We start from the raw sequence: 288,358 nt of genomic DNA on the forward strand, positions 1-288,358 counted from the left end.
TGAGTTCTGCCAGTGTACACCTCTAGAGTACTGAATACCTGCTACATTTATCTGTTAGTGTGGTCATCAGAGAAGTAATATTAAGTGCATTGCTCAAGTGATAACTATAATTATTGTACACATCACAACAGTTCTGCCTGTGTACGCCTCTAGAGTACTGAATACTTGCCGCATTTATCTCTTTAATTGGTCATCAGAGGAGTAACATAAGTGCGTTCCTCAATTAATCAGTATAATTGCTGCACACACCTCAAGAGTACTGCTCGTGAACACCTCTAGAGTACTGATTACTAGCCGCATTTATCTCTTTGTGTGGTAATCAGAGGAGTAATATTAAGTGCATTCCTCAAGTGATTGCTATAATTACTGCACACATCGTAAGAGTACTGCTAGTGTTCATCTCTAGAGTACTAAATACTAGCACACATGTATCTCTTAGTGTAATAATCAGAGGAGTAATATTAAGTGCATTCCTCAAGTGATAACTATAAAATACTACAAACATCTCATGAGTACTGCGTGTGTACACCTCTAGAGTACTGAACAGCAGCAGTTATCTCTTAGTGTGGTCATCAGACAAGTAATATTAAGTGCATTTCTCTAGTGATACATATAATTACTGCACACATCTAATGAGTACTGCCAGTGTTCACCTCTAGGGTACCGTAAACTTGTTGCATTTATCTTTTAGTTTGGTTTTCACAGGAGTAATATTAAGTGCATTCCTTAAGTGATAACTATAATTACTGCACACATCTCATGAGTACTGCCAGTGTTCACCTCTAGGGTACCGAAAACTAGTCGCATTTATCTTTTAGTGTGGTTTTCAGAGGAGTAATATTAAGTGCATTCTTCAAGTGATAACTATAATTACTGCACTAATCTCATGGGTACTGCTAGTGTACACCTCTAGAGTACCACATTCTAGCCGCATTCATCTCTTAGTGTGGTCATCAGAGGAGTAACATTAAGTGCATTCCTCAAGTGATAACTATAATTAATACACACAACTCATGAGTACTGCTTGTGTACACCTCTAGAGTACTGAACAGCAACAGTTATCTCTTAGTGTGCTCATCAGTCAAGTAATATTAAGTGCATTCCTCTAGTGATAACTATAGTTACTGCACACATCTCATGATTACTGCCAGTATACACCTCTAGAGTACTAAATACTAGCCGCATTTATCTCTTAGTGTGGTCATCAGAGGAGTGATATTAGTTGAATTCCTCAAATGATAACTATAATTAATGCACACATCTCATGAGCACTGCCAGTGTACACCTCTAAAGTACTGAATACTAGCTGCATTTATCTCCTAGTGTGGTCATCAGAATAGTAATATCAAGTGCATTGCTCAAGTGAGAACTATAATTACTGCACACATATCAATAGTACTGTTGGTGTACACCTCTAGAGTACTGAATACTAGCACACACTGTGGTAATTAGAGGAGTAATGCTAAGTGCATTCCTCAAGTGATTACTATAATTACTGCAGACATCCAGAGTACTTCTAGTGTGTATCTCTAGAGTCCTGAATATTAGCACATATATATGTGTTAGTGCAGTAATCAGAGGAGTAATAATGAGGGCATTCCTCAAATAATCACTATAATTGCTGCACACATCTTCATAGGCTTGCTCGTGTACCCCTCTAGATTACCCGAATACTAGCACATTTGTATCTTTTAGTGTGGTAATCAGAGGAATACTATTAAGTGTATTCCTCAAGTGATTACTATAATTACTGCACACATGTCAGGAGTAATGGTAGTATTCATCTCTAGAGTACTGAATACTAGCACACATGTATCTTTTAGTATAGTAATCAGAGGAGTAATATTGAGTGCATTCCTCAAATAATCACTATAATTACTGCACACATCTAAATAGTACTCCTTGTGCACACATCTAGAGTACTGAATACTAGCACACATGTAGCTCTTAGTGTGGTAATAAGGGGAGCAATATTAAGTACATTCCACAAGTGATAACTATAATTACTACACACATCTCAAGTGTACTGCTAGTGTACACCTCTAGAGTACTGAATACTATCACACATGTAGCTCTTAGTTTGGTCATCAGAGGAGTAATATTAAGTGTATTCCTTAAGTGATAACTATAATTACTGAACACATCTCAAGAGTTCTGCCAGTGTACGCCTCTAGAGCACTGAATACTAGCCGCATTTACCTCTTTGTTTGGTCATCAGAGGAGAAATAGTAGTCCATTCCAAAAGTGATATCTATAATTACAGCACACATCTCAAGAGTGCTGCTCGTGAACTGCTCTAGAGTACTGAATACTAGCCGCATTTATCTCTTAGTGTGGTCAGAAGAGGAGTAATACTAAGTGCATTCCTCTAGTTATAACTGTAATTACTGCACACATCTTATGAGTACTACCAGTGTAGACCTCTAGAGTACTAAATACTAGCTGCATTTATCTCTCAGTGTGGTCATCAGAGGAGTGATATTAAGTGCATTCCTCAAGTGATAACTAATTACTGCACACATCTCACGAGCACTGCTAGTGTTCATCTCTAGAGCACTGAATACTAGCACACATTTATCTCTTAGTGTGGTCATCAGAGGAGAAATATTAAGTGCATTCCTCAAGTGATGATTATAATTACTGCTCACATCTCATGAGTGCTGCCAGTGTACACCTCTACAGTACTGAATACTCGCCACATTTATCTTTTAGTGTGGTCATCAAAGGAGTAATATTAAGTGCATTCCTTATGTAATAACTATACTTATTGAACACATATCAATAGTACTGCTGGTGTACACCTCGAGAGTACTGAAAACGAACACAATTAATCTCTTAGTTTGGTCATCAGAGGAGTAATATGCAATGTATTTCTCAAGTGATACCTATAATTCCTGCACACTTCTCAAGAGTTCTGCCACTTTACACCTCTAAAGTACTGAATACTAGCCGCATTTATCTCCTTGCGTGGTCATCAGTGGAGTAACATAAGTGTGTTCCTCAACTAATAATTATGATTACTGCATAACCTCATGAGTGCCGCTTGTTTAACCCTCTAGAGTATTGAATACTAGCCGCATTTAGCTCTTATTGTGGTCATCAGATGAGTAATGTTAGGTTCTTTCCTAAAGTGATGACTATAATTAAGGCACACGTGCCAAGAGTACTGCTAGTGTTTATCTCTAGAGTACAGAATATTAGCACACATGTATGTCTTAGTGTAGTAATCAGAGGAGTAATATTAAGGGCATTTCTCAACTAATCACTATAATTACTGCACACACCTCATGAGTACCACTTTTGTAACCCTCTACAGTACTGAATACTAGCCACATTTATCACTAGTATTGTGCAAACATCTTAATAGTAGTGCTCGTGTACACCTCTAGAGTACTGAATACTAGCCGCATTTATCTCTTTCTGTGGTAATCAGAGGCTTATTATTAAGTGCATTCCTCAAGCGATTACTATAATTACTGCACACATCTCAAGAGTACTGCTAGTGTTCATCTCTAGAGTACTGAATACTAGCACACATGTATCTCTTAGTATAGTAATCAGAGAAGTAAAATTAAGTGCATTCCTCAAGTAATAATTATAATTACTGCACACACCTCATGAGTGCCACTTGTGTAACCCTCTACAGTACTGAATACTAGCTGCTGGAGAACGTGGAAATGTAGAAATGTTCATGATCCGCGGCGTAGTGGAGATGTTTTCATTTTCGCGCTTTAAAAATGTGTTCTCGTGCACACGTTCGACTTACTGGGATCCCTGCATTCACCGATGAGTTTTCCGATCCGTTCGCGTGCGCCACGAGATGTTGGTAGCCGGTGACACTATCCCGCGAGAGTTTGCGATCGCGAACACATCATTAGCCGCGCCATCGGACACCGCGAGATGTCTGCGATCGCGAACACGTCAATCGCTACCGCGACAGAGAGCGTGCAATCGCGAACACGTCATTTGGATGCGCCATCCGACATCCGACGGAAGTGTGGTGAAGCTCGCGATCCCGAACACGCAACATTTTCAATCTGGAGAAGAAGAATATCTCGAGCTGCATAAAACATTCTGTAAATGATGATTTGGCTGAAAAAAACTCCTCAGATAGAGATTTGTCTGTCCTTTTTTGTGCAAGGAGTCCTTTTGGGGGAGAGGGAGGAAGTGCCACAGAGTCTCCAACTTCCTGTTCCTGTCCAGCAGACTCCTCACAGTGCTTTGTCCATCTTCTGTTCATTCTACCTTTTGGATTTTGAGCTGGAAGGATCACTCTTTGTGTCTGCTTACATCATTATCATTGGATTTTGCGACTTTTGAATTTGATATTTTACAAGTAAGTTGCTGTTGTTGTTTGTTTGATTGGGGCATTGCAGTTGCTGCAACTACAATTTGGTACTTATCATTATTTTATTTTTAATTGTTGTGGGTAGCCAGTAGGCCCTGAGCTAGTCATGGGTGGGTGCATGATGAAGCAACTGTTCCTTTGGTGTGTGTTGAATTTATTTCAAACATCATTTAGGGCATGGATGGCATTGGATTGAATTGCAAAATGTGTATTTTGGGGGTTATTTCTGTTTTTGGGTGTGTGTTAAATAAATGCCTTTGGTGTGTGTGTTGTGTTGTTGTGTACCTTGCACAACTTGTATAGCCCTGTGGATTTTTGTTTTTGCATTTTATTGCATTAAAAGGCAAAGCAGTGTTGTTCAACATGCATCCTTTGCCTGGCTATTATAGGCCTTTTCTCAGTACATTGTTTTCCAGGCCTCCTGCATGTTGCTTGTGATTTGTGAGTGTCCATTTCTGGCGGGAGTTATTAGTGTGCTGCTTTTGCTATATAGGCCTGCATGTTCTTCCTTTGTGGCCTAGGGGCCGATTCACAGAACTAACTTAAGACAAAATCCTAAACTTACTACTTTTGGTATTCATAGAAGGCATTTAGTAGTAGTAGGATTTAGTCTTAAGTTTGACTTAAGACAAACTTATGACAAACTTAAGACAGACTTAAGACAGACTTAAAACAGACTTAAAACAAACTTAAGATAAACTTAAGACAGACTTAAGACAGACTTAAGATAGACTTAAGACAAACTTAAGACAAAATCCTAACTTAAGTCTGTCTTAAGTCTGTCTTACGTTTGTCTTAAGTCTGTCTTAACTCTGTCTTAATTCTGTCTTAAGTTTGTCTTAATTCTGTCTTAAATCTGTCTTAAGTCTGTCTTAAATTTGTCTTCTTTGCTTTTAGGTGCACAAAAATACAGAGAAGGAGGTGTCATCCTCATCACCCGTTGTACTGCCAGACAGAAGTCCTGCTGCGCACCACGTCACGTCTACGTGTGACCACAGACATCTCTGCAAATTGTGAACCTGAGTCCTGCTGACATCTGAAGAAGATGGGCCCAAAGAAAGGTAACAGGTCCTCCAGTACCAAGAAAGTTGTCAGTGGGAATAAGGAACAGAAAAAGGAATTGGCACTTACCAAGACTGGTGTGCCGCCCCAGGTTTTTTGGGGGAAAAAGAATTATGCCTGCAGCAGCGTTGTCTGGGGACCAAGCTGGGAGCAGCACCTCCGCATCAGCGGGCAAGCCTCACCAACCTAGGCCCAAGCCCATGAGTGTTGCAGAGGTAGCCAGTCTACTAGATAGTACACAATCAACGCAGGCGGAAACTCAGCAGATAAGTGGGCAGCAGCAGGCGCAGCAGCAGGCGCAGCAGCAGCAACCACAAGAACAGCAGCAGCCGCAAGAACAGCAGCAGCCGCAAGTACAGCAGCATCAGCAAGAACAGCATCAGCCACAAGAACAGCAGCAAGAACAGCCACAACAACAGCCCACAAAAGTAGTTGTTCCTCCTGAAGTAGGGGCATTTCAGGAAATCGAACTTCCTGCAGACAAAGTGGAGCAAGCCACTATTTCAGATCCATTGTCTTCCAGACCCCCAGCAAGGAAAAGGAGGGTTAGTCCATCATCTTCTTCTTCAAGCCCGCTTCTGATGATTGAGATGCCACATGGAAGCCACCAGCTCAGTCTGAGAGTGATGCACGCCACAAGACAAGGCTAGTGAAAAGGAAGGTTCCAGAAAGCCTTAGCGTTATGGAGGTAGATGTACAAGAGGGGGATGATGATTATGACAAGCTAGTCATCACGAACATCACTCCCAGCCCAAAGGAGATGGAAACAAATATTATTACCCTATCCAAAATGGCTGTGAGGGATGTAGCACGGATACCACCAACACAGGTAACACCCCCACGACCTCTAGCTTCCATATTTGCATTTGCAAAGGCCCGGCAGGGACCTACATCCAGCTCAAACACCACCTCAGTAGGTAGTGGTAGTGTAGCTGGACAGAGTCACATTCCAAGCCCATCCTCCAGTTCATCTGGTTTTGAAAGTGGCACATCCAGCAGCACTAGAAAGTTCTCCTCCGCAGTTTGGGACTTCTCTTCGGTTAGCAGTAAGGAGGAGAAAATTGCTATATGCTCAATTTGCAGACATGCTGTTAGGCGGGGAAAGCTTGGTACAAACTATGGTACCGGAGGCCAAACAAGTCATCTCAAAATACACCACAGTATCAATCAATCAATCAATCAATCAATCAATCAATCAGAACATTTGTAAAGCGCGCTACTTACCTGTGAGGGTCTCAAGGCGCTGAGGGTGGGGGAATGCTGCTACTGCTCGAATAGCCCGATCTTGAGGAGTCTTCTGAAGTTTAGCAGGTCCTGGGTTTGCAGTAGGAGGATGGGGAGGGTGTTCCATGTCTTGGGGGTGAGGTGGGAGAACAATCTGCTGCCAGAGGTTGCTCTTCGGATGCGAGGGACTGTGGCGAGGGCGCGGTCGGCAGAGCGGAGCTGGCAGTTTGGGTGTAGAAGCTGAGTCGTCTGTTGAGGTATGCTGGTACGGTGTTGTGGAGTGCCTTCTGTGTGTGGGTGAGGAGCTTGAAGGTGATCCTCTTGTTGACGGGGAGCCAGTGCAGGTCTTTCAGGTGGGGTGTGATGTGGCTTCTGCATGGGATGTTCAGGATCAGGCAAGCAGAGGCGTTTTGAATGTGCTGGAGTTGTTTCAGGAGTTTGGCCGAGGCTCCTGCATAGAGGTCGTTTCCGTAGTCCAACCTGCTGCTGCCGAGGGCCTGGGTGACCGTTCTTCTTGTTTCGGTGGGGATCCACCTATAGATCTTGCGGAGCATGAGGAGGGTGTTGAAGCAGGAGGACGAGACGGCGTTGGCCTGCTTTGTCATGGAGAGAGTAGAGTCGAGGATGAACCCTAGGTTGCTTGCGTGGTCGGTGGGTGTTGGAGCTCTTCCCAGTGCTGCCGGCTACCAGGAGTCATCCCAGGCTGAGGGGGTGGAGCCGAGGATGAGGACTTCCGTCTTGTCCGAGTTTAGCTTCAGTCGGCTGTTCTTCATCCACTCAGCGACGGCTTTCATTCCTTCATGGAGGTTGGTTTTGGCGGTGAGGGGTTCCTTGGTGAGGGAGAGGATCAGCTGGGTGTCATCGGCGTAGGAGATGATGTTGAGGTCATGCAGTCGGACGACGTGGGCGAGTGGTGCTATATAGATGTTGAACAATGTTGGGCTGAGGGATGAGCCCTGGGATACGCCACAGATGATCTCGGTGGCTTCGGAGCGGAAAGGGGGGAGGCGGACGCTCTGGGTTCTGCCAGAGAGGAAGGAGGTGGTCCAGTCCAGAGCCTTGTCTTCGATCCCAGTGTCGTGGAGGCGTATGTGTAGGGTGCGGTGGCAGACAGTGTTGAAGGCGGCTGACAGGTCCAGGAGGATGAGGGCCGCGGTTTCTCCATTGTCGAGCAGGGCCCTGATGTCATCGGTGGTGGAGATGAGGGCGGTTTTGGTGCTGTGGTTGATGTGGAACCGGGACTGGGATGGGTCCAGGAAGCTGTTTTCCTCGAGGTAGCGGGTCAGTTGTCTATTGACGGTCTTCTTGATGACCTTCGCCGGAAACGGGAGCAGGGAGATAGGCCGGAAGTTCTTGAGGTCCTTGGGGTCAGCCTTGGGTTTCTTGAGTAAGGTGTTGATCTCGGCGTGCTTCCAGCTCTCCAGGAAGGTCGCTGTCTTGAAGGAGCTGTGGATGGCTTTCCGAAGATGGGGTGCGATGGTGGTGATGGCTTTGTTGAAGATGTGGTGTGGGCATGGGTCTGATGGAGATCCAGAGTGGATGGTGTTCATGATTTTGATGGTGTCGTCGTCGTTGTTTAAGTTGGTCCAGGCGAGCAGGGGGTCGGTGCGGAAGGTGGCCGTGGGGATGGAGGTCTCGGTGGTTGTCGAAGCGGTCATGGCGTTGAAGCTGTCGTGGATGTCAGCGATCTTGTGATGGAAGAAGGTGGCTAGGGAGCTGCACAGATCTTGGGAAGGTGGGATGTCGTTCGTGTTGGAGCTGGGGTTGGCGAGTTCCTTCACGATGTTGAAGAGTTCTTTGCTGTTGTGTGTGTTGTTGTCTAGGCGGTCTTTGAAGGAGGCCCTTTTGGCAGATCTGATGAGGCGGTTGGTGTCTGCGGGTGGCGTTCTTGTGGGTTGTATAGCTGTCCGGTGACTGTTCACGGTGCCATTTCTTCTCTAGCTTTCGGCAGGTTTGCTTGGAGGCCTGGAGGTCTTCAGTGAACCAGCTGGCCTTCTTGCTGGTGTGTCTGTTGGAGGGTTTCTTGAATGGGGCGAGGGTGTTGGCGCAGTCATTGATACATTGTCTGAGGTTGCGGGCGGCGGTGTCGGGGTCAGTGGGGTCGGTGGGTGGGTTCCGGGCGAGGGTAGTGGTTAGCTGGTCTTCGGTGACTTTGCTCCAGCAGCGGCGGGGATCTGTTGGGTGCGGTGGTGCATGGTAGGTTTCTGGAAGGTAAAGTGGATGCAGCGATGGTCGGTCCAGTGGAGTTTGGTGGAGTGGTTGAAGGAGACATGGGAGCTGGCGGAGAAGATGGGGTCAAGTGTGTGACCAGCGAAGTGGGTAGGTGTTGTGACAAGTTGTCTGTGTCCGAGGTTGGCGAGGTTGTCGATCAGGGTGGTGGAATTGCGGTAGTTGTTGTTCTCGAGTTGGAAGTTTGGGTCACCCGAGAAGGATGTAGTCCATGGATGCAAGGGCGTGTGTGCTGACGAAGTCGGCGATGGAGTCGCTGAACTGTGGTCGGGGTCCAGGGGGTCTGTAGACGAGGGTTCCTCTGAGGGTGATGTTGGGATTGGTGTGGATCTGGAAGTCCAGGTGTTCGGCGGTGCTGAGGGTGTCATCGGTGTTGGTCGAGACTCTGAGAGTGTTCCTGTGGACGATGGCGATTCCTACTCGGTTGGTGCGGTCCCTGCGGGTGATCTTGTAGCCGTCCGGGAAGGCTATGGCAATGTCGGGTGCCGAGGAGGGGTTCAGCCAGGTCTCTGTCAGGAAGGTGGCATCTGGGGAGGTTGAGTCGAGTAGGTCCCAGAGTTCAACGGTGTGTTTGCGGGCAGAGCGGGTGTTGAGAAGGATGCATCTGAGGTGGTTGCGTTCTTCTTTCATGCTGGGTGGCTTGGCGGATCGGATGCTGGCGAAGCTGCAGTTCCAGCAGGAGAAGGGGCCTTGGGTGCGCTTCGGGGTGGCCAGGAAGCAGGTGTGTGATTGTCCGGTGTTGAGTGCGTGGAGGGTGCTGGCATTGTAGTGGCATCGGGTGTTTGCAGGGGCTAGGGGTTCTGGTGCTGGGCGCGGTCCAGGCGCGAGACGGGCTTGCCTTAGGCGCGGCCAAACAGCGGCCGCTATAAGAAGGCGAGGTGGGAGGGTGGAGCAGCTGGGAGGAGGGAGTGGACGAATGGGCGAGCGGGGGCGGGCCGCCGGGGACACAGCAGCGGGAAAAATGGTACAGGAACGGCGAGGGAACAGAAGGCAAAAGGGGCACAGGGCACAGAATACAAAGGGGAAAGGAGAAAAACAAAATAGTTAAACAATATAAAAACAGAAGCAATACAGTACAAAGCAGGGGGGCGGGGCCGCAGGGGACACAGCGGCAGGAAAAACAGGGGCAGGAATGGCGAGGGAACAGAAGGCAAAAGGGGCACTGGGCACAGAGTACAAAGGGGAAAGGAGAAAAAACTAAATAGTTAAACAATATAAAAACAGATGCAATACTGTACAAAGCACGGGGTGGGGCCGCAGGGGACGCAGCGGTGGGAAAAACAGGGGGGCAGTATCCAGTGTGACGCTCACCTACTTCGCTTTCAAAAAAGTAAAACTGAACCCATTGCTGTTGATGGGGTTAAAGAATTAGGGGAAAATATGATCACGGTGGAAGGTGAACAAGAAGGAGACAGTTCTAGCCCTGTCCCCAGCAGTGTAGTGGTACCGCCCACATCCTCAGCAGCATCTCAGTGGCACCGCAGTAAGAGTCACACTCAGAGTCAGACTGAGACACCAAGGCGACCAAGTACTGCAATGAAAAAAAGTGCGTCCTTGAGCCTAACTGGGTCCAAGGAAACAACTGCACCACAAAGGAAAAAAATACAGCCTACCATTGAGAGCATAAGTTAAAGATAGGCAGTGAGGTATATCCTGCGCAAACATATAGTGATTTAAACAGTGAAAAAGAAGGCAAAAATATCACAGGGTTTGCATCCAAGGGAACAAAACAGCCACCACCCAACGCTGTTAACTACAATTGGTAACAATTGTAAATGTACAAAAAAGGATTATAGTTCCCTGAGCAAACTGAATATATATGAAACTTCAATTACAGTTCATAGAGGTTATTTCTGAATCACAAGTTAGTGTGTTTATAGATGAAAGCCTTATCCGATCTTCATCTTCCTTTGTAGTCTCTGATTACGGCTTTGACATTGTCCTTAGGAGACCTGTTTAAACAGAAGGAGCCTTATTATCCGGACGAAAAGTAATCCAAGTCCATTTATGACTTTTATAGAACAAAAGGTTTATTTCATTAAGTCATAAAAAGAACAGCCAACACGTGTTTCGTCTATGGATGATATTCCACAAGACTTCCTCAGGGCTGTAATAAACAGATATACAGCACAATTACTAATTATGTCCCTCTCAAAATTAACAAGTTATAGGTCTCCACCTAGCAGGGAAAAAACCCGTGTTCGTGAAAGCATCAGGAAGACCAAAGAAATAAGAACCAAAGTATGACAAGAAATTTGACAATCTGGTCAAACAAGATCTACAGAGAGTGGGCAGTAAAACCTCACTTTTGAGTAACACAAGTGTTGCTTCGTCTGGCACTGTCTCTAGTGTGAGTGATGAAGTTCAGAATGAAGGAGCAACTGGGGAGAGCCCAGGTGGTTCTTTTTTACGCGAAATCCAAAGAATCAGGATGGGCAACAAAGAACCAAATATTCTACCCAGAGAGGAACGTCGAGGACTAAGAGAGGGTCCAGGGGGGGAATCAGGTCCAAGAATGAGAGAAGGTATGCACACTCGGTCATGGAACAGGGGCAAGTAGCAACCCCTATACCAAATCCAGGTATTCAAGTGATTAATTTGTCTAACTCAACCGTGTCACAGGATATGGTGTCTGTCTTGGGTAAGGGGATGGGTTTTTGCCCTACCCCTAAATGTGATATGACAAATGTCAAAATAGACTTGTATAGGTTTGTTCGCAATTTAAAATTGAAAAAGTTTTTTGGTAAAGATTCCGCTAATAAATCCAACGAACCAAACAGAATATTGAGTGTGGGCAATCAATCTATCCAAAACATTATAGACACTGTGTTACTATTATCAATCACGGAGAATGAAGAGGATCCTGTGACATTGGGTCAGGTATTGGAAGAACTAGAATACAGTACTGACACTAGTGTTGACAGTGGCCTGAAACCCAAATCTAGATGGACACCGCAACTTCCTAGTGGTAACAACATTGAAGTTTTTCATAGAATTGTTATTGGTGAGCTGAATAAATATGAGGATACTATGAGGAATAAAAACAACAGCCAATCCACCATCAATAATCTCACTAAAGGTGAACAGTTGGCTCTCAAATTGTTACGTTCTAATGATAAAATCATAATCAGAGAGGCCGATAAAGGTGGTAACATGGTTGTTATGGAAAGATCTGACTACGAGGCTGAAATAGTGAACCAACTTTCTAATGAGCTATGTTATGTTAAATTAAACACTAATCCGGTTTTTGACATAACACGATTAGTCAACTCAGAACTCACCAAATGGCATACCAAGGGTTTGCTTAATGATGACGAACTTGTCTATTTGAGGATTGTACAGCCTTCCCTTGCCTCTATACGCTCCCAAAAATCCACAAAGATGCCTCTAGACCACCAGGAAGACCCATTGTCTCTGGTATAGGAGGGCCCATGGAAAAGATATCTGAATTTGTAGATTTATTTTTGCAACCATATGTTTTGAATTTGGCCTCCTATATCAGAGATACAAAACACATTCTTAATGTGCTAATGGATCTTACTTGGGATGCCGCTATGATATTAGTAACTCTAGATGTGGTGTCTTTGTATACAAATATCCAACATAAACAGGGGTTACAGGCACTGGAATACTTTTTATACAAACGTCCAGTGGAATTATTGGAACATTCAGATATGCTGATTCATATGTCACGATTGATTTTGGAACACAATGTTTTTTTGTTTAACAATGAGTGGTACAGACAGAAGTGCGGAGTAGCAATGGGTTCAAAATTTGCGCCGTCCCTGGCATGTTTGTTTATGGGGGTGTTTGAAATGTTACACCTCTGGGGTCCCAATGGTGCCAAATGGCAGGAATTCATAATCTACTATGGCAGGTATATAGACGATTGTCTGATCGTATGGACTGGTAATGAGTCACAGTTGCAGGACTTCTTTGAATACATGAATATGAACTCATTTAACATGTCCTTCACTATGTCATCGAGTCGGGAAAAGATAGTCTTCTTAGACACTGAGCTCTTTGTGGCAGATGAAAGAATCAATAGCAGACTGTACAGAAAAAGTACCTCCTGTAACTCTACTCTATTTGCCACCAGTGCGCACCCTAAAGCCCAAGTAAACGCCATACCCTATGGTGAAATGTTCAGGGCACGGAGAAATAACAGTAGGGAGGATGATTTCCTTAGCTGTGTTAATGATATGGAACAACGATTTCTGGAAAGAGGCTATAATAAGGATATTATCATTCAAGCTAAACAAAGATCATTGAAACTCTGTAGAAAAGATACTTTGAAACAGAAAACTAAAGTTAAGGCTAATAAGACACAACACCTCAAGTTGGTAACGGATTATCATCCCAAGTCTTATAAGATCTACAATATTCTTAAAAAACACTGGCACCTACTAACCTCTGACCCCACACTAGGTGTTCACTTGAGCAGTAAACCTAGCATTGTTTACAGGAGAGGTACGACCATTCAGAATTTGATCAGTCCAAGTTATCCCAGAAGCATTAAATCTGAACATTCCTGGTTGCACAAACGAAATATAGGGTCCTTTAAATGTGGACACTGTAGCATGTGCAGGTTCTCAGTCCACAATATTAAGGAATTTGAATATAATGGTTCAGCCAAATACAAAATCTTTCAACACATAGACTGTTCAACTAAATTTGTGGTATATGCTATCCGTTGTAAGTGCCTAAAAATATACATTGGGAGCACCATTAGATGTCTTAAAGAAAGGATGTCTGAACATTTTAGAGCCCTTAAGAATGTTGACCTCAGGTATCCCCTGGCAAACCATGCAAAAGATTGCTTAAGCCAAAAAGGGAGTTCTTCCTTCTCTTTTTCTTTTCTTGGTATTGAAAACCTGTTGCCTGATAATCGTGGGGGTAACAGAGAACTCAGAGTCCGCCAGTGTGAGGCGAAATGGATTCTAAAATTACGGGCTGTTGAACTGGGGCTCAACGTGGATTCAGAGCTACAATACTTCTTGGGTTGTGAGTTGGTCCGATTGTATTACCTCAATTGTATTATTAACTTATTGGATGTGCTGTAGTTTGAAATGAAAATACGAATAGGAATGTTATGGGATTCATGTCTATTACTGACGGTTTAAGGAATTGTGTGTTATTCTGTTTTTCCAACTGTACCTATAACCAACATGACTGTCATGGCTGTTACCAATTATATAATGTGAAACGCTATTGTTACCCCGTATAGATTCTGCACTGTTTTTGAATATTCTCATTGAGTTGCCTTGGGTAAATCTTGAGCTAGTAATCTAGCATCTCTCTATATTCTTTGGCTTATCTCTCCTCCCGTCTTCCTCCTCATTACCCTCGTAATTTTAATTTACTCTTTACTATATATCTTACTATGCTTACGTTCATCATCGAACCGATATGTTTAGATTTGCACATAGCATTAGAATCGAACTTTATGTTTCTTCTTGCTTAGTACAAAATCCGGGAATCTAAATGGGTTAACGGTGACCCGTTATGGGATAGACTATTCTAAATAAATGAAACAGATAGCATAGGTTGCTATTGGTAATTTAGAGATGCGTGACTTTATCCCGTTAATTAGCGGGTTTGCTCATTTTGGACCTAATTTTGTTACTTTTTCAAATATAAAGTTGTAATACGATGGTGTTAGAGATCAGCACATTACTGATGCTGTTCTCGTAACCCATTCCAAGATGGCGCTGGTTTAGGTTATTATTGGAGAGACTGATATTTTTGTTAGTCCCTCTTTTACTTTGGAGAGCACTCGCTTTTTACAAATACATGAAAAAACATGGCGTGCTTGCAAGACGCCAATTGAGTTTGGCAAGATACGCCCTTACTCTGTGCCTCGCATTTGGAGGTAAGATATGCATTTTAGTCATTAGGTATCGATATATGCCTTTCGGTTTTAATTGTATGATGGGCTTGGATATGTTACTGTCGAGGTGTCCAATGGGTTTTCTTTCCCTTTTTATTCTAAGATGATTTACGAATATTGTCGATATTGTACCTCTCTGACTAATGCTGTTGTTGTTGCAAGTAGGACGATTAGGAATTTATTGGTTCTCATATAAAAAAATGTTTTAAGCACACACATATGCTTCTCTTTTTGTCTTAGGCAACGGAAGACTTTGGTAAAGAACTATCTTGTTGGGTTGGCTGGTACAATTGTGGCCACCCGAATTGTTATTTCCAGTTAAAGCTAATGATATTTTGGAACTAGGGTGAGTGCTCTACGGTATTCTCAACTAGATACTATGGTTCGGTTCTTTTTTGACACACGGTGTAGTTTTTAGGTTAGTTGTTTGGCGGTTTTGTAATTTTGGATGATTGCTTTTATTTATCACTGACATCAGACTTGGTGCTTTTTCTTCTTTTACCTTCTTCTGTTTTGGTTAATCGAGTGTTACTGTGGTGGCTTGGGTGTACTGATCACACTTTGGTTCTTATTTCTTTGGTCTTCCTGATGCTTTCACGAACACGGGTTTTTTCCCTGCTAGGTGGAGACCTATAACTTGTTAATTTTGAAAGGGACATAATTAGTAATTGTGCTGTATATCTGTTTATTACAGCCCTGAGGAAGTCTTGTGGAATATCATCCATAGACGAAACACGTGTTGGCTGTTCTTTTTATGACTTAATGAAATAAACCTTTTGTTCTATAAAAGTCATAAATGGACTTGGATTACTTTTCGTCCGGATAATAAGGCTCCTTCTGTTTAAACAAGTCTCCTAAGGAAAATGTCAAAGCCGTAATCAGAGACTACAAAGGAAGATGAAGATCGTATAAGGCTTTCATCTATAAACACACTAACTTGTGATTCAGAAATAACCTCTATGAACTGTAATTGAAGTTTCATATATATTCAGTTTGCTCAGGAAACTATAATCCTTTTTTACCATTGAGAGCATGCTTAGGTTGGAGGGGAAGAACCAACGCAAGCACTGAACGGCAAGGTCGTACAATGCGAAGCTGGCTAAAATGTTAGCGTTGGACCTTTTCCCTTTTTCATTTTTGGAAGGGGTGGATTTCTTTGAATTTGTGTCAGCCATCTACCCTAAATGGAAGGTTCCCAGCCGGTCCTATTTCGCCAGAGTTGCTGTTCCAGCACTACATCAGGATGTGCTGGAATTGGTTGGACAAGCTTTGCAGCAGAGTGCTGTTCACATTATCCACCTGACAACAGACATGTGGACCAGTTGCCAAGCCACTGATTACATGTGCATCAATGCACACTGGGTCTCTTTTGTGGGGATTATGGATAAGCTAACTGAAGTAGGTGCTGTTGACACAGCTGATATTATTAATGCTACTCGGAAACATGCAACTGTAGCCATGTTCGCCCTGGAGAAATCTCATACTGCTGTAAACATTTTGGAAGAGTTTTACAGCAAGGTTTTTGAATGGCTGCGCTCCAGAGGGCTTAAGATTGGTTTTGTTTCCACAGATAATGGCAGTAATGTGCGTAAGGCCATGGATCTTGGTTCCTATTTCAGGGTCCCGTGTTTGACGCACTGCATTAACATTATAGTTCAAGTCTTTCTGAAAAAGAAGCCATAGTCAGCAACTTACTGACCACCTGCCGAAGAATATGCACTCATTTCAGCCATTCTTTTAAAGCTCAGAAGCAGCTGAGGTTCTTTCAACATGACTATAGAATGCAGTCAAAGCACTCATCCAGGAGGTGGCAACACGTTGGAACTCAACTTATTGCATGGTTGACCATCTGTTTAAGCAGTACAGGCCAATCAATGAATATGTCATGCGAAGAGGGGATGCTACTGTGAAAGGCATGACCCTTCAGATGGACCAATGATGCCTAGTTAAATGCCTGACTGAGATGCTTCTTCCTTTCGAGGTCTTCACACGTGAAGTCAGCAAGGAGGACTGTACTATGGGCCAAGCTATCCCATTATTGCACATTCTAGAGCAACAGCTGAAGACGGTTTCTGAAGCGTACAAAGGTGTAGAGGAAAAAAAAGAAGCATATGAGTTGGTGGAGAGCTTATCCCGTCGCTTAGCTGACAATACAAGGGTGCAAAATAAGATTTTGTCACAAGAACCTTACATTTGTGCCACAATTCTGGATCCACGGTCCAAATCGGCACTGAAAAGTAAGAAATTAATTCCTTTTTTAGAAGTGGATGTTACCTGGTACAAAACTTGGATAGCTGAGGCAGCCAGTAATTTGGAAAATGAATGGCTGGTAATTAAAAGCCCGCTACATAAACCCACAACATGTACTGCAGCAGGGCATCCGGCGTCAAGTTCAACTTCGGAGCCCAAGGGCAGTGCGTTTGTATCAGAATACTCACCAACACTATCGACAACAGCAGGAACCAGATCATCAGCCCCAGTAAAATCATTAAAGGATTGGTATTTACAGCAAGGACTTGCTAGGTCCAAGACAAAAGAGGCTGAACAAAGTGTAGCACCCCTGAACATTGAGCGTATGGTCCAGGCCTATCTGGATGACCCAACAGAGGTGTACATTGATCAAAACCCATTGCGGTATTGGTTTGGGCAAAGGGGCCAATGGCCACTGCTCAGCAGGCTGGCGATAAATTATCTGGCTTGCCCTGTCGCAAGAGTCTCTTCTGAACCTGTTTTCAATGCTGCTGGTTCCATTGTAATAGTGGGAAGGACCAGTCTCTCGCCCAAAAATGCGGAGAGGTTAACCATGATCAAAATGAATCAGCACTTTATACCACCGAATTACACAATACATGAATCAACGCAGGAAGATGAGGACAGCGGCTCAGGTGACAGAAGTAGCGTGTTAGATGATGATTACCTACTTCTGGTTAAACCCCCAGAGTTTGAAGGTGAGCTATACTTCCCAGACAACTAGACTTCCACTTCTTACTGTTTTCCTCCCTTAATTACTTTTATTTGTGTGTCTGTCTTTCTGGTTGGAAACTTCGAATCACATCAAATCCATCACCACTGTTTTCTAGTCTTTTTTTGCCATATATGAGTTTCAGCTTTCTGCATTTCAGTCCACTCCTTCGAGTCCTGCTCCCCCATCCTCCTGAATCGCCCTAAATCTATTGCTCTCAAGCCAGATGTTTAGCATAATAGAAGAAAAAAGAAAATCTTGACTCGTTTAGTCCCTCCAAAAGAAGTGGAACATGATGATGACTACTATAGTTATCCTCCTTTCGGAGCCGAGAGAGACTGCCCATTAACTGAAGATGAGAAGGAACAGGTAATGAATGATGCCATGCATTGGATGCTGATTGAGTGATTTGTGTTGTTGTTGTTTGTTGTGCATGAAGTTAACTCATTGTGTACTATTATCTAATCTACACACTAAAAGTAACTCAAGGCAATGTTTGCTTCCCTTCTTGTTTTTTAATAACAGATTTGTACTTCTACTGCAGGCCGATCATTTTTAATATGGTAAGGGGACTCAATCTGTACAATGCACACTGAGTTGGACAACACTATGATGATTGTGCGCCAGGCCAATTTAAGAGGGCAGGAACATGCCATATCCCAAAGATACGGCTCATTCCTGCCCCTTTATTTTGATGCATGGCAGCGCTGTCCGGTGTGAAATTGTTATAAATGAGGCCCCCAATCTCACTTCGTTTCACGGAGTCCCACTTAGTCTCACTGTGTCTCAATAGCCAAGCAGCAGTAGGTGTAATACCACAAAAGTATAGAATGACAGTCTTGCTCAGTGCACATCTTGTGTTACTCACTTGGGTAAGAAACCATGGGAATCAACTGTAGCAGAGACTTTAGAGGTAACCCACGTAAGGCAGCCTGGTATAAAAGTGCTTCATTTCTACCAATTGCTTCAGGGGAAAGAGCCATTGTGACACGAGCACATGCAAAGAGGCAGAGATAGCAGTTTCTACAGCTCTGCATTTCATCTTGGTTGGTTCGGTAGTGGCGGCCACACTATGGTCTCCAGATGGCTTCTCACAAAAAGAGTCAGCCTCAGGACAGGTATAAAACACCATGGCATCTAAGTGCTGGTCCCTCATTCAGATGTTCCTCTCCACCTCTTGGGAATGTGTTGCCGTCTACATATTACAGGTAAGAACACATTTTTCTCCCATCCAAGAATCTGTCACTAACTTTTGGAGAGACAAAGATATGGCATTTTGTCCATTGCTTCAACCTTGCTTTGTTCAAGGACACTTAGACCTCAAGGTTTACAGGCTTGGATTCACAGGCACAGATTCAAAGGTACACTTACACCAAAGAGATGTGGGAGTTGGTGACAACCAAGTAGACCTTCAAGTGCACCTTTTTGTGTTTATTATTCAGCTTCAAGACAATAAGGCACCACTTACCATGAGCAGGGCTTGTTGAAAGCTCAGAAGCCATGGATGGTGATGAGAAGCAACAAATAGTACTGATTGCAGTTTGTGTTGTATCTGCCATTCTGTGACAATTGTTTCTGTTTACCCCTCTTCTGCCGGAGCTAGGAAAAGTATTTTAGGGATTCATACAGCACATTTGCAGATGGCGGATCTCCCTAAGGCATTGTAACTTTGTGGATCTAACTCAGATACTCACAACAACCAAGGTACAGCCAGAAAGGGCAGCATCTAATGGGAGGCATAACAGATATTTTCAGAGGGCAACAGTTGTGCACTATATGTAATCCACGTTCTTGATGGTACAATGACCTAATGCCATGAAAGGGTAACTACTTCCTTATACATGGCCAGATACGCATGCAGCATTTACAAAGTGCTTGAGGGCAGTGTGATATTCCAGTTATGAGAGATTGAGCATATGGCAAAAGGGTTCTCCCCATTTAGTCCCCCATGATTTTTGCTTTTGAGGACCAATTCTTTTGGACTTCTAGGGAGAAGGAAGAGGAAGAAGGGAGGATGAAGGTGGGGGAGGGAGTAGAGATCACCTGTGGTTCGTTCTAACGCTGCTTTTTTGTGACCTAATTAAAGTTAAATAGAGACCCACAGAGATGTATTTCAACGTAAATAGCTTTATTGATAATGCTGTTGTGAACAATACATAGTTTTATATTCTAATTAATGCTATTGACCATGAGTATCATTGTTAATGATTCTAATGTAATTCGTGGTCACTTCTTTTCATGTGGTGAGATGCTGACCATGCTGGCAGACTTTTATGTATAACAACACCCTTGTTATATTGTGATGTTGCATCTTGTATGGGTGGGGCATTGTGGTGATAAGCTTTACAGCTACTAGGGGTGTAACATGATACAAAGGTGTCACCAAAGGCATTTTCATCTAACTGATATCCATATTTGTAACTTAACACATTGTGTTTAGTAGTGGTTTTGCATGCTAGCGAGTTGGATTACTAACCCACAACCTGTCCACAGAGTAGGCTTTGGACTCTTCTACTTCACTACCATAAGAGAGTCAAAAGTTATAAAGGGGTACTTAATTCCCAGTAAAACCTCACATCCTTCTCAACTAATAACCCGATTTCTTACATAGCAGATATAACAATTTTCCAAGGTCAAAATGGTTTGTCTTTGCACTTAATCAGGTTCTACCAACCATCATTTGTTCCATACAAATGGAGTAGTTTCACATGCTAAGGATGTTTATATATTTGATGGGTACCCCTTACTGCAACAGAGCCAAACACTCATAAAACATGAAGCCCTTAATGGCCAGTTGCAAACCATCCTTACCTCAAGCAACTCATAGGCCTACATTTCAATCGGATGCTGAAGCCCATAATATTCGGTGCTCACATTAGCAAGACATGAGACCTAAGAATGAACTTCCCCTCTTCCCCCACATTCCCAGGTACCAAATAAAAAGTTTCCCAACCCAACCTTGAAGGGCAAAAATCATTCCAGAGTCCACACAGAGTATCCACCACTTTGTGCATCGGTCTTTCTCGTAACATGCTCATTAACTTTGTTGTGAGGTTTTTTCGCTGAATTACTTATACTTTATGCACAAATTAAAAAGATCAAATAAACAACATTTGCAGGAACAATCAGTCAATTATTCACTTAAAATTCCATTTTAGACCCACCCCCCCAAAAACAAGATAAATAGTTCAAAATCTGTGATCCGTCTGCGGTATGTTGACTTTTCCTTTGCCTCCAACAGGGCACAGCGCGTCTAAGTCATCAGACCTTCACCATCCATGCAGATGTCATTCTTTGGATTCTTCTTGGGCTGCTTTGGTTTCAATTTACTGTAGAAAAGAATTTTGTTGTAGAGATGAGGATTGAAAACCACAATGTTGTGCTTGATCCATATTTAAGTTACTGCCATTCAACATATTGTCTGTTCAGATCATCTACTAAGAAACCATGTCTCATATTTGTACATTTCCACACTTTCCTGAGTGTCATTGCTTTTGCAATGATCAGCAGTGTTGGGGAAGGGCTAAGCTACACCTGAAAAGACACATATTTCTTCAAGAATTGAATTCAGAATTGTCGCACTGCAGATTTTCAATCTACCACAGCTTCCATCGTGCAATTCACCCCCAATACAGTTTTGTGGCGAAAACCTGACAGCTAACAGTGATGGGAAGTTCCATTCTAAGGGGCTTATTTACAAGAGGTCTGTGCAGCTGGACTGCTCCGGTGACCCAGGCCTCTCAATCATAACTATTAGGTGACACAAAGCAAGCCTGCATGGCCTCTCAGATATGAAGTAAGGCAAAGCACCCCAAAGCACTGTGTTGTTTTACTCTGCATCAAGGAGTTGTTTCATGGGCATTGCGATGGGTGTTCCCACGCAATACCCATGGATTTTGATGCTGCCCCAGATTCACAAAATGATGTAAACCTGAGGCAGCGTGAAAACCTTACGCCTTCCCAGAGCAGACATAACCAGGAGGAATGTTTTTGTTTCATTTCATTTTTTCCTCTTTCCATGTGTGCTACATTCTGCAGCACACATAGAAAGAGAAAAACGCCTCTTGGGATAGTTTTTGTTCAGGAAAGTGCCCCTTTCTGGACAAAAAATAATACTGGAAACATCGCAGACACCCTTGCACTATGGTGCAAGGGCGCGGTTGTTGGTGCTAGGCACCAAATTGTTCTTAGCACCGGCTGAAATGACAGGAATGCACAGTATCCCCTAAATACAGTGCATTCCTGCCCCTTCAAATTGGCGTAGGGTAGTGAAGCAAAAAGACTTGCGGCGTTGCCCTATGCCAATTTTTTGTAAATTAGGCCCTATGAATTTTGGAGCTTTCAGGCATGGAGACCCCTAAGTGATGTCAATGGGACAAAGAAGATAATGTCCTAAGCAGGAAACTGGCAACCTTTTTTTTCTCTACAACAATCTTCGTTGATGGCTTGTTCTACCATGTCCAAAACAGCCCACACTACCTTTGTCTGTTATGTTCATTTAATGGAGAATTTTAAATCTAACATTGGGCTTTCTGTACATACCTTAACACAACTGTGCCATGATATCTGCTAACAGAAGAGGTGGGTCATGAAACACACCTGACATCCCTAACAAGCTTACTATATTCAATCTTATTTCAATCCCTATCACCATCAACTAAGTCTCCAGATGCTAACATAACTGTTATGTAGAGAGAAGAAAAAATCAAAACAAGTTATATGGTTGAAGCTTCCTTCTCACAAGTAAATTTGTTTCAAGTAAACACCTCAGCCACAGCCCTCCCAGCAGTCACTCAAAACATGAAGGACGGTTCATGGTCACACGTTCCAATCAGGAATTCCAAAGCCTTGAGGATTCTGAGATGCTATAACAACCTTTTGTGAATAATTGCAGGCTCCATAGGCAGAAGAGGTAAGGTAAGGGAGCCAAGAACACTGCTGTTTTCTACTCCACCTTTAAGACTTTTTAGGTCTCATCCTAGGCCATCCTTAAAGCAATATATTTCAGAAAGAGGTGACACAAGGAATTTGCAATGATTGGGAAAATAAAAACAACAATAATACAAATCTAAGCCATCTCCTAGAGCTGGTAGGTATATTCATCCTATAGATCTATATGTATGCAAATTACTGGTGCAGCCTTACTGTGTCACTTCAACATCATTAACTGTCTCAGGAAGCCGCACGTTGAGAGTCTCCGGAAGGGCTAAAGCCGCCAAGCTAGAAACGATGACTGCGAAAGCAAAGATGATCTGTGGCAGGACGTCCCATGCATCATCCAGTAGCAGGACCAGGGGTACCAGGGATACACCGATACGGGCAAGGAAATTGTTGTACCCAACACCAGTTTGCCTGGAAGAACAGGGTGAAAGACAGGGTTGAAGTCATAGACCTTGATTCACCAAAATGTCGAGGGTAGCGGAAGTAACATCACACATGCTTTGACCTTAATAACATCACAGGACGTGACATCATCATGACCTGTGATTCTGGATCTTTCCAGGAAGTGATAGCACATGAACCTAAGGGTGCTGATATGATAAGCCAAGGGAATCTTACTCTTTTCTCCTTGTATTACATATTACATGAAAAATTATGTGTTTCTCTCAAGAGAATATCGTGCCATAGAACACTGAACAGTACAGGAAGCCTAAATGATTTAGTTCTTCTACTGTACAGCACAACATGAAATGCACTAACAAATCATAGGGAAAGAGAAAAAATATACATAGTATTTTAATTTCACATGTATTAATTGATATACGCCATATACAAATATGAACTATTTTGTTAGCTTATATTGTTCCTTATTGTTAATACATTTTGCTTCATGCTCATTTGCACAACATAATCACGTATACAAAGCACAGGGATGAAAGTTTTATCCTCACAAATGTTCATGTAATAAAAATAATGAAACATGGCAACAGCTTGTTCAGAAATGTAATAGCTTTTTCTTTTTTTGAATTTAATTAGAAGAGTGGGCTTTGCACTGATAAAATTATTTGTTTTTCACAATCTAAATGTAATGTCCTGATCCCAGTGAGAGCTGCAGAAAGGAGCCAGTACTCATCAAGACTGTAAACAAGCTTGATGCATGCGCCCCTTCACGTCTGTTCTTGACGGGTGGCTGGTGATCTTTGAATACTTGCCCTGAACTGTAGTAAAAGAGTGAAGCGAGTGAGCCTGACCTCTTCTAAGTGACTTCAGGGAACATTTTGAAAAATAATAGGGTCAAATAGTTTATTAAAGCAGAACTATGACATACATTTGCTAAAAAGACATATGCTCTGAAAGGGCATAGCTAAATATTCAAATCCTTTCATGGTGTGCAAGGCAAATGAAACCAGATGCTCTACGTGAGTTGACTAACTTTTTTCAGAATCTACCCCTATATGTCAAATAATTCCTTCATTGTGCCAGGGCCAGCATATTGGTATGGGTGCTCTTCCCTACGTATACAGCACACAGTCACCATGGCCATGTTACTCATCCCACACAATGATGTTGACCTGAAATACATTGGTATGCACAGACACAACACCTATCCACAGTCAGTGGTAACAAGTCCACACGTGAGGTAAGCAAATGTCAGTCAGTTGTGGGAAGACAGACAACGCCCCTTACAAAGCATAGCACAGGTTCATTACACATCAGCAACATGTTTATTCAAAAATAGTTGCAAGGCAGTTGTACGTCACGGTGGACACACGGTCACAGAGTGTCTGAGAATTGTAGTCATGGGGTGTGTGGCACATCACTTGATGTCAATTGACTACTCCCACACTGGTGTCGGATTCTGGGTGTTGGGGGTCAGTGTTGACCAAATAACAGGCAAAGTACCCTGTGAAGGACAGACACAAGACACAGTCAAAAGCACAGCAGAAGAGGAGAGAAATGCAATACACATGCACAAAACATGTTGCAAGAAACCTACACAAAAACAAGTTAGCAGTACTACCCTATTGTGGAGTACACACCACCTGAATGGACACATCAATGCACGCATCCAGTCAAGTGGCACACAGACACACTCATGCAGCAACAGAGCAGCCACAACACATTCCAGGCTAACTCCATACATTGACTTACCAACCCTGGAAACTCACATTCAGTTGAAGAAGTTGTTGATGAGTTGTGAGCGGACGTCAGCCTCATCCTCATCATCAATGGCATCTTGGCCCAGGCCGGGATCCTCCACAGGTGCCGGAGGTTGGTCATCGTCATCCTGGATGAGAGGCGCCTTCTTCCGCAGTGCCATGTTGTATAGCATGCAGCATACAAGGAATATTTTGCACATCTTTGCAGGTTCATATGGGAGGGCCCCTCCTGTCTTGTCCAGGCAGCGAAAGCGGCTTTTCAGGAGGCCGAATGTCCGCTCAATCACCCTCCTGCTCTGACCATGTGCCTCTCGGCTGGTGGCACAGGGTTCCTGAGGGGTGTCAGCAACCACAGCATGTTGGGGTATCCGGAGTCACCTACACACACAAAAATGAACAAGTAGCTGAGTTTTGTAGGAGTGTGGAATACAACATTGACAAACACACACAATCAGGCATGCTGAGCTGGCATCTGTGACATCAGCGTTGCAATGCGACTACTCCTCATTATGTAGGCATCGTGCGCAGAACCAGGGAACCGTGCACACACATGTGTGATACACATGTCTGCAAGACATACCACCAGAGCATTGATCGAGTGGAAATGTTTCCTGTTAAGGTATGCCTGCTCATGTGCCTGTGGTGGTATCAGGGCCACATGTGTCCCATCAATAGATCCAATGACGTTCGGCATCCTCCCCAGTGTATAAAAGGCATCCTTTATTTCAGGGGGTTCAGCTGGGCTAGGGAACTTGATGTACAGGTCAACAAAATACAACATCCCCACCAAGACATTGTGTAGCACATGACTAAACATAGTTTGCGACATACCACCAGCAGTAGCCACAGTGTACTGGAAGGTACCAGGAGCAAAGAAGTGCAGGGCTGCCATCACCTTCACCTCTGGCATCAGTGCTGCAGGGTATGTCCGGCCAGGTAGCAGATGTGGCACCACCTGCTCCACCAACTCCTCAATCAGTGGCCTGGTGAAGCGGTACCGTCGGATGCAGTCGCGTTCCTGCATGGTTGCAAGGTCTGGGAACGGTCGATGGACAGCTGGTGCCCTGCAGAACAGAGATGAACAAAGGAAGATTGTCGGTTCATCCACCCATGTGGCCATGACCATGATCAATATCACATGATAGATCATAACATTACACAATGTACTGAGGTGTGTGCTGTTGGGCATGGACACATATGTCACCTACATGACCATCACCTCACATCTCAATTCCACATGTCTCCATGAGTTCCATGTAGTGTAATGGCCAATCATCTGGCTGTGTCACCCAGCCTATGTACTGATGTGAGGTTACAAATACACACCACAGTGACAAGTGAGACCTGATGTCTCCTAGGCATCACAGATCTTTGCCATGCAGATACCCAGGGTCCCTGTATTGCCACATCGACACTGGCATGGACATGGGTATCACATACACACCACAAGGCAAGCGTGAGTCCCACAGGTAGTGGCCACTGTTGTCCCTGCAGGCCCTCCATGTACGTCTCTTAGACACACACACACCATCAAGGTTGATGCATATACCACATGGATGTGGAGACTGTCTCCCATTGGGCACATTTGATCAGACACATCTGAGACACAACATGCACACAGACTGTGGGTGCACATCAGAATTGTGGCTACAGGTCTCACTGTGACGTACATGCCATCACCCCCAGGACTCAAGGTGTATGTGACATGTCCTAAACATATCCAACATGAAACTGTGTCCATGACTCATGCCCATTACTGTACATTTGCACATCACAGTGGTAATGTGCACAACACACAAAGGATTCTGCCCCCATGTACATGTGCACAGCCTGGGAGTGGATGAACAAAAGTGCCAACCAACAAACCAAATGTGGCCCCCCAACACACAGGGAATGCAGCCTTACTTATGGGACGCTGTGTGGCCAATGCTGTATTGTGGTAGGTGTGCACAGGTGTCCCTGGCAAGTAATTGTGTGTTGAATCCGTCGAATAGTCACACCAATGAGGTCCAACGCGAGTGACAATGCGTATGCATTGCACGGTTCATGACCGAGCCGTGCATACGCTTTGCCATTGACTGCAATGAGGTCCGACGCGGGTGACAATGCATACACATCGCACGGTTCATGACCGAGTCGTGCGTAATGCTTTGCCATTGACTGCAATGAGGTCCGACGCGGGTGGAAATGCATACACATCGCACAGTTCATGACTGAGCCGTGCGGACGCTTTGCCATTGACTGAAATGAGGTCCGACACGGGTGACAATGAGTACGCATTGCACGGTTCATGACCGAGCTGTGCGTACGCTTTGCCATTGACTGCAATGAGGTCCGACGTGGGTGACTATCATGCATGCGCGTCGGGAAGACATGGTCCGAGACAGGCGTACACCTTGGCCATTGAATCGTATGGAGACGGGTGCATGTGTATTTTCAAAATACGCGTTGTACAGTCAGTTGACCGAGCCGGACGCACCCATTGGCTCTGGACTGTCCTGGAGACGGATGCAGATTCAAAACTTGTATGAGTTGTGCGCTGGAAATTCAGTTGGCTGCCTACAACAATGTTGCAATTTCTAATGTTTCATGAAGGTGAAGATTTGAACGATGCGGAAGGCGTGTATGAGTCGTACATTTCCATGGATTGGCCAGATTCATAGAATGCAACCGTGTTGGACCTATCACTTGGGACACATGGCACAGATTCTGCCTCTGCAGCACAGATATAAGGCTGGCTGGCCCCCAGGTAGCTCACTTGCCTGCACTACATGCTCCTGGACCACATCCCTGCTACCACTGCTGCTGTCTCTGCATCCTCTGGCTCCTGCTATGGCACGTACTCTGGAGAGGGCCCCAGCCTTCACTGAGGAGGAGAACCAGGCCCTGCTGGATGGGCTCCTTCCACAGTACAGCAAGCTGTATGGGAAAGCAGGGGAGCAGGTGAGTGTGCAGTCCACTACCTTCCTAATTGTGCAAGTTGTCTGACTAGCAGTACTAGCAGTGTTTACACCAGTGGCAAGCATTCTCACTGACTACTTTCATCACCCAAAGTGTGTAGGTACATGTAATGAATGAATGAATGAATGAATACAAATTTATATCACGCAACTAAGCCCGAAGGCATCAAGGCGCCTAGCAAAAGGATCAAACAGACCAGAGCTACTCCTGCGGATAGGCCTTGGCAAAAAGCCACGTCTTTAATGCCTTTCGGAACATAGGGAGATTCTGCTGGGATTTGATTTCAATAGGGCAGGAGTTCCATAGTTTAGGAGCTAGTAACGAAAAGGCTCTCCCTCCCCATTTATCTTTTTGAAAGCGGGGAACTGAGAGTAGATTCCTTCCCTGGGAACGCAAATTCCTGCTAGGGACATAGGGAGCTAACAACTCCTTCACTCCTTCTGCCCCGCTGCCAGTCAGGGCCACAAAGGTCATGCAAAGGATCTTAAAAGCAACCCTATCTTGGAAAGGTTATTTGTAAACGCCGCACAAGGCTCTTATTGATGCCAGAGTAGAGGGCGTTGCAGTAGTCCAGCCGTGAGGCGACCAGTGCAACCACGATCTGCTTGCGGGCCTGCGGCGCCAAATAGTGTCTAATCTTCTTAAGAGTTCTGATAATGCCCCAGCAGGTGGAAACCGTCCTGTTAACCTGCTGAGACATGGAGAGCACAGGATCAATCATCACCCCTAGATTACGGGCCAGGACAGTGGGTGTGGGACAGACTCCCAAGGAGGGGGGCCACCACTCCGAAGACCAGATGTCCCTATTCCTGCCGAAGATGAGGACCTCGGTTTTTTCCCCGTTAAGTTTTAGTGAATTATGAATCATCCACTGAGAAACTGCCTCCATGCAGTTCCTGAACCTAGGAGCAGGGGAGCTGACCGAGTGGGAAAGGGACACCATGATCTGGGTATCATCTGCATATGACACCACTTCCAGCCCAAATGATCTTTTTAACCTGGCAAGTGGGGTCACTTAATGAACAGGTGTTCTGCTGCTACAGTGCATTAGTGCAAGCTTAAACTTCCCAGGCATTGTTAACATGTCAGACATGCAGGTGATTTGCCCTCCCCCATGGTTGCACTACCTGTGTAACTCATTTCCCTTTGTGATGATGACATGTATATCCAAATGTGTGCAGCACAAATATGGGGCATGTATGTCAATGGATTTTTAACTTTGTCATCCTCACAGGTTGATGCCCACCAGAAGCAGGAGATATGGCTGACCATCGCCTGGGCTGTTCGTTCGGTGGGGGTCTACAAACGCCGGATCCGCAACTGCCAGAAGAGGTGGAGGATCGCTAGAGTCCAGCTAAAGCTGTCGCCTCCACGCAGGAGGGGTGGACGCCGGACCCTGACCCCCCACATGCTCCGGATCTTGGTGGTGGTCTTCCCAGACCTGGATAGGCAGCTGAAGGCCACACAGCAGCAAGAAGGGGGTAAATCCATGCCTAATCTGTGTACTATTTCTGACATGCTAATTGCAGTCGTTTGGCCTGGTCACACTTCCACATTACGTAGGTCTTGTAGTCCAATACTCAGGTTCCTCAATTGTGTGATGCACCCTCCTTATCTGTTCCACAGGTGTGAACCCTACAGTCTGTTGCTTGTGTCACTAGGGCACTGTGTCCCTGCAGTCAGCAATGCTTCAGCTACTGGACAGCATCTGTTCCCGTGTTGTGTGTTTCATGGGTGGTTCAATTGTTTACCCAATGCCTGGGATCTGACATGTGATCTGTGTGTGCCCTTGATATGTGTTCCAATTGCTGGTCTGACTCACCACATGTGGCTGGGGTATTTCAAACAAACCCATGCAGCAGGGGACTCCAATTTGTGGGCCTCAGGAGTATGTATATCAAGTATGTCACAATTGCTTAGCCACCTGACTACTGCCCAGGGCCAAACACTGTTTCATGTAGACCTGGGCAGTCATGCCTCCTCAAGGGCATTTAGAAACACTCTGTAATCCCACTCCTGTGTATCAATTTACAGGTTGTGCTTAGAGACGTGCCTTCAGGTGTCTTCCTCTGTGTCATTATGGTGTGGCTTCCTGTTATGTACAACTGGGTGTCCTTGATTTTGACGGTCAGCAGGACATCTGAGATGTGACTGTGAGAGACAATGTTGTAAATTGAAACAACGATGTGATTAAGCATTTACTAAAGACATTAATTCCTCTTTTATAGATCGTGTTTTCTCTGTTATGTTGACCGAAGCTTGGACTCCATTTTGTATTGTCATGCTTCCACGTGTTCCCCACGAGAAGAGTCCAACCTCTGTGTTAGTTGCTCTTGTAATCTGCCTAGTAACAGTCTATAAATAGCTCCTTTGTCCATCTGGCACATGCCCAGACTTGACCACATCTGTTATCAGTTAGCCTTGCTTGACCATGTTTTCGCGGGCTCAAGGAGTGCGTTAGCTCCGCCCACATATTGATTCAGTATCGAAAATGACCATAAATGGTAATGTTCTTCGTCTTCATGTTGTATCCACCCACTTATGAGCCCCTCTACTGTGTATAAAAGGGGACCATGTACGAAGGTTCTTTGTGCTACTCTATGCAATACTGAAGAGTGTTGTGTGGATTGTAGGACCACCCTTAAGGGTTAATAAATGCTGTCTTTGTACTTTGCAGTTTCCGTGCCAACTTCCTTATAGATTCCATTACAGGAGAGCGAACCCTTGTGTCCTGCGGGCCTAGCTGGGGCCTGTATTCATCAATTGGCGCCCGTCACGTGGGGCTCATCGGCGACTCGGATGCTCGAAGGACTGGTCGCGACGAAGGTGAGGAATTGGGCCGGGGACGTGATCACTGCCAGCGGCGTCTTAGCCCTGGCATCCCGAGGTTTTTCTTCCTTCCCTTCCGAGCTGACCGTCTGGGTGGCACCGGTCCTCGACTGAGACCTCTTCTGTCGGTCTGGCCGTGAGAGCCGTTTGGGCGATTGTGGAGCTTGGCAGTTGGAATCTGGACTCTTGATTGGTAAGAACCGGTGTACGGTACTTGCTCCGAGTTTTTGAAGCCTGATCTGGCTATTTGAGTTTGATTTGTGATGACTAGTCATATTTTGAATTTGTCTTTGTGAATATATATGCGTTGCAACACATATAGGCAGGTAATGTGGAGAGATTTCTCCGGAGCTGTGTAACTTTGAACGGCGCAACGATTAAGTGCCATTTTTCTATAATATTGCATATTTTGCATTATTTCTGAGCATGCCTGCTTTCAGCGCACTCCGTAAGTGGTGTGGCTGTTTTGGGAACCGGTTGAACCTCGAGGAATCTGCTCCAGCTCCCCCAGAGGGGACTCCTAATAGGGATATGTATGTGAAGCATGGTCTTTCTTCCATAATGTACAGCACAGTATGGAGGAAATATACAAAAAAGGATCCTGAGTTGCGATGGCCTTTGTATGGATCGTTTGATATACGTAAGATTGAGTATGTGGAACAGTGTATGTGTAAGCGGCGTGCTCGTCAGGATATGTTTGAGTGTGTACGGCTGTGGGTGAAGGAGGTGCGTGAGCGAGAGAAGCGTGAGAAAGCGCTGTTTGATAAGGAACAACGGAAGAATGATCATGTGCGAGCACAAGAAGCGAAGCGACGGGAGGACAGAGAGCAGACAGACAGGCAAGAGAAGGAGCGTAGGCTACAAGTTTCGGGTCAATACGCTGTTCGGCAGCCACTTTATCCTGTCCTTAATAATCTTGATGATGATTTTTATTTACTAGATCGCTCTCCGCCCCCTTATGTCGGCGCATCTGCTCCGAGGCCGCAAGATTCTGTCCTGGGTCCGGGTAAGGTAGATACGCGGTCCATGTTATCAGCCGAACAAATGGCTGAGCTTCGGCAAATTTCCTTCCATGCACTTAACGGCAAGATATCCATAGATGAATTATTTCATACTTGGGGGGCGTGGCAGGAGAGAGATAAATTGTATTTTCTGGGTCATTTCGCGGAGGAAGTGATTGATGCTTTCCGGAAACGTTCTGGTGTTTTTGAGCCCGACGAAGTATCATCGGATGCTAAAGCATTGCGTAATGGTGTTTTCTCTTTTTCTAAGGCTCCAGATACGGCTCGGCGGCTGTTCGCCTTGCGGGACGAGGTGCTGGTCTATAAAGAGAAAGCGCGCCAGCGAGCAGGGGAGGAGAAGCAGTCGGATTCGTGCACAACAGAGGGCCACTCATCCACCTCCCAGTCAGATAAGGATGACATAGTGCATGTTAAACCAATGCGAGAGGCGGCGCCTTTGTATGTTCCTCCTAAAGGAGCGGGGACTAGCTCGGACATTACCTCCGCCGATGCTAAGGGATATTTTGTGTATAATTGGGTTTACACTCCGTGGCATAGGGCTGATGTTATGGCATTAAAGAATGCGCTGCCCGACCCCCGCAAGAATCCAGCGGCCTTCTATGAAGAAGTCGAGGGGGCCTTGAATTCTTGCGTTATGACTTTAGCAGATATAGATTTGTTCTTTGGGCTTATTCTACCACCAGACATGTGGCGATCTGTGCGGAAGGTAGATGATGTTGCCACTTTTAAGGCTCGATGGTCTGAACTGGAGGATGAGGATAGGGAGAGGAAGCCTGCGCAGAAACCGCCCCAGAATATTTTAGATCTCCCTGCTGCTTTTGTGGCTAAGTTGAAGACAATTATCCCCCCTAAAAAGATTGACTGGAATATGTTAGCTGCATGTAAACAGAAAGTTGACGAGTCAGTTGCGGACTTCTTTACGCGCTATGAGGAGACGTTTCATGATTTTAGTGGACAGTCGCTTACCGACGATACGGGACGCCACCTTTTTGCGGATAAATATGTAGCTAATCTGCTGCCGGCAGTTGCGGCCCGTCTAAAAGCGAGTGAAAGTTCTTGGTCCTCCGCTACACCGACGGCCCTCCTGACTATCGCCCAGTATTATGAGCGTCAGGAGCAAGAAGCAAAGGGCCAGGAGGAAAAGAAATCGAAAGATTTGAAAACAAAGGTGATGTTGGCGCAAGTCTATGGCCCGCCTCGACGGGGTAGTAATAGAGGTAGGGGAGGATCTTATGGTCCTCCCTCGGGCCGATCTGATTTGAATAGGAACCAATGTGCGTATTGTAAGCAATCGGGTCATTGGGCTAGGGACTGCCCGGTGTTGCATGCATCGCGTCAGGGGCATATCTACGGTGGCCCGCGAGGTAGAGGGGGTTTCTCGAACTTTCGAGGGAATTCTAACGAACAGGCTCGTTTTGACTCTGCTGGGCAGCACCGAGATAGATCAAATGTCTTTGAGCAGCACCGAGATAGATCAAATGTTTTCGATCGCCAGCATCAGTATCAAGCGTCAGGGATTGACCGGTCGGGGTACCATGACTCTCAGCATGCATAGGAAAGCGTTGGATGGGGGTTAGAATCAGTTGAGGTGCCGGTCGATCAGAAGGGCCCTTATGTATCGGCTGAGGTTTTGGGCTCTACTGATCAGTTCCTAGTGGATACTGGAGCGACACGTAGTGCGCTATCTAAGCAATTGGTTCCGGGGGCTCCCCCATCCGGCTTAATGGTCACATCGGTAGGGTTTGATGGTACACTCTCCCGAAGCCCTCTTTCACAGCCCCTCATGTTTAAGGTTGATTCTTTTTCTGCACCCTGTCCGTTTCTGCTTGCCCCGTACACACCGGACAATATTATGGGTCTTGATATGTTAAAGCATTTTAGGGCTACTATCCGCTGCTCCCCTGCTGGTGTGCGGGTAATATTGAATGACAATTACCCCCGGTCTGAACGGATGTGTGCGATGTCAGAAGATGCGCTGTTATCTACCCTCCCTCATGCTTTGTGGGCAACTTCGGATACTGATGTGGGACAAATGGTGATTCCGCCGGTCCACATTAGCGTCCAGGAGGGGGCGGTGTTACCACGCCTCCCACAGTACCGTATTTCCCAGGAGGGTGAGGAGGCTCTCATACAGATAGTGCAGGATTTGATAACGGTTGGGGTAGTCGAGGAAGTCCCCTACAACATTTGTAACAGTCCGATTCTTCCCATACTGAAAAAGGATACGGATGCCAGAGTTTATCGGTTTATAATTGATTTGAGAGAAGTGAACAAGATCGTGATACCTCAATACCCAGTGGTTTCCGATATCACGACGTTGCTTACCTTGGTCCCGCCTACGGCGACCATGTTCTCAGTGATTGATTTGAAAAATGCTTTCTTTTCCATTCCCATTCACCCTGATAGCCGATATCTTTTTGGGTTTACATTGAATAATAGATCTTATCGTTTCTGTAGGATTCCCCAGGGCTATACAGAAAGCCCTAGCATTTACAGTCAGGCTTTGAAACGACAATTGGATTCCTTTGTTCTGCTCGAGGGGGTCGCCCTCATTCAATATGTTGATGACATCTTGCTGGCGGCTGACACCCTGGAGTTGTGTGAAAAAAGTACGTTATCCTTACTTTCCTTTCTAGCGTCCCGCAATCATAAGGTATCTAGGAAGAAATTGCAATTCTGTAGACCAAAGGTGACTTATCTGGGTCACCTTTTGTCTAAGGAGGGACGTGCACTCACACCGGATCGTATCCAAGTAATTTTGGATACACCGAGACCATCCACACAGAAGGATGTGCGTGCATTTTTGGGCCTTGTTTCTTTTTGTAGACAGTGGATATTGGGGTTTTCGCACATAGCTAAGCCATTGTTAGCCCTTTTGACAAAGGACACGCCTATCCCAATCCCTTGGTCAGATGAGTGTGATACTGCTTTTCAGCAACTACGACAGGCCCTTTGTTCAGCACCAGTGTTAGGAACCCCTGATTATGCAAAACCCTTTTCGTTGTATGTGCATGAGAAAGATGGATGTGCATTGTCAGTTTTAGTGCAGATGCACGGCGATAAGCAGCGCCCATGTGCATATTTTTCAGCTGTACTTGATCCTGTCGCCCGAGCATTACCAGGGTGTTTTCGCTCGGTTGCGGCGACAGCTGTGTCAATACGCCAAAGCGAGGGGATTGTGTTATCTCATAAGCTGTTGGTATTAGTCCCCCATGCTGTCGATGCCCTGCTTAATCAAACAAAGACGCAGCATTTGACCAGTGCCCGTTTAACGGGATATGAGTTGACGCTTTTGGCTCCTCATATTACGTTGAAAAGGTGCGTAACGTTAAACCCGGCAACATTGTTGCCATACCCCGAAACCCAGCCTGAGGCGCGGAAAGCGCATGATTGTATTCTCGTGACTGAGGAACAAACAAAGGGTCGTATTGATCTCCAGGATACGCCCTTTCCAGATGTAGATGGAGAACTATGGGTGGATGGATCCTGTCTGAAGCTACCAGATGGTACGACTTCAGCAGCATATGCAATTACCACATTACAAACGATAGTGGAGACAGCACGCATACCACAGAAATCAGCTCAAGCAGCGGAACTGATAGCATTAACACGAGCATGTGAGCTCAGTACAGGACTATGTGTGAATGTTTATACAGAAAGCCGCTATGCCTTCGGAGTAGCGCATGACTTCGGCCTACTCTGGAAGGAGAGAGGGTTTTTAACGTCACATGGAGTACAGATAATGCATGGAGAGTTTGTTCATAATCTTTTAACTGCATTGACATACCCAAAGAAAATTGCCATCGTTAAGTGTAGCGCCCATAGGAAAGTGGTTGATAAAGTTGGAGAAGGGAATGCGTTAGCGGATCGAGTAGCACGGGAGACTGCGATGCAGCCCGGTACTACTGCCATGTATGTAGTGAAGTCACAGGTGGAGAGATGGCATGATGCGAAGGAGGAAGTGCGAGAAATGCAAAGGACCGCTTCTGACAAAGAGCGGGAACAATGGGATAGCGAGGGAGAACTGGATGACGAGGGTTGCTGGAGAAATAAGCAGATGGATAGATGGAAATTACCCACGGCCTTTGTACAACCTATGGTTCAGATGGCACATGGGCTAGCACATGTTGGAGCTTCCGCAATTGTGAAATTGCTTACCCAAGTCTGGGAGCATCCAGAGATTGCTAGCACAGCAAAGAGGGTGGTGCAGACCTGTATGATCTGCCTGAGGTATAACCCAGGAAAAGGTACTCGAACTCCAGCAGGAGGATTTGTGACACCCACTGCACCCTTTGAGGTTCTGCAGATGGATTACATCCAGCTGGAGCGCTGTAATAATCTGAAGTATGTTCTAGTAGTGGTTTGCGCCTTCAGCAAATGGGTTGAAGCGTACCCTACGAAAGACAATACTGCAATGACTACTGCGAAGCTGCTGCTGAAAGAGTTCTTCCCTCGATATGGCGTCTGTAGACTTCTGTGGAGTGATAATGGCCCTCACTTTGTAGCGGATGTTATAAAGTATGTCTTGAAGGGCCTAGGCATCACTCAGAAGTTCCACGCCGTGTTTCACCCTCAGTCTGCAGGCTTAGTTGAGAAGTATAATGGTACACTGAAGCTTAAGATCGCCAAAATTCAAGCTTCGACGTCTTTGACTTGGCCAGACGCTCTGCCACTGGCGTTATTGTCAATTAGATCAGTACCGCACTCTCGAACTGGCCTTACGCCATATGAGATCGTTTTTGGAATATTTGGGGTCCACCAAGACCTAAGGCTGTGTATGATGTACCTTGTGTAATGATGAGCGATTATCTGGCACAGTTAACGGATAACTTGGTTTCTATCCATCAACAGGTCCGAGAGGCGCTCCCTGATCGGTCTACCGGCGAAGGACATGGTCTCCGGCCTGGTGACCATGTCATGGTGAAAGTCTTCGACAGAACGAACAGCTTGGGGCCGAGATGGGTGGGCCCTGAGCAGGTCCTCCTCGCAACGAGGACGGCTGTGCGAGTCTCCAACAGAAAGAATTGGATCCACTCCCTGCACTGTAGGAAGGTGCCGCCTGGATTGGTGGAACCTGCCGTGCTGACCGATCAACGAGACATTTTGGCTGCAGAGACAGGTCGTGCTGCGGAGCCAAACGCCACTGAGGAGCTCTTTCCGGACCACGCGACTCCTGGAGGAAGGCGATATCATCTTCGACCAAGGAAGTGAGTTTTCCAGTACCGGGACATACTGTCAGAACGGCCCTTGGGTTAGTGAAACGGAGAGCCGATGAGGCAAGGGGGGGGGGGGGATCAGCCCTGCATTAGTGTAGCGACACCCGTCTTGGCCCGCTGGTGAAGAAATCAACCGCTGCCCAAGGGGAAGAGTTCTGACAGACTTTTAGTTTCAGGAAGATATTGGGTTTTATTTTTGCTTTGATATGGAGAAAAAGAAAATCCTTTGCGCATTAGGGTTCATGTTGACAGTAGCCCTTGTTGGGATAACCACATGGTTTGTGGAGGATGTAACTCCCGCTCGGAAGATTCTTGTGTTGACAACTCCGGTGCCTGAGGAGCACTACTTTTATACATTACCGTATCAAGAGTTGAAGCATCGACAATCTTACTTGAATAACACTTTCATCCAGATGCTGCATCATACCCACGTTGCTACGAATGCTACGAACTGTTGGATATGTGGGATGATGCCAGCTCATCAGAAGAAAGGAGGAACGCCATTTATACCACTTCCTTTCTCTCATAATGGCTCTTGTAGAGCATGGTATACTTTGCTTTTTGCCACTCGAAAACCGACAGTGGGACGATTGCTTTTTAGACTTAATAAAGAATGCCATCAAGACAAAAATGGGTATCCACAAGCGAATGGGACAATTTGGGAGTGGGAAGAGTACCGACCAGACAATGAATCCATTCCCTACATCTTCACGAACACAAGAGACACTGTGGGAAAAGACAAATTTATGATTCAAGTAGCACAAGCGCAAGCGGACCTGTGTGTCCAGAGTGTGGGTTTCATCCCTGTTGGTGTCAGTGATTGCATTACTGTTTTGAATATTGATGGGTTGAACAATAGTACCTTCTTAGCCTCCCATAATACGTACTTTGTGTGTGGAAATAAAGGTTATTACCGTCTGCCGGCTGGGTGGTCTGGGGTATGCTATGTATCATTTCTATTACCTCCTGTATTCCTAGCTCCCGCATCTTATCATAAGGATTTGAAATTATTGAATAATGTGACTGTAAATAGGTATAAACGTACTTTATCAATTGACGATGTAGATCAGACTGACACCAGTCTGCAACAGTATATTGATTTTAACTTAGGCCTGTTTTTCTTTGTTGGAGCTGCCCTGAACAGTAGGAAGATCCGAAGATTAACAAGAGTGGTAGAAGCTGTGACAAATCAGACTGCTGCTGCTCTTGGGAATCTTACGGAGGAATTGCAGATTACTAGAATTGTTGCATTGCAGAATCGTATGGTATTAGACGTTATGCTAGCTGACAGAGGAGGAGCATGTAAAATTATTGGAAGTAGCTGTTGTGTGTTTATCCCTGATCATACGCCATCAGTTTATAATGCCATCAATAAACTGCATAAAATTGCAGCTGAGATCCATACAGAAAACGGCACTTGGTCCTTTTCTGGATGGTTTTGGGCGTTAATTACCGCCTGGGGATGGAAGGTTCTAACTGGTCTCTGCATTATTGTGGCGGTTCTGTTTTCGTGCTGTATCTGCGTTCAGTGTGGTCCCTTGCTCTGCTCATTATGTGTATCATTCTGTATCCCTGATAAGAAAGCTATTGCTGATGTTGCCCACCAAAAACGTTTAGCTAAAGAAGTTGAAGGAATGATGACAATTGACATACATGATGATTATCCTAACAAACCGGATGTCTTCAGTAAATGCTGAAAGGGTCGTCTGTTGTAAATTGAAACAACGATGTGATTAAGCATTTACTAAAGACATTAATTCCTCTTTTATAGATCGTGTTTTCTCTGTTATGTTGACCGAAGCTTGGACTCCATTTTGTATTGTCATGCTTCCACGTGTTCCCCACGAGAAGAGTCCAACCTCTGTGTTAGTTGCTCTTGTAATCTGCCTAGTAACAGTCTATAAATAGCTCCTTTGTCCATCTGGCACATGCCCAGACTTGACCACATCTGTTATCAGTTAGCCTTGCTTGACCATGTTTTCGCGGGCTAAAGGAGTGCGTTAGCTCCGCCCACATATTGATTCAGTATCGAAAATGACCATAAATGGTAATGTTCTTCGTCTTCATGTTGTATCCACCCACTTATGAGCCCCTCTACTGTGTATAAAAGGGGACCATGTACGAAGGTTCTTTGTGCTACTCTATGCAATACTGAAGAGTGTTGTGTGGATTGTAGGACCACCCTTAAGGGTTAATAAATGCTGTCTTTGTACTTTGCAGTTTCCGTGCCAACTTCCTTATAGATTCCATTACAGGAGAGCGAACCCTTGTGTCCTGCGGGCCTAGCTGGGGCCTGTATTCATCAACAAGACTTGTGTGACATATAGGTGTGTGATCATCTGACAGCGCACAATGGTGTATGCAACTGTGTACTTCAGGCAGCTGGGTTACATGCACGGCAGACTGTGATGTGCTAATGTACATGGAGTTGTGTTTGCAGAGACTCATATGTCTGATTTGCATGATGTGTGGTCTTCTGGGTCCTGGATATGTTGTTTGCAGAGGGTGGGCAAGTGCACTTGTCATCTGCAGAGTTAGCTTTACCCCTGAGCTATGATTGTGACACAGTGCATACTGTTGTTGTCTGGATGCCCTGCCCCTGTGACAGGAGACAGTGTTGACTGACTTTCCAGGCATGCCAGTGCCATGGCATTTAATTTGCTATGAGTGATCCTGCATTGTGTTCAAGTGTGCACCATGCACACCATTATGGCATTGACTATAAGGACAAGAGAACATCATAGTGTGTGTCACTGGCATGCATCACAAGCATGTGAAATGAGTCTCTGCCTATCCCTTCATCCGGACACCTGTACTGAGTCAGTGGCAAGAGATGTGCTGTGTGTATAGTGACATACTCCTACATGTTCACTTGCATGTCCAAATAATGTGTGGGTGGTGCATTTCGGGGCATTGGGGTATTAGCATCCAACATGCAACAGACATATGGGTGCAAGTTAAGGAGGGATATGTGTGCCATGGTTGATGTTGAGAATTACAATTGGCTTATTCTAAACAGTGTTGGCACTTTGAGCAGTGTTCAGCTGATGATGCCAGGGCTTGCCCTGTGATGTGATGTACTCACTGTGGTGTGTGCAGTCAGTGCAGGTGACTGAGGTTGTTCTCTTTCTTCCTATTCCTATCCAGATACATCCACGGCCACAGGAAGGGACAGCTCAACGGACCAGGAGGAGCCACAGAGCCTGACAGGGACAGAAGGAGAGGAGTCGGAGCGACCCAGTGGCACAGAGGGTGAGTGGAGCCACACCGAGGAGTCGTCAGCACTATCCCCCCCAGCTGAGGGCCAAAGCAGCTCGGAGGATGACTCCCTTGAGGAGGCGGGTGTCAGCAGCCACCAAACCCCAGCTAGTGAGGCTGTCCCCGTCACCGCCCCACCACCACCATCACCACCCTCCCATCGGCTCCCATCCCAGAGGTCCGTGGAGGCTCCCGTGTTCGGGAGCATGTCTCCTTTGTGCCAGGCACCGCGACCCCCATCACCTGTGTCCCCTGCTGCCCTGAGTGGACTTACTTAGACAGATCCATGTGGGGCAGACATCGATGCTGAGTGTCTTCCATGCACACACCACTCTGTTGACGCAACTGGTGTGGTTCATGGAGGGCATTTCATCGGGCATGTCTGCCCTACAGAGGACCAATCAGTCCGTGGCCTCCTCTCTGACGGCAGTAGTGTCCCTCCTCCATCAGTCCTGCACCCCTCCTACCCCTGCACCACTCACGATTCCTAGCAGCCTACCTCTCCCAAGCACACACACACCTGCACATTCTCACAAAGCCACAGACACGGGCAGCACACAAACACCCAAACCAAGGGCTAGACGTGCACACAAGCAAGCGCAGGGGACTGATACCATACTCACAGGGGCTGGTTTGCAGACACACACACAGTCCTCCACAACAACTCTGCAGTCCTCTGAAACGTCTCCCTCCCAGCCCCCTTCCCTTGCCTCACCTGCAACCCCATCTCCACAGAAGCTCTTCCTCTGCGACCTTGGCCTCTTCCCCACCGACCCAGCAGATCAAGATTACAAGGGGAAGAGGAAGTCCCCACACACAGAGGGGAGTGCCCCTCACACCCGGACACCCTCCCCTAGGCGCAGTCAGACTGAGGCCCCCACCCGCAAGTCCCCCGGAGCCGGAAGAACAAGATCCCACCGCTGCCATGCAGCTCCAAGGCAAAGTCTCCGTCCTCCATCCCCCAGGCCACCCCTCCAGAGGTTCCCCCGCCACACCCTGCCCCGGGTTCCCCCCTGCCCCGGGTACACCATCCCCAAAATGCTGAGGCCCTCCCCCCTACCACTTGCTCCTCCACACCTGGTCAGATGGTTAGTGCCACTGATGTGTCCCCCCCCTCTTTGACGTCATGGCCATGTACCGCATACTGTGCAGTATGTCTGTCATTCAGCAGGGTTGTAAACTGTCCTTGTGTGATGAGTCTGTGCCACCTTAGTTCCTCCCAATATTCCTGTGTTTGTCATGGGTGCATGTGCAATGTCACCTGTCCATGTGGGCTTCACAGATGCACATTGTTGCAGTTCAGGGTGTGTGGTGTTGAGGGTGGACTGATGTAAATGTTTGCATAAATGGGCCCCTAGCTCCCGTTTGTCCATGGATGACGGGCCATGATGAGTGATTTGTGTTTGTGTTTGTGTAGGTGTGATGTATGTTTGTGGCACAGGACACATGGCTGGGTTTCCCAGTTTGTACGACATCTACCTTTGTCATCACAGTGGAGGTGTCATGCATGCTTGTGTCACCCCAATGTCTGGTCCCTGGGTGTAGTGCTATTGTGTGTCAGTCTCTTGCTGTGTTAGATTGTTTTATTCCAGCTTGTGTCACATGTGTCTGTTGTGCTCCCTCTCATCTCACAATGCCTGATTGCCCACTAAGGGGGGCCCATTGATGGGTTACTTTTGTATGGCACTGTGTCCACATCTGTGTCACTATGGTTCAGCCCCCCTCATGTGTTGTGTAGTTGCCTGGGGATACTGAGACACGCACACACACACATGTTGTGTCAGATGTGCATTGTGAGGTTGCCTGTTTGTGCATCTTCACCAGTGCATTGGTATTGCTGTTGTGGGCCATTGTCTGGATGTTGTTTTTGTGTTTTTTCCTGCTATCCCTGTGAGTCATATCACATCATTCTGCACATTCATCCTGGTTGTTAGGTGCCATTGCTGTCATGGAATGGGAGTTTGTGGCCTACAGTCTACACAGGTTGATTTGAGTTGTGTGTCTATTTTCAAGATGTGTGTATGCTTTGTGATGGTCACTTCTGCGGTTGTATCATTGTACACTGTATGCATTGTCAGCCCCCATGAGTGGTGCTTGTCTGCCCATGGCCGAGAGTATGTTAGGTTATCACAGCACTGTTAGCCTCACCACATCTCTGTGGGTATGGGACACAACCACTACTTTGGCCCAAAAGTGTTTCATGTGTTGGGACCAGGAATCATACATGCTGTTTGGCATTTGCAGCTTTGGTCACTGTGATGAGGGGGGTTTTAGACCCCATCACCACAATCCTCAATCCTCAACATCTGCCGCAGTTTGGAACCCCACACTTAACTTTTGTTCTACACAGTGAGGGGGTGTTATTTTTACATTGCCACAGTGCTAGTGATGCTTGCCTTGTGTAGGCCACACTCAGTTTTTGGTCACACATGTGATGGTAGTTACATTGTATGTTCGAAGTCATGATCACTCTTGTGGGTATTTGTCACAGATTACACACTGTTGTCATGATGTTAGGGCGGAGGTCTTTTGCTGATTACATAATGTTGGTGTATGATGGATGTGTAGTGCATCACACATCCTATGAGTGGGGGTGGCATTAGTGCTGGGCAACAGGTCTCCTATGGGTGGAGTGGCAGGAGTGCTGGGCAACATAGTCCCTAGGGGTGGGGGTGGCAGTAGTGCTGGGCAACAGTTCCCCTATGGGTGGGGGTGGCAGTAGTGATGGGCAACAGGTCCCCTATGGGTGGGGGTGGCAGGAGTGCTGGGCAACAGGTCCCCTATGGGTGGGTGTGGCAGGAGTGCTGGGCAACATAAACCCTATGAGTGGGTGTGGCAGTAGTGATGGGCAACAGGTCCCCTATGGATGGGGGTGGCAGTAGTGATGGGCAACAGGTCCCCTATGGGTGGGATGGCAGTAGTGATGGGCAACATGAGCCCTATGGGTGGGGGTGACATTAGTGATGGGCAACAGGTCCCCTATGGGTGGGGGTGGCAGTAGTGATGGGCAACATGAACTCTATGGGTGGGGGTGGCAGTAGTGATGGGCAACAGGTCCCCTATGGGTGGGGGTGGCAGGAGTGCTGGGCAACATAAGCCCTATGGGTGGGGGTGGTAGTGGTGCTGGCCATACAACCCCTATGGTGGCCTGTTGTTTGTGGCCAGGATATGGATCCTGTGTGTGTGTGTGCCATTTTGCGGGTACGTGTCGATTGTTTGTGTGGTAGGTGTCTGAATTACCGTCTGCGCCGTCCGCGTCTGTTCCTGATCCGGTCATAGATGTAGAGTACTGGTATGACCTGCACAATGGGATTCATGTGTTTGTCTCGTACATGCTGCTTGTTGCTCTGTCTCGTACCCGTTGCAAGCTGGTCCATCTCGTAGCCATGGATTGAGTTCTGGTGCGAATCGTAGCTGATATGCTTCTTTTCCAGATGCTGTGATTTGCCGTAGGTGGCGACCCGTCCGGCACGTGGGAAGTACGCATCGTACTTGTCCGGGCGGAAACTGCTATGGATACTGCTTGCGGGCGACTCGGTTCGGCATTAGGAGTTACGGCTCGGACTGAGAGTGAAGCTTGAATCACAGCCTACGTGTCGGTCGGGTTTTTGGCAGTTATGCGCATCGTACTTAATCAACAGGACGGACCGGCTCCGGGTACGTGTCGGTCGCAAGGTAAGGCTATGAACAGCTCTCGGAGAGTTGTCCGACCCGGATCGGAATCGACCCCTCAGTGTCCACAATAACAGGGAAAGTGTTGAACTTCATAGGATTTACCCTATCATATGGCTACTGCAGTCAGAGCAACAGTAGAGAAAGTGTCAGACTTCAGAGGGGTGGAATTTACTAGTCGCACTCCAGTCTATGTAACAGTAGGGAGAGCGCTGGCCTTCGAAGGGTTTAATTTACTAATCCCAATACAGTCTGTGCAACAGTAGGGAAAGTGTTGGATTCCAGTACATACCCCTCGGTTCCCTTACATACTTATGTATGGTCATCGAGGAGTATGCAGTGCACTCCAATGCCCTGCATACCTCTCTGTACCCTTACATAGGTATGTAAGGGCACCAAAGGGTTTCCACTTCAGTGCATACCCCTCGGTGCCCTTACACCCTTTTGTAAGGCACCAAAGGGTATGTGCACTGCAGTGGAACTTAAACAGGGCTGGAAGAGGGAGAGGTCCCTCTATGCTAAAAATCACTGCAGATTAAAGATTAATCTGCAGTGGTTTTTAAAAATAGAGGGAACTGGTCCCTCTAAGACCTTTTTGAATACCATTATTGTGATTTAATTTTACCGGCAGACAGTCGGAATTAATGATAATGAGTCATTTTACATTACAAGAGTAACACAGAATTACTAAATTACTCCAGTTCTGCCAGCGGAATTAAAAAGTAGTCAGGCTTAATTTAGAGGCAATGTGTAAAGTATTTACACATTGCACTTCAAACAATAAAAGAACAAGGGTAAAACCAGTACTGGGTTGTCTATGTTCTGGTTCAGTGAAGATCTGGCTTGGAAGTTTGGTTTGGACTGTTCCCTTTGGAGCAAATTGAAGACTGGCTTGCATATAACTGGGTTCAAAGGGAGGTGGCATGGTGTGCAAAATAACAAAGGATTTAGATGTGGCCCTAGTAATTATCAGTGGGTGAGAGTTAAATCAAGTATTGCATCCATCACTGTTTGCATCATTTCCTGTATACTTTTATGTGTTGCGCTAAGTGGAATGGGTATGCCCAGACATGGGTCCTGTGCACACTGCTCTATAATCGGCTGATGAGCCCACACCTAGGGGAAAGGATGTGGTCTAATGGCTAGGGCGGTCAACCTCAAATCTGGGGAACGGGGTTTGAGTCTTGGCAACGACACACAACATCCTTTGATTCTGGGCAAAAAATTCAGGGGCACATGCATCAAGATAAGGAATTGCAATTCCTTAACAGCGATTTTTAAGGAATCTCTATTTAGAAGTCACAATTCCTTATGGATGTAGAAATGGCAAAAAAAAATAGCAATTCCTACACCTTCCCAAATAGTAAATAGCGAATCGCAAATTGCGATTCGCAATTAGGGAATCCATTCCTGTTCATTCCTATAGGCCTTGAAGCCCATAGGAAGGAATGGGAAAGCATTTGCAATTTGTGATTACCAAATAGGTAATTGCACATTATGAATGCAATTTCTAGGGTGGCAGGGCCTTAAGGCCCCCCTGATGCACAACCAAAACAGGCAAGTGCGCACATGTGGCGCACACACATGCCCTGAGGGCATGTGGGTGGGCCACATGGCACTTTGAAAAATGCAATTTTTTGCATTTTTCTCAGGATTTGGAAGATACCATCAACTTGAAGTTGATGGTAATTTGCGAATCCTTAATGCAAAGTTGCATTTTTCAAATGTTTCTTGGATTGCATTTAGGGAGTCGCAAATTGCGATTCCCTAAATGCATTCGCAAAATAGGTCATCGCAAAAATTGCGATTAATTGTTTTGCAAATGCATTTTGGTTTGATGCATCAGAAATGCCTTTTTACCAGTCGCAAATGGGTTGTTTCTGCGTATTGGACCATTTGCGACCGGTAAAAAGCTTGATGCATGTGCCCCTACATTTCCCCGGGACTAAGAAAAATGAAAGTGTCATTAGGTAATGCAACTGGTGTTCATCTAAAGTGCTCTGATACCTTTGGGTCAAGTTTGTGTTATATCAAATTTCCAAAAAAAAGTGTGAAACCCATCCTGGGTTGCTTGTGTTCCAGTTCAGAGAGGACCTGGCTTGACAGTTTGGGCAGGTCTGTTCCCATTGAAGCAGGGTGAAGGCCGATTTGCATGTAACTGGGTAAAAATTGAGGTGTCATGGTGTACAAAATAACAATAGATAAGGATGCGGCCCGAGTAATTACTAGCTGAGGAAATAAATTTGACAATTTCAGCCATCCTTTTCTGTTTACTTTAATCTGTCTGTGAGTGGAGCACCAAGTGGCTCCATGTAAAGGATAAAGATGACAGAAGACAATATGGAGCTCTGGGGGATCAGTTGGAAAGGTAGGAGGGGAACCAGTGAAGGACATTATTGGTGAACCCTAATAGATACTCAAGGGTGCATATGAGAGTGGGATGGTGGACTTACTTCTATATTATTTAAATCGATATTTCTTACCTGATTTTCGATATTCTTCACCACTGTATTTTGGCAATTCGATATTCTGTCCATTCTATATTAAAAACTCGATATTCTGTCCAGTCGATATTTTTTTCGATATTATGTCTGTTTACCATGAGAGTGGGATGATGGACTGGACTAAAGGCAGCTGAGAGGGCCAGCAATCTCAGGAAGCAGGAGTCATCTTCTACTGTGGTCAGGGGGGGCATCAGCTACGATGTGCAAGGTTCTGGTCCTCACACTGCAGTGTGACCTGAAGCCAGGCTGGTAGCAATGCAGGAGATCGTTAGCACTGTCTTGTAATGATACCGAAAATTGCCTGTTGACTTGGCCCAAGATATAAAATTCTACACTCCTCTTCCTCATCACAGTTCTTTTTTGGTAAGAGTGGCCAACCCCCGAGACAGGGACACAGTGCAGCCTGTTAAAAAAGAAGTGCAAGCTTCTCTCCCATAGGGGGTGCATAAAAAGTCCACCGTCCCCATTACCTTCTTGTCTTTCCTGTTGCCCTGCAAGACAGAGGAACTCAATTACATCTCACCTTCAACGTCCATTGCTAAATATTTTTATGATAGTTATTCTCCTTTTTATTTTCCAAGGGGCACTGCCCGGATCCCTTGCGAAAAGCAGACTCTGTCAGGATTTTGCACCTTTGTAATGCAGCCAGCCTCAGACACAATGCTCTTCCTGGTGCCCCAACACTTGTCCTCTCTAACTTATAACTGGAATGGAGAGGGTTTCAACTGAGTATTTATATTCCTGTCAGATGTTGGTCATTGGATTTGTTTGAGAGTTCACTGTCCCTAGAATCCCAGGCTTTGATTTGGCTAGGTTCTGCAAGCCTTTAGTCGTTCCTTTGACTGCTCTAGCCCTTCCTCTTGTAGTCAAGGCTCTCTAACTCCTTCTCTTTAGGCTTTTCAAGGGTGTTTTGCTTCAGAATATTAATGCCATGTGGTCTTCTATGTGGTCAGATGGAGTAGATTAGGGTTTTTTGTGGAAGGAGCCGTGTCTTCGCTTCCATCCCAAGACGTACTTTTATGAACCTTTTCAAGGCCTGTGCGAAATCGTTATTACGTCTGAAAAATACGAGTAATTTCAGTAATCATGCATTACTCTTGTGATGCAAAATTACCAAAATTACACAATTACCTCAGCCTGAGTGATTAGGAGCACTTTGGAGCACAAATCCTATTGGGAAGCACATGAGCAAGTAGATAAGAGGAGACAGTGACTATTGACTGCTGCTTTTGATGTCCTGATGCATTTAGTGCTATTTCTTTCCAAAATGCATCCTCAGGCCCATTACGAGTAATTACACTGAAGAGAGTTACGCCAGCTGCGACCCCTCCTAACCATTATCATCTATTTTCCCATGGTGTTCTCTTGAACTTCCATCTTCAGCGTCCACATAGCAAAAATAAGATGCCACAGTGTGCTCCAACGCAGTCACTCCATGTTGTGAAATTGAATGTCCTTGCCTTCATTGAGCAGATGGGTCTACTTGTGGATTGAATTGGCGGATACTTAGCTAAGTGCAGAGACTCTTGAACAGAGGCATAGCATGAACAGGGGAGTCCCCCTGAGTGATGTCTTTTAAACCACTATCGGTCCAGTGTGGAGGCCCTGTCTCAGTTGTGTCCTCTGTTTCTGCTGAAACTACTGGGTTCTCTAGTCAAATAAAGTGTTTCATGTATGTTGCAGTAACTCAGGAGCTTCATGTGGCTTGCATATCAAATGCAAGTGGTACTTCTAAGGACGAACCCTCTCTCTACCAGTCAGCCGACCTCCAACCAGTTTTGTTGCACTGCCTCCACTTCTCATTCATGCCCCCAAGAATTCATGTTGCGGCAATGAGCAATGTTTCCTCCATGATAATAGGCAGGGACTGCAAGGACAAGCAGATAAGGATGGAGAACACATGCAGTTCCTCCTTCGGTATGGCAACACCAAACTGAAGGCCCAAGCCCTGTAAAAGCTGCATGTGACACACTCTTCTTGCTTCTGAAGGTTACTGGTTCTCAGAAGACAGCCATGGAGTGCTTTGTTTACGCTCCTCTATAGAAACCAGTGACACATCTAAGAAAGGACTCCCTTCTGCTATAAGTTATAGAAAAAAAGTCCTTTAGAAAGAAGGAAACAAGGGATAGTCATTCCCTTGACCTAATCATTCCTACAGAATTAGAATTAGAATGTTTTAAAGAGAGCAATTCCGGACAGAGTGCATTTCACACGATAGAAACTTGATTGCAGGTCTTTTGTTGGCTTGTAGTTATATCAATAATAAATACGATATGCAGTAAGACATAGTTTGAAAAAGTGCTGTTCAGACTCCCTTATCGTGATGAGCGAAACAGCAGATGGATGAACAACTTGTTTGTACCAGTACAGAGAATTTGCAATACAAAATATTCAGCACTTGGTTTAATTGGGGCTTCTGTAAGGAATGCAATGTTTGGGAAGTGTCTGGAGGAGTGTCGGATGCACACTAGAATAGATGTCCGATCAGGGGGCAGCTAGGGATCTAGTTTGATTGATGCTGGAAAGATGGTCCTTGGGGCATGTCTGATGCTGATTTAAACCGCATAGTGCCTAGAGTGAATCTGCTTGCATATGTAAATGTTTGGGGTACTGGAGTAGTGATTTGCTCAGACAAAGACATTGATTGGGACTTTCACGGCAGTGGTTGGGGCCATCCCAACCAGGAAGTGTTTTGGCTTGGACATTTCAGGACCTTCATGTGATGTCATTGCTGTTGCTCAGGAACATTGTAAGTAAAGTCCTTTGAGGTGGCCACAAATCAATGTTGGAATGCTTCTTTCTGGGTTAAGCCGAGTGCCTCACAGAGATCAGCCCAAAAAGACAGGAAAGAGTCTCAGCAAGGGAGGAAATCCATGAAGGACGATGCCCGCAGTCAGCAGCTAACAACCTGACATCGGAGACCCCAGCTGCAGACCACCCCCAGCAGTCACCCTAATGCCGCTGATCCCAACAGTGGCAGTACAAAGTTAAGCGTATAACCCTTGCATGTAGGAGCTCCTGGCTAATAGAAACATTTCCAAAAAAAAGGTTTGACTAATGAAGCTGAATGAGCCTGTTCTGCTGGTTCTCATGAATGATAACAAGCATTACAATCAAGATGAAGAGTATGAGGTCTTTCCAATCAGATGAAGAGTATTAAGTCACAAATTACCCAGACTTCATACTCATCTTGCCCATTCACAACTATAGGAGTCGGTCTTCTCTTAACTTGAGGCCCACTTCAGTGAAGGCAGCTAGTTTCAAATGGGAACCATGAAAAGGAGGACGTTTAAGTTAGACTATAACAGGATTCATGATTTAGAAAATTTCAAAGTACCAAAACACCTAGGAGAAAACCTAGATCTATACTTTTCCTGTCTATTATGTGCTAAGAAGGAGCTGGTCACCAATGCTGATTGGCATGTAGTTGTTACTTTAATTTAGAGGTCTAAAGGTCAAGAATTAGTGTTCCTCAAAACTTTTTTCTAACACTCTAAAGATTTCTGAACCACAGGTACAGAGCCATCAGTTTACAAAGAATATGAGAAGGTTTGGGGATAGAAACCAATTAAGGAAAACAATTAAGAGAACCCTGTGGCATTGAGTTAATAGAAGCAGTTTGTACTGCAAGCAACACATGATTCCAGTTATCTTAAGCAGCATATGTGCAGCATCCTATACATTCTTCAAGAGTTTGATTTAACCTTTCAGCCTCTCTATCACTTGAGGGTGAAATCCAGAAGGTAAAACATTTTGCCTACCAAGTGCATGCAATAGAGTCTTCCAGAATTTGGAGACATATTGAGTTCCTCAATCAGAGATTATCATTAGTGGAAGCCCATACAGTCTGAATATATCATGGTACAAAGCTTCAGCCATTTCAGACACAGCGGATAACTTAGGAAGACTTAAAAAGTGAGACATTTTGAAATATAAAATCACAGTAACCATTAGAGTCGTGCAATGTTCAGAAAGGGGTAAATGTCCTATGAAATCAATACGAGATGCTTTTCCAAGGGTTGGAAGGAATCTCAGATGTTAACAATAACCTGGATTTCCTTTGAGTTTAAGATTTACTTTGAGCACCAAAACCTCCTACTGATCACATCTTCGATGACCATTGGCCCACTTTGCCCAGAAATCATATAATCATGACGTAGTTACATTAGTTTATTTTGTGAATTTTTTTAACTGAAATTTAGGAAGATTTTTCTCTGGGTCATGTAGCAGAGCAGCTTTGGTTTCTAGATAAATATACCCTAAAAAGTTGAGGCACTCAAATGAATAAAAGCTTGGGTGTAATTTTGTTATCTATGGTTCTGTAGGCGTCTTGTTCTGGATATTATCTAGACAAGAATCTGCAACAACATTATTTTCTCCAGGGAAATATGTGAGAAGAAATCAAATTGTTGAAAATAAAGAATTCTCCAGTAATATTATCTAGTATTCTGACACTCTACCTGTTAAAGAATTCAAAGATTTATGTTGTCCTTCCACCCAGATAACCTATAGTAAACAATGTCTCAATTTTACAAATCTGATCTTATTGCATGGCGTTCTTTCCCCAGGATGAAATCATTTCTTCCTGTTGAAGAAAGCTTAAGAACAGAAAGGCAACTAAATGCTCTTTACATATGAGCCAATGTGAATCAAAACAGCTCCCATTGCTTGGTCAGAAGCATTGGTTTTAAGAATTAATGACTTTGAAGCATTAGGTTGTTATAATTAGGCCTGGGAGGGATTTTATTTTAATTTGGCTTGTGATATTGTAGGAATTTGTCCACTCCACGTTACTCTTTTCATGCAGAGTTTCGGCCAACTTCCGCTAATCACCAAATGCTGGTTTCTTTTGTCCCATTTAGGGAACAATCCAAGGCTCCAGGAAGCAAACTGGTGAGTGAGATTTGGTGCCCCCACCGTGATTTCTGGTCGTTAGGAAGCCTTCCTGCACAATTTTGTAATGCAAACAAACGTAGTCACAGGACTGCTTCTCAAGTAGATTTTTGACTTGGCAGCAGCAAAACCAATTCAAATGGCGGCACGCTCTTGTACACCAAGACTCTGCCTGTGCTCTGGACGGATCACAGGTTGATCAGGTTCTCCGTGTTGGAGAACGGGCGAACGAACAGTAGTGCCCCCATACTGCCCAGAACAGCTGCGAGAGCGCTGCATAGAGTAACGCCCGATATGTTGGAGCAGGCGCTTGTGAATCATCCTTGCCCCTTTTCGGGCGCTCTGGAACAGGACACTGAGGCTCTGCAGCTTTGGCTGACTGAAAGGCTAAACGATCTTGCCCCTGGAACGGCCCCCCGGTCCACGGCAATCCGGCGATCTGCGCCGTGGTTTACGGAGGGGTTGCGATTGGTGCGCAGCCAATGTAAGGTTGCCGAACGGGCCTGGCGCCGTCAGTATGACGAGAAGGCCAAATCCACCTATAGGCTGGCTATGAAGGCGTATCATCGGGATATCCTGTGTGCTAAGAAGGATTATCTCGCTAGGAGGATTGAGGAGTCGGGGAACTCCTGTAAGGAGATCTTCACGGTTGTGAAGGAGTTCACGACCCCCAGTTCCAACCTACCCCTATCAGTCTCACCTGACCTGTGGGCGCGTGATCTGGCCAGTTTCTTTACTGACAAGATTAAGGCGATTCAGGCTTCTTTCTTGGACAGGCCGAAGGAGGGGTGTTGCGGCCCTAGGGCCGGTTGCGTTCCACCGCCCATATTTGCCGCTGCACTATCGGTTTTTCCATCTGTTTCCAGTGATGCGTCCCTGCTGCTGCTGGCCGGCCTGAAATCAGGCTCGCCGTTAGACCCCTGCCCTGCCAAATTTTTGGCTAGGTTGGCAGCGGTGGTGAATCCACTGGTTAATCCTCTTATTAACGCCTCTTTGAGGGAAGGGAGTGTCCCACGCACCTGGAAAAGGGCGATGGTGATCCCCCTCCTGAAAAAGCCCGGTTTGGATACTGAGGTCCTGGCCAATTACAGGCCTATTTCTCTTCTTCCGGCTCTGGCGAAGATCACAGAAAAACATGTGCATGGCATCTTGTCGGGTTTTCTCGAAACCAATAATCTTCTGCACCCATCCCAATCTGGGTTCCGCCCTAATTTGAGTACGGAAACGGCTCTGTTGGAGGTCTCGGAGGTTATTCGCGAGACTCTGGATATTGGAGGTAAGGCCATGCTTGTCATGCTGGACCTGTCGGCGGCCTTTGACACCCCGCCCTCCACGTGGCGCTCCTCGCCAGGCTCCATGCCATCGGCCTCAGGGGGACGGTGCTCAAATGGTTTCCATCTTTTCTTGAGGGCCGCCGCCAGACGATTTGGGTTTCCCAGAGCGCCGCTGAGATGCCGCCATTGGGAGTCGGAGTTCCACAGGGTTCTGTGTTGAGCCCGACATTGTTTAACATCTTTATGTCTCCCCTGGCGGCCTTGGTGGAGGCTCATGGGGCCCAGATCGTGTCCTACGCAGATGACACGCAACTCCTCTTCACATGCGGGAAAGATCAGGCATTTGATGGAGAGAGCATTCGGGGGTGCCTGGGGATGGTCTTCGACTGGTTCCAACAGAATAGCCTGAAGGCCAATTCCAGTAAGTCGGAGGTCCTATTCTTCGGCTGTGCCACCGACCCGGAGTGGCAGGATTGGTGGCCGCCGGATATGTGTCCTCCTGCACAGTCATCGCTGGTAGCCAAAAACTTGGGAGTTAAGCTGGACAATAAACTTTTGCTGAGAGCACATGTTCTTGGTTTGGCTGGCTCCTGTTTTGGCATTCTGAAGATGCTCCGCAAGTTTTTACCATTACTTTCTGTGGAGCACAGGCGGATTACTGTGCAAGCTTTGATTGGATCCAGGCTGGATTATGCGAATGCCCTTTTCCTTGGTCTCCCGGATTATTTGGTACAGCACCTGCAGGTGGCCCAGAACTCTGCTGCTCGTGCCATTTTTGGCCTTCATAGGCGAGCGCGAGTATCTGGGCTGCTGCAGACGCTCCACTGGCTCCCTATCCGGAAGCGGATTATGTTTAAATCTTTGACGCTGATGCACAAAGCACTCTTTGCAACGGAGGTTGTCTTTTTACCGTCCAGCCCGTTCACTGCGGTCAGATTCTCTCTTTCTGGCCGTGGTGCCGCGGGTTAGGAAGGCGCGCACTGGGGGGCGCTCTTTTAGCTTTAAGGCTCCCCAGCTTTGGAATTCGCTTCCGCTGGCTCTACGCAGCTCTGCTAATTTTCTGCAGTTCAGAAAGAGCTTGAAGACCTGGCTTTTCAACCTTTAGGTTTTTCTCTCTCCCCTGTTGCCTTGTGCTATGCTGTTTGTTTGTTTTGCTGTGTTACACTGAGCTGCCTGTGGAAAGCGCCGGGACACTCCTCTGGAGTAGCCGTGCGCTATATAAACACACTATAACATAACATAACATAACACCACATTTTGTTTTTTAGTGTATTTTTCAGCAGGGAATGCACTACTGGTGCTAAGTCACAGCACAAGCATTTTTCTGCACATTGGTGGAACTCCACTGAATCACACACAATATACCCCACCATAGATCTTAGAAACAAATCACACTATGGTAACAAGTCTAAAAACAATCTGTCATTTAACCAGAGACAAATTCTCAAATCACTAGCCGAGGACACAGACATAGTCATCCGACCAGCAGACAAAGGTGGCAATGTCGTAATTCTGGACAGAGAACAATACATTGCTGAGGCACTCAGACAACTAGGGGACACCAATTCCTACATGCAGATCACTAGGGAGGTGTACAATGAGAGTGTCATTTTGATATGGGACAAACTCATCACTTGGAGAGACAAAGGGATCCTTGAGTGGGAAGAGTACTGTTATCTCAAGAGGGATTTTCCTAAGATACCGGTGCTTTACCTTCTACCCAAGGTCCACAAGAGTGCCACATCTCCACCTGGCCGTCCCATAGTGTCCTCCATAGGAAGTGTAGCAGAGCACATATCCAAATATGTGGACCATTCTCTCAGGGAATTCGTCATCAAGCTCCCAAGTTATGTGAGGGATACTAAAGATTTCCTTGGTAAACTAGAAAAGATCAAATGGGAGAATGGCCTACTCCTCATCACACTCGATGTACAATCACTGTACACCATAATCGACCATCAACAGGGATTAGATGCGTGCAGGCACTTCCTTAACCAGAAAGAGATCAAATATTTGGAACACAATGACATGATCATTGAAATGACGGAATTCTGCCTCACCAATAACATCTTCATCTTCAACGGTACCATCCATAAACAGCTGATTGGTACCGCGATGGGTTCTTGTCTGGCACCGAGTTTTGCCAATCTCTTCATGGGCCTCTGGGAGGAGGAGATCTTTTCAGAAAAGATTGCCATCAAGAATTTGAGCAAAGTAGCTCTTTGGCTCAGATACATTGACGACCTTTTCATTATATGGAAAGGTAGTCGGACAGAGGCCCTAGATCTCATACAAGAACTCAACTGCAATGACCGCAACATACATCTCACTGGGTGCATTAGTGACAACATGGTCGAATACTTAGATGTGAAGGTAGAGGTAAGATCCAACACACTACATACCTCATTATACCGCAAGAGTACAGCAGGCAACAGTATCCTACATGCCCTCAGCAGCCACCCGGACACCCTTAAATGGAGTATCCCCTTTGGTGAACTGCTGAGGGCAAAAAGTAGCAGCAGCGAAGCATTCGAGAAAGAAAGCAAAGTGATGATTGAAAGATTCAAAGTTCGAGGCTATCCCAATTGGGTCCTTAAGAAAGCGATCTGCAGAGTAGAGTCCGTGGATAGAAAAGACATACTCAGGGATGAGACCACAGTGATGGAGGATACTGGGGATGCAGAAACCAGGGTGATCATGACCTACAATACGGAGTCTGATGGCATCAGACATATCCTGTCAAAAAATTGGAACACACTAAAAAATGACAACAGCATAGGACACACTTTCAAGGACAGACCCAATATCACATATAGGCGAGGAAGAAACCTTAGGGATATACTAGTACACAGTGACATCACTCTGACACAAGACAGAGGTATCCAGAACCTCAGAGGCTTCTTCCCATGTGGTCACTGCAAAGCTTGTTCGGCCAGTACATCACGTAAAACATACGAACAAGGTCACAATCAGAGAGCAATAACCCAGTTCCTCACATGCAGTACCACATTCGTTATATATGTGATAGAATGCCCATGTGGACTTTACTATATAGGCAGCACTACCCTGATGGCCAAGAAAAGGGTACTCGAACATAAGCGGGCCATCACCAATAAAGACCCAAAATACCCGGTGGCGAGACATTTTCAAGAACGACACTATTCCGACTCCTCACTACTGAAGTATTTTATTTTGGAACAAGTCCGGTTAGATCACAGAGGGGGTAACAGGACACTCAAACTCAGACAGAGAGAGTCAAAATACATTGTAGATCTCCTGGCGGTATGAACCAGGACGAGGAACTGTCAATACATCTGAAAAAAGAGTAATTCTTTACGTTCTGACAGTTTACAGGGGATGTCTTGTATTACCCAGGATGTACCTACTTGTGTTTTATTTTGTCTTGGTTTTCACATGTTTCTCTGACTTGTCAGCTAATGTTTATCTCATGTTTTTTAATTGCAGGAGATAAGGAAGGCACCTAACCACTACACAGGTGCCCAACCTTTTCTTCGGAGTCACGTCTTCACCTTCACTTAGAGAATTGGGGCACTTGCTTTACAACTGGACACTTCAAGAAGGGCCTTGAGAGCAACAGGATAAGTGATATTTTGGTTATCGATTGACCCAGGGCACTTGCTCATCACTGTTTTTCTAACATGTTTTTTAACTTGTTTCTTATCTTGGCACACTGCTTATTTCATTCCTTTTGATTTGAAAGACCTGGTGTTTTGCACTGTATGAGCACTATGCATGTACTTCAGATCATGGATTTATTTACCCATGAACTGTGTCAGGGTTAACTTTGCACTTCGTGCAACGAGCATTAGACGTGACATTGGTCTGTACTATTTAACCATTGCTCAGCTGTCAATACCATCACTGACTCTTTTTTGTCGCCATAACATCCTTTATTGTATTAACTCGCAAGGGGTCCAGTTCCCCCTTTTTCTGGCTACTTAGCCACCATCCTATGCAGAGCGGATGTTTATTACTTTGCAGTGCTTCCACACTGGCCTAGTGTTCCCAATTTTGTAAGACGCAGAATCACGATGCTCGCAGTCCACTAGGTATTCATTTTACGATGAGTTAATTATGAGCCATCTGCAAGTGCTCCGAGATGCTATTGTTTTTCGAGACATACACTTTTTGCGGTCATTCGATCTATCACTAATGTAACAGTGGGGCATGTTTTTTCGTTCAACTGTACTGTTGGTCGTTTTTGCATTACGTTATTGTGAATTTACATTGCATTTTGCCTTTCACTGTGTTCACCATTGGTGACCTTTCTAAGATGGCGGACGCTTTCTTTCTCTTAGTCCTATTTTGATTCCACTGCCCTTTAGGTTGTGTCCTTTGTATATATTGGCATAAAGTTTTCCAGTACACGGTTCCATGTGAGCAAGGCTGCGGACGCAGTCGAAACGCATTATGGAATAAACCTGATCACTACTATAACCTGGATGTGTTGTTTACTTACCTGAGAGCGCACGTATCTTTGTACTTTGGTGATATATATATATATATATATATATATATATATATATATATATATATATATATATATATATATATATATATATATATATATATTATCTACTGGCGGTCGCCAGTAGGCAGTTATAGTTAGGACATATTATCCATAGGAAATCTGCAACATTCTATTTAGAATAACTTTGGCGCCGGTTGACGAATCTTCGCGAAATTTTCCAAACTCGTGGCCCGCTCCGGTCCGCTCCTATCCTGAAAGTCTCGGGGTGACGTCAAGCGGGGGCCGAGAAAAAAGGGGGTCCCAAAACGTGTTTTCCCCATGCAATTTTCCATGAGGGGCCTTTAGTCGCAGCTACAGCCCGAACTGCTGAACACAATTACACCAAATTTGGCAGAAAGGTAGACCTTGGTTCAGAGTTGTGCCTTTTGCTTAAATGGTGCAAATCCGTTCAGTAGTTCCTGAGAAAATCAAAAGTAAAATCACATATATATCTGGGTGGAGCCTAACCACATATCTCATTGTGAGATCTGATTGGCTGTCACACTTCATCCAAGAAGTGTTGGCAGCCATCTTGGGACCAATATACATGATAGCACCTCATTAAAATGCATTGCAGTTAATAGAAGGTTTTAAGACTTTAGTTCCATTATAAATCATTTGTTGATGGTACCATACTCATTTTAGGAATTGTGGTATGTTCTAAGGTGATTTTACCATGTGAAAAAGCCTTCTGCTGGCATATCATGAATCATGTTTGAGAGAAAACTATTTTCTCATGCTTTTCCTACAGAGGTTTGGAAGGTGATCTATCAGCTAAACTGAGAGCATATTTTCTCTAAATTCACATTATCTTTCTTAGTCATGTGAGAATGAAGTCTGACATTCTCAGTAAAACATGTACATTCAACAAGGGCAGAGACTGTCAGTTGATTCCTTTGTGTTCTACTGCAGCTTCCTAGAGCGCTAACAGTCCTATTTATGACAAACGAATGGCACACCTGAAGCCATCTTGATGGGAATAAAGTGGTAAATCTTAAAACATTTAATTTTGCCATAGAAAGTATGATTAGTGCTGCAGAAAGAAAAATTAGGGCACATTTTGAGTGACTTCTCAAATCCTCTTCTATTTCATTAAAAAATTCTGACATGCAGACTGAAACATGCACTTTCAATACCAGCAGCAGACTTCCCTGATGAGCAGTAGCTTTACTACAGTGATCTAATGAGCAACTAGAGTGCTAACATTCTGAATTTATGGCAAATGTGTGACACATCCAAATGCCTTCTTGATGGAACCAAAGTAAACAAGCATTGAAAATGCAATAGGTCTTGCCCTCGTTTAAGTTAAAGCAATTCTGTTTGTAAATAGGTGGCTTTTTAGCTTTGCTTGTATTAGTGTTTTTCAAACTTTCATGTACATAACATGCATATGTATGCATATATGTATATGTATATATGCATTTATATGTGTATTTATATAGATATGCAGATTATATATATGGTTATATATGTATGTGTATATATATATATATATATACACATACATATATAAATGTATATGCATATATATGCATATATATGTGCATTTGTGTGCATGTAGAGAGAGGTAGAGAGGTGAGGTGTAGAGGTAGAGAGGTAGAGAGTAGTAAAGAGAGAGAGAGTTAGAGAGGGGTAGAGAGGTAGAGATTAGAGAGTGAGTAATAGAGAGTAGAGAGTGTGTAGTAGAGAGGAGTAGAGTGAGTAGTAGAGAGTGAGTAGTAGAGAGTAGTAGAGAGTGAGTAGTAGAGAGTGAGTAGTAGAGAGTAGTAAAGAGTGAGTAGTAGAGTGAGTAGTAGAGAGTAGTAGAGAGAGAGTAGCAGAGAGAGAGTATTAGAGAGTAGTAGAGAGTGAATAGTAGAGTGACTAGTAGAGAGTAGTAGAGAGAGAGTAGTAGAGAGTAGTAGAGAGTGAGTAGCAGAGTGAGTAGTAGAGTGAGTAGTAGAGAGTAGTAGAGGGTGAGTAGTAGAGAGTGAGTAGTAAGGTGAGTAGTAGAGAGTAATAGAGAGTGAGTAGTCGAGAGTAGTAGAGAGTGAGTAGTAGAGAGTAGAGAGTGAGTAGTAGAGAGTAAGTAGTAGAGAGTGAGTAATGGAGAGAGAGAGAGTAGTAGAGAGTTAGTAGTAGAGAGTGAGTAGTAGAGAGAGAGTAGTAGAGAGTGAGTAGTATAGTGAGTAGTAGAGCGTATTAGAGAGTGTGTAGTAGAGTGAGTACTAGAGAGTAGTAGTGAGCGAGTAGCAGAGAGCAAGTAGTAGAGAGCGTGTTGTAGAGAGTAGTAGAGAGTGAGTAGTAGAGAGTAGTAGAGAGTGAGTAGTAGAGTAGTAGAGAGTGAGTAGTAGAGAGTAGTTTAGAGTGAGTAGTAGAGAGTGAGTAGTGGAGAGTGAGCAGTAGAGAGTAGTGGAGAGTGAGCAGTAGAGAGTAGTAGAGAGTGAATAGTAGAGAGTTAGTAGTAGAGAGTAGTAGAGAGTGAGTAGTAGAGAGAGAGTAGTAGAGAGTAGTAGAGTGAGTAGTAGAGAGTGAGTAGTAGAGTGGTAGTGAGTAGTAGAGTGGTAGAGAGTAGTAGAGTGAGTAGTAGAGAATAGTAGAGAGTGAGTAGTAGAGAGAGTAGTAGAATAGCAAAGAGTGAGTAGTAGAGAGAGAGTAGTAGAAAGTGAGTAGTTGAGAGTAGTATTGAGTAGTAGAGTAGTAGACAGTGAGTAGTAGGGAGCAGTAGAGTAGTAGAGAGTGAGTAGTAGAGAGTAGTAGAGAGTGAGAAGTAGAGAGTAAGTAGTACAGAGTAGTACAGAGTGAGAAGTAGAGAGTGAGTAGTAGAGAGAGAGTAGTAGAGAGTAGTAGAGAGTGAGTAGTAGAGAGTAGTCAGTAAGTGTCAGTCAGTCAGTGTCAGTCAATCAGTGTCAGTCATTCAGTCAGTGTCAGTCAGTCAGTGTCAGTCAATCAGTCTCAGTCATTTTCAGTAAGTCAGTTCCAGTCAATCAGTGTCAGCCAGTGTCAGTCAATCAGTGTCAGTCAGTGTCAATCAGTCAGTGTCAGTCATTGTCAGTCAGTCAGTTTCAGTCAATCAGTGTCTGTCAGTGTCAGTCAGTGTCAGTCAGTGTCAGCTAGAGCAGCTCTGCTGACCTGGTTCTCTGGCTCTACAGCAAGTCTGCTGACCTGGTTCTCTCCCTCTAAAGCAGCTCTGCTGACCTGGTTTCTCTGGCTCTACAGCAAGTCTGCTGACCTGGTTCTCTGGCTCTAGAGCAGCTCTGCTGACCTAGTTCTTAGGGTACAGAGCAGCTCTGCTGATCTGGTTCTCTGGCTCTTCAACAGCTCTGCTGACCTGGTTCTCGGGCTCTAAAGCAGCTCTGCTGACCCGGTTCTATGGCTCTAAAGCACTTCTGCTGTCATGGTTCTCTGGCTCTAGAGCAGCTCTTCTGACCTGGTTCTCTCCCTCTAGTGAAGCTCTGCCGACCTGGTTCTCTCCCTCTAAAGCAGCTCTACTGACCTGGTTTCTCTGGCTCTACAGCAGCTCTGCTGACCTGGTTCTCTGGCTCTAGAGCAGCTTTGCTGACCTGGTTCTTAGGCTCTAGAGCAGCTCTGCTGACCTGGTTATCTCGCTCTAAAGTAGCTCTGCTGACCATGTTCTATGGCTCTAAAGCAGCTCTGCTGACTTGGTTCTCTGGCTCTAGAGCAGATCTGCTGACCTGGTTCTCTGGCTCTAAAGCAGTTCTGCTGACCTGGTTCTCTGCCTCTAGAGCAGCTCTGCTGACCTGGTTATATGGCTCTAAAGCTGCTCTGCTGACCTGGTTCTCTGGCTCTAGAGCAGCTCTGCTGACCTGGCTCTCTGGCTCTAAAGCAGTTCTGCTGACCTGGTTCTCTCCCTCTAAAGCAGCTCTGCTGAACTGGTTTCTCTGGCTCTACAGCAGCTCTGCTGACCTGGTTCTCTGGCTCTAAAGCAGCTCTGCTGACCTGGTTCTCTCTCTCTAAAGCAGCTCTGCTGAACTGGTTTCTCTGGCTCTACAGCAGCTCTGCTGACCTGGTTCGTGGCCTCTAGAGCAGCTCTGCTGACCTGGGTCTCTGGCTCTAGAGCAGCTTTGCTGACCTGGGTCTCTGGTTCTAGAGCAGCTCTGCTGACCTGTATCTTAGGCTCTAGAGCAGCTCTGCTGACCTGGTTCTCTGGCTCTACAACGGCTCTGCTGACCTGGTTTCTCTGGCTCTACAGCAGCTCTGCTGACCTGGTTCTCTGCACTCACGACGATGCACGCACCCGACAAATATATTTAAAAATAATATAAGTTTATTATAAGTACAGATATATTATTTTTATGAATATCTTAGATAATCTATTGCCCTAATATGTATATTAAAGACACATACATATCATTTTGGAACATCATTTTTTTTGCTGGAGCCGTGCACCCAGCGCGCCCCAGTACGTATATGACGTCACTCCATGCAAGCATCTCGTACTGTAATGCACATGTGTCGCGAATGTGCGGGAGCAGGAGTCGCGGACTGGTCGCATACCAATCGCGCACATCATGTAATATTAAATGTATATGATGTAACTGAAAAACACGCTGCCGTCGCACACCGTACGCAGATCCTTCATGACTTTGCTAAAATGGCGGCTAGAATCCGCGCACCCACCCTGATGTGTACGCTTTGTGAAAATAATATAAATATATTAAAATAAAAAATGAAAACAAGAAAATTAATCAATAATTCAGTTTGAATTTAAAAAAATTTTTTTTTTGCAATTTTCAGAAAAATATATAATGTTATTTAATGAATAAAATATATAAATAAACGGTTAAAAAACTGTAGAAAATCGGTACAAAAAATAGGTATTACTACTATCACACTTAAAAATCTGCATTTAAAAAACCTTTGAAATTCAATGAAAAAAACATAGGCTTCAGAGATGTTATAGTTAGAAATTACCATTTAAAAAAGCTTTGAAATTCACTGAAAAACCATAGGTTTCAGAGACGTTATAGTTAGAAATTAGCCTTAGAAATTCACAGGTTTCAGGGGTGTTATAGTTAGGTGGCCATTTCACTCGTACAAAACCATAGAAATTTCTCAGTTTTAGTTAGTTCTGCTAACTATAACTCGCGCACCCGCAATGCACTGCTGATGATGTCACATATTGCATCATTCATGACATGGTCAGTGGCATCACTGATGACATCTCAAATGACATCACTGATGACATCATCCACATGACAATCTGATTCACCCCATCATACACTAGCATAACCTTTCAACACTCACTGTAAATTACAGAGTACCATATTTGAAACCATTGACACACCAATACCAGTTACTACATACCCACTCACTGATTCCTATCTACACACACAACTACCCATGCACTCTTAAACCTATACACCTAGTCGATCAACCATTCACACATCTATGCATAGAGTTACACACACCCTATCCAACCACACACTAGCTCAGTGTCCCATACAAATACTCACCCAAGTAATCAATAACTAATATACACACTATTGTAGTTAGCGACCAGCTGATGCAGCATGTTATACAACAACAGAGACAGTGCTGCTCACATTCACATAGTTTAGTTACTAATCCATGTATTAAGTGAGACACTTTTAATTACTCACTTAAACAGACAGTCAGACAGCTACTAAATCCTCCATCCAGACAGTTATATATCCACTCAATCTTCAATACAGAGTGGTAGATATATATATATATATATATATAATACATATTTAAATTTCAAACTAAACCACATTCACTGGATGATGTCATCAGTGATGTCATCAGTGATGTCATCTGTGATGTCATCAGTGATGTCACTGACCATGTCATGAATGATACAATATGTGATATCATCAGCAGTGCATTGCGGGCGCACGAGTTATAGTTAGCAGAACTAACTATAACGGAGGAATTTCTATGGTTTTGTACGAGTGAAATGGCCAGCTAACTATAGCACCCCTGAAACCTATGTTTTTTTCTGTGAATATATATTTATATAGTTCCATGTGTAGTAAGTGAAGGCTTCCATCATGTGTACTGGCATACAATTTGGAACTCTGAACTCTTGGTTTTACACCCCCCACACAATTGAGTTGGGTAGATCTAGGGCAAAGGATTGGTGATTGGTAATTAAATCAAGGTGTTGTTCTCATTTTATTGACCTGAATGTTACCACATAAGCATAGATTTAACCTAAACAATCATTGGAAGTCCGCTTTTATATTCTCAAACAAAGACAATATATTAATGCAAATCATGTCTTCAATGTCTCATTAATTATTACTCCTAGATATTTCAACTTACCCTTCAACCATTTAAAGGGTAAGTCCCCCACAAACACCTTTGCTGTACTAGACTTCGGGGACAGAGCTCTATAATTCATCCAATTCATCTTATACCCTGAGAAGGCTGAAAAAGGATCTTGGCATTTCACAACTGCCTTGGTAGATGTGGCTGGGTGGGATAACATTAACAGAATAGCGTTTGTGTAGTGGAACACTTTGACACTTTGGCATTACCCACTGGTGTCATTACTCTGCTAATCCAGACATCTTCCAGTATCATTTTTGCAAGCAATTCCAAGGTAGGGAGAAAAAACAAAAGACATCCCTGTCTTGTACCCCCACAAATTTGAAATGTGGTAGAATTATATCCTCCACAGTGAACAAAGGCCATTGGGTTATGTTCTATCCCTTTAGTCAGAGTTATAAAGTTCTGGCCAATACCCATTCTCCTCATTGTGTGGAAAAGATAGCCCCAGTCTATCCTGTTGAATGCCTTCTCAGAAACCAGGAAGAAGAGTATTATCTCATCCAGGTCCCCCAGAACATGACAAAGTATGTGAGAAAGTATCTGCAATTGATTGCGAGACAATCTTCGGTGGACAAAAACCCATCTGCATTGCGTATAACAAAATGGGGATCATGTGCCATTTTGCCACAAATGGCCTGATATGCCTTTGGGCAGTATATTAGTGTCTGAATTGATTAACTAAATGTGTGGGGGGGTGACTGGAACACTCCAGTCGATCCTCATCTGGTTTAGAGAGTACATGTATTCAGGCTCTCACAGAACTCCACATTCAGGCTTCCCTACACTAAGGTTTCCTGTCAGCACAGGCCAGTAAAGGGGAAATCGCACATTTTTTGATTTTATAGAATTCTGTAGGGACTCTGTTCTCCCCTGGAGCTTTATTGGTAGTCATGTCATCGATAGCTGCAACTATGTCCTCCATGGAGATGTCCCCTTTCAACAAGTCAGCTTGAGCTGGGGTCAGGTGTGGTGCCTTAAGTGTTCTGAAGACCTCTTCTTCCCCCATGTTGGGATGAATATCTAAAGTGTATAGAGACCCCTAAAAATTCTGAAATTCAGTAGTGTTATCTGTTGGATCCGTAAGCAGTTCACCAGCATGATTATGTGGGGCTGAAATCATCCTACCTATTTCTACCTGTGGGAGCTGTATAGCCAATAAACTGCCTGCTTTGTCTCCCTGATTGTAATGTCTCTGTCGGAGCAGAAAAGGTGACCTTTCCACTTCTGTGATATTCAGCTCTTTAAAATCTGATTTGAGTGGGGTGGGTGGAGCTCGCGTAGTGGTACTCCATGGAATTTCACGGAGTTACTGGAAAACTCCATGAAATTCTGCGGAGTTCCATGGACTGGCGGAGTACCCTCTCCTGCCCCTTCCCCCACCCTGCATATCCATAGCTAAAGCCCCGCTCCCCCTCCCACTAAACCCAAGCACCCCCACTCCCCAGCTAAAGCTCCAGACTGCCACCCCACTCCCGCTAAACCCACGGCTCCCCCTCTCGTATAGTAAGGCCTAAAAGTGTAAAGACTAAGAGACTTACCTTCCCCTCAAATCGGTGTCCTGCTCCTGTTCTGGGCCTGGCTCCACTCAGCTTCCGCTACTGTGGTAGAATTACAGGAAGAACTTCAGTGTGCATGGCATATCTCGTGCAGGCATGCCTGACCCTATCAAATTCCATGAAAGGGATTTGATAGGGTCAGGCATGCCTTCACGAGTTCTTCCTGTAATTCAGCTACTGCAGTGGTAGTGGAGCCAAGCCCAGCAACAGGAGCAGGACACCGATTTGGGAGGAATGTAAGTGTCCCACTGCACGAGTGAACTCTGCTCCACTGTGATTGCAGAGTTTTGGAAAACTTTGCACTCTAAACAGAGTGCGGAGTTACTAAACCTCCGCAAACTTCACTGGCGGACCGGAGATCACCGCCCGCCCTGAAGTATCACTCTTAGATTAGCATGCAATTGCATCCTAGAATATTGGTCTGTGAGTTTTTTTTTCCTCGCTTTCTATTCTTATCTATTGTCAGTAATTTGTTTTCTAGTTTAATGGTGTGTGCCATGAGTAGCTAAAATAAAATGGCTTTTTCCTGCCCCGCATAGGACCTGTGGCAAGGACACCGATTCCTCTTTTTCCACTAGGATTTTCTTCAGGAACGAATGAAGACATTCCTTTTACTAAGGTGCACTAAATTTTGAGACATTCATGTGCCAGGGACTTCTTGAAGAAGGGTGCTGTGAGGTCACCATCGATCTACAGATCAATAGGATTGTGATCTAAGATCCCGCTCTGCACTAAACACATATGAACTATGGATCTTGCAAAAGCTGCTATCAATAAAAAATAGTCTAGATGGGTATATAATGAACCCAGAATGAGGTATGCAGTACGAAGTTTACATTTAACTAAAACCTTATGACAGATTGGATCTGTCCACATTTAAAGGGATTTATACAAGAATGATTTATAGAGAAGTTTTGCCACTCCCTTTTTCGCTTTCGGTCCTGTTGTTGCACCCTCCTCCCTGTGGGATGTCAAAGTGCTGTCATCAAAAAGTCTCCCCAACAAATTTCTTGGGAGATTTTTCACTTTCTTCCGGAGACAAATGGGCTTCTATGAGTGTTATTTCCAGTCATTGTTGTCCTAAATATGTAAGGACATTCTTGTGGTTGATGTAATATGTCAAACCGGGATACCATCTTCAATAAACTATGAACTGGGGAAGGCATAGTATCAGCAACCCAGGCCATGTATGGATATGGAACACACTCTTTGGCAGTGGGACCTGCAGAAAGCGATAGAAGTGAGTAGTAAAGAGCAGCCTAAATGTACATCCAAACAATATGCACTCATTAAGGGACTCTCAAAAATCCATGAGGTAGTGAGAAGGCCGTAAGTAGTGTTTGGTAAGGAGGCTAAATATGATCTTCAGGGAAGGTGGAGAGGGAACACTGTGTTATACAAAGATCAATCACTCTTTGAAGTGTTGATTTGGGTAGCAACAAAACTGAATGTCGCATGGCCTCTCATATGTGTCCTGGTGTGCTGGCCTTCTGGCATCCTAATACCTTCCCTGATATGTCTTCTAGTGTAACATAGATTACATGTTGCTCCAAAAGCAACTATGAAAGGAAGACTATCTTATGGAGAAAGTAGTAGATTTCCAGAAGGGGAAAGATGAGAACCTGGGGTGTTTGGGAAATGAAGGGAACTGTGTTCAAAGATCCCAACAAGTGAACATAATGAGTCATAGGAAGCCCACCAAGTTATAGTTGTTGATTGCAAAAATCCAGATCGCCCTCCCTGACCCCACAACTTTTCAAACATTCATATGACTGAAGCTGAAAAGATCTCTCCTCCCCAACCACCCATGATCAGCTCATTCCCGTGCTTGACCAACATATGGTATTCCAAAGTTACCCCACATTCCTCAACCAACAGCATCTGTTTGTCTGTTGTCTTGGCTTGCCATCTCTGTTATGGTGTTTATTGTGCTCTACATCTTCATGCTGTTCTGTAGACCTTCCACTATAGGTAAAAATAGACAGTGAAGACACACTTATATGACAATACCCGAGGTCACTTAATAAACCTATTTAAGAGGTCCAGCTTTTCTAATTGTACATTATATACAATAACGTTTCAAGAGCAACACTATGAACCTTAAGGCCTGCACCTATGTTGGGAGAGCACAGGTATTAAAGGTTTGAAAAAATAGGATAAGGTGCAAAGGTAACAATGTCCATGAATACTGTGGTGCAAGCAGAGGGGTTGCTGTAAGTAGACCCTGTACACCACAGGCCAAAGATGAAATGCCCTTGCTGCATCAGGACAGAGGAGGCCTACAAATGGTAAAATGGCAGAAACCATTAACTGCAGTTAAGGGAACTGAACACAGGAGAAAACAACTAATGTGAAGGGACAGAATTAGCTGAGTGTGAACTGCGAATAGTAACAGCAACCACAACCGCTCCCCCAAGATAAAGGAACTAACTCTATTCAGGAGATAATAAAAGACCTGATTTGCACTAATTACCCGAAATGTGAATTACAGGTCTGGTGAGTGTTTGTCTAGTGTTTGAATTTGGAAGATATAGCCTTTCAGATACAAGTGCATTTCTCCACTGTACGGTTTGCCATCCAAGTTCTCCTTACATCTCATGATACCTGGCAATATATGGTTTATTTCCCAGCAAACATGGATCGTAAAGGAGGAAGTAAGGAGGTAAGATACATTTTTCTTAGTGAGTGATTCCTTGGGTGGGCACCAAGACTGAATAGGCAGGACATTGGCCCCCTGGGTGCATCATCTAGCAGGATGAAAAGTAAAGTGGGAGTAAAAAGGTCAGTGTGGCTTTAAGCATGAATATATATCTGTCCAGATATAGATGGCAGAAGTGGATCAGAAATATAAATGTAAGGATACGTTTAGGTAAGTTTAATTCTGTGAGAAATTGGTAAGTTATACATGATTTAAGCACTGGATAGTACTAACAATGATTGACAAACCAATAGGTTCAGCTGTGAAATATATTACATTTTCCAATGCTTTTTTCCCCCTAAATGGCGGTAGCGGTTTAATTTGCATCCGCAGCTACCATCTTTGAATGGATTAATTGTAACAGAAGAATATGAAATATGAGAAGGCCCCCCCTTGAGTCTGCACACACTGGCGGCCATCTTGAAATGGTTAAATATACACTGATGGCAGCAACAAGATCATCACCCTGTGATGGGTGGTGTACAAAGCATAAGTGACGGGGCAAGAGGGTGTTGGAGCACTGTTTTTAATAAAGAGAAGGGGTGCCAAGGGGAGAGCAATAAGAGAGAGAGGGGGAGAAAGTAATCTATCATGTGCACTGCAATGCAAAGTCTGATGTCAGCAGTAGAAGGATATATGTCCTTCAATGAAAATGCAGTGATACTGAAATGCTCTTTGGGTGAGATTCAGACAAGATTAGGTGAGAATCAATTGAATTAGGTGCAATGTACTCATGACCCAAAGCTCATTCTAGATATTGCACTATTCACAATAGGTCTTCAACAATAGATGATACCTAAAAAGAGGTCAATTCCTTTGGAGGATAAATTTCATCTGTCTTATTGGAGCAAGTAGAAATAAATATTGGATGGTTTGTGCATAAAACACAAATATTGTCTAAACTGAGTGTGTGACTTTCAAATTCTGTAGTAATTTCACTGTAAGAGCAAACCAGTTCACTGATGTTAATTGGTCTATGCAGTCTTTGTAATTCCATCTGGATGGATACCCATAAGCTTCAGTATTTGCATGACATGCTTTTGTTATGCTACATTAATCCTTCAATTAGTTAAACACTCAAAATATCTGGACAGTGCGTGGAGGGTGGTGGCATCATAGATCCGTCTGCGCCTGTGTGCACCTGGACCGCGCCCAGCGCCAGAACCCCTGGTCCCTGTCGAGGACAGCCCACCAGACGGATCTATGATGCCACCACCCTCCACGCACTCAACACTGGCCGGACCCCCGCCTGCCACCGAGCAACCCCGAAACGCACCCACGGACCCTTCACCTGCCAAGCCTGCAAATTCACCTGCCTCTGCACCTCCCCCCACCCGCCGGACCAAGCATCAACAACAACCACCTCAAGCGCATCCTCCTCAACACCCGCTCCGTCCACAAACACGCCGTCGAACTCTGGAACCTCATCGACACAACAGCACCGGACGTCGCCTTCCTCACAGAAACCTGGATGAACACCTCCTCAGCCCCCGACATCGCCATAGCCATTCCTGATGGCTACAATATCACTCGGAGGGATCGCACCAACCAAACCTGAGGAGGCATCACCATCGCCCACAAAAACACCATCCGCATCATGACCAACTCCGGCGACACCCTCACCGCCGCAAGCACCTTCACTTCCAGATACACACCGACCACAAGACCACCCTCAGAGGCACCCTCATCTACAGACCCCCGGGAACACGCACACAATTCAGCGAAGCCATCGCAGACTTCATCAGCCCACTTGCCCTCACCTCCTCAGACTACATCCTCTTAGGGGACCTCAACTTCCACCTGGAAAACAACAATGACAACAACACCACCACCCTACTGGACAACCTCGCCAACCTCGGACTCAAGCAACTGGTGGACACCCCCACCCACTATGCCGGCCACACACTGGACCCAGTTTTCTCCTCCAGCAACCACATCTCCTTCAGCCACACAACCAGACTACACTGGACAGACCACAACTGCGTCCACTTCAGCTTCAGGAAAACCATGACCCACCACCACCCGCATCAGGCCCCCCGAAGATGCTGGGGCAAGATCACCACCGACCAGCTCACCACCTCCCTGAGCCAGAACCCCCCCAGCAACACAACGGACTCCAACGAAGCAGCCCGTAACCTCACACAGTGGCTCACCAACTGCGCCGATGCCCTTGCACCTATGAAGAATGCCCCCAGCAGACCAGGCAGAAACAAAGCCTCGTGGTTCACCAATGACCTCAAAATCTCCAAGAAATCCTGCCGTACCCTCGAGAAAGCCTGGCGCAACAACCAATCAGCAGAAAACATGACAGCCCTCAAGAACGCCACCCGCAAACACCACCAGCTGATCCGCACCACCAAAAAGACAGCATTTAAGGAACTGCTGGATAACAACACCCACAACAGCAATGAACTCTTCAGCATTGTTAAAGAACTCTCCAACCCAAGAGCCAGCAACAACGACATCACGCCCTCGCAAGAACTCTGCGACTCACTCGCCTCATTCTTCCACCGCAAGATCGCCGACATACACAACAGCTTCGGCGCCCACACTACGCTCCCAACCACCAAACCAACACCCCCTACCACCACCCTCCGCACCTGGACCCCCGTCAGCACTGAAGACACCACCCACGTGATGAACACCATCCACTCTGGCTCCCCAGCTGACCCCTGTCCAAACCACATCTACAACAAAGCCCTCCTTTGAAGTCCTCCTTCGCATCCGCTACCTTCCCAGAAAGCTGGAAACATGCAGAGATCAGCGCCCTCCTGAAGAAGCCCACCGCGAACCCCACGGACCTCAAGAACTTCCGCCCCATCTCGTTCCTCCCGTTCCCCGCCAAAGTCATCGAGAAGATCGACAACAAACAACTAACCGCCTTCCTTGAGACAAATGACTCCCTCGACCCATCACAGTCAGGTTTCCGAGCAAACCACAGCACCGAGACCGCCCTCATCGCAGCTACCGACGACATCAGGTCCATGCTCGACAACGGGGAAACGGCTGTCCTCATCCTCCTCGACCTCTCGGCCGCATTCGACACTGTCTGCCACCGCACCCTAACTACACGCCTCCACCACGCCGGTATCCAAGGAAAAGCCCTGGAATGGATCACCTCCTTCCTCGCCGACAGATCCCAGCGAGTCCGCCTTCCTCCCTTCCACTCAGCAGCCACCAAGATCATCTGCGTTACAACAAACAAATGAATGCTGACAATGCAGACATTCTCCCCCAGTCAAAAGATCTGGGTTAAATCCATCGTTCTTTTGCCCACTACGCCACCCCAGTTCAGACATGGCCATATGCAAATCAGTCTTGACCCTGTGCCTCATGGGAACAGTCCAGCCCGAACTGCCAAGCCATGTCTTGCCTGGACCGGAATCAAGCATCCTAGGACCGGTTTCTGGCTATCAGCCGTCATCAGCCAGGATAGCTTGACTCCAGTGGCGTAGTGAGCACGGGTCCCACATCTGGGAATACCCATCCCACTTAGGGCGAAAAGCGTTACAACAAACAAATGATGGACGGAATGCTGACAATGCAGACATTCTCCCCCAGTCAAGAGATCTGGGTTAAATCCATCGTTCTTTTGCCCACTACGCCACCCCAGTTCAGACATGGCCATATGCAAATCAGTCTTGACCCTGTGCCTCATGGGAACAGTCCAGCCCGAACTGCCAAGCCATGTCTTGCCTGGACCGGAATCAAGCATCCTAGGACCGGTTTCTGGCTATCAGCCGTCATCAGCCAGGATAGCTTGACTCCAGTGGCGTAGTGAGCACGGGTCCCACGTCTGGGAATACCCATCCCACTTAGGGCGTAAAGCGTCACAACAAACAAATGATGGACGGAATGCTGACAATGCAGACATTCTCCCCCAGTCAAGAGATCTGGGTTAAATCCATCGTTCTTTTGCCCACTACGCCACCCCAGTTCAGACATGGCCATATGCAAATCAGTCTTGACCCTGTGCCTCATGGGAACAGTCCAGCCCGAACTGCCACGCCATGTCTTGCCTGGACCGGAATCAAGCATCCTAGGACCGGTTTCTGGCTATCAGCCGTCATCAGCCAGGATAGCTTGACTCCAGTGGCGTAGTGAGCACAGGTCCCACGTCTGGGAATACCCATCCCACTTAGGGCGAAAAGCGTTACAACAAACAAATGATGGACGGAATGCTGACAATGCAGACATTCTCCCCCAGTCAAGAGATCTGGGTTAAATCCATCGTTCTTTTGCCCACTACGCCACCCCAGTTCAGACATGGCCATATGCAAATCAGTCTTGACCCTGTGCCTCATGGGAACAGTCCAGCCCGAACTGCCAAGCCATGTCTTGCCTGGACCGGAATCAAGCATCCTAGGACCGGTTTCTGGCTATCAGCCGTCATCAGCCAGGATAGCTTGACTCCAGTGGCGTAGTGAGCACGGGTCCCACATCTGGGAATACCCATCCCACTTAGAGCGAAAAGCGTTACAACAAACAAATGATGGACGGAATGCTGACAATGCAGACATTCTCCCCCAGTCAAGAGATCTGGGTTAAATCCATCGTTCTTTTGCCCACTACGCCACCCCAGTTCAGACATGGCCATATGCAAATCAGTCTTGACCCTGTGCCTCATGGGAACAGTCCAGCCCGAACTGCCAAGCCATGTCTTGCCTGGACCGGAATCAAGCATCCTAGGACCGGTTTCTGGCTATCAGCCGTCATCAGCCAGGATAGCTTGACTCCAGTGGCGTAGTGAGCACGGGTCCCACGTCTGGGAATACCCATCCCACTTAGGGCGAAAAGCGTTACAACAAACAAATGGTGGACGGAATGCTGACAATGCAGACATTCTCCCCCAGTCAAGAGATCTGGGTTAAATCCATCGTTCTTTTGCCCACTACGCCACCCCAGTTCAGACATGGCCATATGCAAATCAGTCTTGACCCTGTGCCTCATGGGAACAGTCCAGCCCGAACTGCCAAGCCATGTCTTGCCTGGACCGGAATCAAGCATCCTAAGACCGGTTGCTGGCTATCAGCCGTCATCAGCCAGGATAGCTTGACTCCAGTGGCGTAGTGAGCACGGGTCCCACGTCTGGGAATACCCATCCCACTTAGGGCGAAAAGCGTTACAACAAACAAATGATGGACGGAATGCTGACAATGCAGACATTCTCCCCCAGTCAAGAGATCTGGGTTAAATCCATCGTTCTTTTGCCCACCACGCCACCCCAGTTCAGACATGGCAATATGCAAATCAGTCTTGACCCGGTGCCTCATGGGAACAGTCCAGCCCGAACTGCCAAGCCATGTCTTGCCTGGACCGGAATCAAGCATCCTAGGACCGGTTTCTGGCTTTCAGCCGTCATCAGCCAGGATTGCTTGACTCCAGTGGCGTAGTGAGCACAGGTCCCACGTCTGGGAATACCCATCCCACTTAGGGCGAAAAGCGTTACAACAAACAAATGATGGACGGAATGCTGACAATGCAGACATTCTCCCCCAGTCAAGAGATCTGGGTTAAATCCATCGTTCTTTTGCCCACTACGCCACCCCAGTTCAGACATGGCCATATGCAAATCAATCTTGACCCTGTGCCTCATGGGAACAGTCCAGCCCGAACTGCCAAGCCATGTCTTGCCTGGACCGGAATCAAGCATCCTAGGACCGGTTTCTGGCTATCAGCCGTCATCAGCCAGGATAGCTTGACTCCAGTGGCGTAGTGAGCACGGGTCCCACGTCTGGGAATACCCATCCCACTTAGGGCGAAAAGCGTTACAACAAACAAATGATGGACGGAATGCTGACAATGCAGACATTCTCCCCCAGTCAAGAGATCTGGGTTAAATCCATCGTTCTTTTGCCCACTGCGCCACCCCAGTTCAGACATGGCCATATGCTTTTCGCCCTAAGTGGGATGGGTATTCCCAGACGTGGGACCCGTGCTCACTACGCCACTGGAGTCAAGCTATCCTGGCTGATGACGGCTGATAGCCAGAAACCGGTCCTAGGATGCTTGATTCCGGTCCAGGGAAGACATGGCTTGGCAGTTCGGGCTGGACTGTTCCCATGAGGCACAGGGTCAAGACTGATTTGCATATGGCCATGTCTGAACTGGGGTGGCGTAGTGGGCAAAAGAACGATGGATTTAACCCAGATCTCTTGACTGGGGGAGAATGTCTGCATTGTCAGCATTCCGTCCATCATTTGTTTGTTGTAACACCAAGATCATCTGCGGCGTTCCTCAAGGCTCCTCGCTCAGACCCACCCTCTTCAACGTCTACATGAGCCCCCTCGCAGCCATCGCACGCCAAGACAACCTCAACATCATCTCCTACGCTGACGACACCCAGCTGATCCTCTCCCTCACCAACAACCCCGCCACCGCCAGAGCCAGCCTTCAGGAAGGAATGAAAGACATCGCGGAATGGATGAAGCTCAGCCGTCTGAAGGTGAACTCGGACAAGACGGAAGTCCTCATCTTCGGACCATCCCCCTCCGCCTGGGACAACTCCTGGTGGCCCCCTGCTCTGGGCACTGCCCCAAAGCCCACGGACCACGCACGCAACCTTGGCTTCATCCTGGACTCCTCCCTCACGATGACCAAGCAAGTCAACGTCGTCTCATTATCCTGCTTCAACACACTGTGCATGCTCCGAACAATCTTCCGGTGGATCCCCACCGAAACCAGAAAAACGGTCACCCAGGCCCTCGTCACCAGCCGACTGGACTATGGGAACGCCCTCTACGCAGGTACCACAGCCAAACAACAGAAAAGACTCCAGCGCATACAGAACGCCTCTGCATGACTCATCCTGGACATCCCCCGCCACAGCCACATCTCCGCCCACCTAAGAGACCTGCACTGGCTCCCCGTCAGCAAGAGAATCACGTTCAGGCTCCTCACCCATGCACACAAAGCCCTCCATGCCATGGGCCCCAAATACCTCAACAACCGCCTCACGATCTACACACCCACCCGCCAGCTCCGATCCGCCAGCCTCGCCCTCGCCACTGTCCCACAGATTCGCAGAACCACCACCGGGGGAAGATCCTTCTCCTACCTAGCGGCCAAAACATGGAACTCCCTCCCCACCCACCTACGGCTGACCCAGGACCATCTCTCCGTCAACAAGCAACTCAAGACCTGGCTCTTCGAGCAGTAGCAGCACCCCCCCTCCCAGCACCTTGAGGCCCTAGCGGGTGAGCAGCGCGCTTTACAAATTCATTGATTGATTGATAGATTGATTGATTCAATTTGTTGTTCAAGAATAAAGAAGGGGTACATTTTGGTATTTGCTGCTTCCATGTTTCTATGAATCATGAGAGATGTTTGAGATCAGTTATCCAGGGCAATGACTTTTCATGATGAAATTTTGGTTTATGGAGATCGAAATTTGAAAGGTGTTTTACACGAAAAAGAAGTCGAATATGTTTGTTTGGCATTTGAAATAATCTGGGGTGAGCTTATGAATGTACCATGTGTGAGGCCATTTGAGGTTGAGTGAAAATGTGGGGAGGCTGACAGTAAGAGCAGTTATGGCATTGGTGAATTTTATTGCAGAGACATGGAATAATGAGTGCATAGTTTCATACAGATCGATTAACTTACCAGAAGCAGAATGAAATTATTTGGTTATCAATTGTGAATTGTACTTGTGCTAAATCATTGTAGATATTTTTGTGGTGAATCAGGTTAGTGATCATAACACTGTAGTCAACATATTGACTACAAGAAGAGGAGGAATGCTTACTCACAGGCTACCACATTTAAAAGCCTTTCTAAACCATCCCAAAATCTGGATGAATCTTACCATAGAAAGTGTTATGCTGATTGCAGTCATTCTACTATTGAACAAATAAAGTTGTAGGTAATACCAGAAGAGAAGACTAAGACATAGTGATGTTAAAAGTACAGGAGAAGTGACGCATTTATTACATCTTCTGTAGTTTCCTTGAAAACAGTTGAGTTGCTTCAGAGTCCCTGGAGAAAGTGGGTGATTGGTATAATCATTCCCTTTTCTGTATATTCTCATAAGGAAACTTGGACATGATGGTAATAGATTATTCAAAGTGGCTGGGCGCATGTTTGACAGGCAGTGCGCCAAGACACTTTTTAATAGATTTTGTTATAAATTTTTTTCCACCAGAACTGTTCCTAGGCAATGGGGTCTATTTTATAGGAAAGAAAATGCTGAGTAGTTGAAGATGAGTGGGTTCACAATTTAGACCACCCGTAAGCCAATGTTCAAGTTGAGAGACATAGGTGATGAAGAAAGTTATTTATTTGGCAGTTAAATCTGATTGGAGCTGGAAGAAAGCATGGCAAGCCATGTTCAAAGTTTGGAGTGGACTTTGCATTCAGTCAATGGATCATCAATATATTTTGAATTATTGAGGAAGTGTAGACCAGCTACTACATAGGTGTCCTGGTCATTATCTGAAGGTGAGGGTGGGTGGAACATGAGATTACCACAGACAATTGAGATATCAATATAAAGTGGATGGGTATCTGAACAAAATGGGAAGGATAGATATCAACATAAAAAAAGGAGATGATGGAAAGGGAAAGGTATGCTGGCCTATTACTTTGAAAGTAGTTGTTAGGACTGACTGTTACTGCTGCAGTGCTAACAACATATCTGAGGTACCATTCATGTGTGCCTGCACGTTCCCCCGCTTACCAAGACCTCAAACGGGTCAGAGGAGCTGCCGTGGAGAAGAGGCACAGAGTCACTTCCTGCATGGATGAGTAGCAAGTTTGACCTCAGAGGAAAAACATGTTGGGACGAAATGACAACTGCTAAAAATTGTGGATGGTTTTTTATTTCTTTACAAAAATAAAGACAGTAAACACAATTTCAAGACCCAGCCTTTTTCAGGAAGAAATGTCATTCAACTCTAGTAAGTGTTTGTTCACTGCCAAACAAGGAAGATGTGTGAACAGCACAAGCATATAAAAGCCCACCTGAGATATGGAGACTGGCTTCATAATTTCTTCAATCTGACAGAATTCTGACTAAACTCTAGGGATTTAGCCTGCCTCTGTGTGCTCATAATAGCTACATTTTCCTTGCAACTGTCTTTCTCTGATAAAGCTGACCTCAAGACTTTACAGATTTTATGACTAAGCCCAGATTCTGATCGAGAGATCCAGATCCTGTCTTTTGTCCCTAACGAGAGAAATATTTCAGTTTCCTTATCAAATATCAACTTCCTTAAGCTGGACCTTTCTTGTTCTCTGATAGGGGCAATAAGAGATCCCGAATTTACCGATTACTACCTTGATTGGTAGGTGCCCCTAGGCAATCAGAGTGTCAGCGACAGTGACTCCCCTCCAAGGTTTAAAAGGGGGTTGGTTTGCAGAACCTCTTTCACTTTTCATTTATTTCTTTTAACAGCTCTCCTCCTATGGTTGTTTTTTGTTTCCATGCCCCTTTGGAAGGTCTGTTTACGCTTTGCTCTCCACCAGCTGAGGAAGGAGAGGTGCTCCTTCTTGTCCCTCTAGAATATATGCCCTCCAATCCTGCAGGACAGTAGTGGAGGTATTTTCAACGTGGTCAGAGAAGAGGATGGAATTTGAACAAAGCTACTATTTGTAGGGATAGTTTTCATAATTGAATCGAGGAACACACAGAATATGAATGCAATGAGGCATTATGGACTCAGAGCTGTAGCAAGGGTTGCATGAGTAAAAATTGGCTACTGACCACTGGTTGAATAATAAAATGCAGCCATAATTTGGGTGCAGTGGACTCCTAACATTCCTGGTCCCAGGTGCTACCGCACCAGCTACAATATTTAGAGGTGAAGTAGCCACAAGAGAAAATTCTATTAGAGGAAGTGACAATTTGGGAGTTTGCACTAAGAATAATCGAAGTGCTGATGGATTGTCTGGTTTCTTTAGTAGGAATTTTGCTGGGGTTTTAAGGAGCTCAACTAGGAGGCCATGCGTTCCTTGTGGGTCTGCAGATATGTTGTGGGCTATTAGTGGAGAATCGGTTAAGTGTCTGTACTTCATTAGAGCTGTGTGTGCGGGTTTATGGTGTCTGAGAGGGCTGTGTATGAACTTGTGTTGAACTGTGCGACTTCAAGTGGTAGGTGATCGCATGCTGTGGTTGCCACAGACCTGCTAAATCACATGATGCCACTGCATGCCACACAACATCTTCTCCTTTCAGACAGTCACCTGGCGAAGAGCCAATATCACACAATGGCTGGACGAGCTTGAAACCCCTGAAACTAGTAGGTTTCAAGCTTGTCTTCAGAGGCTTTAAGCAGCCAATGTCCATTAAGGGGTGTGAATCGCCCCAGGCCACCGGTGATAGCCCACAAACCTTGTATTTGTTGGTTTTGGAGAAGGCCACATGGTTGGTAGGGATATGGGACAGAAGTGCCCATAAAGCAGTTGTCTGCAGGAACCACAACCCCTCCAAGGATCCTGTCCCTCTTCATTCAGAGCTTTGCTTTAAGTTACAGGTCTATTGTCAGAATGTAGAATGCTGTGTGCATGGGGGTGTACCCAGCAGTAACTCTGTAAATGTGTTCTTTATGCCGTATAATATGTTTGAGAGTCTGAGAGATGGAAGATGTTTCTATACTTCAACTTCCTGTGTTCTGTGGCTACTCATTTTCCGGAAAACAAGTATAGTTTAACTTAGGGTATCTCCGTGGCAAGTCCCTTGCCTTCATGTTAAATAACATGACATCCTTGAGTGGTGGCAGAATCTTTATGAACAAAGGACCTGCAGTAATTCCAAAAAGTCACATGTCCTTGGAAGGCAGACCAATTGAACAACAGCAAGAAACTTACCCAACTGGGTATCTAAACACAAGAGAAATTGGCAAAAACTGATTAATTTGAGCTGGTGGTTGCAGGTGGCACCCACTTACACTTACTTTTCCTCAACGGAGATTGATCCAGAGGGGAAACTTCCAGAACAATGCATGCGTTACGTCGCATGCGTTTACGTCGCAAGCGTTACAATACAAGCAACATTACGACGTGGACCATTATGCCACGTACCATTACATCACATGCGCATTTAAATCGCATATGGTTTTAAATCGCATGTGGTGTAATGGACGCGAGGCGGGCTGCACGGACGAGCACCAGGAAAGAGGCGAAGGACCACCGGGACGAATCGAGGAGAGAGAGGTAAGGGGGATTGTGCTTAGAGTGTAGTTTTTAGGGTATAGGGCAGTGTCTGGGGATTGTACTAAGAGTGTAGTGTTTAGGGTTTAGGACAGTGGCTGGTGGTCGTAGTGTAGGGCAGTGTGTTAGGCTTTAGGGTTTAGGGTAGTGTCAGGGGTCTTACTGTAGAGTAGTGTATTAGGGTATAGGGCTAAGGGTTTAGGGAAGTGTATGGTACTTTTTTAGTGTCAGGTCAGGGGGTCGTAGTGTCAAGTGTCAGGGGGTTTTAATGAAGGGTAGTGTATTAGGGTTTAGGGCTTAGGGTTTAGGGAATTGTAGGGTACTGTTTTAGGGTTTAGGGTCGGGTCAGGAGGTCGTAGTTTAAGGTAGTATTTAATTATTTAGGAGTTAGGGCTTAGGGTTTAGGGAAGTGTATTGTTTTGAACTGAATGATAGTGTTGTGAAGTGTGTGCTATGTAGGGTAGTGTATTAGTTTGGGGGGTATTTCGGGGAAACAATTGCGATGTTAAAGCATGCGGGGTGTTTGTGTGCGTTGTAAATGTCTTTTGTATGCATTTCAATGGGGAAGCGAAGTAATGGTTTGCTTTGTGAAAGGTTGCGTTGTGAATGTGCATGCGATGTAAAGACGGCGATGTTGAGGTATGCGATGTAAACGTATGCGATGTAGCATCATACATCCGATCCAGAGCTAGATAGAGAAAAAACAAAAGGGAGTAAGCAGGAGGATGAGAAAGCTGGTAAACCAATGAAAAAAGAGCGAATGCAGCATTGAAAAAGAACCCCCAGCAGTGGGATAAAGAGGCAGGGAATGACTGATGAATTAAAGAGGAATGAGGTAGAGTCAATTCAAATCAAATCAAATCAAATAAACTTTATTCGGTTTCACGTGAAGAAAACCATAAAAGTCGCAGAACATCCAAATTACATTAAAAAACATGATTCCATGAAATTGCAAGCCAATGAAAAATTATAAAACCATTGCACATCCTCTCATAGTGAACTCTGGCAAAAATACACAGTTCGATATCCAACAGTGGACCCCTCAAAATAGCAGTACCCAGACGGGTATCCTAGCATTCGTAAACATGTATCTCCACAATAGATTGGCGAACGGGTAGCTATTTATCCAAACACGCCCTGGTTCTCGCAGTGGATACCAAATAGCCCACAATAAAAAAGATACAATCAGCCTTCAACAATTGGAGGTACAGGAGAGCTGGGCGAGCCTGATTAAAAGTCATCCCTTTAAAATAGGGACTAAAAAAATATCCCCGGGGTACCTCATAAAAATTACAGAAAAACATAAAATGTAGCAAATCCTGTGGAGACTCTCTGTCGCAGCCACAGGGTGCTAACAGATGACCTCTACTGCTCCCTCTTGGGACGTCAAGCAGGAGGTGAAAAAGATCCAGGCGAAACCTGGACAATAAAAACTGCTCATAAGTAGATAGAGATCCCAGAAGATAAGGCTCGGCAGATGGAGAGGTTTTTAACATTAGAAATTTGCGGACAGTAGATTTCCGTAATTCCCGCTCATCCCTTTGCAGTTTCCATAAACTAATGAAGGATCACCTCCAGATCTTTTTTTACAATAGATTCGGGAATAGTAAATAGGTCAACACGCCCTACCTCTTCAAATCTACTTTTAATATATCTAAGCCATGGTATTCAGGCCGCGTTGTCAAGAGACATACACTCCTTTAAAATCGTTTGGCTAAGAGTTTGTTCTGTATTCAGCCAACAGTTTAGCCAAAACACAAGGGGCGCATGCCAGGGTATCGCTTAAAAAAGGCACCCCCAGTTCCTCGTGGACCACCAGATTCGACAGAGCACTCGGAACACCCAACAGGTGCTTCAAGAAAGTGTTCTCTACCACCTGAAGAGCATCTGTGGCAGTACACCCCCAGATTTCACTGCCATAGGAAGCTATCGCTACACTTTTAGCCTGGTAAACTTTCAGCATAGCAGCTATTGGGCGCTTGCCTAGTTTAGAAGCAAAATTAAAAATGGCCGCATTCACACAAACCAGATCCCCCCTTTTCCTCTGGATTAGTGGCCCCCATTTTAATTGATCATCCAGTAAAACCCCCAGGTATGAAAAAACATCAGTGCGGGGAACTTTAGCTGGACCCATTCTAAATTGAAAACTTCTTTTAGGGCGAATCCCCACCAGCAATATGTAGGATATGGAGTTGTTAATTGATAAACTCGATCCGACATACAATTTGAAAAGGCGTCTAGCAAAGATTGGAGGCCCCTAGTGGTCCTAGATAAAAGAACTGCGTTGTCCGCATGTAGTAGGATAGGGAGCCCATGTCGCCCCACATACGGGTAGTCTACCCTTGTTGCTATTAGAGCTCTATCTAGATAATTGATGTAGAGATTAAACAATAATGGGGCCAGGATACAGCCTTGATGTGCACCCCTCTCTATATCAAAATCCATAGAGACACGAAGATCCTTAGAGAATCTAACATTGGCCTTGGTTGCCCTGTGAAGATCCTCAAGAAAGTTAACAATATTATTTTGCCCCGCATGGACTGCCACAATTTGACCCTGTTTACACAATCAAATGCGGATGATAAGTTCATGAAGGCTAGGTAGATAGTTCCGGATCAAACAACTGTATATTTGCTAAGTACCATAGTTAAGTTAAGACATTGGAACACAGTTGACCGACCTGGTCGAAATCCATATTGGTCATCGGAAATGATCTTATTCTCCGCAGCGCAGGTGGATAGTCTTTCTAATAATACGCTGCCCACAACCTTAACCACTGAGTCAATAAGTGAGATCGGCCTATAGCAAAAAGGGCTATTACGATCACCCTTCTTGAACATGGGTATTATAGTTGAGGTAGCCCAGGTTTCAGGGCAGCCATCCATGGCTGCTGCGTTAAACACAGCCGTAAGTACCGGTGCCAAAAATTTTTTATCAGACTTAAAGTTATCTGGGGGGGATTCCATCTGGACCAGGTGCTTTATTACAAGTTAACCTGGCAATGCCAGCCTCAACCTCTTCCTGCTCAAAAACCACTATGGGGGCGTCCATGTCATGACCTGTCTGTCAGACTTGCTCCATTGGACTTGCAAACATAGTTTTGAAATGGAGCACCCATTCGTCCTCAGTAATGTGCAAACCTAATTCAGCCCCAGCTTCCCAGTCAAAAAGCGGTACAATACTCCAGAACCTAGAGCTATTCCTAAGGGTGCTTGATTCTAACAACTCCTTCCATGCCTCCTCCTTCAGGACACCCTTCCATTTGGCCAATGACAGTTTGTACTCTTTACGACAGGCTCTAACCAGGGCTTGGTTTCTAGGGTTAATATTCAGGGCTTCCTTCAATTTCTGTAGAGTCAATTATATGTAGCCTTGATATTCAGCACCTCAAACTTCGATAGCACCGACTGCGAGCTTCTGAGCAAACTTTGGGACACTCTACTTATGCTTTCACAAATTAAGCAGTGGATTTGAAAATACCTTCACTGTTTTTAAGTCAACAGTGCATGGTCCCTCCAACCCTTTGATCAATACTGTGTCCTCTATTGACAATTTTGGGTTAGATTGCATGCCCAAAAATCATAGCCTGAAGACATTACATCTACACTCAACTCAAAAGTCTTCAATGCAAACTAACCCCACTAACGTTTTCAGTAGCAAACAATTGATGATATTATACCCAGATTTAACCACATAACTAAAAAAGTCGAATAATAATAACAGCTCATAATAACCAGATAATTGCCCTTGTTCTGAGGGGGAGTGAGGGAAATAGTTAAAAAACATTTTTAGCACAAGTAGTCCTAATGATGTGATCAAATCAAAGCAGGGTGTTGGATACAAATGATTAATATTAAAGTTCCCAGAGCATATTCTGAACAAGCCCCCCAAACAAAAGTTTGAGACTGTAGGTTCTCAAGCGTTGCTCTAACCTCTCTCTGTTACTTTCTGTCATGTAGAATTAATGGTGGGTTTTATGTGCCCACCATGGTTTCAAGTCATGTATGCCAATACCAGAATGAATTGACTCTGCATACCTGAGCACAGTGGGATAGAGCTCGGTTGAGTACAAATCGGCGCCCGTGAATGCAGCTTCACACAATCCTTTTGCTAAAACGATGAATGTTGTTCGCAGCGCCCCTAGAGCTGGAATTAGGAAAAGAAAAATATATTGAAATAAAAGTATATAGACTGAATCGTATTAACAGACCTATGTAAAAAGGATATTAAATATCCATTGGGTTAAGGGATAACTAGTGAAACAAAATTGGCTAGAAAAAAAAAATCGTTTGAAGGCCAACTAATAAAAAATTAACCTAAGTTCTTGTATTTACTAAACAAAATGTTATATGTGTAAAATATTTTGGTTGGAAAGAAAAATAATTTATTTTCTTTCTTCAATTTTTACTCAAAAATGTGTTTTCCCTGTGACCAACATGTTTCATCCTTCAAATAGGACTTCGTCAGGGCTGTTCAAAATATCTTTTTTAGATAGAAGTGCATCTGCCTTTGTTTACATTCCTCTTTCTCATTCTCTTCTTGTTTTCTTCCTCTTTTTCTCATTAAGCGTTCTTATGTTAAACCCATACGTGTTGGGCAAGACCTCCCAAGGTCCTGTGAATTACGTATATTCACATACGATATTCCTATAACAAACCTTCATGCTGCCTTGGGATGCTGTAGGAATATCGACAGTGAGAAAAAGTCCTCTTTGAAAGACAAAATACGTTTGCTACAGGGAAAATATAAAGAAAATACATTTTAAAATAAACATGATGAGTCCTGGAATTGTTTGATCTTATAACTTTCTGATTTCTTGTTGAACTAATTGTGAATATAAATATCAAATGAAAACACTTTCTTTCTGCTGTGCTGAATCATATATGTTATTACTTTACTCACTATACTTGCTACAATTGTTGTCTGCAAAGAAAATCAGATCACCATTCCAAACATAGCATTCTTAAACAGCAAACCTTTTTTAAAACCGCCAATGTACCCCAAAGGAACCTATTGTACTGACATAATTGCATACATCTTAATTCACTTGGGGCATTTGGGGGGAGGTGTTCAGAAAGGTTCAAACCAGAATGCTATGAAGCCATCAAAAAAATAAAACCTTTATACACCCAGGGAACTGTGAATCAGGTTGGCTGGCTATAGGGAGACCAGGGAGTGAAATTCCTCTACAGACTCGCAGAAAAAGAAATTACGCCTCACCTATCCCCCCACTCCCTGGTGTTGCACCTGCCATGTTTTATTTACCACACACTACTGCAGCTCTGGATTTCAAAAGTAAATTTCACTAATTATAAGATGTTGAAACAAATGTTTGCACTCAGGAAAAACTCACAGACTGGAATGATAGTGTGTATGCCAATGAAGAAGCCTGTGATTAAGAGGGCCCAGGCCACAGAGCTACGGCGCCCGCTCTTGTTCATGAAGAAGTATATGCCCAGCTTGAATGGTACTTCAATGGCTCCATAGAGGAATTGGGTCAAGTACATGTCCAGCTCAAAGCCTGTAATGTTGAGGCTGATTCCATAGTAGGAGAATGCGACGCCAAACCTGCAAGCGAGTAGACAAAACAAAGAATATGCTGGCACTGACCTGCTGGAACAATACAAAAATGGAAGACCATCTTTTTAAAATGAAGAACATATTCCATTACCACAACACTCCAGTACAGATGGAGATTTTCCTCAGCACAGGTGTTCTAAACAAGTTTATGTAGGAATAATTTGTACCGGTGTTCTCATCTGCTGTGACATTACTGAGTACCTGAGAACAAAGAATAACAAGTGACAGACTCTGGGTTAATATGTTACAACAAATAACTTGTCCAGAAATGCTTTCACTATTTTCTATTAATTCATTATAACCCTGCAACATCCTCACTCTGCCTCTTACTTTAGAGGGTACATGTCACTGAAAACCAAAACCAGTCTTCAGTTTACAGTATTTCATTTGATTTGTTGCCTCACTACATGCTGACATGTTTCACTATTTCCTCAGAGCTTTATCAGAACTTTCTCATCACAGCTGACAACATTTGTATTTATAGGCTTTAGTGATGTTTAGGATAATGATTGTAATTATTTAAACTAGCTTCATATCTTTTAGTTATTTGCACTAATTTAAAATAAAATTGGTCAATTACACATAAGTCTAATTTAGGAACCCTTGCAAGTCCTTACTATATCCTCATATACACTGACTATGTAATCCCATAAATAAACAGAGCCACATTGCAACACTCCTTACCAGTGATAACCACAACACTTCATTCTGATAGCATTATTATGTTATAGATCATGTTATGTGTTAGTTTAATTAATTTCGTTTTCTCATTGTTTTTGAACATTTTCCCTATTTTTGTGCCACAGTTATGTGACTAGTAGGTTTGGACTGGCATGTATGATTTACTATAGCTTGCTCGCACTGTTTATGCGCATCTATACACAAACCATGCAATTTAGGTAAATAGCATTAAAGCACAGAAAAAGAGCATTTTTCACTTATGCACAAATGTAACATCAAAAACCTTTTGTTAATAGTCCAAATGCTTTCAAACTATTAGCGCTCTTTACTGGATTGCTATATTTCATATTGAAGGAGTCACCTAGAGCAAGAGGTCAGGTGGGACAGGCCTAAAAATACAAGCACATGTACCCAGTGCCCAATACCTACTCTGTGCAGAGTCAAGAATATTTAGAAATTTTTAAGTTTTTTTTTTTTTTTTTTTTAATTTTATTTATTATTTTACATCAACAAACAGTCATACATTGAGCAATGTAAAAGAGAACACGGGATAATGTAAATGAAAAACAAGTAGTGAGAATATACAGATAGGGGGAGTATCTTAAATCCATTTAGTAACTGGGTCCCAAATTTTTAGTCCTTGCCTTTTTTTCTTTATCCCCTTAAGCCTATACATAGCCATTTCTATATGATAAATAGAGAGTAGCTTGCATTGCCATTGATGAAAGGTTGGGGGTTCAATATCAATCCAACGAGAGGTGATGCAGAAACGGAAGACGGACATACAAATAAACAGAAATGCTTCTTCAGCCATAGATCTTATCCCCGACTGATCTGCTTGAACACCAAATATTACCAATTCAGAAGAGAGTTTCACAACAATCCCTAAATTATTGTTAATAAAAGATTCAATATCGATGATAAAACAGGAAAGTTTCTCACATTTAAAAAACATATGAATAGAATCCGCATCCACCTCTTTACAGCGATTACATCTTGATTCAACCCCAGCCTTCCACTTCGCTATCTTAACGGGTGAATAATAAAGATCGAAAATAGACATATAATGTTGGCTTTGAAGGGATCCATTAAAAAGTACCTTAATGAATATCTCGATTGATCTTCCCATATCGATATTTACTAGATCTAACTTCCTTTGCCATCTATTCTCAACAGCAAATAAATCATCTTCAGATTGATTAATAATCATTTGATAGACTGGGCCAATTTTCTTTGCTTTCCTTGCAGTTTCTAGTATCTTAATAGGGTACATACAGGAGTGAGTGAAAAGACCTTTTGATTCTAGAAAACTTCGAATCTGAAGATACTTTAAGAAGTGATGCTGTAGTAGACCATATTTATTTTGAAGATCTGAAAAAGAAGAGAATTGAGAATCTTCATATAAATCGCCCAAAATCTGAATTCCTGAGAGGAGCCATGTTCTTATAATTTGGTCATGAAAAACGGGAGGTAAGGCTAGATTATTGAACAAAGGGGAATAATAACTAATTTCAGCCAGACCAAGGATTTTTTTCTTAAATTGTCGCCAAATTGTAGCACAGGCTAAGATAATCTTGAATTTGTTTTTTTTATAATAGCTGGGTTCAATAATTTTTTTTTTTTTTTTTTTTTTTTTTTTTTTTAAAACCTTTATTCGTGCATCTTAAAAGAACAAATACGGGCCTACAACCGTCAGGCCGGCCACGATACAATGAAGCACTGATACCCACATTAAATCCCCCGTGCGTCAACAGTAAGGATTAACAACAAGTTATGGATCACATGCTGGAGATATCTTTGACACTCGGGGAAGGAGAAGTGAAGGTTAATTTTAAGTTTTTAGATAATTTTATCAAGAAAAAAGTCAATGAAGGATAGGAACAAAGGAGACTCGAGTCCGCAAGATAGCCTCACCACACGGGAGAGCAGCAACAGCAGTAAGAACAACAATTGAAGTAAAAACTCAAACAGTGAGGCGGTGCAGAAATATAAAAGGATAGTCACATGAGCAAGTACGCACCCCTCCGGAGCCGCCCCCACTCGATCCACCCCACACCCGGACCCCGAATCGAAGAAAGTAGGACGCAGAGACATGAAGGAAAAAAAAAGGCCCATAGAACTAATTAAGAACAGAGTATTACCCCCCCACCCTACACCAATGCGGAGGCTACGGCCTACCCCCCCCCCAGCATAGTGCCTGTCGCCCAATGAACCCGAAATATAGAAGAGAAAGAAAGTAGGAATAGAGGAAAGAAAGTAAGAAAACAGAAAAGAAGGCGGGGAGGAGCCCACGGGACACCAGAGCGCCCCAAACCATCAGCCAATCATGGCCCCCACACACTGAGAGCCCACTACGCCAAAAAACGGCATGCGAAGATACCATGGCACCACAGTGTAAGCGAAGGGATACAAGTCGCAACAGTGCGCGCATAACATACATACAGTTCCATTCCCAGGCCAGCCCGTCCATAAACCATGACAATAGAAATCAGTCTAGCCCTGGCCCGATCGCGGGCTTGGGATTAAACCAGCCCCTGCATGAAGGCCCCGTGTCCCGAACAAACAAAAACAAGATGGTCGCTTGTGAAAGGATGGTGAAGTAGGATCACGAAATGGCCGCCGCCCATCGATTAGGGTCCCTCTTTGCACCACATAAAATCCAAACCTGGCAAGTAAGGTACAGGAGTTCCACAAAAAGTCAGCAGTGGGCCACCGCGAACGGTTCCTCGAAGCCGTTAGGCATCTCTCAGGGTTCAATAATTTTAACTAGACATTGAGGAGCCGCCTTACCTAGCAATAATTCATAAACTGAGGGATAGACGGATTCTTCTGTGACAAGAGAGATAAGCCAGTAATACAACCGAAAATTTGGGACTCCCCACCCCCCTTTCAGCCTGGGCAAAAAACACCACTTCAGCGCTCGGCGAGAACGATGATACCCCCACTAGGAATCTAGAAATCATTCTATCAATTTTGGTAAAATAATATGCCGGAAACAGAAGAGGTATAGTTCGAAATAAATATAAAAACTTTGGAAAGATCAACATTTTAATTATATTGACTCGGCCATAAAGAGAGAAATGTAGATTATTTAATCTCTCCAAAGTTTTATTAGAAGAGTTCAGGACAGGCTCAATATTTAGACGTACTATCTCATCAACCCTGGATGAGATCGTTATCCCCAAATACTGGGCTTCAGAGTCAAAAGCTAAATCATTAGGTCGGCCGAAATCAGAATGAATGAATTGAGTTTTAGCCACATTTAATTTATAGCCAGATAGCAGACCAAATTCTTCCGCCAGAGAAATGATTTTTGGTAATGCACGTCTAATATCTATGGTAGTTACAGCAACATCATCCGCATAGGCGAAAATTTTAAATGAGTTAGTGTTAATTTTTACAGGTATAATATCTGCCGCCGAAGATAGATTATGTAAATATGGCTCTAGATATAATGCGAACAACAAGGGGGAACACGGGCAGCCTTGTCTAGTCCCCCTTGTTATCGCAAAACCCTTAGAAAGAGAATTGGTTATTCTAATGGTAGCTTTGGGTTGAGTATAGAGGGCCTTAACTGCATTAATATATGCAATAGGAAAACCCATCCAGAGCAAGACAGACCATAAGAACTTCCAGGAGACCCTGTCGAACGCTTTTTCTGCGTCCAACAGGGCCACCGCAACTGGGGATTCAGAAGTCTGGGCCCAGTCTAGTAATGCTATTATCTTTTTTACATGATCTGTGGTGTCTCTTTTCAGTATAAAGCCATGTTGTCTAATAAACACGAGGGTCGGCATCAATGGATTGAGTCTATTAGCAAGAATTTTGGAATAAATTTTACTGTCGGTAGAGATCAGGGAGATGGGTCGATATGAGCCAAGTTCTTCACTATTTTTGCCTTTCTTTTTAAAAATTACTATGGTAGCATGAGACCATGACTCGGGTGGATTGCCAGCAAAAGCAGAGCAAAAGGTCTTCATCAGTTCTGGCTTTAGAATTCCTCTAAATACTCGATAGAATTCCAGAGGAATGGAATCCGGACCCATGGCTTTTCCAAGCGCAAGACCAGTAATAGCTAATTAAGGTTTAGATTGTTTATATTCTGATTTGTGAGTTTGAAGGGGAATGGAACCCAGCTTTTAGAAGTAAAACTGCCTGTCGTCTCTGTGGGCGTGTGATTGAATGTCCTATATAGTTGCATTTAAGGAAACAATATTTATGCTCCATGTTTAACAAAAAAATTATAAGATCAAGTGTGGAAGCTGTCAGGTATTGTTTTAGAGACAGCGATGACAGTGCAGCAATAATGTTGATAACATTTTTTGATCAGGCCGACCTATTATGGAAGTCGTCAGGCCCTGTGATTGAATCAGGGAAGATATGACAATACCAATGCTTGAAAAAAATAGTTTATTTACCTTTTTTTTTATAGACCACATTTATGATGCTTTATTTATATGGTTGTATTACCTATTTATATATCCTGAATTGTCTCTAGAAATATTCAATTTGTTTGCACAAAACCTGCTTAACTTATATGCTGTTTTGCACTTTTTGTGCACATTTGCACTTAATTGGAAATGGTAGGAAAAGTCAGCCGGTCAAACAAGATCGAAGGAAGAGGCTGAAAGTGTTCTGGTCAACTGTAGGAATAATAGGGCCTGTGCTGTTATTGGTTGAGACTTAAAAGGTCCACTCTTGCAATTACGCCGATTATGCATGTATTAAGATTCATGTAAACTGCTCTTAATTTAGGAGTACAAGTATATATCTCAGGATGCTATTGCATTTTATAAATTTTATTTAGGAAACAGTATCTTTTTTAAGGAAATATTTAGATTAGATGCGCTAATTATTAACAATGTGATTTAAATATTGTGCTCATACTTGGAATTGTATCCCATGAGTCTACATGCTCAGAAACAGATCTCTTGTATGTCATAATTTTTTTATTCTATTATTTTTGAAGTTTCTTCTGTCATTTTCTGACAATTATACTATGTGTGAGGTTTTATACCTTTTATTATTTTCTTTGATTAAGACAATAAACTTTATGCGACAAAAGATCTAATAATAATGCCTTTAATCTGTAATTTGTACTTGCAGTACCATGTGGTGCATGGCACACGGTAAATGGATGTTTTTAAAATTCCTTTTCCCATTACGGCTTGGGCTGAGGCACTTTTCTGGGCCACAGTACAAGCCGCAATGATAAAAGTCATTTTTCCATCTGCCTGCACAGCGGTCCATTGTAATTAGGTGGGTGGAACTGCCAACTACATGTGAAGTGGTTCCATTCCCACGGAGATGGCGGTCATACACTTGTACAACTGCCATTAGACCCCCATCATAATCAGGCACCTATGTATTACTAATTATTAAAAGTGATGTAAGGAATTGATACATTTAATTTATTTATGTGTCAATATAAAATTATTGTTATATTAATTTATAAATTCCCTGAAGGGTGTTAAAATACTTTGTAATTAAAAACAATATATATTTTTAGATTTTTTTGTAACTCAAATACTATTTTTGTATATTTTGAACTATTTTAAATGAGGTCTTATTTTCTGTCCCTCTCGCCATTATTTTCTATGGAAGTCGTGCACAGGTAGTGTGTCATGGGTGGTAATGGGCTTACTTCAGCTCTGAACTGGTGTCATTTTCTACTGTTTAGGGTCCTTTTGTGCTGTAATAACTTAAGAAGCACAGTTTGTGAATAAAACAGGCTTACACTCGATGTCAGTTGTTCAGAAGCGGTCTTCGCAAAGGCGATCCACAAAACTTGTAAAAAATGCAGTCGGACCGCTGAGCTCATGGCCGTTGGACCACCACCGCCGTTACCGGGGTCCACGGACCGCAAAACTCATATTCAGGGCCTTAGTATTTCAGATGTAATTGTAATGGCCATTGTTCTGGGGTGTATAACCAAAAGAAAATTGAATATAGAGAAAGTGTGAATTTTGGACAAGATGAAGAAAAAACATGTGAAGATGGTATAGTATGTCAGATGAAGAGATGGAAGCGCTTATGTTATGTGATATATTGAAAGAATCATAGAATTAAATGTACAAGTGCAAGAAGAGTGTGAAGGTAGGGTAAATATGCCAGAGCATGAACAATATTTTCCTCCTAAATGTATGGTAACTGTGAATGGCGTTATGATGCAAATGAGGGCGGATTCATGTTCACCATATCCGTTAATTGATTAAGAAATGTGGTAGAAAGTGGTGGAAAGAAATTGTTGAGGTAAAATGTGGAGTTGGTTGAGTATGGAGGAAGTTGTTGAGGTAAAATGTGGAGTTGGTTGAGTATGAAGGAAGTAAATAACCCATAATGGGATGGTTCCAATTACGTGTTTTAAACAAAGAGAGGTTTCATGTTAGATATATCCGGTACAAAAGGGCCAATGTTTACTTGGTTAGAGGAAACAAAGAGCATGCCATTTGGTCTAGTGTCTGCTTCTGCAGTATTTTTATGAGTGATGCACAATTTGCTAGGTGAAGTTGAGAGAGTAAGATGTTTCCAAGAGAACATCTTAGTGTGGGTTGAGAATAAGATAATGCACGATAAGTTAATAAAATTGGAAAAAGTTGGTCTCACTGTGGAAATAAACATGTGGAAATTTGCGTGCATATGAGTGGATAATGGAATAAAACCTAAGTATAAGTTGATTGAAGCAATAGAAAAAGTGCCTTGTCCAGTTGATGAAGTTCAATTGAGATCTTTTTTAGGTTTATAGATATACTACGCTAAATTAGTCAAGGTTTTTGCAGATTTAGCACAGTTACTTCGAGTACTTATGAAGAAACATCCATATTAAGTGTGGTCAAGTGTGTGCCAGTGAGCATTTAAATACATTTAGAAAAGTTTTGTAATTACAGTTGAATCGGAACAGTTCAATTTATAGGATCACACCATAGCCTCCACAAACGCAAGCATGCAGTGATTAGGTGAAGGGTTAATGCAAGTGTGCAATGGAAAGAAGAGAGTTGTCGCATTTGTCTCAGGGACACTAGAAATGTGACAGAAGTGAGTTATTCCATTATAGAATAAGAAGCTTTAGCTTGCTGGTGGGGGTTTAGCATTTTCAACATTTTGTGTGGGGAAGAGAGTTTGAATTATGAACTGATTACAAGCCATTAGTAGATATGTTTACCACAAAGGTGCGGGACAAGCTTCCCCTAGTATTATGAAGTGGATGTATTGATTGCAAGAGTGTATGTTTACACTGTCAAGATTGCCTATACAAGAAGGAGATAAAGAAGACGAGAAAGAATGGATGGTGGCAGATGTAATAGACATGGAGGTCAAAGATTTTTCTGCAAAAGAATGGAGGGATTGAGTGGCACAAAATGTGGAAATGCAGATGATCATAACAAGAAGTAGTCAAAATTAAGGGATTTTGTGAATGGTTTGAAATAGTAGAAACATGAATGGTCAGGATTATCATGTCAAGGTGCAATTGTAAGAAGAGGAGACAAGTTGTTTGTACCAACTAAATTAAGAGAAAGATTGCTGGTATTTTTAATGAGGGTCATAGAGGAATGTCAGGATGAAGAGAAAAATGAGAGAGGATTTTTGGTGGGTGAGGGTAGACTGGGCGGTTGAAAGATTTGTAAGGAACTGTGTGAGTTGTGCTTGTAATTATAATATGCATGTGGTAAAGGAAGGACCTGTGGTGCCCATGTCTTTTCTGTACAAACCATGGCAAAATGATGCAATGGATATTTATGGACCATTTGAGTCTGATAGTTTTGGGAAGAAATTTGCCTTAGTGATGGTAGCGTATTACGCTAAGTGGCCCAAGGTGAGTTTGGTGAATGAAGTACAATCTCGTACAGTAATGTACTTTTGTGAAGAGGTATGGAGAAGAGAAGGTTACCCAGGGAACATGTTAACAGATAATGGTCCCCAGGTTATATCAGATGAATTTGAAGTGTATTTGATGCACTTTGGGGTTAGGCCTGTGAGTTTGGCAGTGGGACACCCACATGAGAATGGCCTAGTTGAAAGGTTTATTCGGGTCTTTAGTGAAAATATACAATAGTTTTGCAAAATGGGTTGGCTTTGAAGAAAGTAATAAGGAAACGATTGTGGAGTTATCATACTACTCCACATTCCACTACCGTGGAAGTACCTTTGTGTTGTTAAAAGGAAGGAAAAGGAGTACCAAAGCTGTACCAGGATGGATGTGAAGGACAGGAAGAAAAGTAATAAATGAGAAAGATTTGTAAGTGGTTTAACATATATTTGACCTCCAGGAAAATGTTAAGTACAAAATAAATAGCCAAATGCTTAGGTTAAAATGTAAGAAAAGTCTGAAACACATAACAGGACATGCCCAATATGTTAGGTTCAAAGGAGCAGGAAATCATACTCTTGAAATACTGTGAGTTTGCATCATAGAGCTGATATAAACTTATCGACATTGCAGAAATGGTTTCACAAAAAGCAGGCTACTTTAGGAACCACCTAAACAATTAATAAACAATGATCTCCTTCACCCGATATGCAAGGGAAATTACATTGCCTGGCAGAACAAAAGGCCCTTTAAAATCAATAGACAATACAGTGATGACTGCAGGCAGCACCTTCCTTGATTATTGCAACATGGAGAGAACATATCTTGCAGACTTCCTCTGAGGCACATAGATGAATCAGTATGAATAACAAATCCATGAAATGAGCCCATTTCAACTATTTTAAGAAAAGGTAAAACAGCGAGGAAAAATGAAAGAAGCATGCACGTTGAAAATGTATTCGTGCAACTTTTTATGGTTTAAATCTTTTATTAATTTTGTTTGAACAAGAAGAGAAACAAGACCCGTGGAATCAATGCAGTATAGACAACCAGTGTCGCAAATGATAGCATTACCAAGGTAATATGGTCGGAGCGGGCCCAAAAAACTACACAAAGAAAGTAAAAAAGCAAATCAGACTAAAGACTGGAACCCTAAATTCACACCCCCCCCCCCCCCTCATCCACCAAAAAAAGAAGAAAGGAATAGTCTGGGAATCAACATGGTCGTTTAGGACGCCGTGAGGAATCAGCTTGTGGGAGCGGCGTGTCTGAAAGGCGAAGAAGTCTAAGGTATCGGGGGCAGGTTAGCTCGCGAAACTCAGATCCTAATAGGCCAGGAAGGGCCGCCACATCCCCGGGAAGTCAGACCCCCTACCAGCTAATGTGAGGGATAATTTCTCCATACCCAACACCATCCAGAGTCGCTGCAGCCATCCGGAGAGCGTTGGAGGATGGGCAGTATGCCAGTGGATCAGAATATTCTGTGTGGCCGCACCTAGAGCGACAGCGATCAATCGGCCCCTCCGGGATCATAACGGATATGTGATGGGGTTGGGTAAACCTAGGAGAATGTATGAAGGAAATGGCTGGAGTTGCGTCTCAAAGTGGGCGTCTATTTCATCTAGTACTTGGGACCGATGGGATTGAATTCTGTCACAGCCCCAGAGGACATGCACCAGGGTGTCCACCTCCCCACAACCCCTCCAACAAAGGGCTCTCTGTCTGGAGTCAAATTGATGTAAACGGTCCGGTGTGTAATACCAATATGTAGCTATCTTAGTCAGTGTCTCAGTGAGTCCCGTGTGGTATTCTGAATGCCGCGCCCTATGATATATGCCTTCCCATTCCTTATGGCTAAGCGTCCTTCCTAGGTCTCGTTCCCAGCGCACTCGACCAGCATTGTATGTGTGTATAGAGGATGTCAATAGCATTTTATAGAGATCGGAGATAATCTTCTTATCGGATGTGCGAGTGATAAGCCATTTCTCATACAGGGTCAGGAAGCGCTGCGCCCCAGGTTTGATGTGCGAATGAAGTGCCCAATGTCAGAGCTGCAGGTAGGGCAAATGCTCTGACTCAGGAAGGCCATAGTGTGACTTAAGTTGAGGGAATGAAAGGATCTCTTCCAGGTCAAAGAGGTGACCTAGAAACCGACAGGAGGAGGAACGCCAGGCGGAGAAGGCCTTAGTGTCCATGCAAAGGTGAAATTCTGGATTGTCGAACAGCGGCGTGAGGGGTGAAGGCTAAGTGGTCAGATTATAGGTAGTGCTAGTGAGAGCCCACGACTCCATTATCGTACCTGTGATGTATGATGCATAAAGATTAGGTGGTCTATGTGATTTGCGGAGAAAGGGAATGCCCTGCAGGGACATGGCTGCCACTGCCTGGTCTTGGAATAACTAATTTTTCTCCGATTCCAGGCGGTACCACTCCACCCAATACAGGAGCTGTGAGGCATAAAAATAAAGCTGAAGGTCCGGAACCCCCACGCCTCCTTTCGCCGGTGGGAGAATGGCGATCGCATGTTTAAACAGGGGTTTGCGGCCTTGTCATATAAAGTGTGCAAGGTCCGACTCTGTCTGCTGAAGCCAGCCTGAGGGCGGGCGGAGTGGGAGGGTCTGGAAGAGATATAAAATCTGTTGGAAGATGGTCATTCTAATGGCCGCTATCCTACCAAGCCAGGAGAGTGTGTAGTGTTTCCACTGGCCGAGTTCCTTGCGTATATGCGCCCGGAGTATGGAATAGTTACTGTCAGCTGTAGCCGGTATAGAGGAGGCTAGTTGTATACCCAGGTATGGAACCGAGGACGTGGACCATTGTATGGGGTGTTCCTCTTGTAGAGAAGCCAAAGTGTGTGGGGAGAGGGAGATATTAAGTGCGATCGACTTATCCACGTTCACCTTGAATCCCGAGGCCTGCGCAAAACAGTGCATTTCAATGAAAAGGGCCCGCAGCTTAGGGATCAGTTTGGAGAGAGAGAGCAGGATGTCATCTGAGTATAAGCTTATAGTGTGTACAGCCCCGCCAAACTTGATCCCAGAGATAAGAGGATGGTGTCTGATCCGCAGTGTCAGGGGATCCATATAGAGTGCAAATAGGAGGGGTGAAAGAGGACACCCTTGCCTAGTGCCTCTTTCTATGGGAAAGCAAGAGGATGTGTTGCCATTAACCTCGATAGACGCCTAGGGAGAGCGGTAGCAATTGAGGATCTGAGTGCAGAGTTTCTCACCAAGGCCGATGTGCCTCAAGACCTGCTCCAAGTAGGGCCAGTGCACCCTATCAAAAGCCTTCTCCGCGTCGATGGCCAAGAACATGTATTCTCCCTGAGTGCGAGAAGCTTTTTCGAGTAGGTGCAAGACCCGTTTGGTGTTATCACTCGTTTGTCTCTGCGGAATGAAACACGCCTGATCTGGCTCGATGCGTTGGGACATGTAAGGCGCAAGGCGGGTCGCTAAGATGCTAGTATAGAGCTTAATATCTATGTTCAGTGGGGAGATTGGCCTGTATGCGCCACAGGACATCCTGTCCTTCCCGGGTTTCGGGATAACCACTATTAATGCCTCAAGCATCTCCTCCGGGATAGCCCCAGCCTGCTCAAAAGTGTTAAACAAGTTTCTCAAGAGGGGGACCACCTGGTTGCAGAACGTCTTGTAGAAGGCCGACGAATAGCCATTCGGCCCAGGCGATTTGCCCAGCTTGAGGCGAGAAATCGCTGCAATAACTTCTTCTGTCCCTATGTCCCTATCTAAGTGGTCGGCTTGCGCTTGGGTGAGGGAGGGTAAGTGTGCAGGCTCCAGATAGTCTATGCTATGGTGGGCGTCCAGCGGTTCGCTCGAATAAAGCATTGTGTAGAAGTCACGAAAGACTTCCGCAATAGCAGCATCGTCGTGTCTGATAGGCTGCTGAGTTGGTGGGAGCCAAAAGGTGGAAATGACCGGAGAGTGGTCAGAAAGAGAGGCTGGCAGAAACTCGGCGTCAATCGCAAGCGCGTGTAAGGCGGAAGAGCTGAGGAAATAGTCCAGTCTAGAGTAGGATTTGTGGGCGCCTGAGTAAAAGGTGTAAGCCCGGCTTCGGGTGTGAAAGTGACGCCAATGGTCCACCATCCCCAAGTCTTGAAGACGAGCCCGCCCAGCGGGAGAGAGAGCACCAGTTTGGCCTATCCGTTGACATGAGCGGTCACAGACATTATCAAAGACAAGGTTCAGGTCGCCCCCCAGCAAAATGCGTCATTCAGAAGTAGCTGTCACCTCAGTAAGTGCATCATGAAAGAACTTGTCCTGCCCCTTGTTGGATGTGTATATGGATCCCGCTGTAAATGACACCCCCCCCCTGCGTGGAACTGATATGTGAGCAATCGACCCCTGATCTCAGCCTCCTTTTGCAGGACCCTACCGGGAAAAGAGCGGGTGACTAATATGGCAACCCTGGCTGACTTTGTGGGATTAGAGGAGAACATCTGTGTAGGGAAGGCACGCGATTTCAACCTGTGGTGATCCTTGGCGAGAAGATGAGTCTCCTGCAGGAGACAGATATCGGCTTTAGAGTGCTCCAAGTAGTGGAGGACAGCCCTGCATTTGACTGGGTTGTTCAAGCCGTGCACATTCAGGGTAAGAATTTTAAGAGAGGTGTGCGGCATCTAGGCTAGAATAGGGGTAAAAGCCATAGCACAGGACATGTGACGCAGCAGGTGGTAAGGCTCAGTAGAGGGGGGACCATGCTCAAATGCTGAGCGCCTTCCAAGGTGCAGGGAGGAGGGGTGGGCAAGGAGACCCAAACCCAAAAAACTGAAAAAAACCCTAAGAACAAAAGCCCAAAGCAAAACAAAAACAACCACATTGAAACCCCAAAAAGTCAAAAAGGTAGTCTGTCATCCTGGGATGACCAGCTGGGCAACTGACTGGGGTCCAGATTGTGACCAAGAGGGGAGTCTCACCCCCACCTGCTGCCCGCCCAAGATGTGGAGGAGGACACGCAGAGGAATCGACAACCGCTGCCCGTTCACTTGGCGTCAGAGTCCACCCCGGCCAATGCATCCGATGCAGAGGCTTGGGTCTCCTGCTGGCCTTTGGCAATGTCCTTCTTGTTGGGTTTCTGGATGCGTCGCTGCTGGTTCTGTGTCCGCCACCCCGAAGGGGAGCTCTCTGGCCCCGAGCTAACACTATGCTGGTCATCATTCTCACTCGGCATGGCGAGGCCTAGGACCCGGCAAGAGTCTGTGAGTGATCGGAGCTGATGAAATTTGCCATTATAACGAAAGATGAGTTGGAAGGGATGCCCCCAGGAGTATGGGATGCCCTGCTGTCGAAGGTGTACAGTCACAGGGCGGAATTTGCCGGCTGCGCTGAAGCGTAATGAGTGCCAGGTCCTGGAACAGCACTGGAGAGTGTCTCTGAAAAGATATGGGGTGTAAAGACCTTGCTTTAGTGAGGATGGCTTCCTTGGTTCTAAAGTCCTGCACGCATACAAGGATATCCGCTGGGGGAGCAGTGGGTGCCCCAGGAGGACCGACCCGATGTGCCCGATCCAGTACGATCTCCGTGTCATGGGAGGCACCCGGGATATGATGAAACAGGCCCTTGGTGAATGCGAACACGTCTCTGGTGTCCTCTGTTGCCTTCACTCCCCGAATCCGAATGTTGTGCCTGCGGGACCTGTTTTCCAAATCTTCCAGGTGGGATTTGCATGTCGACGTGCTGATCCTGCAAGCGGATTACCTCCTGTTGTAGCGTATTGGACTCAGCCACCGCAGTGTCACTCTTCTCCTCAAGGGCAGCCACCCGATCCCCAATGTCATCCACATCCCGTGGAATCTCCTTGATCTCAGCCGTGAGGTCATTTTTCACAGATTGCAAGTCCTTCCTGAGAGTCAAGAACAGCGACTCCAGGAATGCCTTGTGATAGGCTCCGCTCCAGCGCTCGTGGATTGCAGTGAAGCCTGAGGATCGGGGGCCGCGGTCGCCATTTTGGGGATGGATTGCGAGCGGCCGAAGATGTCCTTCAGGGGTCTCACCGCCTTTGCCCTGACAGGAGACATACTCATCGGGCACCTCCCGGCTGACCGTGGAGTGGGATGCGTGAGGCGAGAGAGATAGAGGTGGTCAAGTGTGGCAGTCCAAGATGGGCGCAGGGCAGACTGCCGGCACTGCCGTGACACGTCAAGCAGCCCTGATGCAGAGCACTGTGAAGGCGCCCCAGAGGGGAGTATAATGGTGCACTCTCTATGCGCGGTGAATCGGTAGTTTGAAGAGGCCCCCAGCTCACTCACCACTCCCCCACCACACAAGAAGCACGGCACAGGGCCCAGCGCGGTCCCGGCCCAACACAGCTGCAGAGTGCTCGTCCTTACCGGGCGTCTGGGTGGGAACGTCCTCCAGTGGCAAGACCCACCTCCTCGTGAGTCGCGGGGCGCTGGGATCGCGGGATCCCGAGCGGGAAAAGGTGGTGCGGAGGGGGACAGGGCACAATCTGCCCCCGATCTCAAAACGATTAAAGGGTGCAAGGCAGTGCGGCCGCTCTCCGTCACCTCTGGCCTCAACTACTCAGGCAGGCAAGTCTAAGACTCGAGGCCGGGGATTGCCCCGGCCCCGTGGATTACCCGGCCCCTCCAGCGGAGCAACTGCAGGTGCTGCCAGTCACAGGTGCCCCCAAGCCAGCCCCCAGAGCTGTCAGGTGAGATTGGGGGATAGTAGGCGACTTTCACAGGGCCGAGACATGTGCAGATCAGAGGCAGGCCTGGGAGGGAAGCCACGACTCCAGCTCTGGTGCTCCCCAAGGCAGGCCAAAGGCAGAAATTACAGACGGCGGCAAAGCTGAGAGCTGGACAACCCGCGGGTCATCCGGGTGCCTTTGTAGTGGTCGGGCTCAAATCAGCTGGCCTCGGCAGTCCTGGCTCCGGACCTCCGCGTTGTCAGAGCCGCTGCCGAGCGACGGCGAGGAGAAGGCCAGGCCACCTCTCTCGGGGGCTCGGCGGGTCAATCGCTCTTGCCGCCGGAAATGAGGCACAGGGCAGCCGTGGGCGAAGGCTTGCCAGAGGGGCACTCTGAGGGCGCATCAGACCATGTTCGTACTCCGCTGAAGGTCGTATGTGCTGATTCGGCAGACGGCGGGCAGGAGCTCCAAACAATGCGTCCTACCTTGCTGCATCTTGGACACGCCCCTTGTGCAACTTTTTAAAGCCAAATTTCTTCAGCTGTCAGTGCAAACATACCGAGAACCAGAAAAATGTGTTTTGTGGATTAATGGATTAATTATGCCAACTCAAACACTCATAAATAAACATTATTTTCTTAGAAATAACTCTCTTAGGCTATTCATTGCTGAAACATCTTATTGTATTTGTTTGCTTTGAAATGCACAGTCATCTCTTGTTTTTTATTCATATCGGGCCATATGTATCTAAAGGTGACATAGTGCAGCAAGTCACCTTGCTGTGCTGAGTTACAGGGAAAGGGCAGGAATGCAGCATATTTATCACAATAGGGCACATTCCTGCCTTTTTCCAGCGCAGGTGCACAAAAGGCCGCCTAATGCCAATGCAGGCCCCCTTGCACCATGGCGCAAGGGTGCCTGCATTGCATGCAGGACTGTTTTTTTGCCAGAAGGGGCACCTTCCTGCTAAAAAAAATCACCTGAGGCAGAATTAAGCAGATTATGTTTTGCAGAAATGTCCCAGAATTTTTACAAATTTAATATTGAGCAGACTCAATGCTTGTATGCTTTCTCACGTTATACTTAGACATTTCCTTTCTTTCTCTTTGTGAGGACTTTGTGCTAGTTTGTCATTTGAGTTATACTCAGAGTAGCCATCAATAGAATGGCAAAAAAGCTGTATGTCAGTCATCTTACTAAACTATATTTTGGTTCTGGCTATTGACTTGCTTCAGAGATTAGCTTTATGTTAGCCCTATCGTAGATTATTTCCTTGTCTATTTTAATTTGAGCTATTTCATGATATGACTAACATTTGTTTTGCCTTCTATAATGATGTTAATGTTGAATAAGCCCATAAAGATTAACCTGGAATCTTGTTATATTAATATTTTTATTAATTGGTACTAGGTCTTAGCCTTAAAAAGATTTATTGGGTTTTATGAAACCTCAGGCAGCCCCAATCCCACACATGAACCCTCTAAAGATTTAATCATAGTGTTGAGTGATTTTTAGTGGAACATTGGGCAATTAAAGGATAGATTTTTGAGGGAGCATGCTAATTAATGTAATTAGTAAAACGTTTTGGTGGTGGAAAGCTGTAGAATCCTGGAATTGTTTAGATTACTGTTGGAAGACCTATAGATGCTGTTGGCAGGTGAATATTAATAGGGCTTTGCGTGATGGGTTGTCTGACTTGGAGTGTGTTGTCTTGCAAGGTCAAATTTGAAGTAAAATTGTTTGTCTTGCAGAAAACTTTGTATAAACTGTGGTTTCTCTTGAGCATGAATTGAAAATTCAAACATATAGGTGCCGATTCCGATCCTGTAAAAAGGCCCTACGAATCGTTGTATGGAGCGTTTTTTCCGTACAACTCGTACCCGGTAAACTGTCCGTACAACCTAGGAAGTACGATTTGTACAGAAAGCCTATTTCCGTACGAATCGTACAAAAGACCGTACGGGTAAAAAAACCCTACAAATCTGATCCGGAACAGCTTTTACGCGACGTCCGTACGTATGTAAGCAGCGTTTTACGGCCCAGCAAGTACGATTCGTCCCTACGGCACTCCGTACGGCTCTTTTTTTATGGGAGCCAATAACAGCCGTAAAATCTGAGTCCCCAGGGGTACGAGTCGTACAGGCCCCCCCAACCCACGTATGTACACACCGTACCCCACCCGCGTATGTATGCACCATACCCCCAGCGCGTACGCGTTTGGGGTATGGTGCATACAAACGCGGGGGGGCCTGTATGACTCGTACCCCGGGAACAACTTTTCCCGGGCTACGAGTCGTACAAACTTCGCTTCGTAGCGGGTAGAGTCATTCCCCGTGTACGGGACGTTTTCCGTACGATTCGTAAATCGGATAGCCGGTCCGGATCGTACTTGTACGTTCGGACTGTATTTTTACGAATCGAATGGAAAAGTGTCCGGGTACGTCTCGTAAAACTTTACCCGCTACAATTCGTACGGATCGGGCCGATCCGTATGTACTTTTTCCCGTACGAATCGTACTTCACGGGTCAGACGTGACTTGTACGATTAGTACGGAAAAAAATACGGATACGAGTCGTGCGGAATTTGTTTTTACCGGATCAGAATAGGCACCATATTGTATTGCATCACAACTCACAATTGTGTGAACTTTGGAAGCTTTGTCAAATGTGCACATTGATGCAGAGTTATTGTGATGTGTATGTGATTTTATTTGTAAATGTTTTAGGTTTTTGAATTCATTTGTAAAGGTTTTTTGATTTATGGTTTAAAGTTGTCTGCTGCATGAGGCATCACATCCGTTTATAAGTTGAAGTTTATAAGAACCTTTTTAATCTAGTTGTGAATAAAAAATAATCTTGAGTAGCGGTGTTTATTCTCTCCATGTGTATAGGCATGTCGACTCTACAAGTAGGTTGTCACTGGTTAAAAGACATCTTGGTGGGATTGGCAGTGTTGGAAGTTACTATCTCTTTTCTGTGGTGAGTTTGATCTTGTAGTCCCATAGGTAGACAAACTTTTATGTGTTTTGTTTTAATACTGGCAAGGCTAATACGTATTGTGATTTTTTTTTTAATTTTCAAGTTTTATTATAGTTGGCTATGTTCGTACTGTGTGTATTGTGAAACTTGGTTGAGACAATGGATGTGCTACTGGATAAGTCAAAGATTCTAGCTAACAGAGGAGAGACTCTGCCTCTAATTGGTACACCTGCCTATGAGATGCTGATTAATCCCTGTTCACAAACATGTCAGTTACCCAAAGAATGGCATAATGCTACAAAGGGTAGAAAAAAGCTGCAGTTTCCTGCAAATGGTATGTTAAATGTGAACAAACTTGAGTATTTGAGGCATGACTGAGACCTGCGCAGACTGAGGTGCCGATCACGATCCGGTAAAAACCGGGTACGAACCGTCGGACGGAGCATATTCTCCGTCCGACGCGTACCCGGTCGAAAAAATATACAAACATGGAATTACGATTCGCACGGAAATACCATTTCCGTACGAATCGTACAAAACCCCGACCGATGAAAATAAACATACAAATGTGATCCGGGAAAGCGCCGACGTGACGTCGGGACGCACGAACCAGGAATTACGATTCGCACCAACGTCATCCCGCACGGTGAATATTTTCCGGCAGCCAAAAACTGCCGGGAAATCAGGACGACGCGAACAAGGAGTACCTGCACGCGACGGACAGACATGGACCCGAACCTACGTGTCATCCCGGCCCTCATAGCAGTCGACCTCCTCTACAGGTTACGACGCAGATGCCGCAGAAGGTCAGAACAACAAAGGGAGGGGGGAAAGGGGGGGCAGGACCAGGGGCAGGCCACAAAACCCCCACCAAAGTCACACAGCACACATGCCCTGGACATACCTGACCCCCAGGCCCTGGTCACTACAAGGGGGTGGGGGCGTGTCCAGCAAAGCCAGCGTCCGCCACAACGGAAGTGCTTGACGACGTGAACCGGCAACACAACAATACAGGTACGTCCCGTACCCACGCCTTAAGAGCGTGGGTATGAGTCGTACCACGCCCACACCTACGTCATCCCAACAATGGCGGGACGGCTGTACCCACGTGGCAAAGGCCTGGGTACGGCCCGCACAAGCATCACATAGCGTGGGGACGGATATGTACGGACCGTACCCCCACCCCCGTATGCATGGAGCGTACCCCCAACCCCAACAGTGTAAGTACGACCCGTACCCTCACACACGTACGTATGGAGCATACCCCCAACCCCAACAGTGTAAGTACGACCCGTACCCTCACCTGCGTACGTATGGAGCGTACCCCCACCCCAACAGTGTAAGTACGACCCGTACCCTCACCCGCGTACGTATGGAGCGTACCCCCAACCCCAACAGTGTAAGTACGACCCGTACCCTCACCCGCGTACGTATGGAGCGTACCCCCACCCCAACAGTGTAAGTATGACCCGTACCCTCACCCGCGTACGTATGGAGCGTACCCCCCACCCCAACAGTGTAAGTACGACCCGTACCCTCACCCGCGTACGTATGGAGCGTACCCCCCACCCAACAGTGTAAGTACAACCCGTACCCTCACCCACGTACGCATGGAGCGTACCCCCCACCCCAACAGTTTAAGTACGACCCGTACCCTCACCCACGTATGCATGGAGCGTACCCCCACCCCAACCGTGTATGTACGACCCGTACCTTCACCCGCGTACGTATGGAGCGTACCCCCACCCCAACAGTGTAAGTACAACCCGTACCCTCACCCGTGTACGTATGGAGCGTACCCCCCACCCCAACAGTGTAAGTACGACCCGTACCCACACCCGCGTACGTATGGAGCGTACCCCCAACCCCAACAGTGTAAGTACGACCTGTACCCTCACCCGCGTACGTATGGAGCGTACCCCCCACCCCAACAGTGTAAGTACGACCCGTACCCTCACCCGCGTACGTATGGAGCGTACCCCCCACCCCAACAGTGTAAGTACGACCCGTACCCTCACCCGCGTACGTATGGAGCGTACCCCCACCCCAACAGTGTATGTTCGGACCGTACCCCCACCCCAACCGTGTAAGTACGACCCGTACCCTCACCCGCGTACGTATGGAGCGTACCCCCACCCCAACAGTGTAAGTACGACCCGTACCCTCACCTGCGTACGTATGGAGCGTACCCCCACCCCAACCGTGTATGTACGGACCGTACCCCCACCTCGTATGCATGGAGCGAACCCACACCTGTGTATGTTCTAAGCGTACATATCCTGAAATAGGAGGGGTGTGTGCAGAGTCCTCCCAGCAGTGCCCAGACACAGGAGGGGTGGGTGCAGAGTCCTCCCAGCAGTGCCCAGACACAGGAGGGGTGGGTGCAGAGTCCTCCCAGCAGTGCCCAGAGACAGGAGGGGTGGGTGCAGAGTCCTCCCAGCAGTGCCCAGAGACAGGAGGGGTGGGTGCAGAGTCCTCCCAGCAGTGCCCAGACGCAGGAGGGGTGGGTGCAGAGTCCTCCCAGCAGTGCCCAGACGCAGGAGGGGTGGGTACAGAGTCCCCCCAGCAGTGCCCAGTCACAAGAGTGGTGTGTGCAGAGCCCTCCCTGCAGTGCCCAGACGCAGGAGGGGTGTGTGCAGAGTCCTCCCAGCAGTGCCCAGACGCAGGAGGGGTGTGTGCAGAGTCCTCCCAGCAGTGCCCAGACACAGGAGGGGTGTGTGCAGAGTCCTCCCAGCAGTGCCCAGACACAGGAGGGGTGGGGGCAGAGTCCTCCCAGCAGTGCCCAGACACAGGAGGGGTGTGTGCCTATCACTCCCAGCAGTGCCCAGAGACAGGAGGGGTGGGTGTAGAGTCCTCCCAGCAGTGCCCAGTCACAAGAGTGGTGTGTGCAGAGTCCTCCCAGCAGTGCCCAGACGCAGGAGGGGTGTGTGCAGAGTCCTCCCAGCAGTGCCCAGACGCAGGAGGGGTGGGTGCAGAGTCCTCCCAGCAGTGCCCAGTCACAAGAGTGGTGTGTGCAGAGTCCTCCCAGCAGTGCCCAGAGACAGGAGGGGTGGGTGCAGAGTCCTCCCAGCAGTGCCCAGACGCAGGAGAGGTGGGTGCAGAGTCCTCCCAGCAGTGCCCAGTCACAAGAGTGGTGTGTGCAGAGTCCTCCCAGCAGTGCCCAGACACAGGAGGGGTGTGTGCCTATCACTCCCAGCAGTGCCCAGAGACAGGAGGGGTGGGTGTAGAGTCCTCCCAGCAGTGCCCAGTTACAAGAGTGGTGTGTGCAGAGTCCTCCCAGCAGTGCCCAGACGCAGGGGGGTGTGTGCAGAGTCCTCCCAGCAGTGCCCAGACGCAGGAGGGGTGGGTGCAGAGTCCTCCCAGCAGTGCTCAGTCACAAGAGTGGTGTGTGCAGAGTCCTCCCAGCAGTGCCCAGAGACAGGAGGGGTGGGTGCAGAGTCCTCCCAGCAGTGCCCAGACGCAGGAGGGGTGGGTGCAGAGTCCTCCCAGCAGTGCCCAGTCACAAGAGTGGTGTGTGCAGAGTCCTCCCAGCAGTGCCCAGACACAGGAGGGGTGTGTGCCTATCACTCCCAGCAGTGCCCAGAGACAGGAAGGGTGGGTGTAGAGTCCTCCCAGCAGTGCCCAGTCACAAGAGTGGTGTGTGCAGAGTCCTCCCAGCGGTGCCCAGACGCAGGAGGGGTGTGTGCAGAGTCCTCCCAGCAGTGCCCAGACGCAGGAGGGGTGGGTGCAGAGTCCTCCCAGCAGTGCCCAGTCACAAGAGTGGTGTGTGCAGAGTCCTCCCAGCAGTGCCCAGACACAGGAGGGGTGTGTGCCTATCACTCCCAGCAGTGCCCAGACACAGGAGGGGTGTGTGCCTATCACTCCCAGCAGTGCCCAGAGACAGGCGGGGTGGGTGTAGAGTCCTCCCAGCAGTGCCCAGTCACAAGAGTGGTGTGTGCAGAGTCCTCCCAGCGGTGCCCAGACGCAGGAGGGGTGTGTGCAGAGTCCTCCCAGCAGTGCCCAGACGCAGGAGGGGTGGGTGCAGAGTCCTCCCAGCAGTGCCCAGTCACAAGAGTGGTGTGTGCAGAGTCCTCCCAGCAGTGCCCAGACACAGGAGGGGTGTGTGCCTATCACTCCCAGCAGTGCCCAGAGACAGGAGGGGTGGGTGTAGAGTCCTCCCAGCAGTGCCCAGTCACAAGAGTGGTGTGCGCAGAGTCCTCCCAGCAGTGCCCAGACGCAGGAGGGGTGTGTGCAGAGTCCTCCCAGCAGTGCCCAGACGCAGGAGGGGTGGGTGCAGAGTCCTCCCAGCAGTGCCCAGACGCAGGAGGGGTGTGTGCAGAGTCCTCCCAGCAGTGCCCAGACACAGGAGGGGTGTTTGCAGAGTCCTCCCAGCAGTGCCCAGACACAGGAGGGGTGGGTGCAGAGTCCTCCTAGCAGTGCCCAGTCACAAGAGTGGTGTGTGCAGAGTCCTCCCAGCAGTGCCCAGACACAGGAGGGGTGTGTGCCTATCACTCCCAGCAGTGCCCAGAGACAGGAGGGGTGGGTGTAGAGTCCTCCTAGCAGTGCCCAGTCACAAGAGTGGTGTGTGCAGAGTCCTCCCAGCAGTGCCCAGACGCAGGAGGGGTGTGTGCAGAGTCCTCCCAGCAGTGCCCAGACGCAGGAGGGGTGTGTGCAGAGTCCTCCCAGCAGTGCCCAGACACAGGAGGGTTGTGTGCAGAGTCCTCCCAGCAGTGCCCAGACACAGGAGGGGTGGGTGCAGAGTCCTCCCAGCAGTGCCCAGAGACAGGAGGGGTGGGTGCAGAGTCCTCCCAACAGTGCCCAGAGACAGGAGGGGTGGATGCAGAGTCCTCCCAGCAGTGCCCAGACACAGGAGGGGTGGGTGCCTATCACTCCCAGCAGTGCCCAGAGACAGGAGGGGTGGGTGCAGAGTCCTCCCAGCAGTGCCCAGAGACATGAGGGGTGGGTGTAGAGTTCTCCCAGCAGGGCCCAGACACAGGAGGGGTGGGTGCCTAACACTCACAGCAGTGCCCCTGCAAAGAAAAGGGTGGAGTACCCACAGATCCAATGCCCACAAATGTCAGTCAGGTGCACACAGATCCTGCAGTACATGTACCACATGTGTGCGAGGCTGGAAGTATACATATGCATAGCGTCTAAAAGAATACATGTACACATGAAGTCATGGCAACAGTCTACATACACAAGTACAGTGACCACCAAGGACGCCACGAATGATGCAGGTGGAGACATCGCTCAGCATGCATGGGCCAAGTCTAACGAGTCCGTCACACACCCAGCCAATGTAGACACAGCTCAGCACCACATATTGGAAAGACCCTGCAGGGAAGAAGTCAGGTTACACAGAGGAAGGAACACACCTTGGGACGATGTCACCATGCAGTAACTGCTTACATGAACAAAGTTATGTAGCCAACAGCTTGTGATGGCACACAGATACCAGGATCCACCCTATGACCAGCACAAGACGACAATTCCCACACACCCAACACATAATCACCACCCAAAATAATGGGGCAGGTCGACCAACAGCAATACCAGACAGACAGTAGTGTACTAAGGAAAAATAAATTGCTTTAATCAGCATCCAAAAATATGTTTGTCCCTTGAAAGTTCAAAAAGTACAATGCCCATAGGGCAATCCAAAGTTCACATCCAGGTGGGGGACACAGTGGGACGCGTGTCCCCTAGCTTGCCTGCACAGTCAGACTCCTTCGTCTTCCAGAGTGGGGAGGGCATCATGTGGGGGGGAAGGACCAGGCACCGCAGGGACATGAGGGCGAAGGGTAGGCGTCGTGGGTGCAGGGATGGAGGACTCCACCACAGGGGGTGGGGCAGGGCCAAAGGCGGAGGCCAGGATGGCGCTGCACACCTTAGCAAGGTCCTCCAGCGACTCCCCTGCACCCGAAGGAACCACAGGCCCCAAGGAGGGGGGGGGGCGGAGGGATGGGTCGCAGCGCCACTGGGGGAGGGTGTGGACAGGGGGGGGGACTCAACAACCCTGACCGGGGACTCCCTTGACCGCTTGCGGGGTGGTGTCACAGTGGGGCTCAGGGACAGAGCGGCCATGAAGGAGTCTTTGCCGGATATGTGGCCAGGAGAGCTGAGGGGAGGGGATTTGGAGGGAGTGGATTTGGTGGAATGCGGACTCCCACTCTGGCTGCGTGACTTACGTTTGCCCCCCGACCCAGTGGGTGTGCCTACTTCACCCTGTGTATGCGTGCCAGGAGGTGTGCGTATGACCTTCCCTGCTGGTGTGGTGCCTGTGTCTGTTGTGGTGGGTGCATGCTGACGTCTGGGTGTACGTGAGACAGGCATGGGAGTGGGAAGTGTGGATGGGTCAGGGGTAGTGGGTTGGACGTAGCGCTGCAGGAGACCCACTGCTGCAGTCAGTGTCGAGTCAATGGACCTCAGCAAGTTGCGTTGGTCAGCCTGCGATGAAAAAATGCCCTCCAAGTATGCCTCCATGTTGTTCAGCACTTGGCTGTGGCCATGGAGGACATTAAGCATCGCAGCCTGACCAACCTGCAACTGCCGCTGGATGTCCACAGACTCGGCATTGGCGGCAGCAGTGGAGACAGGGGCAGGGGGTGCGGTGCCTGGCAGGAAGGAGACATGTGGTGACCGGGCACGCTGGGAAGGGACACGAGCAAGTGGGAGGCGGCTGATGGCAATGGAGGGGGCGGGGTGAGATGTTGTGCCGCTGTCAGCTGCTGGTGCAGCCTCCGCCCACTCGGAGAGATCATCCTCGGACCCGTCAGCTTCATATTCTGTCGTGCCAGTGGACAGGTCCTCGGCCTCACTCTCCTCCGCCTCAGTTCCACTCAATGTGCCAGCCACGATGTCAACGCTGGCACTGGTGCTCGGTCCCTCCGCTCCGTCTGTGCTCATGTCTCCCTCCGTGTCCCCCGACGATGATGTGGGCAAGGTGAAGAGACAGCAATTAATCACACACCTGTATACATATGTCACATGAGTCCAATCTACATAGGTTACAGTGCATAGCCTGAAAAGAAAGATCAGTAACATCTACAAAACAAGGTACAGATGTAGGGCATGCAACACACAGTTTGTTGACCCACCATGCCAGTGAAAATCCATGGAGAGCATGACACAATAGCAAATGACATGAAATGGAGTTTGACAGAGGAGCCAGGCCCTGGGGACAATCCAGCACTGCATCTGCACCACACAGCGTTGCCGAAAATAGGGATGAGCAGGGACCATATCCATGAACTTGAGGCACATGCTGCATAGGTAATACTGAAAACATGCCCAACATGACTGGCTCACTGCACCTTGAGTGTATGTCCAGACAAACATCACACACTGGCCAGACCTAGCAAGGAGATTTCAGGTTTTGACATGTGGGCTTTGCCCGCACCAACCACCCCCTACATGAGACAATTTGTTGAGACACAGGAAGCACTTACATCTCTTAGTCTGGGTGAAATACACAGGGGCTGCATAAATGCAAGATTGGACGCCAAATACCCAAGGTGCGCCTGTCCAAATAATCATGTACAAATGGTCATCATCAGATGATTGTAACAAGACACACAGGCACTGGCCACCGTGAGTATGAACAAGGAAAATCAGGTCAGGCTGTACAGTGGACACTTGTACTACATTTTACGTCAATATACATGGTGCCAGGGGACAATGGCACAGAGCACAACCTATGCTGTAGACACTGAGAGTGTCCATGTTTTGTGATGACACACATGACACCTAGGAAAATATGCCCCAGGGGACAGTAGTGGCCACACAACTCCATGGTCCTGAATGGGAATGACTGCAACACACGCCACCATCCCTGCACTATGCGTATCGCACACTCATGCACATCATGTCACAGGCCACAATATAGGACATGCGTGCTGTAAGGCATGACACTTGAGAGACTAACTCCCATGTCTGGACTCAGCATCAGTGCCAACTGACATGGAACCCACATGTACTGAACTGGACAGGGCACAGGCAAGGTCCCAAAACCTGTTACACACCACCCCCACACATGATGCTACAGGCATTGTTCACGTGGATAAAGTGCCAGCATAGATGACCTTGTGAAGGAGTGACTACACACAGACCAGGGAACACATTGCAAGGAGGGGAAGGGAGGCAGGAGAGCACCGCTATACTGTGGGTAACTGGATCTGCACAGCACCTTTAAACCCTGGCAGTGTATCCATGCAACTGTGCACTTACAAATGCTGGTGACACACAACAAACACACATGTACCTACCCCCTTCCTGCTGCTGCTTCTCCTGTAAGCGCCTGTCCAAGTCTGGAAATACCACCGCCAGCACACGCTTGTGGATGTGGGTCAGACGGCGGCGCCCGCGGTTCTTATGGGTCTCAGGTGAGTCCCCCTGCAGGACCCGTGCGATCCTCCGCGTCCAGCACCGGATATCCTGCCAGCGTTTCCTCACCTGGGCCAGGCGCCGCTTGCGACTGTCAGTCCTCCTCACGGCACTGACGGCGTTCATCCATATCTGCTTCTTGGCAGAGGCGCCTACCTGTGAGGATGAACAAGCGACACTACACCAATACACCAGGCACATGTCACAGAGAGAAATATTAGAACAAATTTGCTGTTTACAACAAGGCATAGTATGCATCCAACGCATTGCACCTTTGTCATAGGGACATGATCCTCTGGGGAAGGGCAAAAGCAGTACGTGCCATTGAAAGTACACAGGTGGAATGAGGGCAACGACACAATCAATGATCCAGGCTCACACTGTGCATCAGAAGGTACACCAGGATAATGTGCAGCACCTCTAAGCAGTCACATGCCACAGGCCACTGACGCTACCGCAGCAGAGTACACAGACACACACAGGCACAGGACATTCACCTCCCATTGCCAAATGCAGCGACAAACATCACTCTCCACATGTGCCACTAGACGGAGGGGGGGCTCACAGGTGTGGGGCTGGCTCTGCACGTCAGACACACAGCACTGCTCCCTGCTCACATCACATGGGCAGGGTATATCCATCCCTCATGCAGCCCGGGTGCCACACTCCACATATGCACCCACCCACATGACAGGGGACTTACACACACACCGATGTCCAGGGTACGAACACATCATGTGGACACTCTCAGCACAGGTACACAGAACTAACACACATCTGTGGGTACAGTCACCTGTCACACTGGGCTGACCACATAATAAAATGAGGACTGTAGAGGCTACATTCCCAGGAGGACAAGACAGGCAGAATGTGGCATGCACCATGCAGTGATTGTCACAGTAAACACAATGCAAGTGAGGACGGCAGACATGCACCACAGCATGCACTGGCTGGGAGACATCAGGCATTCCCCCCCTGGGACCCCCCCTACAGTACATAGCATGTGTGTCACACCTGGACACAATGCCAGAAGTCACAGTCACAAACAAGGGACACAGTGTGTGCTAGTAGACTCTGCACTCACCTGATACCCTGGTCGCCCATACAGCAGGGGGTACTGTGGGAGGATCACATCCAGCAAAGCCAGGTTCTCCTCCAGGGTGAAAGGCTGTGACATCTCCACAGACCTTGACATGGTTCCAGGGAATCAGTAGCAGCAGCTGGGTCGTCGAATCCAAAGATGTGCAGGCAATTGCTCCCTCATGGGACCTGGCTGCCTTATATCTGCCTTGCTGGCCTGTTTTATGCACAGGAGTACAGAGTGATTGGTCACTCACATTTGCATCCTATGTTTCCTCCAATCCCTTCAAACCTAGCACAGTCAGTGGGTTCTTATTGTGTTTTTTTCTTGAGCATGATGTCAACTCCAGAACCACATTGCAACAAAGTAGATCCATTCAAACTGACTACTGCTGTGCACCTGCTGAAAAAAATTCAAACTTTAAACTTGGTCTCCATGACAACCAGCATGCATGTAGGCCTTTATACTTGTCCCTCATGTGTCCCCTATGTAATTTGGAGTTTCACACACAGGTACGGTGCGTACCGGGGCCCTAGGGCACCACAAATGCATAGCAACGGCCCGTACAGGCGTGTGTACGGTCCGTATCACTATGGGTGTGCTCGCGTATGCGTACCCATAGTGATAGTGAGCGTACGCACGCGTGTACGGTCCGTACCACTATGAGTACGCATACGCGAGAACACCCATAGTGAAAGTGAGCGTACAGGCAAGTGTACGGTCCGTATCTCTATGGGTGTTCTCGCGTATGCGTACTCATAGTGGTACGGACCGTACACACGCCTGTACGCTCACTATCACTATGGGTGTTCTCGCGTATGTGTACCCATAGTGGTACGGACCGTACACGCGTGCGTACGCTCACTTTCACTATGGGTGTTCTCGCGTATGTGTACCCATAGTGATACGGACCGTACACGCGTGCGTACGCTCACTATCACTATGGGTGTTCTCGCGTATGCGTACCCATAGTGATAGTGAGTGTACGTACGCGTGTACGGTCCGTACCACTATGAGTACGCATACGTGAGAACACCCATAGTGAAAGTGAGCGTACAGGCGTGTGTACGGTCCGTATCACTATGGGTGTTCTCGCGTATGCGTACTCATAGTGGTACGGACCGTACACGCGTGCGTACGCTCACTATCACTATGGGTGTTCTCGCGTATGCGTACCCATAGTGATAGTGAGTGTACGCACGCGTGTACGGTCCGTACCACTATGAGTACGCATACGTGAGAACACCCATAGTGAAAGTGAGCGTACAGGCATGTGTACGGTCCGTATCTCTATGGGTGTTCTCGCGTATGCGTACTCCTAGTGGTACGGACCGTACACACGCCTGTACGCTCACTATCACTATGGGTGTTCTCGCGTATGCGTACTCATAGTGGTACGGACCGTACACGCGTGCGTACGCTCACTATCACTATGGGTGTTCTCGCGTATGTGTACCCATAGTGGTACGGACCGTACACGCGTGCGTACGCTCACTTTCACTATGGGTGTTCTCGCGTATGTGTACCCATAGTGATACGGACCGTACACGCGTGCGTACGCTCAATATCACTATGGGTGTTCTCGCGTATGCGTACCCATAGTGATAGTGAGTGTACGCACGCGTGTATGGTCCGTACCACTATGAGTACGCATACGTGAGAACACCCATAGTGAAAGTGAGCGTACAGGCGTGTGTACGGTCCGTATCACTATGGGTGTTCTCGCGTATGCGTACTCATAGTGGTACGGACCGTACACGTGTGCGCACGCTCACTATCACTATGGGTACACATACGACAGCACTCCCATAGTGATAGGGAACGTACGGTGCCTTTCACACATCACAGTGGTGACAGGCAGCACACCGGAAGGAATAGGGCTGACATACTTGTCCATGGATGGACATCAAGGCATTGTCTGGGCAGTACTACATGTGTGGGGCACAGGTGTGAAAGGCTGTGATGTGGCATATTACTCCTGAGTCGAGAAGGCACCAGATGTATGATGAGATGTGTACAGATGTTATGTGTGACGGTGCAATGTGTGCCAGGCATGCCCTTAACTCCTTTGACATGTGTGCATGTCGTACTGCACACTTGGGATGAGCGTCACTGGCATGGCACAGTCAACAACACACGCAAGTGTCCCCTGATGCCCGCTACAGGGGTTACCACACCAGACATGTGACTACCCACGGTGCACGATGTGACTATGTCATGTATGTGTGGGGTGTCCCCATTAGCTTGATGTTGGTGCTCCCTCAAAAGCATCAGCTGTTGCAGCAACCAACATGTGTCTGTGTGTAGATGGACATGGCACACTGTTACGCACACCAGGCCACATGTGGTATCGGATGTGAGGTGCGTATGTATGCATGGGACACGGTGTAGCGTAACAAGGACATGTCTGCATCCTCTCTATGAATGTGTGGTGAGTCATTACATGTACACCTTATTGGCAAGGTGTGTGGGCTGTCCTAGTGTAATGTCATGTGACCTGTGGCTCTAGTGTTCCGCTACCAGTCTCTGAAATCGACAGCCTACTTCTGCTGATGTGTTGATGTATGTCACTCCTGTGTTGCGTCTGGCTGTTCACTTACACTGGTAATCCCATGCCATGGCATGTGGAGGTTCACAATCTCCGTGTGTAGCTGGGTCTTGGTAGGAGTGTCACCTGGCAGCCATACGTGTCCAGGGCATGTGGCACATACCTGACTCCGTATGTCGCATATGTGTATTGACAGATTAACATGTGCTCAGCACCAAAAAATTGTTGTTGTAGTGCACTCACTCTTCCTTGTCACTTCCAAATTACTGCAGAGCGCCGCCTCTTCCCCGAGCAATTCCGGACTTGGCTGACATGCGGGAGAATGACTGTATCCGGTGCTACCGCTTCCCCCAACCATTGATTGAGGAGTTGACGGCGAGGCTGGCACCACACCTGCAACCGCTGCACAGGTATCCTACGGCACTGACACCCAAGCTGAAGGTAATGGCAGCCCTATATTTTCTTGCCATGGGTACCTTTCAAAATACCATAGCTCATGTTGGTGGCATGTCCCAGAGCATGTTATGCCGTGTGCTGCATGATTTCTTAGAGGCCATGTTGCTTCACCTGGATGAGTTCATCCATTTCCCAACCCCTGAAATGTTGACTGGGGTCAAGCGTGGATTCTATGCCCTGGGAGGGATGCCCCATGTCATTGGGTCCATAGATGGGACACATGTGGCTTTGGTACCACCACAGGCACAGGAGGTAGCGTACAGGAATCGCAAGCACTACCACTCCATCAATGCCCTTGTGGTGTGTCTGTCCAACATGGTGATTTCACATGTCTGTGCTCGTTTTCCAGGATCAGCACACGATGCCTACATCATGAGGCGTAGCAGGGTGCCTGAGATGATGACGCAGCTGCGCAACGAACGAGCATGTGTTGTTGGTGGGTACACTCTGTCTGTCCTGTATTTTGCGTAGACTTCCAGCACGACCGCTTCTCCTGTCCTACTTATGTCCATGTGCTTTCCATGTAGGGGACGCTGGCTATCCCAACATGCCATGGCTGATCACACCTCTCCGCAACCCCATCACGCCGGCCCAGCTCCGCTACAACACCGCCCATGGCCGGACAAGGCGAGTGATAGAGAGGACATTTGGCCTCCTGAAGAGCCGATTCAGATGCCTCCACAAGACCGGCGGCACCCTCCCATATGCCCCGGCGAAGGTCTGCAAAATCTTCATGGTGTGCTGCATGCTGCACAACATGGCAGTTGAGAAAGCTGTGCCACTCATCCTGGATCAAGATGATCAGGACCATCCACCCGTGGAGGACCAAGGTCTTGGCAATGGGGCTAGTGATGTGGAGGATGTGGTTCCGCAAGAGGACATCCGGAGTCGGCTCATACGCGACTTCTTTGCTTAGTGGTGAGTCCCAGTGTCTGTGTGTGCACGCATTGGTCCCCGTGTGGCATGTGTTGCCATGTGTGTGTCCATCTGCATGTATGCCACGTGAGTCAGAGGTATGTGTGGATGTGTCACTGGAGTGATGGTGCCAGTGATGAGTGTATTTCCCCAGTCATAATTGTGACCTAGCATGTTGTCATCCTTACATGTGTCGAGTACATGCACATGCAAGTGGCTGTGCTTTTTGTGGCTGACTTCTTGTGTGTCTCTCATCCCCAGGTACTTGCGCATGCCGTCTGCTGGTTGCATTGTTGTGGCACTGCTATTCCTCATGGACACGTCATCGTGTGCTGACTCAGCGTTACACGCACGGACAAGTTTGGAAGTCTCCTTAGGGTAAGGGATGCATCAGGAGTGTATTGGGTGTGGCAGTTGTTTACGATGTGTGCACACTGCCCCTGTCGATGTTTGGTTCCTCTGCAGACATGTCGCATCACCATGGGACACATGACATGCAGCTGGGTACACCTGAATAGATGGTCAGACTTGTTGACAGTCATCAGTGATGGGATTGTGGATTGTGATGATGGCATCAATGTGTGTTACACTGCCCTCGGACACATACGGTTTGCATTGGCTTGACATGGTGTGGGATTTCCACATCAGCGGATCAATGGTGTATGGCAGCCTGTCCGTGAGCAGCAGGAGGTGTTTAGCTGTTAGCCGACACTTGTGTGCCAGTTCCATGGCTATCACGCATTTGTGCTGCAGAAGGGGGGTTCCAGTGTTGGACCCACATGTTACTCCACATGACCCGTTCATGTGTACTCCGAGTTGCCTCTGCAATCCCGAATACATGACTAATAAAGGTGTCCCTATGCCTCAAAGGTGCCTCTTCTCAGTCAATGCTGGTGTGTTGCCACGGTGCATCCGGCATGTCTGGCATGGTTTTCCATGATAGTGCCTATGTGTAGAGTAGCAAGATGCAAGCTGTTTGTGTGGGATTAGACTGTGTATTGTGCATGATGTCCATGACTGTGTGGGTATTGTGACATGTGCCATCCCCATGCATCCAACGTTGGCCAGGCCACCATTCTCTGCATCCACCTGACTCAAGCTTGCAGGACATGGTTCTGCCACCTGTCCACACATACCTGGGTGCCCCACAGGACACTCCACATGATCCCTGACCTCTGCGCATGGCTGTCGCTGTACTCAATATGTCTGTCGGCACGGTTGTGCGCCCACCCCCTCAGCTGGTTGGGCCCATCACGGGTGTGTATGGTGCTCCATGTCTGTCTTGCCTAATACAATGTGACCCATGTGTGTCCTGTGCCAGACTCAGGCCCCAGGGTGTGGATGGTTGAAGTCAAATGAGAACTCAGGCATGGTTAGACTTTACAAGACACATGTAAGGTAATAATGCAATATGTAGGCATCTTCTCTTTATGGTGTAACTTTTTATTTTGGATGGGGTACGGGGGGGGGTGGTATGACATGAGGGGCTTTCCGGGTGTGTGGAATTCCAAAGTTCACTAGGGGAGTTGGTGTCCTTGCCATTTGAAATCCTCAGAGTCCATGCCACAGTCTTTGTCAACATTGGTCAGACAGTGACCAGCAAGTCCATGTGGCAGAGAATATATTTTGCTGCTGTGCTGCTGTTGGTCCAGTGGGCCAGGTGCCAGGCCAGGTGTCCTGGGAGATGGTGCTGTTGCGCTGACCCTCACGGTCTTTTCCGTGGACGACCCGCCCTCCTGCGGGGACCCTCAGAAGCAGGCCATGACGATGTTTGGGATGCTCCGTTGGATCTCTCCTCCTCCTCCTCCTGATCCCTCCCTGTGGGTGGTGATGTTCTACGCCTGATGGCACAGGGAGGGTTGCCCATGTTGTCGGCTATCCAACGGAGTGTACTGTGAATTCCCCTGAACACCGTCACGAGCTCAGCCTGTCTGTCCTCCATCCGCCCTTGGTGTCGCAGTAGACAGGCATGTTGCTCCGCATGTTGCTGGGCCTGCTGGGTCTTGATCTCCTCGAGGATGGACACAACCTGGGCCATGCCCGTGGTGTCCTGCCGGTATGTGTCCAGGATGTTTCGGACATGGGAATATACTGGTTCCGCAGCCAACAGGTCAGGCTCGCGCCTCCGCCGTCCTCCACTCCCACCACCCCTGCCCACTTGCACCTGGCCTGCCCTTTTGGGCACATCGGGTCTCCGGGACCCCTGAGGGGTGGCATTGGCGTTGTCGCCTGCCTCCTCCTGGGTGCCCGGTACACCGTGTCCCTCCTGGCCAGCCTGGCTGCATTGTGGTGGTGGGGCAGGGATCCTGGGAGTCTCCTGGGATGTGGCAGGAGTGGGGGTGGTGGTTGGCCCAGTTGTACTGTGGTAAATATTTAAATTACCTGTACTATTTTTTATGCGGTAAAGTCTAGTAAGAATAACTCAGTCAAAATAAGAGGCAGAATCCGTGGTATTAGAGGTTCTGAAAAGGACTTTATTCCTTACAAAGGAATTATGGTTCGAACCAGGCAATCTTATTCCATCACCACGAAGGTTCAGGAAGGGATAGGCAATACATTATTGACAAGTAAATATATATATATGAAAGGCATTGCATTAAGACAGATGCAGGAGGCGTAACAGCTGATAATACAGATAAGAATACACATACGTAATGAAAATAGGCGTAATAATAGGCGTATACTAGAAACGTCATTTAAAATGATGTCACAAGTGGGTGGATCCATAAGAGAATCCTGCAGTGTCAGCAGAAATATTTGGCAGAGATGCGCGCGCAGCCGCATGACGTGTGATTGACGTGCAACTAGAGGGTGAAGGGGAATTGACATTTAGCTCTACATGTGGAGACAGAAGTCTGGGGGGTCAGGTCAACCTAATCCCAAATCGTATCTAATATCTTTGTTTAAGGAACTGTTTTATCCAAAAGGAAAGGTCTCTCGGACGAAATCTATTCTATACTGACTGTTAGTGCATGTACAAGCGTCTATGTGTCTACATGGGATGCAAGGGGGCAGGAATCTTCCATGGTAACAGGGGCTATGAATTACTTGCATAAAGACAGCGAGGCCGAGCCCTTTGCTCGGTAGCTGGAAGGATGTTTACCTAAACTACTAGACAGGAATGCATTGGATGAGGAGCGGAGCAGATAACTTGAAGGCTGAATACAGTTTTTGGCAGGCAACAGGCCGCGTCAGGCACCGTTAGCCGCGCAGGGAGTAGGACAAAGTTCATGGATACCGATGCAGGTCCAGGCTGGAGCATTTCAGAGGCAGAAGCAGGAAAAGGCTTGATGGCAGAATTCAGGGCCTACTCGCCTGAACTGTAAAACGTGAAAAGTGAATCATATAAAGTCGGTGGCCAATCATACTTAGGAATGGAATATTCGACCCATTCATGGCAGATCTGAAAGAGGACATGTTAACGTTGGACGCACATGTATTTGCGTCTTCATAGCTGGAACTGGAGGGAACATACATGTACTTGTAGCATGTACATGGAGCCGTTGGGGTCTAAGATAGGGGACATAACTGATCATAAAATTCATATTTCCTCAGTACCTGACGCAGGTGCTGCAGGTGGTTGGACACCAGAGGGGCCAGGTTGGTCGGGTCGGGTTCGTCCACAGAGTGGTGAGAGTCGTCGCTGCCGGTGGGTCCGTCATCCCGCCGAGCCGGGTCCTGTGAGTCTTCCCCCCCAGTGTTGGGGGGTGATCCACGACGTTGACCTGTGTGTGAGAGAGACAATGTTAATTTTGTTCCATGCAACATCCATGTTTCATTGGTTTCTAAGTTGGCACATTTCCTCTGGGAATTTGGATATGTCTTGCATTCCACTCACAGTGCACTTGTGCATGGGTATGTCCCTTGGCCACAGCTTTTGCGACTTTACCTATGTGTGGCACAGTCTTACTTGCTGCGTCAATTGTGACTGCAGTCAGCAGTGGAGTGAGCAGGTGTGGCGAGCCATGCATTGGCGCCTTCCGTGTTGCACTGTACGTGGGCACATGGAGTTGTTCCACACACTTAGATAATGCAGGTAGCTGGCGTTGTGCTCGTGCACAGGTTGAGACATGGCCCAGTGTTTTGCCATGGAGAAGAGGGGGGATTCAGGCACTGGCCACCCTTGTCTACATGCACGCAGTCCACCTGCTGACGAGCAGACATTCCCACACCCCCCACGGCTGAATTGGTCTCCCTGTATGTCCCTTTCTCACTCCCTCTCTGTCCCCCTCTCCCTCCCTCTGTGTGTCAGCCTCCTCCCTCTGTCCGTCTCCCTGTGTCTCCCTCCCTCTCTCTCCCCCTCTCCCTCCCTCTGTGTGTTACCCTCTGTCACCTCAGCCCAGCTTCCTAGGCACACACTTTTTGCAGATCTTTGACTGGCCCTTGGCTTGTTGATGTGAGTTTGTTTCTGATCAGCAGGCACCCATTGGGTGTAGTGTCTGTGTCTGCGCTGCTGCTGTGGTGGTGTGTGCTGCCACTCTTTCACAGTGTTGGCTGTTCATTAGCTGCTGTCATGTGCAAAAACGTGCCGTCACCCCCATGTGTTAATGCAAGGCGTCTGCCATTTGCTGGCAAGTCTTTCCTGTGTGGGGACACACTGTTTGTCTGGCTGTGACCTAGGCCATATGGGCAGGGGGCATTGTTGTCTGCTTCTGAGTTGCACTATGTGATTTTTGTGGCCCACACTCCCGCCATCCGGCTTACCGTGTCTTGTGTTGGTGTTTTCTGTGGCCTGTGACTTTGCATTGTCCAGCTGGGTGCATGGGGCATGGTGGCGCCAGTGGCATGTGCGTGTTCATGGAGTGTGGTTGAGTCATGCGATAGCTTGGGGTGCTTGCGTGCCTGTTTGTGAGTTTGGTTGTGGATGACGTTCCCCCCATGTGAGGTGAGTTGTTTGTGTACTCACCCGGGTCTCGGAGTCCATCTAATCCGTCCACTGACACCACCGGCAGTATGGCCATCACCCTCTCCTCCCAGGGATGGTAGTGTACGGTTCTGCGGGGTGGCCCTCCTCCAGTGACGTTGGCCTGGTTGTGGTCGTCGGTCATTTTGGCTCGGACCCTCCTCCGCAGATCGTACCACCTGGCTTGGCATTCATGCCTGGTCCTTCTGGTGGCCGCTTTGGGAAAATGGGGTGGTGATGGACAGAGTTTCTGAATTATGCAGAATACTCTTACCAAGTCAAGAGATCATGGTTTTAATCCACCACCGTTTTTTAGCTCACTGCACCATCCCAGCTCAGAACCTGGCTACATGCAAATTAGTCTGTACCTGTCCCAGTTCATGATGGGAACAGGGCAAACCAAACTACCAAGCCAATTCTTATACTGGGAAGGAAACAAGCTTCCGGGGACCGGTTTCTGGCATCACAGCCTTCGCCGGCCCGGCTTGCCTGAATCCTGATGGTGCAATGACCTTCTGGTGGCCGCAACAGCATTCACAGCATCAACAATCCTCTGCCACATGGCTGTTTTTTCGGTCATGCAGGTCTGTCTGACCAATGTTCCAAAGAGGTGTGGCTCGACTCTGAGGATTTCGTCGACAAGGACCTCCAACTCTCGGCTAGTGAACTTTGGATTCTTGTTAGTGGGCATGGTGAGGGGTGTGGGTGTGGATGGTGAGGGGGGTGTGTGGATGGTTGTGGGTGTGTGGGTGTGGTTGTGCAGGTGTGTGTGTGAATGTGATGAGGGGGTGTGTGTGAAGGTGTGCAAGTGTAAGGTGTAGTAAAGGTTCTAGTATGGTGCTGTAGGTTGTCTGTGGGGTCTGGCAGCAGTGACTCTGTTGCAAAGGCTCATGGTTTGTGTGTGTGGGCCCTTTTTATTGGTCCATTGGTGGGTGTGGCTGTGTTTGAAGTTTGGGTGGGTGTGTTATAAGGAGTGGTTGTGTTTTGGGCCTCTGTTTTGGATTTTGGCAGTTGCAGGTCAGTGAATGTGTTGTTTTTGTGCTTGTTGGACATGTTTTGTGGCTTTGTGCCATTCGAATGGTGTATTCTTGTGTTGTTTAGCTTTGTCCTGGCTGTGTACGTGCGTTTTTAGCGTGTGTACGGTGTGTACTTCGGGAATTTTGTTGTACAGTGCTGTCCTTGTGTCTGGCTTGGTACGACTCGTACATGCGCGATGTTGTGTGAAGGTGCTGGTGTTGGGGCCTGGGGTGCGCTCCGTACTTAGAATGTTGGGGTGGGGGTATGCTCCATGCATACGCGGGTGAGGGTACGGGTCGTACATACACTGTTGGGGTGGGGGTACGCTCCATACGTACGCGGGTGAGGGTACGGGTCGTACATACATGGTTGGGGTGGGGGTACGGTCCGTACATACACGGTTGGGGTGGGGGTACGCTCCATGCATACGCGGGTGGGGGTACGGGTCGTACATACACTGTTGGGGTGGGGGTACGCTCCATACGTACGCGGGTGAGGGTACGGGTCGTACATACACGGTTGGGGTGCGGGTACGGTCCGTACATACACGGTTGGGGTGGGGGTACGCTCCATGCATACGCGGGTGGGGGTACGGGTCGTACATACACTGTTGGGGTGGGGGTACGCTCCATACGTACGCGGGTGAGGGTACGGGTCGTACATACACGGTTGGGGTGGGGGTTCGCTCCATACGTACGTGGGTGAGGGTACGGTCCGTACATACACGGTTGGGATGGGGGTACGCTCCATGCATACGCGGGTGGGGGTACGTGTCGTACATACACTGTTGGGGTGGGGGTACGCTCCATACGTATGCGGGTGAGGGTACGGGTCGTACATACACGGTTGGGGTGGGGGTACGGTCCGTACATACACTGTTGGGGTGGGGGTACGCTCCATACGTACGCGGGTGAGGGTACGGGTCGTACATACACGGTTGGGGTGGGGGTACGCTCCATACATACGCGGGTGAGGGTACGGTCCGTACATACACGGTTGGGGTGGGGGTACGCTCCATGCATACACGGGTGGGGGTACGTGTTGTACATACACAGTTGGGGTGGGGGTACGGTCCGTACATACACGGTTGGGGTGGGGGTACGCTCCATGCATACGCGGGTAAGGGTACGGGTCGTACATACACTGTTGGGGTGGGGGTACACTGCATACGTACGCGGGTGTGGGTACGGGTCGTACATACACGGTTGGGGTGGGGGTACGCTCCATACGTACGCGGGTGAGGGTACGGTCCTTACATACACGGTTGGGGTGGGGGTACGCTCCATGCATACGCGGGTGGGGGTACGTGTCGTACATACACGGTTGGGGTGGGGGTACGGTCCGTACATACACGGTTGGGGTGGGGGTACGCTCCATGCATACGCGGGTGAGGGTACGAGTCGTACATACACGGTTGGGGTGGGGGTACGCTCCATACATTCACGGGTGGGGGTACGTCTCGTACATACACGGGTGTACATACACGGGTGGGGATTCGACTCGTACATAGGAGGGCTGGGGGGGTGTTGGGCGCGTATGCGGGCACATGTCTCCATGGTTGCTATGGGAGTTCGGTGCAGACGGTGTTTTTTCCATACGGTTGTAACATCGGAAGCACGGGATGGATCGTAATTCCGCGGTCGGACTTCACTTTTCACATTTGTACGGTAAATCGTCCGGGGACGTGTCGGACACATTTTTTGACCCGAGGACGTGTGGGGAATGATTCCCAATGCGATTCGTATGGACTTTTTCCCATGCGAATCGTGATTGGCAGTTTGTACGGCACTTGTACGATTCGTACGGTAAAAAGACCGGATACGAGTCGTACGGGGAATTTTTTCACCGGATCGTGATCGGCACCTGAGTCTTTGAATGAACAAAATTATACAGCAATGAACAGAAGCTGCAGAAAATTCTAAAGGTTCAGATCATAAAAGCTGTCAACTGTTGGAGGAATTCAAGACTCCATCACGGATAAGGAGATGTATGAGAACATATTACAAACTGTTGGTGAGTTTCCTGTGATCACTTTTGACTCAGACAAAATCAACACAAAAGAGCATAATACTGAAGTAAAAATTTGAAAATGGATGAAAAAAAGGAAGAGAAATGGTGTGATTCTGACCGAAAAAATGGCTGATGAACAATTAGTTGATTGAGACGAGACCACCCCTGTAAAAGGAGCATCATGTACACTGGTGAGAAATATGGAACACGAGAGCCAAGTGAAGGACAAGGTGATTATCAAGCAGGACAATCAACCCAAAGTAGGACGGACACAGTAGAAATTTACATTTTACAGCTTAAAGAAGTCTTCGAAAAAGTCCATAGTGATAACATTTGGCATTTAACAAAGAACAATTGGTATTTTTGAATTTGAAAGCAGGGAAGCATACTTGTGGCGCATATGAATAGCTTAGGAAATTGGCTGAACATTTTCATGTAGATTTATACCAAAAAAGAATTTGTAGATTATTTTAAAATAGATCTGACAGAATGTGATTTACAAACTCACAATATTGTACCATTGAGAATGAATCTCAGAGTATTAATTGACATGATAACAGAATGGGAACACACGAATAAATATAAATATGACTGGTCTTAGAAGTTTGAGAAATCATAAAAGAAGAAATTTTGAAAGGGCAAGAGTGTGAGAAATAATGAATGCAAAGTGACGTTTGAAAAAGTGTTTCTGAGAGGAAAGTAACAGGAGCATATGTGCATACAACTTGGTCAAGTAGTGAATTGTGGATTTGAAATAATTTCCCAAAGCTCAGAAAGGAGCCAGAAAATTGGTGCACATCAGTCTAAAGGATCGTAGCTTTTGCAAAGGTGCTTTGGGAAGATCTAAATGTGTTGTTTTCAACTGTGGTGCCTAAGGATTCGTAGACTGAGGTGCCGAATACGATCCGGTAAAAAAATTCCCCGTGCGACTCGTATCCGGTCTTTTTACCGTACGAATCGTACAAGTGCCGTACGAACTGGCAATCACAATTCGCATGGTAAAAAGTCTATACGAACCGCATCGGGAATGATTTCCCACACGTCCTCGGGTCGGAAAATGTGTCCGACACGTCCTCGGACGATTTACCGTACAAATGTGAAAGGTGAAGTCCGACCGAGGAATCACGATCCATCCTGTGCGTCCGATGTTACAACCGTATGGAAAAAACACCGTCCGCACCGAACTCCCATAGCAACCATGGAGACATGTGCCCGCATACGCACTCAACACTCCCCCCCGCCCCCGTACGTCCGAGACGTACCCCCCGTGTATGTACACCCCCACCCGTGTATGTACACCCCAGTACGTTCGAGTCGAACCCCCACCCCTGTACGTGTCGTACCACCATCTATGTACACCCCAGTACGTTCGAGTCGTACCCCCACCCCTGAACGTGTCCAACCGCCATGTATGTACACCCCAGTACGTTCGAGTCGAACCCCCACCCCTGTACGTGTCGTACCACCATCTATGTACACCCCAGTACGTTCGAGTCGAACCCCCACCCCTGTACGTGTCCGACCCCCATGTATGTACACCCCAGTACGTTCGAGTCGAACCCCCACCCCTGTACGTGTCGTACCACCGTCTATGTACACCCCAGTACGTTCGAGTCGAACCCCCACCCCTGTACGTGTCCGACCCCCATGTATGTACACCCCAGTACGTTCGAGTCGAACCCCCACCCCTGTACGTGTCGTACCACCGTCTATGTACACCCCAGTACGTTCGAGTCGAACCCCCACCCCTGTACGTGTCGTACCAACGTCTATGTACACCCCAGTACGTTCGAGTCGAACCCCCACCCCTGTACGTGTCGTACCACCGTCTATGTACACCCCAGTACGTTCGAGTCGAACCCCCACCCCTGTACGTGTCGTACCAACGTCCATGTACACCCCAGTACGTTTGAGTCGAACCCCCACCCCTGTACGTGTCCGACCCCCATGTATGTACACCCCAGTACGTTCGAGTCGAACCCCCACCCCTGTACGTGTCCGACCCCCATGTATGTACACCCCAGTACGTTCGAGTCGAACCCCCACCCCTGTACGTGTCGTACCACCGTCTATGTACACCCCAGTACGTTCGAGTCGAAGCCCCACCCCTGTACGTGTCCGACCCCATGTATGTACACCCCAGTACGTTCGAGTCGAACCCCCACCCCTGTACGTGTCCGACCCCCATGTATGTACACCCCAGTACGTTCGAGTCGAACCCCCACCCCTGTACGTGTCCGACCCCCATGTATGTACACCCCAGTACGTTCGAGTCGAACCCCCACCCCTGTACGTGTCGTACCACCGTCTATGTACACCCCAGTACGTTCGAGTCGAACCCCCACCCCTGTACGTGTCCGACCCCCATGTATGTACACCCCAGTACGTTCGAGTCGAACCCCCACCCCTGTACGTGTCCGACCCCCATGTATGTATACCCCAGTACGTTCGAGTCGTACCCCCACCCCTGTACGTGTCGTACCACCGTCAATGTACACCCCAGTACGTTCCCGTCGCACCCCCAACACAACCTCCTAAGTACGGAGCGCACCCCAGGCCCCAACATCACAACCGCATGTACGAGTCGTACCAAGCCACACACAAGGACAGCACCGTACAACCAAATGGCCCATGTACACACCGTACACACGCTCAAAACGCACGTACACAACCAGGACAAAACCAAACAACACAAGAATACACTATTCGAATGGCACAAAGCCACTATACATGGCCAACAAACACTAAAAAAACACATCCACTGACCTGCAACTGCCAAAAACAAACAGAGGCCCAAAACACCACCACTCCTTATAACACACCCACCCAAACTTCAAACACAGCCACACCCACCCATGGACCAATAAAAAGGGCCCACATACACAAACCATGAGCCTTTGCAACAGACTCACTGCTGCCAGACACCACAGAACCATACTACAAGCCTCACCACACCTTACACTTGCACACCTTCACACAACCACCTCCACAAACACCCCCTCATCACATTCACACACACACACCTGCACAACCACACCCACACACCCACAACCATCCACACACACCCCCCACCATCCACACCCACACCCCTCACCATGCCCACTAACAAGAATCCAAAGTTCAGTAACCGAGAGTTGGAGGTCCTTGTTGATGAAATCCTCAGAGTCGAGCCACAGCTCTTTGGAACATTGGTCAGACAGACCAGCATTGCAGCAAAAACAGCCATGTGGCAGACCATCGTCGATGCTGTGAATGCTGTTGCGGACACCAGAAGGACCAGGCAGGAATGCCAAGCCAGGTGGTACGATCTGCGGAGGAGGGTCCGAGCCAAGATGCTGGAGGAACACAACCAGGCCAACGCCACCGGAGGAGGGCCCTCCCGCAGACCCGTACACTACCAGCCCTGGGAGGAGAGGGTGATGGCCATACAGCCGGTGGAGGCAGTCGAAGGATTAGGAGGAGGACGAGACCCGGGTGAGTACACGAACAACGCACCTCACATGGGGGGGACCTCATCCACAACCAAAATCACTAACAGGCACGCAACCACCCCAACCTATCGCATGACTCAACCACACTCCATGAACACACACATGCCACTGCCGCCACCATGCCCCATGCACCCAGCTGGACGATGTCAAGTCAGAGGCCACAGAAGACACCAACACATGACACCGTAACCCGGATGGCGGGAGGGTGGGCCCCAAAAATCACATAGTGCAACTCAGAAGCAGACAACAATGCCCTCTGCACATATGGCCCAGGTCACAGCCAGACAAACAGTGTGTCCCCACACAGGAAAGACTCGCCAGCAAATGGCGGACGCCTTGCATCAACACATGGGGGTGAAGGCACTGTTTTGCACATGACAGCAGCTAATGAACAGCCAACACTGTGAAAGAGTGGCAGCACACACAACCACAGCAGCAACGCACACACAGACACTACACCCAATGGGTGCCTGGAGATCAGAAACAAACTCACAGCAACAAGCCAAGGGCCATTCAAAGGACTGGAAAAAGTGTGTGTCTAGGAAGCTGGGCTGAGGTGACAGAGGGTGACACACAGAGGGAGGGAGAGGGGGACAGAGAGGGAGGGAGAGGGGGACAGAGAGGGAGGGAGAGGGGGACAGAGAGGGAGGGAGAGGGGGACAGAGAGGGAGGGAGACACAGGAAGATGGACAGAGGGAGGAGGCTGACACACAGAGGGAGGGAGAGGGGACAGAGAGGGAGGGAGACACAGGAACACGGACAGAGGGAGGAGGCTGACACACAGAGGGAGGGAGAGGGGGACAGAGAGGGAGGGAGACACAGGAACACGGACAGAGGGAGGAGGCTGACACACAGAGGGAGGGAGAGGGGGACAGAGAGGGAGGGAGACACAGGGAGAGCAAATCAGCCGTGTGGTGTGTGGGAATGTCTGCTCGTCAGCAGGTAGACTGCGTGCATGTAGCCAAGGGTGGCCAGTGCCAGAACCCCCTCTCTTCCCCATGGCAAAACACAGGCCCATGTCACAACCTGTTCACGAGCACAACGACAGCTACCTGCATTATATACGTGTGTGGATCCACTCCATGTGCACATGTACTGTGCTACACGGAAGGCGCCAATGCATGGCTCGCCACACCTGCCCACTCCACTGCTGACTGCAGTCACACTTGACGCAGCAAGTAAGACTGTGCCACACATATTTAAAGGGGCCAAAGTGGTGTCCAAGGGACACACCCATGCACAAGTGCACTGTGAGTGGAATGCAAGACAGATCCTAATTCCAAGAGGAAAAGTGCCAACTTTGAAACTGATGAAACATGGATGTTGCATGGACCAAAATTAACATTGTCTCTCTCACAAACAGGTCAACGTCGTGGTTCACCCCCCAACACTGGGGGGGAAGACTCACAGGACCCGGATCTGCGGGAGCCCGATCCCACCAGCAGCGACGACTCTCACCACTCTGTGGACGACCCCGACCGACCTGGCACCTCTGGTGTCCAACCACCTGCAGCACCTGCGTCAGGTACAACTGTGCCAACCACCACTGTGCAACAATGTGTTTGCCTCTCTTCTGAACTGGAAATGATGCTGGACAGATGCTCATAATGAGTTCCAGAGTTTGGCTACTTGAACTGACAAAGAGGTGCCTTCCATAGATTTCTTACTGTGAGGTTTGATACTGATCCATGGTGCAAGTCCTAATTTGTTTCAATTGCTTGAATTTAGTATGTAGATATACTGGTATTTTTCTTCATGAGGGTCTGTGGATGATAAAAGTACCGTCTATATTTCTCATCCAGCTCCAGTTAGCCAATGAGTGCCTGCAGAACTGGCAACATGCATTCTGAGGGGTGAACGTAGGAAGGAGCCTTTCAGCAACATTTTGGATGCATTGTATTTTGTGTATGATGAAACAGGGGTCACCAATGTATATGCTGCTGGCATAGCAGAGCTTGGAGATTACAAGGTTGTAGCTTCTTATTAGTATCCAGAGTATGGATGTGACAGTCTTTTCATGCTTTAGAAAGTGTTACCTTGTTTACATGTGACATTGAGGATAGGTCTATATTAGGGGTGGGCGGAATTTGCGAAGTCGCGCTACGCAAAGCTCCGCAAAACGGTAAAAAATCTCCTGAGCACGCAGAGTTCCGCGAACATGCAGAATTGCTTGTGTCCGACCCCCATGTATGTACACCCCAGTACGTTCGAGTCGAACCCCCACCCCTGTACGTGTCCGACCCCCATGTATGTACACCCCAGTACGTTCGAGTCGAACCCCCACCCCTGTACGTGTCGTACCACCGTCTATGTACACCCCAGTACGTTCGAGTCGAAGCCCCACCCCTGTACGTGTCCGACCCCCATGTATGTACACCCCAGTACGTTCGAGTCGAACCCCCACCCCTGTACGTGTCCGACCCCCATGTATGTACACCCCAGTACGTTCGAGTCGAACCCCCACCCCTGTACGTGTCCGACCCCCATGTATGTACACCCCAGTACGTTCGAGTCGAACCCCCACCCCTGTACGTGTCGTACCACCGTCTATGTACACCCCAGTACGTTCGAGTCGAACCCCCACCCCTGTACGTGTCCGACCCCCATGTATGTACACCCCAGTACGTTCGAGTCGAACCCCCACCCCTGTACGTGTCCGACCCCCATGTATGTATACCCCAGTACGTTCGAGTCGTACCCCCACCCCTGTACGTGTCGTACCACCGTCAATGTACACCCCAGTACGTTCCCGTCGCACCCCCAACACAACCTCCTAAGTACGGAGCGCACCCCAGGCCCCAACATCACAACCGCATGTACGAGTCGTACCAAGCCACACACAAGGACAGCACCGTACAACCAAATGGCCCATGTACACACCGTACACACGCTCAAAACGCACGTACACAACCAGGACAAAACCAAACAACACAAGAATACACTATTCGAATGGCACAAAGCCACTATACATGGCCAACAAACACTAAAAAAACACATCCACTGACCTGCAACTGCCAAAAACAAACAGAGGCCCAAAACACCACCACTCCTTATAACACACCCACCCAAACTTCAAACACAGCCACACCCACCCATGGACCAATAAAAAGGGCCCACATACACAAACCATAAGCCTTTGCAACAGACTCACTGCTGCCAGACACCACAGAACCATACTACAAGCCTCACCACACCTTACACTTGCACACCTTCACACAACCACCTCCACAAACACCCCCTCATCACATTCACACACACACACCTGCACAACCACACCCACACACCCACAACCATCCACACACACCCCCCACCATCCACACCCACACCCCTCACCATGCCCACTAACAAGAATCCAAAGTTCAGTAACCGAGAGTTGGAGGTCCTTGTTGATGAAATCCTCAGAGTCGAGCCACAGCTCTTTGGAACATTGGTCAGACAGACCAGCATTGCAGCAAAAACAGCCATGTGGCAGACCATCGTCGATGCTGTGAATGCTGTTGCGGACACCAGAAGGACCAGGCAGGAATGCCAAGCCAGGTGGTACGATCTGCGGAGGAGGGTCCGAGCCAAGATGCTGGAGGAACACAACCAGGCCAACGCCACCGGAGGAGGGCCCTCCCGCAGACCCGTACACTACCAGCCCTGGGAGGAGAGGGTGATGGCCATACAGCCGGTGGAGGCAGTCGAAGGATTAGGAGGACTCCGAGACCCGGGTGAGTACACGAACAACGCACCTCACATGGGGGGGACCTCATCCACAACCAAAATCACTAACAGGCACGCAACCACCCCAACCTATCGCATGACTCAACCACACTCCATGAACACACACATGCCACTGCCGCCACCATGCCCCATGCACCCAGCTGGACGATGTCAAGTCAGAGGCCACAGAAGACACCAACACATGACACCGTAACCCGGATGGCGGGAGGGTGGGCCCCAAAAATCACATAGTGCAACTCAGAAGCAGACAACAATGCCCTCTGCACATATGGCCCAGGTCACAGCCAGACAAACAGTGTGTCCCCACACAGGAAAGACTCGCCAGCAAATGGCGGACGCCTTGCATCAACACATGGGGGTGAAGGCACTGTTTTGCACATGACAGCAGCTAATGAACAGCCAACACTGTGAAAGAGTGGCAGCACACACAACCACAGCAGCAACGCACACACAGACACTACACCCAATGGGTGCCTGGAGATCAGAAACAAACTCACAGCAACAAGCCAAGGGCCATTCAAAGGACTGGAAAAAGTGTGTGTCTAGGAAGCTGGGCTGAGGTGACAGAGGGTGACACACAGAGGGAGGGAGAGGGGGACAGAGAGGGAGGGAGAGGGGGACAGAGAGGGAGGGAGAGGGGGACAGAGAGGGAGGGAGAGGGGGACAGAGAGGGAGGGAGACACAGGAAGATGGACAGAGGGAGGAGGCTGACACACAGAGGGAGGGAGAGGGGACAGAGAGGGAGGGAGACACAGGAACACGGACAGAGGGAGGAGGCTGACACACAGAGGGAGGGAGAGGGGGACAGAGAGGGAGGGAGACACAGGAACACGGACAGAGGGAGGAGGCTGACACACAGAGGGAGGGAGAGGGGGACAGAGAGGGAGGGAGACACAGGGAGAGCAAATCAGCCGTGCGGTGTGTGGGAATGTCTGCTCGTCAGCAGGTAGACTGCGTGCATGTAGCCAAGGGTGGCCAGTGCCAGAACCCCCTCTCTTCCCCATGGCAAAACACAGGCCCATGTCACAACCTGTTCACGAGCACAACGACAGCTACCTGCATTATATACGTGTGTGGATCCACTCCATGTGCACATGTACTGTGCTACACGGAAGGCGCCAATGCATGGCTCGCCACACCTGCCCACTCCACTGCTGACTGCAGTCACACTTGACGCAGCAAGTAAGACTGTGCCACACATATTTAAAGGGGCCAAAGTGGTGTCCAAGGGACACACCCATGCACAAGTGCACTGTGAGTGGAATGCAAGACAGATCCTAATTCCAAGAGGAAAAGTGCCAACTTTGAAACTGATGAAACATGGATGTTGCATGGACCAAAATTAACATTGTCTCTCTCACAAACAGGTCAACGTCGTGGTTCACCCCCCAACACTGGGGGGGAAGACTCACAGGACCCGGATCTGCGGGAGCCCGATCCCACCGGCAGCGACGACTCTCACCACTCTGTGGACGACCCCGACCGACCTGGCACCTCTGGTGTCCAACCACCTGCAGCACCTGCGTCAGGTACAACTGTGCCAACCACCACTGTGCAACAATGTGTTTGCCTCTCTTCTGAACTGGAAATGATGCTGGACAGATGCTCATAATGAGTTCCAGAGTTTGGCTACTTGAACTGACAAAGAGGTGCCTTCCATAGATTTCTTACTGTGAGGTTTGATACTGATCCATGGTGCAAGTCCTAATTTGTTTCAATTGCTTGAATTTAGTATGTAGATATACTGGTATTTTTCTTCATGAGGGTCTGTGGATGATAAAAGTACCGTCTATATTTCTCATCCAGCTCCAGTTAGCCAATGAGTGCCTGCAGAACTGGCAACATGCATTCTGAGGGGTGAACGTAGGAAGGAGCCTTTCAGCAACATTTTGGATGCATTGTATTTTGTGTATGATGAAACAGGGGTCACCAATGTATATGCTGCTGGCATAGCAGAGCTTGGAGATTACAAGGTTGTAGCTTCTTATTAGTATCCAGAGTATGGATGTGACAGTCTTTTCATGCTTTAGAAAGTGTTACCTTGTTTACATGTGACATTGAGGATAGGTCTATATTAGGGGTGGGCGGAATTTGCGAAGTCGCGCTACGCAAAGCTCCGCAAAACGGTAAAAAATCTCCTGAGCACGCAGAGTTCCGCGAACATGCAGAATTGCTTGTTCCGCCCATTCGCGATGCTTTTTTCCTGTTCGCGAACGCTGTTTGCGTGCTCGGGGGGGGGAAATATTCTGAGATGATGGAGTCTATGTACTAGAATGTGGTAGTGGACAGAGTCAGATACCACTGATAAGTCCAGGCGAGAAAGGGCTGCCACTCCATTCATGACGACAATGAGGTTTAGGTCATCCCATATGGATATGAGGACTGACTTTATTCCCCTACCTGGTCTGAATCCAAATTGCTGGTTTGATATGTAGTCAGTTTCATCACTAAACCTGAAAAGTTGAGTAAAAACTGATCTTTTAAACACCTTACAAAGGAATGGCCGGTAGTTTGTTGGATAAGATGGGTTGAGTTTCTTCTACTTGAGAACTGGCCTAATGTAGTAGGTTTTCATCTTGGCTGGAAATGATCACTGTTAAATTGACCTGTTGAGCACGCTTCCAGCTGCCTCCCCTGTGCAGGCTGTGTGAAGTATATCTTTGAAGATTTTGTGGTGTGCTGGATTTGAAGATGATCCCGATGGTCTGTTTGCAATTATGATGTTGTGGAATTCTTTTTCCGAGATGGGGTTAAAAGTATTGAAATTTGGACACTGGTGTTTTCCCACTTTGTGGTGGTTTGCCATGTGTTGGGAGAACATTAGTTATGGCATCCTTTAGGTTGTTTTTATTATTTTTGAATAATGAGATCAGTTCCATGGATATTTTGTTTGAGAAAGCTTGTAATCATTTTATGTCTATGTTTTGGCACTATATATAGAATTCTGTTAGAATATTGTGGAGTTCTTTAGATGGGCAGTCTGCATCAATTATGCATGTAGCGTAGTGGTAGTGTTTTCTTTTTTGGTTCGGATGGCTAATATTTAGGTTCTGCTTTACTGGTTCAGAATGATTGTGTCTTATTCTTCCCATAATATTCTTCACTTGCTTTGTAGTATGATGAGTTGTATTTTAGTTCTTTTGATGTTGTCATTAATCTTTTTGGTCTTCTTCTTGTGGTGAATCCTGAATGTGGTTATCCAATGTAGTATTTGTTTGTCCAATGCAGTGGAGATCCCGTATGTGAAGAGTGTCTATCTTTTGAGACCTCATGTTGAGTGGTGATCTTTCAGGATGAAAACTGAGTGCTAGGACGGAGTTTGTTTTTTCAACTGTATATGCAGTTATTTGTGGTTGTTGCTCTCTTTGATTTTTTGTTGCTAATAGGTATTATGATCCAAATGGTAATGGTATTGTGACCGCTGCAAATTGCTGGGAAGTTCCCGGGGGTAGGGGGGGTGAGGGGGGGGGCAAATATAATGCCCCTTTGTCCGGTGGAGTGAGTTAGTGCAGAAACAATTTATTGGAGCTTGAAGGGCTTCAGGTTGGATGTAATCAATGTATTTGGAAAGTGTACCAGAAAGGTTGCTTAATATGCCAGTGTGCTTCTCACTATGTCAGGGATGCTGCATAGAGAGCCAGAAAGACTGCTCAATACACCACAGGGCTGTTAATTAGACAAATGTGCCAGAAGTGCATGCCAATGTGCCAGGCTACTATCAGTGACAATGGGGGGGGGGGGGGGGGTCCGTTTAGCAACTTAGTGCACTAACCTTTGGGGTCCCAGCTGATTGATCAGAGCAGCTGGAGCCTCCTGCTTGCTACTGCTTGTATGTGCAGATAGGAATAAGGAGAACAAGGCATTGTCTCCCACTGGTGAGTCTGTACCGAAATACTAGATGCTAAAATGTTCTGCTGAACATAATAACATGTTTAATCAGTATCTAATAGCTCCTATTTGTGGCTCTAGGATGCTTTTCCATCAGTTGAAAAGCCATGGCTTTGGTTGCACCATCATTATAGAAGCAGCCTACATTTGTGACTCCCAAGGGGATTGCTCCATCACATGCAAAGAGCACGGAATGTGTCCGTTTTCATTTTGTGTCACTCCAAAAAACACAAGAATGTTCTAGGCCTCTTATGGCTACCAATTAAGAAGGTAACTGATCTCTAACTTCTCTATACTTTGCAATAGACCAATGTTTTCTTACGTTGAATTCCATCTGGTCACATTTGGTATCTCTAATACTTCTCCCAGTTCCCAACCTCATCAAGGCTAGTGTATGCTTTTGATCCTTTCCTGTTCTTTGTAAGGGGTTATGGGATACATTCTTAAATGTGTCTGTGCAATCTACAGTCAAGTTCTCATGTAACTCTCAGATATGAAGCCCAGTGACATATTTTAAGGGATGTGGCTCAATACAAATCCATTTCATCCTCATTATCATATTTACTAGAAGTGGTTCAGGTAGGAGACACCAGAAAGTAAAACACAGAAGCCTGACAGAAGATTACTGCTGCATGTGATGCTCATGGCTCTATATTACACATCCTCTCACCTCAGTGCTGATCTTGGAGGACAAGGGTGCCTGACCGTTCACTGAAGAGCAGCGAGCCAAGAGGGTGTGAGCTTCCTTCACCTTGCCTTTGGTCAATAGCCACCTGGCAGACTCTGGGAGCCACCTGTATGGGAAGTGAAGAGGAAGGCAAAAGTAAAGCATTTAAACAACTACTTTAGCAACTTCAGAGCTTGCACAACGTAGATGAAGGCTGAATAAAAGAGACGCACATTGATACATTTGATTTTAGAAGAACACAATGACGGTATTACAAGTAGTTCAGAATCTCAGGAGACAGGAAATGGTTGTGAAGTAAGCAAATGATCATGACAAGACAACTGTGGCTTTGATTGGTAGAGGGCGGGGATCGGCTGAATCAATTCTCAGATGACAAGTAGCTATGAGGCACAATTAAAAACTATCAGACAGGACTGAAGCAGCAGTTTGTTTCATGTAGATAAGGTATAGGCAGAGATTTATGCTAGGAGACGAGAACAGGAGACAATTACAAAGATAGCAGCACAGTGACAAATGACAGTATAGATTTGGAGGAGAATCAAGATACATTCGTATGGCTCTGTCTAGAAGCGCTAGTGCTTTAAAAGATGATGGGATAAGAAGCAGAATGGACCACTGAGCTTTTAAATTTGTTCCCTTTTCCTACTAATGCCAGTACAGTGTCATTCTGGAGTGAGATGCAACTATTTTTCCATCTGCAAGGTACATATGGCTCCATGTGGTTCTAGGAGTGAGTCTCAAATCATTGTTTGTTACTATAGTATTGAGTGAACATTTTCCCATCAGCTCTTTCAACCTCCCGATTAGCTCAACATTGACACTATCAGGACCAGCTTTTGGCATAGCCCAGCTGGGCCCAGGCCCTGGATGTCAATTGTTGGGACTAAAATCTCCCCGTGTGAACTACTACCCTGAATGTCCCAGCTGCATCACTATCTGGATCCCTGGTACTGACTTTTGGTAATAGGCAAAAATTGATCATGCATGTGCCCCATGGCCTAGGCCTGTCCAATGATGATGCGGTCTATTTAGACATCGAGGGACGCACCAAGCACTACCCTTGGGAAGGCAGAGGGATCTGCCCTTACCTAGATTTAAATGACATGAGCAAGGTGGAAGCAGCAAACCGGTTTTGTGTTCAATAGAATGCATAATGTGAACAGCCCTTTTACCAGTGTCAATGGAGTGGGGCCTACTGGCCCACTTGTCTGAAGTTCCATGACTGTCTACTTAATTCACCCTTGGCCTACATGGATTGCATATATCACCAGAGGGCGCATGATACTTGCATGTGCCTGCTGTATCGCATGTGTGTTCCTGTGTAAGGCACATACCATGGAGGCCCGTGGGTTCCATATTTGAAGCCCAGGGCTCGGAGAGGCTGGAAAGGTGAGGACAACATTCCACAGACAGATGCGTATCAGTGACATTCCTGAGGCTGGGGTTGGACACACAGGAAAGGGAGAGGAGCAGAGTATCCTCTGTGCACATGAAAGGGCTCTTAGATTCCAGGAAGAGTTAATGGTCAGTGGGGTCTGGGCTCATTGACAGGTAGATGGTGAGACAGATCAGTTTGGCACTATCATCCCATGAAGACCCATGTCTCTGAATCTCTTTGGGGCCTTTGACCATGTCCATGACCCCTGTGTGCCAGGAGGGGGCCCCTGGGACTTGGTCTTTTTCTACTGATGCTGTTGGGGCCGTTGAGTCTGTTTGTGATCCCCCAATGCCAGAATATCTACAATAAAATCAAAATACAATTAAATGGATGGGTTTAAATATGGATTGAGGGGTACCAGGATAGTTGTTTCTGGTTCCCTGTATTTGATAAGTTAGGTGAGCATAGAACATGCATCCTCATGCCATCGCAGTGTTCACTCACCACATACTGATAATACTCAAAACACATGGGGTTGTGGCTGCAACAAGAAGCCAGCGCCAGTCCCGGATCAGGTACGCCACAAGGGCCAGAATCATGTTCCCGATGCTCCAGCACATGGTGATCAGTATTCCTGTCAAGGTGCGGTGCTTGATGTCCACCCACTCTGCAGCTGCAAGAGAAGACATAGAAGCAGGAATTATCTCTGTCCATAGAACATATAGAAGCAGGCATTCTGCAGAAGCAGGTATTCTCTATGTGCACTGTATCTATTGAGATCCTTCTTACAGTCTTTACAGCATAATTAGGGCCTTGTCCGATTCGGGCTGTGTTTGGTATTGAATACATTTTAAAATGTACTAGAAAAAGTGCTAATATTATCCTTAGATTGCCTGTAACATTTGACACCAGTTTTCTCTGTGACTAGCAGTCCACCCATAGGCACCTGGCCTGCTGCTGTTTGTGCTTAGACTTGTAGGGAGATGGACTCAACACTTCAGCAACAGAGTAGTCATCCAGCACCTGTCTAATGTCCATGTCAGCCGTAACACATGGTTACTGTGTACCAGGCATAGCGGATAAATCAGGTGACTGTCAGTGCTCCGGTGCAAGTTGGATAAGAGCACGAAGGTATGGAAGGGAGTGTATCTTCGTCTGAGGTTTATAGGAGTGGTGGTTGTCAGTGACTGGGCTTGTCTGTGTAGAGTAGGCATTATACAAACTGAAGGAGTCAGAGAAGTCCATGTGGAAGTCGGAAAATATCAATATAAAACCTCTGTATGGCATTAACTTGTTTTATGGAACTGTGTAGCAGTCACGTTCTGCAAATTACAATCATCAGAGAAGTGTTGAAAATGTTTTTCAAATATAAAGAAACTGGTGATGATGTGAGTGCAGTGGTCATTGGACAGCCTGGCCGGCACAGTGCCCGCTAGTGTGGCTTGTCCCTTGCAGGAGGTGGTGTGGAGATTGCACCCTCTTGTGCCACTTGGGGGGAATAGTACCCCTGGTGAAAGTTAGCTTTTTTGGAGGACCTGAGGATCCAAGCACTGTGAGGGTACCGTGAAGGGAATGGGAGCCAGGAGTGGAAGTGAGGCACAAAAACCCTGGTCGAACTGAGCCTGTGCACAGTGAGGCGTGGCGTGGAGTCAAGAGGAAGGACAAGGTGATCTGTATTATGCATTTTGGTATAGGGAGAAACAATTGAGTGGGGCTAGTGGGAGAAGGGAAGTAAACACTCCTAGAATTATCAGCTGGAATGTATGTGGTCTATCTGCTAAAGTAGAGGATTTAGAGTGGCAAGTATTTATTAGGACGAATGATATCTGTTGTCTCCAGGATCCATAAGCTACCACAGAATTTCATATGGAGGGCTATATTACGTACTACGCTCCATCGATTAGGCAGAATATGGGTCACCCATCGGGTGGCCTAGTGATATGGGTGTCCTTGAAGTTATTAAGCCTCATGAGTCCCATTGCTGTCTTAAGTATATCTAATAATAAAGTTCATATTAGACTGGGGGACAATAGCCCAATCGGAAGGTGTCATGGATGCCTTGAATGTTTATGGCCCTTCAGGGCAGGAGGATAGACATAAACCTATGTTGGACGACCTCAGGGAATTCATTTTAAGGGTAATATCAGATTGTGAAGTTGTTATGGGGTTATGGGAGGCAATAGGGAGAGTAAGTCCCAAAGGGAAGGGCTCAGGTCTGTGTTGTTGACTGTGGTCTAAGATACCTGAATGGCCACACTCCTTCTGATATCCCCACAAATGAGATCTCTCAGGGCAAGATGGGCTCAACTATCACATGTTTTATCCTGATAAACATTGAAGTCTGGTCAGTATGATCTGCTGGTAGTAACCAGTCCAGATAGTGACCATAATCCACTAGTTGCATCCCTTTGTGTATGAAATAAATTGGAATGTATTACTCTTGAAGAAACTCTTAAGGGACGTGGTACCTTAGATTTCCAGAAGGGTACTTCAAGGGCTATCAAAAGGATCCCTGGAAAATACAAACACCTAACCCAGGACTTGAGAAATTCAATCTAGCCTAGCATTGAGAAATTTCTGGTGGCAGGGCCTGAAGAAGTTGATGACACTAGGGCATTGGTCCTATTTGAAAAAAACATTCCCAAAATCTTCCCTTTTCCGATGACTTCCAAGAGTGTTGATCATGGAAGCTGTACAAACTCTATTAGTAAGTGGTAATTGGCATTTTGGCTTGGCTAGATAAATGCAGATTCCTTTTCAAACATTCTTTTAAGATTTATAATTTGCTAGCATAGGATTGAATGTATTGTTCCTGACGTAAACATGGCTTACAGAATCCTCCACACCTGCCATCACTTTAGCCATCCAGCAGGGATTCCTAATTCAGTTAATTAACAAGACTGACAAAATTGGTGGTGGTGTGGCTGTAGTGTACCACAATACTATTTGATGCTCAATATATAAATTGGCTTACATTGGGACCATAGAAGGTCCTTGTGGATCCCTCTTTTACGTTGGTTTGGGTCTTGATTAATAGATCTCCCGACTGTTCCAAAGAGTCCCTCAGCCTACATGTAGGCCTGGCAGGGCAACTCTCCATACTGTGCTCAAACTTCCTAATCTTAGAAGATTTTGACCTGTAGATTGATGACTTCAGCTGCTCTGTGGCCAAACAATTCCTGTCTACCTTAGAGTGTTTCAACTTCGAGCAAAATGTGTGTGAGCCCACCCATGCAGCGGGACACATCTTAGACCTCATTTTCTCTCACTCCCTGAGAGTATATACCAGTCCTGCCCCTAAGTTTACTTGATCCAATAACTTCATAATTCCTTTTAAGATTGTGCCAATTGGCCCACACAGCAGCAGCCATCTTTTTTGAAAGTTTCTAGACCTTGGCACCAGATTCCGGAGCAGCAACTATCAGAGGCGATTCTATTGATCGCAATTGAGCTGTCGGGCCCGGTCGATTCTGATCCAGCTAAGGTAAATAGCTGGCTATCCTCTGCCCTTGACCTCATTGTCCCTATAAAAATGATAGCAAAGAGGAGATTGAGGCCTTCTGCACCTTGGTTCTCGCTTGCTTTGATAGTGGAAAGGTCACCATGTAAACAACCTGAGCATAAATGGAGGAGAGGTTAAGATCAGGAGGCAAAAGCTACCTACAAGAGAGCTTTGATGAACTTTTGTAAGTCTTTCCTGTAAGGCACATAAGGAGTTTATCTACTCCACAATTTCCTCTGCTTCTAATAAACATTGTGAACTTTTTAAGGTTTTTAACTCCTTTCTATTACCCAATGCCATGCAAGCTTCTTGGACTCCTTCAGCTAGTTTATGTGAAGACCTCACTGCTTTCGTCTTCTTCGATAAAATCAAAGTGGTTTATAATCAGTTTCCATCGCAGAGGGCGTTGTCACCTGTCCTGGATAATATTTCTTCAGGGCCTCTACTGTCTGTTTGAACCGATCTCCCTGGAAGACTGTCTTTCCACACTGGCCAATTCTAACTCTGGTTCGCCTCTTGATCAAGGTTCTGCTGACTTTCTGAAATTGGCTACTCTGCTTGTCAGTCCGATTCTGAACAAGCTGATAAATTCCCCCCTGGAGTCGGCAGCTGTACCAGTGAGCTGGAAGCAGGCCCTCTTGCTCCCACTACTGAGCAAACCAAATGCAGACGCTAAGGTGCTTAGTAACTTTAGACCTATTTTGCTTTTACCATCAACAACCAAAATGTTGGAGAAGGTGGTTAATAGACAACTCTCCCATTTTCTGGAACATACCCACCTTCTACACGATGCACATTCTGGCTCCCAGGCAGGTTTCACCACAGAATGCGCTCTCCTTGAGGTCACTGAATTTATAAAGGATAGTGTTGATCAGTATGTCTTGGCAATGGTTGTGTTATTGGATTCATCTTCTGCGTTTGACACGGTCTTGCACTCTATCCTTCTTCCAGGTTGTAGAGTGCTAAAGTCCCAAGCCAGGCATGGGCTTGGCTCAAGTCTTACTTGGAAGGCAGGAGCCAGGTAGTTTTCTTGCCCCTATCACTTTAACCTCTAAACCACTTAGCTGGGGGGTGCCTCAGGGCTTGGCCTTGAGTCTGATCCTTTTAGTGTTTATTTAGCACCTCTTGCTAGCCTGATGGCAGCCTGGGATTTACATGTAATTTCCTATGCTGATGATACTCAGCAGCTGCTGGCCTTCTAGAAAAATTAGGTGTAAGTGCTGAATTATTTCAAGCACTGTCTGAAGGTGGTGTGGGATTAGATGAAGGACAATTGTCTTAAATTGAATTCTGAAAAATGAAATTCTTTTGCTTGGCACGACTCACTACTCAGATTCTCATAACTGGTTGTTTTTGGAACTCGGGCCCCCCCATGGCCTTCTTTATGTGTAAGAAATCCAAGTTTTAAATTTGACTCTAATCTGTCCTTTGAACCACAGGTTAAGGCCGTATCTGCTATCTGCTTCTTCACCTTGAAATCACTTAGGAAAATGCTCCATCTGAAGCTAAATGTAAGACCATTGTGCATTCTCTGGTAACTTCCAAGCTGGATTATACGAATTGTTTATACACGGCCTGCCATATTATTTGCTGCATCGTCTGCAGGTCATCCAAAATGCAGCAGCACAACTTATACTGAAGGTTCCGGCGTGCCTATAAGTTTCTATCATTGGCTGCCCATCTCTAGCTGAATCAAATTCAAGGCAATAATAGTTCCCTTTAAAGCCTTTCATCTGAAAGGTCCTCTGTATTTGAGGAGAAGGCTTAAAGATTGCTACCCGTGCTGAGCCTTATGATCTAATGCACTGAAGATTTGCAAGTGCTGAGGGTGTGTTAGGCAAAAGGAGGTGGGAGGTCCTTTGCATTCCTGAATGCCAAACTTTGTAACTCCCTCCCTATTCCCCTGCACTCTGCCCCCTCTGATTCGATTTTGTGCAAACATCTGAGGACTTTCCTTTTTGTGGTTTAGCTTATAGGTTCTGGGATTTTGGAGAGTGTAGTTGTTACTTGTATCTTGCAGCTACCGCCGTGATTCTTTCTTAGAAGCACCTATGTCCTTTATAAATTTTATTGAATTGTATTGTATTGTCTATGAATGCTTGATCAGGAAGAAGGACCTGTCTCATTCTCTGATGAGACGTTATGATAGCGCTGATTCAGATGAGAGAAGGGTGTTAAAAGTAGATGTAGGGAAAGAAGCTTGAGATATTCCTCAAGATCTGGGATATGGGTGGTACCGGCACTCATTTTTCTGCATTAAACATTTACTGAAAGGATGAGAGGGCAAAACACATAAAGTGGAAAGACATAGGAAGAGAAAGACGAAAACCTGTCATAAAGGAAGAAAGCGTTTTCTCCTTTTTAGTTGGGGAAGAAGGCAGACCACTGGGTCAAAACAAGGGTGACTAAAATGACCACTGGTGGCGGTGACCAAAAAAACAAAGGCCAAAAAGACCACCAAGGGAAAGATGGTGATCAAAAAGACAAAAACAAAAATTATTAAGGCCCCTGAAAATCTGCTCAGGAAGGTGGGCCCAGAAACTCATCACAGTCCAAGGGTGGGTAAAAGAATAAAAATTGGGATCCCAAGAAGGCTTGGTGTTTTGATTGCAAGACAACTGGACACCAAACTGGAGACCCTAGCAATGTAATAGGTCTCGCATTTGCGAGAGTTTAAGCTATTAGCATTGTAAATGACAATGCCTTTTATTTATGTTTATGTTTTAAAAACCAAAACATAAATAAAAGGCATTTTCATTTGCAATACCACTGCGGCCTCCATTAAGTAGGTTCCAGAGAGGAGGCGGTGCACTGGGCGGGGTCACCAGGAGGGAGTGCAGGAAAATCCCAAAAAGAATGAGAATGCGATTAAGCCAGGAAAAAGTTAGGGAAATGAGGTAGGGATAAAAAGCAAGTTCTGAGGAGTCTAAAATACAAAAGAAGTTAGGAGGAAGGAAGAAATTAGGGAAATGGGTTTTGGAGGAGCTGAATGGCAAACGAGTTAAGAGGAGCTGAAAGGCAAAAGAGTTAAGAGGAGGGAAGAGGGGGGACAACCTGACACAGAAGAAAACTAGACGGGAGGAAAAAACAGGGAAAACATGAAGAACTAGTTAGTTAAAAGGAAGGAAAAAGGAGAATAACGGGGGAGAAACAAGTTTAAAGGAGGCTGAAAAACAAAGTAAGTTAAAGGGGAGCCTGAAAAAGAATGTAATGTGAACATGTAAGGAGAAAGTAATATAGACGTGAGCTTGGAGAAGTAGCAGGCATGTGAGGCGCTAATGGTGAGGAGAGCATTGGAGAGAGCTGGACCGGTGACCGGCTGTTACACATGCTGTCTTGAAGGAGCGTGCCTCGATGCGGCTCTGCTGGAAAGAGAGAGCAAACATTGCTATATCTCCTTTCACATATATGATAACTCGAGTTGCAGCGGACGGACTTCATTATGTTGTTGCTCATTGAGATAGGTTTATTTGAAAAAGGTGATGCTAGTAGTTCATGCTGGACACCAGCCCGGTCAGGATGGTGGTGCATTCTTTGTGCATTATCACCCAATCAAGGCAGTTAACATAAAAAAGAAACAGATTGCAATAAAAACCAATGAGGGGGTCTGCAAAGGGGCCTACAAAAAGCAGTAATTCGAGCAGCGTGCTCTTTCGGCTTTTTGGGTTTCACCAATGGGTTGTCTGTTTCCGACCAGGTGCATAACGGTGAAAGGCGAACCACGATTCTGTTGTGTATACAAGATAAAGGCGCTGACGTAGCCAAGCCACTTCAAACACGATCACAACAAACAATGTTCCGGGCTGCTTTGGAAGTGAAAGCGCGTAGTGCCTGCAGGACCAGAAACTTATTATAGAAATTAGTGCTAACAGACAAAAATAATCACACTGTGTGGCAACTGAAGTAAAAGGCCAGTCGCCATGGGAGATTTCAAATGAAGAAAAGGCGGTACTAAAAAGGGACTAACAAGGCGATTAAGGAATCAGAAGCCAGCATTTACAAAGGGCAACAAAACAAGCCAATGAAAAATATGGGCAGAGAGTGGGCCGGGCTTCAAATACCTAACTCAATACTGCATGCCTCGAAGAGCAGCGCATGGGCTGCCCAGGCTCGACCTAAAAATGCCTCTAGTCCACCTGCAGCAAATCCAGCTGTGAGTCTCCAATTAGGATTAGAGGTGAGCCCTGACGCAGGCAAGGGGGCCACTGAGGCAACTCTAGTCTCAGAGGGAGGGGTGGATGCACCTACCCTGGCAGTAACCTGGAGAGATACAGACAAGAGCCAAATATTAAGGGGATTGTGGTAGAAGCCCTTAGGGACACTGGTGCCAGCATCACTATGGTGGCTAAGCCACTAGTGTCCCCAGATCATTATCTCCTAGGACAGACCTATGCAATCCTCAACGCTGCCAATCAGGCTAAGAAACATCCCATGGCCTTGATGACCTTAGATTGGGTAGGGGTTAATTGCCTCAAAAGGTTAGTGGTGTCTTCTGCTATCCCTATACAGTGGCTACTTGGTAATGATTTGGATCACTCAGCATGGGCCGAGGTAGATAAGAAAACCCATGCAGCAATGCTGTGGATGCTTGAATGGGTGTGTGTAAAAACAAGGGTACAAAGCAAAACCCAAGGTAAAATTGAATTTTTGGAGCCTAAAATGATAGACCTGGGTGTCGTCGGCATAGGATACTATACTGAGTCCATGCTGTCTGATAATGGCAGAGAGGGGGGCCATGTAGATGTTGAACAGCGTGGGACTGAGCGATGATCCTTGGGTACTCAGCAGTTGATCTCTGTGGGTTCGGAGAGGAAGGGCGCAAGTCTGATCCTTTGTGTTCTGCTGGCGATGAAGAAGCAGAAAAACACACAAGATGATGGACGGAATGTTGCACATTGGCAAAACATTCACCCCCAGTCACAGATCTGGGTTTAATCCATCGTTATTTTGCTCACCACACCACCCCAGTTCAGACATGGCCATATGCAAATCAGTCTTGACCCTGTGCCTCTTGGGAACAGTCCAGCCCGAACTGTCAAGCCATGTCTTCCCTGGACCGGAATCAAGCATCTTAGGACCGGTTTCAGCCCTCTTCAGCCAGGATAGCTTGACTCCAGTGACGTGGTGAGCACGGGACCCACGTCTGGGCATACCCTTCCCACATAGGGCAAACAGCAAAACACACAAGATGATGGACGGAATGTTTCACATTGGCAAAACATTCACCCCCAGTCACAGATCTGGGTTTAATCCATCGATATTTTGCTCACCACACCACCCCAGTTCAGACATGGCCATATGCAAATCAGTCTTGACCCTGTGCCTCATGGGAACAGTCCAGCCCGAATTGCCAAGCCATGTCTTCCCTGGACCGGAATCAAGCATCCTAGGACCGGTTTCAGGGTTTCACCCCTCTTCAGCCAGGATAGCTTGACTCCAGTGGCGTGGTGAGCACGGGACCCACGTCTGGGCATACCCTTCCCACATAGGGCGAACAGCAAAACACACAAGATGATGGACGGAATGTTGCACATTGGCAAAACATTCACCCCCAGTCACAGATCTGGGTTTAATCCATCGTTATTTTGCTCACCACACCACCCCAGTTCAGACATGGCCATATTCAAATCAGTCTTGACCCTGTGCCTCATGGGAACAGTCCAGCCCGAACTGCCAAGCCATGTCTTCCCTGGACCGGGTATGCCCAGACGTGGGTCCCGCACTCACTACGTCACTGGAGTCAAGCTATCCTGGCTGAAGAGGGGTGAGACCCCGAAACCGGTCCTAGGATGCTTGATTCTCCCATGAATAAAAACATCTTCGCAGCAGATTTGTTTGCTCATTTTTCTCAGTTTTATTCTCCTGTTATCAATTTTCTCTAGAGTTCCTCAGTCAGCTGTGCTCCGGCGAGCATTGGGATAGTGTATACCCAACCTGGCCTCTCCGATTATGCTGTCAACCTTATTACTATTTCAGAGGCCCTGGATTGAATTATTCAAAATAAAGCCCCAGGGTTGTATAAACTCCATGGGGATCTTTTCAGGGCTGAAAAGGACATTTGGTGCCTGCACTACGGCCTTAGTTTTTAAGGCTAGCTTGAAAGGCGCACCAATGCCACCTACCTGGGCAGGGTCTGAGATAATCCCAATTTTCAAGAAGGGTCCTAGCACCCTTCCCTCCAATTACATGTCCATAAGCCTTGTTGATAGCATGCAGAAAATCTTCAGTAGGGTTATTCTGGGGAGGTTGCGTGACTGGCTCATGGACACTGCCATACTGGCACAATTACAAGCTGACTTCATGGATGGTTTAAGTACCATTGATCAAATGTTCCGCCTCCCGTTATTGTATTGGAAATGCATTACACTTGGAGCTAGTTGTCTAAATGTGACGTTTGTTGACCTCCGGTTAGCCTTCAACCTAGTTTCTAGGGATGTTCTCTGGAAGATGTTGCAGGAAATGGGCTTTTTTTGTGTATGTCCGGGTTAGGTTACACACTGGTAATTTTGCATGGGTTCATTGTGGTTCCCAGGGCGAGCTCACAGAACCTATCCCTGGTAACCAGGGAGTCAGAGAGGGTTACATTCTTGCCCCAACCTTATTTTTGTTATTTATCAATGGTTTGGTGGCGTTTGTAGGGAATTGCGGGAATGACGCATCGACCCCTGCTGATGTTAGGATCCTGGCCTCTTTGTGGATGACACCCTCATGATCTCTAGAAATCCAATGGGAATTCAAAAGCTTCTAAATCAGTTTGGTTGCCTCTGCAAATGGAGGGGCTTAAAGGTCAACATCAGCAAGACTTCGTACATGGTTTTTAATCCTTGTTCATCATCCAGGCCCAAACCTGAACTCTATGGAACACGTTTGGAGTGAGTCCCAATCTTTGATTACCTAGAGGTTCACACATTGTACATTTTGATTGGGCTCCACATTTTGTAAAGTGCAGGATAAACTCAAACAGTATTCTAAGGGAATTAAAAGGTCTCAAAGGGCTTCTCAAATTCGTCCCATTTCTCCAGCTCTTCTGATGTACAACATGCAAGCCGTGAAGGCCACATTGTATGGGGCCAACATTTTTGGCCACAAATATTGTAGCTTGTTGGAGAAAGTAGAAAGTCGCGTTATGCGTTGGTTGACCAATCACACTGTTAGTACCCCACTTATACCTCTTCGCTTAGATCTGGGACTAAGAGCGATCAGTGCAAAAATGAGTCTTAGACCACTCTTGTATTGCCGCTGACTTTGAGCTGCCCTTGAGCTTCTCCCCTATCAGCAGGAATTAGAGGACGTTCTTAGAATACCTTGTGCTTCAAAAACAGCATGGGTTAGATACATTAAGTAATAATTTACCCAGGTAGGATTTGAGAACCTTTGGTCTACTAACCTCAGATCTTAGTGGGGTATCTAAGGCTACTTTAAAGGGTCTGTTTTGGAAGTGCAAGTTATCCTTATTTATTGTGCAACCAGGAGAAGGCTTCCTAGTTTCTGCTTTCCTTGAATTTAATGTATATTTTAATTTGGAACACTTTCACAATGAGGTTGAGCCCCCCTTAGCTAAGACACTTTATTTGAAATTTCATTTTGGAACTCTGCAACGATGTTCTTTTACTTCTAAATGGTAGCATGTAACAAGGGTATATGAAGGGTTTTGTCCCTTTTGCACTGAGATCATTGAGACTATTGGGCATGTATTGTTTTTTTACCCAGTTTATATGGAATATAGTAAAAAATTGATTCTTCCAAATTGTCAGTTATTGGGCATACAAGATTATAGAGCAGTGATCAGGATTTTGAGAAGCGACACAAGGCAATCTACACGGTTCGCAGTCTCATGATTTCTGTTGGTAAAAGACCTTTAGGTGAGAAGACAACAGTTTCCTCTGTGCTTGACCTACGCTGTCAGCATTTAAAAATCTCAAGAATTAGGTTTGGATGCAGCGATGATAAATATAGGCCATACAGTAATTAAAGAAGGCACTTCTTATGTTGCGAGATAAGTCGTTGTCAGGGTTGTACCTTCTTCAGTTTGAGACAGCAAAGTCAATGCAGACTCCTCATGTTTGACAGAATACAATCATTTGAGAGGGCTGTATGCTCCTCATCTGACCTTATATCCCATTGTTGAGAAACATAGAAGTTATAGGATGCACAAAAGTACAGAAGTTGGAAATTTTACAAATGTTTCAAAACTAAGAAAAGGAGTTACACAGGTTTAAAAAGGATAAATAATAATGAAGTAGGGAATGTAGCAGGTTTTACATATTTAAATTCTTCAGGAATTTACTGCTACTATGATGTAGTTGTCAATGTTCTATTCCACCTGCTACCGATAGTGGAAAACATTGAACAAAATAAAAACAAACATTTGAGCCAAGCTTCCATAACTCGGCTCAGTTTAGTACAGTCTCAAAAACGTGTTTTTTTCAACCGCATTTATATATGATATCGTTGATCACTGTAATAGCGGTTCATAGTTCACTTTTATTGTCCAACAAGATAACCAAGCACTTTTAATGGTGGTGCTAAGTCTTTTAGAAAATGAGGGAATTGAAGTAAATGACTTCTTTGGAACAAGCTATTCATGGAATCATGAATGTTGTTGGAAAGTTGTTGGAAAGTGGGTTACTGGTAGGGGAAGTATGAACCTACCCTAGTAATAGGGCCACCAACACAGTATAGGGTCCAGTAACGGTGTCAGGAGGCAGGAGTATAAAGTAGTTAAAAACACCAATACATCAAATAAGTAAGACACAACACACACAATAAAAATCCCACACAAATTTACGAAAATAGGAAATATTTGTATAAACAAATATACACCAAAATGATACAAATCAAATGCAGGGAACTAGAGATATGATTTTTAAAATATTTACCACTTTGTAGTGCTTAAAAAATATAGCACTACTCTGGGGCATCTGGTCGCTGTTGACGGGGACAAAGTCAAAGTTTGAGGCTGACCGTGATGGAGCCTTGGTCGGATATGCTAAGCGGGAAGCTCAGGTCAAAATGTTACTTTCAAACTTAGAAACTTATCTGGAGCTTTATCTTCTGACTCTGCTGGCTTGACCCTCCACAGCAGGCCCATTCAGTGCACGTTAACTGGCTTGACTGTCTGTAAGGCCCCGGTCAAATCCTGGAGGTCTGGACCTCTGGAGCTTTCAGCAGGATAAACCTGAAATCCTAGCCAGGTTGCGGTTGAAGGTAGTCAGCTTGACTCTCGACGTCAAGTCGGTCAACTTATGGAGCTTTTTCACAAAAGTTCTCCAAAGTTATCCAAACTTCAGGAGGTGCTTCCTGAGCGTCTCATTGTATGTGCAAAGTGTCTAAAACACCAATCCACAGGTCTGGAATCTCCCAGATGGTCTCTGGGATGTCTGGACTAAAATGTCCACAATGCACCTGACCAAATCCTTAAAGGACCACTGGACGTACTCTAGGATGGGGACACTTGGTGGAGATCATGCAGGTGGGCACAGCTAACCTGCAGCTTGCAGGAAGTCTGCTCCTTAATCCTTCAAGAATCAAGGCACAGTCCCCAGGGCTGTGGTGCCAGATTGTGTAGGAGGCGCAGTCATTCAGAGTGGAGGCCTTTGGGTGCAGATACAGACTCCAGCAGGGCAGTCCTTCACCTCCTTGTAATTTCCTGAAACTGATCTGGGAGACTATGCAGCTCTCAAGTATTTATTCTGTGTTCTGGTGCAACAAGCAGGGGGTTACCTCTGTCAAATGAGATGCAAGGTGCCACCCAGAAGCATGACAACTTCCTCCAAAGTGTGGCATCTTCTTGTCTCACAAAGCACTGCACTTCCAAAATCCAACATGGATGAATTCTCTCCAGAGGAGTAAGAGCTGGCTAAACCAACCAACAGTGTGGCTCATTTCCATTAGCTCTGCTCCTCTGACCCCTGCAGGTTCCTGTCCTAAGCCTGCCAACTGGCTGGTGGCACAGGATGTGGGGGTGGGTGCGCCTGGAATTCCTTACTGATCTGTTCTGTCTTTGAGCTCAGTTTAATTTACCCAGCCCCCTCTTTGGGAACTATCCCCCTCATCTTAAGAGCTCCCTCCATCAGATAACCTCTACTCCGGCCAGGCCACTTTATCACCTAATTAAAGCAGCTTGGCTAAGGCTGTCAAGGCTGACCAATCCGCAGAGACTACTAGAAGGCAAGATTTTGGCTTACAGAAAATAAAGGTCTATAACTTCTCTTACGTACTATGGTAAGTTCAACAGCGGCACATTTTTGGATTCATCAATACCAATTTTTAGTCCTTGAATGATATTTTCTCCTTTCTTAGCAATAGTTAAAACCTAATAGCGTATTGCAATGTTAGCCTATGGAGCGAAGTATCTACAATGGGGAAACATGAAACGGGCAGTGGTTCCATCACCAGAGCTTCTAAAACATATTGTTTAAGGTTAAGTGACATGACCAACACCCCAGGGACACCTATCGGAGACCATGAGGGTGCCCAGCATGCACAAATAAGGTAGATTATCACTTTAAGAATGCCCATACCACTAAAGTCGAGTTTACTTACAATTTACTTTTAAAGACAGTCTGCAAAGCCAGACTGCCTTTAAAATGACAGTATGTACTCAACAGTGCACACATGCACATGCTGGAAATCTACTGGTCCTCTAAATGTCCATGTCCTATTATATACTAGTGACATATAGGTAGGTTGAACACACCAGCCCTATTATATACTACGGACATATAGGGTCTCTCAATACCAATTGTGAGAATGTATGAAAGACAAGCTGCAAGGCAGGACTGCCTTTAAAATGACAGCAAGCTCATGGAAGCAAACACATGCAAGTGCAGAAATGCTGCTGGGCCTCTAAAACTCCTTCCTCTATTATATACTAGGGACTTATAGTAGATAGCACCCCAAGGCCCTATTATCTACTAGGAACTTTTAGGGTCTATCAGTTGCCAATTGCAAGTGTACCCTATTACATGCACCTTTTTAAACATAGTACTGGCCCTGAACCTTGTTAGCAGAGCCTAGGGTACAGTCTGAGACAGTGACCATCTGTATCATTCAGCAAAAAAAAAAGGGTGAGCAGGGCAAAAGGATGACTTTCTAACAAATGCCTTAATTATTCCTATTCAGGCAGAACAGATATTAATTCGGAGTAAGTTGTGTACCTTACAGTACCAGATTTCAATTCAGTAGCTTTTGAAAAACCTTTATTGAAAACTATGCAGAATATTTTGTGCTCAGACTGCAGATCAGAAGTGCTGTCTGCATTCGCTGTGAGACACAGTTCAAGATATCCTGTTCTCATGCTACAAAGGTGTAGAGCATGAGAAAAAGCTTAGTACCCAAGCAGTCGATAAGAAGTCCAATAGAAAAATTTAAATCAACACAATTTTGATTATCTCAGTTACTGTGAGTTCCAATAAGAGACATAAGCTAGATGACAGTAGATCAGCAACATGTATTCAACAAAAGACAACCAACACGTTTCATCACGATGATGTGACTTCTTCAGGGCTGTAGATACAGATACATAAATACAAAAACATAAATATTTTAGTTTACAATACATTCTAATGACATCCATTGCATTTCTTCACACAGTGGAAGCAGCAGTACTTGTCACCACAATGAGAGGAGGGAAGCCATTCATGCATTGACACATGAACATAGTGGAGGTCAGCCCCGTATATTTACTGCTGAACCTCAAAATATTGAAATATATATATTTTCTCAAAGCAAACTGTAGAACGATTAATGCATACGGAAACTGAGGACAACTTCAAACTAATCAAATGGAATTTTTTCGGATTAGTGTAAGTTGAATCACAAAATGTTTTATAAAAAAAGACCCTTTTTAAACTCTACATTAATATGTGTTATTATGACCTTTAGGGGATCTAATATGATATGTACATATATTTTATTTTTATTCTCAGTTCGACTCAATACGTCCTTTACAATAACTGACTTTCAACGGCTGACCATTCAACTGTTATTAGAGGTCAGCGATATACAATGTCGCTGTCTGTCTATTTCTTTTTTCGAAATAGTGAGTGAAGTACTTCTTTCTCACTACACAATGGATTCGGAGACTCTGAGGGTCTGACACCCTTTCACAAAAAACTTTTCTTCAGGGTGGCAAATATAAATATCTGGACACTCAGACCTCGTGATAAAGCTGTTCTTCTTTTCTTTCTGATCTATTTCTATATTTCAATATTTCGAGATTGGAACTCACAGTAACTGAGATAATCAAAATTGTGATGTATTAAATTATTCTATAGGACTTATTTTCAAGTGCTTGGGTACTACGCTTTTTCTCATGTTTACATGGAGGTATCTGTACCAACTTGTTGTAGGCACCTATGGTAGTAGGGTGCCATTGTTCCACTATTGCACCAATCATACATAGTTCATTAGCTTTGTAAACATCCCCTATATTGTAAGAACTGAGATGTGCGGTCTTCTAAACCACTACTACCTGTTCTGAAAGGTGTAGAGCAGATGGCAGTAAACTAAATGCTCTGCTGTTGCCATTATTTCCCACCATGGAGATTCAATCAACTCTGGTCACTGCACTGCACACCTAATTAATTTCCCTGGCTGAGGGGAATGTATTGACACATCGAACAGCAAAGCAAAGGTTACCTTGGAAACTTCTAAACTCAGAGATCATATTTTTAGAACCTAAGTTCTAGAAAAAATAATATTGATAAGAATATAGCTGCCTATGAACAGGCAAACTCTGTGAAAGTTCATGTTTATTGTTGCTAAATGGCCTACTAAGGATAACAAGCTTCTAATGATTTGACTTTGTTTAATAGTAATAAAGAAAGTTTCTATTAAAATGATTTAATAGTTATGAATGTACAGCAGACAAACATCTTGGGTTGCTTTAATAATAGACTTATTTTAGAACTTATAGTTTCAATAATGAGTTACTGACAGTGATGTCCAGTAAGTACTCTTTAGAATTCTCCTCTAAAATAGTTTAATGATGTGGGTTTTTAAAAACTCTCAAAAATGTATTTTTCCCCATAGTTCAAACATTACCTGACTGGTATATTTAATTTGCTTGTAATTTCCTTGTAGAGTGATATGCCATTTACCCAGCTCTTGTAATTTAAATGGGATCAGTGAGCCGCAGCACATGTTATGCAACCTACCTAAGTAGCACTTCAAAACTTGCCCCAAGCCTGTCATCGCATCCCATATAGAGTGTCACACTGCTGTGTCGACTTGGCATTTAAAACCCTTTGCCAAGCCTTAAACACCTCCTTTATTACTCATAATACCCCTATGGTAGGCCTTAGGCAGTCCGTATGGCAGGGTGCTGTGTAATTTCCATTTGGGAGCAGGGGATATGTCATGGTAAAAACTGATTTTTCATGACACTTTTAAAAATGCCACTTTTAGAAAGTTGCAAAAAGAACAATTGATGGACAGAATGCAGAACTATGTCATACATTCACTCGGTAAAGGGATCTGTGCCTAAATCCATTGTTTTTGTGCTCCCCATGCCAATCCAGTATGAACCCAGCCATATGCAAATCATTCTTGACCCTGCACCCAATGGGAACAGTCCAGCCCGAAATGCCAGGCTAGGTCCTCCCTGGACTAGAAACAAGCATCCTAGGACTGGTTTCAGGGTTTCACCTCTCATCAGCCAGGATAGCTTACCTACAATGGCATGGAGAGCACAGGAACCACGTCTGGGCATTCCCGTTTCACTCGGGGTGACAAATGCAAAACGAACAATTGATGGACAGAATGCAGAACAATGTCATACATTCACCCCAGTACAGAGATCAGGGCCTAAATCCATCGCTTTTTGCTCACCATGCAATTCCAGTTTGAACCCAGCCATATGCAAATCAGTCTTGACCCTGTGCCTCATGGGAACAGTCCAGCCCGAACTGCCAAGCAAGGTCCTCCCTGGACTGGAAACAAGCATCCTAGGACCGGTTTCGGGGTTTCACCCCTCTTCAGCCAGGATAGCTTGATTCCAGTGGCATGGAGAGCACGGGACTGACGTCTGAGCATACCCGTCCCACTAGGGGTGACAAATGCAAAAACAACAATTGATGGACAGGATGCAGAACAATGTCATACATTCACCCCAGTACAGAGAGCAGGGCCTAAATCCTTCGTTTTTTTGCTCACCATGCAATTCCAGTTTGAACCCAGCCATATGCAAATCAGTCTTGACCCTGTGCCCAATGGGAACAGTCCAGCCCGAACTGCCAGGCCAGGTCCTCCCTGGACTGGAAACAAGCATCCTAGGACCAGTGTCGGGTTTGCAGCCCGCATCAACCAGGATAGCTTCACTCCAGTGGCATGGAGAGCACTGGACCCACGTCTGGGAATACCTTTCCCACTCAGGGTGACAAATGCAAAAAGAACAATTGATGGACAGAATGTAGAACAATGTCATACATTCACCCCAGTACAGAGATCTGGGCCTAAATCTGTTGTTTTTGCTCCCTATGCCATTCCAGTTTGAACTCATCCATATGCAAATCAGTCTTGACCCTGTGCCCAATGGCAACAGTACAGCTTGAACTGCATCCTAGGACCGGTTTCAGGGTTTCACCCCTCATCAGCCAGGCTAGCAAAAGAATTATGGTTTTAACCCAGATCTATTGACTTGGGGTGAATGTTTGATTTGCTCTGCATTCCGTCTATCATATGTGTGTCTTTTGCTTTCTTGCCCTAAGTGCACCAGGTAAGCCCAGACGTGGGTCCTAGGCTCACTGTGCCACTGGATGGATGAGGGGTGATGCCCCGAAACTGGTCCCAGGATGCTTGTTTCCGGTCCAGGGAGGACCTGGCTTGGCAGTTCGGACTGGACTGTGCCCATGAGGCACAGGGTCAATACTGATTTGCATATGGTCAGGTCTGAACTGGGGTTGCATGGTGAGCAAAAGAACAATGGAATTAACTTAGATCTATTTACTGGTGGTGAATGTTTGATTTGCCCTGCATTCTGTCCATCATATGCGGTATTTTCCTGCCCATTGTGCCGCAGCCTGCCCTATGACTCAGTGTAGCTGACAGACTTATGAATTCTTCCCAGACAGTCATACAATAGAGGAATTAGGTGTGCCTCAATGAGCCATCACTGGTAGGATTTGGGGGGCGGTTTTGAGCACAGGCCCACTTACGCCTGAATAGGCGCCCCTGGTTGTGGTGCTAAAGGTGCCCAGATGGCCACTTTCAAACTGAAGACTTAAACAAAATTTGGCCAAAATGTGCTGTGAGAACAAGAACACCAGGACCAACCTGGGGCCATATTACAGATGTAGAGCATTTTCATAGAATGTGCTGGACAGACCTTTCAAAAGGGGCATCCTGCGCAATCCTGGAAAATGTGCCGTATTATGGTGAATGCGCTGCCCCAGGTAAAAAATGGAGCAGCTGCTTTAAATTCAGTCTGTGTTTTCACAGTGCAGGCGGCAACCCACCTGCACTTTTAAAAGGGATTAGAAATCCCTTTGCAGGTGGGTGCAGCCATTGACTGCACCCACCTGCACGGGAATGTCTGTGGGGTACATGGGACCCCTTTACCCCCTCTAGAGGGCTGCCATCAGGGGGCCCACCTTTTAGGTGGGGCACTGTCAGTGTGCCTCCTGAGAGCTTCTTTGCCTCTGCGTCCACTTCTGTAATACAACATGGATGCAGAGGCAAATGGATTCCCTCATTTGCATGGGGCACACCCCCATGCAAATTAGGGCATGCCTTCTGAAGATAGCACTGGCGCTTTATGTGTGCCAGCGCTATCTGCATTACAGAAGGGCACGAACATGCATCTGTGTTCCCTTCTGTAATACCAAAGTGCCCTGGGGTGCACAAAGCCAGTGCAGACGTGTAATATGGCCCCCGCTCGTCTATCTGCCCAAGTTGCCTCGCCAGTTGGATGGACATTGCTGCTTATCCCGCTATGGTCTTCTCCACAGCAGCAAATCTGTTTCAGTAGTCCTTCGCCAAAGGGGCATCTGACCGCGTGATACTGTCTCCTGCTACAGCCCCCTGCCTTGTCCGACTGGAGATTTTTTACTTTAATTTCGGCTACTATGTCTGAAGGTAAAAATCTTTACTGCGGCTTCACTCCACAACCATCCAACGACGACGCTCTGTCCTCCGACACTCCTGCAACCTTGCCCCACTAAACTTTCTTTAAGAATTTAGAAGAAGTCCGAATGTAAGTGCTGACCGGGCCCAATTCACTTCTTCTGTCCAAACCACGCTCACCCACGGTGAACCTTAACTTTCAACGTTGACTAAGTCTCGTGCGGCCATGTGTCCATGATTGGCACTTTGATCTTTTAGTTGCTGGATCTCACTAAAACCATTACAAATTAACAACTCTGCTTCTGCAGATTGGATTTTTGCAGTTTTGATGTCAAAAATGTTATAAAATGTACTGTACTATTCTCAATTGGTTTGGGTATTTTCAATTTATTACTGTTTCTATGCTGCATAAATACTTTAAAATATTGCCTCTAAGTTAAGTCTGACTGCTTTTGGTGCCAAGCTACCCAGAGTTAAGCACAGTTTAATTTAGTGACTTTTTGTGGTTCAACATGCAAGGGATTGTGGCTGTTGCTTGACCAGGGCTCACATCCCAATCAACCAACCCAATTTCTCACACTGCTACCATCATTAATCAAATGCTATTTTTTCCTTTTAGTGCTAGGCTTCCCTTAGATAATGCTTCAAGTTCAAGAGTTTCACTCACCTTTGAGTGCGATCCTACGCTGTTACCAACAGAGTTTAACCTTGGCATCAGGGCCTCTAACCTTGGGGTTCAAAGATCACAACCTTCACAGAATATTAGACAACGCTAAGGAATACTATCAGAAATAGATGAATTTGCTTCTAGGCTATTGAGTTGTTGTGTGTCATGTCTAGGCATTAGAGCCCTCACCAATTGTCAACTAATATATTCCTGACGGCTATAATATCAACCTAGCACCAAAGGTAATTGTGTTCTTTAATCAGCAAACCCCCATTTAAGAACTCTTCTGCACTGATTAATTCTCAAACAGGGATTAGGGTTTATGCCCAATGTTACAACCCCCCATTTAAGAACACTTCTGGACTGATTAATTCCCAAGCAGGGATTAGGGTTTGTACCCAATGTTACAATCTCATTTCTTTATTGGAACCCACTTATCTTGAAGAAGACAGCTGTTGTCAAGGGCCCGACAGGGAAGTCTTCTTAAATGTCAGCGTCACTTGTCTGAGGTATAAGCAAATTCCTCCATAAGACACTTTGCACTGTACAGATTTAGACTGTGGATCACCAGTGAGAATGACTCCCAGCGAGGAAGATAAAGCCACAGACAAAAAAACTCATTGACAATACAGAAGTGACCTGACAGCTGAATGGCAGTAAGAAGTCATGAAGTACAGAAGCAAAACTAATGACACATGTCTAGAGCTCTAGACGAGCACTGGAAATCTGGATCAAGGTGAAGAAACTGTCATGTGCAGGCTGGCAACTGTATTGTAAAGCAAGGAGAGATAGTTCTCAGGCTATGTAGTGCCGTAGTGCTGTAGTGGAAACAAGGGGAAGGAAGCTATCAAATAGCAAGCTCCTTCTTGTTGATTTGGGAATTGGAATGATTATGGAGTAAAAGTGTCTATCTTGGATGCAGACTGGAAGATTCTGGAAATGTTCTGAAGACATATGAGGATGGCCTTGAAAAGACTGTAAATTTGCCTTGGCAGTTTAAATAGGTCTTCTTTCTAAAGGTCTTCTTGTGGACTTCTTGACACACCTTTGAAGCCGGAGGACAGATTTCTGTGACTTACACCTTGTAAGCGAGTGAGGCCACCAGAGTTTCCTGATGCTCTTTCATTGCAGCTCAAGCAGCTGGTCTTTAATTGCTTTGGATGCTTGGAGAACCGTGATAGTCTATATTAATCCTGCATCGGAATTCAGGCAGTCCCATTCACTCTGTTAATTTTTGAGTAGCAAGCCTCAACTGTGTATAGACTCAGAGCAGCTATCTCATTGGATAATTGATGGTGAAACTACCAAGTCCTCTAACTATCGAGAGATGCTCCTCTAAGGTCAAGTTAGTCCTCAGGTTAGATTTGCAGAGACCTTCCCTGCAGCAGATCTGGAGAGCAGGGCTTACACTTGGATGTATCCACCACATTTATCAATGTTTACTTATTGGACATTCATGCTGTAACACTAGGCTGCTATACGTTTCTCATTGGTTTTGTCTTTTTAGACCTTGTTTTGTTTTTTCATGACCTAAGCAAAATCATGCATGTTCTGGCTAACAGTGGTTTGGTCATTTATTAAAGAAGAGTATGCCTACTTTGGGTATATCCCTCATTAGCTGTGTGCTCGGAGAAAGGAAGATAACAAGGAGGTGATGTTTTGATTACCTGCCAATATTACTGTGACTTCAACTCAGTCTTCCTCGTCCCACTTCTTACAACCCATCAACATTTCTATTGCTTTACTTTCTTAAAAACTACAATAATGAAGACATGATGCACAATGTGGTGGGGGTGAGGTGTCATGTTGAAGCTACATCCTTTATGTGGAAGGGGCCCATCCACCCCTTGCTATATAATGCTAAAGAGTCTGATAAGTTAGACATTGGGATACATGTCTTAGACATTAGACTTACCTCAGCTGCACAAAGATTAATATGATTAAGACTGAACTAGTGTAAGTACATTACTTGTAAAATAAAACATTCTACAGGTAATCAAAACTTCACTAACCTAAAACCAATGCTATGATCGAAAGTCCAGAAAGTGAGACTCCAGAAAGAGACCGGAAAACTGCATGCATGAGGTAATTGACAGAAGCTGTGGCCGCTATCCCGAACACCAATGTGGCCACCAAGGACACCAGGAGCATTGTTCGTCTGCCATATCTGTGTAGAAACACATGAAAAGAAGTAGTCTGTAACAAGTGGCATAGTTCCACAGCGGCACTCCTCTTGACTTTCCTATAGATGAGGATGGAGGGGGGAGTGAGGACACAGCAAATTAAAATTCTAATAGAACTACTGCCATTGCAATCAGTCAATGATGCAGACTATTTATTGCAGACTATTTATTTAGCAATTTAGGTATTAGAGGACTCATTTACAAGAGGACTGCACCGCCAGTTAGTCAATTTTTTTTATGCTCCGGTGGAAGAGGCGTCCTAATCATTTCTATGAGGCGATGCAAAGTCCCCCACTTATCTTTGAATGGCCTCATAGATTTGGAGTAAGGGGAGGAAGTGCAAAGCGCTAAATTGCCTTACTCCGTATAAACAAAGCATTCCATGGGTATTGCTGTGTGTGTTCCCGCGCAATACCCATGAATAACGCTGCCTCAGGATTACCTCTTTAGACATGTGCTGCCTTCTGCAGTATAAAACGACAGAGGAAAAGGCCTCTCATGATTGTTTTTGCAGGAAGGTGCCCCTTCCAGAATAGTATTAATCAGGCCAACAACACAGGGTACCTGCATTAGTGCTCAGCTGCAAATTGTGCGCTGGCGCTGGCTATAAGGACAGGAATGCATCATATCTTGTAAATGTGGTGCTTTCAGGCCCTTTTGAATTAGCATAGGGGAGCTCAGGAAAAGGACTTGCATTGCTGACCTACTCCAATTCTCTGTAAATGAGTGCCTGGATTTTTTATAAGTGTTACGCAAACAAAAGATAGACAGAATGCTGAATGAATCACACATTCACCCTCAGTCAAAAGATCTAAGTTAAATCGTTAAATCCATTATTCTTCAGCTCACATCGCCACCACAGTCTAGACCCAACGATATGCAAATCAGTCTTGACCCTGTTCCTTATAGGAACAATTCAGCCCGAACAGCCAAGCCAGGTCTTTCCTGGACCAGAAACAAGCATCCTGGGATATGTTTGGGAGTATTACCCCATATCATCCAGGCTAGCTTGAATCCAGCACTGATCACCAGGTATTGCTCACCATTTACTGAAATCCAAAAGCAAAGATGCCCCCTCACATCGAGTGCTGGGGGTTTGCGACTGCAGGAGTATGTTTACACTATTGTGCATTGACCAGGGAAAGATCAAAATCCTGCTGACTATTTTTCATGAGTGCCATTGAGTGTCACAGTACAGCATCTAAAGTGGCTGCCTCATAGATTAACTTAATAGTCAAGTCAATCATTCCTGCAATATATCTTTGCTTTGATCAAGATATGCTTGCTCTCAAGGACAATATTGTACAGCAATCCTGGAAGAAACATACTCAGCCTCTCATTGATGATTTTGAATATCAAAAGTTAAAAAATCTGAGAGGAACTTTCTGGTATTCAGGAAGACATTATATTACAAGGTTCGAGAAGTGCAATTCCTGAGAGTCTGAGACAACAAGTCATTGAATTAGCACACAATGGTCATTGTGGCATATTCGTCACTAAGAGAGCTCTCTGAGACCGAGTGTGGTTTCCTCACCTTGATGAAAGGTTTGAAAGAGAATCAAAGGACTGTCATTTGTGCAGCTGCTTATCTTCCGAAACAACACAGTATCCATTAGTAATGTCTGATCACCTAAAGAAGGGGCCTCATTTACAATGCTTTGGCATAGGGCAGTGCCACAAGTTTTATATTTTTAAGATACAGTGCATTCCTGTGCTTTTAGTCAGTTGCGTTGCACAATATGGTGCCTGGCGCCATCGGTCTCTGCATTGTTGGAGCAATTGCTTTTGTGCAGGAAGGGACACCTTCCTGCACATAAACAATCCATGGAGGAGATTTTCTCTTTCTATGTGTGCTGCAGGATGCACTCTATAGATGTCATCCAATTGGAGTTTGCGGAAACTACGTGCACAATGTAGTTTCAAGGGCATTATTTGCTTACAGGTCCTAATAGAAAGTCTTTAAAGTGCTATGTATATTGTTACAACTACTTATTATTGAATCTATTTATTTAACATGGTATTAATTGAGCGATGAATCACTCATGGTTTTTGGCTCGTCTTTGCACTTGATTCAATGTGGGTGAGCAAGACCTTCAGTAACCTACCTTGGACTCACATAGAACCACCAAATCTATGAATTGTTCAAAACCAACAGCCTATTGTATCTCACTGACCTACTACTGCCTGAAGTGTGTGCCAGTATCCACCATCTGTAGAACAACTGTCTACCTGTTTAATTCCCTTAAGCAGACCTCTGTCCATTCCCCATCAGTCACCAAACCATAAACTCCTAAGGTGCAATCTACTGAGATCTTAGCGACCAAGACCCTGAGTTTGTGATGGGAAGGAGTCAGAAATGCAACACTTATCACAGAGTGCACATACAAAAACAGCTAACCCATGTAGGAACATAGAAATACAGATTATGAAACAATGGATACATCCTACAGTACCTATCGGACAAGTTACCAATGAAAATGGATCCCACGGTAACACCGATGAAGAAGAAGGTAGAAGATGCCTTACTGAGCCATTTCTTCCCGCACACGAGGTCCCACTGAAAGAGAGAGACAGAGGTCGATGTTAAAATCACTGATTACTGAGTGGAATTCTTCATACCCAGTTGGCTAGTTCCATGTACCGTTTGTAGCACTGAATTGTTGGGACCCTCCATACCATGCATTCCATGCGTTCATGCCTGTATCACAGCATATACAACATGTCTCACTACCATATTTATACAAATACTCCAAAACTTACTAATGTTGAAAGATAGAGGTTGGCTTATATGTTAATATGTTCCTCGCTGCACCTTCAGGTCACCAGATAGATTAGGACATGAATATCCATGGAGGCAGGGCACATGGAGAAGATGTAGTATGGCATAATGGAGTAGGGAATGAGATCACCAGAACTCTCAGAATCAAACATCAGGTGTACTTCTGGGTTGTTTGTGGCAGAAAATATGTAAGATCCGACAAGTATAGGGGCAAATTGCCCAGCAGCGTCAATTGTTTTACTTTCTTGACACTCAACATAGTTCCTCAAGTGCTCACCTGTGTCCTGCATTGTGACTATCATTTCTCAGTTACATGTTCTCTACCATGGTACTTCCTTCCCAGTGCTGAAGTGGCCTTCAATCATTGCTCATTTCCTGACAGGGACTCTTGGTACACCGGCGTACTTGTTACACCTTATTGCCTACTTGAACAACGTGGATTCCAGCTCCACGATTGCATGTAATCTGAGGCTTTTTGAGGAGTGACAGCCAGTACGAATAGCTGACAACCAACCAAAATAGCTTATCCCTCCTTTTGTCTCCTGACCTCTTTGACCCCCAACCCTAGTTCCACTTTACAAACTTTGATCCCTTCTCAGAGGGGCAGGTGCATTGGTAAGGTAGAGAAGGCAGGATTGGCATTGACCTCCACACACCTGCGCTCCAAGTTTGTCCCATGCGCTAAGTCAACCTTAACTCCTACTTTCAGCATACATTACACCTGTCAGTCAGTCAGTCAAAAGAAATGTATTCAGCAATATAACCTTGAAAAGACAGACACATCAATAATAAATTACAATAAAAGCACATAAAAAAGATATCCAATACCGTGTGCAAAACTGCAGAAATATAGTCCCTTTAGTTTAAATAGTTTTCATGTGACCAAAGGTTTAAAATACACTGTCAGTTAAAACTGAGATGTTGAGTCAAGCTTAGTTTTCCACGAAAACACTAAATAAACAATTTGAGAACTACAGTAAAAGCAGTGCCTTAAGAACCTACTTAAAAAAATAACAAATCCTTGATGATCATATCTTTCCGTATCCTCAGTGCTTATTGGATATAACTAATAACTACATGGCATGCAAACTGCGAATCAAGATGCTGTAGAAATTGAATGCAGAATATAAAGGATCGAAGATTATTCATAAGCAGTATTGGACATGGAAATGGGATTCTAATTATTAAATAATACCCGCAAAACAATATAAAATGTGATCTTACAATACTCAGGTGCCGATTCCAATCCGGGTCGGAAAGCACTCCAACCGAGCCGGATGCGGAGTGTTTTCCAACCGAGCCGTAGTCCTGCAGTCCGATCGAGCGAGTACGATGCGGCCGTATGCTGCCAGACTTGGTGCGGTCGGACTCCCATAGAAGTCGATGGGAGCCGGTCGTACGACGCGTACATGGGCTCTCATTGACAGAATGGGTACGTCTCGCGCAAGGGCTCCCCCTACAGTGGGTACACGTTGGTGCCATCCGCACCTTACATGCTTGTGTTGGGGGGACCCTTGGGTCTCCCCATGTGTCCGAGTCGTAAGTCTGCGGGTGACGGAGGGGTCCGACGCGGACCCCCAAAGGCAACTACCCGGACGTTTTGGGAGCTGGACACTCCGGCTCGCACAAGCTGCCCGACGCGTGCATCGTGCTGGCTCGGTCGTAAATCGCATCCATTGCACGCCACGGTTAGCTTCTGACCGAGACTTGCGGAGCGGTTTGGAACCGGAAACGACTCGGTCGGTGAATTTTACGTAGCTCGCATCGTACTTGCCTGCTTGTACAGCTGTACGAGTCTGGCAGAAAACACGCGGATGGCTCGTAGTTTTTCTGGCCGTATCGCATTCGGTGCCCTTCCGACCCGGATCGGAATCGGCCCCTTAATATCAATTGTATCATACGTCCACACAACCAATATTTTACATTGAAAAACACCCACCGTCAAATAGCAATTCAGTTAACAGACACCCATTTTTAACAACACCATATATGACGAACCAACAACCATTATATGTCGACATTAATATACACCGACAACCCTCTGATCAAACATCCACACTGACACATTCTTATGCTCACTTCTACCAGTATATATTCATACACATTACATCAAATAGCCACCATGAGTTCACCCTTATAAACCCACACAACCACCATCATACACCAATACACAGACCATCATTCATCTATACTTCCAACATATATCAATGTTGTATATTGTCAAAAATAAAATAACAACCATCATACGGCCATTCAGATAATCACTGACATAATATCGATTTCAAAAATATCTCCATACACAAATATCGACACATAAATATTGATGTCAAAAATATAGACATCCGATCATTAGAATTTAAAGTACAAAAATATCGAACAAATAATATCGATGTAAAAAATATCGATGTACACAATATCGTTTTTTATATATAAAAAAGAATGCATAAAGCACGTCTTTTGCTTAATGTTCCGAGACACTGTTCAGTTTTCAACAACATCCGTAATTTGCACTGGCTCCTGGTGCTTCAGCGTATAAAATTCAAGGCCCTGTGCATTGTTTATAAGGCCTTGCACCACATAGGTCCTTCATTTCTTCAGAAGCTCTTCGCATGGTACCAACCGACCAGACACCTTCGGTCGATGGGGGCAAGACTACTGCTGGTACCTAGAATTCGTACAGCCCACTGGGGAGGCCGGAGCTTCTATTACGGCGCATCAAAACTGTGGAACGCTCAGCCTTTGGAACTTAGGAAAATCAGTTCCCTGATTGGCTTTAGAAAGCAATTAAAAACCTGGCTTTTTCAGTACTAGGTGCTAGCTTGCGGCTTGTATTTCCTTGCGCCGAGACACCTCAGGGTATTTGTGCGCTTTTATAAATCTTATTAACATTAACATTAACATTCAAATAAATTAAATAATGAAATTTACTTAAAAAAAATTTAACTGTAATGTACATTTTAACAAATATAATAAATGCATTTAATTAAAACAATTAAACATACATATATAAAATGTAATATATACGTATATTTACTTTAAAACGATTATTAAATGTATAATTTTAATTTATTTTAAATGTTAAAAATAGGGGTTGAATTTAAGTGAAGAATTGGCAATTCATTTGCACAATAAATTGAATATAAAGGTCAGCATATGTGTGTGTTTCATGATTTTAATTTTGTTTTATTACAGGCACTTCTTTTGCAACTGGTGGAAATTCTGTAGCTTAATGAAGAAACATTGGATTCATGGATAATATCATGAAATTATGGACGTTTTTTCCATAAATGATTCGTTGTTTATATGCACATAAATATTTTGTAAAATATGATTAGCCCACTTGGGCTTAATTGATGGTGAACCTTGCAGTTGTACATAGGCGCAGGATACTTTAAGCAAGCGATGACATTCGCTGAAAGGTTTTGAATATTATATACTTATGTATTATGTTGAAATATATCAATTCAGGCATAAAGAGGTAGAGCCTATAATACAGCTTGTAACAACGATGGTCATCCGTCTTAGCCAATCAACGTGTTATATGCATTGCGCATTGGAATATTGGATGTTTTATTATAATATTACCCATTACGAACTTTTATGCACTTATAAATTTATATTTGAATTGATTTTGTGCAGTACATAAATGTATTAGGACATATGAAGGACGTAATGCGGTTATCAATTTCGCATAAACTAGAGCGATTTCAATGTGCTATGAACCATTTATGTGGTAATTTTTTAATTTATATTGCCCACTGGGAATCAAAGCATGATTTGTATTGAATTTTTGAACATTACTAGATGCTTAGAGAGTTACGTGATATTCCAAAATGGCTGCGACAGTTGCGATTATTTACTTTCTGTTTGCAAGAGAAGTCCGTTTTCTATAATTCACAAAGTGGTGTATTTAAACATTATACGAGCGTGATCAAGCCGTAAAGTTGAAACGCGTCGTCCTGACTTGCCGAATACATTATCTACGTGTAAACTGGGTGTCCGAGTGTTTCCTACGTATATGGGGACTTGAGGAGTTTATATATATATATATATATATATATATATATATATATATATATATATATATATATATATATTACCTACTGGTGGTCGCCAGTAGGTAGTTATAGTTAGGACCCCTTTTCCATAGGAAATCCGCAACATTCTATTTTGAATAACTTTGGCGCCGGTTGACGAATCCTCGCGAATTTCTCAAAATAGGTGGGGCGCTACGCTCCGCTCCTACCCTGAAAGTCTTGGGAGGATTCGTCAAGCGGGGGCTGAGATAAAAGGGGGGTCCCAAAACGCGTTTTTCCCATGCATTTTTCCATAGGACCTTTAGACAGGGCTACAGCCCGAACGGCTGAACAGAATTACTTGAAATTTGGCAGAGAGGTAGTCCTCAGGTCAAGGAAGTGCCTTTTGTAGGTTTGGTGTAAATCTGTTCAGTAGATTCTGAGAAAATAGCCTTTAAATCAATATATATATCTGAGCCAGCTTACGGTACGCTTACCGTAAGCTTACCGTACGCGTACGGTGGCGTGCGCGAGCGCGATTTTGATTGGCTCTTAGATCTTAGTAAACATTCGAATTGGCCGAAACCAGGAAGCTGCGGCCGCCATTTTCTCTCTCGCACTGAGAGTTAGGTTGTTAAATAAAACCAATACACATGTAAAGGAGCTGTTTTGACAGCTCACACACACATAGCCATGTTGAGGGAGTCCCCCAAGACCCCCCAAGGCCAAAAATGCCATTTTTATTTTTTCGCTAATTTCGCCGATTACGCTTACCGTACGCGTACGGTAAAAAATGTAAAAAAAGAAACACTATCCACACTTTCCCCACCCCCTGTGCTTTTGGTGGCCTAGGCCACCAAATGTGCAGGTCTTATCTATAATGTGAAAAACCACAATATTTTTAAAAAAAATAATAAAAGAAAAAATTAGCCACACTCTCTCCACCCCGTGTGCAAATGGTGCCCGAAGGGCACCATTTGTGCATGGCTTATAAGCACCGTAAGCACAGTAAGCACCGCGTGCTTACTGTGCGCGCACGGTGCGCGAAGCGCACCGTGCGTGCACGGAACGAACTGCGTTAAGTGGGCGCGCACGCCACGAATGGCGTAAAGTAACTTAGCATTTAAAAAAACGTACAAATTCACTGAAAAAACCATAGGTTTCACACACGTTATAGTTAGGAATTAGCATTTAAAAAACCTTGCAAATTCACTGAAAAAACCATAGGTTTCACACATGTTATAGTTAGCGGAAATTTTACTGATAAAAAACCAGTGAAATTCCCCCGTTATAGTTAGTGCAGGCAACTATAACTCACGCGACCGCAATCTTCTGCTGATGACATATGTGTCTTTATGAAAAAATAATATTTGTAATATATGTATAGCTAAAAATGTATGGAAGAAGACATGGGCAAATAAGTGTCTAAATACAGTATTAGCATCAGCAGAGGATTGCGGTCGCGTGAGTTATAGTTGCCTGCACTAACTATAACGGGGGAATTTCACTGGTTTTTTATCAGTAAAATTTCCGCTAACTATAACATGTGTGAAACCTATGGTTTTTTCAGTGAATATATATATATTCACTGAAAAAAACATAGGTTTCACACACGTTATAGTTAGGAATTAGCATTTAAAAAACCTTGCAAATGCCACGCTCTGCCACTCCCTTGTAAATACGCCCCTTAGATTACTACTATTTCGATATTCACAAAGGGCCCAATTCACAGAACTAACTTAAGACAAAATCCTAAACTTACTACCATTTTGGTATTCACAGAAGGCACTTACTCATTTTGGTATTCACAGAAGAAACTTACTCACTTCGGTATTCACAGAAGTTAGGAGTCCTAACTTTAGGACTCCTAAATGCCTTCTGTGAATACCGAAAGTCTTAAAATTAGGATTTTTCTCAGTTTAGGAGTCCTAAAGTTAGGACTCCTAACTTTACTACTACTAAACTGAGAAAAATCCTAATTTTAAGGCTTTCGGTATTCCCAGAAAGCATTTAGGAGTCCTAAAGTTAGGAGTCCTAAGTTTACTACTACTAAATTGAGAAAAATCCTAATTTTAAGACTTTCGGTATTCACAGAAGGCATTTAGGAGTCCTAAAGTTAGGAGTCCTAACTATACTACTACTAAACTGAGAAAAATCCTAATTTTAAGGCTTTCGGTATTCACAGAATGCATTTAGGAGTCCTAAAGTTAGGAGTCCTAACTTCTGTGAATACCGAAATGAGTATGTGCCTTCTGTGAATACCAAAATGAGTTAGTGCCTTCTGTGAATACCAAAATGGTAGTAAGTTTAGGATTTTGTCTTAAGTTAGTTCTGTGAATCGGGCCCAAAGACACATATGAGTATTATCTTTACAACTGTGTAGTCTCTTCACTCAGGTTGGACTTGCCGCACTCAGGGAGGAATCGCTGCACTCGGACGGGATCAATCTTCATTTTATTTATTTATTTATTTAGAGGTTTTATATAGCGCTGGCTGGACCCAGGGGTATCAGAGCGCTTTACATGATAGAGCTGTTTGTATGTTTGAGCGGACCGCCGTCTCTCTTACTGCTCTGTTATTGAACCTCAATGTGGCTGGAGAACTACTGACCCCATAGTCTCTCACAGTATCTGGCTACTGGTCCGTGGAAGGTCCAGGGGTCGGTCACTGGACTCAGAGACATTCAGCAGGGGGTGATCCCCTGATAACAGTTTGCATTTGTGAGCGCCCATTTTGTATGTCTATGGCCTGTTGCTGTTGCTATAATCAGACTATCATGTCGTCCTCCTAACACCGATCCTGAAGATGGCGCCCCCTTCCCTGATCTGAGGATCTGCTGAGCATGGAAATAGGAATGGGCCTACTCCCTTCACAAGCTACGGTGGCCATCTTGGTGTGGTCATTCACTTTACTAATACTCACACTCCTGGTCCCTGCTATGTTTGCCCAATATCACATACTGGGTGATGTCGCCTATCTTCAAAATGGCGCCGGTCAGGCGATTTCAGGTCTACGCCATGTGTGGTCCCCAAAGGTGAGCAGAGGGGCCGACTGGACATCAGACATTATTTTCTTCCTCATCTTGTTTTTCTATGTTGATTGAATGTACTAGCAATGGATCTAACTGTAATATAACTGCAATTGATTTAACGCTGGAACACGCTTAATCCTCATGTAAAGCGCTCTGATACCTCCGGGTCTAGCCTGGACTTCCTCATCTCCTCGCTGTGTCGCCTAGCCCCTCCCCACCTCTTCCCTCCTTCATTCTTTGCTTGCCTCCCCTATTCCTTTCCCTCTCTCCCCTGAATCTCTTTCCCCCTACCTGCTTTGTTTATCCTCGTGCCTATGCTCTGCTCAATCTCCCTCCCCGTCGCCCTTTTACATTATCCCCTTACCCTTCTACACGCCTTAAACCAATGGATGTCTACCCTACCAGCCCGACTTCCTATTATGGCCCCCTCTAGTATGCCCTTGTTCAAAGCATTCCTCTCCCCTTGTTGGGGAGGGATCCAGCATCTATGCCCTGGAGTCTCAGCGACCTCGCTGAGAGAGTCCACTGTGACAAGGGAATCACACTAAATGGAATACTGGGAATGATCCCTTTACCGCAGGGAGCCGTCTCCCACCCAGCCGGACATCAGACACGGTTACTTCCTCATCTCCTCGCTGTGTCTCCTCCCCCCTCACCCCTTCCCTCCTTCATTCTTTGCTTGCCTCCCCATTCCTTTCCTCCCTCCCCTGAAGCTCCCTCCCCCTCCTTGCTCTGTTTTTCCTTGTGCCAATTCTCCACTTAATCTCTCTCCCTGTCGCCCAATTACATTACCCCCTTACCCTCTACACGCCTTGAACCAACGGATGTAACTTGTAATTGACGTACCTTCTGTAACAATGTGTAACTTGTAAAATATGTAACTCTCTCCTCATGTAAAGCGCTCTGATACCTCCGGGTCTAGTCAGCGCTATATAAAATTCAAGTAAATAAAATTTTAAAAAATTAAAAAAATAAAATAAAAGAGCTAGTTATGGTAAGAGACAAATTACAGCATCAATGAATAACAAAAACATCAGAGTGCTTTACAAGACTGAGATACATATGGTAAAAATAAATTACAATATTTACAACATCATTATAGGATAAACAGCTGTTAAGACAGAGAATAACAAAAGGCTTGAGTTTATACATATCATGTAAACAGATATTAGGGGAGAAGAGTTGAAATACCTATAAGATATGGAAGAGCGAGTTTAAGGCGGAGGTAGAGACCTCCAATATTTATTGAGGAGGTGAAATTTGAGATTTTTTTAAAGCTGGTGTGGTAAGGTTTGCATTGTAGGTCTTTGGGGAGGGAATTCCAGATGTTGGGGGCATTTCCGGAGAAGGAGCAGGATTGAGTGGATTTCTTTTTTAGCAGGAGTGGGACAAGGAGGAGAGCGTAAGTGCTTCTTAGGGGTCGTGTGCTGCCTGCTTTGCAGACCTTATTGGCACGGTAAGGTGGTGCATTTTCACGGAGTACTTTGTGTTATTTCCAGTGGATTGTATAATGGAATCCCACATGTATTTAACACATATGCCTGTAGAACACAGTCACTACCCCGACTGCAACGTTACCGCATGCTCCTTTACCACGCAAGTCACTACAACAACTTGCCTTGGGAGGGGGTGCAAGCTTTGGAATAGTATAATTTACTATTCCAAATCCAATCTACTCAATAATATGGGATGTGTTGGATTAGAATCCAACAGCAAACCAACAATGTGCCCCATAAAGCAAGTCATTGTAATGACTTGTGGGGTAAAGGAACTCATGGTAACATTGGAATCGGGATGGTTACTGCATTATAAAGGCAGGTCGTGGTAGTGGCTGCGTGGTAAACTATGTTTCTCTTTCTGGTGCATTGCGTCATTGCAATAACAGAGGTTCTGTTCCAATGCACATCTACCTCACAAATGTAGAAGATCTCAGAAATGACGCTTCCAGTTACACATTGTCGCACCGCAGCTGAGCAGATCAAATACTGCAAGTTTCTCTCATCTTATTTTACCCCACTTCCCCCAGATGCTGGGCATGATCTAAGGAGTTTGCTCTGTTGATCTTTTGCAGATCTGAGAGGAATAGAAATTCCAGCATCGGCTCCAATGTTGTTTCTGCGGTTGGGACCAGGTGAGTGCACAACTAATTGCACCACCTCCCATAGATAGTATTAGTAGAGTGTAGTGAAGGCTGTCCATAGCAATAGTTAGAAGTGCAGACCGCAAAATTACTAGTGCCACACCCCTCCAGAGGATTCATTAGTATCAGACTCTCCAATATTACCTCCCTCAAACAAGACAGACCTCAAGAAATTAAACTCTTTATACAGTCCCCAGAGTATTAATAATGGTACAACTCAAGAGTAGTAGCTACTAGTATACACATCCAGAATATTAATTACTGCTGCATATGCCTCTACAATATTGAATGTTAACATGCACCTCTAGCTTCAGTTTTATGGATAGCAAATTAACTGAATACCAAGATTCTGTCACTCCCTAATGCAGCAAGAACCTGTACTAGCAGCAGATTTCCAAACACTTGGAATCTCACTGCTAGGAGAACATGAGGTTATATTGTTTGTATGATAATTATTTATAGGTATATTTATCAATCAAGCATAGAATATAGTAATAATATAAGCAGGAATTGCATACTTCCAACCTATACCAACAAGCTATAAAATTCTGAGATTTTGAATGCATCAAATCAGAGCCCATAAAGACATCTCCTACTATCACATTAAAGAAAAACTGGAAAGCCCTCCTCCCTCAACGACGAAGGATGAATCCCATCTCTATAAATTATATGTATGTCTATCCCCAACAGGGAGGGTATATTCAAAGATAACTCTCCAAAGATGTCTAACAATCCTCTTAGTCTGGGTACTGCAACGATATTGCAAAAGGAAAAATTCAAAGATACATTTTAAAGGGTTATAACCAATAAGGTAGACCTGTGTTATTCCATGGTGTGAGTATCCACCATCCGCACCCTGGTACTGTCTTAGTTTATTAGATGAGAAGGTCCCCAAAGTTCCTAGAGTTGCAGCAGCTTCCCATTAACTTGTCAATAACTTTGTGAATCAACCTTTGGGGGGGGGCGTGGCTTAGCCGGCTGCAAGATGGCCGCACTTTAAATGGGCTCTGCCGGCCAAGCCAAATATCGGGCATAATCCTGCGGACCTGGGGTGCTCTGACGACCCCCACATGAAGATCTGTGGTGCCTGCACCCTGGGGAATTTACAGATTATTTTGTTTTTGGGCCACTGCACACTGGAAACGTGAAGGGGCCCCCTGTGCGTGGCTGTGGCCTGCGCATAGCCAAGCGGTGGGCCTTGCTGTGGAGCAGCGTCATCGTTGCTCGCGCCAGTTGGGGAGACGCTGCCCTGACGGTGCCTGCGACCCTGACTGATGCAGAGCAGAGACGAGCCGCCATGCAGAGGTGGTATACCCGATGGGAACACAGAGTAAGTGGGGCGGATGCGGTGGGAGGCGGCTAGTGGCAGAGTGGGGGCACGGACGCTGTACCGTGGGGTCTGGGGTAGTGCCTGACTGTGACGGGGTGCCTACCTGTTGGCAGTTGGTGACGGCCCCTTCCTGAGCCCACTGGGCCCTGCTTACATCCCCGCTCTGGCGCGCCTTAGCTGTGCGACTGCCCTCGCAGCCTGAATCCTGAGGCCTGGTCAAAAGCCTTCAGGAGCCGGCGGAAGGAGGGGGCTGAGGCGAAGCTGCGCAGCTGCCGCGGTGGAGTGCTCTGCCGTTGGAAAGGAAGATTGTGTGATCCATGGCATGCAACGGCCGCGAGGAGATTATCCCTGCAGTGAAGTGAGGTCTCCGTGATCCCCCTCCCCTCTCCCATCCTCAGAGAGACAAACGTGCCCGGTGTATGGTCCAATGGATTGGACCCCTGTCTGCCTGAACCACGCCGGGAGGCGTGCTTGCATGCGGAGGATACAAGCTGTTGATGCAAGTGACTGTGGCCTGTCCGGTTTCCTTTTATTGTCATCACCGAATCACCGTGTTGCCCACTGCTGCTCCCTGTATGCCAGGCGCTATCTGGGTGAGGTGCCTTGACACAACACTGATCCGGGGAGGCAACGCACCTTGACAAGACGGCGCCTGCTGGAGGTGCGGGGCCTGCCATTTTACCTGGCTCGTGATTGCGACCTGCCCCATTGCTGGCGCTGAATTTGCTGTTGGGCCCCCCATCTGTGCCATAAAAAGGCCTACCAGGCACTGACTTTTGTTTCTCTGTGCCTCAAGCGTGATCCTGCTGGCCTCCAGGGAACCAGGTGAACTGCTTGTGGTTCCCCTCCCTACGGTCCTGTGGGCAGCATGGGCAAGGCAGATGCCAAACAGACTAAGTTAGCATTTGAGAACCATAGGCAGACCCGTCAGGAGGAATCTGCAATGGAGATGGGCGAGCAGGCTACCCAAACTAAGCACGGTGCAATGCGGGACGACAACCTGAAGGCACTGCTGCTGGAGGTCAAGGCCAGCATTGGCGGTATTGATACTAAGCTCGATCAATTGTCTGCCCGCCACGACCACGTGAAGATGGAGGTGGACACGCATGACACAAAAATCGTGCAGCTAGAGGCGAGGGTGTCTGATGTAGAAGATGCAATGACTGGCGACAAATAGAAAGGGTACAGGAGCTGATTCAGTGGATCAGGAATTCATGAATCCACCTTCTTCATGATTGCTTACTTTCGTTAATTTGTGAAGCGGAGGTAAGATGGGGAATCAATAATTCAGGCTGGCTTTATACGCAAAGGTGAAAGCATGTGTACCAGATATATAGGCACATCTAGGGGTTTCTCTTCTATTGGGAGTAATGCCAGTCTCAGTGGTTCCGCTAGCGTCTATATGCGCTTATGAGTTTGTTTAAAAGAGAATGCAGCTTCTACTGTGATTGATCGATTATTAATTCATTGTATCACATGTGGCACTGGCAAGGCTGGGCAATTGACGCACAACGTCCAAATATTGGTTTGGGTGCCAATTATTTATACTTCTTAGATTCTTTCTGCCAGGACAACAGGCTTTCTCCGTCCCACTTGCTGAGAGACTGCTGACATTGCCCCATGACTGACACTACGGGCCCGATTCACAGAACTAACTTAAGACAAAATCCTAAACTTACTACCATTTTGGTATTCACAGAAGGCACTTACTCATTTTGGTATTCACAGAAGACACTTACTCACTTCGGTATTCACAGAAGTTAGGAGTCCTAACTTTAGGACTCCTAAATGCCTTCTGTGAATACCGAAAGTCTTAAAATTAGGATTTTTCTCAGTTTAGTAGTAGTATAGTTAGGACTCCTAACTTTAGGACTCCTAAATGCCTTCTGTGAATACCGAAAGTCTTAAAATTAGGCTTTTTCTCAATTTAGTAGTAGTAAAGTGAAGGTTCCTGCCTTTCTGGCTCGCGTGGCAAATGGTCTCGTATCGCCCTGTGGCTCACCACCCGGGATGTCACCTCCTGGGCGACTTCAGTAGATCACTTGGCCCGCACATTGTCTGATCACGCCCCGTTGTGACTGTGCCTGCGCTTCCCACTTACCCTACCTCACATGTTCTCATTGCGCCTCCCTCCCAACTCGCTCTACGACGGCGCATTCTGGGAAGACATCCGGGGTGCCATTAATAAATACTTCAAGCGCAACACTGGTTCTGTTGAGTCACCCTCAATGCTCTGGGAGGCCTTCAAGATCGTGAAAAGGGGGAATGCATCGCAAAACAATCTGGGGTGTTGAAATCCATTAAGGGCACCCTTTAGCGCCTGGAAAAAGACATCAAAACACTGGATCTCCAGCATTCACAGGACCCCGAACCGGCCACTTTGACCTCCATTAGGGCCAAGCTCACGGAGTTTCATGAGGAAGCTGATAGGAAGGTTGCGTTCCTTTGCAGGGAGGCCTGTGCTCGCCCGGGAGGGTGCTCGACCCAGCAAGACCCTGGCAAATCTTCTTCGGGAGCCACATGCATCCTCCTACATTGCAGCACTCTGCGACGAGACCGCTGGGCGAACTACCTCCCCCTCGGACATCATTGAGAGAATCTCATTTCTAATCACACTTGTACACCACAGGGGGGCTGCTTCTAGGGAATCCCTTAACCAATACTTTGACTCCATTGAGCTGTTATGGCTTGGCAACAGTCACCAGGAGTATCTGGATGAACCATTCACACATGAAGACATTTTAAAGGTCATCTTAAGTCTCCCGGGCGACAAGGCCCCGGGCTAAGATGGACTCACCCCTGCATGCTATAAAGAGTATGCGGTTCTCCGCGTCCCACACATGGCTGAGATGTATAATGAGTGGCTGGAACTGGGCAGGCTCCCCCATCTCTCCATGAAGCCATGATCTCTCTTTTGTTAAAGCCAGATGAATTCCCCGAGACCTGCGATTCTTATCATCCATTATATTTACTTAATACCGACAATAAAATGTATGCTAAACTTCTGGCCAATCGTCTTCTCCCACTGATGCCCTTAATTGCCCGCCCTGACCAATTGGGGTTCATCCCGGGTCGCACCACCTCACATAATTTGCGCACTATTTTCCCAGTCCTTCACGAGATCAATTCCTCTTTGCCTGCTGTGGCTGCCCTCCTGGACACGACCAAGGGATTTGACACTCTTGAATGGCCTTTCCTTTTCTACCTCCTACTGCCCCTGGGATTTAGTCCTGGCTTCGTCTGGAAAATCCAGCTCCTCTATACATTCCCAATGGTGCGCATTAGGGTCAATGGGCAGGTGACTGATCCTATAGCAATCACGAGAGGCACTAGACAGGGCTGTCCCCTGTACCCTATGTTATTCGCTATCTCAATGGAACCCCTGGCGGCGCGCCTACGTCAGCACCATACTCAGCGGGGCATTGGCTTCATGTCCCGTGCTCTGGTTACGTCAATGTATGCCACCAACGTCATGATATATATTCGCGAGCCGCAATAGACCCTGGCTCCCATGACTAGGGAGGTTATCCATTTTGGCTGCCTATCCGGAGTCCAGATCAATTGGAGCAAGTCTGTCCTGTTCCAACTTGCAGACGCCACGCACCCGTTCCCCACTGACTATCCATTTATTTGGACTGCTGGTCCCACTAGATACCTGAGCATCTGGCTGACCAGGGATCTGGACGAGTTGTGGAGGTCCAACCTCTGGAGAACAATGGAGTGGCTGGAGACCAGGATACAAACGTGACAAAAACTTCCCCTTTTGCTGGTGTTACACATTGCCATCGCAAAAATGGTTGTGCTACCCAAATTCCCGTACTTGTTTATGAATATCCCCATTCCCTTCACATCGCAATTTAAAAAAAATAATCAAATCCAACATTATTACCTTCGTCTGGGCGAGACGGCAGCCCCGTATTGCCTATGATGTCCTACTCCTGGCGAGGGGAGTATACCTCCCCATCTCCAACTCTGCACGCTATGTGCCCAAGCTAGCTTCCACCACTACTGGATTCATCCCACACCTATCCAGTCACATGTCGTGGTTTGGGCGAATCCGGCATGCCCTTGGCCTCTGCAAACAGTGCTATTTCTCCTGCATAAAACTCCCTTTGACGAGATAGACACGGTGGAGTGCATGCGCTGGGCCTGGGGTGGTCTACGAAAATACACTAGCTCGCAAACACTGTTCGCACCCTCAATGCAGCTTGCACGCAACCCTGCATTACCCCTGCTGCAGACAGTGGGCATGGCTTGCCGTGCAGCCAGCCTAGGTCTATGCTGACATCTACCCAAGTAACACCTTTCTCACACTGCCGGAAGATGCTGCACCAATAGACAGAATGCTCTACTACCAGATCAGGGCCACTTGCAAAAATGACGACCCGACCTTTCCACAAGCTCCTCAGCCTAACACTGCGATTGAATATTTACTCTCCTCTACGTCCCCGCATTTTTTTGACTAGGCTCTACTCGCTCTCACTGGCTGTATCCCCCATTGACACTGAGAGCACCCGCAGTGTATGGAGCATGGACCTAGCAGTGTATGGAGCATGGACCTAGCTAGCGACCTCTCTGCTATGCAGTGGAAATACTGCTGCAACCAAACAAAATGCCTCTCTCCCAACTCCCGCCTTCAGCTCATTCACTGTAAATACATGCATCGGTTGTATCGCACCCCTGTCACTTTGCGTAGGATGGGCCTGGCTGCAAACGACAATTGTGTGCGATGCTCCGCTCCTGGTGCGGACTTCGCGCATCTGGCCTGGACATGTCCTAAGGTTTCTGACTTCTGAATGGAAGAATGCTCGTAGTCGGCGATATCACTCAGGAGCGCATCAATCCTGACCCCCTATTATGCCTCCTGGGGCATGTCAAAGGCATTTCCATTGCCAATTGCAAGCTTGTTGCAATGCTACTGGTGCTCGCCAAGAGACGGGTGGGACCTCCACTGGGGCTGCAAGCCGCCGCGCATGTTAAACACTGGTTATCCTACTCAGCTCACTGCCTGACACTCCTTGGTGAATTCTGGGACCTGAAGCCAGCTGCAAGCAGACCTCCGGATATATAGGGCCCTCTCATATCTTACCTGCACGGATTAGCCAACCCCGATGAACTCCCAGTAGATCCTAATCTCACCAACAGCCACACCACTGAAGTGGAGTCTGACGCGATTGTGTCCAATTGCATTTGGATCACCTGTAGTCCACTGGCCTCTCACATTCTCATTGTTCCATGCTCTTTTTCACTTGGCAAGTCCCACTATGATGTGTGTCATGGAGTATCCCTATCGCAGTGTCAGCTATTTCATGATTGCAATATGTGTCGCAGTGTCTGCCAAATGTTGTTTGTAACATGCCAAATATTCAATAAAGGTTTTGGGAAAAAATAATCTTTGCGAATCAACCTTTCAAATGTTACAATTCATAGAGTATTTTCTAGCCATGCTTGGAATCTTGGAATTGTATTTGTTTTCTATTTTTGCATGATGCCCAACCTAGCAATGCCTAGTGCTGTGGACTATTATCTGGCAGTGTAGTTTGTGCGTGTTGGTAAAGCTGAGGTGTGGTGCAACATCGATATTCAAACAGTCATCTGAGGGGATATTTTAAGTTTAGTATGCAAATATTCTGCTTCCTTGGAACAGTACGACTCAAGTAACCAACACTTCCATTGGACATGCACAATATCACAGTAATTTCTCTGGCCTCCCCAAAATTGTGAGTCAGTACTGATCTGAGCTTTTGTGCTAAATGCCAGCAATGATAGATTTTAAAGAAACTATGGGCCTGATTCAAAAAGGTAGCCTTAGACCTGAAGTCTAAGTTTAGACCTAAAGTTTGGACTTCAGGTCTAAACTTGGGCCCGAATCACAAAACTAAAGTTAGACCAAAAGTCTAACTTAGACTTAAAGTCTTAAACTTTACCACTTTTCTGTATTCACAAAGGTAAGTTACTATTAGTAGCTTTACTACTATTAAACTTACTAGTAATTATAGTTACTAGTGATAAAGTTACGACTAGTACCTTATCTTTGTGAATACCGAAAAATAGTAAAGTTAGAATTCCGGTCTAAGTTAGATTTGTGGTCTAACTTTCAATCAATCAATCAATCAATCAACCATTTGTATAGTGCAACACTGTCAGCCCTAATGGTATCTGAGCACTGAGGGTCCCAAGTCTCCGTTGAAAAGCCAGGTCTTGAGTTTCTTTCTGAAGTCCACTAGGGTGGGAGCTGTTCGGAAATAGAGGAGAGGTCGTTCTAGGTCTTGGTAGCGATGTAGGAGGAGTTGCCCCTGCTGCATCTATGGTGGAGGCAGAGGGGTGTGCACGAGGGCAAGTGAGAAGGAGCACTGGTGTCTTGAGAGCAGATGGGAGTTTATTTTGTAGTTGATGTAGGATGGTCCTTGTTCATGAAGAGCTTTGCAGGCATGTGTGAGGATCTTGAACTGGTATCTTTTCCGGATAGGGAGCCAGTGGAGGTTTCTGAGGTGAGGAATGATGTAGGTCCACTTGAGGAGGTCCTGGATAAGTCTGGCTGCAGCGCTCCATATGGTACGGAGTCTTCTAAGGAGCTGGGTGGAGATTCGTGTGGAGAGAGCTTTGGCATAGTCAAGGCGGCTGGTAACGAGGGCCTGCATGAATGTGTTTCTGGTGTTGATTGGGATCCACCTGAAGATTTTGAAGATCATGCAAAGGGTATGGAAGCAGGAGGAGGTGACTTTTTTTACTTGTGGTTTAATGGACAATTGGCTGTTGAGGATGATGATTAGGTTGTATTTGTGGTCGGTTGGTGTGAGTGTGGGTCTAAGTTTTGCTGGCCACAAGCTGGTGTTCCATGCAGTGGTGTTCTTCCTGAAGGTCAACACTTAGGGGCTCATTACGATGGCAGGCGGACATCAGTCCGCCCGCCATGGTTGCGTTTCTGGGACCGGCCACCGATAAGGCGGCGGTCTCTCTGAGTGTATTAGGATGTGCATGCCACTATGGCGGGTGCATCCAGGGCCCTGATCATTGCGGACGGTGCTGCTGGCTGCAGCACCGTTCGCAATGGCAAAATGCCACGATGTGCATTTCCATGCACAACGTGGCAGGCACCACGCAGTGCCTGCCACCTTGTGCATGGAAATGAAGGGGGGTACCATGGGTACCCCCCAGTGCACATACACCCTCCCCCCACACAGAGGGCGCCCGCAACGGGCCCCCAAACCCAATCCCCGCCAGCCTTTCCATGGAGGCATCGCTGCCATGGAAAGGGTCTTCCAGGACACATCCTAATATGTCGGAGGGTTCCTGCTAGGCACCGCCACCATATTAATGGGCCTTTTCCGTCCGCCAGGCAATCTGTGCGATTGCCTCCGGCGAAAAAGCGGCAGACCGACTTTGCGTCGGCCCCCATACCCACCGGGATCCTAATTTGCCAGTGGGTAAAATGCTCACTGATGGCGGAAGGACCGCCACCGCCGGCCCAGTGGTGACAGTCCTTCCGCCATCATAATGACCCCCTTAGTTTTGTTGGACTTGAGCTTGAGGCAGTTGTCTTCCATCCGTTGGGCTAGTTGGTCATGGTGTTGAGGAAGTTAGGTCTGACGTTGGATGGATCCTCAGTGAGCGAGAGGATTAGTTGAGTGTCGTTTGCATAGGAGATTATGTTGAGTCTGTGGGATCTGATGGCCTCATATCCTACTTTATTTTTGTGAATCGGGCCCATGCTATTTAAACATGATATGATCCCTCCATAGTCTTCCCTTGTGTGTAAGTAATGAGGGATGGGAGAGCGATCAAAGTTGAACAGGGTATTCCCCAGATTGAGAAAAAGTGTATGTAATAATAAAACATTGACAGAAGACCAAAATTACATTGTACGTCAAGAAAACATTTCAAAGACCCATGGTCGAAAACATCATCTATGTGGTGTATCTGATGGACTTTCCATAGTGACTAATTTATCCCCATTCACCCTACTAGAGTATTTTCAATATTTCCCAGCAGTGCTTTGGAGTGGATCTGATATGGGCACTTCAGAGGTTTGTGATCCTTCCTCCATGCCTACTGAGAGACATATATGATGGGGTTTTAGATGGTGTAATTCAGGATTTCACTGTGAAATAATCAGCAATATCATCCCTTATGTTTAGTATATGTCCCTCAATTGTGACCCAGCAAGGGATTGTAGGGAGAGTGTGCAGTATATAAACTGAATGAGAAAACTGCTGTTCTAACTAGTAACGTTCTAGAAAGGGTAATAAAAAAGCCCTTAAGAAGAGATTGTTGTATTAATAAGGCCATGATACCAAAGATGTAATTGAACTTAGATGTTGAGTTAATTTTCTTGACCTGTCCCCTTCCCAGAAAAAATAAAATTTAAGAAAGTCAAGTTGAGGAAATTGCATTTCATTTTATATATGATTGGGTGTTGTGTTATTCTGCACCATATTGTGTAATATAGATGTCAAGGTACTTTAGTTTGCTGTGTGTGCAAAAGTAATCCTTTTGGGCATGAGCACCACCCTTTTTGCATGGTACTGGTTATAGCTGACTCTGACTGTGCCCCGGGTTCTGCTAACCAGACCCAGGGCCAGTGCTCTGCTTTAAAGGTATAGGATGGTTAGGTGTAATTATATTTGGCAATAACAGACCCCTGTAAGTCCCCAGTATATAATAAGATAAGGGGGATTCAAGCTACTCATAAGTCCCAAGTATATAATAGGGCTGGAAGGTTTAGAGGCCCAGTAGATTTCCTGTACTAGAGTGTGCACTGCTTTGGTGCCTGCTTTTATTTTAAAGGCCGCCCTGCTTTGCACACTCTTCAAAATTAAACTATTTTCAAATTCAAATGGCAAACATTGGAATATTTTACTTAAGGATAAATATTGACAGAGTCAAGCTAATAATATCTCTCAAGGACAAAACATGATAGATATGAGTAATCTAATAACTTGCCACTGTTAAATTTATAATAACTTTCACAGAAAAGAAGTTGCTAAGCTTTCCATTCTGTAAGCCAAAATTCAGCCTTTCAGATGTTCTCTCCTGATTGGCTATTCTCAGCCAGGCTGTGATCACCTGTCTTAATGAGGTGTGAAGTGGCCTGCTAACGAAACAATGGATTTCCTGTGTTAGAAGAACTGAAACTGCAAAAGCAGAAGGCAGGATGAGGTGGAGTGACCAAACTGGTGTTCAAGGTCTTCAAAGGGAGAATGACACTTTGGGACAGTACAGGCTCACCCCCACATTCTCCAAACACAGCATCCAGTAGACTTTTAAGGATTTGGCCAGGTGCATTGTGGGAACTGTAGTTCTAACATCCAAACGAGATTCTAGACTCTAGTTTGGTATTGTGGACACTCTGGACGCTCAAGGAAATCTTCTGGGAGAAGATCCAGAGGTTTGGTGAAGTTTGGGAACTTTTTGGCCATAAGGGACCCAGTGACATTAGATTACAATGCTGTGGGGACACTCTCCTCCTGACATCATCTTTGAACGGACCGACCCGCAGTGGGTGATTCCGCCAACCCGTTTATGATGTGACCGAATAGAATATTGTGCCGTTGGATTCTCATTGTTTCCTATGGGGGCTTGTGTTCTGCCCGAGAGCACAGGCTCCTATGGGGCAATGGGGTGTGTGTGTGTGTATAAAACCCTGCACCCTATCGTGGGCACTCCATGGTGCCTGCCACACAGTGCAGGGTTTTACAGCGGGGCTACCTAGGTACTCCCTCGGCCCCAACAGGAGGCTACAAGATAGAGGGGGCCCTGATAGGGGCCCCACAAGTCACTTTCTGAAAGCCTTTTTGTGTCCAACTCGGAAAGGCTGTTTGAAATCGGCATCGTAATCGTGAGGCCAGAAACGTTGTGCATAAAGGTGTGTGATGCAGTACCGACTGACACAAATTCTCCGAGAGCCAGTCGGAACCGATTTGGAATTACCGTGCGGTTTACATTCTGACTGCAAACATCGTAATAGGTTGGGCGTATTTTAAACTGACAGAGTCTGTCGGAAAGGTTTCGAAGTGGTCAAGTAGATTACGACTGTCGGGAGGAGGCTTTCCGCACAACATAGTAATTGGCCCCTATGTGCGAAGGTAAACTTTTGACTGAGGCCTCCCGCTTAGTGTATCCAACTAGAGCTTCATCGTGGTTTTGAAATTCATATCTGTGGTTCCCTACATTGGATATCTGTCGTTTTAGTGTCTATTTGTTCATAAAAATATAATCTATGTTTATACATTGTGTTGGAATTATTTTCTGTGTTGTGTCTTGCTTATTTAATGTATGGGTGTTTTCAAATGCTTTAAACACCTGTCTCCTAATTTAAGCCTGCCTGCTCGTTGTCAGCTAGAAAAGGTTGAAAAAGGGATTCATTTATTGCGACCCCAGCTGAACTTTTTCATTGTATTTGTGGCCATATTACTAGTGGTAATTCACTTATTATCACAATTAATAAACCACTTCCCAACACTGTGCAACATTTTAAAAGCAGGTCCCCCAATAGAGCCTTTGTACTCGTCAGAATTAAGGGTAGGGCTTTACACTCAGACCAGTTTATTTTATAACTAGTAGTAATAATGTTTAGTGTATACATTTTTTTAAACATTCATCAGAATGTCCAGTAAATTAAGCAGCAATAAAACACAAATAAGTTGGGTAATTCCAAATACATAAATAGAGAATATTAAAAGTAGCCTAAAAGAGTAAAACGTTTAATAAAAGAATACCCTATGCCTATTTTGTGCATCAAATTTAGTCCTTTGCTTTATGCCCATTAGTTACATTATCATTTAATGTGAGTTTTTTAAAGGTTATATCTAGAGATTTCATTAATATCCCAATAATGTGTTTGCTTGTAGCTCTAAGCAAGTTGTAGTGGTGGCCTCCTTAAAAGCGTAGATTGATTGCTTCCTGAAGCAGGGCAATAAAAATGTAACTCAGCCCGGGAGAGATTCAGATAATATGTTCAAATTTTTCATCCTGATAGTCTGAAGTTCGGGGAACTAGATGTTTACTTCTAGGCACCTTCAAATTCCTTTAACTGACTGTACAACGGACAGAATCTCAGAAATGTTTGTTTTATTGATGTCTCTAATTTGGGATCAATGTATTTCTCACTGGACTGAAAAAAGGATTCCAAAATATTTATACAGATCTCTTAAAGGAAAACTCTATTGTAGCACTTCCGTGAATACTCTTTTACAAATTAATTATTGCTTCTTCAAGAGATTCTTCAGCAAGGGTAAATGATGTTCTTTGATTACGAAATCATTTGATCAAGAGAAAAAGCTGAGCTGGTCATATTGTCTGTGTTAGTTCTTGATTAATCAAGCCTCTCAGTGAGGTGGGTTTTGCAGAGGATCAGTCACAGAAATAGTTGATTTTCCAAGCCAGGAGCACTGCCTCAATCGATGATAGACTAAATTCACATCTGATCATTGCATGATTTGTGGATCTTCTTAAGCTGAATAAATTACACGCATTAGGATAAAAACAGTTTTAATTTAGTTACCTTCTATTCCTTCAATACCATTGACCTATAAGTCAGAAGTGGGTCAGTTTTTGCCCTAAAGGCCTCTGTATGTTAATGTAAACTTTTTTAATGCTTTTTTATCATGTTAAAACTGTGACCTGTATCTTCACATCTGAGTTCATGGATGATATAAGTCATTAATTAGAGCCTTCTAAGATGTCCTTTCCTGGTTTAAGAATTACTGATACTCTTGCTCTGTTAAGGTTGTCATTCAAGTATCCCTTACCCAGAACTAAATACTGACAATTAAAATAGGGTTGTGAGTGATTTAGTCATTTTAATTGATTCACTGAAAAATTTTCATCTCAGGAAATATCAAGATACAAAAATAGCGTGACATAAATATCGATGTCAAAAATATTGTCACCCTATACTTATAAATTAGTATAAAATATTGTTTTTTAAAACATATATAGCATTAGATAGCAAATATAAAATATGTTAAATAATAACATTACTATAATAAAATATTATATATTTAATATGTATTTAAACAAATATAAAATTACATTGATTTAAAAAAACACACATATATATATATATAATACGATAGATTCCAACAAGAGGAACAATTGGATTTGGCAACAAATACAAGCAGCCTATCGTCGCTCGCCTCAACTGAGCCCAGTGATGGAGAAGGAGAGCAGGGAGGCACGAGACCACAATGCTCTTTTTTAGGAGAAATGAGGCTGGCCCTCCAACAAAAGAATTGGGAGAAAACCATGGGGTCCCCAGCAAGAAGCAATCGGGGAAGAGGCAGAGGGCGAGGCAATACCCAAAGAAACAAACGAGACGAGGCAAGCGGAACATCAAATCCAAGTTCCAGTACAAACCGGGTGGGAACAACGACAAGGAGTATGAGGCAGAAATGGAACTAACTGAAAATACCGATAACGAGACCCAAGATTTGGAAGTAATCAACCTATCCAAAAAAGTTCTTACCGAAACGGAATTGCAACTCCTAAAACGGGGTCTGAATTTCTGCCCTACCAACACCATGGATCTGGCGGAAACAAGAATAGATCTTTATAAATATATCCGTAAAATCAAATTAGCCAAACTTTTCACGGAAAATTCAAAAATGGCTCAATATGGCAAAAAAAGTGTAACCCCTGACATGGAACTAACAGCAAAAGATGCGGAACATTTTGTCACACTGATGGAGTTGGAACATAGCCCTGAACAAGAAAAGCAAGACTTGCGAGAATATTGTACCCAATTGGGGGCGGGGTGCAGCTCAAAGAAACCCCAATCCAAATTTTACCCGCAATTGACACCAGGCAATAAAATCGATTTATTCCACGAGTGTGTAATAAAAGATCTTTATAAGCTAGATTACTCTAAGAAAAAGGACAATCTAACTTTTGAGGAGCGTAAATCGCTGATGAAATTGAAGAAGGATGAGACTATTGAAATAAAGATGGCTGATAAGGGAGGTAACATCATTATCCTGGAAAAAGAGGCATATATGCGGGAAGCATATTCGCAGCTGAGAAACCCTGAATATTATGAGAAACTTAAATCTAACCCTACAAAGAAATGGAAAGAGGAATTGGACGCTAGATTGGATCTATGGAAGCAACAAAATCTGCTCGATGAGGAAGGAGTGAAATATCTTAAAATGCCACATCCTAAAATGGCGACAATATATTTTGTACCGAAGATTCATAAAAATCCCACGAAGCCCCCAGGGAGGCCGATAATATCTGCGAAAGGAGCACTATTGGAACCGATGGCCAACTTTCTAGATGTTTTTTTATTACCATACGTTAAAAACCTAACGTCGTACCTTCAGGACACAGGGGATCTTCTAAGACATTTACAAGAAACCCCATGGCAAAAAACATACAAATTGATCACAATGGATGTGGTATCGCTATATTCAAACATCCGCAATGACATCGGGATGAAAGCATGCGAATATTTCTTGCAAGAAAGAAACATACAATACACAGACCACAATAAAATGCTTTTGCAAATGATCAATACCTGCTTGTAGCAAAATACATTTCTGTTCGGTGAAGAGATCTACCGCCAAGTGAAAGGTACGGCCATGGGCTTTTCATTTAGTCCTAGCTACGCCTGCCTGACCATGGGATGGTGGGAGAAGACCTGGGCATGGAAAAGTGAAAACGATCAGTATGTAAATAAGACCATTACATGGCTCAGATACATCGACGATTTGCTCCTAATATGGGATGGGACTAAGAATGAATTCGATGAATATTTTGAAATTTTGAACAACTCTGACTTCAACCTCAAATTCACATATAACATTAGCAGTGAACGGGTGGTGTTTCTTGACACAGAGATCTATATTGCAAATGAGACAGTCCATACTACTCTTCATCGCAAAAATACAGCGACAAACGCTGTATTACATGCAGAAAGTTTTCATCAAACAAGTTTGATTAAGAACATCCCATACAGGGAATTCCTAAGAATCAAAAGAATATGCTCCCAAGAAGAGGAATGGAGACAACATCAGGGCAAGGCCACACTGAGATTCAGAAAGAGAAAATACAATTGTAAAATTATTCAAGATGCACTGCAACGCACCAGTAAAGTGGGAAGAACTGATCTGATCAAAGAAAAACAAAGTTCAGACGAGGAAAACAACAAAATCAGGCTCATAACAACATACAGCATTGAAAACCTTCAACTAATGAGAATACTGCGCAAGAATTGGCATGTATTACATATGGACCCCACAGTATCTAAAATAGTGGGAGATCATCCGAACATCACCTACAGACGAGCTAAAAATTTGCGAGATCAATTAATGCATAGTCACTTCCAACATCAAAAGAAATCGGATATATGGCTCAAGCCGAAAGGATTTTTTAAATGCACTAGCTGTAAGGTCTGTTTGATTGCACAAAACAAGAAGGAGGTGATGATGGCAAACAAACGGATGTGGAGGATTGACCAACTAATCAACTGTAAAAGTCAATTTGCAATATATGTAATGGAATGTCCATGTGCTTTAAAATATATCGGCAGCACAAAATGCGAATTGAAAAAACGCATTTTAGAGCATGTGCGAGCTACCATCAACTCAGATCGAAGCAAGGCGGTAGCCAAACATATGGAGAAGGAGCATGGTGGAGACTGGAAACAGTTAAAACTTTATGCGTTGGAGACAGTAGGAATACACCCAAGAGGTGGGGATCGTGAAAGGATCCTAAGACAGAAGGATTCACGCCACATTCTAAATTTTCGAACACTTATGCCGGATGGCTTGAACCAGGATGAGGAACTCCATTATCACTTATGAACTGTTTGTAAATATGCTCCATAATGAAACTAATGTAAAATGCACAGCAGAGCTGCTATTATTTGTCTCCCTTTAGCACAGTTGTCACTAGATTCACGTTTCACACCCCCTCATGTTTGAAAAAACACGGTTTTAAATGAAACTTCTCTGTAACAAACCTTCCTGTAAGATACGATGGTAAAATGAGTGACAATAGATAGTCACGAGAAAAATGAAATAGTAAAAAAAGTTTTTAAAAAATCTTTTTTCCACAGGGGAGGTGAAGGCCCACTAGAGGGCTTGAACGCTACATGAGGTGATCAGGAGGATGTGTGTTCACATATCGACATATACCTCCTTTAATGATTGGCAGACCCACTAGAGGGTTTTAACATACCACAGCAGACTAACTTGCAAAATCGATTCAGATAGAATTGTTTGCCCACTGGGGGGCGTTATTTGGTAACAATCAGGCATTGCCTGGAAAATATTGGCAGGATAATGTCGTTCTCCTCTTGCAATTGTATCAATGATTGTAATGGAAAGATTGCTAAGGATTAATCCTTTAGATGAATTGAGATTGTTAACACGAGATTACAATGTGACCTCTTTTAATGGAAAATTAAAACGAACTATATGTACCATAATGCTTAGCTGGACAGCACAGGAAGTGACACGATGTATCACATGGGTGTGTTTTTTGGTGTTTGTTGATAAAGAGAAAAAAATGCGGTTTGAAAACTGTTAGAACTCGTGAGCAAGGTTTCAGGGGAAACCGAAACGCGTAGAGTTTTTATTGAGCATTGGCTTGCTGAATATGAAATAAAAATATAACTGATTCACTGCACACCTGCCTCTGGTCTCGTTAGTGCGCGAGGAATCCCGGTGGGAACAAAGGAGGAATATATATATATATATAATTCACTGAAAAAACCATAGGTTTCACACATGTTATAGTTAGCAGAAATTTTACTGATAAAAAACCAATGAAATTCCCCCGTTATAGTTACTGCAGGCAACTATAACTCACGCGACCGCAATCCTCTGCTGATGCTAATACTGTATTTAGACACTTATTTGCCCATGTCTTCTTCCATACATTTTTAGCTATACATATATTACAATTTTTTTTTTTCATAAAGACACATATGTCATCAGCAGAAGATTGCGGTCGCGTGAGTTATAGTTGCCTGCAGTAACTATAACGGGGGAATTTCATTGGTTTTTTATCAGTAAAATTTCTGCTAACTATAACATGTGTGAAACCTATGGTTTTTTCAGTGAATTTGCAAGGTTTTTTAAATGCTAATTCCTAACTATAACGTGTGTGAAACCTATGGTTTTTTCAGTGAATTTGTACGGTTTTTTAAATGCTAAGTTACTTTACGCCATTCGTGGCGTGCGCGCCCACTTAACGCATTTCGTTCCGTGCACGGTTTTTATCAACTATAATAAGCCATGTACATTTGGTGGCCTTCGGCCACCAAAAGCACAGGGGGTGGGGTCAATGTGGATAGTGTTTTTTTTATTTCGATTTTATAATTTAATTATAATTTAATGCAAATTTTTTTTATGTCATTTTTTGTAAGCCTTTTTTTAATAATTTATGTACTATATCCTGCATTATGGAAAGGTTTTTTTTTTATGCATTTTTTTCCGTGCGCGTACGGTAAGCTGACGCTACGCGCTTGTAGAATACGCGTACGGTAAGCTGACGCTACGCGCTCTGGACGTAATTAGTGCAGCGCGCCTACGTGATACGTGCGTGCCGTACGCGTATACCCGGAAGCAACGTCGCGGTTACGCAGGGGCGTGTAATGCGCATGCGCGATACGTGATACATGCGTGCCGTACGCGGACAGCCGGAAGCAACGTCGCGGTTACGCAGGGGCGTGTAATGCGCATGCGCGAAAGTGACGTAAGCGCTGCGTAAGCGCACCGTAAGCGTCACGTGCGCGCACGGTAGGTCATGTGACTTACAAAGAACACTTTTTATTGGTTGAAATTACTTTCACTTCCAGAAACTTCCCACACCACACCCATTCCCCTCATTACTGCTTGAAAGAACACTTTTCATTGGTTGAAACTACTTTCAGTTCCAGATTCTTCCCACACCACACCCATTCCCCTCATTTCTGCTTGTGATTCTCTAGGAGCAGGAGCTGGATTGACATTGGGATACAATGGCAGAACAGCAGGGCTCTTCTGAGAGTGAGGCCAGCAGCACCACCATGATCCAGAGAAGGAGGAAACAAAAGACTTCTTTTGTATGGGAGTATTTCACTTTTCCAGAGGGGGAGAAAAAGATGAATGCTCAATTGGTCACTTGCATACTTTGTGATCGTGTTTTATCAAGAGGAAATCCAAGGAAGAAATATTCCTTTGGAAATCACTCTATGACGAGACACCTTCAGGACAAACACCCAAGGACCTTTGCTCGACATACTGGAGAAAACTCTTCAGTAAGTCACCAGAGCCCAGCCTCAGATGCTCAGCCGAGTACATCATCGGCAGCTCAGCTGAGCCCTTCCTCTGTTGTTGGAGCATCACCTTCTTCTTTTCCTTTGGACATCAACCCTCGATTTGCGAGTGTTGAAATGAGGTGTACAAAATGTGGTGGTCTTATTGTTTTTGGGGAGGTCAGTCTTCCCCTTATTAACAATAAGATAGACCAGCATGTTTGTAGACGCTCATAATACTCCCATTCTTTCTTTCCTCCATCCCTGTATGAACCCAACGGCTCTTATAAGAGCCAACCTTACCTCACAATTTTTTTTATTTTTTTTTAAGCTTTCCTTTTTGCAAATTTTTTTTTGCCGTGCGCGCACGGTACGCGTAATTCCGCGAATTTCGCGGAATTCCACAGGTCACCGTGCGCGTACGCTACGCTTATACGGCGATTTTTCGAAAACATTTTTTTTTTTATTTTTGCCCTTGAGGGTCCTTCTGGGACCCCCTGACCAAGGCTAGGGGGTCAGGAACTGTCGAGCCTGCCCCCTTTTCACATTATCCACCTTTTTTATTCACCCCCCTGACAGTTCGAGAGAGAAAATGGCGGCCGCCGCTTCCTGGTTTCGACCGATTCGAATGTTTACTATGATCTAACAGCCAATCAGAATCGCGCTCGCGCACGGCACCGTACGCGTACCGTAAGCTTACCGTAAGCGCACGGTAAGCGCACCGTAAGCTGCCACAGATATATATATTGATTTAAAGGCTATTTTCTCAGGATCTACTGAACAGATTTACACCAAACCTACAAAAGGCACTTCCTTGACCTGAGGACTACCTCTCTGCCAAATTTCTAGTAATTCTGTTCAGCCGTTCGGGCTGTAGCCCTGTCTAAAGGTCCTATGGAAAAATGCATGGGAAAAACGCGTTTTGGGACCCCCCTTTTATCTCAGCCCCCGCTTGACGAATCCCCCCGAGACATTCAGGGTAGGAGCGGAGCGTAGCGCCCCACCTATTTTGAGAAATTCGCGAGGATTCGTCGACCGGCGCCAAAGTTATTCAAAATAGAATGTTGAGGTTTTCCTATGGAAAAGGGGTCCTAACTATAACTACCTACTGGCGACCGCCGGTAGGTAATATATATATATATATATATATATATATATATATACATATATTACCTACTGGCAGTCGCCAGTAGGTAGTTATAGTTAGGACCTATTTTCCATAGGAAATCCGCAACATTCTATTTGGAATAACGTTGGCATCGATTGATGAATCTTCGCGAAATTTTCCAAACTTTTGGCCAGCTCCTGTCCGCTCCTATCCTGAAAATTTCACGGTGATTCGTCAAGCGGGGGTTGAAAGAAAAGGGGGGTCCCAAAACGCGTTTTCCCCATGCATTTTCCCATAGGACCTGTTGACGCACCTACAGCTGAACGGAATTACACCAAATTTGGCAAAGAGGTAGTCCTCAGTTCAGACTTGAGAGAAAACTATTTTCTCATGCTTTTCCCACAGAGGTTTGGAAGGTGATCTATAAGCTAAACTGAGAGCATATTTTCTATAAATTCACATTATCTTTCTCAGTCATGTGAGAATGAATTCTGACATTCTCAGTAAAACATGTACAGGGCAGAGACTGTCAGTTGATTCCTTTGTGTTCTACTGCAGCTTCCCAGAGTGTTCTAAAGAACAACTAGAGCGCTAACAGTCCTGTTTATGACAAACGTATGGCACACCTGAAGCCATCTTGGTTGGAATAAAGTGGTAACTCTTAAAACATTTAATTTAAAAAGGAACAAAATGAGGGGGTTCATTTTGCCATAGAAAGTATGATTAGTGCTGCAGAAAGAAACATTAGGGCACATTTTGAGTGACTTCTCAAATCCTCTTCTATTTCATTAAAAGATTCTGATATGCAGACTAAAACATGCACTTTTAATACCAGCAGCAGACTTCCGTGGTGAGCAGTAGCTTTAATACAGTGACCGAATGAGCAACTAGAGTACTAACATTCTGAATTTATGGCAAATGTGTGACACATCTGAATGCCTTCTTGATGGAATCAAAGTAAAAAACTGAAAGTATTTCCTACTGAGGAGACTGTAGCAAATGAGGAAATGAGGAAACATCATAACAAATAAGTCTCCCAAGATGGCCACCAGAGACAAAGAGCCCAAATGTAGCCCAAATATCACCCAGATGTAGCCCAAGTATAGCCCAATGACAGAATGTCCCAGAGTGTTCTAACGAACAACTAGAGCGCTAACAGTCTTACTTATGACAAAAGTATGGCACACCTGAAGCCATCTTGGTTGGAATAAAGTGGTAACACTTAAAACATTTAATTCACAAAGGAACAAAATGAGGGGGTTCATTTTGCCATAGAAATTATGATTAGTTCTGCAGAAAGAAAAATTAGGGCACATTTTGACTTCTCAAATCCTCTTCTATTTCATAAAACAATTCTGACATGCAGACTGAAACATGCACTTTGAATACCAGCAGCAGACTTCCCTGGTGAGCAGTAGTTTTACTACAGTGATCTAATGAGCAACTAGAGTGCTAACATTCAGAATTTATGGCAAATGTGTGACACATCTGAATGCCTTCTTGATGGAACCAAAATAAAAAACTGAAAGTATTCCCACTGAGAAGACTGCAGTAAATGAGGAAATTAGGAAACTTCATAACAAATAAATCTCCCAAGATGGCCACCAGAGACAAAAGAGCCCAAATGTAGCCCAAATATCACCCAGATGTAGCCCAAGTATAGCCCAATGACAGAATGTCCCAGAGTGTTCTTAAGAACAACTAGAGTGCTTACTGTCTTACTTATGACAAACGTATGGCACACCTGAAGCCATCTTGATTGGAATAAACTGGTAACACTTAAAACATTTAATTTAAAAAGGAACACAATGAGGGGATTAATTTTGCCATAGAAATTCTGATTAGTGCTGAAGAAAGAAAAATTAGGGCACATTTTGAGTGACTTCTCAAATCCTCTTCTATTTCATTAAAAAATTCTGATATGCAGACTGAAACATGCACTTTTAATAGCAGCAGAAGACTTCCGTGGTGAGCAGTAGCTTTACTACAGGGATCTAATGAGCAACTAGAGTGCTAACATTCCGAATTTATAGCAAATGTGTGACATATCTGAATACCTTCTTGATGGAATCAAAGTAAAAAACTGAAAGCGTTTCCTACTGAGGAGATTGTAGTAAATGAGGAAATTAGGAAACTTCATAACAAATAAATCTCCCAAGATGGCCACCAGAGTCAAAAGAGCCCAAATGCAGCACAAATATCACCCAGATGTAGCCCACATGTAGCCCAATGACAGAAGTGTGCAAAACACTTATTTTTTGTGTATTTGCAGTTTTATATAGTCCAGACTTGTCAGGTATTGGAGTGCTTTACATGAGCATTGGTTACATCACACAAGATCAAATTCATTTTGGTTGTAGACATGGGGAGATTAAGTGATTTGACCAGAATCACAGAATGTTGAGCTGAAGCAGACACTCCAACCTGGTTCCCCAGTTGCAAAGTCTGCAGCTCTGGAAGTAACACCACATCCTCTCCCCTAAGTGCAACATTTAATCAAGTGGTCAACTGGATAAAAAAACATAAAGATTACAAATAATTTAAAAGTTCTTTGTCGCTATTTGAAAACTCAGAAAATTTGTCCTTATTTTAGTTTTTTAGAACACTAACCATAATTTTGATGCAAATAAGACCCTCTCATATATGTAATTTATAAAGGAAATACTCTAGGTATTACAGTTTTGATTACATCAGGCGTTCCACACTTTTGTAATAAATATAGAATGTTAGCAATCTAGTTGTTCATTGGGATACTGTTGAGAGGCAGAGGCCAGGGGCACGGACTCTGAAAATTGAAGGCAGGTAGGAGAGTGCAGATGCAACAATTTGACCACACTGGGCCAGCAGGAAGGGCAGTGGCAGCACAACAGACTATGGAGGGCAGTGGAAAGGGGGGCAGGGGCAACAAAACAACAATACAGGACTGGCAAGAGAGGCTGTGGCAATATAATAGACCATTGTGGGCAGAAGGAAGAGGCAGTGGTAGTACAACCCTACATGCCAACAGACCTGTTTCAGCCAGGAAACGTCCAATGTTTTTAAGCTCAAATGGGCTTTATTTGATCTGTCTCCTGTCTACAATCTCCTCTTTTTCAATGTAACTCAAAGGGGAAAATCAATACCCCAGTTTTTTTTCAAAATCTCCCTCTTACCAAGTTCAAAATGTTTGCAAATATGGTACATTGGATCATGGTAGGCAGGAGGAATTGGGGTAGGGACATGGACTCGGATAACAGAGGACAGGAGGGACATGGAGAGGTGCACCAAACTGATCCTACAGGGCAGGCATCAGGGTTTGCAGCAGCACAATACACCACACAGCGCATGGGGGACGGGAGTGCAGCACAACAATCCATAGAAAGCAATAGGGAGGGGACAGGACCATGCACATGGACAACAGAGAACAGAGGGGAAAGAGGCATTAGTAGCTAGCTGACCATAATGGACAGACAGGAGAGTAAGCTGCAGCATAACAGACAATAAAGGGCAGGAGGGACGGATCAGGGGCATTACAATGGAACAGACAAGCCAGGAGGGAGGGAATAGGAGTCTGCACATGGAAACAGAGGGCTGGGGGCAAGGGGGCAGGGCAGGAGCAGCAAGATGACCATGGAGGTCAGGCAGGTTGGGCACTAGAAACAAGACACACCATGGAGAGCACCAATGAGACTATGATGGCATACACACAGACCATGGAGGAAAGGTGGGAGGGGGTCAGGGGCAGCTAGCTGACCACACAGGGAAGATGGGAGGGGCCATGGCAGCACAGAAGACCATGCATGGCAAGCGGGAGGGTTAGTGGCAGCACAATGTCTATGATGGGCAAGAAGGAGGGTGCAGGGGCATGCACAAAGGACCATGGAAGATAGAAGGGAGGGTCAGGACCTGGGCACAGACAAGAGAGTTCAGGGGAGGGGGCCTCACAACAGACTGCGCGGGGCAGGCAGGAGGAGCAGTTGCAGCACAACAGACCAGGGAGGGCAGAAGGGTGTGGCAGTAAAATGGATCATGGAGGACAGGAGGAAGGGGATAGGGGCATGGCATGTGGACAGGCAGGGTGGAGGTGGCAGGGACAGGTTACAGTCATCTGACAATGCTAGGCAGGTAGGAGGGGAGTGCAGCTCAACAGAACACTCAGAGTAGATGGAGTGGCAGGTCCATGGAACATGGTTGGCAAAAAGGATGGAGCAGGGGCATGCACAAAGACATCGGAGGGCAGGGGGAAGGAGAATAGGGGCAGCAAGCTAAGCACAGAGGCTAAGCAGGAGGTCAATGATGGGCCATAGAATTGGGCAATGGAGGGCAGGAGGAGTGGACTGGTACATCATGCTAAATGGAGGGCAGTGGCAGCACATCAGACCATGCATGGCAGGAGGGAGGAGGCTAGTCCATGGATTGAGACAACAGAGGATAGGAGGAGGTGGATGGGGCAGCAAGCTGACTGTTCAGAGAAGGTGGGTATTAGGAACTTTATTGTTTTTAAAATGTGTGTCTGTGCGAACTACTTAAAATATGAACAAGTATGCAGCATAATCTCACTTTTATTCAGGAAGAAGAGGACGTTTGTGACTGTGACTCCGGGCTCACTTGGCAGAAACACCCCCTACCCTCCACCCCCATCGCAAAATGTAATGCCCATTAAAAGGGTAGGTGGACGCAGTGTTATATAGAACATAGTCCTGAGAGCACGATTGAAAATGAAAACTAGATATAGTATATGGTATAAACTATGCACCAAAAAGTGTGATATAAGATGAACTGGTGCATGAAATATAATATGCAATACATTGTGCGCAATGACAGATTCATTGGAGAGCGCGAATACAACACAGAGGTGTGAGGCACTCGGCGGGCACTGGTGGGTGTAACACAGCAATGGGCTCAGCCAGGAGCACACTGTGACTCTCAAGTGAAGTTTGTCTCCTTTCCAGAGAGTAAAATAAAAAGTATTACACATCCGGCGGTGGATGTGTGTTTTATTAACTGTGAGGGGGGTTTCTTGCATAGTTTGGTCGAATTTTTGTCGAATCCCCTTTGAATGGCTTGTGTGCGTGTATATTAAATGTGCCCGTCAATAGCTACCCATGTTTGTATAAATAAACGACAAGGGTGTCTACTTGGAGAGTACCCACCGGCGGGGGCACCGGGATTAGGCACGATAGGGCGTCAGACACGTCAGAGCTTCACTAGCGGTGTAAATACATTCCATGTGGATTCATTCTATGCATAGTCGCCTTTTAATGAATATCACGCAAATTGTCATGGTGATAGGTACATACGGTTTGCCCAGCATGTCCTAGGTGTTTCCATAAATATATATTTTTTTTAAATAATAAAAAACAAAGGCCGGCCCCGGGGTATGGGGTCCCCGGGGCCATAAGTGGCCTGAGGAGGGGGGCAACGCAGCCCCCTCCTAAAGAATTACAAAAAAAAAAAAGGCCATGACCCGGGGGTTGGGGTCCCCGGGGCCAATTAAGGCCTTGGGAGGGCCAAATAAATGTTTTTCAACAAAAAAAAATTAGGGTGCAGGCCCTGGGGAATGGGGTCCCCAGGGCCAGTAAATTAGAAAAAGAAGGGGGGCCACACAGCCCTCCTTCTTAAAAAAATAAAATAAATAAAAGACCGGCATCGCGCCGTATGCCACGCCCCCTCCTTGCAGCACTCTGCAGACGCGCCCCCTGGCCAGTTGTAAGTTGGGGAATTAATTCCCCTTCAATACTGAGGGTCCCTGAGGGCCAACTAGCCCAACAGGTATCTCCAGTATGCGCCAGGGAGCTGCGTTTCAGACGGGTGTTCTGAGGCCATGCTCCTTTTTACACCTCTATGCAACGCAGCTCTGTGGTGCTTACTGGAGGTACCCAGTGGGCTAGTTTGACCCTAGGGACCCTTAGGATTCAAGGGGACTTAATCTCTCAACTTGGAATGGCCACAGGGCGCGTTTACACAGTGGTGAAGGGAGGGGACGGGGCCTGAGGTGACGTGTGCAAACACCCCCTGTGGCGCATTTTAAGTTGGGGAAATAATTCCCTTTCAATCCTGAGGGACCCTGGGGGCCAACTAGCCCACCAGGTGCTTCCAGTAAGCGCCACTGCTCTGCGTTGCAGAGAGGTGGTGCAGGCCGTGCCCCTTTTTACACCTCTCTGCAATGGCACTTACTGGACGTACCTAGTGAGCTATTTTGCACCTAGGAATCATCAGGATTCAAGGGGACATAATCTCCCAACTTAAAACGGCCACAGGGTGTGTTTACACAGTGGGGAAGTGAGGGGACGGGGCCTGAGGTGACGTGTGCAAACACGCCCTGTGCCGCGTTTTAAGAGGTAGTTTTAATCCCCTGCCCTATTATATACTAGGGGCTTACAGAGGAGGTCATGCTGATCACAGGGGGACCCCAACGCATAGTGTTCCCTAGTGTATGTAGGTGTTTTCACTGTATTCTGAGTGTCTTTTAACTTAGCACTGGCTCTAGGACTGGTTAGTCAGACTCCGTTACCACCAGTATCCGTCTGAAAAAGTTCAGGGTACAGGATGATTTTGCAACAAGGCTTCTTTCTGCACGTTACCCTTTTTCCTGCACTTTTCTTTGTCTTTGAGGACTTCTGTTGCTTATTTCTGCATTTCTTTTTTTTCTTTCTGTGTGTTTTTACTTCTTTCTTCACATGTCCTATCTCTGTAGGCATAGTTAGAAATTAGCATTTAAAAACCCTTTGAAATTCACTGAAAAAACCATAGGTCTCAGGCACGTTATAGTTAGGAATTAGCATTTAAAAAACCTTAGAAATTCACTGAAAAAACCATAGGTTTCAGGGGCGTTATAGTTAGCTGGACTTTTCACTCGTACAAAACCATTGAAATTCCCCCGTTATAGTTAGTTCAGCTAACTATAACTCGCGCACCCGCAATGCACTGCTGATGACGTCACATATTACATCACTCATGACATGGTCAGTGACATCCTCTCATAACATCACTGATGACATCTCAAATGACATCACTGATGACATCATCCTTGTGATAGAGTGGCAGACCTCCTCTCCCCCTAATTTAACCTTTGATACACACATTCAAAAATAGAAACTAAAATTTTCAAAACAATGAACATACCAATATCACTCCTCATATGTACTCATACACCTATACATCCTGTTACACAACGCCACTCATCCATAGAGTTACTCACACACATAGTCACTCATGCTAATAAAGAATCAAACATCCATTTACTTGCATATACAGTTATACACACACCATCACACTTACTTCTACAGAAACTTACACATACTTAGTCTTTTAAACAATCACTTATAGAAACACATACTTATTCATACAGGAACTCTTTCAATCTCTCACTCTCACATATACTCACTTATATACACCAATAGTCACATATACTAGTTTACAACATATGTAGTTACTCATAAAGACACTATTGAGACAGTCATTAACTCACTAACACACCCATGCACACACTCATCCACACATACAGTCCGGCACACACGCTGTCTTCAACACAAACAGTGAGTCACTCATTCATGCACCTATGCACTACGTAATACCCCCCCACTGAACCATACAGACACTCAGACACTCATACTGATACTCAAAAAACCAACTAATAACCTATATAGACACTCATGTAGCTACTCACCAACCCATGCAGCCACTTATACATAAAATGAGAGACTGATACAGATATTTAAATATTTAAACATTACTCACTAAGCCATGTATTCACTAAGATACACTTAATCAGTCAGTTATACAATCAATTTTTCAAAAACAAATCATCCATTTAGACACTTATATACCCATTTATTCTTCCATTGACCTTGAGATAGACATATATAAAACATATGTAATTTTCAGAAAAACACACATTCACTGGATGATGTCATCAGTGATGTCATCAGTGATGTCATTTGAGATGTCATCAGTGATGTCACTGACCATGTCATGAGTGATGTAATATGTGACGTCATCAGCAGTGCATTGCGGGCGCGCGAGTTATAGTTAGCTGAACTAACTATAACGGGGGAATTTCAATGGTTTTGTACGAGTGAAAAGTCCAGCTAACTATAACGCCTCTGAAACCTATGGTTTTTTCAGTGAATATATATATGCGTGAATGGGCAGAAACGAACTTGGAGTCCTCATGCAAACTGGTATTGATTTTAATCAAGTACGCTGACATTGACAGGGCCCAGTTACTTAAAGAGATCAATGAATTAAACGAGGATCTTGATAAAGTTGACAACACTGATGAAAAAATTAGATTGAGGAATGATATGACTGCCAGGCTCAAGAAGGAAGAAGCAAAAATTATGGAGAGGAAGACGGTTAAGTTTCAACGAGATCGCAATGATTATCAGTTGGGGCAAATCTTTACATTTGCAAGGAAGTATGCTTCACTGTGAATTCCGAAATCGAAGGCAGTTCCTCCCAACAGGGGCACAAACAAAGTTACCCATACGAATGATACTACCCAGTCGGACCTTAGTTCATTGGGTGGCAGTGATTCTGAGTCGGAATTACGTGGAAATTTGGCAGCAGGCTTGATTCCTAAACCGACCCCAGCTGAAGAAATGAATTTTTTATGTGTGGAGAGGAGGCAAACCCTACGCCCAAGGCCGGCGACTATGAATCACGACGCAGACGTACAAATTACAAATCCAGGCAGAGGCAGAGGGCGAGGAAGAGGGGCCTCAAATCAAAACAGGAGGAGAGGAAGAGGATACTGGGCGAAGAATCAATAGCCCCGGAGGATGCTAATACTATAATCAATCTGACACCTGTGGAGTTAACAGATGACGACAAAAGAATCCTCTCCTTAGGTCTTTCCTTTGCACCTCGGAACAATTTTGATTATGCTGCCACGCGCCTCGATTTGTATAAAGCAGTACGCAAGCTTAAGCTTAAAAAATCCTTTGCACTGCAAAGCAATCGACGTAATATCATTGACACGGCACACAAAACATCTTTACAGGATGCCATGCAGGATCTATGGGACACCGAGGGAACAGGCGGGAACAGTGAGGCCAACCGCCAGGTTGGCTTTAACTTACTGGGGCCTGTCACTCCGTTTAGACCCAAGTCAAGATACAATCCTATAATGCCACAAGATGCACTGGATATATTCAATGAAAACGTAATTGCTGAGATAAAGACGCTGCATAAGGAAACCCAGATAAAACGACGTCGATACAACCGGCAAACACAGCAATACTATCAGCTAATTTCTAAGCTCAAAGGAGATAGAAAGATTGTGGGCCGCCAAAGTGACAAGGGTGGCAACATTGTCTTGTTGACTAAGGAATATTATGACCATGAAGCCTTTAATCAACTCAATGATAGAGATTGCTACACCCGTACTACTGCAGCAGCCATTCAGATATCCAATAATGAGTTTCGGGGTAAATTGGCTAGCTGGAAGAGACACAAACTCATTTCTGAAGCGGAATACAACTTTTTGAGGAAGGACAATCCAGTCATCCCCACCCTGTACTTTATTCCCAAGGTGCACAAGGATCCAATCAGACCCCCGGGCAGACCCATTATCTCGGCCCGGGATGGAATGTATGAAAAGACGTCACAATATATAGATTTCTTTTTACAGGACTTTGTCAAATCTTTGGATTCATATGTGCAAGACACAGGGGACTTTTTACGTAAGATTAACAAAACCAAGTGGAGAGATGAGTACTGGATGTTAGCACTTGATGTGACCTCTCTGTACACGAGTATTGGACACAATGATGGCATCCAGGCCATTAAGTACTTTTTATCACGTAAACCAATACAATTTGAGGTTCACAACGCAATGCTGATTGAGATGCTGGAATTTTGCCTGCTTAACAATAATTTTATGTTTAACAGCTTATTGTACCGTCAACTGAGGGGCGTAGCTATGGGGGCTAGTTTTTCCCCTAGCTACGCCTGCCTCCACATGGGATATTGGGAGGAGATGGTACTACAGAGGGATCATGCGAAATACCTCAATGACAAATTGGTTGTTTGGCTACGTTTTATCGACGACCTTTTTGTAGTATGGAATGGTTCCATTGGATGAGGCATTTGGTTTTATTGAGATTTTAAATGTTAACAATCTTAATCTCCATTTTACGGCAACTTGTAGCCAAACTAGTGTCACATTCCTTGATACTGAAGTGTACATACAAGCAGGCAAGCTAGAAACTAGACTATACCGTAAACCAACTGCAGACAACTCTACCCTCCATGCTACTAGTGCTCACCCTCCCCATCTCATCAGAAGTATCCCTTATGGTGAGATGTTGCGCCTTAGGCATATATGCAGTAACAATAGTGATCTTGAAGTAGCACAGATGCTGAGCAAACAAAGGTTTAGGGAAAAAGGCTACTCAACAGGTATTATTGAAAGTGCCATTGTAAGATCTAATGCCCTTAACCGTGATGATCTGTTGAAGTCTACTATTAGTGTGAATAGTGTAGCCATAACTCAGACCAATCAAGAGAGGAAGGACAAAAATTCACCTGATGCCTTTAGAATCATCATGGGTTACAGTAAACAACAAACTGAATTACGCAAAATCATAAACAGGAATTGGCCCGTTGTGCGGAGTGATCCAATCATTGGCCCTTTGCTCCCACAACGAGCTCTGATCACCTACAGTAGGGCCCCCACTATGAGAGAAGCCTTGGTCAATACTAATCCTGAAACTATTGACAAAACTTCCTGGCTGCAACTTAATAGTGGGTTCTACAAGTGCAAGACCTGTAAAGCATGTACCCATGGTATCAACACAAAAGTTTTTACTGATCCTTTCAGCAACAGACAATTTAAGATCAACAAGCTGTTAACGTGTAAAACTGAATATGCGATCTATGTCCTTACCTGCCCATGCAATCTTAGCTATGTGGGTAGCACTAAGTTAGCAGTCCACAAGCGTGTGCTGCAACATTTACGTGCTATTTCCAACCAAGACAATACCTACGCCGTTGCCAGGCATTTTAGAGAAACCCACAAAAGTGACATCAAGGGACTCAGTTATTATGTCATTGATTCTATTGAGCCCAGCAGGAGGGGAGGGGACCGTGAGTCTAACTTGCGCAGATTGGAAACACGTTATATTCTACAACTGAATACTAAGACACCATCAGGTTTAAATATGACGGAAGACCTGCATACCATGTTTGGGCTAAATTGGCCCGTGTATTTATGTACATTTTGTCTATTCTTCAGCCTTACTGTCTATAAGCAATGACTCTATCTGGTGATGACTGTATATTTATTTATTCCTTATTGGATTTTACCCTGATATATATATATTTTTATATGGATAGTGGAATCAGATGTTTAAACAGCAATTTGTAGCTTTTTAGTCATTTGTCTTAACCTATTTAATTGTTTTAATTATACAGTTATTTATCTAGTATTTTACTATTTATTATTGACAAATTGCACTACTTTTGTGAATTTTTGCGTATTTGCACATCTGTATCTATCCACTGTTCCATTGAACTTAGTATTGGGGTTATCATTCAAGCCTTCTAATTGGAAGAATCTTCCAAACTATTTCCCTTCGTTCTCACCTATGACTTACTAGGATGCCCCTCCGAATCTCAACCTTTATTTACTTCCATTTATTTGTATTTTCAATAGCAATGATAATATCCTTTTTGTTAGTATTTGACTCCAGATGATATACTGGTGTTTGTGACCATTTTCGAATATGAATGTTTATGGGTAAAAAATTAAAAAAATAAATAATTTTAGCATTTGATCAGCACAGGGATTGATACACTTTATTATTTACATTTCAAAAAAATGTTTTCCGTTACATCGACTATAGGGGAGGAGTACATTTATTTTTACCAGCATTCGAAAGCAGACTAAATTCACTGATTTTGACTATGGCATCAAAATAGATTTTGAATATCAGGATGTTTTAATTTTTGTACCATTGATGAGGTGGCATATATATATACAAAATTTCTTTATACTTTTTACAGGATGTACGGGCATTTATGCCGCAATATTGAAGTATATTATGTTTTATACTACATGCTTCCCCAATTCTATTGTACAATCTATAGCCATTCCTAATATTGTTCCTAAAATGCAATGGTTCAGTTGATAATTTTGCGCTTTTATTTCTTCTATGTCTATGGTGATTCCCCCATGTGACTTCTCCATGTGACGTTGAATGTAATTAGCACTAGCACTTTAAATATGTGGCACTATGAGCTAAACGCTGTCATGTGAACAAGGCTCTAGGGGAGCCGAAACGTTATGGCCGTCGCTCTGGGCAAATAAATGAAAATTGCACCTTTAATCGGTTCGTGTACTTACTTCACAAGCGATAGAAGGATCTTCGAAGCTGGTGGAAGTGGTTACTTGTTTATATATATATATATATATATATGCATATACACATACATATACATATATCTTATTAAAAAAGATTATTAAACAAATACTTTTAATTTCTATCCTAATTTAATACCTTTTTTTAAATTTTATAAACATATACAAATACCCATGAACATAATTTTTTTTATAAAACAAGCCATGAGAACTACAAATAAAAAAAGCAAACACCATAAAAAAATTCAAATTTACTAAAATACCTTTGCACATTTAAAACATTGACTATTAGAAATATAATTTTAAATAAACTAAAACATGATAATATAAATTGTAACAATTTAAAATAAACTGTAATATTTAAATTACTATTACCACTCCAGTCAGGGCAACAGTAGGGAAAGTGTTGGATGGGGGAGGGGGGAAATTTACTATCACCACTCCAGTCATTGTAACTATAGGGAAAGTTTTAGCTAGCGAAGGGGTTAAATTTACTATTCCTACTCCAGTAAGTACAACAATAGGGAAAGTGTGGAATTGTGGAGGGATAAAATGTACTAGTTAGTGCAAAATAGGGATAGTGGAGGGATATAATTTACTGTTTCCACTCCAGTCAATGCAAAATTACAAACAAACTAATTCACTTCAACATAATAAACAGATTTCAATAACATCATAACTAGTTAAAATTATAAATGCGTGTAAAAAACATAATATATTGTTTTATAAAACAATAAATAGAATAAATATGTATCACAAAGTTAATTACATATAAAATATTACTACACTTATTTTTATAATTCACATACAAAACCATAATCTCAAAATAAATTATTAAAAAATAATAAATACAATATAATTTAAAAGACACAACACAATTAACACATACAATAATAAATAACTTAATTTAAAGAAAATATTTACCTATTTTTAGATTTGTTATTACTGAATTAGCATTGTACCTTACACTGCAACTAAGTCCACAGCACATATCTTAAAATCTTTATTAAAATAAAATTATTTCCACATTACATAATTAAATATTAGTTTAAAACGCCCTAATATTTTTTTTTTTTATAAAATTACAGTTAATTACCACCCCACCATTTATCCATAAAAATAAACCACCCACACCAATTGTATAAATTAAAATATTATTATTTCCTTTTTAAAAAAAAAAAAAAAATCTTTATTCAAGGTTATTACTTCCACTGTTTTCATAATTTAGGGGTCGATTACGAATGCGGAACGCCTGTCACCGCCAGCCATGCGGTTGCAGTCCTTCAGCAATTGTACCGCGATTTTCCCCCCACCATATTACGATGGCAGAGGGAATCACGCTCGGACCGTGGCGGACGCAAAGACCGTCCGCCAAAAGCAATCTTACAGATTGCCTGGCAGACAATTCCGATGGCCAGAAATGGTGGCGGTGCCTAGCAGGCACCGTCTACCAAATCATGATTCCTGGTAGTGCAGGCCTTTCCATGGCGGCAATGCCGCCATGAAAAGGCTGGTGGGGATTAGTGATGGGGCCTGTTGCAGGACCCCCTTGTGAGGGGGAGGTGAGGGTGCACTGGGGGGGTACCCACAGTACCCCCCTACATTTCAGTGCTCTGAAATGCACAACATGGCATTTAAACACTGCGGCAGGGGCTGCTTTCAGTAGCACCCACCCCAATCTTAAACTGCAGGATCCGTCCACCATGGTGGCAGACGCATCCTGATCATGTGTGCAGGACCGCTGCATGCATGGCGGATGGTCCCAGTTAACACCAAGATGGCGGACGGACTCCAGTCCGTCCGCCATCCTAATTAACTCATTTTGGTATTCACAGAAGGCACTTACTCATTTCGGTTTTCACAGAAGTTAGTAGTCCTAACTTTAGGACTCCTAAATGCCTTCTGTGAATACCGAAAGTCTTAAAGTTAGGATTTTTCTCAGTTTAGTAGTAAAGTTAGGACTCCTAACTTTACTACTCCTAAACTGAGAAAAATCCTAACTTTAAGACTTTCGGTATTCACAGAAGGCATTTAGGAGTCCTAAAGTAAGGAGTCCTAACTTTACTACTCCTAAATTGAGAAAAATCCTAACTTTAAGACTTTTGGTATTCACAGAAGGCATTTAGGAGTCCTAAAGTTAGGAGTCCTAACTTTACTACTCCTAAATTGAGAAAAATCCTAACTTTAAGACTTTCGGTATTCACAGAAGGAATTTAGGAGTCCTAAAGTTAGGCGTCCTAACTTTACTACTCCTAAACTGAGAAAAATTCTAACTTTAAGACTTTCGGTATTCACAGAAGGCATTTAGGAGTCCTAAAGTTAGGACTACTAATTTCTGTGAATGCCGAAATGAGTAAGTGCCTTTTGTGAATACCAAAATTAGTAAGTGCCTTCTGTGAATACCAAAATGGTAGTAAGTTTAGGATTTTGTTTTAAGTTAGTTCTGTGAATCGGGCCCCTTGTCAGTCAGTCAAAGTGGCTTTATTTCGATAAGAAAATATCTTTAAAAGCTTTACAAAAGTAAAAAACACAACAAAGTTAAAATCTATAAAAAACATAGACAATAAATAGCTAAAAAGGTCTAAACACAGAGACCATAATTAAACAATTAGTAGAAGCCATTTTGTCCTAATGAGCCATGCCCAGCTTAAGTATTTGGCTAAGCCGCAAACAAACAGCAGCCGAGTATCTGAACTCAAAATTCGCAAGGCCACGCTGCATTGTCGAGTACCCAGCTCCCTACACAGTGGCTTTAGCCACCTGGAGCGGGGCGCTTTGTAGGCAGGGCATACAAACAGAAAATGGGGGATCGATTCTATCTCCTGTGGACAAAAGGGACAGTAGGGTGTAGTTTGGGCCGGAGGTTTCCACCGGGCGGTCAATGATCTTACCGGCAACACACCCACTCTAAATTTAAAAAACAAAGCTCTATCCCTGGGAATTGTAATGAGGTCCAAGTAATGTTCCCGAAGTGCTACGTCTTTTACAAGCAAAAAATCCCTAGAGGCATGGCACAGACTAGAATCAGTATTTCTTTTATTTGTTACCCAAGACCAGTATAGGTTCTTCAAGACTGATTTGGGAGGAGCAGACCGAGAATGCCAAGCCCCCTCAAGACCAAGCTCAGTCAACAAGCTTTTCACGTCCCTCAACCACCTTATTTTTGCCCATCCTGACAAGCCTAGAATCTCCTTTAGGCCCTCGGCATAACTGGCCAGTTCCGGGACCCTCCACAGGCGAGCCCACAGTAAAAGAGGGCGCAGCCTAGCCTGATCCTGGATGGGACGACATCCCATGTCCAACAGGAGGGGGAGAGTGGGAGTGCTCTTAGGAAGGGACATCAGGTCCCTCAAAAAGTTGTTCTCTGAGCACACCAACTGACTCATATTCTGAGCGCCCCATAGCTCTGCTCCATAGAGCGCCGCACTAACAGCTCTAGCAGCATAAATGTCGAGCACCAGGGCGAAAGGTTTCATGGAGGATGCCTTCTGCTCCTTCAGAAGAGCCCCCACCACCCTTTTGTGGCTTAAGGTCATTTTGTGGAGGTGGCTGTCCCACTTCATGGTATCAAGGAGGCGTATGCCCAAGTAATCAAATTCCTTGACCCTTTCCAAGGGAGCCATATTAAGCAGTGGGGGCCGACCAAGTTTTTTAGGAGGGTTCAAGACACGGAACTTGGTTTTAGCAGTATTGATCTTTAAACCTGTTAACCTGCAAAATTGATCAAAACCATCCAAGAGACTCTGTAGGCCAACCGGGGTCTTAGAGATTAGCAGGGTGTCATCGGCAAATAATAGAGTTGGGATCTTCCTCCCTGCCAAGGATGGTGAATCAGCTGGAATTTTAAGGAGGTGATCCACAACTCCATTTATATAAAGTGAAAAGAGTGTGGGAGCGAGGACGCACCCCTGGCGCACACCTCTGCTAACTTTAATGCGAGCAGTCCTTTGTCCCTGGGTTCCCCACCTCACCTGCGCATAATTGTTCTCATGAAGTTTTATTATTAGGCACAGTAGGTACGCGGGCATACCTAACTTTACCAAGACCCGCCACAGGCACTCCCGGGGTACTAGGTCAAAGGCAGTCCGCAGGTCGATAAATGCCAAATACAGGCTGCCTTTGCCTATAACTACCACCTTCCAATAAATCATCAGCAGTCGAAATGGCTGTTCGATGGTCCCGGTACCAGCCCTGAAGCCTGCTTGGAAGTCAGATAATATTTTATTCTCTTCTGCCCATTGGAGAACCCTACTCAAAATTACTTTCCCTGCCACTTTTTGGGCCGAGTCTATCAAACTTATGGGGAGATAGTTAGATGGGTCATCCCGAGACCCTTTCTTAAAGATCGGGACGACCTCAGCACCCATCCACGACTCTGGGAGTGGAGCTCCTTGCCCAGATGCGTTAAGCAAGGAAGCAATTAGAACCCCCCACTCTCCTGGATTAAGGCGGAAAAGGTCCCCAGGCAAGCCGTCAGGCCCTGCAGCTTTCAGCGGGACAAGGGATTTAATAGAGTGTTCAACCTCCCTAGCTGTGAAAGGGACATCCACTCCTGAGTCATGACAACCAGAAGTGGGTGGGAAATTGTCTAGTTCATCCTCCATATTCACGGTATAAAGGGAAGAAAAATGCTCAAACCAGGACTCCTCAGGAATGTTACAGGTAATGAGCGAGTCTATGGGCCTATGTTTAGCTCTAATTAAGTGCCAAAATCTCCTCGGATTTTTCTCTGCACTAGCTGATTTCAAGTCACTCCAAAACTTGTCCTCCCAGTCTCTCTTAGCGGCCTGTTGAGCTAACCTATACTTCTACCGCGCAACCACCACTAACCCTCCATCCCCTAACTTCACTGCCATAATTAATTCTCGCTTTGCTTTCCGACAGGGAGCGGAGTACCAGCCAGGATTACCCTTTGGACACGGCTCCCTTCGATCGCCATCAGCTCGAATAGGTATAGAAAAAAGGACCCCTATTGATCTAGGGGTACTACTAAACAAGGAGGAAACCTCATTAGCATTTAATGTAGTGGCTGATAGCCTTGGGATAATATTTGACATAATTGCCCTTATGCCCATGACCTTCTCCTCATTGAGGACAAACTTGTGCCATTTTAACCGCCTTCCACAATTAGAAGGGCAGACTTCTCCGGTCAACCCTATGGCAGGAGGGATTACACGGATTGACAAATTCAACTCTTCCAGGTCTGTCAGCAGCCGGTCAAGATTTGAATCAGTGGCAATTTTTCTTTTGTCTTCAGGAAGTTCCTCCAGCTCCCTGTAGAGTTCCAAATGTAAGCGGGCCAATTTCTCCTGCATCCCTCGTATGTGTTCCATCTGCTCTATTGAGCAGTTGTTACCAAAGGCCTGCAGCTTCCCCGAGTGGAAGTCATTCAGGAGGCTCAGGAGTCCCTTATCCATCTCTTGAACATCAGACACATCGGTAAGAAAGGAATGCTGGATTGCATTAGACGCGCCCCATTTAGGCTCTCCCTGAGATCGTGCTCTCTCTTTTAGTCCTCTTTTTAACTTTGGTCGTTGAGCTGCAGGCTGTGCTGCAGTGTTTGAAACGCCTGTGGTTTTACTGGTTGACACAGCATTTTTCCTAGCACTCCCAGATACAGGTGGTTGGGCAGTGGAGGATTTAGGGCTCTTTCTCTTTATTTTGCGGTCATCCATTAATTCTACGTTTTAGTTTCATGTAATCTGGTCTCTTCTCAATGTACAGATCGTCTGTACACTCAGATTAATGCTTGCTGTCCGCAATATCAGTACTTCCGGGTTACACGACAGCCCCTCCCCTTGTCATTTCATGGTCAGTTGGCTGTCAAGGGTGATGCTGAGGTTGCGTGCTTGGTCGGTTGGTGTAGATGTGGGTCTGAGTTCTGCAGGCCACCTGCTGAGGTCCCATGTGGAAGTGTTTTACCTGAAGTTTTGTCCGAGCTGGGTTGGAGATAGTTGTCTCACATACATTTGGCTGCATTGGTCACGGCATTACAGAAGTTGGTTTTGGCATTGGCAGGGACCTCTGTGAGCGAGAGAATAAGTTGAGTGTCATCTGCATAGGAGATTATGTTGAGTCTGTGGGAATCTGATGACATCTGCGGGGGGTCATGTAGATATTGAACAGGGTGGGGCTGAGGGATAATCCTTGTGATACGATGCATAGGATGTCTTTGGGTGCAAAGGTGAAGGGAGATAGTCATATACTCTGTGTGGGTCCTTTGAGGAAGGAGGCAAACCACTTGAGTAAGTCTTGGTGTATGCCTATGTTTTGGAGTTTGTTGATAAGACTGTATCGAAGGCCGTAGAGAGGTCAAGGAGGAACAGGGCCACCATTTCTCCACGGTTGAGCGGTGTTCTGCTGTCATCTCCTGTGGCAATCAGTGTGGTCTCAGAGCTGTGTTGGGCACTTAATCCTGATTGAGAGGCATCATCTAAGAATGAAAGTTGCCACGCGGATTTGGCCTTGGATATATGGCATACAAGGGCTTTGAGTATGAATGAATCAGCACAGGGTTCTCATTGTTTATGATGACTCACTCTCTGGATATGAGTCTCATTCCTAAAAGCACAGTCACTCCTAGAAGCATGGTCTGATGCTTTAGTTACGAGTCCATGTCACTTATCTGCTGCCTCACTCATTTTGTGGGACTTTCACTTCTTGGAGTACAGTCTTAGACAATGGGTGTCAAGGGCACTCCTTGGGAAATAGTTGTACTCATTGGGAGTGAATATCACATCATAAAGTAGCATATCAGTCATTGGGGGTGTGAGGAAATATGAATTTTATGATCAATTGTGTCCCCTATCTTAGACCCCAACGGCTCCATGTACATGCTACAAGTACATGTATGTTCCCTCCACTTCAAGCTATGAAGACGCAAATACAATTGTGTCCAACGTTAACATGTCCTCTTTCGGATATTCCGTTCCTAAGTATGCCTTGCCACCGTCTTTATATGGTGTACTTTTCACGTTCTTCAGCTCTGGCAAGTTAGGCCCTGAATTCTGCCATCGAGCTTTTCCTGCTTTCTGCCTCTGAATGCTCCAGCCTGGACCTGCATCTGTATCCATGACCTTTGTCTTACTTCCTGCGCGGCTAACGGTGCCTGGCCCGGCCTGTTGCCTGCCAAGACTGTATTCAGCCTTCAAGTTATCTGCTCCGCTCCTCGAGAAATGCATTCCTGTCTAAGTAGTTTAGGTAAACATCCTTCCAGCTACAGAGCAAAGGGCCCGGCCTTACTGTCTCCGTGCAAGTAATTCATAGCTCCTGTTACCATGGTAGGCCCATGCCCCCTCGCATCTCATGTAGACACGTAGACACTTATACACGTACTAGAAGTCAGTATAGGATAGCCTCTGCCTGAGAGACCTTTCCTTCCAGATAATACAGTTCCTTAAACACAAGATATTAGATACGATTTGGGATTAGGTTGTTCTGACATCCCAGACTTCTGTCTCCTCATGTAGGGCTAAATGTCAAGTCCCCTTCACCCTCCAGTTACACGTCAAATCACACGTCATGCTACTGTGCGCGCACCTCTGCTATGTATTTCTGCTGACTTTGCAGGATTCTCTTATGGATCCACCCACCTGTGACATCCTCAGAATGACGTTTCTAGTACACGCCCTTATGCACGCCTATTGTAACGCCTTTTCTCATTACGTATGTGTACTCTTATCTCTCTTCTCAGCTGTTACGCCTTCTGCATATGTCTTTACTGTAATGCATTGACTATATATATGACAACCTGTCAATAAAGTATTGCCTTTTCCCTTCCCGAACCTTCGTGGTGACGGAATCCGATTGCCTGGTTCGAACCAATTCCTTTGTAAGGAATAAACCCATTTTAAAACCTCAAATACCACGGATTCTGCCTCTTATTTTTACTGAGTTATTCTTATTGAATTTTACCGCATAAATTAAGTCTAGGTAATTTAAATTTACCACAGGTGGGCTTACCCCTTGGAGCTCTAACACACTCAATAGGTGTGAATACCACTTCCAAGAGCACTGTCTCTGTTAATATTTGTAGGTTTCACTCCTTTAGGCAAAGTTACATTAATCAGGTTTAACTTTCACTCCTCACACCAGTTTTACTCATTGGATATAGGTTTTACTCCTTGAACCACAGTCTCACCCATTGGATACACGTTTTACTCTTTGGACCACTGTATAACCCATTGGAAATAAGTCTCACTCCTTGTACCAAAGTCATTTGATATTACCAGCGGGCTGGGTTTATTCCTTCATGACTAGTATTTAAATGTCCCTGCTCGTACAAAAATTGGAAAGATCACCTAAAGCCAGTAATGTTTCCCCTTATCATTACATACTTTTAGCAGTAAAAGAAATAGGGAAGGGAAACACTTTAAGATGTGTTCAGGAGCTGCCTTAATGAAAGTAAACAATGACAAAAAGGCCACGTTGAACATTAATGCAGACAGTTTTCCAAAAATTCCTATTTGAGTATCATATCTGGGCCTTTGCAGAATCTTAAAAAGTGAACAGATCAAAAAAATTTTCTCTGTAAAAGGCGTCAATCCTTCACCAATTAAGTATAAATCTCACTCTTTGGACCACAGTCTTATTTAGTGGGTGTACATGTCATTCCTTTCAGTATAACCCAATTCATTGGGCATGAGTGTCACTCCTTATAGAGCAGTCTCACTCTTGGCCATAATTAACAATTTCATGCAATGTCACCCTTGAAGTTCATGGTTTTTCTAAAAATAACTTCTGTTCTCAAATAATCTAACGTCATTCTGGACTTTTAGGGTATCATTCCAAGTCAAGCAGAATTAAATCAATGCATGCTTGTATGTGTTAATTATACTCTGCCTGATTATCATAGGTTAGGGTTTCCCATACCTCGAGTTACCAGGTTTGGAACAAACTGACCCAACAATTCTGGATGGAAAAATCACATGATAACTTTGGCTGTAGCAGGTGCTGAGTCTCATGTCCCTTTTTCTAACAAGGGAAAGAATGCATTATTTTGTTAAAACAAAGTCCCCTTACCTCTTCTACTTCCCACCTTTACCCCCTCGCTCACAACTCCATTCATTGACTCCCACTGACATTTACCGTATGCTCAATGGAGGAAGCAAATGTATGCGATAAAACTGCATGGAATAGCTGCATGGAACTCGGTACTTTTCTACAACTAGAAAAATCAGTCCGACATGGTAATTCATCATTTCAATGAGTTTTACTTGCAATTACATGACACTTGGAGTAGAAACTGTAATATGATATTTGAATTTACCATGCGGTAAAATAACTCCAGTACTTTCCAACAAGTACTTAGTGTCTTAGGCAGTATTGCTTTTCAATTCAGCCTTTAGCTGTTATGCTCACATTTTTCCTGGACTAACTGTCCACACTCTCACCCTTAATTTCACTATATGATACATTTGTCATCTCATCAGCTCTTATTTGGGTGGCTGTCATGGAGGTAAACCGTGAATGGATGTGGGCCTACCCATGCTTTCAGCTCTGCAGGGAGGAAGTGCTGGGTGATCCCCAGGTGGAGGCATTGGGTGGTCCCCAGGTGGAGGTGCAGGGTGGTCCCCAGGTGCTGTTGTTGGGTGGTGCCCAGGAGGAGGTGTTGGGTGGCCCTCAGGAAGAGTCGTTGGGTGTTCCTCAGATAGAGGCACTGAGTGGTCCACATGAGGAGGTGTGGGATGGTCCCCAGGAGAAGGTGTTGGTGGTCTCCAGTAGGAGGTGTTGGATGGTCTCCCTATGTAGTCACCCGGTCTTCTCCAGATAGAGTTCTCCAGCAGGTGCCATTGGGGCTCTCTGTACATCTTGCAGGAGCTGAAGGTCCTATCAGGTTCCCTGGGGATGCTTGTGAGGAGGAGCTCCTCTTCTGTGAGGTTCCCAAACTCACCCTGATCAGAGAGGGCACAGTGGTGAGAGGGCACCCCTGCCAGGAAGTTGTTCAGCAGGAGGCGGTTCAGGTGAAGCCCAGGAGAAACAAAATCAAGACATGGCACCATCCAAATCCTCCTGCATATCAAAGGTGGTGGTAAAACTTCATTCCGAGCAGCACAGATTCTGATGGGGAGGGGAAATGAAAGCTCAAGGCAGTGGCAGTGATGAGCGAAACATTAGGGAACTTTATGTTAAGCAGGACCCTGCTGTGGGAAGAGACGACAAACTGGCTTGGGAGAGGTGAAATGTCCTAAGCATAAAGTTTTAGACTAGATGTTTGAAACCAACAGAGTCCCAATATGGTGAGGCTGTGAGGTGAATGTTATTAAAAAAATAAGGAGACATGAGGACAGCAGGCCCCTAAGAAAGAAATGTTGAAGTGGTTGTCATGTGTTGGGAATCAGAGGTGCTTTCATGGATGAGGGGGCTTCCCTCGACCCCTAGGGCAGTGCGGAAGGAGCTCTAGGAGGGATGACAGCTACTAAGAGCTTGAGGGAGCACGGAATAGAAGGAGAATACCTGGTGGCACATCTCTGTATTCTTCATGGAGGATGAACAGAGGGAGCTGTCTGGAGAAGATGTGGAGCCCAGTAGCGGCACCACATAGCTGGGGTCAGAAATTACTCTGGCCAGCAGAGGGTTGAGAAGCTACAAGTTCTGAGGGGAGGCCTTCAGTTAGTGGATATTCCTGACCTGGCAGTGACTGTGGTTAGGTAAAGCCCCTATTTGAAATTATGTGGGGGTCGCTTGGGAGTGAAGTAGATAACAGGGGTTCAATAATGGGCTGTCCCCAGTGCTCTGTTTATCAAGGGTAGGGATAATGTGCAGAGAGGGGCTGCCCTGTCTCTGAGGTCTGGTTAGGTTTTCATGTATCTGAGTGGCCCAGAGATGCTCGTAACTTTTTGATGATTTGTCAAGGAGCAACAAACAAGGACATCTGTAAATCTTGAGCCTGACACATGTTTAATTGTCACCTAACACCTGTAGGCATTTCAAACATTTGATTGATTATAATTTATGCCAGTCTCCTGCTAGCAGTTATGTGCTCCCCATGTTAAACAGTGAGAGGAGTGGTGGATAAATGTGAAATCAGTTCCAGCAAACAAACACCATCTTTGTACAAGTGCTGTGCTAGGTGCACATTGCTCACAGACTAAGCCTGCTGCATACATGTATCTCGCTCACTGAGTCTCTGCACACAAGCCAGTGATAGCCTGTTGCATGTACACAGAAACCTGACTGAGCCTTCTGCATGAAGGCAACTCACTGACTGAGCTTGCTGTGTGCACAGAATACATGGCTAAGCCTGCTGCATGCATACTGCTTGCCGACTGACCTTGCTGTGTGCACACTGCTCATTGATTGAGCCAGCTGTATACTGCTGCTTGGGAAGTAGGCCTGCTGTGTGCACACACTAAATTATAAAAAAAAACAATGGATGAGATGCTTGAACTAATTTCAGCCACTGTTAAATACTCTGACCGCATCCCAATTCATTGCTATTTTTCACCTCAGTTGGACCCAGCTATATGCAAATCAGTGTTGACCCTGCTCCAACAGGAACAGTCCAGCCCAAACTGCCAAACAAAGTTCTCCTTGAACTGGAACACAACCAACCCTTTGCCGATTTTGCCCTAATGGGCTCATTATCAGAGAATAGCTTGGATCCAATGACAAAGTTTGCATGGGTCTCATGTCTGGGCATACCCATGCCAAGTAGGGTGACACATTAATGTATACGAAAAGTGATGGATTGAATACCTGAATGAATTGGAGCCACTTATAATTACTTGAGTTGCATTCCAATCCATTGATATTTTGCACACAATGCCACCATTAGTTTGGACCAAGGTATATGCAAGTCACTCTTGATCCTGTTCCAATGGGAATAGTCCTGCCCAAAGTTCCACACCAACTCCTCCCTGAACCAGAACACAAGCAACCCAGGACTTGTGTTGCCCTTATTATGGGCTCATCTACTGTGGAAAGCTGGTTCCAGTGACAGGAGGCCTGATTCACGAAGGTAAAATTAAACTGAAGTCTAAGTTTACCACTATTTTGATATTCACATAGGCACGTATGAGTAGTAGTTTTACTACTGTGGAGTCTCTCCACTTGGGCTGAATAGCAGCACTTGGGGCGGAATCCCCGCACTCAGGGTAGAGAACTCCTCACATAAAAGGATAGGCTGGTCCTATCTTTTTACGTACAGAGTTCCCCCAAACACACTCCTAAACTTACAATTAGAATGCAGTTTTGTGAGTAATGAAAAGTGAAAACTTACGCAAATGTGTAGGATTACCTTTGTGAACCAGGCACATAGGGGCTGCTTACGATGGCAGTCGGACAAGCATCCAACCGCAATAATTTCAGAATCAGGACTGCCCGACAAGTAGGTGACAATCCTGACCTCCGAATTACGATCTGACCGCCGTGTAGGTGGTTGGAAACATGCCCTTTTGCATTGAGGCTTGTGCTGCGGCCCGAAAATGGGTATGTTAAGAAACATTCCTGTACTATGTGACAGGCACCATGGATGTCTCAGGGGGCACTCGGGTGCACTCTGTGCCCCATAGCAGAGGCCCTGGTGGGATGGGGACCCTGCTAGGAGCCCCCAAACTCGCTTTCCATCTGTCTTTTCATGGCAGTCGGACCTCCATGAAAAGGCAGAGGGAAAGGGACATCATAATACTGATGACAGTGCCTGCACAGGCAGTTACTTTGACTTTGTCCCGGTCAAAGACGACCATATTTCTCAATTTGGCTTTATTGATTTTTAAGCACTAGAAAATGTTCATTCTTTAAAAAATCATAACTCTTTTTCCTTACATTGGATATTTGTTGTTTTGGTGCCTACTTGTTCATAAAAATATAATCTATTTTTATAAATTGGGTTAGACTTTTTATCTGTGTTGTGTCTTACTTATTTAAAATATTGTTGTTTTTAAATGCTTTATACACCTGTCTCCCAATTTAAGCCTACCGGCTCATTGCCAGCTGCCAAGGGTTGAGCAAGGTTTTAATTTATTGAGACCCTAGCTGAAACTACGAATAAACCACTTTTCAACACTGTGCAACCATTTAAAAGCAGGTCCCCAAATAATGCCTTTCTACCCCTCAGAGTTAAGGGCAGGGCTTCACACTCAGACCAGTTTACATTAAAATTAGTGGCAGTAATGTTTTGTCTATACATGTTTTAAAACATTCATCAGATTGTCTCATAGATTAAACAACATGTAAAACATACATAAGTTAGGTAATCCCAAATCCACAACAGAGAATATTAAAAGTCATTCATAAGAGTAATACGGTTAAAAAAAGAATACCCTATCCCTATTTCATGAAGCAAATGTCGTCCTTTGCTAAATGCCCATTGTTTACATTTAATATGAGTTTTTTAGAGGCTACATCCAGAAATTATGTTAATCTCTCAATCAAGGTGTTTGTTTGTGGCTGAAAGCTTTCTGAAGCAATGCAATACAAATGTGTTTTGAATGTAGCTCATCCCTGGAGAAATGCAGATAATATGTTCTAATTAGTCTGCAGTTTGGGGAATTAGATGTGTACTTCTAGGAACCTTTTAATTGTTTTAACTGAATGTACAACAGACAGAATCTCATAAATGTTTGTTTTATTGATGCCTCTCAATTTGAATCAATGGGGCAGATTTACAAGATAGTGCCGCATCTGTAGAGATGTGTCACTTTCCCTGCGACACCCTGCGAACCCCTTGCGCCACCATGGATGCGCCGTATTTACAATGCAGGCACCATAGCGCAAGGATTGTTAGATGCGTCAGAAATTCTGACGCATCTTTTGGGGCAAAAGTCATGCATTGCTGGAGTAGTGTCATAAGCACGAAGCAACTCCAGAAATGCATTTTGAGGCCTATTCCCAATACACTGTGTCACTCCTTATGCCTGCTTGAAGCAGGCATAAGGTTTTGATGCAGTGGTATCCTAGAAGTGACACTGCAAAATCTTGTAGATTTCACTGCGTCACTTTTACGAGGCTTTCCTGCATGGGAACGGCCATCCTGCATTCATTATACCTGACGCAGGTATAATGTGACGCAGGGCTTTAAAACGTGACGCATCTCCCTAGATGCGTCACTTTGTAAATTTGCTGCATTTTTTATGCAGCTGCATGCTTTACAAAAGTGACGCAACGGCAGCGCAAAAGTGTTGCAAGGGACTTTTAAATCTGCCCCAATGTATTTCCCGCCGGACTGAACGTATGATTCGAAACGTTGCCTACGATATTTTCAACATGATACTTTAAATAGATGTCTCAAATTAAAGGGCTCCTGTAGAACTTCCCTAATGGCTCTTTAGGGGGTTAATTATTGCATCTTCAAGAGATCCTTAAGCAAGGGTAAATTGTGTTCTTTGATAACGGAATTGATTTGATAAACAGAAAAAGCTGAGCTGGTCCTATTGTTCTGTGTCAGTTCTTGATAAATCAAGCTCCTCAGTGAGGTGGGTTTTGCAGAGGATCAGTCACAGAAATAGTTGATTTTCCAAGCCAGGAGTACTGCCTCAATCGATGATAGACTAAATTCAAGTCTCATGATCACCTGATTTGTGGATCTTCTTAAGCTGAATTAAAGACGTGCATTTAGGATACAAAAAAGTTGTAATTTATTTTCCTTCTTTTCATTTAATACCATCAACCCATCAGTATGATGTGGGTCAGGTTATGCCCTAAAGGCCGATGAGGTGGGCAAAATTGCATCGCCTTCCGAATGTTCATGCAAACATATTTTAAATGCTTTTTTATTATTAAAGAACCATGACCTGTATCTTCACATCTGAGTTTATGGATGATATAGAGCAGGAAGTAGAGCATTCTAAGGTGTCCTTTCCTGGTTTAAGAATTACTGATACCCTTGTTCTGTTAAGGTCATAACTCATATCTGGGCCTTTGCAGAATCTTAAAAAGTGGACAGATCATTGTTTTTTTTCTCTGTTAAAGGCGTCAATCCTTCACCCATTAAATATAAGTCTCACTCTTTGGACCACAGTCTTACTTACTCGGTATACATTTCATTACTTTCAGTATAACCTCATTCATTGGGCATGAGTGTCACTCCTTATAGAGCAGTATCACTCCTGGCTTGAATTCACAGTTCCATGCAGTGTCACCCTACTACTTCATGGTTTTTCTATTCAAACATTAACGTCTGATGTCACACCATCTTGCTTCATTCTAGGCTTTTAAGGTGTCATTCCAAGGGAATCAGAGTGAAATTAATGCATGTTTGTATGTGTTCATTTTGCTCTGCCTGGTTATCATAGGTTAGGGTATTCTGCACCTTGATTCACGAGGTTTGGAATAAACTGCTAAAAGAACCCTGAAACCGGCCCCAGGATGCTTGTTTCCAGTCCAGGGAGGACCTCACTTGACAGTTCGGGCTGGACTGTTCCCACAAGGAACAGGATCGAGAGAATTTGCATATGGCTGGGTCCAAACTGGGGTGGTGTGGTGAGCAAAAGAATGCTGATCCTTGTGACTGGGGATGAATGTTTGCATTGTCCAGCATTCTGTCCATCAATTGTATATTTTGGAATAAACTGACCCAATTATTCTGGATGGAAAAATCACATGTTAACTTTGGCTCCAGCAGCGGCAAAATCTCATGCCGCTTTTTTTCTAACGAGGGGAAGCATGCGTCCTTTGGTTAAAAACAGTCCCCTTACCTCTTCTGTTACCCACCTTTACACCCTCGCTCACCACTGATCCATGCATCGGCTCCCACTGACTCTTGTTATATGCTCAATAGAGGTGGCATATGTATGCAGTAAAAACTGAAGACTAAAACAGAAGATAACTCCCGCAAAAGCAAAAGACCAGATGTACAAACCTTCCATTTTGTGGGTCGAAAATTGCATTGTTTTGCTACTCACAATTTGTGACTCGCAAAATGGAATGTACAACAGTGTCTCAGACACTATTTGTGATTCCCAATGGGGTCACATATAACCTGCCTCATTAATATTCATGAGCCGGTTGCAATTTCTGACCTTATTGGAAATGGCCAGCACTCACAGGGATGGTGGCCTGCTGGGGTAAGCAGACCACCATGTCTGTGGCTGCCTTGTAAATAAAGCAGTTAAAAGAAAAATGAAAACAGGATGTTATGTTATGTTAAGAATTGCTTAATATAGTGCATGTCTTATCCCGGAAGGGATATCTAGGCGCTTGGAAGACAGAGCTAGTATAAGGAAGGTGTTTCACTAATTGCCAAGTTATAAGGTGTTTCTTGAATTCTGTAAACCCTATTCATGTTCGTAGAGTCAGTGATAGTTTGTTCCAATGAAGTGGGCTCAGGTGAAAGAATGCACGGCCTCCATATTTAGCCATACGAATTTGGCAGAGGCATAGAAAGAATTGGTTGCTTTATAACAAGTTTCTGCTGGGGGTATAGGAATTGAGCCTGTTATGTAGGTACTGAGAGGGATTTATCAGTTATGCATAGTCATTTGAACAGCTCTCTTGCAGATCGGAAGCCAATATAAGGCTTTGAGTGTGGGGGCTGATGGAGTCCTTGAAGGCAGGTTGTTAACCAGCAGAGACACTGTGTTTTGGCAACCTGTAGTTGGGACAAGAGGGATTCATTAGAGGCAAGAAACAAGGTATTGCATAATCCAGTCGGCTGATGACCAGCGCCTGGGTAAGTGTTTTACGTTACTGCAATGGGAGCCATTTAAAGATCTTTCTACACATTCTACTAGGAGAAGGGGAGGGGCCTAAGTCCTCTGGCCATAAATCCTCAGTCCAAAGACTTTGGGCTTTGCCAAAAATAAGAATTTCTGTTTTACCATTTAGCTGAAGGCAATGAGAGGACATCCTGGAGGCAGGTAGAGAATCTGTGTTTAACATTCTCAATGTCCTGCCTGAAAGAGACAACCAATTGAGTGTTGTCATTATATGAGAGTGTTTCAAAACCAAAGGATCAGATGGGCCAAAGGCGCTACATCTATATTGAAAAGTGTTGGGCTCAGCGAAGAGCCCTGGGGAACTCTTTTGTTCAAGGGGAGAGTCCTAGAGTATAATGGTTCCCATAGAGATTGTTTGGACTCAGACTTTAAGGAATTTGCTCAACCAGTCAAGGACTAAATCCTTGATACCTATCTGCTGCAGGCGTAGCAGTGAGACTGTGTGCGAGATGGTATCAAAAGCTTTCGATAAATCAAGCAGCACCAGCTTAGCTGGTTGTCAATTTTCAAGCAACATTTTAATGGTGTCTACTACTGCAAGTAAAGCAGTCTCAGTGCTGTGAGTTGGTCTAAAACCGGATTCGGAGATGTCTAACAGATTGTTCTGTTCGAGGTAGAGCATAAGTTGTTTGCTAATGTGGGACTCCAATATCTTTCCAAGCAGGGGAGGGGAAATATGGGATAGTAGTGGTTGGGGTCCTTCTGGGGGGTCCTTCTGGTCAGTGGTGGATGTCCTCAAAATAGGAGTTACGTGGACTGCTTTCCATATCCTTGGAACTGCGGTTGGGCTCAATGATTTGGTGAGAGGATGTAGCCTAATGGCTAAGGCGGTCAATCTCTAATGTGGGGAACCGACTTTGAGTCTCAGCAATGTCGCTCAACATCCTGTGATTCTGGGCAAATCACTTAATCTCCCCGTGCCTACTGATGGAGCAAGGACTCGTATAAAAGAGACTTGCTCGGATGCGATCCTCTCATATACCGTATAACACTGTATTAATTATGTTTTGTGGAAACTAACGTACACCACATTCCATATTCTAGATAGAATGACGCTTGCATATGTGTTTTACTAACAAGTAACTCGATTGAAACTTAAAATGGCTGCTAAAGCGGGAAGCTGTATTGCACATGTGTCAACTGCATCTACGCAGTATGACGAGTCTTTGCTTGGAGGGAATTTTCGGCTTCTATGCACTTGCTTTTAAAATGGCCGCTTGGAATCTCACATGCTAAGCATCTGCCTTGCCGAAACTAAAACATGCTATTTACTAAATGCTAATGCAGAGAGTCCTATTAAAAGTAAATGGGATTAGAGTAGTGATAGGTGGTATACAGTGAAATCATTTTATTTTGATTTTAACATGTTTCTTTTTGACCTCTTTATTAGTTCGTATTTGGGCCTCTGAGCGACGCTTAAGTCTATACTACACAAGACTCCTCATGCAGGCGCAGTAACAACCAGCCAGAAGCCATGAGGTTGTGCTTGGATCCCGTCCAAGGCCGCGCTCGCAACATGTCCTGGGAAAGTGAGGGACATCCTGCAGGATGAACAAGACAACTGTTATATGTATAATTTTTGTTGATAAAATGTGAAATGCGAGTGGGAAATAAAGCTTGGGAAAATAAAGTAAGGGGCGGGAACACTAAACAACAAACTAGGGAAAATTATTAAAACTTAGCATGGTGTGATGATCATCCCCCCTTGCTCGTCCAATCAGAATTAGGAGTTTAATAAATTTGAAACATTTAGGGGTGGCACATACCATTAGGAAAGTATAATTGAGGTGGTTTAGCTAGTTAGTTATCTGTGGCTTGTGTTGCTGAGCTGATGAAAGACCGGGATGCTCTCCGAGACCTGAACAAATGCTGAACAAGAATCGAATTGCAGAACTTAGATCCTAAACTTAATCAGAATTAGAAGAAGATCGCGGAAGAATCGAGGAGGGAAATTAGGCAAAGAATTAGAAGACGATCGCAGCAGAATCGAGGAGGAAGATAGTGTCAGAGAGGGGTATGACGCAGGCATCGTATTTAGAAGAGGTCACCTATCCTGTCCTGTAACCTGTCCTGAAGCTTTGTCACCTGAATCTGTCCCAGGTGACCTTCCCAGCTCCTTGGCAAAGGGGTTGGTTTCCACACCATCCTAGGTAAATATAATTCTGTGTAGTATGTCATTGTACTGCTCTCTTTTTCCTCTCCTCTCCAGGTGCTGTCATTGTTGGTAATAATGTTTGAATAGACGAATTACCTAGTTGTGTAAATTTCAATCTTCCTTGGAGAAATGGAGTTCTTACTGTATATGAATTTGCTCTCGTGAAATTAACCAAATAAACATTCAAAACTTTCCAGAGTCTGTGATTATTTCAAACCAGAAAGGAATTAGATATATGTCATTTCACCATCAACTAGTTCCAACTAAAAGGTCAATTGACCAGAGGAAATAACTTTTTGATCAGTGAAAGATTAGTTAAATTAACAGGTAACTAATCAAGTGTAATCGTAAATTGACGCCCCCAGTGGGATTTACTAGCCTATGTGAATGTGTGTGAGTTTACGGGCCCAGGTGAGTATATAGTAGTTGACTACCTGAGGTTGGTAACCCGCTGGATCACTACAAAAAATGAATGTGTCCTTGTGTAACACAACTGATGCTCATGTAGAGCACTCTGATGCCTGATACATTTGGGTCGAGTTTGCACTATATAAAACTCAGAGGGAAAAAAAATGATTGGTTGCATAGTTCCATGATAAGGGGAGAGAAGTGAGATAATTTTTTAGGGGCAGGGATCAGTAGGGTAGCCAGACTTAGCCATGGCTAGTGAGTTCATCATTTGGGTTAGTGGGATGGGCTGAAAATAGTTAAGTGATTTCGGGCAAGAGTAATGTTGAATAACAGTGAGGGGGATGAGAGTGGTTTGAAAATTATTGTAAATATTGTAAATTTTTCTTTGAAAGTGAGTTGCCACGGTATCGCAGAAGACTTGAGATGCTTGGGGGGAACAGGCTAACAAGCCTGGGGTTTGGGAAAGGATTTTACAATTTTAAAGAGTTCCTTGGAGGAGTAACCGGCCTGGTTGATTTTAAGAAAAATACATATTGATTACGAGCAATCTTTATTTGAGCATGATAAGAGCGAAGTGCCTCTTTGAATATGGGGGTGGATTGGTGCTCAGCCTTTGATGTCTTAAATATCATGATTAGTGGAATTTGGAAATTGATCAAAAAATGATCCGTCAATGTTAGTGGCAGTGGGGTATCAGAAAGTAGGAGCTTACTGGTCGAAAATATAAGGTCCAACGAATGCTCTGCTTCGTGGGTGGGGCCAGTTTTCATTAACTGTAAGTTTGGCATTTCCAAATGTGTTAGTAAGGTAGGGACCTCAAGATCTGTGGTATTGTCAACATGATAGTTAAAATCCCCAATCAGAAGAAAATCATGTGCGGCGAGTACGTGGGGTGCACGTTGCTCTGCTAGATTAGAGCTAAAATCCTTTTTTGGTCCAGGGGGACGGTAGATGGGGGGACACATCCAGGAGCTGCCATTTGTGGGGTGGAGTTTAAACAGAATCAATTCAACCCAGTTGGTGAGAAGAGAGTCAGGGATTTCGATTTTGAAGGTCTCACAGAAGGGTTGGGCTATTCCACCTCCCGGTTTGATTCCTCTGTCCTGTCTAATTTATCATTTTCAGGAAGTGCTATCGGAATGCTGGGTAATGCTGTCTGGTGTAACCAAGGGGCATATCTACAAGGACGGCGATAAATAGACACAAAGCGCGCTTAGCGCTTATCTATTTATCGTCGTCTATTGCTTGATTATATCGCCTTGTTAGCGTGTTATTTACAACGCGTATCCCCAGGGCGATATAATTACAAGCGATAGCGGGGAGATCGCCATTTTGCAGGGAACATCGCTGGTTTTACAGCGATGTTCCCTGCAAAACGGCGATAACCTTGCTGATACGACCCACAGGCACAATCCACCCCATTATAGGTATGCCTAATTCTGCATTTTAGCAGACGTTAGTTTCTGGCGAAAACAGTGGTTTTCGCCCAAAACTAACGTCTGCTAAATGCCTTGGCGGACTTGTAAATATCGCAATGTGTACATCAGCAATATTTACAAGGTTGTCCTGCCCAGTGACGCCCACTTTGCATCTCAATAGAGATGCAAAGGGAGGCGTTGGGTAAAAGGGTGCTAACATGCGCTAATGCATGTTAGCACCCTCTTGTTAATAGGGCGATATTTTTATCTCCGCTTTTTTGGCTTTAAAAGATAAAGCCCTTGTAAATATGCGCCCAAGTTTCTGTAATGAAACATAGGTCTGGTTGCATTGAGGTTAGGAGATCCCAAATTGCAACTGAATTTGGGGACTAAACTAGCATTAAAATAACTGCATTTGCGCATGGAGAGCTGGTTCTGTGTCTTGTCAGGGACTCCACGTGCCTGAGTGTGGAGCGAGGAGCTGGCTTCCTTGTCTAATGATATTGTAGAGGAAGATAAATTGTAAGCCCAACATGAAAAAGGGCCTTCAAAGCGGATGGGAAGATGAGGAGTTCAATGTGAGCAGTTAGGTTTAAGTCTCTTTATATCATTGCTCTTATAGGAAAGTGTGGGGTGGGCAGAGTTACCTGTGGAGCGAGATGCAGGGTTGCTGGTGCCTGGCGACAGTTGGGCATGGACGGGCACAGACGAGCTTGCCTTTGGCGCGCCTTAAGCATGCCAGTGGTGCACCCACAGCACGTCAGCACAAGGCTTGCATTTTATTGCTGAAGCTGTAGCAGCTAGACCGCAGCCGTCCACTAGTTGGCGGCCATCGCGGTATGGCCGCATCACAGGAATCACATCTTGAGCTCGCTCCGCTCAAACAGCAAAACTGCGTCGGACCGGGGAGCTAAGGAATGAGAAATGAGGCACCAAGAGGTAAGCAGGTCACCGCCTGCAACTAAGGAAAGGATAAGTGCTTTTGGAGCTGCTATTAAAATAAACTAGCAAACACTGTTAAAATACTATACAAAGCAAAAAAACGGCAATGATAGAAGTAACAAATAGCTATTGGCATAGGCAAGTGAGAACAAATAAATAAAAGTGAATAAAAGCAAGGTCCATGTAAGAGTTGAACTTGCATACCCTGGGGGGATACTATTCTGAGTGCTGCTTGAGTTCTGCCTATCTCTTCATTTAAAAAAGAAAAATGAAACATTTCTGTTTCATTTTTTAAGAGTAGTCAGTGGTCTGTGGGACCCCTGCCACCTCCTAAAATATATTTTCACTGCCAATCACAAAGGGGAAGGGGTCCCTCCTTTGTGACTGGCAGCAAAAATATTTTTTAAGATGGACCACTGCCTACTCTTAAAAAATGAAACAGAAACGTTCCATTTTTATTTTTTGAAATAGGTTGTAAACTGCAGTTGCGGAGGCAAAACAATCGTACATGGAACTGCGTCTCGCTATAAAGAAGGGATGCCCTTTGCACGCCCCTTCCTAATAGTGAGTGGCAAACCCTATTTTGCGAGTGGGTAATAGGTTACTGACTCGCAAAATAGGGTTTTTACATTGCACAGACCTATTTAGCAGTCGCAAATGGCCTGATTTCCTGTTTGCGACTGCTAAAAACTGTTGTACATCTGCCCCAAAGTGCCTTATACATCCTACCCAATAGAGTAGAACCCCGTAGGACATTAGTAAACAGCACCCAGTATGAGACCAGCTCCACTGTATTTTTGCTCTTCACCGAGCGAAATGACATTCAGTCTGAGGTGGTCAGGAAGGACACAATTGGGAATGACACTGTTTGGCCGTGGCACTTTGTAGAAAAGGGGTTCCTGAAGATAGCAAGATCACCTCACCAATGCACAAACACATCCGCTCCCACCTCCATCTGCGATCCAAGGGGGCCTTAACATCTTTGGGGCTACCTTCTTTAACAACATCAGGCTCGAAGGAGAAGAACTGCTGAGTATTTGGCTGGGCTCAGTACAAGGACATTCTAGAAGAATTCAGACTGTTCACAGAGACTCATCTAAATGCCGGTAGGTCAATACCCTTTTTCATCATACAAAGAAAAGCTAATGGGCACTGGTTACAAATAGCCAGGTGGGAGATGATCAAGATGATCAATGGTACTGAGCTCGGCCTAAATGCTAGGAGGAATTGAGAGCTATCCGCCTCATGGTGATGCATCATCAGTACGTGTTGGACTTGATGATCACTATGGAGGGTGGGGTGTGTGCCAAGATTGGTGCTTCTTGTTTTACATGTATTCCTTGAAAAGATCTGGATAACAGGATATTTGCCCATGCTATCTAAGAACTGCATCATCTGTAAGCCAACATGAAGAAGGCGGAAGGTGCCCCAGAGCAGGACTGGTTGCAAAGTATATTTTTGCGGATCCCCTTATGGGTATTCAAACAATTCACATCATTGATGTCAATTTTCATTGCTCTACTTCTGTTATGTGATGTCCTTCAAGTAGGGGTTTGGTGCTGTGAAAACACAGTCCTCAAATTAGGTAGTATACACATAGATAGAGAAAATGTAACTGCACTACACACACACACTTTCTAATAACATAACTGTCATGACATGGGAGGAGGATTCAGTATTTGAGGAATCGACTAGACGGTGGAGGGTAGGAATGGGTGAATACGATGTCAAAGATTCCCATGATGTGTGCAGACCCGACAACAGCAATGCCAATAAATGCAATATCAATGTATGCCATAACCTGTGCCCACACTACCATGTCAGTACCCGCTAATGCAATGTTAATGTATGTGATAACCAGTGCCCGCACAGTAGCGCCAACACCGGCACGAACAATATCAATGTATGTCATAACCCATGCTCATATAATAAACTGCTGCTAGTAAGAACAATGCTGATGTAAGTTATGATGACCTAAGCAAACTTAACTGTGTTGATACCAGTAAGAATGATGTCAGTGTATGTGATGACAACTATATGCACAGTATTTAAAACAATACCAGTGACTGCCATATTATTTTTAGGAATTCTAACAAACTCACATCATTACTGTCGGATTCACCCAAGGTGACCTCCCAAAGGTTGGGTCTCTCATAACCTAAAGAGAAATGCGCCACCAGGAAAAACCCTGATCGATCCCACAGAAAGATAGTTGCACCACAAAAAGGTCAGAGAAAATTGACCGCAATAAAACCCATTTGGCCAAGGACTCAAGTTCCCTAAAATACCACAAAGCTACATACAACATGTAAATAGAAACACTGAACCAATCAGGATATGACATGCACACCACACATAATGATTACGTGCTACTTATGCCGGGCACCTGGACACATACACACTAGCTCTCCCAGAGGTCGAGAGCCACCTCCCAGAGGTCCCAGAGGTCGAGAGCCACCTGTGTCCTTTTCAGATGCACACACTCAATTGAATTACAACTCAAATGCTTTTTGGAATGTAGAAAATTGATTTATTGTACTTCATGTACTGTATATAAAATCGGCCAAAACCTTGTACACTGAGAGACTTTGAGTAGATGCTCTCTGTCGAGGTTCTCACAGCTGCAGTGTTTAATTGAACCAACTTGTTCCTGTTCTGTCAAACTCCTCTTGTCTTTTCATTTATATAACGCAAATTCATATCCGAGCAACATAACATTGGATTGCTTTATTTAAGTATAAATATTGACAGGAGCAAGCTAAAAATGTCATTTGTGGACTTAAAATTATACTTATGGTTAATCTAACAACATTCTACTGTAGATTCACAATAATTATCACAGAAAAGAAGTTATTAAACGTTCTTTTCTGTAAGCCAAAGCCCAGCTTTCCAAATGCCCTCTGCCAGGCTGAGCCAAGCTGTCTTAATGAGGTGTGAAGTGACCTGCTACAGAGAAAATGGATTTCCTGTGTGAGAGAACTGAAACCGCAGAAGTTGAAAACAGGGTAAGTATGGCGACACAGAACTGGCCTTCATAGAGAGAAGGACACTTTGGGACAGCACAGGCTCAACTCCTGCAACCCCAGTCACACAGGAGCTCCTGTAATTAGATTAGTGACAGGGCTGAATGGGAAGTGTTAAGGAATCTTAGCCAGACTAGTTGATTGGCCTGATCTAACCTCCAAGAAGAGACTTTCTCCATGTTGGATTTTGAAGAATGCTGCTTCCTGAGGGAAAACTGTGCCAAACATTGGAGAAAGCGGTCATACACCTGGGTGGCACCCTGTATCTCATTGGTCAGGAGTCCTCCCCTGCTTGACACCCAGGAATACTGCATAAATATGGAAGAGTTGTCAAGCAACTCAGACCTGCTGCTTGAAATTACAAGGAGAAGAAGGACTGCCCTCCTGGAAACCTGATCTCTAAACTCTGAGGGACTGCAACTTCTGCACATTCTGAGACTACAGCCCTAAGGACTTTGCTTCAAGAAGGATTTACGAATGGACTTCCTGCAAGCCCCAGGTTAACTGAGACCTCCTGCATCATCTCCACCAAGGCTTCACCATTATGGAGTGGGTCCAGTGGACTTTGAAGGATTTGGCGAGGTGCATTGTGGAAACTGTAGTCTCAACATCCCAAGGACCATCACCGAGAGTCTAGACCCCTGATTTGGTATTGTAGACACTTTGAACCCTCAAAGAGACTTCCTGGAAGAAGATCCAGAAGTTTGGTGAAGTTTGGGAACTTTTTGGCAAAAAGCTCCAAAAGGTGACTCTACATCGAAAGTCAAGGCAACGACCCTCAGCCGTGAACCAGCCTGGATTTCAGTTTCGTCCAGCTGATAGGTCCAGAGGTCAAGACTTCCAGGAGTTGACTGGGGGCTAGTGCTGGATCAGTCCAACAAAAGCGCACTGTATCTAGCCTGAAGAGGATCCTTGCTCAATGTTGAGAGACAATCCTCCTGAAAAAACGACTAAGTGCCAAGGTAAAATTATGAACAAGGCCTCCCGCTTACTGTATCTGACCAGGGCTCCCTTGCAGTCCGCCTCAAACTTTGAACTTGTCTCGGTCAATTACGAAAAGATGTCCCAATTTGACACTATTGGTTCTTAAGCACTAGAAAGTGTTTAGGGAAGGTATGATATTTGTTGGGAGACTTGGGGAAATGCTTGGTGGGGGGAAGTTTGTGGCTCCCTGCAGATTCCAAAACTTTCCATCACAGAAATGTGAGGGAAATGTGTTTTTTTTTTTACAAAGTTTGAGGTTTGCAAGGGATTCTGTGTAACAGAACCTGGTGAGAGGCACAAATGTCACCCCATCCTGGATTCCCTCAGGTGTCTAGTGTTAAAAAATTTAAATGTTTGCTAGGTTTCCCTAGGTGCCAGCTGAGCTACGGTCCTAAATCCACAGCTAGGCACATTGCAAAAAAAGGTCACTTTTCTGTTGAAAAATGTGATCTGTCCACATTGCATTTTGGGCACTTTAATGTCACGGGCACTAGGCCTACCAACACAAGTGAGGTAACATTTCTATAGAGAGTCTTAGGGAAATGCTGGTTGCATGGACGTTTGTGGCTCCATGCAGATCCCAGAACTTTCCATCACAGAAATGTGAGAGAAATGTGTTCGTTTTTTTACCAAGTTTGAGATTTGCAAGGGATTCTGGGTAACAAAACCCGGTTAGAGCCACACAAGTCCCCCATCCTGAATTCTTCTTGGTGGCTAGTTTTAAAAAAATGTATAGGTTTGCTAGGGTTCCTTAGGTGCCGGCAGAGCTAGGGACCAAAATCCACAGTTAGGCCCATTGTGAAAAAAGGGTCAGTTTTCACTGGAAAATGTGATGTGTCCTTGTTGTGTTTTGGGCTGTTTCCTGTCGCAGGCACAAGCCCTACCCACACAAGTGAGGTACCATTTTCATTTAGAGACTCGGGGGAATGCTGGGTGGGTGGAAGTTTGTGGCTCCCTACAAATTCCAGAACTTTCCATCACAGAAATGTGAGAATTATTTTTTTTTTTTACAAAGTTTGAGGTTTGCAACGGATTCTTGATAACATAACTTAGTGAGAGCCAAACAAGTCACAACTTCCTGGATTCACCTAGGTGCTAGTTTTAAAAAATGCTTAGGTTTGTTAGGTTTCCCTACGTGCCAGCTGAGCTAGAGTCCAAAATCCACAGCTAGGCACATTGCAAAAAAAGGGTCAGTTTTCACTGGAAAAATATGATGTGTTCACGTTGTGTTTTGGGCTATTTCCTGTCACGGGCACTAGGCCTACCCACACAAGTTAAGTACTATTTTTATTGGGAGACTTAGGGTAATACAGAATAGTAGAACAAGTGTTATTGTCAATTGACTTTCCTTGCATTTCTGCCTTCCAAATGTCGGACAGTGGGTAAAAATAAAGACATTTTGAAAATGTTCTCTCATTTACATGTTAGTAAGGGTACCCACAATTTCGGATATGTACAAATAACCACTGCTTCTAAACTCTATATTTTGTTCCCATTTTTGAAATACATAGGTGTCTTTGATACCTATTTTTCACTATTTTACCAAATGAATTGCTATACACCCGGTACACAATGAAAAACCATTGCAAGACGCTGCTCAGTTATTGTCTCTGGGTTCCTCTGGTTCTTGGTGAATCTACAAGTCCTATAGATCTCCACAAACAGAAGGATCCAGCAGACTTAATGGTATATTGCTGGTATTACAGGTGAAAACATTGGCACAGAGGGATGTTTATTTCTCTCAATTTCAAGATTTCTTTATTTCAACTGTTAGTTTCTATAAAAGACCTTGAAGTATCAACACTAATGACCCCTTGATAAATTCAAAATGTTGTCTACTTTTCAGAAATGTATAGTTTTCTGGGATCCATTATTGGTTTCACACCCATTTCTACCACTAACAGTAAAATGCCGAAATTGTGTAGAAAAGTTTGGTTTTCTGACCAAAGTCTGCCAGTCCCTGAAAGCTGGGAAGATGGGGATTTTAGCACCACAAACCCTTTATTGATGCCTTTTGCAGTGAAAGAAAACAGTTGTTTTCTTCTGCAGCACAAAAACGAAATAGCTGTATTTTGGCCAATTTCTAGGTCCCCTTCAGGGGAATACACAAACCCTGGGTACCTTTAGAATTCTCAAGATGCTGGAAAAAAAGGACGCAAATTTGGAGTGGATACATTATGTGTGCAAAAAGTTACAGGGGCCTAAGCGTGAACAACCCCAAATAGCCAAACTTAAAGCTTAGCATGGGGGGAGCCTAGCAGCGAAGGGGTTAATACCATCGACCCACAAGTCAAAAGTGGGTCAGATTTTGCCATAAAGGCCGCCATGGTGGTAATAATTGCACTCCCTCCGTATTTTAATGCTAGCTTTATTAATGCTTTTGTTATCATTTATGAACTGTGACCTGTATCGTTACATCTGAGTTTATGGGTGATATAGGGCAGTAACTAGAGCATTCTAGGGTGTCCTTTCCTGGTTTAAGTATTACTGATACACTTCCTCTGTTAAGGTCATAATTCTAGTATCCCTTATCTATTTCTTCATTAAATACTGATGCTAAAAATTGTTTTTTCAGTGATTTAGTCATTTTAATACATTCCTCTGAGAAACCGTAATCTCCGTGTGCATTGCCAGCGGATATACTGTTTATTGCCCTAGCTATTTCTTCTGCGATAACTTTCCCTTCCACTGTGTTAGATTGGTCTACTGCAAGGTTGCGTAACTGGGGTCAGTGGCAAAATTAGTCCACCTCGGTTTGTCTAGAGCACATAGGTATTTAGGGATTCATATTATTTCTGATATTTTGTGATTATATCCACTGGGGATATGAGAAGTGTCACTTCAGTGTTGAGAAATGCCCAGATTGTTTTAAATGACTCATTTTGGTAAAATTACGCAGTCTGCAACTGGTCCACTTTCTACCCTCTTTCATAATGTTTCTCTTATATGCGAAACAATCACTTCTCAGCATCCATCCTGAGCAACTTATTTGGAAACTCATTTATGGGGGTCTGGTGTAAAACAGTGCAGCAAGTCGCCTTGGTGAAATGCCCTATGCCAAAGTGAAATGGCTGGAATGCACTGTATTTATCTATTTGGTGCATTCCTGTCCTTTTCCCCTGCACTGGTGCCATTTTGGCAGCTTAGCACCAACACAGCCAGCCTTGCAAGTGCCAGTGTTGTCGGCAGGATTCTTTTTGAGCAGGAAGTGGCACCTTCCTGAGAGATGTTTTCTCCTTTCTATGTGTGTTGCAGAATGCAGCCCACTTGACAAAAAGAGAAAGAAACAAGGCAAAATAAAGGGGCATATTTATGATCCCTCTGTGCCACTGGATTGTCACTTTTTGTAATGCTCCAGTGGCGCAAACTTTGTGTGGCTTTGAATGGCCACAAATATATGGAGGAAGGCATGGCAGTGCAAATCGCAGTGTTACCTTATTCTGCACTCGTGATGCTTTCCATGGGCGGTGCGATGGGTGTTCCCATGCAGCAACAATGTATTTTGACGCATCCCCTGATTTACAAAACCATGTAAACTTGGTGAAGCACCAAAACCTTACAGTAACAGCAAAGCAGGTGCTGTGTCGATTTCACAACTGCAAGGCAAGCGGGCTCTGTCGGAGCGGGTGCCCCGGATGTTTGCGGCAGGACACTCGGGACTCAGGTGATTTTTTTTAACTGCAAGGCAGGTGCTGTGTCAATTCTTCAGCCGCACAATGGTCATGTGCCGATTCCTCAGATGCACGTCAGTGCTGCATCGAGGAAACGGGTGCTGAGAGTTGATGCATGGATTTTCTCAAAAGGTTACACTTCCTAGGGCTCAGGAACTGGATTTGTCAACACTTGGCATGTCAAGACTCTCAGAACAAGAGCCCAGGCACTGGTAGGTGAAGTCTTTGATGGCCTTGAGGCTTCTTAACAGGAGGCTAGCACACACAAGCCATTGACGAACCTTGGAAGCAAGCTACAGAAAGCAAAGTCTAGTCCTTTTACTCCCAGCAGCAAGTTGCAGGCCAGCACAACAAAGCAACAGGCAGAGTGGCGGTCCCTGCTACAACATCTTGTTCTTCTTCATGGCAGAATGTTCTTATTCTAAAGTGTACTCATATTGAGGTTTCAGAGTTCCAATACTTATACCCTTCTCTGCCTTTGAAGTAGGCAAACTTCAGAGGGAAGTCTTTGTAGTGCACACACCCCTGCCTTTTCCTGACCTGGCTCCAGACCAATTACAGGGAGCTGGAGAGAGCTTAGTGTGAGGAGAAGCACATCCCTATTCAGGTTTAAGTGACAACTCCTCAAACAACTCTAACTCAGGAAGGCCCATCAGCATATGCAAGGCACACCTCAGCTCCCTTTTTGTGACTGTCTAGTGTGAATGCACAAGAGCCCAACTGTCAGCTAACCTAGACATGGATTCTACAGAAAGGCGGAGGTCGTTTTGTTTGCTTCCAGTTTAATTTGTCTTACCTGTTGGTGCCTTGTGAAGCAGGCCAAGATGTGTAATGGGTGGGTCTTACTGAGTGCAGTCCAGGATCTGACTTGCTACACTCTCTGAAGTGGGTTAAATGAGGTGGTCAGCAGTGTTGGTAGCAGGGTACCCAAGACGGCAAACATGCCTTCTTTCTCAGAGTGCACTGTTATCCCCATGATCCTTATGTTTTCCCTGCAACTACGCTCTTCTAAATCAATAGTTTTTTTGTGTAAGTTCCACATCTCATTGTCCCAATTCAGTTGCTTGTAGAGAAGATTTTTCACCTCTGAGATGTTGCTGGAATTTTGTTTTCATCTCTTGGGACTGTGTATCTGTGTTTGTTGTGGTTATTGCTGAATTGACACTAGTGTTAAATCCATTAATGTTTGTCAGTTCTTTCATGAGCAATTCCAGAGCAGTGCCTAGGATTTCAGGAGAAGTTGGCACCCTTGTTGGTTTAATTTTTTTGCTGGTTGCTCGGCCACGGCATCTAAGAATGAAAGCTGCCACATGGATTTGGCCTTGGACATTTGGTGTACAAGGGTTTTGACTATGAATGAATCAGCACAGGGATCTCATTAGGTATTACGACAAACTTACTGAATATGAGTCTCACTCCTAAAAGCAAAGGCACTGTTAGAAGCACAGTCACAGTGTTTTAATTCTCGATGTTTCTACAGCTGACAGCGTGATGTCTAAACTTAAAAAAAAAATAACAGGATGTTATAATGTTATAGCCCATTTTAAAATTGGAAATTATGCCCTTTACATTGTTTTTACCCAGTTTGTTGCAATGATTTTAATTAATTGTGCAATAAAATGATCTGTCTGTCTGTCTATCTATCTATCTATCTATCTATCTATCTATCTATCTATCTATCTATCTATCTATCTATCTATCTATCTATCTATCTATCTATCTATCTATCTATCTATCTATCTATCTATCTATCTATCTATCTATCTATCTATCTATCTATCTATCTATCTATCTATCTATCTATCTATCTATCTATCTATCTATCTATCTATCTATCTATCTATCTATCTATTCATAAGCACAGTCTGATGCTTTGGTTACAAGACTATCTCACTTGCCTGCTGCCTCACTAATTGTGTGGGACTTTCGCTTCTTGAAAGGTGTCAAGTGCACTCCTTGGAAAACAGCTGTAGTCATTGGGAGTAAATCTCACATCTTGAAGTAGGTTTTCACTCATTGGAGGTGAACTTAACTCCTTGGAGTCCTATCACACTCAATAGGTTTGAGCATTGCCTCTGTTGATGTTTGTGGGTTTCACTCTTGTATGCTGTTACATTAATTTGGTTTAACTCTCTGTACTTGCACCAGTCTTACCCACGGAATATTAGCTTTACTCTTTGGAACACAGTCTTACTTGCTGAATACAAGTGTCACTCCTTGTACCAGAGTCTAACTCATTTAATGTTGCCAGATGGTTGGGTTTATTCCCTCATGGCTAGTACTTTAATGTCCCTGCTCGTACAGAAATGAGAAAGATCACCTAAATCCATTCATTTTTCCCCTTATCAGCACATACTTTAAGCAGTAAATGAAAAAGGGGAACACTTTATAATGTGTTCTGGAGATGCCTTAATGAAAGTAAACAATGAGAACATGGCCATGTAAGCATTAATACAGACAGTTTTTCAAAAGGTTCTATTTGAGAATCATATCTGGGCCTTTGTAGAATATTAAAACATGAACAAATCTCTGCTTTCTTTTCTCTGTTAAAGGTGTCCATCCTACACCCATTAAATGTAAGTCTCACTCTTTGGACCACAGACTTACTCACCGGGTGTACATTTAATTCCTTTCAGTATAACCTCATTCATTGGTCATGAGTGTCACTCCTTGTACAGCAGTCTCACTCTTGGCCACGACTAAGGGTTTCATATGGTCACCCTTCAAGTTCATATTTTTTCTATTCAAACATTACCTTCTGGTTTCACACCATCTAGCTTCATTCTTGACTTTTAGGGTGCCATTCCCAGTCAAGCGGAATGAAATGAATGCATGCTTGCACGTGTTAATTTTGCTCTGCCTGATAATCATATTTTAGGGTTTTCTGTACCTGGATTTAACAGGTTTGGAAAAAAACATACCAAATTTAGTTTCTAGATGGAAAAATCATGCAATAACTTTGGCTGCAGTGGACACTTTTGTTTCTAATAAGGGGAAGCATGCATTCTTTGGTTAAAAAAAGTCCCCTTACCTCTTCTACTCCCCACGTTTACCCCCGCACTCACTACTCCATGCATCGACTCCCACTGACATTTGCCATATGCTCAACGGAGGTGGCAAATGTATGCAGTAAAACTGCATGGAATAGCTACATGGAATTCGGTACTGTTAGACAGCTGGAAAAATCTGCCCCACATGGTAATTCCTCATTTCAAGGAGTTTTACTTGCAATTACATGACACTTGGAGTAGAAACTGTAATATTATATTTGAATTTACCATGCGGTAAAATAACTCCAGTACTTTCCAACAAGTACTTAGTGTCTTAGGCAGTATTGCTTTTTATTTATCCTTTAGCTGTCATGCTCACATACTCCTGGCCTAACTGTTCACACTCTCAAGCTCAATTTAACTGTATGATAACAGTTAGCATCTAATCATCTCTTACCTGTGTGACTATCGTAGAGGTGAACTGTGAGTGGTCGTAGGCCCAGCCATGCTGACAGCTCTGCAGGGAGGAGGCGTTGGTTGGTCCCCAGGTTGAGTCATTGGGTGGTCTCCCTGTGGAGGTGTTGGATGGTCTCCAGGTGGAGGTGTTGGGTGGTCTCCACGTGGAGTTGTTGGGTGGTCCCACTGTGTAGTCCTTGAGTCTTCTCCAGGTGGAGTTCTCCAGCAGGTGCCACTGGGGCTCTTTGTACATCTTGCAGGAGCTGAAGGCCCCATCAGGGTCCCTGGGGATGCTGATGAGGAGCAGCTCCTCCTCAGTGAGGTTCCCAAACTCACCCTGATCAGAGAGGGCACAGTGGTGGGGGGGCACCGCAGCCAAGAAGTTGTTCAGCAGGAAGTTGAAAGGGACGATGGTTCGGGCAAAGCCCAAGAAAAGCAAAATCAAGACCTGGAACCTTCCAAAGCCTCCTGCATCAAGAAGGAGGTCATCAAACTTCATCCTGAGCTGCACTGCCTCTGATGGGGAAGAGGGCAGGAGAACTCAAGGCAGTGGCAGGGATCAGTGAAAGTGTAGGGAATTTTATCGCAAGCAGAGCCCCACTGTGGCAAGAAGGAAGAGCCGGCTAGGGAGAGGTGCAAGATCCCAAGCATAAACTTTATGCCACAGGTAGAGAGGACAGATGCTGAAATGGTTGACCTTAGTTGGGAATCAGAGGTGCATTATAGATGGGGGGCTTCCTTCGACCAGCAGTACAGCGATGAAGGAGCCGCAGGAGAGATGGTAACTACTAGGTGTGTGAAGGAGCACAGAATGGAAGTACAGCTGCCAGTACCTGGTGGCACGTATGTAGGCTTCAAGGAGGACAGATTGAGGGAGCTATCTGGAGAAGATGCGGAGCCCATGAGCAGCACTGCACACGTGGGGTCAGAGATCACTCTGAGCAGCAGTGAGTTAAGAAGCTACAAGTCCTGATGGGAGGCGGAGATTCCTGTGACCGAGAAGGCCTGCCTTCCGAGGTCTGGTTATCGAAGGGAGGGATAGAGGGAGTATATGCCAGGGAGAGCTGCCCTGCCTCCGAGATCCAGCTAGGTTTTCATATATATGAGTGGCCCAGAGAGGATCCTCACATTTTGATGACTCCGCTGAGCAGTAACAAACAAGGACATGAACAAAATATCAATTCTGACGTGTTTACTTCACACCTAAGGCAGACAACCTAAACCTACAGGCTTTTCAAACATTTAATTGATTATAATTCATTCCAGCTTCACTCTAGCCTCGAGTGCTCCCCAAGTTAAACAACCAGCTCCAGCACAATACCACCACCTTAGTGGGAGTGCTGTGCTGTGTGCACATTGCTCACTGTCTTAGCCTGCTGCATACATGTAGCTCACTCACTGAGCCTATGCACAGAAGCAGCTGACAGCCTCTTGCATGCTCATAGAGTGCTGACTGAGCCTCCTGCTTGCGTTCAACTCATTGACTGAGCCTGCTGTGTGCACACAACTCGTCACTCAGACTACTATGTACACACTGGTCGCTGACTGAGCTTGTTGTGTTCACACTGCTCACTGACTGAGCCTGCTGTATATATGCAACTTGCTAACTTAGTCGGCTGTGTGCACACATTAACCCCTTCTACGTGCGGCAAATTCCGCTGCGATGCGAGGATGGGTTGGGCAGGGCATGGCGCTCAGGTACCCAGGACGGCTCCCGGCCTTCATAAATCACGGTGGACGTGTGCTCATGACGGCCGGGAGTCGTCCGAACTCCGCCCACTAATTAATTCGCCCACACAGGCGGGGAATTAGCCGCACGTGGGCGGAGCAGCAACAGTCGGACAGCTCCAGGCCATCATGAGCACACGACTACCGTGACTCATGACGGCCGGGAGCCGTCCTGAGCACCGATGTGGTTAAAGTATAAAAAAAAAAAAATCGAATGCTTGAATTAATCTCAGCCACTGGTAATTACTCCAGCCGCATCCTAGTCTATTGCTATTTTTTGCACCTCAATATTGACCCAGCCATATGCAAATCTGTCTTGAGCCTGTTCCTGTAGGAACGGTCCAGCCCATACTGCAAAGCTAGGTTCTCCCAGAACTGAAATGCAGCCACCCCAGCATCGTCTCATCAGCAGGGTATAGCTTGATTCTAAATGACACAGTGTGCACATGATCCACATCTGGGCATACCCATCCCACTTAGGGTGACACACTAAAGTATGCAAAAAAATGAGGAATTGAATAATTGAATTCACCTCAGCCACTGGTAAGTACTTGGGCCACATTTCAATCCGTTGTTATTTTGCACATCATGGGCCCTCAGTTTGGACACAGCTATATGCAAATCTGACTTGTCCCTGCTCCAGTGAAAGCAGTCCAGCCCAAACTGCCAAGCCAGGTCCACCCTGAACCAGAACACATGCAACCCATAATTGGCTTCACCTTTATTATGGGCTTATCAGCCAGGTAAAGATTGGTCCCAGTGACAGGGGGTCTGATCTGCAAAGATAAAATTAGACTTAAGTCTAAGTTTACTACTTTTTTGATATTCACAAAGGCATTTCTGAGTAGAATTTTTACGACTACGGAGTTTCCACACTCGGGCAGAAACTCTGCACTCAGACGGGATCAATCTTGTGTAAGTCACATTTCTGAGTATGTATACTGATATTCTCTCTGATTGCAGAGTAATCACCCTGTGTGTGGAGTCTCCACCCCTTATACGGAGCGGAGTCTCCACAGTAAGAGTAGAGACCCTGCAATCGTGGTGGAGATCAACCCAAATTCACAGGAAATGACATACAGAAAGTGGAAGTCAGCCATTTTGTGACCATTCTGTGCTATCCCCATTTCAGAGAAGCAGCACCCTCCATCCTGCAGCTCTGTTAATCTATCCTGCCACAAATATGGCTGAGGGTCTAGATGAGAAGGCACCCCCCTAGACCAAGAGAAAATTGAAGATCTTTAGTGAGGGTGTGCTTGCTTGGTACCCTCAGCTTTATGGGGGCCCTGAAAACACAGTTGAGCAATGCAGTGCATTCTCAGTTCTGGTGAGATATTGCCACACAACGCAGTACAGTCGGGTATGCAACAGGAGAGGCAAAATGCACAGAAAACGCTATGATGACTTGCGATGCTGGCCCTGAATAAAGCCCCAGGACATCAAGGGTATGCCCTTCCAGTACCATTCACAGAGGCCCCGCACGACCCCACTGTACAGGAGGGTCCTACAGTCATCCTGGCTGACCCTCCATGCTCAGCTAGAGGTGTCTGTGCAGCAGAGAAATGTAAAGGGCAGAAACTATTATATGTCAAGAAGTTTGCTGTGAGTGATGAGTTTAATGTCCGTTCATGTATTGTTTGTAACCTTCAACTTAACCTGAGTCCTGGCTGTAATATTTAGTATATGCATCAGTAAAAATGTTTTTCTATGGACTTCTGGCCCATTGGCCATTTGGATTCCAAGCGTCCAATGATAAGCTATAGAAAAGCCAAATCTATTAGAGACCAGCCAATTAAGAGCAAGTTTAATACTAGAACGAGAACTCAAACTTGGCTATCCAAGAATGATGGCTTTAGGAAGTGTTCTAAGTGTAAAGCATGCAAGAATGGAGAGAATCGAACAATAGGTTAAACTCCATTCAGTATGAAAATTAAGATATGAGGTAACCTGACATGCAAATCAGAGTTTGTTGTTTATATCCTCACATGTCCCTGTAGAAAGGTGTATGTGGGAAGTACCACTTTTCCGGCACATAAGAGGGTATTATAACACATCCGTGCCATCGTGCACAGGGATCGTAGCTATCCTATTGTTCGCCACTTTGAAACATAGCTTTGTGACACAATTCGAAAAAAGAAAAATAGGTGGTAACAGAGAAAAAGATCTGCATAAATTGAATACGTGGTTCATTTTAGAACTAGATAGTAGGAACCAATGGGTTTTAACATAGATGAAGAACTGAATACCTGTCTCCTCAAATAATTGTTGCCATACATGCTGCTATGCCCTACATTTATGACTGCTATCTTTTCATTCATTGAGGGGATATATGCTACATCATATATTAATCTCTTATTTTTCTCCCCTTTCCTTCTCTCCCTCTCTTCTCCAGACCTCCATACACAGATATATCCAAATGTTGCAGTATGTATTCATTAGTATATAGTTATTGGCCACTGGGCTAGCTGACTGGCAGTATTTTGATCAGATGAGATATTTGTTATTTTGGCTTCCGTTAGAATCTGTATCATGTCTGTTATAGGCGAAGTAAGGACTTTTTAACCTCTGACTTCTTAGATAGTATTTATAGCGCTTTACACTTTATTACAGGTCACTATAGGGGAGTCTTTTTTTTTTAAAAGAGTTAGGCACTTGTCTTTTGATTTGTTTGTTATGATTGGAGGTAATTTTAAGATATTACAAACATTTGTAGTATGTTTTTATGCTTTTATCTGCTCCCACATAATACGCTAATAAAATTCATTATTATGACGATCATTATTTATCAAGTGTTAATTATTGTGATTTTTCACATGCACTGAAAAATAAGTTATTATGGATAGTAAATATTTGTATATAGCAGATGTTTTCTAATGTGACATGTGTTTTCTTGTTTCTCATTAGTGATGAAAGATATACATACTTTACTAGTGATTCACACTCCATCGATTAGGCAACCAATTCTATGCATTGTACTCACATCTTTCTTCTCCCCTAACCTGAAGATTTCTTTTATGTTTACTGTGCACTTTATTATTTATTGTATCACAAGATGGCGCACTCTATCGTGAACAAGGTTGCCGGGTGCAACCGGAAAGCGTTGACAGTCCGTAGCTCACAAGCGCTTTAATAAAGTTACTTTGAACGCTTACCGAGGGGTTCCGCCACATGCCTTTCGATCCTGTGTGGATACACTTCTTGCATATATATATATTTCCTACTGGCGGTCGCCAGTAGGTAGTTATAGTTAGGACCAAGTTTCCATAGGAAGAGCATTTTTTGTTTTGCTTATAACTTTGGCATCGTTTGATGAATCTTCATGAAATGTTCCAAACTAATTTTTTGTTCATATCAGCTCCTATGTTGAAAGCTTGGCTACAGGTCGAACGGGTGAACGGAATTACCCCAAATTTGGAAGGGAAAGGTCTACAAAGCACGCTTTTGTTTATTTTGTGTAAATCCATTCAGTAGGTTTGGATAAATATTGAAATATACAGATATCGATATTTGGGAATTCTGCCATCCGATTGGCTGAGGCGTTAAGAGCATGAGCTTGCTGCTTATTGGCTCCCAGCGGGTGCAACTAGGAAGTGTTGGCAGTTATTTTGTGATTTTGTTGAAGCGAGTAAGGGGAAAAAAGGGCAAAAAAAGTAGGAAAGAGGAGGGTAGAGGCACTGTAACCTCTGTGGGGTGTTTAGGCTGTGCTATACAGGGGTGCAAAGTGAACTACTCATCCCTACCGGTCTGAAAGTGCTGGGCTACGGAAATTAAGTGAGGTATTGCCTAGAGTCTGATGCTACTAAGGTGAGCTTCTGAGGAACTCGGGGATTAAAGCGTGAGCCCAAACTGTGTGTCTTATGCTGTGAAGTCATTTGCCCTCTCCGTTGCACCACATCTGTGGAAGTAGTGTCAGCATGTGTTTATACCTACTAGGATGAACTACTGACCCCTACTGGTCTGAAAGTGCTGGGGTACGGAAAATATGTGAGGTATTGTCTAGAGTCTCATGCTGCTAAGCTGAGCTGCTACCGCACTCGGGGAAGAAAGCGTGAGTCCAAACTGTGTGCCATATGCTGTGAAGTCATGTGCTCTGGCCGCTGTGCCACATCTGTCCAAGTAGTGTCAGCATGTAGTTATACCTACTCGGAGGAACTTTTGTTTCAAACACTGTAAGTTTTGTCTGGTGCTTAGGGGGTGTTATACAGGGAGTGCGAAGGTAAATTTGCGTATATCAAATCAATTCGGTATTTGTAAAGTGCAAACTACTCACTCGTACGGGTCTGATGGTGCTGGGGGCGTAAGCTGAGCTGCTGCCGGACTCGGGGATAAAGCCGCTAAACTACTGACCACTATTTGGTCAGCTCAACCACACCTGCTACTTGCATTTGGAAGGCACTGTTCGAACGTAAAACAATCGTGAACTTTTAACCTGCACTTGCCGTTAAATGTTCGAGAAAATATTGCAAAAAAATATCAATAGGTTTAAAAAATATTATGAACTTTTAACCTGCACGTGTTGTAGATTGTTCTAGAAAGTGTTGATAGAATACGTTGTACTTCTGACTTCTATGTGTCCTTGAATATTCAAAAAACTGTTTATATGGAAAATTCAAAAATAACCAATAGAGAGAAGTTTTGCAATCTACAAGAATCAAGGAACTATTCTAATTTGTTCTTTACATATATTTATGTGTGGAGTAACAAAATTACAGACACAACAGCACCAGGAAGAGGAACAAGCAGGGAGTGGGGGGACGAGGGGAGATGGGCACAATGGCACACATGCACAATTAAGTACAGCACAACTACAGACTAACAATGGCCAAAATGAAACACAGCAACAAGGAGCACAAGTCACATAATCTGCCAACATCACACCACTGAACAAGCTCAGAATAGAAAACCGCACTGCCTGAAAGGGAGAAGGGTGAACAAAACCTCACAAGAAGGGACATCTCACACACAAGGCAGCACACACACATAGGAAGCAGAGCCCACCAACATCCAACACAATGTTGTCCAAACACAAACATTTGCACAATCGAACACAGGACACAAATGCACTCGCCTGTGGCGGATTGACATCCAAAAGCGTCAGTACAAAACAGGCACATGAGAACGCATAAGTACAAACCCACAGTCCGGATGGGGTAGCAATTCATGTATGGCAGGCAGCCAGAGAGTCCGTGACACACACATTGGCATACAAATGAAGACACAACACATTTGGAGACAAGTGAAAATGTGGAAACTTTTATTAAAAAAGTGTGTGTCAGTATGGCCAAGAGTAGTGCCACGCTATGCAGACAAATGCAGCAGCATGCCTGAATAAGGAATGTAGGAAAATGTCCAACTTTACCTCTGGGTAGTCCATCACCAACACACGTCAGCGTCAAGCAGCGTTGGTTGTCCGCCCCTCGGACATGAGTCGACGCCAATGCAGCCATGTTCACTGTCATCTTGGAACATGTGACCAGATGCACAACGTGCAATGATGCGGTGGGACACGTGCAGGTGGTTGCTGGTACCTTGTCACTCGTCCATGAACGAGAGTGCAGCTGCGTAAGCCACTATCTCTAATGAGTGATGGTTGGCCACAATATTTGACATGTCGTTGACATAATCCATCAGCTGACCGGGACAGATGTGCTGACTCCAACCACTGTACCCAATGTGCACCAAAGCAGAATCGGGAAGTGGGACAATTTGCTCACTGCACACTACGACACGTGCAATCTCCCAGGCCCAGTTTCCAACCTGCATGCCAAACATCCATGCATGCCATAATCGAGCATCACCATGACACTCCTGGTCGTGGGTGTAGGAGAGTAGGATCTGCTTCACATGGGTACCACCACGTTTTGCTGGTGTTTCACTGTTTTTCGACCTTAGTCTGGCTGTGGCGCTGCTAATCAGGACGCCAGCCTAGCTGCTTCCTCTCTAAAATGGCTTCCATGTACATTAGGTACATCTCTAATTGGATTCTGGAGTGCCTTGTAAGTCCCTAGTACATGGTATACTATGTACCCAGGGCATAGGTACCTCAGAGGCCTACCAGGGGCTGCAGCATGTATTATGCCACCCCTGGGAAGCACTCCAAAATGACACCACAGGTCTGCTACTGCAGCCTGGATAAGGTGGTGCATGCACCCCTTACTGTGGTATAGGCTACCTATATCACTACCATTGCACACACATATAAAACCTCTAAGTCACTCCTATGGCAGGCCTTAACCATCCTGAAGGCAGAGGGCCTGGTTTTTATGTGAGAGGGTGACCCTGCATGAGCAGAGCCCCTCTGCAGCATTCAGAGTACCTCCTCTGATGCTGTTTGTGGTGCAGCCTGACCATATACTCTTAAGTGCATTATAACCTCGCGGTAAATGCTAACTTTGGACTGGCTGCACGGAAACATGTCGTGTTTGGTGTCAAACACTTTGGAATACTACCCCCCCACCAGTTATGGCAGCGGGGGTAGCATTTCACCCTTCTAGAGGGAGAGACATGTTCGCACTGGCTAAACCCAGTTAAATCCTTTCAAAGCCCTGGCATCACAAAATGGATGCCACTGCCACATACACGGGTCTGTCCTCCTGCTGCTGACCAAAACTCCGGCAGGGGAGGCCTGGATAATAGGTTTCCTGTCACAGGGAGGTGTAACCACCGCCCCAGACAGGCAGATGTGTATTGGGGCTGGGCGGAAGCACTCTCTGGTGCTTTGAAGTCCTGCACTGGAGGCACACTTGGTGTCCCTGTGCATAGTCCAGTTCAAACCGGTTACAGGGGCTACCTGCCCCTGCCCTGGCATGAAACTGGACAAAGGAAATGGGTGTTACCACCCCTCTTTCCAAACCCTCCCATAGGTGGGTCCCCAGAGTATGTCCAACCCCCTATCTTAGTATAAGTATAGGAACCCAGTCCTTGAGACTTTAGATTACCCTGGACGAAACTCTGTAACATATATCCTTGACCTTCGACTCGACTAGAAAACTGAAGAAATCTCCCTTGGGTCAAGGAGTGACTCCCCTGCTTGGCAGGCACCAAAAAAGCAACTGTCTGGTCTGCAACTCTTAAGCTCTCACCGGACGCCGAAGTCTTTGCATCAGCAGAGGTGGGTTTCCAGACTTCCCCAAGGCTACCCTGAGTCCACAGCAAAGCTGAGGCCCGTGGCTATCGTGGGTGACGTGGAACCATGACCCCAGGACACAGTGAACTTTTGCTGGTATATCATCTTCCTGGTCTTCCTCAAAGTTTTGCTTTGGGCTCCCAGTAGCCCTAGCCTTGAGCACCAACTGCATTGAAGATCTCTGGCCTTCACTCCATGAGTGACCCGTAGGCCAGTTTCCAGTGCGATTGCTCAAGGTTCCTTCGCGATCGCTAGCCCGTTGGCTAGTGGGTCCCCACAAAGGCAATTCCTTTTCTGCTTGGGCTTTCCTGGATGCTCCAGATGTGCCCTGACTTACCCTTGCTGAGTGAGTCACCCAGACCTTGCTGGTCTGCACCGATGTCTTTCTTCTATTTCCACTTGACTTGCCATTGCCAAGGCTTGCTGGGTCCATTCTGGTCGTCGACACCGCAGCACTCGACTGACTTCGTGGGACAGCTCGAATCCAGCTCCTGGTTGTCGTCGATGCCTCCTGGACCTCGCGGCTGAAGAGTCAAGACACCCGTCAACTCACCTGAAGCACCCGACATCTGTGGGTATTGGACTATCGTGCCCCTGGTCACTGGTAAGTTACCCAGACTCTGTCCCCTCTGCTTTCAGGTTTCTTCCATCCTCGATCCAGGCTTGGATCTCTTTGAACACTTCTCCTCTTCACGAGAGCAGCACTTCTTTGCCAGCTTTCATTGAAAACTACACCGTGACCCGACACCAAAAGACACCTATGCACCGGACTTCCCTGGGTAAGGTAACACAAGTACTCTGGTGCTCCCGTGGGTGTTGGCCCTAGACACCTCTAAGTCCAAAAGGGTTTGCTTGTAGTCGTCCTCTAAGTGTCCTTAACTTGTAATTTTCCAACTGCGACTTTCCCATAGAAGTTAACTGTGATTCACGCCTGTGTTCTAACACTGCACGCGTCCCCCGTGGGTCCCCTATGTCACTACCTTGGGTGGTTCCTTGGGGCCCAAGCACTTCTAAAAGCTTTAGGCCTTGTGTCTAGTTCAGTTGTGGTTCTTATACCACTTTACTGGTATATGGTTTGGTACACCCCTAGGGCACAAACGTGTATTTGTGCTTTTACTATTGAATACTGACTTGTAACTTAAGTACTTCTAACTTCAGCCTCATAAAGAGACTAGATGGGTGTGTTTTATCTTAAATACATATATTTTGAATATATACCTGGTGTGGTTGTCCTTTCATTTGGTCATTCAAGAGATTATAGACTGGTAAAACAAGCTGCTTTACATTCCTTCAAGACTTAGCTTGTACGTGTGAAGGCCATTTCACGCACGCTAACTACGATGAAGGAACTTTGAGTGTGGGATGTCCACTCATTGTTCTCAAATCGGGCAGTGCGTAGTGTGGGAGACGGATGCAAATATTATCGTGTCTGTCAGGGGGGCTGGCCACTTGCAAGTTCCTTCTCGGAGCAGCAGATGTGTTAGCGCAAGATAGCTCAGACAAAGAACCTTTCATCCTTACAGTAACTTCTCCAGCTGCATTCAGAAAGAATGTGTACAAAGGACGGTTGTGGGTGTTGTGGGATGTCTGCGACCCTGGTCATCATGGATGAGATGCCCAGCACGTGGCACATGGGCGGGTTCACTGTGTGTTACGCTGCCAAACAGCTTCTCCTCCCTCCCACGAGCCCCCACACTTTTGTGCGCTGCGCTGTTGTATCCCGTGCACTCCTACGGCACATCATTGTAATGCCTATTCGCGCATGTCCTGCGGCATTCCAATCACACCGTGACACTGCAGTTTGGAGGTGGTGCATGCCACTTTACAACAATGACTGCTGCGGCCCTTGTGGCGGCCACTCCAGAACACAGAGATAAACTTACTGCACTTCTTGTACACGGACATGTGTGAGACACCCCGGTCCCTTTGACGCTTGTACATGCAGGAGGATGCGTGCGTAGCTACATCTCCAGGCTCAATGCCAACACTGATGTGACATGATAATGTCCGCTGAAGACAGCACACTGTGATGTTGGAGGGCCCGTGCCTATCATGCTAACACAATGACCACAAGGACATACTTGCTCAGATGCGGGTTTGGGGGGCATTGGCGGTCCTGGGGTTGTTGCGATGAGTGTTATGGCCCTCACGGGTGTATCATGCTCATTGACTCTATGGCACCTGTGGGTGTTCAGGTGTGGCTCTTGGCTGTGTTCCTTTTCATGCTGCAGGTAGTCACCCTGCTTAACACCAGCAGAAAGCAGGTGTAAAATCTCTGGTGCTAACGCGGCTTATCGCCGGAATGTGTTTTGCATCACAGTTTTTGCCTTTCGTTGTGAAAATTGTGATGTGGTTTTTTCATGTGCAGAAAAATAAATTAACTGGGCAGTGTATCCCGTCAAGATCCAGCACCTGACCCACTATTCCTAATCAATATAAATACAATGAGATTTCTTCATTGATTTTGTGTGTACACTGTAAATGCACCCACTACCACACTGAAATTCAATACAGGATTTTAGTATTTAGAATAAATCGCAAAGGTGCACCTTGTGTGTCTTTGCACAGGAACGCCTACTCTGCATCTCATTATCAGCACTTTAATGCAACTACAGTTGAGATAAACCTAACACATTATTCAGAAGCTGGTGCAAACTGCAGGCATCACCAGTATTCCCGCGATAACTGCCCCAAAATTTAACACCATGGTGGACACCACCAAATAACAGTAATAAGAACGTGAAAGAGTCACACAGCACTTAAGTAACAACCAAACACTTCATTGAATTTTTTTTTCCACACTTTATTTTTTGTAAACGTATATACAAAGGATAAACTAAATTTAACAAAATAAACACAAAACAACAAGACGGAAGACTCCTGTCGGGACCATGAATATCGACGACACAGCCTGGAAAATAAAGCACAAAATAGGGACGTGTGTAATGCGCATATCAAAGAAGTGAGACACAGAGAAGGAAAAAAAAGCCAGAGAGAAAAAGAGAGGGAAGGAAAGAAAGGGAGTGAGAAAGGGAGAAGGGAGATAGAGAAAGAGAAGGAAAGGAAGGAAGAGAGTGAGAGAGAGAGTGAAGAGAGGGAAGTGAGAGAGACAGAGAGAGATACTGCCGCCCTTACGCATCCATGACCAAATAATTACCTGCTGCCACCGGAGTGTCCACCAGTGGGCACTCCATGTGCCCGTCAAAGCTCCGTGGCCCGGCAGTTCTCACACATGTTGCTGAGTCCTGAGTCATCAATGGCAGTGACCACATCAGCTTTTGGTGCCGCTAACCCTGTGCAACGCAGCCACGTGGTGGTAGGCCGCTGACAGCCATACAACTTAGGGTGCGACTAACCCTGTGCAATTCAAGTCCGTGCCACATGGTGGTAAGCCCCTGACGGCCACATCACCTTCGGGTGGCACTATCCCTGTGCAAGTCAAGTCCGAGCCACGTGGTAGTAGGCCCCTGACAGCCATACAGCTCAGGGTGCGACTAACTCTCTGCGCAACTTTTCATGGACTCTTTATGATTGAGACCCGTGGAGTATCTGCCATCCAGTCACCACCAGCAATAAAGGATGTGACGTTGTCGATGCATTATAATTGCGTGGTCACATGGCCTGTGACGCATGTGTCGGATGGGTGTGGTGTGTGTGCAAATCTGCCCTCAGGGAGTGGCCGTGACATGTTGACAACTAGACCACTGACATGCACACCAACAGCGAGTACACCTTTGACAGGTAGCTATGTGGGGGTGTGAAAACGTGTTTTCTGAATGGATTTTCTATTGGAAACTTTAGACAAGGATACAGGTAAAACTGCTGAATGGAATTACGCCAAATTTGGTAGGGAGAAAGGTCCTGGTCCAGAAAGCACGCTTTCTTGCATCAAGTGAAAATATAAAAGAAAGGTCCCGGGGGCAATTTTATATTCCGGAGCTCTGTCTGTGTGAGATAACCCTTTCACACTCCCTCTTCCCAACATCACCACTTCGCAGCTATAGCGTTGGAAGCCAGTCTGTCGGCTCGCAGCTCTCTACCTTTGCGAGCTAGTACGCTGCTGTGCCTGTACCTCTGCGAGCTACTACGCTGCTGTTCCTTTGGGAGCGGAAGGCTCGCAGTACTGCGTCTGTGAGTCAAGCGTACGGGCAGCAGTTGTCCCTCAGCGAACCTGGGTGCGAACTGTTCATAAATCACACTACATAAGCATTGAAAAGCCATTTTGTGATCCAGTCCGTCAGCTGGCATATGTCCGAAGCATTTCTGACAACATACCGGAGTTCTTTCTGTGAGAAATACCCCTTTCACACTCTGCCTCTCCCCACATCAGCAGGTAACACACCCACTTCCCACATTACCAACATACCCCAACAACCTTCTTGGGCCCAGAATTGTCCCTGTGCGGTTGGACAAACAAGAATCTCAGTCATGTATATATTTACATATAAAACATTTTATTTAAACAAAACAACAACAAATAAAACTGAACGGAGTCTGGTCTAGTGTAGGGGTGGACGGAATTTGCAAAATTGCCTTTCGCAAAATTCTGCAAAATGGCAAAAATCTCGAACAGCGAAGTTTCGCGTGCTCGTGGAGATTTCGGGGGCGGGGTTTCTTTGCGAGTTCACATGCCTCTTCATAGGGTCAGAGCGAGGCCGATCAGAGCAGCAGATGAGGAGAAAGCAGCCTCCTGGTCACAGGAACTACACGGGGATTGCGATCGAGAAACTCTTGGATTCAAAGACCTCCATGTCTATGTCTGTAAGTGCTTCCTGTTGAGATTTAATTTTTGTGACAGGAGCACCGTGCCAGAATGAATCCTGCCCTGCATATTTTTCCACGAAGATGCCACAGTTGTGTGCAATACCTCTCTATTCGACTGGAGTACTTTCTTCTGGCTAATAAGTAAGTGCTACCTCGTTGGGTAAATGTAAAGGGCTTTTCCTACACTACAGCTGCATAAAGGGCCAGAAGAGTTTTCCAGTGACCATGTGTGTCTGTAACCTTGCCACCGCGCCAAAAGGCGCCGAGGTCCCTTGAGTGAGCTGTCCATCATAGTGGGGAAAGGGCGGGAAGATGTTGCATACCGTTAGTGTGTGTGGGGCGGGCCAGACGGGCGGGGCTTCTATGCGAGTTCACATGCCAACTCGGGCACCTGCTTTATATTTATGTCTGTAAGTGCTTCCTGTTGAGGTTTAATTTTTGTGACAGGAGCACCGTGCCAGAATGAATCCAGCCCTGCATATTCATCCACGAAGATGCCACTGTTTTGTGCAATACCTTTTCTCAACTCGAGTACTTTCTACTGGCTAATCAGTAAGTGCTACCTCGTTGGGTAAATGTAAAGTGCTTTTCCTACACTACAGCTGTGTAAAGGGCCAGAAGAGTTTTCCAGTGACCATGTGTGTCTGTAACTTTGCCACCGCACCAAAAGGCGCCGAGGTCCCTTGAGTGAGCTGTCCATCATAGTGGGGAAAGGGCGAGAAGACGTTGCATACCATTAGTGTGTGTGGGGCAGGCCAGATGGGTGGGGCTTCTATGCGAGTTCACATGCCAACTCAGGCACCTGCCTTATATTTAAGTCTGTAAGTGCTTCCTGTTGAGGTTTAATTTTTGTAACATGAGCACCATGCCAGAATGAATCCAGCCCTGCATACTTATCAACAAAGATGCCACAGTTTTGTGCAATACCTCTCTACTCGACTGTTGGTTACTAGCTTTGTGAAAGTCTATATTAGTTATTGATTAGTTAACTGAGTGTTTGTATGAGAGAGTGAATGTGTGTGTGGTTCGGTGGGGGTGTGTGACTGCCCAAAGATGTGTGAATAGTTGATTCAGTAGGTATATGAGGTTAAGACTACATGTTATAACAGTTGTTTCGTTGAGTGAATATCTTTATTGGTGTGGTGATGAGCAAATATATCTCTCAATGGTACATGTCCAACAAACTAGAAAAATAAAAGGCAGTGTATGTGACAGTTGTTGTATATAAATAAGTATACATAAGACTCAGTGATTGTATGAGTGACTGTATGGATAACACTATACTTGTAATAGTGATTTTATAACACACTAAGTATGAGTTACTGAATAAATGAAGTGGTGTTTGTATAAGTGTGTAGCTGAGTAAATGTAAGTATGATCCATTGTTTGCATAAGTGAGTAGTATGACTGCATAAGTGAATAGGATGTGTGCTGGTGTGTAATGCCAATATAGGTGTATAAGTATATTTGATAGTGTTCTATTGATCATTGACAGCATGTCTGAGTGCATCTATAGGTAAGTGATTAGATGTGTGTGTAGATCTAGGAATCACTGAGTGGGTGTTTAGAAACTTGTACTGGTGTGTCAATGGATTCAAATATGGTACTCTGTATTTTACAGAGAGTAAAGAAAGGTTATACTAGTGTATGGTGACGTGTATCTGATTGTCCAGCTAACTATAACATGTCTGAAACCTATGGTTTTTTTCAGTGAATTACGAAGGTTTTTTTAAATGATAATTTTTAAATGTAATAATAGTTATATGTATTTTTTTGATACTGTGTTTTTACAGTTTTTTAATTGTTTATTTTTACATTTTTTTATTTTTTAAATTACATTATATATTTTTAATATAAATGGAAATAAAAACGCTTTTTCAAATATTGAAACTGAAATATTTTTTTGTTGTTGAATGTATCAGTGCAGAACTATAAGTCTGTTGGTTAGTTAGGGGACTGCATGCATAGTGGATAGGGGTTTGAAGCAGTCCATGTGCTAAGGCCTGGCTCAGTTCATGAGTACTTGGGTACTGACTGAATGATTAGAGTACCGCGAGGAGAGTGCCTGGGTGAATTTATAAGTGTTTGGCTTTTGGCGCAGCGAATGGATTAGTATATGGTGCTGAATGGGTCACTAGAGGAGTGCAAGATGAGTGACAGGGTGTTTCCTGTAAGTGTATGGATACTGACTGGTGAATTGAAGGTGTGAAAGACAAGTGTGTATGTGGTTAGAGGACTGCATGCATAGTGGATAGGCGTTTAAAGCAGACCATGTGCTAAGGCCTGGCTCACTGCATGAGTACTTGGGTACTGACTAAATGATTAGAGTACTGCAAGGAGAGCGCCTGGGTGAATTTATAAGTTGTTGGGTTTTGGAACAGTGAATGGATTAGGTCATGGTGCTGAATGGGTCACTAGAGAAGTAAAAGGGGAGTGACAGGGTGTTTCCTGTAAGTGTATGGATACTGACTGGGGAATTGAAGGTGTGAAAGACAAGTGTGTATGTGGTTAGGGACTACATGCATAGTGGATAGGCGTTTGAAGCAGTCCATGTGCTAAGGCCTGGCTCACTGCATGAGTACTTGGGTACTGACTAAATGATTAGAGTACTGCAAGGAGAGTGCCTGGGTGAATTTATAACCTACCACATGTTCCGCTAAACAGCGCCGTGATATCCGTCAGGATGAATGTTGCGCTCTACAAATACAAATACAAATACTGCAAGGAGAGTGTCTGGGTGAATTTTTAAGTGTTTGGGTTTTGGCGCAGTGAATGGGTTAGTACATGCTGCTGAATGGGTCATATGGCGGAGTGCAAGAGGAGTGACAGGGTGTTTGCTGGAAGTGTATGGATACTGACTGGGGAATTGAAGGTGTAAAAGACAAGTGTGTAGGTGGTTAGAGGACTGTATGCATGGTGCATAGGCATTTGAAGCAGCCCATGTGCTAATTCCTGGCTCGCTGCATGAGTGCTTGGATACTGACTGAATGATTACAGTACTGCAAGGAGGGTGCCTGGGTGAATTTATAACTGGTTAGGTTTTGGCACAGTGAATGAATTAGTACATGGTGCTGAATGAGTCACTGGAAGAATGCAGGGGGAGTGACAGGGTGTTTTCTGGAAGTGTATGGATACTGACTGGGGAATTGAAGGTGTTAAAGACAAATGCGTATGTGGTTAGATGAGTGCATGCATAGTGGATAGGTGTTTGAAGCAGTCCATGTGCTAAGGCCTGGCTCGCTGCATGAGTACTTTGATACTGACTGAATGATTAGAGTACTGCTAAAGGAGTGCCTGGGTGAATTTATAAGTGTTTGGATTTTGGCGCAGTGAATGGATTAGTACATGGTGGTGAATGGGTCACTAGAGGAGTGCAAGAGGAGTGACAGAGTGTTTCCTGGAAGTGTATGGATACTGACTGGGGAATTGAAGGTGTGAAAGACAAGTTTGTAGGTGGTTAGAAGACTGCATGCATAGTAGGTAGGCGTTTGAAGCAGTCCATGTGCTAAGGCCTGGCTCACTGCATGAGTACTTCGGTACTGACTGAATGATTAGAGTACTGGAAGGAGAGTGCCTGGGTGAATGTATAAGTGTTTGGGTTTTGGCGCAGTGAATGGATTAGTACATGGTACTGAATGGGTCACTAGAGGAGTTAAAGTGAAGTGACTGGGTGTTTGCTGGAGTGTATGGATACTGACTAGGGAATTGAAGGTATGAAAGACAAGTTTGTAGGTGGTTAGAGGACTGCATGCATAGTGGATAGGGGTTTGAAGCAGTTCATGTGCTAAGGCCTGGCTCGCTGCATGAGTATTTTGATACTGACTGAATGATTAGAGTACTGTAAGGAGAGTGCCTGAGTGAATTTATAAGTGTTTGGGTTTTGGCACAGTGAATGGATTAGTACATGGTGCTGAATGGGTCACTGGAGTAGTGCAAGGGGAGTGACAGGATGTTTTCTGGAGTGTATGGATACTGACAGGGGAATTGAAGGTGTGAAAGACAAGTGTGTAGGTGGGTAGAGGACTGCATGCATAGCGGATAGGTGTTTGAAGCAGTCCACGTGCTAAGGCCTTGGTCAGTGCATAAGTACTTGGGTACTGACTGGATGATTAGAGTACTGCAAGGAGAGTGCCTGGGTGAATTTATAAGTGGTTGGGTTTGGCGCAGTGATTGGATTAGGTCATGGTGCTGAATGGGTCACTAGAGGAGTGCAAGGGGAGTGACAGGGTGTTCTCTGGAAGTGTATGGATACTGACTGGGCAATTGAAGGTGTTAAAGAAAAGTGTGTAGGTGGTTAGAGGACTGCATGCATAGTGGATAGGCTTTTGAAGCAGTCCATGTGCTAAGGCCTGGCTCCGTGCATGAGTACTTGGGTACTGACTGTATGATTAGAGTACTGCAAGGAGAGTGCCTGGGTGAATTTATAAGTGGTTTGGTTTTGGTGCAGTTTTTGCAATTTTTTCAGATGATTACTGGTGGTAACTGGCTCTGACTAACCAGTCCTAGAGCCAGTGCTATGCTAAAAGACACGTAGAATACAGTTAAGACACCTACATACTTTAGGGAACACTATGCGTTGGGGTACCCCTGTGATTAGAATGACCTCCTCTGTAAGCCCCTAGTACATAATAGGGCAAGGGGATTAAAACTACCTCTTAAAATGCGCCACAGGGCGCATTTGCACACTGGTGAAGGGAGGGGGGCTGAGCTGAGGTGTGCAAACGCGCCCTGTGGCTGTTTTAATTTGGGGGATAAAGTCCCCTTGAATCCTGAGTGTCCTTTGGGTCCAACTAGCCCACCAGGTATCTCCAGTTAGCGCCACAGAGCTGCGTTGCAGAGAGGTGTAAAAAGTGGCTTAACTCTTTTTTGAGGAACAGAACCCAGATGGTACAAATGGGCCAGTTCTTCTCGAAAAGAAAAGACATCAACTGTGGTGTCCCCCAGGGAGCGTCCCTGAAACTAACACTTTTCAATGCCTATGTGTCATCTTTGGCATCGATAAGTAGGAAATGGGGACTTAGTATCTGCTCCTATGCAGATGACACACCGCTGATGATCACTGTGGAAGACAGACATGAGGATACCAAGGTCAAGCTAAATAACTGCCTTTAAGAGATGGCAAAATGGATGACCAAACACTGCCTCAAGCTAAACGCAGGGAAATCAGAGATACTGCTCTTTGGTGGAGCACATCTAATTTGGGACCCAACTTGGTGGTCACAATCCTTGGGAGATGCCCCAGCGCCCAAACAGTGCACGAAAAACCTAGGTATAACCATCGACAACACTCTGTCCATGCAGGATCATGTGCGGGTTCTGTGTGGAAGAGGTTTGCTATCCTAAAACTCCTAAGAAGGCTTTTCCCATGGATCCCGCTAGAATGTAGAAGGATGGTCACACAAGCATTACTCACTAGCAGATTGGACTACGGCAACGCCCTGTATGCAGGCATGGCAGACTACCTTTTATCACGCTTACAGGTGCTGCAAAACGCGGCTGCTAAGCTTGTATGCAATAAAGGTAGATTTAGCTCTGCGTCCGCATGCATGAAAGAACTCCACTGGCTACCCATGCGCCAAAGAGCAAGGTTCAAACTGTTGAGTCATGCGCATAAAGCACTGCACAACGTCGGACCTAAAATCCTTCAGAATAAAATTGAATTCTATATCCCCACAAGATGCCTGAGATCAAGACACCAAGCATTAGCTAGACCCAAGCGCATAAAGAAAGTCAGAGCCGGCGGCCGATCATTCTCATACCCGGCAGCTAAACACTGGAATGAACTACCTCTAGACCTGCGCCTCTCCGAAAATTATGCATCATTCAGGAAACAGCTAAAAACGTACCTTTTCCCGATGTCATAAGTACAAGCAGTTGAAGACTCCCAACACAACCTACCACATGTTCCGCTAAACAGCGCCGTGATATCCGTCAGGATGAATGTTGCGCTCTACAAATACAAATACAAATACTGCAAGGAGAGTGTCTGGGTGAATTTTTAAGTGTTTGGGTTTTGGCGCAGTGAATGGGTTAGTACATGCTGCTGAATGGGTCATATGGCGGAGTGCAAGAGGAGTGACAGGGTGTTTGCTGGAAGTGTATGGATACTGACTGGGGAATTGAAGGTGTAAAACACAAGTGTGTAGGTGGTTAGAGGACTGCATGCATGGTGCATAGGCATTTGAAGCAGTCCATGTGCTAATTCCTGGCTCGCTGCATGAGTACTTGGATACTGACTGAATGATTACAGTACTGCAAGGAGGGTGCCTGGGTGAATTTATAACTGGTTAGGTTTTGGCACAGTGAATGAATTAGTACATGGTGCTGAATGAGTCACTGGAAGAATGCAGGGGGAGTGACAGGGTGTTTTCTGGAAGTGTATGGATACTGACTGGGGAATTGAAGGTGTTAAAGACAAATGCGTATGTGGTTAGATGAGTGCATGCATAGTGGATAGGTGTTTGAAGCAGTCCATGTGCTAAGGCCTGGCTCGCTGCATGAGTACTTTGATACTGACTGAATGATTAGAGTACTGCTAAAGGAGTGCCTGGGTGAATTTATAAGTGTTTGGATTTTGGCGCAGTAAATGGATTAGTACATGGTGGTGAATGGGTCACTAGAGGAGTGCAAGAGGAGTGACAGAGTGTTTCCTGGAAGTGTATGGATACTGACTGGGGAATTGAAGGTGTGAAAGACAAGTGTGTAGGTGGTTAGAAGACTGCATGCATAGTAGGTAGGCGTTTGAAGCAGTCCATGTGCTAAGGCCTGGCTCACTGCATGAGTACTTCGGTACTGACTGAATGATTAGAGTACTGGAAGGAGAGTGCCTGGGTGAATGTATAAGTGTTTGGGTTTTGGCGCAGTGAATGGATTAGTACATGGTACTGAATGGGTCACTAGAGGACTTCAAGTGGAGTGACTGGGTGTTTGCTGGAGTGTATGGATACTGACTAGGGAATTGAAGGTATGAAAGACAAGTTTGTAGGTGGTTAGAGGACTGCATGCATAGTGGATAGGGGTTTGAAGCAGTTCATGTGCTAAGGCCTGGCTCGCTGCATGAGTATTTTGATACTGACTGAATGATTAGAGTACTGTAAGGAGAGTGCCTGAGTGAATTTATAAGTGTTTGGGTTTTGGCACAGTGAATGGATTAGTACATGGTGCTGAATGGGTCACTGGAGTAGTGCACGGGGAGTGACAGGATGTTTTCTGGAGTGTATGGATACTGACAGGGGAATTGAAGGTGTGAAAGACAAGTGTGTAGGTGGGTAGAGGACTACATGCATAGCGGATAGGTGTTTGAAGCAGTCCAAGTGCTAAGGCCTTGGTCAGTGCATAAGTACTTGGGTACTGACTGGATGATTAGAGTACTGCAAGGAGAGTGCCTGGGTGAATTTATAAGTGGTTGGGTTTGGCGCAGTGATTGGATTAGGTCATGGTGCTGAATGGGTCACTAGAGGAGTGCAAGGGGAGTGACAGGGTGTTCTCTGGAAGTATATGGATACTGACTGGGCAATTGAAGGTGTTAAAGACAAGTGTGTAGGTGGTTAGAGGACTGCATGCATAGTGGATAGGCTTTTGAAGCAGTCCATGTGCTAAGGCCTGGCTCCGTGCATGAGTACTTGGGTACTGACTGTATGATTAGAGTACTGCAAGGAGAGTGCTTGGGTGAATTTATAAGTGGTTTGGTTTTGGTGCAGTTTTTGCAATTTTTTCAGATGATTACTGGTGGTAACTGGCTCTGACTAACCAGTCCTAGAGCCAGTGCTATGCTAAAAGACACGTAGAATACAGTTAAGACACCTACATACTTTAGGGAACACTATGCGTTGGGGTACCCCTGTGATTAGAATGACCTCCTCTGTAAGCCCCTAGTACATAATAGGGCAAGGGGATTAAAACTACCTCTTAAAATGCGCCACAGGGCGCATTTGCACACTGGTGAAGGGAGGGGGGCTGAGCTGAGGTGTGCAAACGCGCCCTGTGGCTGTTTTAATTTGGGGATAAAGTCCCCTTGAATCCTGAGTGTCCTTTGGGTCCAACTAGCCCACCAGGTATCTCCAGTTAGCGCCACAGAGCTGCGTTGCAGAGAGGTGTAAAAAGTGGCACGGCCTGGACCACCTCTCTGCAACGCAGCAGAGTGGCGCTTATTGGAAGCACCTGGTGGACTAGTTGGCCCCCAGGGGCCCTCAGGATTGAAGGCAAATCATTTCCTCATCTTAAAACACGCCACAGGGCGTGTTTGCACACGTCACCTCTGGCCCCATCCCCTCCCTTCACCACTGTGTGAACGTGCACTGTGGCCGTTTTAATTTAGGAGTTTACGTCCCCTTGAATCCTGATTGCCCCTAGTGTCCAAGTAGCCCACTAGGTACCTCCAGTAAGCACCACTGAGCTACATTGCAGAGAGGTATAAAAAGGGGCACGGCCTGGGCCACCTCTCTGAAACACAGCGCAGTGGTGCTTAGTGGAAGCACCTGGTGGACTAGTTGGACCCCAGGATCCCTCAGGATTGAAGGGCAATTATTTCCCCGTCTTAAAACCCACCACAGGACGTGTTTGCACACGTCACCTCAGGCCCCATCTGTGAGAAAGTGCCATCTTTCTTTCATAGTATGCCCCCACTTTTTGCTGAATTGCTGATGGGCTTTGACTGCGTGTGCCCTGGGCTCCTGCCAATCAGGTGCCCAAGGCCTGTGTTCCTTCCCTAATACGGTATTGAAGCTGAACTCAAATTGGCATCTCTGGCCACATGTCAGGCCCTGGTAAATGGTACCCTAGGTACCCAGGGCATTGTGACCAGTGAAGACCCCTAAGGGCTGCAGCACATATTGTGCCACCCTTAGGGGCCCTGCACCCTGACACCCACACACTGCCTTTGCAGACTGAGTGTCCTGGTGCAGAGCTAAATAAAGAGTCGACATGGCGCACATCCCTGTGTGCCATGCCCACAAACCCGTTGCCCTGGCATACATCAGTCACCCCTCTAGCTGGGTGCCCTATGCCAGTGGTGTGGGCGCGGGTGCATGAGTCCTGTGCCCCTACAGTACCCAGCGCCATTCCTGGGCACTGTAAGTGCAGTGATGCCATTAACAGTATATGCTGCTGGGAGGTTGTCATTACGAACTCCATAGCACCATAATGGCTACACTGAAGACTGACAAGTTTGATATCAAACTTTTCAGCACATTAAACCCACACTGATGCCAGTGTGGGATTTAATGTAAAATGCACTACAGAGGGCATCTTAGAGATGCCCCCTGAAACCTAACCTACAATCCACATCTTGTCTGAGAGGCTGCCTAGGCTGCTACACAGCAAACATGTTGCTGGACCCCTGGGTGGAGAGCCCCCCGCTTTCCTAGGCCTGCAACAATGCACTTCCTCGGCAAGGTGCTAGGTCTCCTCCCCCAGAATGGGCAGGGGGAAGATTCAAAAGCATACCGCCTTTTTGAGCTTCTCCAGACCACTTGCTGTACTCAGCAACTGGCCCCCGCCGGTTCTGACCCCCACTCTAGTGGGAAGACTGGCAGGAAACCCTACGTGACGAAAGGAGCTGTGGCAGTCTGTGCCAACTCCACCCCTCAGGTGGGAGAGGTGAGGTGAAGAACAACTCCGGGCCCTGGCCGCCTCCCACAGGAGAGGAGCAGGATAGGGGGTGTACTCAACCCAGGACAGGGACCTATTGGCCCCTGCCCTTCTCCCACCTGTAATGCCCCTAAATTTAGTATTTAGGGGCACCCTGAACCTTCCTTTCTCAGATCCCAATTTCGAAACAAGAAGGAAGACCAAGAAGAAGAAGATCTGCCGTGCAGCTGCTAACAAGAGGACGACACCAATAGACTTGGCTCCAGCCCTACAGGCCTGTTGATCCTTGAACCTGCTCCTGCTAAATCCCGGCATCTCCTGCGGACAGCAACCTCAAGAACCCCGGAGGACCTGCCTGCCTTGACCCTCTTAGAGACTGGGACTCCCACGAGCAGTGGCTCTGCTCAAACAGCAACACCCCTGGTGCTAGCCAGAAAACGCAAATCTAGCCCACTCTGCACCCGCCGAGCTCGACCTGTGCCCGAGTGGACAAAGACCCTGAAGACGTCCCCCCAGCGATTCTGACCTGGAATCCAGTGCCCAAGGACCCTCCTCGGTGACCCAGACGACGCCTGCAGACTCAAAACCAGGGACCCCTCCAACTGCGACCAGCAGAGATTTCCCGATGTCCAAAGACACCCCGGCACCACTCGGCCTCCTGTGCCCAACTCCAGGGTGCCTACCTACCCTCCAAGATCCCAACTTACCCCTCGAAGTGTTGATCACTCCAGAAGATCCACCGTCCCAGAGCCTGCAGCCTTTGTTCCCTTTTAAAGATCTCCATTGAAGAACATTGAGCGCCCGACAGCTCAAAATCCCCCTGCACCCAGCCGCTCGAGTGCCCCTGGCAGTGCAACCTTTGTCCTATCCTACTTCCCCATTTGCTCTGAGCAAGTGACCAGGAGCCCATCTCCCACAGCCGCGTGGCCTGCTAGCCAACAGCCACCAACCGAAGGCCCCCTGCCTCTCATTGGATAACATTGGGCCTAACTACCTCGGCACCCCGCTGGCCCAGTGCCGCTGAGGGTGTACCAACTGTACCTACCTGACCCTGGGAGACCCCAGAGTTTATGCTCAGAACCTTAACTCTGCCAGTCGAGTACTTACCTAAAAGCCAATAACTCACTTTTCTTCCTTAGGCTAACATTGACTGGTTTCACTTGTGTGGAGTTTTGGAACTTTAAAATATTCATCTAAAAACAGCCGAACTACGAATTCTGATTTACTCACCTGCCATCAGGAGAGACCTCAGTGCTGCATCTTTGAGCCCAGTAATGATCCTGAAAATTAATTTTAACCGTACTTACCGGTAACTTGAATTTCCTTCCATAGGATATCATTGCCTGCTTTTTGCTGAAAAAGTTTCTAAGTGTCGATTTTTGAAACTTACAAATATTCTCAAAAAAATCGTGCCAACGTAATTACTTGCCTGTTTTAGATAGAGATCCCAGTGCTGAACCTAGGAGTCTAGCACTGGATTACAAAAGTAATGTGAACATACCTTACCTGCAAATTGAATTTCCTTCTATAGGATAACATTGGTAATTCCAACTGAAAATGTTTCGAAGTGTCAACTTTTAAAATGCAATAATATTCTTTAAAAATCACTACTGTAACCAAAACGTTTTTACTTAACTGGTTACAGCTCATGTCCCGGGACTGAATCGGGGATCCAGTCCTGTGGTTAGAAAAGTAATCTACAAAGTAACTAATTGCATTTAACCAGAAATTCCCAGTGAGCTCAATGTTGCATTGTGTTTGAAATTGTGTTGCCTATCGCAACAAACTGTAACTATTGCATTCAAAAAGTCTATTGCCTATTTGAAAAGTATTTAACTAAAGTAACTCATCCTGAGAAAGTAGATTTTGATACCTCGTTGGTTCTAAAATAAAACAACTATATATTTTGATAGAAAACAATTGGCCTAGAGTTCAGTTCTTGAGTGTTTGAGACCATTTGGTGAGTGTGTACAACAAATGCTTTACACTGTCCTCTGATACTGCCTTACTGCTCGACCAAGCTACCACTTTAGAGAGTAAGGTTATATCTAACTTTAACCTCTGCCATACTTCTGGGGACTGGGGACTCTATACGCACTGTACCTTACTTTGGTCCAGTATATATAGAGCCACTTTCCAACACCATCCCCTCCCTTCACCACTGTGTAGATGCGCCCTGTGTCCATTTTAATTTACCTGTCTGCAACGCAGCTCTGTGGCGCATACTGGAGGTACCTGGTGGGCTAGTTGGCCCTCAGGGACCCTCAGTATTGAAAGAGAATTAATTTCCCAACTTACAACTCGCCCTGTGGCGCGTTTTAAGTTGGAGAATTAATTCCTCCTCAATCCTGAGGGTCCCTGGGGGGCAACTAGTCCACCAGGTACCTCCAGTATGTGCCAGAGAGCTGCGTTGCGGATAGGTGTTCAGAGGCCACGCCCTTTTTTACAATACTCTGCAACGCAGCTTCATGGAGCTTACTGAAGGTACCTGGTGGGCTAGTTGGCCCCCAGGGACCCTCAGGATTGAAGAGGTTTCCTCAACTTAAAACGCGCCACAGGGTGTGTTTGTACACATGTCACCTCAGGCCCGCCCCCTCCCTTCGCCACTTTGCAAACGCACCCCGTGGCACGTTTTATGTTGGGGGATTAACTCTCCTTGAATCCTGAGGGTCCCTGGGGCGCAACAAGCCCACCAGCTACCTCCACTAAGCGCCACAGAGCTGCATTGCGGAGAGGAGAAAAAAGGGGCGTGGCCTCAGAACACCTCTCTGCCACGCAGCCCCCTTTGTTTCCCCTCATTTCCCCTCTGCAAACACGCCAGGGGGCACGTTTGCAGAGTGCTGCAAGAAGGGGGCATGGCCTCTGGCGCGATGCCGGTCTTTTTCTTTTGTTTTAAGAAGGGGGGCTGTGTGCCCCCCCTTCTTTTCCTAATATTTTGGCCCTGGGGACCCCATCCCCCAGGGCCTGACCCCTTTTTTTTTTTTAATCCTATTTAATCCCGAGGCCATAATTGGCCCCGGGGACCCCATCCCCTGGAGCCTGGCCTTTTTTTTTTCTTGTAATATTGGTAGGGGGGCTGCTCTGCCCCCCTCCTTAGGCCATTTATGGCCCCGGGGACCTCATCCCCCGAGACCGGCCTTTGTTTTTTAATTATTTTTTTTATATTTGGGGAGGGGGGCCGCGTGGCCTCCCTGCCGGGCCACTTGTAGCCCATGGGACCCCATCCCCTGGGGCTGGCCCTCTCCGTTGGGGGCTGTGAGGGGTCCCCAATCCCCCCACGGTCCTGCCGGCTCCCCGCGTCCTGTGGGAGCCAGCTTTGCTTCTCCATATGGGGAGCAGGGAAGATGCAGTTCCCCATGTGGAAAAGCAATCGTTTTTGGTATTTGGAAGAGAGAACAGGTTTCCTGCTCTCTCTTCCAAATACCAAAGCAGTTTGCTATGGTAGGGCAGGCGGCTGTAGCAAACTACAGGCACCCCGGGACACTGCAGGCCGGCCCTGGGGGGTGGCGGTCCCCAGGGCCATTGAGGGCTCCAGGAGGGCGCCCCCAATTTGAATATTTAGAGGTGGCGGTCCCCGGGGCGTGTGGGGGGGCTTGAGCCCACCCTCACAGTTTTTTTTTTTTAAAACAGAAGCCCCGGGGGGTGGCAGTCCCTGGGGCTGTGGGGGGGCCATGAGCCCCCTGCATATATTTCCATAAAGCCCCGGGAGTGGCGGTCCCCGGGGCTTGGGGAGCCTTTCAGCCCCCCACCCATGTTTCTTAAAGCCCCGGGGGTGGCGGTCCCCGGGGCTGATGGGGCTGAGAGATCCCCTCACATATTTCAGAAAGCCCCGGGGGTGGCAGTCCCTGGGGCTGGGGGGCCACCCATTACTATAATATATTGCCCCCATAACTTGGCCCCCACGGGGGCTAATTAGAAATGAAGCACGGGAACCCCCGCTTAATGTTTTTTCTCGGCAGTGGGATGCGCCGATCCTAAGCGCATCCCGCGATTAAAAAAAATAATAATAATAATTTTTGGAGCCTTGGGGGTCCTTGTGGGACCCCCTGAGCAGGCCTAGGGGGTCATTGGGCCCGATTCACAGAACTAACTTAAGACAAAATCCTAAACTTACTACCATTTTGGTATTCACAGAAGGCACTTACTCATTTTGGTATTCACAGAAGACACTTACTCATTTCGGTATTCACAGAAGTTAGGACTCCTAACTTTAGGAATCCTAAATGCCTTCTGTGAATACCGAAAGCATTAAAATTAGGATTTTTCTCAGTTTAGTAGTAGTATAGTTAGGACTCCTAACTTTAGGACTCCTAAATGCCTTCTGTGAAAACCGAAAGTCTTAAAATAAGGATTTTTCTCAATTTAGTAGTAGTAACGTTAGGACTCCTAACTTTAGGACTCCTAAATGCCTTCTGTGAATACCGAAAGCCTTAAAATTAGGATTTTTCTCAGTTTAGTAGTAGTATAGTTAGGACGCCTAACTTTAGGACTCCTAAATGCCTTCTGTGAATACCGAAAGTCTTAAAATAAGGATTTTTCTCAATTTTGAAGTAGTAAATTTAGGACTCCTAAATGCCTTCTGTGAATATCGAAAGCCTTAAAATTAGGATTTTTCTCAGTTTAGGAGTAGTAAAGTTAGGAGTCCTAACTTTAGGACTCCTAAACTGAGAAAAATCCTAATTTTAAGACTTTCGGTATTCACAGAAGGCATTTAGGAGTCCTAAAGTTAGGACTCCTAACTTCTGTGAATACCGAAGTGAGTAAGTGTCTTCTGTGAATACCAAAATGAGTAAGTGCCTTCTGTGAATACGAAAATGGTAGTAAGTTTAGGATTTTGTCTTAAGTTAGTTCTGTGAATCGGGCCCATGGTGTTTCTACCCTGCCCCCGTTACGTGTTTTGTGTGTTTTTTTTCACTGCTTTCTTGTGCCTCCGTTTTACCGTGGCACAAGATGGCTGCCAACACTTCCTGGTTTGAAGTGTTGACAGCCAATTAGCATAATGCTTGTGCTCGGGAGGATACGCGGCCCTAGATATATATGTGTTTTTACTTTTGAATTTCTTAGCAACTACTGAACTGATTTACACCATTTAACAAAAAGGCACGAGTCTGAACCAAGGACTACCTCTTTGCCAAATTTGGTGTAATTCCGTTCAGCAGTTCGGGCTGTAGCTGCGACTAAAGGTTCCTATAGGAAATTGCATGGGGAAAACACGTTTGGGACCCCCCCTTTTTTCTCGGCCCCCGCTTGACAAATCACCGTGAAACTTTCAGGATAGGAGCGGAACGGAGCTGGACAAAAGTTTTGAAACTTTCGCGAAGATTCGTCAACCGGCGCCAAAGTTATTGGGAATAGAATTTTGCTGATATCCTTTGGAAAATAGGTCCAAACTATAACTACCTACTGGTGACCGCCAGTAGGTAATATATCTATCTATATATATATTCACAGAAAAAACCATAGGTTTCAGGCACGTTATAGTTAGGAATTAGCATTTAAAAAACCTCAGAAATTCACTGAAAAAACCATAGGTTTCAGGGGTGTTATAGTTAGCTGGACTTTTCACTTGTACAAAACCATTGAAATTCCCCCGTTATAGTTAGTTCAGCTAACTATAACTCGGGCGCCCGCAATGCACTGCTGATGACGTCACATATTACATCACTCATGACATGGTCAGTGACATCACTCATGACATCACTGATGACATCTCAAATGACATCACTGATGACATCACTGATGACATCATCCAGTGAATGTGTGTTTTTCTGAAAATTAAATATGTTTTATATATGTATATCTCAAGGTCGATGGAAGAATAAATGGGTATATAAGTGTCTAAATGGATGATTTGTTTTTGAAAAATTGATTGTGTAACTGACTGATTAAGTGTATCATAGTGAATACATGGCTTAGTGAGTAATGTTTAAATATGTAAATATCTGTATCAGTCTCTCACTTTGTGTATAAGTGGCTGCATGGGTTGGTGAGTAGCTACATGGGTGTCTATATAGGTTATTAGTTGGTTTTTTGAGTATCAGTCTGAGTGTCTGCATGGTTCGGTGGGGGGTATTACGTAGTGCATAGGTGCATGAATGAGTGACTCACTGTTTGTATGTGTTGAACACAGCATGTGTGCAGGACTGTATGGGTGGATGAGTGTGTGTATGGGTGTGTTAGTGAGTGAATGACTGTCTCAATAGTGTCTTTATGAGTAACTACATATGTTTTAAACTAGTATATGTGACTATTGGTGTATATATGTGAGTATATGTGAGAGTGAGAGATTGAAAGAGTTCCTGTATGAATAAGTATGTGTTTCTATAAGTGATTGTTTAAAAGACTAAGTATGTGTAAGTTTCCGTAGAAGTAAGTATGGTGGTGTGTGTATAACTGTATATGCAAGTAAATGTATGTTTGATTCTTTATTAGCATGAGTGACTATGTGTGTGAGTAACTCTATGGATGAGTGGCATTGTGTAACAGGATGTATAGGTGTATGAGTACATATGATGAGTGAGTACATGTATGAGTGACTGTATAGGACTGTTGGTGAATGAGTGGATGTGTATGTGGATCTTAGAATTACTGAAGAGGTTGTTGTAACTGGTATTGGTATGTCCATTGTTTTGAAAATTTTAGTCTCTATTTTTGAATGTGTGTATCAAAGGTTATATTAGGGTGAGAGGAGGTCTGCCACTCTATCACAAGGATGATGTCATCAGTGATGTCATCAGTGATGTCATTTGAGATGTCATCAGTGATGTCATGAGTGATGTCACTGACCATGTCATGAGTGATGTAATATGTGACGTCATCAGCAGTGCATTGCGGGCGCCCGAGTTATAGTTAGCTGAACTAACTATAACGGGGGAATTTCAATGGTTTTGTACAAGTGAAAAGTCCAGCTAACTATAACACCCCTGAAACCTATGGTTTTTTCAGTGAATTTCTGAGGTTTTTTAAATGCTAATTCCTAACTATAACGTGCCTGAAACCTATGGTTTTTTCTGTGAATTTCAAAGGTTTTTTAAATGCTAATTTCTAACTATGCCTACAGAGATAGGACATGTGAAGAAAGAAGAAAAAATGCACAGAAAGAAACAAAAGAAGTGCAGAAAGAAGCAACAGAAGTCCTCAAATACGAAGATAAGTGCAGGAAGAAGGATAACGTGCAGAAAGAACAAAAAGAAGAGCAGAAAGAAGCCTTGTTGCAAAATCATCCTGTACCCTCAACTTTTTCAGACGGATACTGGTGGTAACTGAGCCTGACTAACCAGTCCTAGAGCCAGTGCTATGTTAAAAGACACTTAGAATACAGTGAAAACACCTACATACACTAGGGAACATTATGCGTTGGGGTCCCCCTGTGATTAGCATGACCTCCTCTGTAAGCCCCTAGTATATAAGAGGGCATGGGGATTAAAACTACCTCTTAAAACAGGCCACAGGGCGTTTTTGCACACGTTAACTCAGGCCCCGTCCCCTCCCTTCACCACTGTGTAAACACGCCCTGTGTCCATTTTTAGTTGGGAGATTAAGTTCATTTGAATCCTGAGGGTCCCTGGGGTCCAACTAGCCCACTAGGTACCTCCAGTAAGTGCCACAGAGCTGCGTTGCAGAGAGGTGTAAAAAGTGGCATGGCCTGGACCACCTCTCTGCAATGCAGCTCAGTGGCGCTTACTGGAAGCACTTGGTGGGCTAGTTAGCCCCCAGGGGCCCTCAGTATTGAAGGGAAATTATATCCCCAATTTAAAACGTGCCATAGTGCGTGTTTGCACACGTCACCTCAGGCCCCGTCCCCTCCCTTCACCACTGTGTAAACGCGCCCTGTGGCTGTTCTAAGTTGAGAGATTAAGTCCCCTTGAATCCTAAGGGTCCCTAGGGTCAAACTAGACCACTAGGTACCTCCAGTAAGCGCCACAGAGCTGCGTTGCAGAGAGGTGTAAAAAGGGGCTTGGCCTCAGAACACCTGGCTGCAGCGCAGCTCCCTGGCGCATACTGGAGATACCTGTTGGGGGCGCGTTTGCAGAGTGCTGCACGGAGGGGGCATGGCCTCCTGCACGATGCCAGTCTTTTATTTATTTTAGTTTTTTAAGAAGGGGGGCTGTTTGGTTCCCCTTCTTATTCTAATTTATTGGCCCTGATGACCCCATCCCCCAGGGCCAGTCTCCTAATTATATTTTTTTGACCCCAATCCCCAGGGCCGGCCACTGTTTTTTATTATTTTTAAAAAATATATATTTATAGACACACCTAGGACATGCTGGACAAACCGTACGTACCTATCACCATGACGATTTGCGTGATATTCATTAAAAGGCGACTATGCATGCAATGAATCCACGTGGAATGTATTTACACCACTAGTGAAGCTCTGACATGTCTGATGCCCTACCGTGCCTAATCCCGGTAGACACCCTTGTCGTTTATTTATACAAACTTGGGTAGCTATTGACGGGCACATTTAATACACATGCACACCAAGCCATTCAAAGGGGATTCGACAAAAATTCGACCAAAACTATGCAAGAAACCCCCCTCACGGTTAATAAAACACACATCCACTGCCGGATGTGTAATACTTTTTATTTTACTCTCTGGAAAGGGGACGAACATCACTTGAGAGTCACAGCGCTCTCCTGACAGAGCCCAATGCTGTGTTACACCCACCATTGCCTGCCGTGTGCCACACACCTCTGTGTTGTATTCCACTAGCTAGTGCATATGCTATGACACTCTCTAGCCCATGTGCACTGTAACACCACCCCGTGAATATGTCATGCCACACTTGTCTTCGCACGGGTTATATTGCCCCATCTAACGTGCCTTTCTCGATGCCTATGTTATAACGCACAGTGCTATGCCATACATATTACAATCTGGGATCCATATCTTTGTCACAGTGCATATGCAACCTTACACTCCCCAGCACATATTTTATATTACAACTTTAGAGACTAGTTAGGTTACACAACACTGCCCTGTGCATATTACACTCCAAGGCGCATATCGCATAGCACGCGCTAGTGCCTGTGCTATCTCGCGCTCTCCAATGAATCTGTCATTGCGCACAATGTATTGCATATTATATTTCACGCCCGGTTCATCTTATATCACACTTTTTGGTGCATAGTTTATACCATACACTATATCTAGTTTTCATTTTCAATCGTGCTCTCAGGACTATGTTCTATATAACACTGTGTTCACCTACCCTTTTCACGGGCATTACATTTTGCGATAGGGGGTGGAGGGTCAGGGGGTGTTTCTGCCAAGTGAGCCCGGAGTCACAGTCACAAACGTCCTCTTCTTCCTGAATAAAAGTGAGATTATGCTGCATACTTGTTCATATTTTAAGTAGTTCGCACAGACACAATGTTTTAAAAACAATAAAGTTCCTAATACCCGCCTTCTCTGAACAGTTAGCTTGCTGCCCCATACCCTTCCTCCCTATCCTCTGTTGTGTGAATCCATGGACTAGCCTCCTCCCTCCTGCCATGCATGGTCTGATGTGCTGCCACTGCCCTCAGTATGATGCACCAGTCCACTCCTCCTGCCCTCCATTGCCCAATTCTATGCCCCATCATTGACCTCCTGCTTAAACTCTGTGCTTAGCTTGCTGCCCCTATTCTCCTTCCCCCTGCCCTTCGATGTCTTTGTGCATGCCCCTGCTCCATCCTTTTTGCCCACCATGTCCCATGGACCTGCCACTCCTATCTACTCTGAGTGTTCTGTTGAGCTGCCACTCCCCTCCCACCTGCCTAGCATTGTCAGATGACTGTAACCTGTCCCTGTCACCTCCACCCTGCCTGTCCACATGCCATGCCCCTATCCTCTTCCTCCTGTCCTACATGGTCCATTGTACTGCCACACCCTTCTGCCCTCTCTGGTCTGTTGTGCTGCAGCTGCTCCTCCTGCCTGCCCCGTGTGGTCTGTTGTGAGGTCCCTTCCCCTGAACTTTCTTGTCTGTGCACAGGTCCTGACCCTCCCTTCTATCCTCCATCGTCCTTTGTGCATGCCCCTCCACCCTCCTTCTTGCCCATCATAGCCATTGTGCTGCCACAAACCCTCCCACTTGCCATGCATGGTCTTCTGTGCTGCCATGGCCCCTCCCACCTTCCCTGTGTGGTCAGTTAGCTGCCCCTGACCCCCTCCCACCTTCCCTCCATGGTCTGTGTGTATGCCATCACAGTCTCACTGTTGCTCTTCATGGTGTGTCTTGCTTCTAGTGCCCATCCTGCCTGACCTCCATGGCTATCTTGCTGCTCCTGCCCTGCCCCCTTGCCCCCAGCCCTACTCCCTCCCTCCTGGCTTGTCTGTTCCATTGTAATGCCCCTGATCCGTCCCTCCTGCCCTTTATGGTCTGTTATGCTGCAGCTTTCTCTCCTGTCTGTCCATTATGGTCAGCTAGCTACCATTGCCTCTTGCCCCTCTGTTCTCTGTTGTCCATGTGCATGGTCCTGTCCCCTCCCTCTTGCTTTCTATGGATTGTTGTGCTGCACTCCCGTGTGGTGTATTGTGCTGCTGCAAACCCTGATGCCTGCCCTGCAGGGTCAGTTTGGTGCACCTCTCCATGTCCCTCCTGTCCTCTGTTATCCAAGTCCATGTCCCTATCCCATTTCCTTCCATGATCCAATGTACCATACTTGCGAACATTTTGAACTTGGTAAGAGGGAGATTTTGAAAAAAAACTGGGGTATTGATTTTCCCCTTTGAGTTACATTGAAAAAGAGGATATTGTAGACAGGAGACAGATCAAATAAAGCCCATTTGAGCTTAAAAACATTGGACGTTTCCTGGCTGAATCGGGTCTGTTGGCATGTATGGTTGTACTACCATTGCCTCTTCCTTCTGCCCACAATGGTCTATTACATTGCCACAGGCTTGAAGGAGGGTAGATTTTGTATCACAGGGGGCCCCTGGCCCGTTCTGTCCACACCTGAAGTATGAGACCCTTGTCCTTGCCCTGCCAGCTGCATTTGTAGGCCGTATTAAATTGACCAGCGGGTCCTGTGTTGCTATATAATTATCCTGAGACATCCTTACCACTCAGCCAGTATAAAACCCCTGTGTAGGCCCTTCTGTTCAATATGTAGGCCTCTTTGTTAAATTGACCATAGCTCTGCAATTTTAGTGTATAGCAGTCTGAAGGCAGGTCTGCGAGGCCTTCTGCTCCAAACCAGTAGCCCCCACCCTACCCGAGTGCTCCGTGCTCGGTATCAAAGTTCAACATCCCCCTGAAGCTGTCGACATACAGTAGGCTGCATCCTGGACTGGTACTTGCTTCCTGGGCAGGTTTCCCGCTTTTAAGGAAGTGGCAACCGCAGAGCGTCAAGTTAGGAGAACTGAGGAGATTTTATACATGAATATATTGAATTCCCGTACAATACCCATTATTTTCTGCTTGCTCTATGGAACTTACGATAAGCGATTGGCCTGAGAGACTGACCTTTTCACCCAGTCCATTGTCAGCATTAAGTGGGTAAATGACGAAATGTCTGGTAAAATCTGCAGACGAAGCTTTTGGGTAGCATACGTAGGTAGATGTAGCGTGCAAAGGAGCCCACAAAATGATATAAAAAGGGAGCACCCACAGATATCGACGGACTACCTCGCCGTCTGTATGTAGGTTAACAGGCAGTGCAGGTTTTCCCCAAGAGCTGGGAGCTCTTGTCTTCCTTTGCTTAAAATGTCTTGCTCTGCTTTGCTTGAAGTATCTTATTCTATTTTACCTATATGAAATGTCATGTTATGTTTAACCATTGTTCTCTTTACTTTTGCATTTAAAAGATTTTGTATTGTAATTGCAGGAATGCTTGCTCTAAGAGTAAACGTGAGTGTTCCTAGGTAACATTTTCCTTGGTGTAACTTGTTTCTCATGATGCATTTATAGATGTGTTTTCTCTCTCTCTCTGTCAGTACATTAATTGAGATACAGAGAATATCATGACAGCTGTATGATTATCTGGATTCTGTATTTTGTACTTTATGTCTCTATTCTGCGGTTTCTTTGAAGTTGCATCTTCTCATTAAACTGCCATTGTATTCTGCCTCCAATTCCATGTCTCATATGTCTGTTTTCTTCATTTTTGGAGCAAGCGTTCCTAGGCACCCCGGCTCAAATTAAGGTGCCCCTTTTGTCCCTGACTCACTCTCCTGCTCAGTTCTGTGGTGGCTCCCGGGGATCTGGGGACCGCCCCTAGCTTCCTTGACCCGTAATAGATCTTGCCTCCAACAGCCTCTCTTGCAAGTCCTGTATTGTTGGTTTGTTGCCCCTGCCCCCCTTTCCACTGCCCTCCATAGTCTGTTGTGCTTCCACGGCCCTTCCTGCCTGCTCAGTGTGGTTAAATTGTTGCCTTTGCACCCTCCTACCTGCCTTCAATTTTCAGAGTCCGTGCCCCTGGCCTCTGCCTCACAACAGTATCCTAATGAACAACTAGATTGCTAACATTCTATATTTATTACAAAAGTGTGGAACGCCTGACATCATCTTGATGTAATCAAAACTGTAATACCTAGAGCATTTCCTTTAGAAATTACATATATGAGAGGGTCTTATTGGCATCAAAATTATGGTTAGTGCTCTAAAAGGCTAAAATAAGGACATATTTTCTGAGTTTTCAAATAGCGACAAAGCACTTTTAAATTATTTGTTATCTTTATGTTTTTTTATCCAGTTGACCACTTGATTAAATGTTGCACTTAGGGGAGATGATGTGGTGTTACTTCTAGAACTGCAGACTTTGCAACTGGGGAACCAGGTTGAAGTTTCTGCTTCAGCTCGACATTCTGTGATTCTGGTCAAATCACTTAGTCTCCCCATGTCTACAACCAAAATGAATGTGTTCTTGTGTGATGTAACCAATGCTCATGTAAAGCACTCCAATACCTGACAAGTCTGCACTATATAACACTGCAAAAACACAAAATAATAAGTGTTTTGCACACTTCTGTCATTGGGCTATATTTGGGCTACATCTGGGTGATTTTGGGCTACATTTGGGCTCTTTTGTCTCCGGTGGCCATCTTGGGAGATTTATTTGTTATGAAGTTTCCTAATTTCCTCATGTACTGCAGTCTCCTCAGTAGGAAATGCTTTCAGTTTTTTACTTTGATTCCATCATGAAGGTATTCAGATATGTCACACATTTGCCATAAATTCTGAATGTTAGCACTCTAGTTGCTCATTAGATCATTGTAGTAAAACTACTGCACCATGGAAGTCTGCTCCTGGTATTAAAAGTGCATGTTTCAGTCTGCATGTCAGAATTTTTTTAATGAAATAGAAGAGGATTTGAGAAGTCACTCAAAATGTGCCCTCATTTTCTTTCTTCAGCATTAATCATAATTTCTATGGCAAAATGAACCTCCTCATTGTGTTCCTTTTTAAATTAAATTTTTTAAGTGTTACCAGTTTATTCCAATCAAGATGGCTTCAGGTGTGCCATACTTTTGTCATAATGAAGACAGTAAGCGCTCTAGTTGTTTTTAAGAACATTCTGGGACATTCTGTCATTGGGCTATACTTGGGCTACATCTGGGTGATATTTGGGCTACATTTGGGCTCTTTTGTCTCTGGTGGCCATCTTGGGAGACTTATTTGTTATGAAGTTTCCTAATTTCCTCATTTACTGCAGTCTCCTCAGTAGGAAATACTTTCAGTTTTTTACTTTGATTCCATCAAGAAGGCATTCAGATGTGTCACACATTTGCCATAAATTCAGAATGTTAGCACTCTTTTTGCTCATTAGATCACTGTAGTAAAGCTACTGCTCACCAGGGAAAACTGCTGCTGGTATTGAAAGTGCATGTTTCAGTCTGCATGTCAGAATTTTTTAATGAAATAGAAGAGGATTTGAGAAGTCACTCAAAATGTGCCCTAATTTTTCTTTCTGCAGCACTAATCATACTTTTTATTGAAAAATGAACTCCCTCATTTTGTTCCTTTTTAAATTAAATGTTTTAAGAGTTACCACTTTAATCCAAGCAAGATGGCTTCAGGTGTGCCATACGTTTATCATAAGTAGGACTGTTAGCGCTCTAGTAGTTCTTTGGAACACTCTGGGAAGCTGCAGTAGAACACAAAGGAATCAACTGACAGTCTCTGCCCTTGTTGGATGTACATGTTTTACTGAGAATGTCAGACTTCATTCTCACATGACTGAGAAAGATAATGTGAATTTACAGAAAATAAGCTCTCAGTTTAGCCTATAGATCACCTTCCAAACCTCTGTGGTAAAAGCATGAGAAAATATTTTTCTCTCAATCATGATATCCCAGCAGAAGGCTTTTTCACATGGTGAAATCACCTTAGAACATACCACAATTCCTAAAATGAGTATGGTACCATCAACAAATGATTTATAATGTAACTAAAGTCTTAAAACCTTCTATTAACTGCAATGCTTTTTAATGAGGTGCTATCATGTATATTGGTCCCAAGATGGCTGCCAACACTTCTTGGATGAAGTGCTGACAGCCAATCAGATCTCAGGATGAGATGTGTGGTTAGGCTCCGCCCACATATATATATGCTTTTAAATGCTATTTTCTCAGGATCTACTGAACAGATTTACACCAAACCTACAAAAGGCACTTCCTTGACCTGAGGACTACCTCTCTGCCAAATTTCAAGTAATTCTGTTCAGCCGTTCGGGCTGTAGCTGTGTCTAAAGGTCCTATGGAAAAATGCATGGGAAAAACGCGTTTTGGGACCCCCCTTTTATCTCAGCCCCCGCTTGACGAATCCCCCCGAGACTTTCAGGGTAGGAGCGGAGCGGAGCGCCCCACCTATTTTGAAAAATTCGCAAGGATTCGTCAACCGGCGCCAAAGTTATTCAAAATAGAATGTTGCGGATTTCCTATGGAAACGTGGTCCTAACTATAACTATCTACTGGCGACCGCCAGTAGATAATATATATATATATATATATATATATATATATATATATATATATATATATATTCATCTTCAGATTGCTCCTTCTGTCTCCCCACGCCCAAGGCAGGCAGGTCGTTCGGTGTCGGCGGAGCGCGCCGACTTCAAGATTTCCAAATATGTCAAGTATAACGACCACCACCGAGCTTTTCAATCATCAGATCTTAGTTTATTAGGTAACGCGTTTCGCCTGACACAGCAGGCTTGATCACACACGGAGTCGTGGGATGAATACACGTTTATACTATCAGGGAATCAAAACAGAAAACGGACAGCATACAAACTAGTATCAACCAAGTGTGTTAGTTTGGCGGCCATTTTAAGCTAGTCAAAAATATAGATGAAACATATGTTCAGTCTAGTGCTGTATGTGGCCTAACACATGTTATTTCTAATTTTTTGAACTATTGTATTCATAGTTTCAAACAATTGTTTCCTCATATTTAACATGTTGATATCCTTTATACATAGTAGCTGGCAAGAAATATCCTATATACAGTCTAGTGCTGTAACCTGTTTTGTGAGTCCTCAATATATACACATAAATTACACTATTCATTAAGCATAGTGCTCTGATTTTAAACTATTGTATTCATAGTTTCAAACAGTTGTTTCCTCATGTTATACATGTTGATTCATTGGATGCTGTGTTCTGTATATCTAATTGATCTGTATGTTTGTGTACTAAGAGGTAATTGAGTAGAATTTTAATTGAAAAAGTGTATCTAATATATTTGTAATTTGTTTTATTTTAGGAGGAAAGGAAGGGGCCGACTCCGGAAGGGAATCGCAATATACCCCTACCCTTTTCTTCCAGAAAAGAAAATTGAATCACATGACAGATAAGAGAACCTTCATATTCCTAACGATATGTTTTAGTTCTTTTCTGTAATGTATAGATTATATAAGGGAAAGGTAGCACAGAATTTTAATTTTGTTGATTTGGGTGTGGATCTTTTTGGGTAGAGCAGGGATATATCATGTCACGTTTTTTGAGGAGAATGTTTTTTTTTAAAACGGACAATAATACTGACACTGTGTCATGAACTCGTATAGCCTATACATACCATTATGCACACAAGCACATTGCCTCATATGTATGCATATTAGAGCACTATGCTTTATGAACAGCAAAATTTATGTGCATATATTGAGGACTCACAAAACAGGTCACAGCACTAGACTGAATATAGGATATTTCTTTCTTGCTACTATGCGTAATGGATATAAATCAACATGTATAACATGAGGAAACAACTGTTTGAAACTATTAATACAATAGTTTAAAATCAGAGCACTATGCTTAATGAATAGTGTAATTTATGTGTATATATTGAGGACTCACAAAACAGGTTACAGCACTAGACTGTATATAGGATATTTCTTGCCAGCTACTATGTATAAAGGATATCAACATGTTAAATATGAGGAAACAATTGTTTGAAACTATGAATACAATAGTTCAAAAAATTAGAAATAACATGTGTTAGGCCACATACAGCACTAGACTGAACATATGTTTCATCTATATTTTTGACTAGCTTAAAATGGCCGCCAAACTAACACACTTGGTTGATACTAGTTTGTATGCTGTCCGTTTTCTGTTTTGATTCCCTGATAGTATAAACGTGTATTCATCCCACGACTCCGTGTGTGATCAAGCCTGCTGTGTCAGGCGAATCGCGTTACCTAATAAACTAAGATCTGGTGATTGAAAAGCTCGGTGGTGGTCGTTATACTTGACATATTTGGAAATATATATATATATATATATATATATATATATATATATATATATATATATATAATCTACTGGCGGTCGCCAGTAGATAGTTATAGTTAGGACCGTGTTTCCATAGGAAATCCGCAACATTCTATTTGGAATAACTTTGGCGCCGGTTGACGAATCCTCCCGAAATTTTCAAAATAGGTGGGGCGCTCCGCTCCTACCCTGAAAGTCCCGGGGGGATTCGTCAAGCGGGGGATGAGAAAAAAGGGGGGTCCCAAAACACGTTTTCCCCATGCAATTTTCCATAGGGACCTTTAGTCCAAGGTACAGCCCGAACGGCTGAACAGAATTACTTGAAATGAGGCAGAGAGGTAGTCCTCAGGTCAGGGAAGTGCCTTTTGCAGGTCTGGTGTCAATCTGTTCAGTAGTTCCTGAGAAAATCAAAAGTAAAATCATATATATATATGGGCTGAGCCTAACCACACATCTCATCCTGAGATCTGATTGGCTGTCAGCACTTCATCCAAGAAGGGTTGGCAGCCATCTTGGCACCAATATACATGATAGCACCTCATTAAAAAGCATTGCAGTTAATAGAAGGTTTTAAGACTTTAGTTACATTATAAATCATATGTTGATGGTACCATACTCATTTTAGGAATTGTGGTATGTTCTAAGGTGATTTCACCATGTGAAAAAGCCTTCTGCTGGGATATCATGATTGAGAGAAAAATATTTTCTCATGCTTTTCCCACAGAGGTTTGGAAGGTGATCTATAAGCTAAACTGAGAGCTTATTTTCTGTAAATTCACATTATCTTTCTCAGTCATGTGAGAATGAAGTCTGACATTCTCAGTAAAACATGTACATCCAACAAGGGCAGAGACTGTCAGTTGATTCCTTTGTGTTCTACTGCAGCTTCCCAGAGTGTTCCAAAGAACAACCAGAGCGCTAACAGTCCTACGTATGATAGACATATGGCACACCTGAAGCCATCTTGCTTGGATTAAAGTGGTAACTCTTAAAACATTTAATTTAAAAAGGAACAAAATGAGGGGGTTCATTTTTCCATAAAAAGTATGATTAGTGCTGCAGAAAGAAAAATTAGGGCACATTTTGAGTGACTTCTCAAATCCTCTTCTATTTCATTAAAACATTCTGACATGCAGACTGGAACATGCACTTTCAATACCAGCAGCAATTTTCCCTGGTGAGCAGTAGCTTTACTACAGTGATCTAATGAGCAAAAAGAGTGCTAACATTCTGAATTTATGGCAAATGTGTGACACATCTGAATGCCTTCTTGATGGAATCAAAGTAAAAAACTGAAAGTATTTCCTACTGAGGAGACTGCAGTAAATGAGGAAATTTGGAAACTTCATAACAAATAAGTCTCCCAAGATGGCCACCAGAGACAAAAGAGCCCAAATGTAGCCCAAATATCACCCAGATGTAGCCCAAGTATAGCCCAATGACAGAATGTCCCAGAGTGTTCTTAAAAACAACTAGAGCGCTTACTGTCTTCATTATGACAAAAGTATGGCACACCTGAAGCCATCTTGATTGGAATAAACTGGTAACACTTAAAACATTTAATTTAAAAAGGAACACAATGAGGGGGTTCATTTTGCCATAGAAATTATGATTAATGCTGAAGAAAGAAAATGAGGGCACATTTTGAGTGACTTCTCAAATCCTCTTCTATTTCATTAAAAAATTCTGACATGCAGACTGAAACATGCACTTTTAATACCAGCAGCAGACTTCCGTGGTGAACAGTAGTTTTACTACAGTGATCTAATGAGCAACTAGAGTGCTAACATTCAGAATTTATGGCAAATGTGTGACATATCTGAATACCTTCATGATGGAATCAAAGTAAAAAACTGAAAGCATTTCCTACTGAGGAGACTGCAGTACATGAGGAAATTAGGAAACTTCATAACAAATAAATTTCCCAAGATGGCCACCGGAGACAAAAGAGCCCAAATGTAGCCCAAAATCACCCAGATGTAGCCCAAATATAGCCCAATGACAGAAGTGTGCAAAACACTTATTATTTTGTGTTTTTGCAGTGTTATATTGTGCAGACTTGTCAGGTATTGGAGTGCTTTACATGAGCATTGGTTACATCACACAAGAACAAATTCATTTTGGTTGTAGACATGGGGAGACTAAGTGATTTGACCAGAATCACAGAATGTCGAGCTGAAGCAGAAACTCCAACCTGGTTCCCCAGTTGCAAAGTCTGCAGTTCTGGAAGTAACACCACATCCTCTCCCCTAAGTGCAACATTTAATCAAGTGGTCAACTGGATAAAAAAACATAAAGATAACAAATAATTTAAAAGTGCTTTGTCGCTATTTGAAAACTCAGAAAATATGTCCTTATTTTAGTCTTTTAGAGCACTAACCATAATTTTGATGCCAATAAGATCCTCTCATATATGTAATTTCTAAAGGAAATGCTCTAGGTATTACAGTTTTGATCACATCAAGGTGACGTCAGGCATTCCACACTTTTGTAATAAATATAGAATGTTAGCAATCTAGTTGTTCATTAGGATACTGTTGAGAGGCAGAGGCCAGTGCCACGGACTCCAAAAATTGAAGGCAGGTAGGAGGGTGCAAAGGCAACAATTTAACCACACTGAGCAGGCAGGAAGGGCCGTGGCAGCACAACAGACTATGGAGGGCAGTGGAAAGGGGGGCAGGGGCAACAAACCAACAATACAGGACTTGCAAGAGAGGCTGTGGCAATGTAATAGACCATTGTGGGCAGAAGGAAGAGGCAATGGTAGTACAACCATACATGCCAACAGACCCGATTCAGCCAGGAAACGTCCAATGTTTTTAAGCTCAAATGGGCTTTATTTGATCTGTCTCCTGTCTACAATCTCCTCTTTTTCAATGTAACTCAAAGGGGAAAATCAATACCCCAGTTTTTTTTCAAAATCTCCCTCTTACCAAGTTCAAAATGTTCGCAAGTATGGTACATTGGATCATGGAAGGAAATGGGGTAGGGACATGGACTTGGATAACAGAGGACAGGAGGGACATGGAGAGGTGCACCAAACTGACCCTGCAGGGCAGGCATCAGGGTTTGCAGCAGCACAATACACCACACAGGGCATGCGGGACGGGAGTGCAGCACAACAATCCATAGAAAGCAAGAGGGAGGGGACAGGACCATGCACATGGACAACAGAGAACAGAGGTGCAAGAGGCAATGGTAGCTAGCTGACCATAATGGACAGACAGGAGAGAAAGCTGCAGCATAACAGACCATAAAGGGCAGGAGGGACGGATCAGGGGCATTACAATGGAACAGACAAGCCAGGAGGGAGGGAGTAGGGGTCTGCACATGTAAACAGAGGGCTGGGGGCAAGGGGGCAGGGCAGGAGCAGCAAGATAGCCATGGAGGTCAGGCAGGAGGGGCACTAGTAGCAAGACACACAATGAAGAGCAACACTGAGACTGTGATGGCATACACACAGACCATGGAGGGAATGTGGGAGGGGGTCAGGGGCAGCTAACTGACCACACAGGGAAGGTGGGAGGGGCCATGGCAGCACAGAAGACCATGCATGGCAAGTGGGAGGGTTAGTGGCAGTACAATGGCTATGATGGGCAAGAAGGAGGGTGCAGGGGCATGCACAAAGGACGATGGAGGATAGAAGGGAGGGTCAGGACCTGTGCACAGACAAGAACGTTCAGGGGAAGGGGCCTCACAACAGACCACACGGGGCAGGCAGGAGGAGCAGTTGCAGCACAACAGACCAGGGAGGGCAGAAGGGTGTGGCAGTACAATGGACCATGTAGGACAGGAGGGAGAGGATAGGGGCATGGTATGTGGACAGGCAGGGTGGAGGTGGCAGGGACAGGTTACAGTCATCTGACAATGCTAGGCAGGTGGGAGGGGAGTGGCAGCTCAACAGAACACTCAGAGTAGATAGGAGTGGCAGGTCCATGGAACATGGTGGGCAAAAAGGATGGAGCAGGGGCATGCACAAAGACATCGGAGGGCAGGGGGAAGGAGAATAGGGGCAGCAAGCTAAGCACAGAGTTTAAGCAGGAGGTCAATGATGGGGCATAGAATTGGGCAATGGAGGGCAGGAGGAGTGGACTGGTACATCATACTAAATTGAGGGCAGTAGCAGCACATCAGACCATGCATGGCAGGAGGGAGGAGGCTAGTCCATGGATTCACACAACAGAGAATAGGGAGGAGGGGGATGGGGCAGCAAGCTAACTGTTCAGAGAAGGCGGGTATTAGGAACTTTATTGTTTTTAAAACGTGTGTCTGTGCGAACTACTTAAAATATGAACAAGTATGCTGCATAATCTCACTTTTATTCAGGAAGAAGAGGACGTTTGTGACTGTGACTCCGGGCTCACTTGGCAGAAACACCCCCTGACCCTCCACCCCCTATCGCAAAATGTAATGCCCGTGAAAAGGGTAGGTGAACACAGTGTTATATAGAACATAGTCCTGAGAGCACGATTGAAAATGAAAACTAGATATAGTGTATGGTATAAACTATGCACCAAAAAGTGTGATATAAGATGAACCGGGCGTGAAATATAATATGCAATACATTGTGCGCAATTACAGATTAATTGGAGAGCGCGAGATAGCACAGGCACTAGTGCGTGCTATGCGATATGCGCCTTGGAGTGTAATATGCACAGGGCAGTGTTGTGTAACCTAACTAGTCTCTAAAGTTGTAATATAAAATATGTGCTGGGGAGTGTAACGTTGCATATGCACTGTGACAAAGATATGGATCCAGTGTGGCATGACATATTCACGGGGTGGTGTTACAGTGCACATGGGCTAGAGAGCGTCATAGCATATGCACTAGTTAGTGGAATACAACACAGAGGTGTATGGCACTCAGCAGGCAATGGTGGGTGTAACACAGCATTGGGCTCTGCCAGGAGCGCGCTGTGACTCTCAAGTGATGTTCGTCCCCTTTCCAGAGAGTAAAATAAAAAGTATTACACATCCGGCAGTGGATGTGTGTTTTATTAACCGTGAGGGGGGTTTCTTGCATAGTTTTGGTCGAATTTTTGTCGAATCCCCTTTGAATGGCTTGGTGTGCATGTGTATTAAATGTGCCCGTCAATAGCTACCCATGTTTGTTTAAATAAACGACAAGGGTGTCTACCGGGATTAGGCACGGTAGGGCATCAGACATGTCAGAGCTTCACTAGTGGTGTAAATACATTCCACGTGGATTCATTGTATGCATAGTCGCCTTTTAATGAATATCACGCAAATCGTCATGGTGATAGGTACGTACGGTTTGTCCAGCATGTCCTAGGTGTGTCTATAAATATATATTTTTTAAAAATAATAAAAAACAGTGGCCGGCCCTGGGAATTGGGGTCAAAAAAATATAATTAGGAGACAGGCCCTGGGGGATGGGGTCATCAGGGCCAATAAATTAGAATAAGAAGGGGAACCACACAGCCCCCCTTCTTAAAAAATTTGAATAAATAAAAGACTGGCATCGTGCCGGAGGCCACGCCCCCTCCTTGCAGCACTCTGCAAACGCACCCCCTGGCGAATTGTAAGTTGGGGAATTAATTCCTCTTCAATACTGAGGGTCCCTGAGGGCCAACTAGCCCAACAGGCATCTCCAGTATGCGCCAGGGAGCTGCGCTGCAGACAGGTGTTCTGAGGCCAAGCCCCTTTCTACACCTCTCTGCAACGCAGCTCTGTGGCGCTTACTGGAGGTACCTAGTGGTCTAGTTTGACCCTAGGGACCCTTAGGATTCAAGGGGACTTAATCTCTCAACCTAGAACAGCCACAGGGCGCGTTTACACAGTGGTGAAGGGAGGGGACGGGGCCTGAGGTGACGTGTGCAAACACGCACTATGGCACGTTTTAAATTGGGGATATAATTTCCCTTCAATACTGAGGGCCCCTGGGGCTAACTAGCCCACCAAGTGCTTCCAGTAAGCGCCACTGAGCTGCATTGCAGAGAGGTGGTCCAGGCCGTGCCACTTTTTACACCTCTCTGCAACGCAGCTCTGTGGCACTTACTGGAGGTACCTAGTGGGCTAGTTGGACCCTAGGGACCCTCAGGATTCAAATGAACTTAATCTCCCAACTAAAAACGGACACAGGGTGTGTTTACACAGTGGTGAAGGGAGGGGACGGGGCCTGAGTTAACGTGTGCAAAAATGCCCTGTGGCCTGTTTTAAGAGGTAGTTTTAATCCCCCTGCCCTATTATATACTAGGGGCTTACAGAGGAGGTCATGCTAATCACAGGGGGACCCCAACGCATAATGTTCCCTAGTGTATGTAGGTGTTTTCACTGTATTCTAAGTGTCTTTTAACATAGCACTGGCTCTAGGACTGGTTAGTCAGACTCAGTTACCACCAGTATCCTTCTGAAAAAGTTGAGGGTACAGGATGATTTTGCAACAAGGCTTCTTTCTGCTCTTCTTTTTGTTCTTTCTGCACGTTATCCTTCTTCCTGCACTTTTCTTTGTCTTTGAGGACTTCTGTTGCTTCTTTCTGCACTTCTTTTTTTTTCTTTCTGTGCATTGTTTCTTCTTTCTTCACATGTCCTATCTCTGTAGGCATAGTTAGAAATTAGCATTTAAAAAACATTTGAAATTCACAGAAAAAACCATAGGTTTCAGGCACGTTATAGTTAGGAATTAGCATTTAAAAAACCTCAGAAATTCACTGAAAAAACCATAGGTTTCAGGGGTGTTATAGTTAGCTGGACTTTTCACTTGTACAAAACCATTGAAATTCCCCCGTTATAGTTAGTTCAGCTAACTATAACTCGCGCGCCCGCAATGCACTGCTGATGACGTCACATATTACATCACTCATGACATGGTCAGTGACATCACTCATGACATCACTGATGACATCTCAAATGACATCACTGATGACATCATCCTTGTGATAGAGTGGCAGACCTCCTCTCACCCTAATATAACCTTTGATACACACATTCAAAAATAGAGACTAACATTTTCAAAACAATGGACATACCAATACCAGTTACAACAACCTCTTCAGTAATTCTAAGATCCACATACACATCCACGCATTCACCAACAGTCCTATACAGTCACTCATACATGTACTCACTCACCATATGTACTCATACACCTATACATCCTGTTACACAATGCCACTCATCCATAGAGTTACTCACACACATAGTCACTCATGCTAATAAAGAATCAAACATACATTTACTTGCATATACAGTTATACACACACCACCACACTTACTTCTACGGAAACTTACACATACTTAGTCTTTTAAACAATCACTTATAGAAACACATACTTATTCATACAGGAACTCTTTCATTCTCTCACTCTCACATATACTCACTTATATACACCAATAGTCACATATACTAGTTTAAAACATATGTAGTTACTCATAAAGACACTATTGAGACAGTCATTCACTCACTAACACACCCATACACACACTCATCCACCCATACAGTCCTGCACACATGCTGTCTTCAACACATACAAACAGTGAGTCACTCATTCATGCACCTATGCACTATGTAATACCCCCACCGAACCATGCAGACACTCAGTCTGATACTCAAAAAACCAACTAATAACCTATATAGACACCCATGTAGCTACTCACCGACCCATGCAGCCCCTTATACACAAAGTGAGAGACTGATACAGATATTTACATATTTAAACATTACTCACTAAGCCATGTATTCACTATGATACACTTAATCAGTCAGTTACACAATCAATTTTTTCAAAAACAAATCATCCATTTAGACACTCATATACCCATTTATTCTTCCATCGACCTTGAGATATACATATATAAAACATTTAATTTTCAGAAAAACACACATTCACTGGATGATGTCATCAGTGATGTCATTTGAGATGTCATCAGTGATGTCATGAGTGATGTCACTGACCATGTCATGAGTGATGTAATATGTGATGTCATCAGCAGTGCATTGCAGGCGCGCGAGTTATAGTTAGCTGAACTAACTATAACGGGGGAATTTCAATGGTTTTGTACAAGTGAAAAGTCCAGCTAACTATAACACCCCTGAAACCTATGGTTTTTTCAGTGAATATATATATATATATATATATATATATATATATATATATATATATCCAGGCTCCAATCTCACCCTGACTGCTGAACTCTGGACGGGTGCTCTGGCCGGTAACTTGAAGGGTGAAATCACGGTAAAATGAAGGCTCCAACACGGCAGCACTCACGGGACACTGTTAGTTTTATCGAGCATAATGAGCAAATGCATTTCGGCGTGCTGCCTTCGTCAGTGCTCTGCTGCTGTGCACCGAGAATAGCGTGTGTTTCAAGAAAGATTCTTTTAAATGGAGATTAGAGTCATAGGCAGCAACAAAGGACTGTGGCCATTCAGTGTTCCATTACTGAAATTGCTGGCTGCCATGTTGGTATGCACTTAATGATTTTAATTCAATCATAGACAGATCGTTTTTTACAATTGCTAAAGTTCTTTAGTTCTCAAATGAACAAATACTGCACAGTCTCTTATGGCAGAAAACGAAATTGCCTACTTTCATTTTTGTGCTGGCTGAATCCGTACTGCCCTTTGAAAAATCACTGCTATGCATCTCCGAGGGGGGGGTGTGCAGCTGAACAAGCTCTCTGTCCCTCGTCACTGCATCTGTTCTCATTTCAACAAGTCCCCGCAGGTTTAAGTCTGTATGCTTGCCCCTTCAATATATGATTGACAACTGAGAGCGGATGGCTTGGAATAAAGACACTTTACGTGTTGCTGAGAGTTATTAATGATTACAACAACAACCTTGATGGTTGACCGGGAAATGTTGTCATTTAAACTGCAGCGGTTCTAGCAGAAATAAATCCAGGCTCCAATCTCACCCTGACTGCTGAACTCTGGACGGGTGCTCTGGCCGGTAACGTGAAGGGTGAAATCACGGTAAAATGAAGGCTCCAACACGGCAGCACTCACGGGACACTGTTAGTTTTATTGAGCATAATGAGCAAATGCATTTCGGCGTGCTGCCTTCGTCAGTGCTCTGCTGCTGTGCACCGAGAATAGCGTGTGTTTCAAGAAAGATTCTTTTAAATGGAGATTAGAGTCATAGGCAGCAACAAAGGACTGTGGCCATTCAGTGTTCCATTCCTGAAATTGCTGGCTGCCATGTTGGTATGCACTTAATGGTTTTAATTCAATCATAGACAGATCGTTTTTTACAATTGCTAAAGTTCTTTAGTTCTCAAATGAACAAATACTGCACAGTCTCTTATGACAGAAAACGAAATTGCCTACTTTCATTTTTGTGCTGGCTGAATCCGTACTGCCCTATGAAAAATCACTGCTATGCATCACCGAGGGGGGGGTGTGCAGCTGAACAAGCTCTCTGTCCCTCGTCACTGCTGCTGTTCTCATTTCAACAAGTCCCCGCAGGTTTAAGTCTGTATGCTTGCCCCTTCAATATATGATTGACAACCTTAATGGTTGACCGGGAAATGTAGTCATTTAAACTGCAGCGGTTCTAGCAGAAATAAATCGAAGGCAGCACGGCGAAATGCATTTGCTCATTATGCTCAATAAAACTAACAGTGTCCCGTGAGTGCTGCCGTGTTGGAGCCTTCATATATATATATATATATATATATAAATTAAAGTAAAGAAAATTCAGTTGCTGGATGATGTAATCAGTGATGTCATCAGTGATGTCATTTGAGATGTCATCAGTGATGTCACTGACCATGTCATGAGTGATGTAATATGTGACGTCATCAGCAGTGCATCTCAACTAACTATAACGGCCACATTTCTCTGGTTTTGTATGAATGAAATGTCCAACTAACTATAAAATCCCTGAAACCTGTGGTTTTTTCATTGTGATTTTAATAAAGCGCCTGTTTTCCTTGAGGTCCTGGTGTGAGGCACCCTTCTTTGTGTATGGATAAAGAAGTTGTGGTGGAAGTATAGACTGGGTGCTCCATCCCCAAGCACCGAGGCCATCTCCATTTGTTCTCCACTGGGAACCAATACCCCATTGTAGTTCTTGACTCTTATACCGTATCAAGCAGAATAGTCCAGGGACTACACAAGGGAGGTGATGTGAACTAATAATCACCGTTCACAGATACACAATAATAACAAATGATAAATTATTGTCCAGTCTGTGCTTTTTCTTTTGAAAAAGGAAAAAGTGCATTTTTTGCACATGCACTACTCAATACTATGCAGCAATTTACAAATATACACAAGCTGATGGAAATACTTCTTGATGACATTTCCTAGTCATTCTTACTTCCCCTAAGATAGATCTATTGTCAATAAACCTAATGTAAAAACATTCACTCTCATTAAAATGCAATCATTGAGCATAACCTGGGGTGAGAGCACTTACTGACAATAAAGCAAGCAAACCTTGATCACGAGTGGCTGTCAACAGCATTCTATAAATAAAGCAATTGCAAAAATAATGTATATGAATGTTGGAGTGGTTTGTGTATCCAACATAACTTTAAATATTAACCCCTTCGCTGCTCGCCCTCCCCCTTGTTCTAAAGCCTTTTTTTGGCAATTTTGGGTAGTTCTCTTTTAGGCCCCTGTAACGTTTTGTCCACATAAGGTATCCACGCCAAATTTGCATTCTTTTCTTCCAATATCTTGAGGATTCTAAGGTTATCCAGGGTTTGTGGATTCCCTGGAGGGAACTAAAAAATTGGCCAAACTAAGGAAAATGGGAAAAAGTGCTGCAGAGAAATTGTCTGTTTTTTGCCTGCAAAAGGTATCAGCAAATGGCTTGTGGTGCTGAAATTACCATCCTTCCAGCTTTTAGGAACAGCAGACTTTTGTAAGAAAACTAAAAGTTTCTAAACAGTGTTGACATTTTACTGTGACATAGCCTGTGACATAGCCTATTTTTCCTATATTTTGTCCTTTCAACCTCCTTCCAGTTACTGGTTGAAATGGGTATGAAAGCAATAATGGATTATGGAAAGCTATATTTCTGAAAAGTAGACACAATTATGAATTCAGCAATGGTTCATTTGTGGAGATCCTCCAAGGTTTTTTTTAATAGAAACTAACAGTTGAAAATAAAAAATATTGAAATTAAATAGAAAACAACTGTCATTTATTCCAGCATTTTCACCTGTAACTTCTTTTAAGTATGGCAGATTTTTTAAAGCAATATACTGTTACGTTCACTGGACCCTTCTGGTTGCGAAGATACATAAGACTTGTAGGTTCACCAAGAACCAGAGGAACCCAGAGCCAATAACTGAGTTGCGTCTTGCAATGGTTTTTCATTGTGTACTGGGTATATCCCAATTCATTTGGTAAAAGATAAAGAGCGAAAATCAGGTATCAAGTAAACTTAAATATTACCGAAATGGAAAAAGTATGGAATTTAGAAGCATTGGTTATTTGCACATTTCAGAAAATTGTGTGCACTCATAAAAGCCTGTGATTTAGAGGAAATTTATCAATATGACTTATTTGCAAAGAACAAATCACAGTTGTTCTACTATTCTGTTTTTCCCTAAGTGTCCTGATAAAAATGGTACCTGGGATTACACAAAATCCCTAGCAAATCTCAAACTTTGCAAACAAACCCACATTTTCCTCATATTTCTGTGATGGAAAGTTCTGGAATCTGCAGGGAGTCACAAACTTCCACCCACCCAACATTCCTCAAAGTCTCCCAATGAAAATGGTACCTCACTTGTGTGTGTAGGCCCATTACAGGAAATGGCACAAAACGCAATGTGGACACATCACATTTTTCCAGTGAAAACTGACACTTTTTTTGCAATGTGCCTAGCTGTAGATTTTGTACCCTAGCTTTGCCGGCAACTAAGGAAACCTAGCAAACCTATACATTTTTTTAAACTAGACATTCAGGGGAATCAAGTATGAGGAGACTTGTGTGGGTCTTGCCAGGTTCTGTTACCCAGAATCCCTTGCAAACCTCAAACTTTGTAAAACAAACACATTTTCCTTATATTTCTGTGATGGAATGTTCTAGAATCTGCATGGACCCATAAACTTCCACCCACCCAGAATGTTTACAAGTCTCCTTATAAAAATGGTATCTCACGTGCATGGGTAGTACCCGCAGCAGGAAATGGCCCAAAACACAACGTGGACACATCACATTTTTCCACAGAAAACTGACCCTTTTTTTTTTGCAATGTGCCTAACTATGGATTTGGGGCCCTAGCTCAGCCGGCACCTACGAAAATCTAACAGACCTAGACATATTTTAAAACTAGACACCAAGAGGAATCCACGAAGGGGTGACTTGTGTGGCTCTCACCAGGTTCTGTTAACCTGAACCCCTTGCAAACTTCAAACATGGTAAAATAAAAACGCATTTTCCTCACAAAACTGTGATGGAAAGTTCTGGAATCGGTGGGCAGTCACAAACTCCCACCCACCCAAAATTTCTCAAAGTACCTCAATTGTGTGTGTAGGCCTAATGCTTGTGACAGCAAAACACCCAAAACTTAACATGGGCACA

General features: G+C 45.2%; 1 protein-coding gene and 1 pseudogene across 1 annotated transcript; both read right to left on the reverse strand.

Moving 5' to 3' along the window:
- Positions 1-19,822: 19,822 nt before the first annotated feature.
- Positions 19,823-237,019, reverse strand: LOC146813687 (solute carrier family 22 member 7-like). Its single transcript, XM_085610180.1, has 10 exons — positions 235,944-237,019; positions 161,705-161,808; positions 159,081-159,235; positions 137,339-137,507; positions 135,439-135,562; positions 84,346-84,455; positions 84,028-84,242; positions 82,712-82,820; positions 22,861-23,067; positions 19,823-21,044 (listed from the first exon to the last, which is right to left on the reverse strand). The coding sequence occupies exons 1-10, from the start codon at positions 236,439-236,441 to the stop codon at positions 20,969-20,971; spliced, it is 1,767 nt and encodes a 588-aa protein (XP_085466306.1). The 5' UTR covers positions 236,442-237,019; the 3' UTR covers positions 19,823-20,968.
- On the reverse strand, positions 208,046-209,028 carry LOC146813688 (coiled-coil domain-containing protein 28A pseudogene; annotated as a pseudogene).
- Positions 237,020-288,358: the final 51,339 nt, after the last annotated feature.

The sequence above is a fragment of the Triturus cristatus genome, chromosome 6, assembly GCF_964204655.1.
Source record: "Triturus cristatus chromosome 6, aTriCri1.1, whole genome shotgun sequence".
NCBI classification, from domain to species: domain Eukaryota; kingdom Metazoa; phylum Chordata; class Amphibia; order Caudata; family Salamandridae; genus Triturus; species Triturus cristatus.

Excerpts from the sequence above, each read along its gene's own strand:
- LOC146813687 (XM_085610180.1), bottom strand. The coding sequence starts at position 236,441 with ATGAAGTTTGATGACCTCCTTCTTGATGCAGGAGGCTTTGGAAGGTTC. Across the intron at positions 159,236-161,704 it reads ATTGGTAACTTGTCCGATAG|ATATGGCAGACGAACAATGC; the intron begins GTACTGTAGGAT and ends GTTTCTACACAG. Across the intron at positions 82,821-84,027 it reads ACACACTATCATTCCAGTCT|CTCTAGGGGCGCTGCGAACA; the intron begins GTGAGTTTTTCC and ends TCCTAATTCCAG.